We start from the raw sequence: 270,361 nt of genomic DNA on the forward strand, positions 1-270,361 counted from the left end.
CCACCAGAAGGAACCACTCCAGACACACTATGATCCTGTCACTGCACTCCACCTGGAAACAGAGTGAGACCCCCATCTCTTACAACACACACACACACATACACACCACAAATCTTTGTTTACTCCTGAGAACTATACCTGACATTCACGTGACTCAAATGATAACGGGGTTACATCTTTGGGAACAAGACTACCTATATCTACATAATGTAGACAATAGATCAAAAAATAAGAATAATTTCTCCCATAATTTTGATTTTCTCTAAAATAAACCCTTTATTATAATAAATATTGTTGTTGTTGTTGATGATGATAATTCTTGTTTTGAGACAGGGTCTCACTCTGCCACCAGGTGGAGTGCAGTGGCATGATGTAGCTCACAGCAGCCTTGAATTCCTGGGCTCAAGTGATCTTGCTGCCTCAGCAGCTCCAAGTAGCTGGATATAGGTGTATTGCCACATGCTTGCTAATTTTTTAATGTTTTATAGAGATGGGGCCACCATGTTGCCTAGGCTGGTCTCAACTCCTGAGCTCAAGTGAACCTCCCACCTTGGCCTCCCAAAGTGCTGGATTACAGCCATAAGCACTGTGCCTGTCCTATAACTATTTATGGATAATACATATGTAGGAAAGTATACAACATTGCTTTTGGGGTACATAGACTTTAGATAGTGATACTTCTAAGGGAGTAGAGGACAGGATTGAGGAAGGTGCAGAGGGACTTCAAATGTATTATGTTTTATTTTCTTGAAAACTCTGAAGTCCATATGACAAAATAGAAAGATTTGTCAATCTAAGCGTGATGAATCATTTATTCTCTGTAGTTTTCTGTGTTTTTGAAATATTTCAAAAGTTCAAAACATTAAAAAAATCAACACAACTAGGTGATGGATAGAACGTGGGTGGAAGTCAGAAAGGAGTCAAAGATGACTAGGTTTTATGTCTGATGCTGACGTTAGTGACAGAAAAAGAGAAGCTACGGAAACTGGCTTTGTGGAAGATGATGAGTTATATTTCAGACAAGTGAAGCTGAAGGAAACAGCAGAACATCCTCTGGAAATGTAACATGAGGCTGTGTGAAGCTGGGGGTCGGTGAGAGAAAACAGGCCTGCCGAGAGAGTGGCAAAGCAGGATATTAGCCCTGAGCCCCACCCTTTCACCTCTTCACAGGGGCCAGCCCCTTCAACATTAGAGTATTTCATTAAGAGATCCAAGAAGGGCTGAGCGCAGTGGCTCATGCCTGTAATCCCAGCAATTTGGGAGGCTGAGGTGGGCAGATCACTTGAGGTCAGGAGTTCAAGACCAGCTTGGCCAACATGGTGAACCTCCATACAAAAAAAAAACAAATTAGCTGGGGATGATGGTGCACACCTGTAATCGGAAGGCTGAGGCAGGAGAATCCCTTGAACCAGGGAGGCCAGGTGAGACTCCATCTCAAAAGAGATCCAAGAAAGAGGGGAGGAGGAACAATGAAGAAGTCAGGTAATGAGGACCAAGGAAAGGTTACTGAGTATGGTGATGACTTTCAGATGAGAAGATTTTTTGTTGTTGTGTAGAGACAGGGTCTCACTCTGTCACCGAGGCTGGAGTGCAGTGCCTCCATTATAGCTCACTGCAGCCTCAACGTCTTGGGCTCAAAGGATCCTTCCACCTCAGCCTCCGAATAGCTGGGACTACAGGTGCACACTGCCATGCCCAGCTAATTTTTGTTTTCAATTTTTATAAATTTCTTAAAATTATTTTTGTAGACACATGATCTTGCTATGTAGCCAGGGCTGGTCTCTAATTCCTGGGCTCAAGCAATCCTCCAACCTCAGCCTTCTAAAGTGCTAGGATTACGGGCATGACCCACCGCATCTGACTTCAGATGAGAAGATTTTTGTCAAGCAGTTATGAGAGGCCAAGTGGCAGGCAGCGAAGGATCAAGTGAGTAGCAAAAGGAGGGGAAGCAGTGGTAGAATATTCATTTTACAAGATGAACAATGAAAGGAAAGGGAGCTACTATACAGTATTTATGAATAAATATACAGATAGTAGAGTATAAAACTAGCAATGGAAGTACAGACACTGACTTCATATGTGAATGTACATGCATGTATGTGTATACACATACATGCACATTTGCACACATGCATGTGTGTGTGAAATGTATATTTAGGCTGGGTGCTGTGGTTCACACCTGTAATCCCAACACCTTAGGAGGTTGAGGCAGACAGATCACTTCAGCCCAGAAGTTCGAGACCAGCCTGCACAACATGTTGAAACCCCATCACTACAAAATTAAAAAAAAAATAGCTGGGCATGGTGGCACGCAGCTGTAGTCCCAGCTACTCAGGAGGCTGTGGGAGGATGGCTTGAGCTTGGGAGGTTGAGGTTGCAGTGAGCTGAGATCACCCCACTGCACTCCAGCTTGGGCAACAGAGTGAGACCCTGTCTCAAAAAAAAATGTATAATGGAACATATTTTATTCATTCACAAACACTAATTAATAAACTTCAAAATCTGTCACAGTGAGCAAATATATATATATATGCACAAATATGATGTATACTTAATGATAGATATGTATATTATGTCTGTGTACACTTTTACCTTGTGTGAAGAGAGTACCAGGAAAGAACTAAGCATTTAGGATGATCTCCACCTCGAGTTTTTAAATGGACTCCCATTCATGAGTGCGGAAAATGAAATCTCAGAAAGCTTCTCGCCTGGAGTACTGTGAGGGGGAAAGAAGTCAAAAATATACCCACTCTGGAGACATTTTCAGCCATTTCAAGAGAAAGATGAAACCAAAGTCAATAGCTCTTAAGGATAAGATGCAAAAAAATAACTCCTTTAAGAGGGAGACTTAAAAATTGCTCCCTAACTACTAGCGTAAAAGCAATGCAATGGCAAAGCCTTCGAGGTGGAGATCTGTTTTTTGCATGCACAAGTCAGGGAAAGAGCAAACGATGATGTGAAGTCAGCGAGCTGGAGGAAGTCCAGAAAATGAAGTGAAGAAGTGAGAAGATGAAATAGTTTCCACAGAATAATACACTAAGGAGCATTTCCCACATGTATTTGTCCAAGGAACACTCTTAAAATTATCGTATGTGACTGTAATTCCACCAGGAACTCAAGATATTGTGCTCATTTGAATGAAAGTGGACAACCAGGGCTGGGCGCAGTGGCTCATGCTGTATCCCCACCACTTTGGGAGGCCAAGGTGGGTGGATTGCTTGAGCCTAGGAGTTCAAGACCAGCCTGGGCAACATAGGGAGGCCCCACCACCACCACATAGCCGGGCGTGGTGACTCATGCCTATAATCACTTTGGGATGCTGAGGCGGGTGAATCACCTGAGGTCAGGAGTTCGAGACCATCCTGGCCAACATGGTGAAACCCCGTCTCTACTGAAAATACAAAATGTAGATGGGCATGGTGGCAGGCATCTGTAGTCCCAGCTATCGGGAGGCTGACGCAGGAGAATCACTTGAACCTGGGAGGCAGAGGTTGCAGTGAGCTGAGATCACGCCATTGCACTCCAGCCTGTGCACAGAGGGGGACTCCATCTTAAAAAAAATACATACATACATACATACATGGAAAGTAGACAAACAATAAAAATGTTTTACTAGTGAACTAATTGCCACAAAAAAACTGTTACAATTTGATTCACATGCTTGAAAAATTTCATAAGACATCAAAATACCTATAATATTACAAAGATCGAAATATTTTTATTTTATTGAGAACAAATATAAAGTTCAGATATCTTGTGTTTTTATGTTTTGTTATAAATGTGGCATATATGAAGCAATGTTGAAAAATCATTTGTCTTTTCTTTACATAGTTTCTTAATATTATGAACAATCGTCCTGAATGAAAATGTTATATAATGTAGCCATTCAACAAATATTTACTGAGTGCCTACTATATGCGAAACACTGTTCTAGGTGTTGTGGATATATAGTGATGAACAAAACACACAAAAAGCTTTGCTCATACAGAGCTTATAATTTACGGGGAGAGACAAACACTAAATATATATAGGTTGGCTGGGCGCAGTGGCTCACGCCTGTAATCCCAGCAATTTGGGAGGCCGAGACAGGTGGATCACCTGAGGTCAGGAGTTCGAGACCAGCCTGACCAACATGGAGAAACCCCGTCTCTACTAAAAATACAAAATTAGCGGGGCATGGTGGCACATGCCTATAATCCCAGCTACTCGGGAGGCTGAGGCAGGAGAATCGCTTGAACCTGGGAGGCGGAGGTTGCGGTGAGCTGAGATGGCACCATTGCACTCCAGCCTGGGCAGCAAGAGACAAACGCCATCTCAAAAAAAAAAAAATTTTCTCCCATTCTGTAGGTTGCCTGTTCACTCTGATGGTAGTTTCTTTTGCTGTGCAGAAGCTCTTTAGTTTAATGAGACCCCATTTGTCAATTTTGGCTTTTGTTGCCATTGCTTTTGGTGTTTTAGACATGAAGTCCTTGCCCACGCCTATGTCCTGAATGGTATTGCCTAGGTTTTCTTCTAGGGTTTTAATGGTTTTAGGTCTAACATTTAAGTCTTTAATCCATCCTGAATTAATTTTTGTATAAGGTGTAAGGAAGGCATCCAGTTTCAGCTTTCTACATATGGCTAGCCAGTTTTCCCAGCACCATTTATTAAATAGGGAATCCTTTCCCCATTTCTTGTTTTTGTCAAGTTTGTCAAAGATCAGATAGTTGTAGATATGCGGCATCATTTCTGAGGGCTCTGTTCTGTTCCATTGATCTATGTCTCTGTTGTGGTACCAGTACCATGCTGTTTTGGTTACTGTAGCCTTGTAGTATAGTTTGAAGTCAGGTAGCGTGATGCCTCCAGCTTTGTTCTTTTGGCTTAGGATTGACTTGGCGATGCGGGCTCTTTTTTGGTTCCATATGAACTTTAAAGTAGTTTTTTCCAATTCTGTGAAGAAAGTCATTGGTAGCTTGATGGGGATGGCATTGAATCTATAAATTACCTTGGGCAGTATGGCCATTTTCACGATATTGATTCTTCCAACCCATGAGCATGGAATGTTCTTCTATTTGTTTGTATCCTCTTTTATTTCATTGAGCAGTGGTTTGTAGTTCTCCTTGAAGAGGTCCTTCACATCCCTTGTAAGTTGGATTCCTAGGTATTTTATTCTCTTTGAAGCAATTGTGAATGGGAGTTCACTCATGATTTGGCTCTCTGTTTGTCTGTGATTGGTGTACATAATGCTTGTGATTTTTGTACACTGATTTTGTATCCTGAGACTTTGCTGAAGTTGCTAATCAGCTTAAGGAGATTTTGGGCTGAGACGATGGGGTTTTCTAGATATACAATCATGTCATCTGCAAACAGGGACAATTTGACTTCCTCTTTTCCTAATTGAATACCCTTTATTTCCTTCTCCTGCCTGATTGCCCTGGCCAACCTACAGAATGGGAGAAAATTTTGGCAACCTACTCATCTGACAAAGGGCTAATATCCAGAATCTACAATGAACTCAAACAAATTTACAAGAAAAAAAAAACAACCCCATCAAAAATGGGCAAAGGACATGAACAGACACTTCTCAAAAGAAGACATCTATGCAGCCAAAAAACACACGCAAAAATGCTCATCATCACTGGCCATCAGAGAAATGCAAATCAAAACCACAATGAGATACCATCTCACACCAGTTAGAATGGCCATGATTAAAAAGTCAGGAAACAACAGGTGCGGGAGAGGATGTGGAGAAATAGGAACACTTTTACACTGTTGGTGGGACTGTAAACTAGTTCAACCATTGTGGAAGTCAGTGTGGCGATTCCTCAGGGATCTAGAACTGGAAATACCATTTGACCCAGCTATCCTATTACTGAGTATATACCCAAAGGACTATAAATCATGCTGTTATAAAGACACATGCACACGCATGTTTATTGTGGCACTATTCACAATAGCAAAGAGTTGGAACCAACACAAATGTCCAACAACGATAGACTGGATTAAGAAAATGTGGCACATATACACCATGGAATACTATGCAGCCATAAAAAATGATGAGTTCATGTCCTTTGTAGGGACATGGATGAAACTGGAAAACATCATTCTCAGTAAACTATTGCAAGGACAAAAAACCAAACACTGCATGTTCTCACTCATAGGTGGGAATTGAACAATGAGAACTCATGGACACAGGAAGGGGAACATCACACTCCGGGGACTGTTGTGGGGTTGGGGGAGGGGGGAGGGACAGCATTAGGAGATATACCTACTGCTAAATGACGAGTTAATGGGTGCAGCAAACCAACATGGCACATGGATACATATGTAACAAACCTGCACATTGTGCACTTGTACCCTAAAAACTAAAGTATAATAATAAAAAATAAATAAATAAAAATTTAAAAAAAGATGTGTGTGTGTGTGTGTAGTAAACGCTATGGAGAGAAAACAAAACAGAGAAGAAAGAAAAATAGGTAGTCTGGGGGTGGGTTGCAATTTTAAATAAGGTGTAAAGGGACGGCCTCACTGAGAAGGTGTCATTTGAGCAAAGGCTGGAAGGAGGGGAGAAAGAGAACCACTCTTCTGTCTGGGGTAACAGCATTCCAGACAGAGGAGACAGCAAGTGCAAATGCCTTGGGGCTGAAGCATGCCTGGCGTGTTTGAGAATGAGCAGGGAAGCTGGTAAGCCTGATGTGAGTGAGCGAGGGGAGAATGGAGAGGAGAGTGGAGAGGTCACCAGAAGTGAGGGTGTGGAACCATTGTAAGGACTTCAGCTTTTGCGAAGTGAAATGATGAGCCAGAGGAGAGTTCACAGCAGACTGCTGTGACCTGACTTCTATTTTAACAGGATCACTCTGGCTGCTGTATTTTAAACACTGAAGGGGCCAAGGCTGTAAGCAAGGAGACCATTTAGGAGGCTAGCACATTCTTAGTAAGAGACGATCCATCATCTTAGTAAGAGATGATACCAGGGTATTAAAGGAAGTGGTGAGAAGTGGTCTTATATTTTGAAGGTAGGGCCACCAGGATGTGCTGAAAGATTGGATGCAGGATGTGAGAGAAAGAAGAGTCTGGGATGGCTCCAAGGTTTTGGGCCTGAGCAACCTGAAAAATTGAGTTGTCATTAATTGAGATGTGTAAGCCTCTGAAAAGTTTCTTGGGGGAAGATGAGTAGCTTCGTTTCGGACATACTATGTATATATATATAGTATAATATATATATCTCACACACACACACACACATATATTATATATATATATATATTTGAGACAGAGTCTCACTTCGTCACCCAGGCTGGAGTGCAGTGGAGCGATCTCAGCTCACTGCAACCTCCGCCTCCCCGGTTCAAGCTATTCTCGTGCCTCAGGCTCTGGAGTAGCTGGAATTACAGGCACGGGCCACCATGCCCGGCTAATTGTTTTTGTATTTTTAGTAGAGACGTGGTTTTGTCATGTTGCCGACTGGTCTCAAACTCCTGCCCTCAAGTGATCTGGCCACCTCGGCCTCCCAAAGTGCTGGGATTACAGGCGTGAGCCACCATGCCTGGCCCTAGACATAAATTTTAGATGCCTATAATAAATGCAGGTGGGGATGTTGAGTAGACAGTTGGATGAATGAGTGAGCAGTTCAGGGGAGAGATCTAGGTTGGAAAAGTAAATCTGGACCTTGTCAGCGTATAGATACCTGCTATCTGATACAGTAGCCACCAGCCACATGTGACTATTGATCACCTGACATGTGGCTAGTCCAAAATGAGATATGCTATGAGTGTAAAATACTCATTGGATGTCAAAGACAATACAGAAAAAAGAAAGTGAAATATTTTATTAATAATTTTTAAATATTGATCACATGTTGAAATGATATTTTTGGCTATATTGGATTAAATAAAATACATTATTAAAAGTGATTTCACGTGTTCCTTTTTACTTGTTGAATGTGGCTGGTAAAATATTTAAAGTTATATATGTGGCTCACATTATATTTCCATTGGACCATGCTGGTACAGATGTTATATAAAGCCATAAACACTGGATGAGATCATCAAGGGAGTGAGAAGAGTGGCTAGAGAAGAGGTCCGAAAATTGAGGCCTCATTGACAAGAAATATATAATATATATAAAAATATATATACACACCACATACACATATATAAACACATATATACACACATACACATTCAACTTTATTGAGTTTTAATTGTAAAAATTAACACACCTTCATTTTATATATGTATATATGTGTGTATATATATTCACATGTATATATACGTATATATATGTATATATTCATGTTACCACCACCACACCATATTTTGTTTTAATTGCAGCTTAAAATGAATAAACCATTTTGAATAGATTCATTGGAGCAAAGAGAGGAACACAAATCCCCTGTTTTACAATATTTAGGCACTCTTTAATTCGGCTGTTTCAGAAATCATTATTATTTCATTCTAGATACCTCACCTCCTGAGTTTTTGGAAATCAAAGGCTCTCATTGTTTACATTTTCTTTAAATTATTCTAACTCTGTCTTTCATAGATTCAGACACAATTTGAGCCCCATAATAGTGGTTTTTGTTTATAACTTTTCTTTAAAAATTTTTTTTTGCCTGGGCGCGGTGGCTCACGCCTATAATCCCAGCACTTTGGGAGGCCGAGGCGGGTGGATTACGAGACCATCCTGGCTAACACGGTGAAACCACGTCTCTACTAAAAATACAAAAATTAGCTGGGCTTGCTGGCGGGCGCCTGTAGTCCCAGCTTCTAGGGACGCTGAGGCAGGAGAATGGGGTGAACCCGGGAGGTGGAGCTTTCAGTGAGCCGAGATCGTGCCACTGCACTGCAGCCTGGGCGACAGAGCGAGACCCTGTCTCAAAAAAAAAAATTAATTTTTTTTTGGAGATAGTGTCTCACTCTGTCACCCAGGCTAGAGTGCAATGGTGCGATCATAGCTCACTGCAGCCTCCAACTCCTGTGCTCAAGTGTTCCTCCCACCTCAGCCTCACAAGTAACTGGGGCTACAGGTGCACACCACCACACTTGACTTATAACTATTCTTTCAACCAGACATCTCTGGGGAATGAAAAGAATGAGTTTATACAGCACAGGGCCACTTGTATAGGGTTCAACAGACTGTCTCTACACAATTTTTTTTTTGAGATAGAGTTTCACTCTTGTTGCCCAGACTGGAGTGTAATGGCATTATCTCGGCTCACCGCAACCTCCGCCTCCTGGATTCAAGTGATTCTCCTGCCTCAGCCTCTGGAGTAGCTGGGATTACAGGTGCCCGCCACTACACCTGGCTAATTTTTGGTATTTTTAATAGAGATGGGTTTTCACCATGTTGGCCAAGCTGGTCTCGAACTCTTGACCTCAGGTGATCCACCCACCTTGGGCTCCCAAAGCGCTGGGATTACAGGCGTGAGCCACCACTCCTGGCCTCTATACATCTCCATAGTCTATGATGTGATTGGCATCTCCAGAATTGTTCAATGTGGCAACACTTACCAACATAACATCATACTGAGATATATTGTCCTTCCCAGTGATAGCAGTTTCCGTGACATTATTCAGAATTATGTACTAAACACATGTATCACCAGGACTGCATTGATTTTCTATTATGTTTTCATTCTCCTGGTGATCTTTCATAGACTTTCAGTAGTCTTTGGCCATGGCACACCATTTTAAAAGGCAGATAATCACATAACTATAGGAATGTATTCCCTGAAACCTCATCATTCCCAACACACTCTGGCTTCTTGGCAGTCTTTCCCCGCCCCCTGCCTTTATCCACTCCAAAGCAGCACACATGGGCAGTTTACCAGGGCATGATTAACTTTTGGACTTTTAATGTACGGAAATTTCTGGAAACAGACAATATATATCATATTGCTACAGTTTTAGAAGCATGACTTCTCTCATTACTCTTAAGTATGGAAATTTTAACATACAACATACACAAAAGCAGAAAGAATGGCATAACTAATTCTCATGCACCCATAATTCAGCTTCCACAATTATTAGCTTTTTGCTAACATTGTTTCATCTACCACCACCCCACTGTTTTTGTTTTTTTTTTTAAGCGGGGTCTTGCTCTGTCACCCAGGCTGGAATGCAGTGGCATGATCACGGCTCACTGCACCCTCAACCTCCCAAGCTCAAGCAATCCTCCCACCTCAGCCTCCCAAGTAGCTGGAACTATAGGCACGTGCCACTACACCCATCTAATTTTTTTTTTTTTGAGACGGAATTTTGCTTTTGTTGCCCAGGCTGGAGTGCAGTGGTGCGATTTCGGCTCACTGCAACCTCTGCCTCCAGGGTTCAAGCGATTCTCCTGCCTCAGCCTACCAAGTAGCTGGGATTACAGGTGCCCACCACCACGCCTGGCTGAATTTTTGTATTTTTAGTAGAGATGGGGTTTCACCATGTTGGCCAGGCTAGTCTCAAACTCCTGACCTCAGGTGATCCACCTGCCTCAGTCTCCCAAAGTGCTGGGATTACAGGAGTGAACCACCACACCCGGCCTACACCCATCTAATTTTTTTTTTTGTAGAGACAGGGGTCTCCCTATGTTGCCCAGGCTGGTCTCGAACTCCTGGGCTCAAGCGATCTTCCCACCTTGGCCACCCAAAGTGCCAGGATTACAGGCTTCAGCCACACCCTGCACAGTCTTTTTTTTACTTTCTTTCTTTGAGACAGGATCTCACTCTGTCGCCCAGGCTGAAGTACAGTGATGCGATCATAGCTCACTGCAGCCTCTACCTCCTGGACTCAAGTGATCCTCCCACCTCAGCCTCCCAAGTAGCTGGGACTACAGGCACTCACCACCTTACCTACTTAATTTTTTATTATTTTTTTTTTTGTGGAAAAGAGGGTCTCTGTATGTTGTCCAGGCTGGTATTGTATTTTTTAAATTAAGCTGGAATTTGCACAACATACAGTTCACCATTTAAAAGTGTACAATTCAGTGGCATTTCGTGCATTAAAAATGCAGTGCAACCACCACCTCTCTCTAGTTTCAAATGTTTTCACCACCCCAGAAGAATACCCTGTACCTATTAAGTAATTACTCTTTATTTCCCCCTCTCCCCGACCCCTGGCAACCACTAATACGCTTTCTGTCTCTATAAGTTTGCCTATTCTGGGCATTTTACAAGAAAGGAATCATACGATATGTGACTTTTTGTCTCTGGCTTTTTTCATTTAGCATTTTTTAGAGGTTCATTCAAGTTGTAGCATGTATCAGTCATGCATTCCAATTTATGACTGAATAATATTTCAAAATATAGATGTGCCACAATTTGTTTATCCACTCATCCATTGATGGACACTTGGGCTGTTTCCATCTTTTGGCTATTATGAATAATCCTGCTATAAATATTTACATACAAGTTTCTGTGCAGACATATGTTTTCATTTCTCTTGGAAATATACCTAGGAGTGAAGTTGCTATATCATATGGTAATTCTATACTTAACTTTCTGAGGAACTGCCAAACTGTATTCCACAGCAGCTGCACCATTTCACATTCCCACTAGCAATATACAAGGGTTCCCATTTCTCTCAATCTGACCAACACTTGTTATTTTCTCTCTGTGTCTCTCTCTCTCTCTCTGTGTGTGTGTGTATTATAGCCATCCTAGTGGGTGTGAAGTGGTATCTCATGGTTTTGATTTCTGTTTACCTAATTACTAATTATACTGAGCATTTTTTCTTTTCTCTTTTTTTTTTTTTCTTTGAGACAGAGTGAAGCTGTCACCCAGGTTGGAGTGCAGTGGCCCCATCTCAGCTCACTACAACCTCCACCTCCCGGGTTCAAATGTTTCTCCTTCCTCAGGCTCCCAAGTAGCTGGGACTACAGGCGCGTGCCACCATGCCCGGCTAATTTTTGTATTTTTAGTAGAGACGGGATTTCGCCATGTTGGCCACGCTGGTCTTGAGCTCCTGGCCTCAAGTAGTCTGTCCACCTCGACCTCCCAAACTGCTGGGATTACAGACGTGAGCCACTGTGCCCGGCCTAGCATTTTTTCATGTACCTATTGGTCATTTGTTTATCTTCTCTGGAGAAATGCCTGTTCAAGTTCTCTACCCATGTTTTTGTTTTGTTTTGTTTTGTTTGAGACGGAGTCCTGCTCTGTCGCCAGGCTGGAGTGCAGTGGCACGATCTCAGCTCACTGCAGTCTCCGCCTCCCAGGTTCAAGCAATTCTTCTGCCTCAGCCTACCAAGTAGCTGGGACTACAGGCACGCACCACCACGCCCAGCTAAGTTTTGTATTTTTAGTAGAGACAGAGTTTCACCACGTTGGCCAGGATGGTCTCGAGCTCTTGACCTCGTGATCTACCTGCCTCGGCCTCCCAAAGTGCTGGGATTACAGGCGTGAGCCACCACATCCGGCCTTTCTTTTCTTTCCTTTTTTTGAGAGAGGGTCTCACTCTGTCACCCAGGCTGGAGTACAATGGCGCAATCACAGTTTACTGCGGCCTCAGCCTACCAGACTCAAACGATTCTTCCACCTCAGCCTCCTGAATAGCTGCTCTACCCATTTTTAAACTGGATTGTTGGCCCTTTTCGTATTGAATTGTAAGAGTTCTTTACATATTCTGAATACTAGACCCTTAACAGAATTATGTTTCCCATTCTGCAGGTTGACTTCTCACTTTCTTTATGATGTCCTTTGATGTACAAAAGTTTTAAATTTTGATGAAGTCCAGTTTACCTATTTTTTTTTTCTTTTGGTGCTTGTGCAGTTTACCTATATTTTTTTCTTTTGGTGCTTGTGCTTTTGGTATCAAATTTAATAATTCATTGCCAAATCTGAGGTCATAAAGATATATCTCTATGTTTTCCTCTAAGAGTTTTATCATTTCAAATGATATATTTATTTATTTATTTTTATTTAATTAATTTATTTTTTTTGAGATGGAGTCTTGCTCTGTCACCCAGGCTGGAGTGCAGTGGCATAATCTCGGCCCACTGCAACCTCTGCCTCCTTGGTTTAATTGATTCTCCTGCCTCAGCCTCCTGAGTAGCTGGAAACACAGGCGCCCACCACCACATCTGGCTAATTTTTTGTATTTTTGGTAGAGACGGGGTTTCACCATGTTGGACAGGCTAGTCTCAAACTCCTGACCTCAAGTAATCGACCTGCCTCGGCCTCCCAAAGTGCTGGGATTACAGGCATAAGCCACCGCACCCAGCCTCAGCTATTATATTTAGATCATTGATCCATTTTCAATTAGTTTTTGTATATGGAGTGAGAGAGGGATCCAACTTTATTATTTTGCATGTGATTTTCCAGTCGTCCCAGCACCATTTGGTGGGGAAGAGATGCTTCTTTCCCCCATTGTATGGTCTTGACACTTTCTGTAGTATTTTAAAGCAAATCCTAGACATCATGTTGTTTCATCTGTAAATACTTCAGTGTTGATCTCAAATTGATAAAGACTTCATTTATTTATTTTGAGACAGGGTCTCACTCTGTCACACAGGCTGGAGTGCAGTAGCACAATCATGGCTCACTGCAGCCCCAACCTCCCAGGCTCAAGCGATCCTCTCACCTCAGCCTCCTGAGTAGCTGAGACCACAGGCATGCACCACCATGCCCGGCTAATTTTTGTATTTTTTATAGAAACAGAGTCTCGCTATGTTGCCAAGATGGTCCTGAACTCTTGTCCTCAAGGGATCCTCCTGCCTTGGCCTCTCAAGGTGCTGGGATTACAGGTGTGAGCCACCACACCTGGCCAGTTCCATTTCTTTTTTCTTTTTTTCTTCTTTTTTTTTTGAGACAGAATCTAGCTCTGATGCCCAGACTGGAGTGCAGTGGCATGATCTCAGCTCACTGTAACCTCCACCTTGCTGGTTCAAGCCATTCTTGTGCCTCAGCCTCCCAAGTAACTGGGATTACAGGCATGTGCCACCAGGCCTGGCTAATTTTTGTATTTTTAGTAGAGACGGGGTTTTGCCATATTGGCCTGTCTGGTCTCGAACTCCTGACCTCAAATGATCCACCCACCTTGGCCTCCCAAAATACTGGGATTACAGTCGTGAGCCACTGCACATGGGAAGCTCCATCTCTTAACTGGTTTGCTTTCCTTTGTCTGAATTAATCATGGTCTTGCCTTCTGTACAAAGAAGCAGTTTGAACTAAAATCTAGTCACTAGGCAATTTCTTTTCTTTTCTTTTCTTTTTTTTGAGACAGAGTCTTGTTCTGTTGCCCAGTCTGGAGTGCATTGGCATGATCTCGGCTCACTGCAACCTCCGCTTCCTGGGTTCAAGCGATTCTCCTGCCTCAGCCTCCCAAGTAGCTGGGACTACAAGCACATGCCACCGCGCCCAGCTAATTTTTGTATTTTTAGTAGAGACGGGGGTTTCACCATTTTGGCCAGGATGGTTTCGATCTCTTGACCTCGTGATCTGCCCGCCTTGACCTCCCAAAGTGCTGGGATTACAGGCGTGAACCACAGCACCCGACCTCACTAGGCAATATCTAAGGTCTGATCCAACTTCACTTATCTGCCCTCCCTGTCCTTGCTCCTGCTCTGATCCTAGTCCCTGCAATTTTCTGGATACAACTTATCTGTCCCTAAAGGCTCCTGAAAGTCCTTCTTTGCTCTTTTCAGTTGTGCCTAGGAATAATTTCCACTGGACTTGTCCAGCACCAAGTCCTCATATCCTTTCCCCAGCCTGGACCATTTGGTGTCTCTCTTTTTTTTTTTCATATGAAGGCGACACTAAACCATTTGGTCTCTTTATAAGTAAGTTTCCTAGTCAGTAGTCTGGGCAATAGTGTGAGATCTCATCTCTAAAAAAAACCTTGAAAATTAGCCAGGCATGGCATGTACCTGTAGTCCCAGCTACTCAGGAGGCTGAAGCAGAGTAATTGCTTCAGCCAAGGAGTTCAAGGCAAAAAAAAGATTTCATATTCAGGAATATACATGTACATAATAGAAACAAATACCTAATGCTTTCTACAACATTTGAAATACTTAAGAAGCTTACGTTGGCATTTTCACAGACATATCATTAGCTTCCTGCAAGGGAAAGGGTCATTTTGAAAACCACAACATTTTATGGATGGAGAAGTTTTTTTTGTTTTTTTTTTTGTTTTTTTTTTTTTGTTTTTTTTTTGTTTTTTTGAGAGAGTCTCCCTCTGTAGCCCAGGCTGGAGTGCAGTGGTGTGATCTCGGCTCACTGCAACCTCCACCTCCCAGTTCAAGCAATCCTCCTGCCTCAGCCTCCCTAGTAGCTGAGACTACAGGCACCCACCACCACACCCAACTAATTTTTGTATTTTCAGTAGAGACGAGATTTTGCCATGTTGGCCAGGCTTGTCTTGAACTCCTGACCTCAGGTGATCTACACGCCTCAGCCTGCCAAAGTGCTGGGATTACAGGCGTGAGCCACTTCACCCAGCTGAGTATTTTTCAGTATTTGTTGGTGGTTACGTATATTAGGACAACATGCTAAATTTGGACTTATCTCAAACTCCCACTTTCCCAGTCTGACAAGTTTGGAGACTGCCCTCTCCAACCCTTCTGAGTTAGTCTCCCAGGCATGCTGGCTATCTGGCTATAGCCTAGAATTGACTCAGCAAACAAGCAAATGTAAATACTCATTGAATCTTTCTGGGGCCATTCCATGGAAACAGAAATATATTTAAGTTTTTCTGCCTTTGAGAAAACACTATAGGGCACATCCCTGGGCAGATACATTTGATGGCTCTTAGACCCCCTGACACACACCCACAGACCATCCTCATCTATTTGCTTTCTGGCTTCTGATCTAGGCCCTTCTTGGGAATAGTTTTTCTCTGATCCTAGAGTCTAGACTAAAGCCAATTGGACATTCACTTCCTGGTGTTTTTTCCCATTTGTCTGGCAGTTTCTGTCCTGGCTTCCCCATACTTGGGCTCTCCTATCTTGTATTCATAATTATATTTCTAGCCACTTTTTCTTTCTTACTCTTTTAGCTCTTATTTTCTTTTTTTTACAATTATATTTGTATAATTTTGTGGAGGACAAATGCAGTTTTGTTATGTGGCTACATTGCATAGTGGTGATGTTTAGGCTTTTAGTGTATCCCTCACCCAAATGGTGTACATTTTACCCATTAAGTAATTTCTTATCCTCACCCCTCTTCCACCCTCCCACCCTTCTGCCTCTCCAGTGATTATTCCACATTCTATGTCCATGTGAATGCATTATTTAGCTCCCACTTATAAGTGAGAATATGCAGTATTTGACTTTTTGTTTCTGAGTTGTTTCATTTAATGGCCTCCAGGTCCATTCATTTTGCTGCAAAATTCATAATTCCATTTTTTTATGGCTGAATAATATTCCATTGTGTATATATATATATATCACATTTCCTTTTTCTAATCATTCATTGATGGACACTTAGTTTGATTCCATAGCTTTACTATTATGAATAGTGCTGTGATAACCGTGAGTATAGGTGTCTTTTTGATATAATTATTTCTTTTCCTTTGGGTAGTTTCCCAGTGGGATTGCTGGATCAAATATAGTTTTATTTTTAATTCTTTGAGGCCTTTCATTATGGTGGGGTTTTTTTGTTCTCCCTTTCCCCACAAGTAGCCTGTGAACATTAGATGCCTAATCATCCTCTGCCTGGCTCAGCTGATGGTCCTAGCATCTCCCACTGATGGGCTTTTTCTTATTCTCCTGAAGAGTTTCATATGGCTTCACAAGATACAACTGCATTTTGATTACGATTCTCATAGATTTCTGCTTTGCAAAAAAAACAAACAGACAAAAACTCCACAACTCAGGAAACCACGTCGATATATTTTTTAAAAGTCTGATTCTGACTGTTTTTCTATTCTCCATTGGCTTTTACTATTCAAAACCCCTCGCTTGCCAGCAGTAGCATTACACCTATCCCCACCTCTCTTAGCTGTGGGGCTAAAGGATAGAACATTCTATTTGGCTAAAGAAAAAAGTAATCAGATTGAGCCCAGAGAGGTACACGTAGGGGCTCATAAACAAAACAACCTCGTTTCACTCTTTTACAGCAGAATTTTAGCTAGGTCACTTCTACTAACAGCCATCTATTGGGGGAAAATTAATGACTATCAATTCACAAAACAGGATTATGGAAAATTTTTAAATGAGAGCTAGATAGAGAAACTCTTGGGTTAACGTTCCTCAGTGAACTAGAAGTATATTGAAAAAACAAAATAGTGTATTTCTGATAATGAAACATGACAACTGTATCTAACCTTTTAAAATTAACAGTGGTGCATATATACTGTGATCTTTTCAAGGGCAGCAGGACCACATTTGAATCATTTTCTCCGTCGGTTATCTTGAGGAACATGAGAGTCAAATGTCCCTAGGCATCTCCACCCGTCTGGGCTTTGGGTCATGAATTGATACTTATACAGGAACTAGCTGCCATTAGGTGGATCAATTCGAAGTCCAATAGGTCATCTAGAAGGATATCAGATCAGGAGGTTTAAGAACTCCAGATGTTTTAATTTAGGTGAGTGCAGCCACAAGGCTGCTAGGACATTAACAAAGAACTGATTGATAGAGAAGAAAAAGTAGCTGGTATTAGATGATGCTATTAGATAAAAGTGGCTGGTATTAGATGATGGGAGGGGCCTGACGTCTGGTTGCCAAGGCATCTAACTCTTCACTCAATAGTCCCCCAAGCACAGGATTCATGGTTTTGTGGCCCCATCACTTGGGAGTAGAGCATAATCCTTAGCTGACCTTTGAAAAATGCAACCTCAGGCTTGCCTGGCTTCTGGTACTTCCAACTATCCTTCCCATTATTATAAACAGAATTATCAGTCTTTGAGGGGAGGCTGATGTTTTAGTTCAGATTTCCAGAGTTCAGATTGGCAGGTGTCCTTTGTCATCTCATAAAGGAATTAAAGTGACCTGAGAAAATGTCCTCTGGGTAAGATCAATGCCACCTGTACTCTGTCCTTGCCTGAACTCTCTCATCAGAGCTCTCATGTGCATCAGCCCTTCCCCACTCCCTTCAAGCCTGTACAGCCCGGGCATGACAACGAATTTGGTCCTTTAGCAATAGCATGTACAACTAATGGACAACTCCCAGGTTATCATCTATCCCTTTTGAGAACCCAATAAGATTATTATTATTATTATTATTTTGAGACGGAGTTTCACTCTTGTCGCCCAGCTGGAGTGCAATGGCGCGATCTCGGCTCACTGCAACCTCCGCCTCCAGGTTCAAGTGATTCTCCTGCCCAGCCTCCCGAGTAGCTGAGACTACAGGCTTCTGCCACCACGCCTGGCTAATTTTTGTATTTTTAGTAAAGAAGGGTTTCACCATGTTAGCCAGGCTGGTCTTCAACTCCTGACCTCAGGTGATCTACCTGCCTCGGCCTCTCAAAGTGCTGGGAGTATAGGTGTGAGCCACTGTGCCCAGCTGAGTATTTTTATAAATATATATATATATATATTTTGTTGTTGTTGTTGTTGTTGTTGTTGTTGTTGTTAGAGACAGAGTCTCGCCCTGTCACCCAGGCTGGAGTGCAGTGGCGCGATCTCAGCTCACTGCAAGCTCTGCCTCCCAGGTTCATGCCATTCTCCTGCCTCAGCCTTCTGAGTAGCTGGGACTACAAGCGCCCGCCACCACGCCCAGCTAATTTTTTTTTTTTGTATTTTTAGTAGAGACGGGGTTTCACCTTGTTAGCCAGGATGATCTCGATCTCCTGACCTCATGATCCCCCCTCCTCGGCCTCCCAAAGTACTGGGATTACAGGTAGGAGCCACCGTGCCTGGCCTAAAAAATATTTTTAAGAAAATTTAAAAATATTTTTAAAATATGTTTTTAATATTATTTTAAAAATCCCTTTGAAGGATAAAAAAGTGAAAAAGAAGGTGATGACTTTGGGAAATAAGGAACCTCTCATTATTCCAAGTGGTACCATAGGCGATTAATATATATTCAATAAGTTTTATATTATTTAAAATATCTTATAATTGCGATAGGGCTTTTAACTTTTTCTAATACTCATATATTGCCTATAATATTGTATCCAGCAATATACAGTTGTCTGACAGATAAAATATATATGACAATCTCACTATAAATTCATGACTAATGGATCCACATAGAATTAGAGTAAGATGGAGATTCTCCCAGGGCCCTTAAAGTTAGTCGATGCCATGTGGTGTATCTGAAAGAGACCTAAAAGACCTGGCTTCTGTTTCTGGCCCTGCCAACTACTGTGTGACTTATCTGTAAAGTGGGGAAAAATAATCTTGGCTCTGTCTATCTCTCCAGATTGTTCTGAAGATTGAATGAGATAATGCATATAAATATGCTTTGGAGACCATACGCCGCTCCACAATTATAGTTTGGTTGTAATAAATGCCTCAACAACACACAGAAGTGAACATGGTATCATGATTTCTTTTGTTTTGCTTTATTTATCTCATCGAAGTCATCATGAATATATTCTGATTGGAAAAGCTGCACACAATTTGTATATAGTAATTAATTATTGAGTGATCTTTAAGTGCTGGGCACTGTTCTAGGCCTGCCTTGTGCAACGTTGTGGCCACTAGCCACATATGGCTATTGAGCACATGAATGTAGTTCATGCGACTGGGGAAATGAATTTGTAATTTTATTTAATTTTAATTAATTTATACTTAAATACAAAAACAGATATGAAATAGTTATTAGAATTGTTTTTCTGACAGGGTCTTGCTCTGTCACCCATGCTGGAGTGCAGTGGTGCAATCACGGCTCACTGAAGCCTCAAACTCCTGGGCTCATGTAATCCACCTGTCTCAGCCTCCTGAGTAGCTGGGACTACAGACGTGTATCACAATGCCCAGCTAATTTTTAAATTTTTAATATTTTTGTACAGATGGGATCTTCTTATGTTGACCAGGCTGGTTTTATTTATTTATTTATTTAGAGATGGAGTCTCACTCTGTTGCCCAGGCTGGACTGCAGTGGCATGACCATGGCTCACTGCAACCTCTGCCTCCCAGTTTCAAGTGATTCTTCTGCCTCAGCCTCCCGAATAGCTGGGACTACAGGTGCGTGCCACCACGCCTGGCTAATTTTTGTATTTTTAGTAGAGACGGGGTTTCACCATATTGGCCAGGCTGGTCTCGAACTCCTGACCTCGTGATCATCCGCCTCAGCCTCCCAAAGTGCTGAGATTAGATGCATGAGCCACCACATCTGGGCAATTTTTTGTAATTTTAGTGGAGACAAGGTTTCACCATGTTGGTCAGGCTGGTCTCAAACTCCTGACCTCAAATGATCCTCCTGCCTCAGCCTCCCAAAGTGCTGGGATTATAGTCATGAGCCATTGCACCCGGCCATTAGAAAACTTTTTTTTTTTGAGATGGAGTTTCGCTCTTGTTGCTCAGGCTGGTGTGCAATGGTGTGATCTCGGCTCACTGTAACCTCCCCCTCCTGGGTTCAAGCAATTCTCCTGTCTCAGCCTCCTGAGTAGCTGGGATTACAGGCACCAGCCACTACACCTGGCTAAGTTTTGGTATTTTTAGTAGGGATGGGGTTTCACCATGTTGGCCAGGCTTGTCTCGAACTCCTGACCTCAGGTGATCCGCCCACCTTGGCCTCCCAAAGTGCTGGGATTACAGGTGTGAGCCACCGTGCCCAACAAAAATATACTATCAAAATTAATTTCACCTGCTTCTTTTTACTAATTTTTAATGTGGCTACAAGTGAATTTATAATTACATATGTGCTCATATTATATTTCTGTTGGGCAGTGCTGCTTTAGGCACTGATGATAAAGCAGTGAACAAAGCAGACAAAATATCCTGCTTTCATGGAACGTGCATTTTAGTGAGGAAGACAGATGATAAAATAAATATATAAACATATATAGTATATCAAATGGTGACAAGTGCTTTGGAGAAAAACAAAGCAAGTAAGTTAGATAGGAGATGGTAGGAGGGTTGAACTTTTAAATACGAAGGTCAAGGAACGCCCAAAACCTAAAGATGTTGAGAGAGTAAGTAATGAAGCTTCTTCCACTGGGTAGAAGGAACAGTAAATGAGGAGGCCTTGATGATGGACAAAGCCTTGGCAATTCAGGGACCTGCAAGGAGGCCTGTGTGGTAGATCATGGAGTGCAAAGGAGAGGATCAATAGGAGATGAGATCAGACAGGTATGGGAAAAAAGCTGTAATGCTATAGTGAGACAGGTCAGGTAGATTGTGATGGGCAGCTTCTGACATGGTTCCAGATGATTCTTGCCTCCTAGTATTAATGCCCTGTGTAATATCTTCCCCTTCAATGTGAGCTGGACCTAGTGAATAAAATACAGTAAAATTGATGGGATGCCACTTCCAAGTTTAGGTTAGAAAAGACTGTGGCTTCCAATTGCAGGTAGTCTTTCACCCTTTCAACTCTCTCCTGTTTGCTCACTTTTTTTCTTTTTCTTTCTCTCTCTGTCTTTCTTTCTTTCCTTTCTTTTCTTTTTTTTTTGACAGAATCTCGCTCTGTTGCCCAGGCTGGAATGCAGTGGCGGGATCTTGGCTCACTGCAACCTCCACCTCCTGGGTTCCAGTGATCCTCTCACCTCAGCCTCCTAAGTAGCTGGGATTACAGGTGTGCACCACCACACCTTGCCAACTTTAGTATTCTTAGTAGAGACAGGGTTTCACCATGTTGGCCAGGCTGGTCTTGAACTCCTGACATCAAGTGATCCACCCACATTGGCCTCCCAAAATGCTGGAACTACAGGTGTGAGCCACCGCGCCTGGCCCTGTTTGCTCACTTTGGTAAACTGCCATGTTATTAACTGCCTTCTGGAGAAGCTCACGAGGCAAGGAACTGAGGCCAGCCTCTGGCTGACAGCCAGCAAGGAACTAAGGCCCTTACTGCAACAACCTGTGAGGATCTGCATGCTGCCACAACCCCTGAATGGGCTTAAAAACAAATTCTGCCCCAGTTAAACCTTGAGATGGGTGAGGTCCCTGCTCTGACACCTTGATCATAGCCTATGAGAGATCCTGAACTCATACCTTGATGGCAGCCTAGCGAGAGACTCTGGTCTGGACAACCCAACTAAGCCATGCTTAGATTCCTGAAAAACAGAAACTGTGAGATAATACATGTGTGTTGTTTTAAGCTGCTAAACTTGGGGGTAATTTGTTACACAGCAAGAGATAACACTAGATATTGTAGGTCACTGTAAGTAGAAACTGAATAGGGAGTTGGTGGGACTCACTGGCTATGTTGCAAATAGACTACAGGAGGGTAAGGGTGAAAGCAGGGAGGTCAGTTGAGAGGCTATTGACATGAGCTTGGTAAGGGTTGCTGGTGGTATTGGTAGAGATATTAAGAAGTGGTTGGATTTCAGACGTATTTTGAAGGCAGAGCCAACAGGCTTTGCTGTTGGTTGGATAAAGAGTGTGTAGGTAATAAGATGACTCTAAGGCTTTTGTTCTGAGGAACTAGAAAGAATGATCATATACTGAGATGGAGAAAACTATAGAAAAACTAGATTCGTGGAGAAAGAATAAGAGTTCGATTTTAGGCATGCTTAATTAGAGATACTTACCAGACATCCCAGTGGGGATGCTGAGTTCGATATACAAGTCTGATGTTTGAGGCTGGAAATATAAATTTGAGAGTCTTTAGCATTTAGATGATAAAATGTTAAAGTCTCCTTGCTTCCCACTTCCACTCCCCACCCGTGAGGCCCCCACTATTAGCTCATGTATAGGGACATACATATACACACACCACACACACACATTTTTTTTTTTTTTTTGAGACAGAATCCCGCTGTATCCTCCAGGCTGGAGTGCAGTGGAGCGATCTTGGCTCACTGCAATCTCCACCTCTCGGGTTCAAGCCATTCTCGTGCCTCAGCCTCCCAAGTAGCTGAGATTACAGGGTGCACACCATCACGCCTGGGTAATTTTTGTATTTTTAGTAGAGACGGAGTTTCACCATGCCATGTTGGCCAGGTTGGTCTCAAACTCCTGGCCTCAGGTGATCCGCCTGCCTCAGCCTCCCAAAGTGTTGGGATTACAGGCGTGAGCCACCACGCCTGGCCCACACGTACACATTTTTATAAATAGAGTGGTTCTGCAACTTGCTTTTATCAATGAATATCCTTTGGAGCTTTTTCAATGTAAGTACATACATATTTACCTCATTCTTTTTTTAATAGGTGAAGAGAGTCCCTTCGTTTGAATAAATCATGTGTATTCATTCATTCACTGAACGACTGTTTTTTGAGCACTCAATGTGCCAGGCAGTGGTCTAGGGACTGATCATAAAGAAGTCCCTTTTAGATGGACATTCAGGTTCTTTCTAATATTTTGCTATTACAAACATTTGATATAATGACCATCCTTATACAGGCATCTGAGTTCACATATGCGAGTTTTTATTTGGCATTGATTTATACAAGTGGAATTTCTTGGTCAAAGGGCTCAATGGCATTTCTAATACTTGTATCTCAGCTTCACTTAGGATAGTGTTAATGCAGCAGCTAAATTTGTGATAAAAACCGAATGTATTTAACGAATATGGAAAAGAAATCATCCAATAAAATGCCCTATTGGAAGTTGTAAGATTGCACCTACGATTTCCCTTTACTATGTGAGTGTAGTTATATCCAAATCCTACCCATTCCGCAAAGTCCAGCTCAAACGCTCAAACACCCCCTGTTCCAGAAAGCCTTTCATAGACCCTAAGAAGATATGATCTCTCCTGCCTTTTTTTTTTCTTTTTTCTTTTTTGAGACGGAGTCTCACTCTTCTTGCCCAGGCTGGAGTGCAATGGTGCAATCTTGGCTCAGTGAAATCTCTGCCTCCCAGGTTCAAGCGATTCTCCTGTCTCAGCCTCCCAAGTAGTTGGGATTACAGGTGGCTGCCACCACACCTGGCTAATTTTTGTATTTTTAGTAGAGATGGGTTTCACCATGTTGGTTAGGCTGGTCTCAAACTCCTGACCTCAGGTGATCCACCCACCTCGGCCTCCCAAAGTGCTGGGATTACAGGCATTACTGGGATTAGAGGCCACTGCGCTCGGCCTCTCCTGCCTCTTTACCTTGAGTATGGTCTGTATCACATGCTACCTTGTACCATAAATACATTCTCTACTAGACTTTCTTTTTTTTTTCCCAGAAGGAAATAGTGTCTTTAATTCATACTGCATTCTCCCTCAGTGCGTAGCACCATGCTCAATGTTTATGTATTTAAATAGAAGTCTTAAACCAGAAGAAGTGAAATCTACAATCTCAAGAATGAGCATAGAGCCTGCACAATGGCCAGATGGTGTTTGTGCACCATCAGTGTGACATATGTTTCCCATGGCTCACAAGACTCTGCAGAAATTGCTTACTTCTCCTACTCTATCTTGTACCATTCCTCTTCCTTCTACGCTCCAGCCACACTGGCCTTTTTTTGGTCTTTGAACACACTAAGTCTGCTCCCATCTCTAGGCCTTTGTTCCTGGCATTTCTGTCACCTGGAATGGTCTACCTGCTGATCTCTGCTGACTGCTTCTTTAAGACTCAGCTCAGTGTTTACCTCCTCAAAGAAGCTTTTCTTGATCATCTATTTTAAACTAGGTTCGCAACTCCAGTTACTCTCTATCAACTCACCTTAATTCTCTGCATAGCATTTATCTTTCTGAAATTAACATGTTCATTTCTTTGCACTCACATGTGAGCTCCAGGAGAGGAGGGACCTTGCCTGTCTTGTTCAGTGCTGTGCACCTTCAGTGGCTACCATAGAGCCCGTGGTATTAAGAATGCTTTTGGCTGAAAGTAACAGAATATTCATCTAAACGTGGCATAAACTGCAGGGGTTTATTTTTTTTTACATAAAAAGGAACTAGAGGTAGGCAGTATCAGGCCTGGTTCAACAGTTCAATGTTATCTGGATTCTGCATTGGCTTCTCTGATATTGTCTTGGCCTTGCCTCGTGGTTGCAATATGGCTGCCAAGGGTCAAAGCATTGCAAGAAAACATCCCTCTCAGGAAGAAAGTGGGGCCTGGGCCTCTCTCCTTTTTTTTTTTTTTTATCAAGGTAGAAAAACTTTTCCAGGAACCCTCCTCTCACACTTCCCTCTTATATCTCATTGGCCCAAACTGATTGGGAGTCCACACTGTCCCACTAGTCAATAAGAGGGAGCTTATCATGGTTTTTTCATCAGTCATGATTCATCACCTGGAGTTGGGCCTGCCTTCCTTAAACCCTGTGGCTCTGCCCTATACCTGAAGTAAATCTGGGCTCTCTTCGCAAGCAAAATGTGTTATAGCTATTGTGGCAGTAACCAACAGCATGAGCCACACAGGCATTTATGGAACAGAGGGTATGAATTCTTGGAGATCTGCCTACACGCAACAATTAACAAATTTTACACGTACTGTGCAAAACTAAGATTTGTGACACAATGTCTTTAGAGGACTTCCAGGTCCCAGGCCCTCTAGGAGCCTCCATATATGTGCTTTATTGAGACTGATGTGATGGCTGAAATAGGCTTACTGCGAAGAGACTTGGCCTTTTCTGGGTTCAAAGAAACCATCACCACACATGCCCTTGTTTCCATAATAAAGTCCCCTAAAAGACTGTTTGGTCTTTGAGGGTGGGGAAAGTGCCTGATGGGTGGTGGTAGGACTGCTTTCAGAAGGGCTGCTCGAACCCCAGACTGAGGGCCATTTTCAAACTCTCAACAAATGAAATAACCAGATAGAAAACTGCCACCATCAGTGGAGCCTTTCACTCTGCACTTCAGGAGGTCTGACAGGGTCACTAGTACTTCAAGATTCCCATCCCTATTTCTGTCTTAAGCATGTTCGTTTTATGCCCTGTTATGAGATGTTCTTTGATTCTTGGAAAAACAATTTCTTGGAAGCTGAAAAGGGTAAGGAGATGAATAGGAAATGGAAAGGTGAGTGCGGGGCACTTGTAAAAGCTACTATAAGATTGGTTAAGTCCTCCAAACCCAGGGAGATGGGCCTTCCTAATGCCCACCCCCACCCCACTCCTGGTGCAGTGAGTGCTGACCTAGGGATCACCTGCCACAGGCTCAAGCTCCACCACCCAGCTCTCCCCCGTGGGGGACGGAGCGAGGGGTGCCGCCACAATTAAGTTCCCACTTCCAGAAGCATGCTCTCTCCCCAGTGTTGCCCCCTGTTAGGTGAGCTAACTGAGTAGGAAAACGGTGTGGGCGAGGAGGGGGACCCAGTCGAGCCGCTCACGCTGGAAATCCGCTCTCTGTCCTTCGACATTGGTGCGACCCTTCCCCACGGAGCACACAAAAGGCGGCTGCTCCACGTTGTTTTCCAGCCCCTAGCCGCCTGGGCCCTGGGGGCTTGTGGGGTGGAGGGAATGAGAGTTCTCCAGCCCTCCTGAGGGCACTGCAGCTCGGAGGCGGGAGAGGAGCACTAGGGCGGGAGAGGAGCACGCCCCACTCTTGGAGACATTTCATCACCCCTCTCTGTTCCCCCACCCCACCCCGCCCGCCCCACTCAAGCGGAAAAAAAGAAGCAGCCCAGATCTCCCCTCCCGGATGCGGCTGCACCAGCAACATCAGCTGCGGGCGGAGCCCGAGCGGTAGCCACTTCCCCCCTCTTCCCTCGTGACCCTCGCCCCCACCTCCAGTTCTCCCTCCCCCTCTACACACCCTTCCCCATCAGACACACCCTCTTGCTTCGGCTGGTGGCGATCTGAGCTCGGGCCCTCTAGGGGAGGGAGCTGCCGCCGCCGACGCCGTGGGGCAGGACAGTGAGCGGGCGAAGCGAGCGAGAAAAGGAGGGAAGGAGGGAACGAGGGAGGAGCAGCGGGTGGGAGGTGGGAGGGAGAAGCAGCGTGAGCCGCGCCGCCGCCGAGCTGCGATGTGGCCGGCCGGCCGGCGAGTAAACAGAGGGAGCAGCAGCGGCCGCGGCCGCCGCGGGCCGGGGCAGTGAGTCCACCCGCCCGCCGAGGTCCGCCCGCCCGCCGAGACCCGCCCGCTGCCGCTGCCGCTGCCATGGCCGAAGTGCGCAAATTCACCAAACGGCTCAGCAAGCCTGGCACGGCGGCTGAGCTCCGGCAGAGCGTGTCTGAGGCCGTGCGGGGCTCCGTGGTGCTGGTGAGTGGCCGGGGGACGGGGCATCCCGGGGGACGCGCTCCAGGTGGGAGCGACGCGGGAAGGGGCAGGAACGGCGCCAGTGCGGCCGCTTGGTGCGCCGCGCGCTGTCTTTCTCCGCTCCAGTAAGTTTTCGCACCGGCAGCCGCCGGCCGGGGTCCGAGTCCCAGGCGCCGGCTGACAGCGCTCCGGCCGCCCGGCACGGCGGAGGCGTGCGCCGGGATGGAAGCAGACGGGCAAAGCCGGGCTCGGACGGCTGCGGAGGAGGCGGAGGCGGAGGCTCAGGCTCCCACCCAGGGTCGGGGCCGGGGGTGTGAGCTAAAGAGCTGACCTTGCGCTGCTCTGGACTCGGCACAAAGAGCCGGGGACAAGGGCACGACGAGATCCCGATCCCCTCCCGCGAGCACCTGAGGCCGCCTAGGCGGAAGGATGCGATGAGTGTTCGGCACACACACTCTGGCGCGCGCGCGCGCGCACACACACACACACACACGCACACACACACACACTGTGTACACAAAAAAGAACCCCACCCAGAAAGCCCCGGGCGCCCCAGCTCGGGCGGGCAGTGAGAACAGAGGAAGCAGAGCGACTTCCTCCTGCAACTGGGGAGAGAGAGGGTGGTGATGGGTGTTGAAGGGGTGCTGCTGCGGAGGGAGGGCATTAGAAACAACGGGGTTCTGCGACAGAGTGGGCGCGGGGTCATCCACTGCAGGGAGAGTGTGTCCCTCGGGGACCCGCGAGCGCTTCAGAGGCAAGGGGACGGTGCCGCGAGGATTTGGGGGAAGACTGGGTGTGTCAGTCCGGGGATGGAGGACCTGGGGTCAGAGCCCCACAGCTCAGGACTGGGGGATGGGGATTCGAAAGCGCGCTGACTCTCTGGGAACCCTCCCAGAGCACCCTCAGCCTTATCCGGATTGTCTGACTCCGGAGAAAGGCGAAAGGGTGCTAACGGGCACTTGCCCCTTCTCGTGTTTTCAAGACACTCGTTGCCAGTTTCCTGGACAAGCGAACAAACCCTGAATAAGCAATCGGACCGATTAATTAGTGTTTGTTTTGTTACTTTGCTTTTTGGTTGTTGTTTTTGTTTTCGTTTGTTTTTGTCTCCCTCAGCTCCATTTTACAGCGAGTCGTTTGCTGTGTTTAAATCTCACCGTTTAAGAGAGGGCTCTTTTTGTTAAAACAACTTGTCATCGGAAGGGAACTTAACAGCTTTTCCTTGTAATTTTTCTGTTGATCTTGTAGAATCAGCAATAAAACCCAGCATTAAAGGGAGGCCAGGGGCTTGATCCCAACAGTGGAGAAAGTTGAAATTAGTGGGAGTTCTGGAGGAGGATCAAAGGTAAACTATGTACCTTTGAGATAAAGATCTGATCCCTAATAGCTACAACGGTGCAAACCTAAGTGACTTTAAAGAGATCTCTTTATTGTGGCTGGACCCTTGAAAGTTTTATTCTGCTGTTTAGTGGAGCTAAATCTAGACCTTTAATGTTACTTTAATGGACTTGGCTTGTTGTGTATTTCAGTCTAATTTTGGAGTGAGGACCTGTTGAGGTCAGATTGGAGCCTTGCCTGTCATCACAGCCAGTTAAGAGAGGAAGGCAAGCTGTGTGCAGAGCATTTATACCAGGGCTCTCATCTTAGGTGATTGTTAACAAGTGACTCAATCTACCTAGCAGAGAACGCTTTCCTAAATTCAGAGAAAACAAAAAACCTTCCTTGAGCAGGGTTGGCTGGCCTTCTACCACAACACGTGAAGAAAGGTGTAGGTGGACAGATTTCTCAAGAGAATAAATGGGACTAAGAAAACTTCCACTGGGATTTGATCAGCACTTGACCTGCCACCCTAGCAGCAAAAAGTTAACATTAGCATTCTTTCCCATGTTTTTAGGTTTTCAAAAGAATTTTGTGCATTGCAGGTTCAGCGGCTCCTTCCTAACCATTGATTCTATGGCGAAGGAGGAAAAACTGTTACTGGCAGGAATCTCTTCTAGGAGACACTGGCAGTGGCCATGGTTCCCTTGTCAGCCCAGCTTACTTGGGACCAAGGTCATTGATTTTTACCGTTTACACCAGGCAATGCAGAGGAATATTTACTCATTACTCTAGTATGTGAACCACATTGAGATTTTGGGAGTGAGGGAGAACAGATTCTGGTAATCTAAATCAATGAATATCTATTGAGCCCTTACAATGTGCCAGACACAATGCTAGATGCTCTATAATTATGAGAATGCAAATGATCTTTTTCTTCATTTGTTTTCATTAGTTACAATCTGGGTTGGTTGTGTGTATGGGAATGTCTTTGTCAATAGGACACCCAGAGTATGCACACAAATCAACTTTAGATTCTTCATAGAGCCTTAGCAAATGCTATTTGTAAGCAGTTTAGTCAATGAAAAAATAAGGAAATAGTTCTTACATGGAATGTATGCTCCTAAATGACTCTCTCTCACAAAGAGCTGTTAACCAAAGTTAGTAAAACCACGAGTGGCTGGAGAGTGAGGGGACCATGTTGCAGCTGCTGCCATAACTTCTGATTCTTTTAAGGGACAGCTGAGGTAGGATTTACACTTGTGCTGTAAACCCAAGATACTCACATTGGGGCTTCAATATGAGTTAGAGCCATTACCGCAGCAAGTCAAGCTTTCCTATGGTGTATCTCTTGTTAGAACATGGAAAACCCACCAAGCTGTACAAATATACAGTATTTCCTGTTTAGGTTTTTTTTTTTTTTTAAGGATTTTAGAATTACACCCGTGTTGGCCTGTTGCTAACATCATTCAGTTTTCCTCACTGTTTGAAAAATTCAGAAGGCTAGGCCTGGGCTATATATAGCATGTTGTTGCATATTCAAACTGTTATTCAGTTATTAGTACTTCCACAAATCTATTAATTAACTACATAATAAAGCAGACAGACTGTTCCACTGTTACTGCATTTTCATATAAGTTCAGCATTTTTATGAAGGTCAGTTTTAACCCAGAGAAAGGGATAATTACAGAATCATCATTGACAGATTTCTCAAGAGGGGATTGGGGAGAAACATTATAACCTGAGAGTGTATGTGATTAAGAGAGAAGTGTTTACATATATACTTGTTTAAAATGCAGAGTTTTAAATTTTTAAATTGATTTTGTTGTAATTCAGGATGTAGCTACTGGTGCCGCAGGGGAACAAAGGCATTTTGCTAAACCTGTTGTATTATGGCTGCCCTTTAGAGAAGCCACTTTATCAGCCAGGAAGAGTCGCCTAGTAGCTGTTTAAATACTGTTTACTGCAGAGCGTACCCTCAATTCCTTGTGCGCCAAAAGATCGGGAAAGAATTGCTAGATATTAGGGATTGTAGCCCCTGGAGGCGCCGTAATGCACGCAGCGTCCCCTGGCTGGCATCAGCCAGATTTCGTTTAATAGCTCCTGTAGAGAAAAGCTCTCCAGAAGCTGAGAATGGCTGAAAAGCGTCTGCAGCTGTTGACTCCCCCAACCCGCCGCTCACAACTACCTTTGCATGGAATGTTTGTTATGTTTGCATTTAGGGAAGCGCTGAAACGGAACCACTCCTCTGCTCCCTCTTCCCAAGGGAATTTGTGGAAAGTAGGTAATATAGGACAAAACCCACAGCCTCATCTGTAAGGAGGTGAGAACAATACGGAATAAAAGCCGGTTTCAACTTGGGCTTCTTGACCAAGCATTTGCAGTTCAGAGGCTCTCAATGAACTGAGCTGTCAATGAACTGAGGGTCAGGAAAGTTAACCAGAGTGTTAGCACCTAAACATAAAATAGCCTCGCTACTGGAGGTTAGCAGGGCCCAGAGCAAGCCACTCCACTAGGATCTGTACAAAAGACCGGTGCAGGTTGCTGTGAAGCCAGAGAGGCCTCCTTGCTGAACCCTCGTTTAAGCACCAAATAGGAAAATTTGCTTTCTAAGACTAACATGTTAAAAAATTCTCTGGATTGAGTCTTTTTCTATTCTAATCACCAGTGAACCTTTGTTTTTTAAGCTTTCGTTGCTTTTTTTTTTTTAGACGGAGTCTCCCTCTGTCGCCCAGACTGGAGTGCGGTGGCGTGATCTCGGCTCACTGCAAGCTCCGCCTCCCGGGTTCACGCCATTCTCCCGCCTCAGCCTCCCGAGTAGCTGGGACTACAGGCGCCCACCACCACGCCCGGCTAATTTTTTGTATTTTTAGTAGAGACGGAGTTTCACCTTGTTAGCCAGGATGGTCTCGATCTCCTGACCTCGTGATCCGCCCGCCTCGGCCTCTCAAAGTGCTGGGATTACAGGCGTGAGCCACCGCGCCCGGCCTTCATTGCTTTATTACATGCCAAATGCTTGTTTATTGTACAACAGCTAGAAAAACAGAAAAGTAAGAATAATTATCACCATCTCATTACCCAGAGGAAGCTCTGTAAATATTTTGATGTAAATATTTACCTTTCTTTCTATGTGTATATATACACATCTATACACATATATACTGTATATATAGATGTATGCATATCTATACATACATATACATACACACACATATGGATGGAAAGAAATATACACAAACTTTTTATTTTTATTTATATATATAGTTTTTGAGATAAAGTCTTGCTCTTTATCCAGGTTGGAGTGTAGTGGTGTAATCATGGCTCACTGCAGCTTTGACCTTTGGGGCTCAAGGGATCCTCCCACCTCAGCCTCCCAAGTAGCTGGGACTGCAGGAGAACGCCATCATGCCCAGCTAAAGTTTTTTTTGTTTTTGTTTCGTTTTGTTTTTTAGTAGAGACAGGGTTTCACAATGTTTCCCAGGCTGGTCTCAAACTCCTGAGCTCAAGCAGTCCTCCCACCTTGGCCTCTCAAAGTGCTGGGATTATAGGCATGAGCCACTTTGCCTGGCCACACAAACTTAAATAATTTTTTTTCATTTATCAGTATCTTATGAATATTTTTTGATGTCAATAAATACAAATCTATATAATCATATTTAATGACTGCCTAAATTTTCATTATGGGTGTACCAGAGGTAATTATCGTTTATTGTTTGATATTTTGATAGTTTTTCTAATTTTGTGCTGTTATGAACATGAACTATAAAGGTAAATAGCTATATATCTTTCTTTACTTTTAAATTTAAATTAATTAAAAATAATCATATTCCAGGCATGGTGGCTCACGCCTGTAATCCCAGCACTTTGGGCGGCTGAGGCAGGCATATCACCTGAGGACAGGAGTTTGAGACCAGCCTGGCCAACATGGCAAAACCCCGTCTCTACTTAAAAAAAAATACAAAAATTAGGTGAGTGTCATGGTGCATGCCTGTAGTTCCAGGTACTCGGGAGGCTGAGGCAGGAGAATCGCTTGAACCCAGGAGGTGGAGGTTGCAGTGATCTGAGATCCCACCACTGCACTCCAGCCTAGGTGACGGAGCGATACTCCGACTCAAAAAAAGTAATAATAATCAATTTCTAAATTTCACTTGCCACAGTTCAAGTGCTCAATAGCCACATGTGGCTAGTGGCTACTATATTGGACTGCATATACTATATATGCAGATATAGAGCATTACCATCAGTAATTGAGTGAATGTCTTTGAGAAGGCATCTTCAAAATTGCCAAATTGTCCCCTTAGGATAAATTTCTAGCAGTGAACTTGCTTGCTCAAAGATTACACTGTACACATTTTTAGTATTAAAAATTCCTCTTAAACATACTGTTAAATTTCTCTACAGAAAGTAGCTTCAGTTTACTCTTTCACCAGGAGAGTGTGAGGGTGTTCATTTCCCCTCTTCCATGCCAACGCTTGTTAGTAACATTTTAAATTTTTTTGCAGTTTGATAGGAAATAAATGGTACATCACCGTTCTAATTTGCATTTCTTTGATTACTCTTAAAGTTGAACAGTTTTTCATGTTGATTGGCCTTTCATAGTTCATCTATTGAGGCTTGAATGAATCTTCTTACAGACTTATTTCCTCGTTTGTGATTCTTGCAATACAGTCTCCATCCCCCAAAATTCTGTTTTGCTAAGTCTGGGGTGGGGCCTGCATCTGTATTTTTTAAAAGGACCCCAGATGATTCTTATGTGCACAGAAACACTCATCTAGACCGCTTGTCCACTCAAGGCAGGAATGTCCTTTCCACCCACCCCTGACAAATGATTATTTAGCTTCTCCTTAAACACCCCTGCCTGTTAGAGGGCTATGTTAGAAAAGGTTCTTGAGCCGAAATTTACTGTGTAAATTTCACCATGGGCTAGACCTAGCTCTGCTGTTGGAGCCACACATGTTTGCTTCCTTCCTCTTTTGCATAACAACCTGTCAAATATTTAGAGACAGCCACCATGTCATTTTTAAATTCACTCTTCACAAAGCCAAAGAGGCTACATTTCTTTCCTTCGTTCCCCACATGACTTGGTTTCAAGATTCTTCATATCATGATCATCCTGTTTGGGCTCTTTTCCAAGTTTTCTACGTCCTACTTAAGATGTGAGAGACAGCATAAGCTAGAGGATCAGATCTGGTCTTGAACCCAATGTCTGTCACCTGCCTGAATTGTGAACAGAGGCAAGTAACCTGGTCTCATTTTCCTTATCTGTGAAATGGGGATAAATAGTAGTACCTCCCTTGTGGAGTTCTTGGGAATAACGAAGGTAACATATGGAAAGTTTCTAATGTATAAGTGATTCATAAAGGTTAAAAAAAGAGATCTGGCAAAAAAAACAAAACAAACAAAAACAACAACAAAAAAAACAGTATTCCAGAAGGATCTGCCACTGAATACAGTCAGGGAGGGGGCAATGTTTTGTATCATTTCTGGGTGTGAGCCGAGAAGCCGGGGGCTGTGTATTCATTTTTATTCCCAACCCAGCCCCTCACACAGTGTCTGGAGTGCAGTAGATTCTTAGGTGTTTTGTGAAAATACACTGCCAACCTTGGGTAGGATGGACTCATTGTTGGGAGAAGAGCCTGGAGGCCAGGAAATGACTTAAACTACAGTTACTATAGTTCTGGAGAGAGATAACAAAGGCTTTTTTTTTTTTTGAGACAGAGTCTGGCTCTGTCACCCAGGCTGGTGTGCAATGGCACGATCTCAGATCTCAGCTCACTGCAACCTCTGCCTCCCGGGTTCAAGCGATTCTCCTGCCTCAGGCTCCTGAGTAGCTGGGATTACAGGTGCGTGCCACCACGCCCCAGATAATTTTTGTATTTTTAGTAGAGGCGGGGTTTCACCACGTTGGCCAGGCTGGTCTCGAACTCCTGACCTCAGGTGATCCACCCACCTCTGCCTCCCAAAGTGCCGGGATTACAGGCCAGAGCCACCGCACCAGGCCAACAAAGGCTTTTAACTGAGGCAATGAGAATGGAGATAAGGGAGAAGACATAAGAAACATTGTGCTGAGAAAATCAACAGGATTTGGTGATTCTTAAAAGGGAAGGAGAAGGGGGAGGAAGAAAGAGAGGAAGAGCGGAGGTGGAGTCAAGATAATTTTGAGGTTTCTCAGCTTGGGTGAACTGAAGGAAAAGCAAGTTTGTTGATAGGGGAAGGGGAAAGAAAATGAGCAACTTCTGTTTGAGAGAGTTGTCAGGGCAAAGCCAGGTTTCAGTTAAGCAAGACAGTGGCTGAGCATATAAGGTTGTCTTTTGGCAAAGGACTAGGGTTCTTGAGGGCAGAGGTGGAAAGTGTTCCAAGTGGGTTCAGGAAGGAGAGGAAGAGCCAGGAAAAGGCCAGGGCTGAGTGGACAGAGATGAAATTGTAGGCGAGATTAACTGATTGAAGAGGTTTGTACCTTTGGGGGTGATTAGGGAAGTGGGAGGCAGGGTGTGGAGAAATGATCTGGAGGCCAGCCCCAGACTTCCAGTTAGAATGGGGACGGGAAGTGAGTTCACCCCTTGGGCAGATCCCACTCTGGGGTGGGTCTGAGCAGCAGTTGCCCTAGAGGAGCAGGGGGTCAATGAGGGGTTCACTTCCTGCTCAGGTGCTCAGGAAGAGGCTAATAGGATAGTTCCTGCTTTTAAGGGAGACTAGAGGTATGCAAATAGCCTAGAGAAGATAAAAGCCAGATAGGAGGCCAGTGGTCAGTGGTTTCCCAGTCTTCACCCCATCTCCGATCCCCACCCCAGTCCCCAGTGCTCTCTCTTGAGATCCTTAACGTTTTTCAAGACTTCATCTTTTCTGGGTTCGACAAGGTTAAATAGGCCTTTACTAATGAACATTGTTCTGTTTATGGCATTTCCCACATTTATTTGACCACAGACCCTGCCCCACCCCCAACCAGCTTTTTATGGAAAGTGGAGAGTAAATGGTAACATCTAAACATCTGACAGGCTGAGAAATTCCTATATAGTGTGCGTGTGTAACTAACTCATCTTGGCGTTCTCTTACTTGATCTCTGTGGATTGCAAGCAGTGGTTGCTACTTCCCCATGCTCCAGGTCAAGAACCACCCTTGCTGTTCAGTTCAGAGGAGTAATTCACCTGTCTGTGCTTTCTCCTGAGCTATAGAATTGTCAGCAGGGCATGTTGAAAGATTGTTAGTTTTTAAAAATAATTTGTTTATCATGGAAGGAGAGGCCAAAACTACATGAGGGTACAGCTCGAGCCATTTCTTCTTTTCTGTAAATCCTAAGGGTACTTAGAATATGTTTCTCTTTGAGATTTACACCTCTTGGTTTAATTTTTATCAGGCATGCAGAGGAGTTGGTGGGTAACATTGGCCTGCCATTTATATCAGCTTACAGCCAGATGCCTTTTTGATTCCTTGCAGGACCCCACCCTGGACGCTCCCAGAGCAGTAGCTTGAATGGAGCAAAGAGACAACCTCAGTTAGCTGCCATTGCCTGTAAGCTTGTGCTTCAGAGCAAAGTGTTTAAGAGCTTGGGCTCGGGAATCATGCTGCCCAGGTTCATAGTTCAGCCCTGGATGACCTTGGGCCAATTATTTAACCTTCCTGGGCATCGGTAACCCCCTCAGGGGCTTGTTGAAAGGCTTAAATGAGTTATTTGTTTTGTTTTGTTTTGTTTTTGAGACGGGGTCTCGCTCTGGCACCTAGGCTGGAGTGCAATCACACAAACTTGGTTCACTATAACCTCCGCCTCCTGGGTTCAAGTGATCCTTCCACCTCAGCCTCCCTAGTAGCTGGGACTATAGGTGGGCACCACCATTGCCCGGCTAATTTTTGTGTTTTTAGTATAGAGACAGGGTTTCGCCATGTTGGCCAGGCTGGTCTCAAACTCCTGACCTCAGATGATCCGCCTGCCTCAGCCTCCCAAAGTGCTGGGATTACAGGCTTGAGACACCATGCCCAGCCTTGAATGAGTTATTATATTCTTAATGAATAATATTTAAAGCACTTTGAGCGGGGTTTGGCAATTGTTAAGTACTGATGACTGTTGGCTCGCATTATCATCCCCAGGCTTTATGGTGGGCAAGAGACGTCTTTTGTGTATGTGTTACAAGTCAGCAGACAGAAAAGTTAACTGGAAGAGGGGAAGCAGGTACCCTTGCTTTAATTCCTTGCTCCAGATAATGCCTCAAAGGGGTGAGCCACATGGCTGAGCCAAGAATCTTACCCTTCCTGGAAGAAAAGCTGGCAGACCCCTCTGCATGAGGTTCTTGCCAATACCTGTTCCCAGTCTGACTTAGTCATACTGAAAAGCCTAGTGGATGGTAGCAAGGGTTCCGGGTTTTTGGCATTTTCCACCTTCACACCAGTTTAATGAGTGAGTGGGAAGGCTGGTCCTCAAGTGGAGAGAAGCACTCTGTCCTGTGCCTGGGCCAGAAGGCTCTCCAGACTGGGGAAACTGTACCTGTGGCCTTTGGCAGAAGCACTTACCTTTATGCCAGTGTGATTTATGCAAAGGGGTGAATAGAAGAGAATTGGAATCTGTGTGGAAAAACAGAGCTTGGACATACCTTTCCCTTTCAAACCTTCACTGATGCCAGGCACTTTAGCTTACGCCTGTAATCCCAGCCCTTTGGGAGGCTGAGCTGGAAGGATTGCTTGAGCCTGGGAGTTCCAGGCCAGCCTGGGAAATACAGGGAGACCCCCATCTTTACAAAATTAAAACAAAAATGAGCCAGGCCTGGTGGCACATGCGTGTAGTCCAGCTACTTCAGAGACTGAAGTGGGAGGATTCCTTGAGCCCAGGAGTTCGAGGCTGCAGTGAGCCTTGATTGTGCCACTGTACTCCAGCTTGGGTGACAGACTGAGACCCTGTCTCAAAAAAAAAAAAAAACCAAAAAACCTTTATCGATATCCCTTTCACTCTTAATCCTCACATTTAATAGTCAAATGAATATTGAAATTCAAATGCTTTTTTAAAGTTCTGTTTTGGGGGCTGAGCGCGGTGGCTCATACCTATAGTCCCAGCACTTTGGGAGGCCCAGGCGGGTGGATCACTTGAGGTCAGGAGTTTGAGATCAGCCTGGCCAACATGGTAAAACCCTGTCTCTACCAAAAATACAAAAATTAGCTGGGCATGGTGGTGCACGCCTGTAATCCCAGCTACTTGGGAGGCTGAGGCATGAGAATCGCTTGAACCTGGGAGGCAGAGATTGCAGTGAGCTGAGATCACGCCATTGCACTCCAGCCTGGGCGACAAAGTGAGACTGTCTCAAAAAAAATATATATTTCGGAAACATACATTTTAATAGGAAATTTTAAAACTTAAAGCTGTCTTGAGAAATTATTCTTTTATATTGGGCTATTCTGGTTTTGTGGTAGCAGGATAAGTTCTGTTAAGGATAGTGTGTGGCTGGGCATGATGGCTAGTGCCTAAAATCCCAGCACTTTGGCAGGCTGAGGCAGGAGGATTGTTTGAGGCCAGGAGTTCAAGACCAGCCTGGGCAACATAGCGAGATCCCCGTCTTTACAAAAAAATAAAAAGAATAGTGCGCACAGGTTCCTAGCAGAGTCAGTACAGTGGAAAACATGCCGAGTGTTCCAGCTCCACGTGGTTCATCTTTTGTCTGCGTACAGCCTTGCACAATCATGCCTAAATTTGCTATTAATGATTTCCTGCGATTCTTCTCCACTTTTATTGCCTATTGAGTTTATTGTTCATGGGAAGTTATGTGCTTTTACCTTTTTTGACTTCTGTTGGATTGTATATATGTTTCAAGCTGCTAAGAAATGTTAGAAGATATTCCGATACTTCAGCTTTCCCATCGCATTGCTTTCCCTAATGACTGGAAATACTTTACTGGGTAAGATTTAACTGAGAGGTCAAGTGTTGCTTCCAAGTCTCTGAGACAGAACATCTTTATTTGAAGTGTTTTAGTGAAGTGTGTCAGAAGGCTGGGGAATTCATTTGTATAAGATTTTTTTTTTTTTCTGGAGACAGAGTCTTGCTCTGTCACCCAGGCTGGAGTGCAGTGGCAACCTCCACCTCCTGCGTTCAAGCGATTCTCCTGCCTCAGCCTCCCGAGTAGCTGGGATTACAGACATCTGCCACCACGCCCGGCTAATTTTTGTATTTTTAGTAGAGACGGGGTTTCACCATGTTGGCCACGCTGCTCTCGAACTCCTGACCTCAGGTGATCCATTCGCCTTGGCCTCCCAAGGTGCTGGAATTACAGGCATGAGCCACTGTGCCCGGCCCGTTTTTTAAGTGGTGACAAGACCTTGAGTTTTTATAGCCGAAATCTTAAGAAGAGTTAAAAATGCTGTTATATCTATCTGTGGCCTCATAGGTCTACAGGTCACTACTGAACACATATCACATAGTCATCACCCCTCTTCTGTAAGTGGGGAAACAGAGGCATGGTTTTCAGTGAGGCAGGCCATAGGTTATTTATATTAATGAAATGACAGAGCAGGTAATGAACTCCAGGTGTCCTGATTCCTTTGGAGTAACCATGTGAAGAAATACTAGAGGGATGCCAGATTCCACAATCAATCAGGTGGAGGAAGCTCTTTCTATGTGCTTTTGGTGATGATCTTGCTCTATTGGGAAACAGTGTTTACTTCTAAACAAGCTTAGGTCTCTTTAGTGGGAAAGTAGGAGGTGAGGACAAAAAAAAAAAAGAGGGATGGGGTTGTTATTGAGAAATGTGGGCAAGATCAGTATAGATTTTTCCTTGCCAAAGTAAGCCTAAGGATGTTGAGAACTGTTTGCAATTGGCCATTCCTCCTTACTTTGCTATTTGAATAACTATATGGAAAAAAATATCCAGAACACTGGCTCTGCAGAGGTACCTGGGATCATTTTCATGGAACTGTTTTCATGATTTTTTTCAAGTGGGTTAGTGCTGTCCAAAAATAACAACATATATATTTCTTTCCATGCCTTTTATATTAGTAGTTTAGTTTTCCCACTTGAGAAACTGCCAGCTTTATGCCTTGCAGGGCCTGTTGTCACAGTGTTCACGGTGTGAATGGAAGAGTGCTGTTGGCATGGCCAGTTTACTTTCATAGGTGAACACGTTCCTAATGCTTCAGTACATTAAATCGTTTCCTAGAGATCTGAAGAAGGGAATGCTACCTTCCAAGGTACCTACCTTCCCACCAAGAAAGAACTTAAGTTCAAGAAGGTTCTAAATCAACCGATACATACATGGAACTGAATCGTTATTTCAAAGCTCACAGGGGCCAATAGCTCTCGTTGTGTCCAGCTGAGTGTTTATGACATGCTCTATAGTTTGTGGAGCAAAGAAAGCCCTCCCTTGCTAACTTGACCCTGGGGAGACTTGCTCCTCTACTCCTAGTGACCGACATGACCACTTGCAAGGGAACTTGGCCTCCAGCTGTCCCTTCTACATGGTCTGGCAGAATTCTCATCAGGAGAGCCAGAAGAAAATTCCATAAGGCTTCTCGCTTCAGTTCTGTAATAACAAACCCAGCTCCCTCTCCCTGCCTGCCCTGCTTCCTTTGCTCAGTACTGCCCCCAGGCTCAGAGACATCCGGGAGTCTCATATTTACAGCCCAGGTTCTTCAAGTCCATAGGCTGCTGGTTCTGCCCTGCCTTTAAAATCCATTTTCAGTCAACTGGATTTGGATCTTCTTGTCCCCTTGTGTCTTTGTCTCACTCATTGTATCTCTGTCTGGCCCCCCAGCCTGTCCATAGCTAACCCCCTGCCTCAGTTTTCTGGCTAATCGCCCAGTTCCTCTAGGAGTGAGTTCTTGCCTTGTTGCTGGCCTTCCTGAGGAGGGGTGCCTTACCCTCACCAGGACCATATGACTGAGCCCAGCACAGTGGAACTGTAGATTGAAGGGGTGAGTTTCTCTCTCCTTTTTTTTTTTTTTTTTTTTTTTTCTGGAGACAGAGTCTTCCTAGGCTGGGGTGCAGTGGCGCAATCTCGGTTCACTGAAACCTCTGCCTCCCGTGTTCAAGTGATTCTCCTGCCTCAGCCTCCTGAGTAGCTGGGACTACAGGTGTGCACCACCACTCCTGGCTAATTTTTTGTATGTTTAGTAGAGATGGAGTTTTACCATCTTGGTAAGGCTGGTCTGGAACTCCTGACCTCAAGTGTTCCAACTGCCTCGGGCTCCCGAAGTGCTGGGATTATAGGCGTGAGCCACTGCACCTGGCCTGGAGGGGTGAGTTTCTGCTTAGAGAACTCAGAGGAGGCAAAGTGCCTGGGATAACGCAGTCCAGCAAGTGGCCCGTTGACTGGACTAGCTTTATGGTCTATTAGTTTCCTATTGCCACTGTAACAAATTGCCACAATCTTAGTGTCTTAACACAGATGTATTTCAGTTCTAGAGATCAGAAGGCCAAAACTGGTTTCAGTGAGCTAAAGCCAAGGTGTCCAAAAAGCCTCACTTCCTCCAGAAGCTGTAGGGGAGGATCCATTGCCTGGTCTCTTCCAGCTTCTAGAGGATGCCCACATTCCTTGGCTCATGGCCTTGTCCTCCATCCTCAAACCAGCAATGAGTGGTCAAGTCTTTCTCACATCCTATCAGTCTCACACTGCTTCTGTCATTATATCTCCTTCTCTGACACCGGCTCTCTTGCTTCCCTCTTTCACTTATAAGAACCTTGGTTCCACCTTGGTAATCTAGGATAATTGCCCCATCCCAAATCCTTAATTTAATCATGCCTGCAAAGTCCTCTTTGCCATGTAAAGTAACATATTCACAGGTTCCACGGATTAAGATGTGGCCATCATTGAGGAACCGTTATTCTGCCTATCACGCAAGATGTCACCCAAGTTTGAGGAATGGTGGAGTCCTGGGGTCAGATGGGTTCCCAGCACAGGTCCTGACATTACAGTGGAGGAGGAACAGGGATCTGGCAAACAGCCAGGCTCAGAAGTCTTCATAGAATTCAAATGAGGAAGCACAATCCCTTTTGCGAATTTTGGCTGAAAGAAAGCAATAGAGGTCTGCAGTCTGCAATTTCAATTCACATGTTTTCTTAAATTCTTCGTAACTAAATGTCTTTCCCCACACAGGACTCCCTGAGCCTGGAGTTCTTATAGTGGGCACTGCTTTCAGACCTGAGGTGTTTTAGGATACAAGCTGGCCAGATACTTTGTGGGCATTTAGCCAGCTCAGGCCTATAGAATTTTCCACCTTCAGTTAAAGAAAAGAGCAAAGAGGTAGGGGTGTGTGGGTGTGTGGATGTATGTGTGTGGCGGGGGGTCAGCGGGGAGGTGTTAAAAGAGAAAGCGATGGTTGCACATCACATAAAATAACTCTTTGGCGACAAGTCCCGAGATACCTCTCATATGTCCTGTGTAAGAGATGCTTTGCCCAGCCTGAAGGTCAAGTTAGATTGGGCATGGTCCTTCTGCATTTTCAAGGTAATCACAGAATCCCCTCCCAAAAATGGCTTTCCAAAACACATGATTGGAGAAGCAGAAGGAAGGACTGGAAAATCTATCTGAGTTCTTTCTGGCTTCATGATGATTTCAATTAAAAGATAAATGGAAACTTCCCGTCTCTACCACATCTAGTCACTGCCATCTTAGAGACACATAGCACAAAAGTTTCCTGGCTGATCACATTTGCATCAGCCCTCTTCACACTGGCCAGTATAATGTCCATGATGTGTCTGATGGCACAGAGCTTTGCTGTCCCGAAGAAGCACTCTATCGTAGATGTGGATTGCATTTCCTATTTTTACATTGGTTCTAATTGGCCACAGCCGTATTTCTCCCAGGCCCAGCCTATCTTTTTTCAAGCCTCTGGCTAATTGACCTGGCTGTAATGCACTGAAAATCATTATAGAAAAGATTGGGGAAACTCCCAGATTTTGTTTGAAAATCTGTAGAGACAAAATAAACATTCACCATCTTCACTTTTCTCCTGTTCTATTTTTTCTTTTTTTCCTCTTCAATAGGAAAACAGTTTCAATTCTCCTTATAAACCATCTCGGTAAATATTCAGATGTTTTCAGTGGAATTATGTTAAACCATTTTTTGAATGTGCTTATCTACAATGAATATCTACTAATTATTAAATGTGAAAGGGTATTAACTGTAGTCCTATTTATGTCTTTTTTAGAAAATGGTGTTCATTTTCTGTAAGTTGTGGGTTTATTCTCTTCAACCTGGCTTATTTGATTTTATTTTGCTGATTTACTACTTTCTGCTTTGGAGTTTCTCCTTTTCTCTATTGGCTCTGAGCTGAACTTCACCGAGGCTTCTGGGTACTGTGCATTAGGTCAGTGAGCTTCATGACAGAGTTGACACCTGGGAACTCTGGAACCTCTGGGGCTGTGTTATGCAGCAGAAGGAACTAGAAAGGAGGGCGTTGCTGGAGAGTGAGCTAGAGAGAGAGAGAGAAAGTTGTGCTGAGCTGTGGAAGATGGCTCCCCTGGCTGAGGGAGAAGACAGATACCGTCGTTCGGGTCATGCTCAAATCCCAAGGGAAATGCTTGTGAACTGTTGCTTGAAGAGAAGCAGAGAATCTATTTCCGCTTATTTATTTATTTATTTATTTATTTATTTATTTATTTATTTTTGAGAAGGAGTCTCACTCTGTCGCTCAGGCTGGAGTGCAGTGGCATGATCTTGGCTCACTGCAACCACCGACTCCGGGGTTCAAGGAATTCTCCTGCCTCAGCCTCCCGAGTAGCTGGGACTACAGGCGCACACCGCCATGCATGTGTTTTAGTAAAGACAGGGTTTCACCGTGTTGCCCAGGCTGGTCGCGAACTCCTGAGCTCAGGCAATCTGCCTGCCTTGGCCTCCCAAAATGCTGGGATTACAGCGTGAGCCACCATGCCCTGCTCCGCTGATTTCTTTTTAACAGATCAAACCTACTTAGGACAAGGAGGTAGGAGGAATGGTGGAAGGCAAGACGAGGGCTTAATCTCAGGAAACTGAAGGATTAAAAAGGGGCAAAAGGAAGGTATTTTTTTTCCATTACAAAGACCAAGAGACCAGAGATTAAAATATTAACAGTATTTAATGAGGGCAGCCGTATATTTTTAGATTCAGACAGGAAGAAATCAAGTCCTTTAGAAACTGTGCTTGATAAATGAAACAGTTTTGTCTGGCACCAAAGGGGTGAGTAGATACTTATTCAGGGGCTGGAGACAGTGCATATGCTGTCAACTTGCATGATTCAGGACCTCAAATGAGTTAGTGAAGGAATTGAGAAAATACTTATATGCCATTCAGCATATAGGATAGTTGGAACATAGGGAACCTCATTCTCCAACTTCAATGGAGGTCAGAGACACATGACCATCAGACACCCATAGGGGCCAGATTTCTGTTGGGAGCCCAGGGTAGAGGGACTCAGGTGCTAGGTCTGCCTGCCCTCCTTTCTTCCATCCTAGCCTCTACCAGGGTAGAAGGGGAGCAACAGCTCATGCCTCTGCCAGACCCGTGTTTCTCAAGGCAGCAAACTCTGCTTGACGGGAATGGTGGCCATAGAGGCTGCCACTCTGAGCCCTTGTGACTTTCTCTGAGAGCGGCCCCCACTGGGACTGGCTTCCTCTTACTGACTACATTCTCTTTCTTGCAAGCTACTATCTTCCCCTTTCCACCTTCTACTATTCCCTAACTGCTTTCCCCTCATTCTGATTTTCCTCAATTGCTGCTCCTGGTGTTCGCCTCTGCACTGCCACCTTCCAGGAAACTCTTCTGTGGATCTGGCTGCCTGATCCAGCCCCTTGACTTCTCCCTTCTACCATGCCCTGGGAACCATTATTTGACTGTGGGCACACTCCTTCTCTCCCCTTCTCATCTTTTTCTCACCTCTTCTTTTCTCTCCTCTGTTTGGCTAAAACGTGTGCTTTGTGGCACAGGGTCATCACTGTGTTTATTTCTTTTAAACCTTTTCTTTAGCCAAGGATGGAAAATTCCAAAGGCCTGAGCTAGTGATGGCTGGATGCCTTTTCTGGAAATCCAGTGGCCTGGGTGCCAAGGGAACGTTGTGGAGCTACACATCTGGCAAGGTTGTCCCCTAAAATGTCCTGGCTTTGGATTTAGTTCCAACTGAAAGAAGGGGAGGTTCTATCTGGAATTATGGAATCAGAATGAAGAGTTAGCTAGGTGTGGCGGCACACGCCTGTGGTTCCAGCTACTCGGGAGGCTGAAGCAGGAGGATCACTTGAACACACTTCAAGGCCATGGTGAACTATGATTACACCATTGTACTCCAGCCTGGGTGACAGAGCAAGACCTTGTCTCAAATTTAAAAAAAAAATGAAGAGTTTACGAAATTATGTAATTATAACCCCAGAGCCCAGTTTGTGTCACTGTTTTTTTCTGCTGGGTTTAATTGGGAAAGAGTGGCCTTTGACTTAGTAGATCTTTCAACAGTGAAACCTTTTGCATGAGAGTCAAATAAAGTTCTTGCAGCTCAGTTTAATCGATGATTTTGCTTCGTTGGGGTTACTTGGCAGAGGCCAGGCACACTTCAGAGCACCTGGAGTGGGCCTCATCGGGGAGCAGCAGCATCATTCCAGTTGTTACCAGGTGCAGTTGAGTAGGCCTACCCCACCTTCATGTTTCTTGCCCCCTCCTGGAGAAATAATGATATGGTTTGGCTGTATCCCCACCCAAAAATCTCATCTTGAATTGTAATCCCCATAATCCCCACGTCAAGGGTGGGAACAAGTGGAGATAATTGGATCATGGGTGCAGTTTCCCACATGCTGTTCTGGTGATAGTGAATGAGTCTCACGCGTATCTGATGGTTTTATAAACGTCTGACCTTTCCCCTGCCTGCACTCACTCCATCCTGCCACCCTGTGAAGAGGGTGCCTGCTTCTCCTTTGCCTTCTGCCATGACTGTAAGTTTCCTGAGGCCCCCCCATCAATGCTGAACTGTGAGTCAATTAAACCTCTTTCCTTTATAAATTACCCAGTCTCAGGCAGTTCTTTATTAGGAGTATGAAAATGGACTAATACAAATAATTTGGGCAGAGTTTTGTCCACATATTCGTGAGGGCTGAAACAAGTCAGAGTTGACCCCCTTGATGGTAAGCAAAAAGTTATTGTCTTGAAATATCTATAAACTGTACCATTCTCCTACCTCTTGGGAGGGTGGGGGAGATTAACAATACCCAAACCCATAAAAATGCCAACTCTGTCTGCACTGGCTTCACATTGCCATAAACACCCAGATTTCCTAGAGGGGACTTCATGGCCCTTCATGTCCACCAGTAAGGCCCATCCCACCTTTGAAGTTTCTTCTCCCACCACATCCATTCCTTTGCCCTGTAGTCTAGCCGCATTGAACCATCACACTTTTTCAAACACATTCTATAGTTTCTCACCTACATACCTTTGTGCATGCTGACTCCTCATCCGGGGATGCCCTTACAAGCCCTTCCCTGCTAAAGGGAATCCTATCTGTCCTTCAGGGCTTAGGTCAAATGCCCATCTTCTCCATGGCCACCATATTTGGAGCTAATTGCTCCTTCTGCAGGCTTACAGCCTCTTACTAGTTGCATTGGCTTCCTGTGGCTGCTGTAACAAATTACCACAAATTGGGTGGCCTAAAACAAGTTTGTTCTCTAACAGATCTAGAGGCCAGACGTCTGAAATAAGTATCACTAGGCCTCACTCCTTCAGGAGATTTTAGGAAAGGATCATTTATTGCATCTTCCAGCTCTGGTAGCTACCAGCATTCCTTGGCTTGTGGTTGCATCACTCCAATCTCTGCCTCTGTGGTCACATTGCCACCTCTTTGGTCTGTTTCAGGTCTCCCGCTGCCTCTTTCTTATCAAGATACTTGTGATGGCATTTAGGGTCCACCCCAGTAATCCAGATGCGCTCTTCATCTCAAGATCCTTAATTTATTTCATTTTGTTTTGTTTTTTGAGATGGAGTTTCGCTCGTTGCCCAGGCTGGAGTGCAATGGTGCAATCTCGGCTTACCGCAACCTCCGCCTCTCGAGTTCAAGCGATTCTTCTGCCTTAGCCTCCCGAGTAGCCGGGATTACAGGCATGCACCACCATGCCTGGCTAATTTTGTATTTTTAGTAGAGACGGGGGTTTCTTCATGTTGGTCAGGTTGGTCTCGAACTCCTGACCTCAGGTGATCCACCCGCCTCGGCCTCCCAAAGTGCTGGGATTATAGCCGTGAGCCACCGCGTCAAGCCAATTTATTTCACATCTGTAAAGACCCTTTGGCCATATACCGTTTGCAGGTTCCAGGGATTAGGATGGGGGCATATCTTTTTGTGGGGGAGGCATTTTTTCAGCCTGTGTGTTCTTAGGTTTTAGAGAGGATTGATATCAGTGCTTTCATTTTAGAGAGGATTGATTTCATTAGGCCTCCTAACGTAGTTGTTGATAGCTTCTCTATTGTATTAGAATGTAAATACCTTAAGGGGCTGGTAGGAGACTAGAAAGCTATTGCTTAGTAGTCAGTGCCAGAGGGCCCAGCAATTCTACTGACAATCTGTGTTACCTTGGGCAGACTGTTTGACTTTTGGGGGATCTACTTTTGCTTATTTGTAAACATTGGAAGAATAACATGAACATCAATGGGCCTTGCAAATATGTTTATAATAGCAAAAACAAAAACCCAAAAAAGTTCACCTAAATGTTCAAAAGTAAGGATTTGGGCAACTATATATATATATACATTCTTACACCAGAAAACTGTGCAGTCCTTAAAATGACTTTCTTTCTTTTTTTCTTTTCTTTTCTTTTTTTTTTTTTTTTGTGATGGAGTCTCGGTCTGTCGTCCAGGCTGGAGTGCAGTGGCATGATCTCGGCTCACTGCAAGCTCCGCCTCCCGGGTTCACAGCATTCTCCTGCCTCAGCCTCCCGAGTAGCTGGGACTACAGGCGCCCACCACCACGCCCGGCTAATTCTGTTTTGTATTTTTAGTACAGATGGGGTTTCACCGTGTTAGCCAGGATGGTTTCGATCTCCTGACCTCGTAATCCCAGGATGGTTTCGATCTCCTGACCTCGTAATCCGCCCACCTTGGCCTCCCAAAGTGCTGGGATTACAGGCGTGAGCCACTGCGCCCGGCCTCCTCCTCTCCTCTCCTCCCCTCCCCTCCTTTTTCTTCTTTCTTTCTCTCTCCCCCTCTCTCACACTCACTCTGTTGCCCAGGCTGGAGTGCAGCTGTGCAATCTTGGCTCCCTGCACCCTTCTCCCCCTGAGTTCAAGCAATTCTCCTGCCACAGCCTCCCTAGTAGCTGGGAGTGCACTACCATGCCCAGCTAATTTTTGTATTTTTGGTAGAGATGGGGTTTCGCCATGTTGGCCAGGCTGGTCTCGAACTCCTGACCTCAAATGATCTGCCCACCTCAGCCTCCCAAAGTGCTGGGATTACAGACGTGAGCCACTGCACCCGGCTGACATCTGTGTTTATTGACAGTGGTAAAAAATTTACATTATGAAATGGCATGCAAAGTATGATTCTATTTTTATAAAATAATGCATATACGATATATGTGAATATACTTACCTAATCACTCTGTGCCTCGTTTTCTTCATCTGTAAAATGTAGATAATGATAGTACTGACCTCAGAGGGTTGTTGCAAGGTTCGAGTAAAATAAGACATTGAAGCACGAAGAACAATGCCTAGCACATAGAGAAGCACTGAATAAATGTAGCTATTAGTACTATTGTTATATTCAAAACAACATTACCAAAGGATGTTGTATGTTGATAACATATGTGTATATATAATGTGTATATGTGTGTATAATATTAAGAGTGCTAGATGGGCACACTGGCTCACACCTGTAATCCTAGTGACTCAGGAGGCTGAGGTGGGAGGATCATTTGAGCCCAGGAGTTCGAGGCTGGGCAACATAGCCAGACCCCATCTCTTAAAAAAATAATAAAATTAGCTGGGCACGGTGGTATGTGCCTGTAGTCCTAGCTACTTGTGAGTCTGAGGCAAGAGGATTGCTTAAACCCAGGAGTTTGGGGTTACAGTGAGCTATGATCGCGCCACTGCACTCCAGCATGGGTGACAGAGTGAGACCCTGTTTTTAAAAAAAGAAAAATAAAATAAATAAAAGAGTGCCTATCTCGGATGGTGGGATTATGTTATGAGGAAATTCTATTTTTGCTTTGAAAACATTAATTCATTTATTTTACTCTGAGCATTATTATTTTTATAAACAGAAAATGTAGAGTTCAAGATAAGAACCATACTTTCACGATTTCTAGATTTACGTGACACACGTGTGTGCACACACAACATATGGTCTCTCTATAATTAGCTATTATTATTATTAAGATAATTTTTCCTATAATCCTGCAGCTCTTTGCCTAGTGCTTTGCATATCTCAGATTTTCTATCTGCTAGATCATTAAAATTAGGATGGGCTAGAGATTAGACTTTAATTCCCACTTGCTTTTAATTCCTGTCTTCTTAAGTATTATTCCCTGAACTTTGATTATAATGTGTTTTCTTTGAAGTGAAATTTTGAAGAATATATGTATATATATAGTCTCACACGAGATATTTGCCTGTACATCCACATATATCTATATATTTCATATTATCTTTATAATTTTGGGGAGGCATAAGTGCCTACTCTGAATTTTCTGAACTGTAAATTAAAATAGCTGCTATGTTGCATGTGAAATGTATCTCAGGTTGTTGATACTGGAGTTCTCTTTTGCTGCCATTAAGAAGATGAATCACTAGAGGGACTTAAATTTCAAGTAAAGCTAATTAATTTGCATTGAAATTGCAAGGATTTGTGGTCATGATTTTTCTGATTTTGAACATGCTGAATCTTTGTTCTTTTATTTAAAATAATCTTTATACTTCTCATGGATTTAACAACAAATGGATGGGAGAATTACTTATGAATTATGAGCTTTGAAATGGAAGGTCTTGCCTCTGACATTTAAAACAATTAGATTATGATGCGTATCTTGGTAGGCGGGGGCTCTTTCTCTCTGTACTGTGTGCCTCTTTTTTCTGTCAGCATGCATGTCCTTGAGTTCATTTCTTTCTTCCTTCTGTTCTTCTGTCTTCTCTCCACTATATGTCTCTTTTTCTTATAAGATATATAAAAATGATTTGTTAGGTTTGGTGGTCTGTGCCTGTAGTCTCAGCTACTCTAGGGAGACCAAGGCGAGAGGATTCCTTGAGCCCAGGAGTTCAAGTCCAGCCTGGGCAACATAGCGAGACCCCATCTCTTAAAGAAATGGTTTGTTGTATTTAAACTGGGATTTGGATATTTCCTCTTTGTAACTGAAAAAGTAGGGAGAATGAAGGGATGAATAAGTGAAGCAGAGAGGATTTTTAAGGCAGTGAAACTACTCCGTATACTACTGCAGTGGTGGATACATGCCATTATATATTTGTCAAACAAAACCCATAGAATGTACCCTAATGTATCCTATGGACTTTGGGTGTTATGATGTGTCATTGTAGGGTCATCGATTGTAACAAATGTACCACTCTGGTGCCTGATGTTGATAGTGGGGGAGGCTGAGCCTGTGTTGGGGCAGGGAGCACATGGGAACTGAACTCTATAATTTCTGCTTAATTTTGCTGGGAACCTAAAACTGCTCTGAAAAATAGTTTATTTAAAAAAGTAAGATCTATGAAATTTTTTTTTTTGTCAAAAAATATCCTAAGTGTAGTTCTTGTGCATTTCCGTGGACCTTTAATTTTTCTGCCTGTCAGTAGTCCTAATATTTTTTAAAAAACCTTTTGTCCCATCTCTGGTAGTTTGGAAGCTTGCATTCCCAGCTCTCTTGCTGACTTGTTTGGCATAATTATGAAGACTTAGAGCAAATGAGAATTGAATACTTTGAAGGCTTTGAATGAAAGGTGCCAGGTAAAAGCAAAGCAATTTTATTCTTAGAGTGGGGGATTATGAGTCAGAAATTTAAAGTCAGCTGGGCGCAGTGGCTCACGCCTGTAATCCCAGCACTTTTGGAGGCCAAGATGGGCAGATCACTTGAGGTCAGGAGTTCGAGACCAGCCTGGCCAACATGGCGAAACCCCATCTCTGCTAAAAATACAAAAAAATTAGCCGGGCGTGGTGGCACACACCTGTAATCCCAGCTACTCAGGTGGCGGAGGCAGGAGAAATGCTTGAACCTGGGAGGTGGAGGTTGCAGTGAGCCACTGCACTCTAGCCTGTGCAACAGAGCTTGACTCTGTCTCAAAACAGAAAAGAAATTTTAAGGTCTGCTCCTCACTGTGTGACCCTGGAGGCAAGGCGCTGATGAAATGAGCATGTGAACCACCAAAATCATGGTGAAGAGGTACCTGCTAACCAAATTCAGACTTTGGAGCAGCTGTGTTTCCTCAATGTGGCCCATATGTAAATCAAATTTGGGCAAATCATGTCATTTCGCATACACCAGGGGAATCTGATTTTTGAATGAACTTTATTGGAATCCTTTGGAAAGGCAAAGCATCCTTTTGTAATGCAAGTAACCACCCACTAATTTATATTTTTTTAAGGCAGGGTTTTGTGAGGTGGGATTTCAGTTTTTGTAACACACTGACACTCCTCTGCCATTTAAAATCAGATTATACCTGGGAGAGAAGGATAACTCTGGGAAGTTGCATTAACTCCTTCAGACCTGAAGAAGGCATTTAGTCAATTATTGTTTCTGGGAACTAAATAATACCCTTGTCACTCGAAAAATTTAAAATAGCCTTTGTAAGTGGCTCCTCAGTCTCTAAGAGAACATGACTCATTCTTTCTTTGTGACTTGAAAGAAATCCAAGTGTCAGAAGATACTGGGAAATGGACTTAAGTTACACTTCTAAACATCAGTACTAGAGGTCTTAAATATTAGGAAACCAATATGATATTGGTTTAAAGTTGATGGTTGGAGCCACTATATTAGGATGAAAGGGCAAGGGGTGGACTGGCAGTGCTTTCTAGAATATTCCTTGGGGAGATTTTTGCTGGCAGCATTAAGGCTCCTGAGCTGTACTCTGTGTACCATAGGCTGTCCTGTTCTTTTGTCCAGAAAGCCCACTCCCTGCTTTTCTAACTGCCTCATGGTTACACATGGCCTCATAATGTTTCTTCTGCCAGCTTAATTTATGGTTGCTTTCCCCTCAAGCAGCCTTTGGATCCATCTTCTGCATATAACCAGTGAAAGAAACAGAGTGTATTAGAAGATGCCTTGCATTAGTGCTGGGAGATAGATTGCATTCCTGTACTTCTTAAAATCCATGTCCTTGGTAATACAAGATGGAGCCGTGGAGGGTGAGGTTCTCCATGTCTGGGTTCGCCTTTGCCTTTCATTGACCTCGGTGGCTGCCAGTCAATGGAAAAATATGATCAGGGTTCACCCTATGGAATCATTGCTTAATATCATAGATGACTCATTGGAATTAGTGTTGTTAGAAAATCACTTCCAGATGTGGAGCAGAAACTTTTCCAAAAGAGAGAAATATACTCTGGAAAACTGGGTTTTATTATTTTTTTAAATGATCTTAGGGCCAGAATTAAACCTGCTTGTGCATGGTTAGTCAACATGTATTTGGAGTTCTAAGTAGTACAATCCTGTTCACTTCCTTTAGACTGACATCCACATAAGTGGGGGCTGCCTTTAGCCTGCCTCCTTATCCTCTGTCAACTTCTGCCCTCTCCACATCTCCCATATTCTCACAATGATGAATGGCTTGGAAGCCTTATCTACTCCCTCAGGTTCCGGTCTCTCATTCCTTATCATTATCAGCAAAATTTATTGAGCATTCCTAGATACCGTGAAGGATGGAAGAAACATCTAGTTGGAAAGCAACAGAAGTTTTGGTCATATAGCTAAGTGACTGAGAATGAGCTCTGGTGTCCACTTCTGAGTTGAAATGCCACTTTCTGGCTGTGGAATATTGGGAAACTTACTCAACCTTTTTAAGTCCCAGTTTCTTTGTTTATAAAATAGGAGTGATGGTGATAATCATACCTACCGCATAAGGTAAGCATGAGGCCTAAAGGGATAATCCATGGTCAACCCTTTGCATAGGCTAAGTGTTAGCTATTATTATTCATCAATTCACCTCTGTGTGTAGTTTGTGTGTGAAGGGGGAACATGAACCATTAGTTCTGGACTGACACTCTCCAAAAAGCAACCACAGTGTTTGAATTTTGGAATTCTCTTTAAGTTTATTTCACTGCAGCAGAGAATTCACTGGTTTCTCATATTCACTACATTTTTAGTTGAGCCCTGTTAAAAGAGGGAATGTGTTGTCATCTCCTTGGAAGCACCACATGACAGACTTTGTAGTTGACGCAATAGTCAGAAGGAAAGTATTTGTAAGTAGCATACCCTGGAGCTCTTGCAAAAGCCACGTTTATTCTAATAAGGTGTTTTTGGTAAATGAAATCTTATGTTTTCCATCCTACTTATTTTTCACAACGTAACCTATTATCACATTGTATTTGAGCAGTTTTCTGTTGAATGTGTATTCTCCCCTCCCTCCATCTCAAATGTAACATATCAATGTGTGTTTCTGTACTAGAATGTGGTAAAAAAAAACATTTCTAAAACTTGAAAACTGCACTAGAAGAAGAAAAGATCATAACCATTACTGTTACATAGAGATTTACATTAATATCTATACTCTTTAAAGCATTGAAAATGTTTGGGAATTCATGAAACTGCTGCAGAATCTGCTGTAGTGGTTAAGAGCATGCACTTGGCCGGGCTCGTGCCTGTAATCCCAGCACTTGGGGAGGCCGAGGCAGGTAGATCACTTGAGGCCAGGAGTTTGAGAACAGCCCTGCCAACAAAGCAAAACCCCATCTCTACTAAAAATACAAAAATTTAGCTGGGTGTGGTGGCGGGCACCTATAGTCCCAGCTACTCAGGAGGCTGAGGCAGGAGAATCGCTTGAACCCAGGGGGCAGAGGTTGCAATGAGTGATATGGCACCACTGCACTCCAGCCTGGGGTCAGAGTGAGACTTTGTCTAAAAAAAAAGCATGCACTCCAGAGTTAAATAGAGCCTGGCTTTGAATCCTGACTATACTTGGTTTACTGTTGCTGCGTAGCAAATTACCACACACCTAGCAGCTTAAAATAACACATTTATTATTTCACAGTCAGAAGTGTAGGCATGGCTCAGCTGGATTCTCTGCTCAGGGTTTTACAGGTGTTGGCAGGACTGCGTTCTTATCCAGAAGCTCAGAGCTTTTCTAAGCTCATTCAAGATAGCACAGTTTGGTTCCTTGAAGTAGTTGAAATGGTCCCATTCAGCTGGGGGTTGCTGTCACCTCCTAGAGGACATCCTCGGGTCCTGGACAGATAGGTCTCTTATCACATGGCAGTTTACTTCTTTAAATTCAGCAGGTGTATCTCTCTCTTCAGGATGGGTCCAGTTCCTCTTCTAGAGATCCCTTGATTAGGTCGGGCCTACCTGGGATCCTCTCTGTTTTGATTAACTCACAGTCAGTTGATTCCTGACCTAATCAGGGTAGGGATATCTCTCAATATTCACAGGTCCCGCTTACATTCAAGAGGAGAATTAAACAGGGTGAGTAGACCAGGAGGCAAGACTTCTAGGGGCATCTTAGAATTTGGCGTACTACACTGACTGTATTTGCTCACTTGGACAAGTTTCTGACCTCTCTTAATCTGTTTTCCCATTGATAAAATGTGAGTAGTGATAGTATTCTCTACCTCATAGGGTCATTGCTAAAATTAAATGAGGTAACGCATGTAATGCATTTCACATAGTACCTGGTGCTTAGCAAGCTTTCAATAAATGTTAGAAGCATAATAGGGAAGAGTTACATTTCTTCCTCCTGTCCTACATTTTCTTTCATTCCCCCACCCTCATAATGAAACGGCTTTGAGGGTAGGACATATGGTCACATGCTAAAGAAGTTGAGTTTTTGCCCTTAGGATTTGAATTAAATACAAAAAAGAACTTCCTGAACATAAAGGTTATTTAACATTGAAATTTCTAAGCCATTTGTATGTCTAGGTGGAGACCTTTCTAGAAATATCCTTCTCATTGGATTCTTGGTTAAATGAATGCATGTGCGGCAGGCAGTTCATGGGGTTTTAGGTGTGCTTCCTAGGTAAGAAGAAGATTTTAGGTTATTTACTCTGCTTATGAAAAGACAGTTTGGTAGGTTGGTGATCTGTAATTGACAATACCTTTCAATAACAAATCAGTACTTTGTAGAGTGAGAAATTTCAGTTTACAGGACCTGCACTGTGCACTGTTTCTCACGTTCAGTAAGGATATTCAAGAGTTCAGCCTCACAATTGTCCTGAAATTTAGACTGAGTTTATTCACATAAGCTACTGAGACACAGCCATTTCTAGAAGATTTGAGTATAGTTCCAGGGCTATTCCTAGAAGAAAATGAATATGTATTGCTTTTTCTCATTGCCTGTGTAAATTGATCATACCCAATAATACTTAGAAAGCAAACTCCCATGTGACAAATAGTTGGTTCGAAGGCCCATTTTGCAGGTGGGACTGAAGAGAAAGGAAACAAGGGGCAGAGAGACAAGAAGGGGAGTTTGATCCTCTGAGATGGAACTGAACTTGGGTGTCACTTTTCACAATAATTACTCAAGCATTCCTCTCCATTCAGTAGTGACAAATCTGCATGTTTATCTTCTATGTGAGAAGTTTGGAAGTTTGAGTGTGTAGTTAAGAACCAGCCAGAAACAGAGAGCTGGTAGGGCTGAGGAATCGTATAAGCCTGTAAGATCTATGTCCTCCCCACTCTGCCTGTTTGCCCTTGCTGGGCTCACTACCACACCCAGCATGAGTTTCCTTTCTGTGACTGTCATTAGTACACAAGTGCCCTACCGCATCAGCTGCCTAAAAAGGAGCCAAGTTGGGGGAGGGGTGATGAGTTTGTGACCTCATTGAGAATACCTCAGTTCTTGTTCCTTCACCCACAGAAGGGTAAAAAGGAGGTATTAGGCGTACCTTCTCCATCCATATTTCTGGCTGTCTGTTTGCTCCCTAAAAATTCTACCCATACCTTCTTTAAAAAATAAAGTTGATTACATTATTTGTCGGTGTCCTCTGATTTTTTTCTCAAATCAGAGGACACTAACAGGAGAGTAAAAAGGCAACCCACAGAATGGGCAAAAGTATTTGTAAAGCATATATCTGATAAGAGATTAATGTCCAGAATAGATTAAAAAAACTCCTATAATGCAACAACAACAACAAACTTGATTTAAGTCAGGCAAAGGACTTAAATAGACATTTCTCTGAAGATGATAAATAAATGGCCAATAAGCACGGGAAAAGATACTCAAAACCATTAGTCATCAGGGAAATACAAATGAAAACCACAACGAGATACCACCTCACACCTATTCTGATGGTTGTTATTCAAAAAACTGGAAAATAAGTGTTGAGGAACACGGTGGGGGTGGGGAGCGGACCTGGAACCCTTGTGCATTGCTGGTGGGGAATGTAAAATGGTACAACCACTATGGAAAACAGTTAAGTGATTCCTCAGAAAGTTAAATATAGAATTACCATATAATAGACTGGGAGAGGTGGCTCACACCTGTAATCCCAGCATTTTGGAAGAGGCAGGCAGATCACCTGAGGTCAGGAGTTTGAGACAAGCCTGGCCAACATGGTAAAACCCCATCTCTACTAAAGAATACGAAAATTAGCTGGGCGTGGTGGTGTGTGCCTGTAATCCCAGCTACTCAGGAGGCTGAGGCAGGAGAATCGCTTGAACCCAGGAGGCGGAGGTTGCAGTGAGCCAAAATAGCGCCACTGCACTCCAGTCTGGGTGACAGAGCGAGACTCTGTCTCAAAAAAAAAAAAAGTCACATGCTACAATATGCGTGAAGCTTGAGGACATTATGCTAAGTGAAAGAAGCCAGTCACAGAAAGACAAATTTTATACGATTCCACATATATGAGGTACCTAGAATAGGCAAGTACATAGAGACAGAAAATAAGAGTAAAGGTTACCAGGGATGGGCGGGGGCAGTGTGGAGGAAGTGCGGAAGTTGAATGGGTACAGAGTTTCTCTTTGGGATGATGAGGAAGTTTGGAAATGGGTAATGATGATGACTGCAGAGTAATGTGAATGTACTTAATGCCAAATGCAGACACTTATATATAAAGTATATACTTAACAAAGTATATACCTTAAAATAGTTAAAATGGTAAATTTTATGTATATTTTTACCACAATAACTAAAAAAACCAAATTAAGTTGATTGTATGTTTTGGATTATACCAGCGGTACTTGTTTGTGCTAGAAAACTCTGGGGGAAAACAGAAAAGGAAAAAAAAAGAAAAAGAATGTAACGCCTCCATTTGGAATACATAAACCCTTAATGTTTTGATTTGACCATGTTTCTTTTTAACTACCCTCCCCTTGTCAGCAAAAATGACAATCACTTTCTGCCACTTCCTGTATAGGTGGCAAAATAGTACCTACTTATTCCCTGTGAAATTTCCGTGTCTTAATTCACAAACAGGAAAGAAAGAAGAAAGACCTGAGCAGTGAAAAACATCGCTGCCCTGCTGGGCATTCTGTTGTAAACCTATCCTTAGCAAGGCAGTAGTTCCCAAGCCATGACCACATCTTGGGAGCAGCTGCCGAGACAAGCACAAGGACCTGGGGTCAGCAGGTCTGGCTTCCAGCTCCAGTCTCATGAAAGATATGAGCCAGGGCTTTCAAGACTTTGGTCATTCTCACGTCCCTTACTAAGCCGCAGAGCAACAACACATTTAGCCATATGGAATCAAGTCCTCCTCATACCGAGCATGGCTCTTGCTTCAGAGACGTGAAGGCTGTTATCTCTTGTTTCCTCTCTCAGCTAGCTGTTCTGTCAACGGACTGTCCCCAGGGCCTTTCAAAAGGAACCCTGGCCAAGGGTCCCTGAGGGAGAGAAAGATGCCGGAGTTTTACAAGGGCTGCCTTTGCCTGTTTGTCCGATGACTACTTGCTTACAGTCTGAAAGTGGCTGCTCTCAGGTTGTGGTGTTTATAAGAAAGCAGGGGCCAGCCCCTGACCTGGCCAGAGGCTGTAGCTTCTGCAGTAGTGCCAGTACATTCCTGGGTTCTGGGAAACTTTACTGAGCTAGGCCCAGATTGCTCCCTAAGAGAAACCTCCCAAGGGTCAGAGGAAAGAGGAAAAGCCTCATTGATTTAACAGAGGACAGAGTGACTGATAGAGAAAACCATTAAACATTTCAATTGGCTTTTCCTTGAATTTTAGAAAGGGACTTATTTGTTTTCCCACTGGAAAATGGGATATTATTTAAATATGAGATAAAAATTACATTGGAAAGACTGGACTTAAATGGCCAGAAGTCCTTCAGTTGACCCAAGCAATAATCCTGTTTTGCCAGAATTCTCTCAACAGTGAAATATGTAAGCAGCAGTAAAGTAATTACACCAATCTTCCTCCTTAAACACGATAGGACTCCAAAAACATATAAGTGATGTCCTTTGAATTGTCACCCACCACAGGAGGCCACATAATCACTCCCTAATGTTTTCATTGTTCTAAAGCCCAAGAATTTCCATCTGTAAGTTTATGAGTCATGTGAGATACCCAGGGCCTTTACTAAATAGTCATATTTCATGTACTGTATATACTTTTATCATTAGATGAGTGCATTTTGGTAGTAAAGGAAAACTACCATTTAAACAAAACAACTTCTACTGGTTTTATTGTGTCTCTCCAAGACTATAATTACATCTGCTTTTTTTTTTTTTTTCCAGTTGATATAGATCCAGTCATTTTAAGTGAAAAGATGCTCTTAGGCTGGGGCTTCACATAGCCTGTTGAAATCCTTAGAATTTTTAAACACCTTGTGTGAAAACTTAGTTAAGAATTTCCCTCTCTTACTTTTGGAGCAACAAATATTTGTTGGTGGATACATCTTGGAAATCAAAGGGGTTTTTGAACTCTGGTCCAAGGTTCCTTGTAGTCAGAAATTTCTCTTATATTATTGGGAACACTAACTGCTAGAAATCAACTTAATCAGCAGTATGAATCCATTTTGGAAGAAGAAAAAAATGAAAAGAGATGGAGAACATCAAAATGTTAACAGTGGTCATTTATGGATGGTGGTTTTCCAAGTGACTTATATTTTCCTCATTATATTTTTGGATTAAAAATTCTTCAACAAACATGTATTGTTTTTATAATTATACAAAACCAATACATCTTATATGATGACAAGGCAACCTGTTTACATGAAGCTAGTAAGGCAGTAGATTGTAACTTTTCTTGGGCCACACACTCCTTTGAGATTCTGGGAGGCTGTGAACCCTCTCCCCAAAAAGATGTACATATAGCACCTTCCATATAATTTTAGTAGTTTCACAGATTCTGTGTAGCCCATCCAAGAATTGACTAAACCCCAGATTAGGAACTACTTTAGGAAGTGGATAGAGTGATACCCCAAAAGGTATTGGCTGCCAAATAAATGTAGCAGGATGCAGAGTTATATACACGTTGTTGGCATCATTGTGGAGGCATCTGATTCAGGGCACAGCCCTGACATTGGACTATGCAAATTGATTGGGACACCATTGCTGTCATAAGAGAGAGGAATTTTTCCATTCACGAAACCTCAAGTGTACTGTTCTTCCATAGGCTGAGGCATAGGGAGCTGCCAAGGAGTAAGTCAAAACCTTGAAGGGCAGGCCTGAGAGCCCAGTTGATCCCAGGGCTTGTATCTATGTGAATGAAGCCGCCCCACCCCTGGCACCCAGTTGGGATTTTCTCCAGCTGCAAAGGCTGGAAGCCCCTTGGAGAAGCAGCAGAGAAATAAATGAGAAGGGGATTTGATCCAGGGCTGGGGAGTGGCGGCGGATGTGGTTCAAAATGACAAGGGGTGGTAGGGAAAGAGGTCCCAGTTGAACTGAAAATGAAAGCAAGACAGGAACGCACTGTCACATTGAGAGGATGGCATTTTAGTTGGAGAATGTACAGGAGAAGGTGTAAGCATAGTTTTGTCTGTGTCAAACGCCTTGATAACAAACACTATAGGTAGAGGCCTCTGGAGGCAGGATTGCTCTTAGTCTAAGGTCTTATGGTAGCATTTGCAGGGGATACGGGTTAGCATTACAAAATGGGGGTGCTTAAGGAAGGGTGTGGGCGAGTGCTTCTTGCTATTACTTCTTGTAACCAAAGCTAGTTTAGGCTTTTGGGTATGTTCAACACTGCATGGCCTTTGGAGCACTTTTATGGGAAGAGGTAAGAAAATGTTCCTGTGGGCACATTTAGCACACAGACGAAATGTGAGCTTCAAGGAAGGGAGGGTGGGTGGGATAGACAGAGAGAGGTTGTTTAGGAGGAAGTTTGACAAGGGGAAAGCTATTACCAGCACAAATGGAGTTTTGCTTGAGTCATCGACTTCTTCTCAGGTTTAATTCAAGTGCGCAACCAATACTATTTACTTTTTCTTTTTTTTTTTTTTCTTTTTTTGAGATGGAGTCTCGCTCTGTCGCCCAGACTGGAGTATAGTGGCGTGATCTCGGCTCACTGCAACCTCCGCCTCCTGGGTTCAGGCAATTCTCCTGTCTCAGCCTCCCAAGTAGCTGGGATTACAGGCGCGTGCCACCATGCCCGGCTGATTTTTTTGGTATTTTTAGTAGAGATGGGGTTTCACCATGCTCACCAGGCAGGTCTCGAACTCCTGACCTTGTGATCTGCCTGCCTTGGCCTCCCAAAGTGCTGGGATTACAGGCGTGAGCCACCATGCCCGGCCACCAATACTATTTTCTACCTCCCAACGTTTCTTCGTGGGATGCCTTGTTCTATGAAAACTTCATGTATGGCATTGTGAATTTACGAAAAGATAAATTAGTGAGTGATGATTCATACTATTAAAAGTGTTCAGCAGCAGAGCTCCTTTGGACAGCTACCCTAATGTTTGCATTTCAGTATTTTAGAGATTGTGGTCATCCAGGAAAGACTGTAAGAGGCAGAAAAATCTTAATTCTGAAGGTTAGGAAAATATTGACCATGGATTTGTACTTTGCTCATTTGAAGAGCTAGGGACAGCAGTGAATAAGACGACGACACTACAATCACAGAACTTTCATTCAAGGGGGTAGAGAGACAGAAAAGGAAACATCAGGCACTGCACCTTGGCACCTCTGAAATGGGCTGGGATGGCGAAGGAAGCGTAGGAAATAGAATAGTTCTGGGTTTCAGAAGGTGCACTGAATAGGAAGGAGTGGTCACCTGTACTTGGGTAGATCAGGCAGCCTCTTGGGGTCTTGAGGTGGGGGGAGTAGACATAACCAGGCAGAGAGGTCAGGATCATCAAATATGAGATAACATGACCCATTAGGAGGTCTGCCCACCCTGATTGGAGGGCATGGGGCTGGAGGCTGAAGATGGAGACCAGATCACAAGGGATCTAATAAGCCTTGCTGAACAGTTTGAGCTTTATTCTACAGACTCTGGTGAGCCACTGAAGGGATTGAAACAAAGGAATACTGTGATCCAACATATTTCTCATCAAAAGTTGGACCATTTTGGATCAAATTAGCCATAGGAAAGGTGTTGGGAACAAATTAAGTACAGATTGGCAGCTGATCTTTTCCAAATGAAATCTTCTGGTTAATCTCTGTCACACAAGGACGATGCAAACATTTTCTCTCTCTTAAAGAAAGGCTTTTCACATAAGCAGAGCCTTCACTTTGTTTTCCTCAATAGTTTTGTATGCAACTCTAATGAGTAGTTTTCCATAATTCAGTGTATTACTCCTGGAGAACATAGACAATAGGACAAATTTTTAGCCTATGCTGTCATTTTATGGATTAATTTCCATTAACGTTGACCTTCTGGCTTTCAGTGGATAAATGTGAGTAAAACATCTGTTCGTGTCATTCCCTTGCTTAAAAACCACTTCTGGCTCCCCATCACCTACACTAGGAAACAGTCTAAACTCATTGACTTGGCATATGTGGTCCTCCATAAACATTCCTTCCCAGCTCATCTTGGCCATTCCTGCCTGTTCTGTACACCCCAGAATCAATGAACACATGGCTTTCTTCTTCTTTGCTAAGACTTATGCTCTCTTCCTTGCCTGCCACGGGGATTTTTATTTCATCCTTCAAGTCTCAGCTCAAAAGCTATTTCCTCTCTGAACTGCCTTCACCAGTGGCATGAATCACTCCCTTCCCTGTGTCTGCATGGCACTCTCTGTATCCGCTAGCCTAGCCCTTACTCCATTGCATCGTAGCTCTTGATTTAGGGATCTCTCTCTCCCTCTAGCCCATGAGTTTGTTAAGGGAAGGGCCCACATCTTGCCTGCTTTTGCCTTCCCAGCTTTGTAGCTCCACTGCCTGACACATGATTAATGCTCAGTGAATCTATAGAACTAAGTTCTATGTTTTCTATTTCTGTTTATAAGCATTCCAGAAGAGTCCTCGGGGAATGACAGAGTAGCAAGCCTCACTTTTATAGCAGGCTGGTCTGTGGAATATATGGCTACGGTGTAGGAACCTCAAACATTGAAAACTAACCATTCGAATGAAGAGCAACATGATTTCTGTACTGAGAACTCATCTCTTACTAAATATTGGAGATTTTGTTGTTGTTGTTGTTTCGTTTTGTTTTTGGATGTATAAGGAAGTGAGGTTGGGTGCAGTGGCTCATGCTGGTAATCTCAGCACTTTGGGAGCCTGAGGCAGGAGGGTTGCTTGAGGCCAGGAGTTTGAGACCAGTCTGGGCAACATAGGGAGACCTCGTCTCTACAAAAATAAAAAAGAAATAGCCAGGTGTGGTGGTGGATGACTGTGGTCCCAGCTACTCAGGAGACTGAGGTGGGAGGATCCCTTAAGCCCAGGAGGTTCGAGGCTGCAGTGAGCCATATACTCAAAAAAAAAAAAAAAAAAAGGAAGTGAAGCTGAGTAATTTTATGTTTTACTTTTCTTGACAGCCTTTGAGATACAATCCTCATTCTATACAGCTCAACCATTTGAAGTGTGTGTGTGTGTGTGTGTATATATATATATATATATATATATATATATATTGTTTTTTTGAAACAGAGTCTTGCTTTGTTGCCCAGGCTGGAGTGCAATGGTGCCATTTTGGCTCACTGCAACCTCCACCTCCCAGGTTCAAGTGATTCTCCTGCCTCAGCCTCCCGAGTAGCTGGGATTACAGGCGCCTGCCACCACATATGGCTAACTTTTTGTGTTTTTAGTAGAGGTGGGGTTTCGCCATGATGGCCAGGCTGGTCTCAAACGCCTGACCTGAGGTGATCCGCCCGCGTCAGCCTCCCAAAGTGCTGTGATTACAGATGTTAGCCACCACACCCAGCTGAAGTGTATATTTTCATTTTTAGTATATTCAAAGATATGTGAAGTCATCACCACAATTTTAGAACATTTTCATCACCTCAAGGTTATTCGTTTAAGACAGTCAAAAAACCTTTCATAGAGGTCAACTCCTAAGACTTCTTTTAAATGGTATCTCTGGTGATAGGGGGTTTGTCATAGGGAAGGGAATTGGCTTAAAGAAGAATATAAAGATTATAGATAGGGGCATGCTTTTTTGTTTCAGAGGAGGATGTGTAAAAAACAAAAAGCTGAACACCCAAGGGATAGTTTAACGGATGCTTGTCTGACTTAACACCCTTTCTAAGGATAGAGAGAGGCTAAGCTATAGGAGCGTTCATACAGTGAGACCCTATAAAGTTATAGAACATGGACAGGAAAGTGAGACATGAGTTTCTTTTTTTTTTTCTTTTTTTTTTTGAGACGGAGTCTCGCTCTGTTGCCCAGGCTGGAGTGCAGTGGCGCGATCTCGGCTCACTGCAAGCTCCGCCTCCTGGGTTCACGCCATTCTCCTGCCTCAGCCTCTCCGAGTAGCTGGGACTACAGGCGCCCGCCACCACGCCCGGCTAATTTTTTTTTGTATTTTTAGTAGAGACGGGGTTTCACCGTGGTCTCGATCTCCTGACCTCGTGATCCGCCCACCTCGGCCTCCCAAAGTGCTGGGATTACAAGCGTGAGCCACCGCGCCCGGCCAGTGAGACATGAGTTTCTAGAGAGACAAGAATTGGGAAAATAATTACAACTTATTAATAGGAGAGTATGCTGTAAGCTTAATTGAACTTGACTGAAGCTACATGAGAGCAATTGAGGACCAGGATGTGTTAGGGCCAATAGAACAGTAAAATTCAGGGCATGATCAGGAAGGGCTTTTTGGCAGCCAACTGTAGACACCTGCCTCACCTCACCAAGAAAACCTAGTTGAAGAAGGTGTGCCTGTTTAGTCACGAGTGGGATAGACAGCATAAATGTAAATCACCTCACCATATCCTGAAATGTTATACCACGAGGTGGAGCATCTCCTGACGTTTTAAAGAGGTAAACTGAAGTCAAAAGAGCTATCACTTTATTTACTTTACATAGCTTTTGTTTGTTTGTTTGTTTGTTTGTTATTATTAATTCTTGAGATGGAGATTCGCTCTTGTTGCCCTGGCTGGAGTGCAATGTCATGGTCTCAGCTCACTGCAACCTCCGCCTCCCTGGTTTAAATGATTCTCCTGCTTCAGCCTCCCGAGTAGCTGGGATTACAGGCGCCCATCACCACATCTGGCTAATTTTTATATTTTTGGTAGAGACAGGGTTTCACCATGTTGGCTGGGTTGGTCTCTAACTCCTGACCTCAGGTGATCCGCCCACCACGGCCTCCGAAAGTGCTGGGATTACAGGCATGAGACACCACGCCTGGCCTTACATAGCTTTTAGAATATATTATCTCATGCAGTTGTATAAACTTAAAATATTGGGCTCAAAAAAGGTAGAGATAATTTCAATTAATGGATAGATTCAATATGATGGATGGTGGAAAACTAAAATATTTGTAGAAAGGTGCATTTTTGCCCCTATCAAGTTTGATTTTCAAACTAGAGTCTGTCAGTTTTCTTTACTCCATTATCAAGAGCAAGTTAATGAGATGGGTAGACTGATTGCCAGATCCCGTGTGGAAAATGATGTGTGGCTGCTTTATAGATTACTGAGCTTCTTTAATGGAGTAAGTTTATGCTACTGTGTTCAAATGATACAAACAGGACCTCTAGGAGGTTATGTTTTATTGAATGTAAGTGATTTAGGTGGCTAAATCTACATACCTATAGAACGCCTGTGCACTTTACAGTTTTTTCTGCTTAAGAATGCAAGGTATGTTAGAGTTCTGTTTATAAAACTCAGGAAAAAGTCAGAGATGTCTTTTTGTTGTTGTTGTTACAAGTTTAAGGTGAGCACCAAGATCTGAGGCAGGTTATAAAATAGTTGATAAGCATAGAATGAGCACAATCTAATTTCTCCTTGCAGGAATGAATTATTTGCAATAATTTGTGTATGTCTTTGTGAACTCGTTAAATTCTTTGATTTGTTAGAAAGTCATTATGTATCTCCAAGGCACATTTGTTTTTCTTTCTGTCAATAATGGTGTACTAAAGAACAGAAAAAAATTTCTAATTTTAAAAAAGCTCTTTGCCATTCTAGTCTCTCAATTATTCAAGCCCTTCATTTCTTAAACCTCTTTTTATTTTACTTTTGAGTCATTTAAATGCTTATTAGCACAGAGTGAACACAAAAAGCCAGGAGGAATTGAATTCAAATCAGTTTTCCTACCTGTCAACCAGTTTGTTGAGTAAAGTTTTGGCTAAATTGAGTTTTGGGGTAGAAAGTTCATGAAAATTCTATTTATTCATTTGTAGATAATCAAGGTTATTTGCATAATATTTGAACTGGCTGTAATGAAAAACGTTTGTTAACCGAGTGTGAACTAATCATATAGTGCATAGTCTTGTTTGTTTCTTATTGTTTTTAAAGTAAATTCTTTGTAAGTTTTTAAAAGTAGCTCTTGAGTTTTTGTAAATAGTTAAATAGACTTGGAAAGGGGAAATAATTCGGCAGTTAAAACAATTTCTTCCCTATGCTAAAACTCTAAGGGAAAAAATGGGTTTTATGTTTCCTTAATGTTTCTATGTTAGATTTAAAGGCCTTCGAAATCATATTTTGCTGATTCTTAGAACATTAAGTTGTTGTTCCTAAATTAAAGCTGGGAACTGAAAATTTAATTCTGAAAGCATCAGCAGCAACTTGTCCTTCTCTTCTTGTGTGCTGCCATTTTAGCTTGGAAGGCATATGTGTAAGATCAGTCTCTTTGTACTATTCAGCTGGTGATCCCTACACAGAAACTTCTGGCTTTGTAGTTCTCAGGGCTCTCTCCTAGGTTGTGTGGAGGATATTGAGGTGAATTAGACATGGTCCCTTGACAATAGCATACTGTTGTTTTTTTGTAATTTGATTCTTAACCACTTGGAATTGAATCTGCCAACTCCTTTCCCCCAAGTAAAAGACCTAAGGTGCTAATCCCTACTCATTGATGACAAATGCTAAATTGGAAGCAACAGCTTAGAAATGCAAAGATCCTTATCCAGTTACACTAAAAGCTCTCTAAGCCAGTCATGTTCAGCATCATCAGGGCGATAGGAAGGCAAGATTTCACTTTGGTAAGAATGGTAGCGTAGTTTGAGTAAGTTTTAGAAAATTCTAAAATGCAAAGTTCGTTCAAGGAAATAAAATGTGGTTGGAGCTGAGAAAATGATTTGCTTTTGTTAAGTTCAACGCATAAAGGTTTATGTGGATCATGGTTAAGAGCACTGGCTCGGGAGTCCATCAGATAAAGATTTGAATCCCAGCTCCACAAATATGTGACACTGGACCTGCCTAAGCCTCAATTTCCTCATCTGTAAAATGGACATAATAAAATAACCTCTCACAGGATTTTGGGGAGAATTAGATGAGATCATAGGTATAAAATGCTTAACCGGGTATACAGCAATGCTTAATGTAAGTGGTAAGAGAAAGTACAAGGCACTGTTCCTGACCGACTTGGTGTTTTTGATCCTGCCTAGGAGACTAAGTAAACCACCCAAAAAGCAGTTAAGTATCCAGGGAATGTTATATATGAGTAAATGCCACAATAGATGGGAAAGACAATAAGGGCTGTTGGGGAGCGAGGAGGGCTATGCTATCATAAGAATCAGGTGAGCTAAGTGTGGGTTGGTAATAAACATGACCCACTGGTCTCATGGAAAGTATGACTTTTCGCTTAGCTGTTTACTTTAAGAAAGGTCAGTGTCCTGAATGCAGTTTGTATTTAGATTCTTACGCCAAGATTTTCCCCGGAAAATAATCTTTATGAAAAGATGTTCATGTCTATTTTGCAAAGTTGGGTTCCGCTAATTAAAAAGATGCCCCCCCCCCACATAATCATTAGATTGTAGTTATGCCAAGCTCCTTCAGTAATTGGAGTTCCTATTGGGGAAGAGACAAAGCGATGAGCTGCTGAAAGATGGTCACATTTAGAACAAACAGGTCATGGTCATAACAAAGTCAAATACTCTTTATTTGAACCTCATGAAGAAATTTTTTACAGGCTGGACACAGTGGCTCATGCCAGCACTTTGGGAGGCTTGATGGGTGGATCACTTGACCTCAGGAGTTTGAGACCAGCCTGGGCAACACGGCAAAACCCCATCTCTATAAAAAATACAAAAATTAGCCTGATGTGGTGGCACACGCCTTTAGTCCCAGCTACTTGGGAGGCTGAGGTGGGAGGATTGCCTGAGCCCAGGGAGGTTGAGGCTGCAGTGAGCTGTGATCAAACTACTACACTCCATCCTGGGTGACACAGTAAGACCCTGTCTCAAAAAAAAAAAAAAATCCTTACAGTTATGGTTCCATTATTGACATGCTGTAAAGGGTTCCTCTCTAGAAGTCTCTAATCTACAGTGGTGGCATCTCTCACTTCTGTGAATCATAACACAACTTTTGCTTCTCCTTATATTCACACACCACTCTTGACAGTTACCTAGTTTCTGATCTTACAGGGTTTATGAATAAAACTAGAAGGCAAGATGAAATGATCTGAGACCACATAAGTCGATATGGTGAAATTCTTCTGATCTAACGGGGAATAGAGGGACTCACACATTTTAGTGTGCAAACACACTTGTACAGTTCCTTTTTTGGAAGAAGATATGGCTATCAAAGGGCATGATAGATGCACAGAAATTACAACAGTCTGTGATCAGCTCTCACATCTTGGATTTATCTACCTTCCCCACGAGACTGTGAACTTCTCAAGGGCAAGGTCTGTTTTTTTATTCACCTCTGCATTACCAGGGGCTAGCACAGGAGCAGAACCTCAGTAGGAACTCAATAAATGCATCTTTATGCTGAACTCACTTTGTTTTCTGTGCTGCCGGAAATTGCATGCCCCCAGTGGCCATTTTGAGTGCAAAGTGTTATTTTAAGATGCTCTCTGGAGAAAGCACTCTAGGCTCTGCTTACAAATGTCTGAGAAGAAAGGAGAGCCGAATGACTAGGGGGATCTGGAGAAATTCCTAAGTGAAGGTGGTGGAGAAATGATGGGAAGGAGAGACTCACCTCTTTTTGAGTGTGCTACTTCTATCCCAAGACTGTTGTTATTTTTCATAAGAAAATGCTCAGATGTCATTGAAGCTGTAGTCTGACTGCAATACTGCAAAAAAGAACTTTTGGGCTAATCATTCTCTTTCTGAAACCGGTAGTTGCCGTGTTCCTCCTTGTGCTGAAACTCAGTTTGGAGGATGGGGTGGTGGTAGTGGTGGCGTGGTGGTGCAGGGATGTTTTTGAATTGGCCCTGTGCCCTACTGCTCAGCTTTCTGCCTGCTTTCTGGTATCCGTCCCAGTGTGATAAAGGAGAGATTCTATGAAGCCAGTGTTCACTTCAGACTTGCAGAAGAGACATTCTTAGAATTCTTAAGGAGAACTAGTTTCTAAAGTAAAAGATTTACCGGTAAACTAATGACCTTTGGTATGATATTTAAGCAGAAGTAACCCAGGCTCATTTTGCATTGCTTACAGATAAATATTATGTGATTATTCTTGTGTCTTACACATTTCTAATGATAACATGAATATGCTTGCTAGTCAAATGTGCTTTTGGATACATCAGTGGTTGGATGGTTGAATATATACATTCATGTACATTATTATGTATTTATTTTAGTATTACAGGCATGGTTTTATATTTATACACATACAGTTACGATGATAAAAGATCAGTCATCCTGTACTGTGAATGTACAGGAACCACCACAAAATTGTAAAGTCTAAGTGCTGATGCTGTTAGTGACCCTCAGTGAGGATCCATTGTTTCCTCTCTTTGGACCAGGAAGTGGACTGCAACTGAGTCTATTCTGACGAGTTTCCTTTTTTGCTATCTGTCCTTTCCACTTATATTAGAAATAAAGTTATCTCAATTTATGGAGCTGTGCATTTCTTCCCATTTGTAGAGTTTGCACATAGAAAGCTCATTGAGATTTGGTCCTTAGTGGCCTGTATAAGCAATGGAAAAGTGTACTGCATCCCACACCATGGTACCAAAATTGGCATTTTTATTTTACTAGAGATAGAAAAATGCAATTTATTCTCCTTTATGGGATGATATGAAGCTTTCTTTTTCAATAAATGTTTTCAATGAAGAAGATACTTGATTTGAAGAAAAATATGAAGTAAATAATAGTACATATGGTGTGGTAAATATGAGGATTATATGTGAATAAGTTCGGGAAACTAATAAAAACAAGGATTAGGAGTTGGGAGACCTGGGTTTGAATCCCGGTTCAGCTCCTAATGTAGACAGATGAACTTAGGCCTCCAAGCCAGTTTCTTGATGTATAAAGTTGAAATGATGGTATTTTCCTTGTCTGCTTGACAAGAGTTTGGTAACAAACAGAATGCATATGAAAGTGTTTTCTTAAGACTGCAAAGTGACCTTGAAATGAATTAACAAAAAATACTAATATTATTAGCAAGTTATTCAAGAAAACTTGGGAGTCAGTGAATGAAAACTTTCAAGAACAAATCGTTTTGTTTTGTTTTGTTTTCCCCATGGTGAAAACTGAGTTGGTTCCAAATTTAGGTTGACGGTTTTCCTGTCACTACTTACGGGAAGAAGACTGAAACATATGCTCACTTCTCTCCAGATTGCATAAATGCCTTCGCCTTTTACTTAGCACTGCCCCGGAACTGTATGGAAGTTGCTATTATTTGAATGTTTATAAAGTACCACTTATTGTAACGGGTTTTTGGAGTTATGAAAAAGCACCTTTGCAGGCCAATCAGTGTGCACACTGGCAGAAAGGATAAATTACAAACCTGAAAGAAAGACCCTCTTTGAGTGTACCGGAAGCTTTTATGTATAAGTCTAATAATAGAATGAGAAAGCTGAATGAGAAAGTTAGATAAGGGATATGACAGAGACTGCAGGGCAGAACCACCATTAAATCATGATAATTCTATAGGTCAAAGGTTTTCTTTGTCTCTGATTCCTGCAGAGTTATAACTGAATCCTACTGGAAGGGAAATGTAGGGTTCAGTCCCTTCTCATCTTTCTTCTTGGAGAGATGAATCCTGATTCACAGGCCTAAATCTTCTATTAGGGGAAGTTTTATGGGACCCAGAATAGCCATCCTAACTTTTCCGCAATTGAGCTACCCCCGACAAAGGAAGTAGGCATGAAGACCCAGAATGCTTAATCAGTTTTAAATGAAAAGTGAAACTTTGTTTTCTATAACATAAATATATGACCAAATATATATAAATATATGTGTTTCATTTTTAGAAGGTATATACTATACATTTAAATAAATGAGTAATTCAGGAATTGGAGAACATTACACTAAGTGAACTATGTCAGGCAAAGAAAGACAAATACTGCATGATCTCACTTATATGTGAAATCTAAAACAATCAAACTCATACAAGCAGAGTAGAATGGTGGTTACCGGGGGCTGGGGGCAAAGTGGGGGAGATGGTAGTCAATGGTGGGATACAAAGTCTCAGTTAAACAGGAAGAATAAGTTTGGTTTTTTTGAGATCAATAGTATAGCATGCTGAATATGCCTAATAATTGAGTACTGTACATCTTATCACTAAGAATAAATTTCTCATGTTCTCATCACAAGAAATGTTAAATATTTGAGGTGATAGATATAACTAGCTTAATTTCATCATTCTACATTGTATTAAAAATCATAACACCACTTTGTACCCCATAAATTAAAACAATAAGTGATTCATTTTGACATATTCTTTCCATATTAATTTGGAGCTACATTAGAAAGCTGAAGGAGGGCCAGGCATGGTGGCTCATGCCTGTAATTCCAGCACTTTGGGAGGTCAAGGCGGGTGGATCACCTGAGCTCAGGAGTTTGAGACCAGCCTGGCCAACATGGTGAAACCCTGTCTCTACTAAAAATACAAAGATTAGCTGGGTGTGGTGGCAGCCGCCTGTAGTCCCACCTACTCGGGAGGCTGAGGCAGGAGAATCGCTTGAACCCGGGAGGTGGAGGTTGCAGTGAGCTGAGATCACGCCATTGCACTTCAGCTTGGGCAACAAGAGCAAAACGCCATCTCAAAAAAAAAAAAAAGGAAAGAAAAGGAAAAAGAAAGCTGAGGAGGATTTTCTTTTTTTTTCTTTTTCAAATATACTTGAAGTAGGTACTTGTGAAATTATTTATTTATTTTTTTTGAGACGGAGTCTCGCTCTGTCGCCCGGGCTGGAGTGCAGTGGCGCAATCTCGGCTCACTGCAAGCTCCGCCTCCCGGGTTCACGCCATTCTCCTGCCTCAGCCTCTCCGAGTAGCTGGGACTTCGGGTGCCCGCCACCACGCCCGGCTGATTTTTTGTATTTTTAGTAGAGACGGGGTTTCACCTGGTCTCGATCTCCTGACCTCGTCATCCACCCGCCTCAGCCTCCCAAAGTGCTGGGATTACAAGCGTGAGCCACCGCGCCCGGCCTGGTACTTGTGAAATTATTGTACAGAGAAGTTGACAGATTCAACAGGTTAAAACATTGAAATTTGAGGACTGTTTTTGCAATCTGTACTAGGAAAATGGCACCAAAGCAAGACTTAGATTATTTTTAGTGCCTCAAGCTTGCTTTCTTAGATAGGACTTACTCATTCAATTTCTCTGAGAAATTGATCTCAGACTGTGAGCGTTAGAGCTGGAAGATGCAGTCAGTTTCCTTTTATTTGAGTCCATGGAAACACGGTAGGTATGGCCGAAAGGGGTCAGATTTTCCTGTCAGAAAATCTGAATTTCTCAAATAGGATTTTTTCCTTTTGTTTCAACTCATTTTGCAGTAGTATTTGCAGACATGAGAGGGATGATCAACTTGCTCTGATCTTTGTAGACATGGGTCTACAAATCCAAATTTAAGACTTGAAATAAAGCATAAAGGTTAGGATCTTTTAGATTTGTTGAACACTGAGCTTATTGGTCAGAGTAGTCTACTTTAATCTTTCTAAATAATCTTCTACAGGAAACTTTGAGATGCCCTTCAGATATGGAAATTGGGTATAGCTGTGACCTGTTGTGAACCATGTATAAAAACTATTCTCAACTTTTCTATGGATGTAGTGATACTAGAGACTACCTCAAATACTATGTACAAAAATACAGGTATAATCCCGATGCTATTATAATATTAAGTCTTAATATAAATTACATTTGGGGTTTTTATACAGTTTTTATTATAAAATTTTAAGGAAATAATTTCATATGAAACATCATCGTTAAAAATTACTACTGTCTGCCCAGCTTGGTTTAGAATAGAGTGTTGAGACATGGCTCTGGTTGAATCTGAATATCTCAAAGTTCATCAGCAATTAATGACTGGATGCCTACCGTGTGCCAGGTATTCTAAGTGCTGGGATTAAAGAAGTAAACAAATAGAAGAAAATCCCTGCCCTCAAATAGTCAGAGAGGTGAAATAGATGGTATATCAGATTGTGGTAAGTTCAATGAAGGAAAAAAAATGATAGGAAGGTAAATAGTGAGATCCCATTCCCAGTTCAGTACCATGCACATGAGAATCTTGGTATATTTCTTTCTTCTTCTTTCCGCCCCCGCCGCTCCCCCGCAGTTGCAGGGGTCAGGGCTGGTGGTGTGCACGCATGACAGCTATGGGTGCATGTACAGTAGTGATGGCCAGTGGTGGAAGTCAGGGTCACCTCATATGGCTGTGGGGGTTGGGGCTTATGGCATGCACACCTGTGACAATGAAAACTAGTGATGATAGACATTGAAGTCAGTTGCACGTGTACACACAGCTGCAGGGTCAGCCATGGGTGTGCAGAAGTGGGAGCCATCTTTGTGTATTTCTGAGGGGAAAAAGAAAAGCAGAGCCTTTGCAGTCACAGACCTGGGTTTGAATTCCAGTTCTGAAGGCAGGCAAGTTACTTAACCTCAGTTAGGTCCAGAGTCTCTGCATCTGTAAAATGGGGATAATGATTCAATCTGTTTCATATTGCTATGAGTGTTACATGAAAAAATGTACAGAAAGTGCTTAGCACGGTGCCTGGCATATAGAAAGGGCTCAGTAAATGTGAACTGTTATCATTACTCTTATTATGTTACATCCTGGCTTTCTTAGCATCACTGACCCTGCTTCTTATTACTTTAGCTTCAGGCTGGGCCCTACTATCAATGGCCAGCTCGCCTAGAAGAAGTCCAGCAGGGATCCACTGACTTTGTCACCTTGAACCTCACCCTTTCATAACCTGCCCACGGGATCAAGCATCTCTACTATCTATGCCTGCCCCAGCTATGCTGGAACTTAGTATGCCCATGAGACAGTGTCCCTGGTACAGAGTAGGAACATGAATGTTGACACTTTCTCCCCCAGCGTTGCCCAGAGAGTAGTACAGATGCAGTAAATAACAACAGGCAGACTTCCAAGTATGCCACTTTTTGTTTTACTTAAAATTCAATAATTTTTAGAAGGCACACAGATTAAGTAGAATAACACAGTTCTATTTCTCCAGAACTTTTTTTTTTTTTTTTTTTTTTTTGGAGAGACAGGATCTTGCTCTGTTGCCCAGGTATAAGTGGCACAATCACGGATCACTACAACCTCAACCTCCCAGGCTCAAGTGATCCTCCTGCCCCAGCCTCCCGAGTGGCTGGGACTACGGGCATGAGCTATCACACCCAGCTAATTTTTGTACCTTTGTTGGGATGGGGTTTTCCCATGTTGCCCAGGCTGATCTCTAATTCCTGGGCTCAAGTCATCCACCTTCCTCAGCCTCCCAAAGTACTGGGATTACAGGCATGAGCCACCATGCCCAGCCAGAACTCTTTATCTTTAGCAAGGGAATGTCTGTGTGTGTGTGTGTGTATATGTGTGTGTGTGTGTATGTGTGTGTATGTATTTGGGGTGTGTGTCTAGCTATGAAGAATATTTCTCTTGTGAAAGTGTCTCAATTAAGTACTTAAAAGTATCAGTAATTCCTTCTTTTGAGAAGTAATGTATCTTTAGTACATAGAAAGGAATTTAACTCTTGTGGATTTGATCATAATAACTTTATTTTTGTCTCTTATAAAGGAAAAGGCCAAAGTTGTTGAGCCCCTGGACTATGAGAATGTTATTGCCCAAAGAAAAACCCAGATTTACAGCGACCCCCTCCGAGATCTGCTTATGTTTCCAATGGAAGATATATCTGTGAGTTCACAAGCACTTCTTTAAAGAAAAAAACCCCTATTTTTTCAAGCCAGTTCTTACAGCAAGAATGTTCTTTGTGTTCTAGATCTCAGTGATAGGTCGTCAGCGCAGAACGGTGCAGTCTACTGTACCAGAAGATGCTGAAAAGAGGGCCCAGAGTTTATTTGTTAAAGAGGTAAGAGGCTCAAAGGCCACAGAAGAATATTCTTCATATATTTAAAATATATACAATATTTATATGTCTTTATATATTTGTAACCTGTTTATAAATAAATAAATGTAAAATATTTAAAGTAGTCTTCCTTTAATGTAAAGGTACAATAAAATTACTAACATTAACTGGCCTAAATAACAAGTCTATATGATGTTAACAAGTCTATATGATGTTAACAAGTGTATATGATGATAAAGCTTAAACATTTCCACAAGGTGTATATGACCTTAGTGTTTTCCTTTTGGATTTGAATACTCTTTGCACTGAGAGTCAGAGTATTCAAAGGGCATATGAATTGGGATTTATTGCCACCAACTGGGTAAGAGAGACACAGTTAATCCATAAAGGAAGATCCCAGTACAGTAATTGCCAAATGGTTTTAGAAAGCCTGTCGGCATAGTACCAGACTTTTAAAAAGTGGATATATATGTACTTTTCCTATATTTCAAATTCAAGATTCCTATTTTCTTTCAGTGTATTAAAACCTATAGCACAGATTGGCACGTGGTAAACTACAAGTATGAGGACTTCTCTGGGGACTTTCGAATGTTGCCATGGTAAGTTTAGCATTCCAGGAAAACATGCAACAGGAGAATTATTAAGCTTTTTTACCTTGTTAAAACCACTTGTGAGGCCGGGTGCGGTGGCTCACGCCTGTAATCCCAGCACTTTGGGAGGCCAAGGTGGGCAGATCACGAGGTCAGGAGATCGAGACCATCCTGGCTAACACGGTGAAACCCCGTCTCTACTAAAAATACAAAAAATTAGCCAGGCGTGGTGGCAGGCGCCTGTAGTCTCAGCTACTTGGGAGGGTGAGGCAGGACAATGTTGTAAACCTGGGAGGCGGAGGTTGCAGTGAGTGGAGATCGTGCCATCGCACTCCAGCCTGGGCGACAGAGCGAGACTCCGTCTCAAAACAAACAAACAAACAAACAAACACCACTTGTGAAACCTTTCAGTGATAATTTGTAATAAAGCAAATCTTCAAGTAACCTGCATGTTTGGTTAAATGCAGTGTTTTGGTTAATTGAATAGGTTTTAAACTTTCCTCTTTGAAATTCTTTCCAAAATGTATAAGAGCTCACTTTTTGGCTTTAGTGAACCTGTATTGATCATAAACTAAAATATAGCTGATGGTGGATAATGTAGTGAGCATTTTCCAGTAGTGCCAGTGAAAAAGCTTGATGATAATTAGTTCAGTTTGATGAACTTAGCCATCCTTTGGGAAAAGTGCATCTCTTTCAGTTGAATTGAAGGAATGGCATGAGCACACTGGCCCAGGAGCCAGACTGTTGGGGCCCAAATCTTATTTCTACCACTTACTAGCTGTATGACCATGGCTCAGTCACTTAACCTGTCTGAGCTCTCCATTTTCTCATCTCTAGCACTAATTCCTCACATGATGTCTTATGGGAAATGTTTTTGGAACAAATAGCAGAAGAATAAGACATTTGTTTAGCCCTTTGTAGTTTTCAGAGCACTTTCTAAAAGAGGAGAAAACTGAGTCCTATATGACAGCCTGGTCCTTGGAAAAAAAAAAAAGAAAAAGAAAACAGAGTCCTAAAATGACCAGTCCAAGGTCATACAACAAACAGCAAGAGCCAGAATTACACTGTTGCTTTTTTTTTTTTTTGGAGACAGAGTTTCACTCTTGTTGCCCAGGCTGGAGTGCAGTGGTGCGATCTCGGCTCACTGCAACCTCTGCCTCCCAGGTTCAAGAGATTCTCCTGCCTCAGCCTCCCAAGTAGCTGGGCTCACAAGCACCCGCCACTACATCCAGCTAATTTTTTTTTTTTAAATTTTTGGTAGAGACGGAGTTTCACCCTGTTGGCCAGGCTGGTCTTGAACTCCTGACCTCAGGTGATCCACCCACCTCGGCCTCCCAAAGTGTTGGGATTACAGGCGTGAGCCAACATGCCCGGCCTGTGTTGCTTTTTGACCAGGGGAAGGAGAAGTTCTGCCACCACTAACAGCTCTGGCACAGGTTTCTTAGCAACTTTTACCCTCCGTAAGTTTCTGGGCTTAGTTATGTCTTCGCTGCTGGCCACATATGTGGAAGTCCTTACAGAAACACAAACTTACAGTAAGTTTACTCAAAGGGGAGAATCTGAATTTGGAAAGGAGAATAGGATGTCTTGGCATTTTCTCGTTTGTGAAAGAAAGAAATCTGCTCATCTTGCTTTAACTGTTGTTGTCATTATTGTTGTGTTTTTGTGTTGTTTTTCTTTTTTTTTTTTTGGTCTGTTTAGTGTCTAAGACAGTTCTCTTATATTTGCAGTAAATCTTTGAGACCAGAAAAGATTCCTAATCATGTATTTGAGATAGATGAAGACTGTGAGAAAGATGAGGTAAGAATGGGGGCAACAGTGGGGATAACTGTGCTAGTTTCCTCATGGTCACTTTGCTGAAAAAGATTTCAAAGGGAATTTCTTGAGAAAATATGAAGGAAATAATTATTTTGGAATGATCTGTGGCCAGCTTTCAAACTGGGTGCTTTTCAATTTTTTTTTTTTAATTCCTGTATTTTCAAGTAGGGTTTAGGAAAAAAATCAAGTGAGAGGGGCTATGATTTGTACATAAACATGTTCCCCACCTGTGGGACATGCTTGTGGAGTTGCTTTTCTTGAGTTGGGCATGTGGTGTGGTGATTCATCTGGACTCTCCTGCCTGATAGATTCCTCTTGGGACAGATGGCCCGGATGTCTGTGACATTTCAAGGTGCAGTTCGACTGTTTACATAGTGCAGAAGATTTCCCAGAAGAGAGCCCATACCATTCAGTAAATACTGAGTCCCTACTGTGTGTGTAGCACAGAGCCTTTCATTCTACAGTCAACTATTTTAAATCCTCATGGGGAAGAGGGGACTTTATGTTTTAATTAGGAAATGGGCAGGGCCTCATTCTGTGCCCCTAATTGTTTTGCTAATTAGATGGCAGGCTGGCTGTTGTTTTACTGATAATTTTTGTTCTATTTCAGGACTCATCTTCTTTATGTTCTCAGAAGGGTGGTGTGATAAAACAAGGCTGGTTGCATAAAGCAAATGTAAATAGCACCATCACAGTAACCATGAAGGTAGGAAGTAGTTATTATATTATTCCATCATTTTAACGATATTGGCATAAGTAGCCTATCTGGAAACAATATTTATTTTACAAAGAGCCCTAGCCAAAAAAAAAAAAAAAAAAAAAAAAAAAAAAAAAGGAGAGGATTCTCACAGACGTATGGAATTTAAAAAATCTAAAACATCAGGATAAATTTAGAAGTGCAACTTTTTAAAGACATATAATGTAATGACTATCTGGTGAATCAGGATGTTTAAAAAGGAGGCTGTCAGTTGAAGAAGGAAAATAGCTTTGAAAAATGGGCATCGGCCGGGTGCGGTGGCTCACGCTTGTAATCCCAGCACTTTGGGAGGCCGAGGCGGGTGGATCACGAGGTCAGGAGATCGAGACCACGGTGAAACCCCGTCTCTACTAAAAATACAAAAAATTAGCCGGGCGTGGTGGCGGGCGCCTGTAGTCCCAGCTACTCGGAGAGGCTGAGGCAGGAGAATGGCATGAACCCAGGAGGCAGAGCTTGCAGTGAGCCGAGATTGCGCCACTGCACTCCAGCCTGGGCGACAGAGCGAGACTCCGTCAAAAAAAAAAAAAAAAAAAAAAATAAAAAAAAAAAGATGGGCATCAAAGTTTCATATGTAGAAATGACCTTAATGAGTGGAAGGACAAGTAATCCATTTCTTTAGCAAATATTAATTAGGTACTTATTACATATTAGTCACTGTGGGGAAATATGTAGATATCTAAAATGTGGTCCCTGGTCTCAGCCTCCAGACTAGACAAGAAATGTACTATTTTAACTAGTATACAAAGCAGTCCTTTAGTGCAGTCAGAACAGCCTAACTAGAAAGTTTTGTAGTTTGGCAGGATAGTGAGTTTGCATAAGGGGTTTAAGTGAGATGAAAGTTGAAACGTTGAAAAGGATAAAATTGGGCTGGGTGCAGTAGCTCACACCTGTAGTCCCTCCTTCTTTGGGAGGCTGAGGTGGGTGGATTGCTTGAGGGCAGGAGTTTGAGACCAGCCTGTGCAACATGATGAAACCCCATCTCTACAAAAAATACAAAAATTAGCCTGGCGTGATAGCACACACCTGTAGTCCCAGCTACTCAGGAGACTGAGGTGGGAGAATCCCTTGAGCCTGGGAGAATCCCTTGAGCCCAGGAGACGGAGGTTGCAGTGAGCCAAGATGGTACCACTGCACTCCAGCCTGGGCAACAGAGGGAGAGTGTATCTCAAAAATAAATAATTTTTTTTTTTTTACAAAAAAGGATAAAATTGTGCAGAGCCTTGAACACCTTGGACATGAGGTTCACTTATTTGGGAGGCTGTAAAGAGCCATTAAAATCCAAAGGGAAAACAAACTACATGAGGATTCTGAGCAGAAAAACAAATTATGCTCTGATACCAAATATAACTGTTCTTTCAGATATTCAATATAAAATCATGTGGTTTTTCTGAGGATGATTCACACTTGCATTAAGTATTGAAGGTCATTCTATCTTTCACATAGGCTGCAAGTAGAAACCATGGGTATCTACCAAGGGAAGACTCAAATTTTATCTTAATTTAATATTTTGCCTGCTGCCTTCCCTTTGGTGATCATGTCCTGTTCTCACTTTCATTTTCAAGCCCTGAAAATAATGAATCCAAGTTGTAGGATACTTCCTGTATATCGCTTGCACCTAAGCATGGGCCTCAGCAAGTAAGAGAACCCATTTATTGAGGACTTAAAATGTACCGGGCACCATACTGGGTGTTTTATATTTTGTATCTCGTTTAATTCTCATGGCTGCCCTATGCAATAGGTACTGCTAACTATTCTTAGTTTATAGATTTGGAAAGTGAAGCTCAAAGAAATTCAATAATTAACCCAAGGTCCCACAGCTCCAAGGTTTCAGAGGTAGGATTTGAACCTAGGTAGGCTGATGTCAGAGCCTATGCTCTTAACCAGCATACTATCAGTGCTCGCCAGCTGAATGAGACTCAAGGGTTTATTACAATATATTTCCTGCCAGTTATCAGGTTCAGAAATGTACGTGTGAAGGTTACATTTCTGTGTGAATTATCAGAAAATGGTTGTGTCGTTTTTGACTGCATTCCCCTTCCCATACATTCTCAAAATATTCAAATAGGGCCAGGCAGGAGGCTCATACCTGTAATCCCAGCACTTTGGGAGGCCAAGGCAGGAGGATCGCTTGAGCCCAGGAGTTCGAGGCTGCAGTGAGCTATGATCGCACCACTGCACTCCAGCCTGGGCAACAGAATTAGATGCTGTCTCTAAATTAAATAAATAAATGCATGAAGGAATGAATGGTTTTACCCACATTTAAGCCTTAGCCTCACATTAAGTAAATGTGCAAAAATCTGGATTCATAAAATAAGATGTTAGGAAATTAATACCTTTACAGAATAATTTGCCACAGATTCCTTTAGTTTAATACCTTTCAACTTTAATTTGCCTTACAAACAACTTCTAATTTTGTAGGAGTCCATATATTATAAGCCAAAAAGCACATGCTTTACATTTTCTCTCATAATTTGTGAAATACACATTGATTAATTGATGTGATGGGAGGAATCGATGGCCTCTCAAAGATGTCTATGTCTTAATCCCTGGAACCAGTCAATGGTCCCCTACATGGCAAAGAGGAATTAAAATTACTAATTGGCAGGAGGGACGGTATCCTCAATTATGCGGGTGGGCCCAGTGCAATTTCAAGAACCCCATAAGTGGAAGAGGGAGGCAGAAAAGGACAGTCAGGGAAAGAGATGTAATGTAAGGACAGTCAGGGAAAGAGATGTGAGAACAGAAGGAGGGCCAGAGAGAGATGCTGTGTTGCTGGCTTTGAGGATACAGAAAGGAGTCACAGGCCGAGAAATGCAGGCAGCTTCTAGAAGCTGCAAAAGGTAAGAAAATGGATTCTCCCATGCAGCATCCAGAAAGGAACATAGCCCTGCTGACACCTTGATTTTAGCCCAGTGAGACCCATGTCAGACTTCTAACCTGCGAAACTATAAGATAATAAATTTGTGCTATTTTAAGCCATCAAATTTGTGGTAATTTATTACAACAGCAATAGGAAACTAATACAATTAGTTAGGCAAAGATTGATTGTTCAGCTTGTGTGTTTCTTATCCCTGAGCTTGGAAACTCTAGCACTAACGGTGGCCAGGCAGGAGCCATGAATTCATAGAGTGTGTGGTGGGTCCGAGGCAACCTGGTGACCACATAGCCCACAGCTGAAGGGGACAGCTGCCACTTGTCTCCAGCTAATTGTTGTTTTGCTGCAGCTGAGCTAGGCTCTTTGCCTCTTTTTATCCTCAGCTGCTCATATTCTGGCTGTGTGTGTGTGTGTGTGTGTGTGTGTGTGTGTGTGTGTGATCATTAACATATAAAAACTTTTTTTTGTTTTTTGAGATGGCTCCTTGCTCTGTTGCACCAGGATGGAGTGCAGAGGTGCAATCTCAGCTCATTGCAACCTCCACCTCCCGGGTTTAAGCCATTCTCCTGCCTCAGCCTCCTGTGTAGCTGGGATTACAGGCGCACGCCACCATGCCTGGCTAATTTTTGTATTTTTATTAGAGACGGGGTCTCACCATGTGGCCAGGCTCGTCTCGAACTCCTGATCTCAAGTGATCCATCTGCCTCGGCCTCCCAAAGTGCTGGGATTACAGGTGTGAGCCACTGTGCTCGGCCTATTTCTTTCTTTTTAAAACCTCTACCAAACATCAGGCAAAGGAAGGAAAAGAGGAATAAACCAAGTTAATTGGTGATATGAAGCTACACAACTTTTATCTTTATTTTTATCATTTATTTATTTGTTTTTGAGACAGTCTCACTGTGTCGCCCAGGCTGGAGTGCAGTGGCGCGATCACGGCTCACTGCAGTCTCAAACTCCCAGGCTCAAGCAGTCCTCCCACTTCAGCCTCCCAAGTAGCTGGGACCACAGGCACATAGCACCGTGCACAGCTAATTTTGTTTGTTTGTTTTTGGTAGAGATGGGGTCTCCCTAGGTTGTGCAGGCTGGTCTCAAACTCTTAGACTCAAGTGATCCTCCCACCTTGTCCTCCCAAAATTCTGAGATTACAGGCATCAGCCACCATGCCTGGCTACTACACAGCTTAAAAAAAGTTAATAGGAAATACTTTGAAATGCAAAGGCCATATTGTGGTTTGGGAACTGTTTCTGGTTATGAGTTTCATTTATCCCCACTCTTTTCCATTATAAATTATGAATCTCCATTTTGGATTTCTGGGAGCTAAATATATATCCTTTACTCTTCTGATTTCATCTCCCGAGCCATAGCAGTAGTGTTGTATTTCAGAATTTGTCACAGCTAGAAGGAGAATCAGAGGAAGGTTCAGCTAGAACCTTCTGAGGCATTTTGCCAAGATTACTTTTTCCTCTAATAATTGTATTTTGGGCCAGGCGTGGTAGTTCATGCCTGTAATCCCAGCACTTTGGGAGGCCAATGTGGGAGGATCACTGGAACCCAGGAGTTTAAGACCAGCCTAGGCAACATAGCGAGACCGTGTCTCTACAAAAATGAACAAAATTAGCAATGTGAAGTGGTGCTCCCCTGTAGTCCCAGGTACTTGGGACGTTGAAGTAGGAGGATCACTTCAGCCTGGGAGGTCGAGGCTGTAGTGAGGCGAGATTGCGCCACTGCACACCAGCCTGGGTGATAGAGTGACACCTTATCTCAAAAAAAAAAAAGTGTTTTAACTGTTATTTAGTTCAACATTATTGAAATTAGTTGGAACTGCAGTGTTGACATATCATTTTTTCATGTTCTCTTTCTGTATCAATACAGAGCAAGTGAGTGTATGGGGCAGAGGATTGAAAAGGGGGAGCAGTTTTATAGTTTCCAGGCTAGAACTTGAAGTGAGTCTGGTTTGTACCTTTCAGTGCTCTGTTACAGGGTGGAGGATCATATAAGTTCTTCCTGCATCCAGTCTGGATTGTTTCAGGCATAGGAGGCTAAAGCTAAAGATGCGGTGAGCAGCTGACCCAGCTCTTGGATAATTGGAAAAGGCAGAGGCAGAAGAACTGAGACAAAGGGTTGGCAGAGTTTGAGAGGAAAGTTTCTATGTATTTTTTTTCTACTATGGTAATGTTTGAAGTGAAGAATACTAATGAAGCTCATAAGCAAATGGGAAGATGACTCAGGTGTGCTATTATCTGAGTCATTTCCCCAATCCTGGAGGCAGGTTTATCCTTAGAGCATCTGGAGTTCCCTGCCCGCTAGAAACTCCAGCCCACACTGGTAAGAAGCGTTGGTAGATTTAGCAACCAGCACCTCAGGGCCAGAGCTTGCAGAGTTGAGAGCAAAGAATCTTTTCTTTTTGGAAAATCCAAGCTTTGATAACCCCTGCAAACTCATGGAAGACTAACTAGGAAGCAACAGCAGATCTGATTATTAATCATGACTCAGTGGCAAATAACAGCCTCCATAAGCCAAGCTTCTTCCCCGTGTTTTATCTGAGCTTATTTGATGTCCTGTGGCTTGACACTGGCCTGCAGATCCCTCTGGAATTACTAGGGAATAAAAGCAAGGTAGGTATCTTGGTGCCTTTTAGAGAGAGGAGTACGTTTAAGCGTCTTTATTCGTTAAGAAATTTCTAAATTTTAAAAATTATGTGCTGGGCACAGTGGCTCACGCCTGTAATCTTAGCACTTTGGGAGGCCAAGGCAGGAGGATTGCTTGAGTTTGGGAGTTCGAAACTAGCCTGGGCAACACAGCGAGCCCTGTCTCTTCAAAAAATAAAAAAATTAGCTGGGCATGGTGACGCATGCCTGTATTTGCAGCTACTTGAGAAGCTGAGGTGGGAGGATCGCTTGAGCCTGGAAGGTCAAAGCTACAGTGAGCTGTGATTGCATGACTGTACTCCAGCCTGACTGACAGAGCAATACTCGATCTCTTAAAAAAAAAAAATTACAATCAGTTTTTTGGAAAGTTTGAAATTATGCACAACTTTAAACTGATTTTAGAAATAGGTCTGAGTTGTTTTGCTGGACATTTTGACTGTTAGAAATAAAGGAATCTTCCCAGGCATTCATGACCAGCCTGAGCAACATGATGAAACCTCGCCTCTACAAAAAATACAAAAGTAGTTAGCTAGGCGTGGTGGTGCACTCCTATAGTCCCAGCTACTCTGGAGGCTGAAGTGGGAGGATCACCTGAGTTTAAGAGGTGGAGGTTGCAGTGAGCCAAGATTGTGCCACTGCACTCCAGCCTGGGTGACAGAGTGACACTCTGTCTCGAAAAAAAAAAAGGAAGGGAGGGAGGACTCTAATAGCAAGGAAGGGAGGAATCATATCGTGAGAGAAAGTGCAAAAATAAAACAAAGGAAAGAGTATTAGAAGAGACTCAGCAAAGTGCAGTTGATAAAAGGGAATTAGAAGATTCCAACTTTATAAGATCTTTTGAGAAAGCAACCCCATGGCCTTTAATGCAATCTAAATAATGTAGCCATAGTAATTTGTATATGGGTTGCTGTAGACAGTTGAAGCTTCCTAGCTAGCTTGCCAGCAAGTTTTACAAGGACATTCAAGTTGATAGTTCTTGCAATGACTTGCAATGCATTCAAGTCATTGGGCTGTAGGGAAAAGGGGCTGGTAGAGGAACTAGGCTGAGTTCTTCGTATTGGAAGATTAGAAGACCCCATATTTATAGGATAAAAATTTATATTTTCCTCAATATATAGCTTTCCCCCTGCTCTGGTCAGTTGAGATATAATCTGCACCACCTTCTGAAATGGGCATATTTTCCCAGAAGTGCTTGCTGAGTATAACCTCATTGTTGGCTGAGAAACTTGCCCTGAGGAGCCTGGGCTACAGGAAAGCTGCGAATAATGCGCATCACTCCACGAGTCACAGTGCTCCGTGCCCAAGCACTTCCTCTCACTGAAGAAGATGCATCATGCAGTTCTTGCAGAAGCTCTGTTGCGCTGGGTGTGGTGGCATGTGCCTGTAATCCCAGCTACTTAAGAGGCTGAGTCAGGAGGATCACTTGAGCCCAGGAGTTTGAATTGAGCCCAGGAGTTTGAAGCTGCAGTGAGCTATGATTGTGCCACTGCACTCCAGCCTGGGCACAAAGCGAGACCTCATCCCTTTTTTTTTTTTCCCAAAAAACCCCCAAAAAACAAAAAACCAACGCTCTGTTGGTTGTTTGGGTGCAGTGAACATTTAGCACTTGTAATTTGCTTTGTTCTTGGTATTCAAGTTAAAACAGGACAAGCCTTATCATAGTGATTAATTTCGTCAATTGGTGGTTTCTAGTTAATGAGGATGTACCTTGCTGCCACTCTTGAATTCCTGGAAAAGTATTAGAAAGAAGTTTTAAGATGTCATAGAGAATACATGATCCTTTAGACAGAAACCACAATCCGAACAGACCCCTATTCATTTACATTCTGTCTTTCGCAAGTAGCTGCTAGAGACATCTGCTTTATTCAACTTCTTTTCATATCAATGAAGGAATTTAATGTGGGCTTAGATAGCTGTGATATTGGACATAGCCTTCCCCTGGTGTTTAGAACTGTTTCTCCTAAGAGATATAATGATATATGGAGGAATTTAATCTTCAGGGTGGTTTTTCATTTTTAAAAAAATTGCTGCAGATTCTTGGCCAACTCCTGGGACACCCACCTTTATGCATCTTTTTGGCTCAATTTGGTCACATTCCTCTAGCTCTCTCCTCCCCATTCTCAGCAATTAAACGCTGAAGTGCCTTGATATGATATCGGGGTTGCAAGTTCAACTGGTTGATGTATGACTCACTTCTAGTGCCCTTTAAAATTTTTTTGGTACGAAAAGAGCCATTTGTTATATATCCAGAGTCCAAAAGTCCTTAAATCCTTAACTCTTCCAGGAGGGATTTTTCCTCCTCTGCAGTGGGAGACCATCAAATCAAATGAGGATTTGACCTAAGAAAGCACATACAATATTAAAATAATTGCTGGGAGGTCAAGGTCACTATGTGTGTTAGAACAAAAGGAAGAGAAAATATTTTATTTTTGATATGTTAGTCCAATTGTATTCTCAAATCTACCAGACTATCTCTTACAGCTAACAAATGGATTGCATTCATTTATTATGTGTAAGAGATTTTTTCACTAATTTGTTTTTTATGTTTTGTTTTCTCTCATTCATATTACTTCTCAAAAACCATTTATTAGGTGCTTCCTATGTGTCAGACACTATTGGGTATCAACAAATTCATGACCAAATAGATAATTTCTTCATTTAATTTTTTCAGAGACAAGGTCTTACTATATTGCCCTGGCTAGAGTGCAGTGGCACAATCATAGCTCACTGCAGCCTCCAACACCTGGGCTGAAGCGATCCTCCTGCCTCAGGCTCCCAAGCACCTGGGACTACAGGTGCATCCCACCATGCCTGGCTACCAAATAGATATTGAATGCCTTGTTAATACAAGGTATTAGCATTGTGGAGGGTAGAGAGAAGTGTCAGATGTAGAGCTTAAAACCTTTTTGGGAAGGTGGGCTGGGCACGGCGGCTCACACCTGTAATCCCAGCACTTTGGGAGGCCGAGGTGGGCTGATAACTTGAGGTCAAAAGTTCGAGACCAGCCTGGCCAACATAGTGAAACCCTGTCTCTACTAAAAATACAAAAATTAGCCAGCGTCATGGTGTGCACCTGTAATATCAGCTACTCGGGAGGCTGAGGCACGAGAATCTCTTGAACCCGGGAGGCAGAGGTTGCGGTGAGCTGAGATCGCACCATTGCACTCCAGCCTGGGCAACATGGTGAGACTCTGTCTCAAAAAAACAAAACAAAACAAAAAACCACCTTTTTGGGGAGGTGAGACACACAATAAAAATAATTGTTTAAAGATGGTACAGTGACCAAGTGCTACATGAATCTAGATCATTGTGGCCTGGGGTCAGAGAAGGCTTCTTGAAGAAGGCGGGGCCTTGAAGGAAGTGAATCAGTAAGGAGAAAGTGTGCCAGGCAATATGTATAAGGCAGAATGGTTAGGTGAAGCTCAGTAGTCATGGGAGATGAAGTTGATTTGGTCCTTTGGTATCACCTTGTGCCTCCATTTCTCTTCTGTAATATGGAGGGCATAACAGTAATGACCACACAAATTGTTACTAGGATTCAATGAAATAATACAAGGAAAGCACTTAACCAGAGACCGTAATGCACAAAGCACCCCACAGATGTTAGCAATTGTTGTTATTTTATATTATTAAGATTGTGGGAGGGCCTTGAATGCCAGTATCTGGCATGTGTGCCTTATTATGTGAGTAATTGAGAGTCATTGATTATTTGAGCAGTGTCATGCCATGCTGAAATACATCTGATAAAATAATTTATCTGTAATGAGAAGGGTAGATTGTAGACCCCTCCTACTAGACTTGGCTTTAAATCAGATAGTTGAAGAACTCTTCAGTGCCCAGATATAGTAGAATTATTTAAGAAAAGCTATTTGATTTTTACTCAGTTTCTCAGTGGGTAGGACAGTGTCATTTATTAAAACTTGGGGCCAGGTGTGGTGGCTCATGCCTGTAATGCCAGCACTTTGGGAGGCCAAGCCAGAAGGATCACTTGAGGTCAGGAGTTTGAGACCAGCCTGGGCAACATGGTGAAACCCTGTCTCCACTAAAAATACAAAAAGCTTAGCTGGGTATGGTGACACACACCTATAGTCCCGCCCACTTGAGAGGCTGAGGTGGGAGGATCGCTTGAACCCAGGAGGCTGAGGTTGCAATGAGCAGAGATTGTGCCACTGCACTCCAGCCTGGGCAACAGAGTGAGACTTCATCTTGAAAAGAAAAAAAAAACAAAACAAACAAACTTGATAGGACTGTAAATGACATGATGGAGAGAGGTGAGATATATATCAGGTTGCCAACGTAGTGGTAGGGGTTCTTTAGCAGGATGAAGTTCCTGGCATTCTGGTGTCATTACTGCAACTCACTTTTCTAAGTCCTGTGGTTTTTTTCCCCATTGTTTCTTTCATTTTTGTGCAGAACAGTTCTAAGACCCAGTATGTCTCTGTCTCTCCTGCTTTCTCCTTTTCCTTGCTGGCTCTTCCACTGTGTTCTGTCTGAGACATTAGGCAAGTTCCCCCACATCATTTCTACATTGCTCCTGGCCTACCTACTCTGCCTCTAAACCTTTGAAGTATCCTTTCTAAGGGCTTCTGGTTCATGCAATTTAGCAGTAAATAATTACCCCTCTAGGTAACACACAATAGGTAAACACTCTTGGGATTTGTTGTATAAAGTGATTAAAGGTTTTCCTACTTTCTTTTCTTTCTTTTTTTTTTTTTGACACAGGATCTCGCTCTGTCTTCCAGGCTGGAGTGCAGTGGTGCAATCTCTGCTCACTGCAGCCTCTGCCTCCTGGGTTCAAGCACTTCTCCAGCCTCAGCCTCCCAAGTAGCTGGGATTACAGGCATGCACCACCACGCCCGACTAATTTTTGTATTTTTAGTAGAGACAGGGTTTCACCATGTTGGCCAGGCTGGTCTCGAACTCCTGACCTCAGGTGATCCACCCGCCTCGGCGTCCCAAAGTGCTGGGATTACAGACCTGAGCCGCCACCCCCAGCCGTTTTCCTACTTTGAGGATACTAAGTGCTCCAACTTTCCTTCCTATGTTTAATCTTTGATGCAGCTGAATGACAAAAGGCCTTTGTTCCTGCTCCAGAAGGGGTTCAAAAAGGTTGTCATCTGACCAGGCACGGTAGCTCACACCTGTAATCCCAGCACTTTGGGAGGCTGAGGTGGGTAGATCACTTGAGGCTAGGAGTTCAAGACCAGCCTGGCCAACATGGTGAAACCCCATCTCTACTAAAAATACAAAAAAGAAAAAAAATTAGCCAGGCTTGGTGGCATGCACCTGTAATCCCAGCTACTCGGGAGGCTGAAGCAGGAGAATTGCTTGAATCCGGGAGGCGGATGTTGCAGTAAGCCAAGATCACACCACTGCACTACAGCCTGGGCAACAGAGCATGGCTCTGTCTCCGAAAAAAAAAAAAAAAAGTTCGTCATTCCAACAGCTTGGGGCTTTCAGCAGACTTGGCAGGACCTGATCCTATAGAATCAAATCCTTTGGCTTGCTCTCTGTTTTATTGTTGTGGGTGGTCTAAACGGGCCACTCTTCAGGATCCATGTTCCTCACTGAGTAAGGTGGGGCATTTTCGCTGTGTTCACCATCTAACAAAAATAATAAAGACGAGGAGGAAGAAGAGTGTGGGCATTACGGAGAAACACAATTCTGTTGGATGAAACCACTGGAGAATCTGCTGGAGAATCTGTGCTGGAAATGGGATTATTCATTCATTGTTCATTCATTTTGAAACATTTTATTGAGTCCAGGCATTGTTATAGGTACTGGGGGGATAGCAGCAGTAGATGAAACATGAAACTTCGTGGGCTAGAAAGAGACGGCAAATAAAACAGATAGATGAATAACATATTTGTATAGGGATCACTCCATGAAAAAGACATAACTGGGTGCTATGATGAGGGCAGGTGGTACGGAAGGCCTCCCAGAGGAGGGGAGATTCAAGCAAAGACCTGAAAGGAGTAAGAAAGTAAACTGTGTGGATAGTGAAGAAAGAGGATTCTAGGCTGAGGAAACAGGAAGTACAGAGACCCGAAGGAGCTTACTTCAGATATTTGAGTAACAGCAGATAAGCCAGTGTAGCTGGAGCAGAAAGATTAGAAATAGAGTCCAAGGAAGGCCAGACGCGGTGGCTCATGCCTGTAATCCCAACACTTTGGGAGGCCGAGGCAGGTGGATCACGAGGTCAGGAGATCGAGACCATCCTGGCTAACATGGTGAAACCCCGTCTCTACTAAAAATACAAAAAAATTAGCCGGGCGTGGTGGCGGGTGCCTGTAGTCCCAGCTACTCAGGAGGCTGAGACAGGAGAATGGCGTGAACCCACGAGGTGGAGCTTGCAGTGAGCTGAGATCACGCCACTGTACTCTAGCATGGGAGACAGAATGAGACTCCATCTCAAAAAAAAGAGAGAGAGAGAGAGAAGAAATAGAATCCAAGAAGTAATCTGAGGCCAAATCCTGTGCAGTGTTCTGGGCTATAGTGAGGATTTTAGATCTTACTGTAAAGTAAGATGGGAAGCCATCGGAGGATTTGGGCAAGATTCTCTTTGTAGCCATTATCCTATTCTGATTCCAGTTCTATCAGTGACTTGCCTGTGTGAACCTTTTTTTGTTTTGTTTTGAAACGGGCTCTTGCTCTCTCGCCCAGGCGGGAGTGCGGTGGTGTGATCTCGGCTCACTGCAGCCTCCACCTCCTGGGTTCAAGTAATTCTCTCACCTCAGCCTCCCGAGTTGCTGGGATTACAGGGGTGCGCCACCACGCCTGGCTAATTTTTGCATTTTTAATAGAGACACAGTTTCACCATGTTGGCCAGGCTGGTCTCGAACTTCTGACTTCAGATGTTCCACCCGCCTCGGCCTCCCAAAGTGTTGGGATTAGAGGCATGAACCACCGCTCCTGGCCGCCTGTGTGAATTTGAATGAGCTCTTGGTCCCTCAGTTTGCTGTTACGTAAAATGTGGATAATTTAATGCCCCAAGAGGCATTAAAAGAATTAGCTATTGGTTACAAAAGACTTGCAGCCTTCAAATGACAGGTATGATACAGAGTAATTACCATTATTCTATATAGTCGTTAACACCTGTCTTCTTTTAGAAATGTAAAAAAATACATATAAACTTATACCCTAAATAACTGCATTGTGGAGATTTTTTAAATGTCTAGGAAGTTATGTTTCTGATTTCCCTTTGATTTCCATGGGAGAGATTTAGTATATTCCTTTCTTCTTTGCAAAAGATATCTTAAAAGCTTCTCAGAAGTTGAAACCCAACATGTATCATAAAATATTAGAATGAGAAAAGATCTTACAATTTGTTGTTGGGCAGAGTCTGATTTCTACATAGAGATGACTTTTAAAAATATTCCTTACTGTCCAAACTGTGTTTCTAGTGTATGAGAAATCACGTGGGGAGAGTAGCTTCCAGGCTAGGAAGGCTGCTGTGTTATTTGTTCAAGTTGAATGAAGTTATTCGTAGATTGTGGAAGAATATGATCTTACAGATCATCTCATCTGATCTCATCATTTTACAAGTGAGTAAACTGAGAGAAGCAGAGTCTTGAGGACAATTTCACTGCTGGTTAGCAGGAGATACTGGCTGAAATTGTATCATAAGACTTTCAGGCAACTGCTCTTTCTGAGTGCTCTTTCAGGCATCATGTTCTCTCCCCAGATTCATAAGCTACCTACCCTAGTGTCACATTTAGATATAATTGCAATGTTACAGGAAGTGATTTGCTGTAATTTCATATCCCTTTCCATCTCCATTGTAATGATGTGCTTTGCTAATATTGGAAGTGGTGGCTGCCACAGAATTTCTTTGCTTGGTGAGGCAGCTGTATGTGAAAAAAAAATTTCCCAGACTATAATTTGACTGTATGCCACACATGTTTTGCTCTGTATTTTTTCTTTTTCTGCCTCTCTCTTTGTTGCTGGCTGTTGACTCTGCAAGTGGATTCTATAGGCTGTACCACTGAAGCGGCAGAATTTCAGTTTTAGATTTGAACAATTCAAATCTAAATTTTTTCATATTATTTTTTTCATATTACTTTTAGCCTGAAAGATGTATTCTAATTTTGTTATAGATAATTATTGTGATAACTTTAAAAAGCAATGTGTTACACAGTTAGTGTTCATTACATGTTATTCATTTGAAGTGATCTCAGCATGTAATTTTAAGCCTTCTATTCCCATCATTTTAATGAGAGATGTGAACCATTGTCATGAAAATCAGCCAACAGGCTGGGCAGGGTGGCTCACTTTGGGGAGGCTGAGACAGAAGGATCCCTTGAGCTCAGGAGTTCGAGACCAGCGTGGGCAACATAGGGAGACCCTGTCTCTACCAAAAATAAAAATAAAAATAAAGAAAATAAGCAAACATACATATATAATCATCATTATGATTAACATTTTCCTTTAATATTAATCTAGATTTCTTCCAGCAAACTTAAATGTAGATTAATTGAATACGAGAATATATGTATATATTCTCACATATATGAGATATGTAAATATATGAAAGATATAAATATACCCACACATTCTCTTTCTGTTCCTTTGTATACTAATACAATAACATTTAATTGGCTGGCATTGCAAAACAAGCTGATGTTTTCTGCTAGGACTCTTTTCTGTTGATAGCACATAGCCCACGTGGCCTCTTCCTGAGAGAGAAGCTGTAGCATTTATCAGTCTAACCTGTTAGGGTATTCCTTACACTGATATATATTTTTGTCATTCATTAAAAAAATCAATGATATTTATACAAGTCAAAAATAACTATCAATGTTATTTATTTTTACTGGTTTTTCTAAAAAGAAATGCCCCTGAAGGCTTTTATATATTTTGCTTGGTCATGCTATGGAGAAATAAATTGATGTTTCAGGTACTTTGCCAGACGTTAAGTTGTTGGCAAGAATGACCTTGCCAAATAATACTCTTTCCATAATTAAAGTTCTCAAAATGATCAGGGATCATATTGGATAATCAGATGGGTGATTAAAAATGACAAGCTTAAATTTTAAAGCCAGGTTCTTTGAATAAGACAAGATGCATAGGAATGCATTTCCTGAGTAATCACCAGGAGTCTATTTCCTAGCTTCTCTTCCCATCTCACCCTGAAGTGACTTCAGATCTGTCATCCTCGGAAATTGCAACTTGAATAAGCTCTGCCTTTCACTGTGACAACTGCTTGACATAGCCTGCAGTTTGTGACTTATTGAAAGAAGCATCAATTCATCAGAGAGCTCCTAATCCCTTTTCTCGCCTCTTTTATCAGACTCTCAAAGTCTGTTTTTAGGGGAGAATAGAGGGACAGCATGAACTCATCAGGCAGTCCCCAACCTTTTCCTGTTCCTGTGGGCTTTGCTGTGAGTTGTAGCAACAGGCTACTCCTTAACTATGGTGAATCCCTAACTCCAAACAAATGGCTTAGTTCCATTAGGCCTGTTGATTTAAAGCCCAGCACTTGGGGCACTCAACAACAACTGGCAGGCAACTAATGACTCTGTGCTTCCCTGTGAGTGCCCTGTAAACTGGACTTTCAGAAGCAAAGACAGTGGTACAGTGTAGATGAGTACATGTGTAGGTGAGATGGAAATACGTAATGTGGGTATATGTATATATGTATATATATGCTTTTTATATTTATTCTTGGATTCGTGGTAATAGAAACCAAATTAAAAGAACAGGCACCCTACAAATTGGGAGAAAATTTTCGTAACCTACTCATCTGACGAAGGGCTAATATCCAGAATCTACAATGAACTCAAACAAATTTACAAGAAAAAAACAAACAACCCCATCAAAAAGTGGGCGAAGGACATGAACAGACACTTCTCAAAAGAAGACATTTATGCAGCCAAAAAACACATGCAAAAATGCTCATCATCACTGGCCATCAGAGAAATGCAAATCAAAACCACAATGAGATACCATCTCACACCAGTTAGAATGGCCATCATTAAAAAGTCAGGAAACAACAGGTGCTGGAGAGGATGTGGAGAAATAGGAACACTTTTACACTGTTGGTGGGACTGTAAACTAGTTCAACCATTGTGGAAGTCAGTGTGGCGATTCCTCAGGGATCTAGAACTAGAAATACCATTTGACCCAGCCATCCCATTACTGGGTATATACCCGAAGGACTATGAATCATGCTGCTATAAAGACACATGCACACGTATGTTTATTGTGGCACTATTCACAATAGCAAGGACTTGGAACCAACCCAAGTGTCCAACAACGATAGACTGGATTAAGAAAATGTGGTACATATACACCATGGAATACTATGCAGCCATAGAAAATGATGAGTTCATGTCCTTTGTAGGGACATGGATGAAACTGGAAACCATCATTCTCAGTAAACTATCGCAAGGACAAAAAACCAAACACCGCATGTTCTCACTCATAGGTGGGAATTGAACAAGGAGAACACATGGACACAGGAAGGGGAACATCACACTCCGGGGACTGTTGTGGGGGTTGGGGGAGGGGGGAGGGACAGCATTAGGAGATATACCTAATGCTAAATGACGAGTTAATGGGTGCAGCACACCAACATGGCACATGTATACATATGTAACAAACCTGCACGTTGTGCACATGTACCCTAAAACTTAAAGTATAATAATAATTAAAAAAAGAAATGCATGTTAATGTATTCTGTTGCCATCATTATAGTTTTAAAATAAAAGTAATGAAAATTCAAGCTAAAAAAAAAAGGATCTAATCATGGTTTGCAATTAAATGGGAAAAGTGCTATAGGGAAAGGGTCAGGAGATTCAGATATCAAAATGCTTTATACATTTCAAAGTGTTAAGTCTTAATTATTGTTCTCTAAATATTTGATTAACTGAGGGTAAATCATGTGATTTTCATTCACTATCTTAGAAAAATGAAGATAATGATAATTCCTAACATCTTGTCAGGGTTGTCTGAAGATTGTCCAGGCACAATGCCTGGCAAGCCTTTGAGGTTTTTAGTTCAAAGAAACTATTCAAATGCAGTGTATATGTAACAAATATATCATTGCTGGGTTTTCCCCATGTAGGTATTCAAGAGACGATATTTTTACTTGACCCAACTTCCTGACGGTTCATATATTCTCAATTCCTATAAAGATGAGAAAAATTCAAAAGAATCGAAAGGTTGCATCTACTTGGACGCCTGCATTGATGTTGTTCAGGTAAGGCCATTGAGGTAATCCTTCTCTTTTTCTAAGAGGGTTATTGATAGACTATTAAGAACCCTAGATGGTTGGGTGTGGTGGCTCATGCCTGTAATCCCAGCACTTTGAGAGGCTGAGGCAGGAGGATCACTTGAGCCTAGGAGTTCATCAGCCGGGGCAACAAAGAGACCCCGTCTCTACAAAAAAAATACAAAAATTACCCAGGCATGGTGGCACATTCCTGTGGTCCCAGCTACTCTGGAGGCTGAAGTGGAAGGATCACTTGAGTCTAGGAGGTTGAAGCTGCAGTGAGCCGTGATTGCACCACTGCACTCCAGCCTGGGTGACAGAGCAAGACCCTGTCTACAAAAAAGAAAAGAAAAGAAAAAGTGACTGGGTGCGGTGGCTCATGTGTATAATCCCTGCGCTTTGTAAGGCTGAGGCAGGCGGATCACTTGAGGTCAGGAGTTCGAGACCAGCCTAGGCAACATGGCGAAACCCCATCTCTACTAAAAATACAAAAATTAGCCAGGTGTGGTGGCACACACCTGTAATCCCAGCTACACAGGAGGCTGAGGCAGGAGAATTGCTTGAACCCGGGAGTCAGAGGTTGCAGTGAGCCAAGATGGTGCCACTACACTCCAGCCTGGGTGATGGAGTGAGACTCTATCACAAAAAAAAAAAGGAAAGAAAATGAACCTCGGCATTTTTCTATCTTGATTGATGGCATCTCCATCTTCCGAAACATCTACACTAGAAAGCTCAGAATCCTCTTCAGTGCCCTGTTCTTGCTCAGTGCCAATATTTAAATGTTTATCAAGTCCCTTTGAGTCTGGCTCTAAAGTGCCTCTTAACCTCTTACCTCCTATTTTCATTGCCCTTTCTCCGGTTCTCCCTTTTATCATCGCTGGCCCAAAGTTGCGTTTTTATGCCTCCTGATTTCTTGTCTATCTCCAGTTCAACTTCCTAAGATATAGTTTGGGTCAATCATTTGCCTTCTCCAAATCTTTTGGCTCTTTATTTATTGTCTTACAGAGTGAACTCTAAAGCTTTTGCCATGACATTGAAGGCCCATAGTGATTTGGCCTCACTGTACTTTCTAGCCTCATCCCTCCTGAACCCCCTTGTGTATTCTGTGCTCTGGTCACACCAGGCTAAGCATTCTGAGGCGTTTCACACATATATGGCTTGCCTTACATTTTTTTCCTCTTCTTGCTATATATAATTTCTCCTTCTATTCCCGTTTGAACCTTATCTTTTATGACTCAGCTTAAAGGCTACTTCTGCCGTGAAAAAGTTTTGTGTTTCCTTCCTCACCCTCATGACTACCAAGTAGAATTAAGCTCCACCTCTCCTGTGCTAACCATTTTGCTTTTCCTTCTGTCATACAACTGAGTCACATTCTAATTTTGGTTTATTCTACACGTTCCTTTTGGGATTACAGGGACCATCTCTTACTCATTTCTGTTTCTTCTATAATAATTACCAGGGTTCTGCACACAGTAGGGACTTAATGAATGTTTGTTGATATGAATTACTGAGGGGACACAGACAGACACAGGGTGGGAAGTAGAGGGCAGAGAGATGATCTGAATGGGAAGTCAATTGACTATGGAACAGAAGTCATTATTACAGAGCCAGGGTGGTGTGATGGACTAGAAGAACAATGGGCTGATTAGGAGGAAAGTGATGTTAGTTCAGCACCCTCAATTTACCTAAATCTTCATTTTCAGAACTGTGAAGTGGGATTAGTAATATCTGTACAGTCTATCAAACAAGATTGTTGTGAGGATCAAATGAGAAAATACCTTTAGGGCATGATGTTTTGTGCCTGTAGTGCCAGCTACTCAGGAGCCTGTGGCAGGAGCATTGCTTGGGCCCAGGAGTTTGACGCTGCAGTGAGATATGATCACGCCTGTGGGATTAGCCAGTGCACTCCAGCCTGGGCAGCACAGTGAGATCTCATCTCTAAAAAGATAAATTAAAAAATTCTAACAAATGAGAAAACACTTTTTAAAAAGTACAAAGATCTATGTGAATAAAGTGTGCTTACATGTATGATTATATATTATATATTCATATATGATTATGTATTCATATATATGAATTCTTATATATTCATATATATAAAGAAGAGCTTTCTTACTGGAGGAACGAGGCACACACAATTTCTGGATTGACCTTTCTTTGTAGTGCTTCCCTCATATTTTTATTTTTATTATCATTTAAAATTTTTTTTTCTTTTCTTTTCTTTTTTGAGACAGAGTCTCACTACGTTGCCCAGGCTGGAGTGCAGTGGCACAATCTCAGCTTGCTGCAACCTCCACCTCCTGGGTTCAGGCAATTCTCCTGCCTAGAGTAGCTGGGATTAGAGGCACCCGCCACCATGCCTGGCTAATTTTTGTATTTTTAGTAGAGATGTTGTATAACTTTCTCCTTAGTTCAGTTAAAACCAGTTCTTGTCACATAACCAGGAAAGATTAGGCTTGTGGACGCATAGAAGGGTGAGAAGTGGAATTTACTGGGTGAAAAGGAAAAATAACTCTCACCAAAGTGAGAGAGAGTCCTGCTAGTAGGTTTCCTACCTCACAGATTGAAGGTTTCACTGGGGATCCTTGGCTGTCTCCTGTCTCTATCAGAGATGGGGTTTCTTCATGTTAGCCAGGCTGGTCTCAAACTCCTGACCTCAAGTGATCCGCTCACCTCAGCCACCCAAAGTGCTGGGATTACAGGCGTGAGCCACCATGCTCAGGCACCTCATCTATTTATGATACCGCCTCCCAAATATTTTCAAATGTATAAATCTTTATGACTTGATACAGCAGTTTAATTTCATCCTTTCCTAGACTTCAAAGATTAGAAGGAGGAACTTTCTTGGTTCCTTCTTGAATAATGACCATGCAGTGGAAAATTATTGATTCATGAGCATTTCTTGAAATTAATGCTGAGGGATTTGAAAAGGGTAGTATGTCATTTCTTTTGCCATAACAGAGAAGGTGGTAAAGTAAAAGAATGTATCAGCATGCTTGAGAAAAGGAGGAGACTTATTTTCCTTGTGTGGTGGTATTCAGCGCAGGTTACTTCTGTGTATTTTACGGAGAGTCACAGTTTAATGTGAACCAACTATGGTTGCATGGTCTTATTTTTTCTTTCTTTTTTACCAAGCCATTCTTCTTCTTCTTCTTCTTTGCTTGCTTGCTTTCTTGCTTTCTTTCTTTCTTTCTCTCTCTTTCTTTCTCTCTCTCTCTCTTCCTCTCTCTCTCTTTCTCTCTTTCCTTCTTTTCCTTCCTTCTTTTTCTTTCTTTCCTTCCTTCTTTCCTTCCTTCCTTCCTCTTCTTTCTTTCTTTCTTTTTCTTTCTTTCTTCTTTCCTTCCTTCCTTCCTTCCTTCCTTCCTTCCTTCTTTCTTTCCTTCTTTCTTTCCAAGTCTTGCCCTGTCTGGAGTGCAGTGGCGTGATCATGTCTCACTGCGGCCTTGCAGCCTTGAACTCCTTGCTGCAGGCAATCCACCTTAGCCTCCAAAGTGCTGGGATTACATGCATAAACCACCATGCTTGGCCTTCTCTTTTTAATTTTTAATTTTTTTTTTTGAGGCAGGATCTCACTGTGTTGCCTTGGCTGGAGTGTAGTAGTACCATCTTGGCTCACTGCACCCTTGAACTCCAAGGCTTAGGTGATCCTCCCACCTCAGCCTCCCGAGTAGCTGGGACTACAGCCATGCGCCATCACGCCTGGCTAATTTTTTGTATTTTTTTTGTAGAGATGAGGTTTCACCACTTTGCTCAGGCTGGTGTCAAACTCCTGGGCTCAAGCAATCCGCCCACCTCTGTCTCCCAAAGTGCTAGGACTACAGATGTGAGCCACTGCCCCTGTCTTTACTTTTTCATTGCTATGGATATGGAATATTTTTACATATTTTGGGGGTACATGTGATAGTTTGATACAAGTATACAATGTGCAAATGATCGAATTAGAGTAATTGGGTTATCCATCACCTCAAGTGTGTATCATTTAATTGTGTTAGGAACATTCCAAATCCACTCTTCTAGTTATGTTGAAATATACAATAAATTATTGTTAACTATGGTCGCCCTACTGTGCTGCCAAACACTGTGGTCTTCTTTTATACTACTGTGATACAGTTGATACTATGTGTGGTAAAATGAGTTAGGATCTATAGTGCCTTTTAGGGTGAGATATAAATTTATCAGATTTGTTTCAGGTCATATTTAAATTTTTTAAAGTGCTGACTTTGAAAATCCTTAAATATTCAAGGAAAAGTTTGAACGGGGTGGAAATTGTAAAATGTTTGCTTACTTTTATGGTGGTACTTTGATTTTCTAAATGTGAAGGATGCCACAAAAGGCCTTAAGTGATAATACTTAACAAGTATTGTTTTCTGCCAACTTTATGCATATTCATACTACTGTGCTCAGTCCTGAGGGAGGGGAACAAAAAATATATTTAACATGGTCATTTGTTGTCTTAGAGTGTCTGTTTTCTTACTGAAAGAAGCAGTTATTTCATGAAAGTCTTGACGCACATATGCACTAAGCTGAGATAAAAATAAATATAAACTAATGAAATCTAATAGTAAAAGGACAACTAAACTAACTGAACACATACTTTTTCCCCCCTCTAGTGCCCCAAAATGCGCCGTCATGCTTTTGAACTCAAGATGTTAGATAAATATAGCCATTATCTGGCTGCTGAAACTGAGCAGGAAATGGAGGAATGGTTGATAACTTTGAAAAAGATTATTCAGATCAACACCGACAGTTTAGTTCAAGAAAAAAAGGAGACGGTAGAAACAGCACAAGGTCAGAATTTTAAAGTGATTTATTACTGAAGTAAAGCCGTTGTCTTTAATCCATGGAAATGTCCTCTGTGCAGGGTGAATAGAGAACTCTTAATCTTAAAAGTTGACCTGCTTCTTCATTAATAAGTGACTGTGGAGGTTGATAGACTTTTTTTAAACAGTTGATGCTGCATGGGCTCTGACACATGAAATATAACCAGACTAAAACAGATAGAAAATTCATGGCAGGTTTTCAAAAGTCCATTAAAGTTTTCCCTATGCTTTCATAATAGAAATTCTTTGCAATAAATCTTGTAGGAGAGGATGGGTGGGAGAGATAGTTAGGATACTCCTCTTAGGTTATTAGTAATGGTCTGTATGGTTTAGAACATCTGCTTTTAATGAATTTGCAGATGATGAAACTAGCAGCCAAGGAAAAGCCGAGAACATCATGGCAAGTTTGGAAAGGAGCATGCATCCAGAACTGATGAAGGTACATCTTTCATATGGCAACTTGCCTTCAACTGAGATAATGCAGGATTAGCTATTAAAGTTTTAATGCTGGATTCCATTTGGCAATGTCATTTCCATGTTAAAAACCACAGCAAATTGGTGAAACAGGTAGAGATTGTAAAAGAAAAGTTGCACTCCTGAAGACTAACTTGTAAGTACCAACTGACAGTTTGGAAAAATCTTATTTTTTCCCAGACACCAAGAAATACTTCCAGGCTTTTGTGACTTCATTAATTTTATCTGCTAGTTCTTATTTAATTACTGTATATCATTCATAAAATATTCTTCTTCCAAAAGGATAATGATGCAGCTCATGCACATGATATTTAATCTATGACCAACATATGTTAATCTCACATGAAAATCATATTCTCTATATGTAAATATATGTGTATATGAATGATTTAATCTGATAAAGATTTTGGTGAACATGCATCATTTTTGTTATTTACTCTGCTGTTTGAAGTTTGAAATGAACCAATTTTGAAATTGTAGAGATGATTGTCCCGAGTATCTTACCACGATATTGTATTCTGTAGACTCTATATTATAGTAGATTAGAAGATTGTGACCCATTTATTCATTTAAATCATTGTCAAACCTATTTATATTTTTACTTTATTCATCTTCCTGGACAAATTAGTTACACAAATTTGGAAGCTCCTTTTTTTTTTCTATTTTAAATTTACCCCTCATAAACTTCAAAGCTATTTTTCAAAATTTAGGGACACACTCATGATCCTCTAATCTAGGATTTTTTTTTTTTTTTTGAGACAGTCTCACTCTATCGCCCAGGCTGGAGTGCAGTAGCATGATCTCAGCTCACTGCAACCTCCGTTGCCCAGGTTCAACTGATTCTCCTGCCTCAGCCTCCTGAGTAGCTAGGATTACAGGTGCCCACCACCACGCCCAGCTAATCTTTGTATTTTTAGTAGAGACAGGGTTTCACCTTGTTGGCCAGGCTGGTCTCGAATTCCTGGCCTCAAGTGATCCACCCACTTCGGCCTCCCAAAGTGCTGGGATTACCAGCATGAACCACTGTGACTGGCCTTATCTAGGATTTTATAAAATGATTTTATAGATTTTAGTTGCATTCCCTCTCAGTCTTTGTCATCCTGGATTGTGCAGCTCCATTAGGTATTTCCCAAAGTGATGGAATCAGAATTGCATATACTATTCTACAGCTAACATAATGGCTATGAAAACTATGGTGATTTCTCTTTTGTTTATTTCTCCTTTGCATCCAGAGTCTCTTGCATTCCTGTTTTGTACTGACTACAGGATGAATGGTATATTTTTGAAGCTGTGACAGATTGATAGTTTCACATAAACTATACATTTAAATAGTATTTAACACTGTTTTGAAGGAAATTAAGTAACATACATACTTTTTTAAATTTTAGTATGGAAGAGAAACCGAACAACTAAACAAACTCAGTAGAGGAGATGGAAGACAGAATCTCTTTTCTTTTGATTCAGAAGTTCAGGTATTAATGATACGTTTCTTTAAATAGTCCTAGAATTATTGCTTATTCAGATAAACAACATCTTTGAAATGTTGAAATCACTGTTTTTTTTGCACCAGTGGGGAATATAGATTGTTTTATATTTGTCTTGTTTGCTTTGAACAGGTAAGTTAACAAATAACTCTTCACTCAAGGGGACTGTCACATATGCAGATAATTTGGGGCTGAATTTTATATATATATATATATATATATAAATCTATCTGTCTATCTATATATATCTCAGTTTCTTGTATTCTTTTCACTTCCTTTTGCTCCTCAAAATAGATAAATTAAAGCACCATTAAAGATGGTTACAGTGTTCTTTTAGCCCATGAAATACAATTGTGATCTAGTGGCAGAAAATATCTCCAGTATAAAGAACATATGAGTCATATGAGACATTTATTTTTCACATTTGATGTAGGCCTGTAGAACTAGGATAATTGTCATGTCTGGCTTAATCACACTTTAAATGGAGGGTGGTGCAGGAAGGTGCAGGTTTATATGCGGATGTGTATTTTAACCTCTTTCATGAGAGTTAGATGTGTTTTGTACTAAGATATATGCAGTTAATATTTAAGTCTATGACATTTTCTAATTAAGTTTTTAATTTGTTTAAGAGGGAAAGGTCTACAGTATTTAAGTATTACAAATATTTTTCCTAATGGAAAATACTTTTAGAGAAAATAGAATTGAGGAAGATGAAAGTTTTGACTTTGTTTTCCCTTTTTCTACATGAGATTTTGAATGAAAATTTTTGATTTTGTTTGAAATCGGAAAATGTGCATTACAGTTTTTTCTTCCATGAAAATATGAAATAATTTGGGGAAGTCTGATATTGTTGTTGTCGTTTTTTCTTCTTTCTTTCTTTCTCTCTCTTTCTTTCCTTTTTTTTTTTTTTTTTTTTTTTTTTTTTTTGATACGGAGATTTGCTCTTGTTGCCCAGGCTGGAGTGCAGTGGCACAATCTTGGCTCACCGCAACCTCCGCCTCCCCAAGCAGTTCTCCTGCCTCAGCCTCCCGAGTAGCTGGGATTACAGGCATGGACCACCACGCCCGGCTAATTTTGTATTTTTAGTAGAGATGGAGTTTCTCCACATTGTTCAGGCTGGTCTCGAACTCCCGACCTCAGATGATCCACCCGCCTTGGCCTCTCAAAATGCTGGGATTGCAGGTGTGAGCCACTGTGCCCGGCCTCTTCTTCTTTTTTTAAGTGTAGTCAAATACAATAGTGACAAGGGGAGAAAGAATAGAACAAAAAGTTCAATATGTAGTTGACTGAACAATCAATTGAGAGAACTCACTACCTTTGGACCAGCCATTGTTGTTTTTTTTGTTTTTTGCTTCATATGGTTTTCTAATTAAAAATTTAGTTTAAAATAGAAAAAGTATATAGGCTATAAGTAATGCAAACATTTTCCTTAATGAAAGTATCACACAAGAAAATGAAATTATTTGGAGAAAATAAATTTTAAAAAATAATTTCATTTCCCTTTTCCCCCCACAGAGTTAAATATTGCTTTAGTGCAAGTTATGTGATTTTTTTTTTTTGTAAAAAAGTAACAGTATAATGGGCCTCAGGGATGTTTGTTCTAAGATATTCATTAAGAAATTTACTTGTTCCAAGCATGTCTGAGTCTTTGATCCTCCCACCCATGATTGGGCTTTAGTTGGACATGTCAGGCTGTTTCATTGTATACAAAGGAGCCAATTGACTGTGGTCGAAACTAAATCCAGTATCTTTACAAACTTGTGGTGTAGCGTTTTTGTGGTAATAAAACTGAACTGGTTTTATGTCTGAGTTGTTTATCAGTGAGCTATGGTAAGAGAGAAATTCACAGTTGTGATGAAGCTTTAAGGAGAAGAAATTGAATGTAGTGTTGGTTATGGAAGGCAGTGTCGCCTCGGAGAAAGCCATGTTGTATCTGTCGAGTACCTTTTCTAGGTGAGGCACCATCCCGTAATGTCACCTTTACTTTTGGCCATAGTTCATTGTTTAGAGACATGACCTTAGAGAATAAAGAAACACTGGCTGACTAAAGGGGATGGCTCAAACTTTGAACTGAAGAAGGCCATATGTCCCAACATTTGTAGTCACAGGCCTTAGAAGGGAAAGGATTTGAGGGCTGGAGTGGTTTGGTCCAGTTTCTCTTTCCATTCTACTGTCTGAGCAACACAGAAAGGAGAGCAGATAAATGGGTGGAAATTAAAATTGATCTCCATGGCAATGACTTGCCTCCACAGATAGATATGTGTTCAAGAGGGAGCTGTCTAGTCCCACACATTCGCATTCCTTTTGTAGATAAATAGATTCAAAGGTGAAGAAGTCATGCTTTCAGGCACAAATCTTACACATTGGGCCCTTTTAAGGAGGTTTCAGTCATACTGGGTAGGTTAGAACAGCTATAATTATCCGGTATTCTTCAGGCATAATACCTGTTTTGGCTTGAATTACTTAGGTAATTGAGGAAAAATTTTGTGTTTCTTGTCTTGAGTTTTCCATACTAACAGTGTTATTCTGCTCAGATCCACCCAATCATTTTCTGCCTACAATGTCTATGGCCTTAATGAAAGTATAGTAAATTGTCCCCACAATCCACACTTTTCTTCCCCTTTGTGAATAGAAGTCTGTTCAGGCATTCAGCATGAACAGATGAACTTAGATTGCCTGAGCAATCTTTTTCTTTGAGAGACAGATTCCTCCCCTACTGAAAGGAATTCCTTCACACCAATATCTTCTTCTTAAACTTGTTTTTATTTCAAAATACCAATAATTTTTAAAAATTGATTTCTGTGGCAGCCCAGGTCCATTGCCCAGCTCTGTTAGCTGAGCTCAGTGTTGCTCAGTTTCCTAAGCGGATGCCTCTTACTCTGTTCATAAGTTAAACGTAGGTAGTCCATGGGGTTCCAGCCTTTTGTGCGTTTCAACCTAAATGCTGCTGACTCCCACATCCAGATCTCTAAGTCAGGCCTCTCCCATTTTTCCAACTACCTACTACCCTCACCGCAAACACAACACATCCCATACGGAACTCACCATTTCTACTCACTGTACGCCAAAATCTGCCATTCATTTGTATTTCACAACTAAGTTCATAACATCACTATCTATTGAATCTCCCAAATTAGAGATCACTGTGTTAATCTTTTTTTTTTTTTTTTTTTTTTTTCTGAAACAGGATCTCACTCTGTCACCTAGGTCGGAGTGCAGTGGCACCATCATAGCTCACTGCAGTCTTGAGCTCTTGGGCTCAAGCCATCCTCCCACCTCAGCCTCCCGAATAACCGGGATTACAGACCTGCACCACCATGCCTGGCTAGTTTTTATTTTTTGTAGAGACAAGGGTCTCACTGTCTTGCCTAGGCTGGTCTCGAACTCCTGGCCTCAAGTGAAATTCCCTCCTCAGTCTACCATATTAGTTTTGATGCTTCCCATACCCATTCCTGTCAATTTTGCCTCCTGCACAGCTAATAAACGAAACCAAATTTCGACTGTCCTGGAACATATATTGTGTGGGGAAGACAAAGAATAAACACATATAAAAAGTAATATTAGAAAGGTAAATGAGAGAAAGGGAGTATAGACTGTCAGGGAGTGTGCAGTTTTCTATAGGGAGTTAGGAAAGGTCTCCCTGCAGAAGTGTCGATTGATCAGAGACTTGGAAATGAGGGAGCAAGCCATGCAGCTATCTGAGGGAAGAGGGTTCCTGACAGAGTAGCAAGTGCAAAAGCCCCGGCATGGGAGTGTCCTTGGTGTGCTGGCAAAATAACCAAGGAGGCCAGTGTGGCTGCAAGAGGGAAGAGGGCAAGCGTGGTAGGAGATGAGGTCAGAGCAGGGAGAAGAGACAGGGAATCATGCCATGTAGGGCTTTGTAGGCCATAGTACAGACTTGTGACTTTTCCATTGCCCTTAGATCCGAGTTTCATCATCTCCCTCTAGGATTTCTCCATCACTGTTTAACCTTAGTGTAAAAAGTCTATAAAAGCTTGTTAAATGAAAACATAAAAAGGGTTCAAATGAAGAGTGGACAGAGAACTGTTGGATTTTTGCCATTTTTTGTATATTGATGTAAATCTATATTAATATGAATCCTATCTTTTTTTGAAAATGATTCATACTATCTCTTTTATAGAGGTTGGACTTTTCAGGAATTGAACCTGATATAAAGCCATTTGAAGAAAAATGCAACAAACGTTTCCTGGTAAATTGCCATGATTTAACTTTCAATATCTTGGGCCAAATTGGAGACAATGCAAAAGGACCACCCACAAATGTATGTATGACTTTGCCTTCTACCCCCCTTGCATCAGTGCATTAAAGAAATGTCTTTCTCAAAATAATCTGTACACCAAACCTCCGTGACATGCAATTTACCTATATAACAAACCTGCACATGTACCCCTGAACCTAAAATGAAAGTTTTATATATATAAAAAAGAAATCTTATTACAATAAAAAAGAAGAAACATCTTTGTATGACTGAGAACTATTAATAATTGACTGTGTGAAAATTCCAGTGCCACATATTATGATAAATTTGACATGGAAGAATTTTATACATCTCTTTCTTTTGCCAAAATATGACTATGTTCTCATTGTGAGGATTCATGAAAATCTTACCTACTCAGAATAGCAGATCGAGTAGGCTCTTGATGTTCAAGAGCAGCATGTCTCCCAAACTTGCAAAATCCTTAAATGCATAAATTCTACTGGATAATATGTTTTCTTCTATGAAATTGGTTCATAGCAATGAGTAAGGATCACCATAGCCATGCTGGGATACAGATGCTGTGCAGTCTACTAGGCTCGGTCACTATTCTATAGCATTAGATTCATTTTGGTCTACAGAGAAAATTCTAAGTGATAGCTGTCATGGATCATTTGAGTTGCTTAGAAATCCTTTAAACTGTAAGTGTAAAATCTTCAAAGAGACTTTTTTATGTTCATCTTTATTTTTTGGTTCTAGTTTTGTGTATTAAAAATGAAACAGTGATGATGGATTCTCTTACAAAATAGCTTAAAAGTACAGCAGACTTTTCTGTGTGTAAAGGGTTAATCTTTATGCCATCTGGCATGAAATTTCTCTTTGTGACCATCTTTCAAATACCATCTGTAGAGAGGAATCATGTCTTCCAAAATTGCTGATAGGGCGAAGCTTTTGTCAAGTAATTTGATGTTGACTGTTATTAGCTCTTATGAAATGTATAGTCAAGTAAGTTGGAACATAACAGAAGAGAAGATATATTTCTATACTATAATATTGGCATTATTTTTTAGGTAGTTTGAGTAAATGTGTAGAGAATAAAATTTTATTCATAGAACAATTTGTGTTATTTAAATGTAGCTTTTGATTTCTATTTTTTTGTAAACTTTATAACTTGTGAAATTACACCTGACAGAAGTTAAAATTTGATGAAGTCTGTTGTTTTGGAATGCCCTTTCTTCTGTGCAGGTAAGCCATAATATAATTTTAGCTAAGTGTTGAACTCAGAAAGGAATTGTAATCACAGAAACTGGAGGAATACAAAACTTATTTTCACTTGTGCCCCTCCCTGCCATGCCCCCACTAAAGTCTCAGTTTTAAAATGTAACTGTTTTCATTCCCAGGTTGAGCCCTTTTTTATCAATCTTGCCTTATTTGATGTAAAGAACAATTGTAAGATTTCAGCAGACTTTCATATAGACCTGAATCCCCCATCTGTCCGTGAAATGCTATGGGGCTCTTCAACCCAACTGGCCAGTGACGGTAGCCCAAAGGGCTCTTCACCCGAATCTTACATTCATGGAATTGCCGAATCTCAGTTACGCTACATACAACAGGTAACGAATGACCTTTAGTCTTAGCAGCACGTTCAGAATAAGAAACAGAAATATTCTTGCATTATTTCGTGGTTTCAGGCCAATGTTTTCATGGCATTCTCTCTCTTGTAAGGTCTGTCGATAGAGATTTTTCTGGTTACTGAAGTTTGAGGGCAAAAATGGAAACCAATGAACATGCTAGTAACATGTTATCAAAGGAACATTTTTAATGGGACCATGATGTGAGATACAAGGGAATTATTTTGTGAGATAGAAAGCTGATACAGGCCAGGCGCGGTGGCTCACGCCTGTAATCCCAGCACTATGGGAGGCTGAGGCGGGCAGATCACTTGAGGTCAAGAGTTCGAGACCAGCCTGGCCAACATGGTGAAACCCTATCACTGCTAAAGGTACCAAAAAAATTAGCCAGGCATGGTGATGTGCGCCTGTAATCCCACCTACTCGGGAGGCTGAGGCAGGAGAATCGCTTGAACCCAGGAGGTGAAGGTTGCAGTGAGACGAGATCACACCACACTGCACTCCAGCCTGGGCGACAGAGCAAGACTCCGTCTCAAAAAGAAAGCTGATGCAGACACACATAAACACACCTGCACCCACACTTACACACATACTTCTAAGCAAGGCAATAAGTGCTGGAAAGTTTTGGTTTTTAAGAAAAAATGACCCTAAATTAACTCTCCACCCCTGATTTTCATGTCCATTATGAGTAGGTCATTTGAATGGAGCATATGGGCTCTTTATGCAAGGAATTTTACTTGAAAAGCAATGGGTAGGAACTGCTTGTGTCATAGTTTTAATGCCACACTCTTCTGTTCTATCTGGAGCAAAGAATCCCTTTCAGAAAGAGCTTAACTGTTCCTTGGAATTGTGACCTCTGACCAGACTAGAGGCCATAAGAAGTTAGCAGAGTGGATTGATCACTTGCTCACTAGACTTTTGCAGCTAAAAGGAAATGAGAGCATGGCATAGAATTAAAAGTAGAAAGAGGCATATGAACAAAGCTGTTCATGTTGTAAGGAGATTGATTTTTTTCTAAATAAAAATACGATTCTTTTTTTCCTGATTATAATAAGTACATTCTTGTGTAGAAAATTCAAATAATATAAGAAGTATAAAAAAGAAAGTAAAAGTCTCCACCCAAAAGACAATACCTATTAACATTTTGGTAAACATCTTTTCAGACATCTCTGTTGTGTATATAGAAATATATACACATTATGTGTACGCTTATAAAAATTATATTCATGATGTTTTATACATACTGTATTCTTTTAATATCATGTTTATCATCTTATACCAATATCTATAGATCAGTCACATTTATATTAAAGGCTAACAAGACATTTCATTGATTTAGCTACTTAAGACATTTCTAATTATTTGCTATCAGAAATAATGCTGCATTGAACTTCTTGTGCGCACATCTTAGCTCATTTGTTGAATTATCTCCTTAGAATAAATTCCAAGCGTTAGGATTTTTAGGGTCAAAGATTATGCTGATTTATATAGATGATCAAACATTGGGGAAGACTTCTTTACATGGACTGTCACTGTCTTTTTGGGGCTGTGGATTTCTGGTGGCTTGTCCTCAAGTTGTCCCTTATCCCCTGATAGCCCCTTAGCTTGTTACTGAGACTATAGTTGTTACCTCTGTGAACATTCCGCAAGGATGGTGGATGCTTCTGAAAGAGGGATTGAGCAAATAAAGTGTAAATATTTGAGAACCTGCTATTGAGTTTTATGTTTAAAATTTCCTGCACAATATCAAATAAGTCATTTTAAGCCAGTGTGTATTTCCCGTATTACTTCAGTGTGTAGCACTCAGCTGTATTGTCAATGCAGGAAGTTTAAATTATGATTTCAGATGTCATCCAGTTTGTAATTTGGGACAGGAAGAAAATCAACATTTAAAAAAGATCTCCTGGGTGCCAACATTATTCCATCAGTGTCTCATGTAATCATACTAGTTTGTGAAATGATATAATCACTACTGTTTGGCAGATGGCGAAACTGAAGCTCAGGGAGGTTAAGTAAGCTGCTCACCATTACACAGCTAGTAGTGGTGACGGTAGGATTTGAATTTAGGTCTGTTTGAAATAATTTGATCAAGAATATTAGACGAATGTAATTAAGTGCTGAAATATATAACACTAGCACATGCCCTGCCACAGCCTGGGAGCTTTGTAAGTGCTGGTGGCTGGGGTAGAGGACCTGGCCCATTCTCTAGCGGGAGGGGCCGGCAAAGTGGGTAAGAGTCGCCCTGGGGTGGGGAGGCATACCCTTGGTGGGAAACAAGGACTGGGCCATAGACCTTGTCCTAAACGGCCAGACCTCCAGCCCACGTGGGATTTCTGGGTTCTCTCTGGCCACCTTTTGCATTCTGGGGACAGAGAGAGGACCAGAAGCTGATGGGACAAAAGGTAAAACAACCCCAAAGAGTGTCCCCCATCATTGGAATCGCTGGTCAGTTAGAAAATGGACATCTCTGTGCCTCAGCCTCCTTATCTGCAAGTGGAGGTGGTGACAGTACCTGTGTCCAAGGGCTGTGGGGAGGCACAAACAAGGTGCGTGCTTCTAAGAAAACACTCAGCACTGTGATGGGCACACTGGGTTTGCACAGTGCAACGTAGCAGCCAGGAGTAGTAGCAGTAACAGTGATCTCAAACAAGTGAAAACAGCAAGCTTTTATCAATTATCAACTATCTTAAAATTATATTCCTCATTGCTGGCATCAGTAGGAAATGCTTAGAGTACTGGGAATGGGAAACAATAGGTGCTCAGTAAATGTTAGCTATAGCAATAATCAGTATTACTGTTCTCAAACTCCTGGGCTCAAGCAATCCTCCCGCCTCAGCCTCCCAAAGTGCTGGGATTACAGGCACGAGCCACCACACCCAGCAGTATTACTGTTCTAATCTGGCCTCATCATATGAGATGTTGGGTGTATGGGACTCAGGGCTGAGAGAGAATATAGCATGGGCTGTGTAATCTGGAAGCCTGGACTGCAATCTTCTTCACCCACTTACTCACTGCACAAACCTTTCTGAGCCTCCATTTCTTAATCTATAGACTATGTATATAGTAGTGCCTACATTTCAGGGTTTTTATGAAGACTGAATGAGATAAAGCATGAAAACCATCTAGCATGGTTATGTGGCAGTTAGCGTAACACTGCACTCAAGGCGCACTGCTCAGCATACCTTCTGCAGGGACAGCTCGGGCAGTCTGCCAACTCGGTCAGCCTCACAGCTCAAACAGCATGTTCCCGGCAGTACCAGAAGCCAGGTTCTGTGACCTTGGGATGCTTCGGTGGGCCACCTGGGTAATAACAAGGTACCTGATGTGCATTATTTCATTTAATCCATACAAGAAATGTATGAAATCACTACTATCATGCTATTTCACAGATGAGAAACCTGAGACTTAGAGAGAATGTGACTTGCTTAAACCCATAAATGTTGGAGCCAGAACCCAAGAAATTTGACAAGCAATTTTGAACCACTTTGTTCAGTTTCTCAAGCAAATTTGAACCACTTTGTTCCATGCTTGCTGCTTGGGAATTCAAAGCTGAATCAGCCATTAGGCGGGATCCTTATAAGCTGTTTGACTTGGGGGGAATTATTAGCCTCTTACATTCAATTTTCTATTCTACCCTGCTACCTCCAAGGTTTCTATCTGGTACAGATGAGATAATGTGTCTGAAATGCATTGGAAACTGGAAATCACTATATTAACAAAGTTGGTAATATATCAAGGAAAAAACGAAATTTTGGTAGAGACTCGGTGATAGATTTTTCCACTTGAATTCATTAGTGATGCCCCTTTAAACAACAGGCATAACCAACTAACATGCTATGTAGAGGATATTATATTTGGAAGGAGTCAAACTAGATAGGAGGTGTTCCTGTTCCACATGCATTCAAAGAAAAATGTAACTTTGGTTGCATCTACATTAGTACATTTAAATAAAGTGTATGGGGACAAAATGAGTTTTGGATTCTCTGTCTCCTACCTTTGCATTGGAAGCACCAGAGCTCTTGAACTGCAACAAAGGAATGTGTTCTAGAGGATGATTTAGTTTTTCTATATTAAAGCAGTAAAGTTTCTTTTTCCTTCTTAGTGGAAATAAATATTAGTTAAATATTAATTGCTCTTGAGTTACATGCAGCTGCATTTAAAAATGTATATCTAGTTCCACTCGAGAAATGGACACTATTTTAGCACACATCAATTAAGCCAAACAGTGTACATTGTATTAAATTAGGTCGAAGAACTCACTTCGCATACACAACCAAACCAAAGAGGCAAAGCAGCAACGGTGACACCTGCGCTATGGAGACTGACAGGTGTGAGGTTGGTGACAAAATATAAAATCCATTTTGAAAGGAACGTTAGAAGCTTTGAAAACTGTATGAAAGGAAATTCTATCTATTTCTAGGGTCCTGGACAAGATCCTTTGTTGAATATGAGCATTCTTTACTAAAAATCATTAACCATAAACAACCATATGTACAAGGTTACATAAGAAAGTCTAACGGAAGTACTTTTTTCCCAGGGAATTTTCTCAGTGACGAATCCACATCCTGAAATTTTTCTAGTTGCGAGAATTGAAAAGGTACTACAGGGAAACATTACACACTGTGCAGAACCCTATATCAAAAATTCTGATCCAGTAAAGGTAATTTATAAAGATTGTTGATCAACATTTCACCTTAACGTAGAATTTGCCTTTTACTGATATTTTAAATGCCATTGCTTTGAGCATGCTATATATTCTGAAAACATTGTATACTGTATATATGTGCTAAAACTTGAACATGGCATATTTTCCTATTGTCATTGATGTTCTGTTAATGTGATAATCTGATTTCTGCTTGATTATCAAAATAAGAGCCAAAAGCTTTTAGGCAACATCTGCTAATTGACACCATATCCTTGACAATAGCCGTTCTTTTCCTTACAGCCCTACATAAAGCCCTAGAATGAATGTCAGAGCTGGGAGATTAAAGATGATCCAGTCCTATAGTTCCCAAATGTCAGTTCATACCCAGATTTACTCCTGTCTGTGATGAAACAAGAAAAGAAAGACAGACAGTGAACATTTCATGAAGCTAAATGTATTTAATTCGAAGGGCTGCCCTTTATTCTGAGATCTTTGCCCTTCCTACTTTTTAAAGGTTATTCGTATCTTCCTTTCATGAAATGTTGGCATATTAAATGGCAGGGATTTAAAAAATTATTGTTGAATGTCCTTAAGTGGCAATATTAAAAGTTGGCAACCCTATATCGTCATCCAGATTTCTAGAAAATTGTGAAATTGTGAAATTCAAATGTTTGGAAATCATCACTCTAATCTCATCCTCTCCTTTTATAAATGGAAAAACTGAGACCCCAGGAGGGAAAGGTTCACGGTTGAGTTCATCAGTAGCACTCCAGCTACTGTGTATTTATGAAACATCAATCTGTTGTACATGGCATTTTGTTGTATACCCAAATAGTGTTTATTAAGTGGAAGTTGCTGATGTGATGGGACTAATTTGTGGAGGAAAAATGTCTCAACAATATAGATAAAAGCCTGCAGCATTCTGTATCCCTAGGGATAAGCATCCAGCCAGCATTTCAAGGTCTGTTTAGACTCTCTAGGCAGTTTATCTCCTTGTCATCTCTCTGCGCCTGTGCAAACAGCAGCTCCTACCCACACTTAGACTAATTGCATTGACTCCTGGTGACTTGCTCCTTGTCTTGGGAGTAGAAAGGGCAGCTGTATCCAGAAAAAACTTCTCCCAAGAATGATGAGCATTTGCCTGCTATGTGAAGTAAAGTACATGTTAAAAACCACGGAACGTTTTTCCACTAGAGGTTTTTAGTGCAAAGTGTGCCCTTTATCTATTTCATCTGTCTTCTGCTATAAATGACAGAAGCTCTGTTAATGAGAAAATCCAAAGCCTTTATGAAATACTTTGGACTTGAAAAATGGCTGGCTGATGCATGTTGTTCTGATTGTGGCTATTTCTATATTTTTTTGAGATTTTTGATGTTTTATAATGGAAGGTTGGGGAAATTATTTTTCTGGGTGGGTCCATGGCAGTTTGAACAAATACAAGCCTATCTTCTTGTTTCTGACCTTAGACGGCCCAGAAGGTGCACAGGACAGCTAAACAAGTGTGTAGCCGCCTTGGACAATACAGAATGCCCTTCGCTTGGGCTGCCAGGTTTGTACAAATATAATCCTGACCCACTCACTCGTGTTCATATGTGAAGTTAAGGGCTATTATACTTAGCAGCATTCAGCAGTGTGTTTCTGGCAGGCCAGTTGTATCTTGGGACACTTGGGATGTAATAATTATTATTTTTGTTGTTTTTGAGATAGAGTTTCGCTCTTGTTGCCCAGGCTGGAGTGCAGTGGCATGATATCGGCTCGCCACAACCTCCACCTCTCGGGTTCAAGCGATTCTCCTGCTTCAGCCTCCCAAGTAGCTGGGATTACAGGTATGCGCCACCACACCTGGCTAATTTTTGTATTTTTAGTAGAGACGGGGTTTCACCATGTTAGTCAGGCTGGTCTTGAACTCCTGACCTCAGGTGATCCACCCGCCTCGGCCTCCCAAAGTGCTGGGATTACAGGCATGAGCTACTGTGCTCAGCCAAGAATGCTTTCTCTTAAACTTTGCTGTGCATCAAAGACCCTCTCATTTTTTTTTCATATGTCTTGCTTTAGGGAAGTTTTCTTTGGCTTTGGTTACTGCTCTGACTGACACCACTTAATTTTACTGCATTTAAAAGCAGTTTATTTGGTAGTAATGGAATTTTTTTCAGAAAAGCAGAAATTATAGTGAGTTATGTACAGTATACCCCCTATTTCAGAGTTGGTTGTGTTTATGCTTTGAAAATCTATCATAGAATATTTCTGGAAAACATACTGAAAATTCAGAGGCAACTAATGAAGTCATTAAATGTGAGTGTGTAATTAATGTATTTTCTTCCTGATGACAAATTCTGCCAGCATGTGTTAACTATATTTCATATCCGATGGTAGGTTATATTGTTTTATCCAAATTTTATAAATCCATGCAGGGATGACTTAAAACAGGTTTCTTGTTTTTCCCCCTTTTTCAAGTACAGGTTCACTGGCTTGTTTGTGGTACAGCCTGTACAGCTCACTGGGGCTTCTGTGCAAAGGGCACCATGTTCTGAATAATTCAATCAATTATGTTCAGTGGGTGCTAGGGAGTAGCATAAGAGTAGGAGATTCTAAGTTAATTAACTCTTTTATTTGTCATTATTTATAATCATTTCATTTTGGGCAAGGTCTCAAAACGTATTGTATGTTGGTAGATGAAAGATCACTATTGTCCTTGTTTTGCAGACTGGTAAAAAAAAATGATAGCTAGGGATAGGTGAACGGCAAAGAGTAGCAGAGGTTGGTGTATGTAGGCATTATAGAAGATGAAGTATGGCTTATAAATATCAGCATATTTTTAATGCTCCAGCCTGAAAAGTCCATTGCTGCTGCTGCTATTGTTGTTGTTAATAGTTATTGGCCGGGCACGGCCGGGCGCAGTGGCTCACGCCTGTAATCCCAGCACTTTGGGAGGCCGAGGTGGGCGGATCACGAGGTCAGGAGATCGAGACCATCCTGGCTAACGTGGTGAAACCCTGTCTCTACTAAAAATACAAAAAAAAATAGCTGGGCATGGTGGCGTGCACCTGTAGTCCCGGCTACTCTGGAGGCTGAGGCAGGAGAATGGCATGAACCCGGGAGGTGGAGCTTGCAGTGAGCAGAGATTGCACCACTGCACTCCAGCCTGGGCGACAGAGCGAGACTCCGTCTCCCCCCAAAAAAAAAAAAAAATTGGTTATTGGCCGGGCACAGTGGCTCACACCTGTAATCCCAGCACTTTGGAAGGCTGAGGCGGGTGGATCACGAGATCAGGAGTTCAAGACCAGCCTGGCCAACATGGTGAAACCCCATCTCTGCTAAAAATATAAAAATTAGCCGGGCGTGGTGGCAGGCGCCTGTAATCCCAGCTACTTGGGAGGCTGAGACAGGAGAATTGCTTGAACGTGGGAGGCAGAGGTTGCAGTGAGCCGAGGTCACAGCACTGTACTTCAGCCTGGGCGACAGCAAGACTCTTTCTCGGGGAAAAAAAAAAGTTATCAAGTGCTAACTCTGTTCAAGGCACTTATCTATGTGCTTCATGTCTATTGTCTTAAAAGGTGGGTACTGTTATCACTGTCTTTGAAGATGAGGAAATTGAGGCCCAGAAGTGAAGCAGAAAGATAAAAATATAAATTATTTTCCAAGTTCACACAGCATGTGGCAGAACATGGATCAGAACCCAGGGCACCTGCCTTCAAAGCCATCTCTAGACCACTGTGGCATACGGTCCCTCTTTGGGCCATACCAGTAGCTGCTTGATGCCGTTTTACCAGTAGAAAAATTAATTTTGAAGTCTTCAAAGTTAGAAGCTTTGATTTCCAGTTCTAATGAGGAATTAAGGTATTTTTTTCCTCCTGAATTGTTTTGGTTCTCAGCAGTAGTAAAAACTTACTCAAAAGGCTGGGCTAGATGTTTAAAAGATATATGATAAACCCCTGTTTACTAGAAATAAAGGAGGTATGCTTAGCGAAGGATATGAACAGACACTTCTCAAAAGAAGACATTTATGTGGCCAAGAAGCATATGAAAAAAAGCTCATCATCACTGGTCATTAGAGAAATGCAAATCAAAACCACAACGAGATACCATCTCATGCTAGTTAGAATGGTGGTCATTAAAAAGTCAGGAAACAACAGATGCTGGAGAGGATGTGGAGAAATAGGAACGCTTTTACACTGTTGGTGGGAGTGTAAATTAGTTCAACCATTGTGGAAGACAGTGTGGCGATCCTTAAGGATCTAGAACCAGAAACACCATTTGACCCAGCAATCCCATTACTGGGCAAATACCCAAAGGATTATAAATCATTCTACTGTAAAGACACATGCACGTGTATGTTTATTGTGGCACTGTTCATAATAGCAAAGACTTGGGACCAACCCAAATGCCTGTCAACGATGACTGGATAAAGAAAATGTGGCACATATACACCATGGAATACTATGCAGCCATAAAAAAGGATGAGTTCATGTCCTTTGCAGGGACATGGATGAAGCTAGGAACCTTCATTCTCAGCAAACTAACACAAGAACAGAAAACCAAACACCACATGTTCTCACTCATAGGTGGGAGTTGAACAATGAGAATACATGGACATGGGGAAGGGGCCTTTCGGTGGATTGGGGGCTAGGGGAGGGATAACATTAGGAGAAATACCTAATGTAGATGATGGGTTGATGGGTGCAGCAAACCACCATGGCACGTGTATACCTGTGTAACAAACCTGCACGTCCTGCACATGTATTCCAGAACTTAAAGTGTGTGTATATATATATATATATATGAAGTAGGAACAATGGAGTTAATTAATGCCTATAACCACATCTTCAGAGGTATGCTGGGGGGAAATATGTTTCAGGCTATAGCTGCTTCCAGTGTGTTGGGTGCGTGTATATTGTTTTCTATTTTAGCAGCAGAATGGTTGCTTAAAAATGGGAGAAGAGGAGGGGAAGGGAATAATTCAAGTTCATATGAGAAACTGTACATATATAGTCATCCCTCAGTATCCGTGGGGCATTGGTTCCAGGATCTCCCACAGATACCAAGATCTGCAAATGCTGAAGTCTCTGATATAAAATTACATAGTATTTGCATGTAACCTATTCACATCCTCCCATGTACTTTAAGTCATCTGTAGATTACTTATAATACCTAATGCAATGTAAATGCTATATAAATAGTTGTTATACTGTATTGTTTAGTGAATAATGACAAGAAAAATCTATTTGTGTTCAGTACAGACACAGTTCTTTTTTCAAATATTTTTTATCCATGGTTTTTTGAAGCCACAGAAATTTATCCTTATCTTTATAATCACAATGTGCAGGTTTGTTACATATGTATCCATGTGCCATGTTGATTTCCTGCACCCATTAACTCGTCATTTAGCATTAGGTGTATCTCCTAATGCTGTCCCTCCCCCCTCCCCCCACCCCACAACAGTCCCCGGAGTGTGATGTTCCCCTTCCTGTGTCCATGAGTTCTCATTGTTCAATTCCCACCTATGAGTGAGAACATGCGGTGTTTGGTTTTTTGTCCTTGCGACAGTTTACTGAGAATGATGTTTTCCAGTTTCATCCATGTCCCTACAAAGGACACGAACTCATCATTTTTTATGGCTGCATAGTATTCCATGGTGTATATGTGCCACATTTTCTTCATCCAGTCTATCGTTGTTGGACATTTGGGTTGGTTCCAACTCTTTGCTATTGTGAATAGTGCCGCAATAAACATACGTGTGCATGTGTCTTTATAGCAGCATGATTTATAGTCCTTTGGGTATATACCCAGTAATGGGATGGCTGGGTCAAATGGTATTTCTAGTTCGAGATCCCTGAGGAATCGCCACACTGACTTCCACAATGGTTGAACTAGTTTACAATCCCACCAACAGTGTAAAAGTGTTCCAAGGCTGGTTCAACATACGCAAATCAATAAATGTAATCCAACATATAAACAGAACCAAAGACAAAAACCACATGATTATCTCAATAGATGCAGAAAAGGCCTTTGACAAAATTCAACAACCCTTCATGCTAAAAACTCTCAATAAATTAGGTATTGATGGGACGTATCTCAAAATAATAAGAGCTATCTACGACAAACCCACAGCCAATATCATACTGAATGGGCAAAAACTGGAAGCATTCCCTCTGAAAACTGGCACAAGACAGGGATGCCCTCTCTCACCGCTCCTGTTCAACATAGTGCTGGAAGTTCTGGCCAGAGCAATCAGGCAGGAGAAGGAAATAAAAGGTATTCAATTAGGAAAAGAGGAAGTCAAATTGTCCCTGTTTGCAGATGACATGATTGTATATCTAGAAAACCCCATTGTCTCAGCCCAAAATCTCCTTAAGCTGATTAGCAACTTCAGCGAAGTCTCAGGATACAAAATTAATGTACAAAAATCACAAGCATTCTTGTACACCAATAACAGACAAACAGAGAGCCAAATCATGAGTGAACTCCCATTCACAATTGCTTCAAAGAGAATAAAATACCTAGGAATCCAACTTACAAGGGATGTGAAGGACCTCTTCAAGGAGAACTACAAACCACTGCTCAATGAAATAAAAGAGGATACAAACAAATGGAAGAACATTCCATGCTCATGGGTTGGAAGAATCAATATCGTGAAAATGGCCATACTGCCCAAGGTAATTTATAGATTCAATGCCATCCCCATCAAGCTACCAATGACTTTCTTCACAGAATTGGAAAAAACTACTTTAAAGTTCATATGGAACCAAAAAAGAGCCCGCATCGCCAAGTCAATCCTAAGCCAAAAGAACAAAGCTGGAGGCATCACGCTACCTGACTTTAAACTATACTACAAGGCTACAGTAACCAAAACAGCATGGTACTGGTACCACAACAGAGACATAGATCAATGGAACAGAACAGAGCCCTCAGAAATGATGCCGCATAGCTACAACTATCTGATCTTTGACAAACCTGACAAAAATAAGAAATGGGGAAAGGATTCCCTATTTAATAAATGGTGCTGGGAAAACTGGCTAGCCATATGTAGAAAGCTGCAACTGGATCCCTTCCTTACACCTTATACAAAAATTAATTCAAGATGGATTAAAGACTTATATGTTAGACCTAAAACCATTAAAATCCTACAAGAAAACCTAGGCAATACCATTCAGGACATAGGCGTGGGCAAGGACTTCATGTCTAAAACACCAAAAGCAATGGCAACAAAAGCCAAAATCGACAAATGGGATCTCATTAAACTAAAGAGCTTCTGCACAGCAAAAGAAACTATCATCAGAATGAACAGGCAACCTACAGAATGGGAGAAAATTTTTGCAACCTACTATCTGACAAAGGCTAATATCAAATCTATAACGAACTCAACAAATTTCAAGAAAAAAAAAACAAAAAAATGAAACATAAAAACTTCTAAAAAAAATTTAGCAAAAAAAAAAAAAAAATCAAAAAAAAAAAAAAAAAAAAAAAAAAAAAAAAAAAAAAAAATGGAAAAAAAAAAACTTTATCTTATGCTTTTTATGAAATATACTTCACCTTTGATAAAATGTACATATTTTAAATGTCTAGCTTCATGAATTTTCATGAATGTATACAGTCATGTAACCACCACCCCAACTAGATATGGAACATGTCTATTACCCCAGAAAGTTTCCTCATGTCCCTTGTCCATTCAGCCATCTTATCCCTGTCCCAGGCAACCACTGATCTGATTTTCATTGCAGATGACTTTTTACCTCTTCTGCACCTTCATATAAATGGAATCATGCAGTATGCCCTCTGATGTTTGCTTTCTAGTACTCAGTGTTCTTGAGATTCATCCATATTGTTGTGTGAATATGTAGTTCATTTTGAGCAGTATCCCATTATGTGAATATACAGCAGTTTGCTTACCCATTCACTTTTTGATAAATATCTGGGTTATTACTAGTTTGGAGCTATTGCAAATAAATCGGCTGTGAACATTTATTTATATAAATTTTTGTTAAATTGCTGCTGCACAAATTAAGAACATTCATGTACCATGTGGAAATATGCCTAGGAGTGGAATTGCAGGATTGTAGAGTGATGGGTGATTAACTTAATGAGAAACCGCCAAACTGTTTCCAAAGTGGTTTTACCATTTTACATTCCGACCATTGCTAATTTTATCTTAATTTATCAACATGGAATATTTTTTTTTAAAAAATGCTTCTGTTGCTGTTTTAGACCCATTTTCAAAGATACTCAAGGCTCTCTCGATCTGGATGGGAGATTTTCTCCTCTGTATAAACAAGACAGTAGCAAGCTTTCAAGTGAAGACATTCTCAAGTTGCTCTCAGAATATAAGAAGTAAGTGTTTGATGTTTCTGCAATAAATAAATATAATAGATGAATCCTCAGTTTTTTAAAATGATGAATGTGAGTCATATATGGGAAAAACAGAATGCTTAAAATTGTAAGTTTGGATAGAGGGTAACCAGTGCATTCAGTAATCATAATTTTAACTCTAAAATATTATTATTTTATACCCAGGCCAGAAAAGACCAAACTTCAGATTATTCCTGGGCAGCTAAACATCACAGTAGAATGTGTTCCTGTGGATTTATCAAGTAAGAACATATTGCAAATAAACCTTAAGCATAATGTTTGAATGTCAGGTTGTTATCCTTTGAATACTTTTCTTGAGGTGTACGTGGCATATTAGTTTCCCAGGGTTGCCATAACACAAAGTACTATTACAAATTGGGTGGCTTAAGACAACAAACATTTATTCTCTCACAGTTCCAGAGGCTAGAAGTCCAAAATTAAGGTGTTTGCAGGGCCATGCTCTCTCTGAATGCTCTAGGGAAGAGCCATTCCCTGCCTCTTCCTACCTTCCAGTAGCTCCCAGCTAACCTTGGCATCGGTTGGCTTGTGGCTGCATCACTCCAACTTCTCCTCTGTCATCACATGACCTTCTTATAAGGACACCAGTCATTGGATTTAAGGCCCATCTAATCTAGTATGACCTCATCTTAACTAATTGCATCTACAAATATCCCATTTCTAAATAAAGTCACATTCTGAGGTTCCGGGTGGACATGAATTTTGAGTGGGGGTGGGGATGCTTTTCAACCCAGTATGCACGATGAATAGTTACAGATTAGGAAGTGAATTGAGTTGATTTTATCAGATGCTGTTTCATATATACGAAGTTGCAAGTGTGTCCCAGTCAGGTTTTGTTGCCTTTTGCCTTGGGTAACTTTTGCTTCTGTCATCAACTAAGAGATGAAAAAGGAGAAGGATTTCTTTTCTTGTCTAAGGACAAGAATCCAAGATCCCAGGAGAAAAATAGAAGACACAAAACACAATTCGCAAGAGATAAAATGAAGTAGCTAGTAAATATGTGAAAAATATTCAATCTTAGTAATAATGCCAGTAAGGCAAATTAAACAATATGCTTTTGCTCATCCATCAAATCTATTAAAATGTTTAAAGTGAAGCTACCTAATGCTGGCTAGGTTTTGGCCAGGTGGTATCACCTATCATGAGTAGGAGTACAGTTTGGTAATAGATATCCATAGATGTTCATAAGTAGGGCATTCCAATTTTGAGAGTATATGCATTCATTCACTGAATAACTATCAAGTAAACATTTATTGACTACCAGCGAGGTGCTTTAAACGTAGGGAGTTTAAAGTCTAGAAGGAGTGACAGATAGTATACAAGCAAACAAGTTGTATTAGTCCGTTTTTCACACTGCTATAAAGATACTACCCAAGACTGGGTAATTTATAAAGGAGAGAGGTTTAATTGACTCACAGTTCTGTATGGCTGAGGAGGCCTCAGGAAACTTACAATCATGGCAGAAGGGGAAGCAGGCACGTCTTTTGTCATGGCAGGCAAGATAAATAGTGAATGAAAGAGGAACTTCCAAACACTTACAAAACCATCAGATCTCATGAGAACTCACTCGCTATCACGAGAACAGCATGGGGGAAACCGCCCCATGATACAATCACCTCCCACCAGGTCTCTCTCTCAACACCTGGGGATTACAATTCATGATGAGATTTGGGTGGAGACACAAAGCCTAACCATATCACAAGGGCAGCTGTAAAAAGGGTAGCCAGGGAACACCTCTCTTAAGCTCAAGAACTGAAGAGGGAGAAAGAGCCAGCATGCGGTGATTGGGACTGAACATTATCAGACTGAGGGCATCACATATGTTGTAAAGACCATCACATATATATGTAAAGACCATCACATATATGTAAAGACCAAGCTGGGTTTGCATGAACAGAAGGGAATCCAGTATAGCTCTAGTGTAGTATGTGATGGGAACAATGGAGATAGGAGATAAAATAGGAAGCATCGGGTCATGTAAGGAATTGTATTGACTGTGGTAATGCCTTAAAAAAATTGAATTTTATTCTAAATGCAGTGAGAAGTCAATAAAGAATAGTAAACAGAGGTGTGGCATCCGCTTTATATTTTAAAACATCTAAGAGTACAATGGATTATTGTTTCCTAAAGAAGTAACTTGAAATCTAGGCAGAAATGGATCCATAAAGATGTTCTTTGTAGTGTTATTTATATTGGAGGAAAATTGGAAACAATCGGAATCCAACACTGTCAGTGTGGTTAAGATAGTGATGCTACACTGATACCATGAAACTTTATTGCAGCCATTAACAGCAATGTTTACAAAGAGCTCATGGAATGAGACATCAGATAAATGTCAAAAAATCAGGATAAAGTTCTATACATAGAATAGGATTTTCGTATTACTATACAAAATATGCATAGAAAGAAGACTAAAAGAAAATAAGCCAAAGTCTCAACGGTAGTTATCTCTGGGTGGTGGAATGAGCAACTGTCCTTGTCTACCTTTACTGTCTACCTCCAGATGCTCTGTTATAGGCGTGTATCACTGTAATAATCAGAAAAGCAAATCCAATAAAAAATACAGCATCCTCAGGTCCAACTCTCCCTGGGTCTTCCTTCATCATTACTGCTCTGCAGCAAGGACCAGCAGTCTTAGTGCCCCTTAAGTATATGAATAACCTTTACTACAGTGACAATTTCAATAACAGATGCTGCTAAACTTCTCTGAGGCTTAGTATTTTTTCACGGTCAGGGGTATTGAGTTTATCATTGGTAACACATCGTAAGATCTGTAGGTCAGGAGTATTGAGTTTATCATTGGTAACACATCGTAAGATCAAAAGGCCTCCATTATTTCTTAGGTGAAAATTTGCACCTGTACCAAGTTAGCTTTTAAAAAGTGACTTGCCATGAACTAATTGAAAGCATAAATTTACCATTATTTCCCTGATACCAATATAAATTTGCAGTGAAAGCTAAATTGCTGCCACAGGAGGGAAAATGAAATGTATTTCTTTGCAGAGTTTAAATTTGTCAAAATTATGATGTGTTATATTTGGCAAATCACTCGACATTGTGAACGAAATAGCACTCCACGTCTGGTATGAAGGGTTCCACTAAAATCAGCATCAGACTACTCAATCTTGTCTTTTTGGGTTCTTAAAGTTGTCATGTGATTTTTTTGGTCAATTACTAAGAATTATGTTTTTTAAATCGCTCTTTGAGAATACAATTCATGTATATTTTTTATACATGCAGGAATGTGTTAATGATTATTAAACTGAATGATCTTTGCCTGTTTTTTTTCACTGCTATAGATTGTATTACTTCTTCATATGTGCCCTTGAAGCCTTTTGAAAAGAATTGCCAAAATATTACCGTGGAGGTTGAAGAGTTTGTTCCAGAAATGACAAAATATTGTTATCCATTTACTATTTACAAAAACCATCTGTATGTATATCCCTTGCAATTAAAATACGATAGCCAGAAAACATTTGCCAAGGTAACCATGTAAACTATACATTTTTGGAGTATAAAATGTTATTTATAATCTGCTAATTGTGTGACTCATTTTGACTGATTAATCATTTTAGGCAAGGAACATTGCAGTCTGTGTGGAATTCCGGGATTCAGATGAAAGTGACGCTAGTGCCCTAAAGGTTTGTTTATCATATTGATAGGCATGTGTTTTTAGTGGAGATGGAGATTTTGGTACTCAGTAGTCTTATGCTCTAGGTTTAATTTGTATCAACATCAAAAAGAAAATGTTCTAAAGTGACAAATGTAATACTTTCTTTTCTACTCTTACATATTAACTATAAGGCTTAGTTTAAATATTAATGCAGTAGGAGCATACATAGCTTTAAAAATACCAGGTTTTGGCTTTTGCTCCTTTTTGATTTTGCAATTGCTTCAATGCCCAATTGCAAGGTCGTTTTCTTATGACCTGATAGTTTATAATGGTACCATCAAGGGACTATAAACTCCTTTCTCCTTGAAACCTGAACAGGCTTTGAGCTGACAGAAGCACAGCATGACTGCTTTGATCTGAGATATGACTTCTACTCCGTGACTGGCCAAATGGTGCCTCCAGTCTTGGATTGTGGTCTATGAAAAGCAGAATCTCAGTCTTATCTGATACAGCAAGCCTTAAATACCTGTCACACCACAGTGCCTTTATATTTTTACTCTTTATAACTGTAACCCATCAATCAGGGACCTGAAAGAGAAGTCAGAACATCTAGCCAGCAAGAAGTGTTTATTTGGCTCCCCATTTCTCTTGCATCAGCCTAGATCAGACAGATGGATGCTGGGTCTTACACTCAAACCACCTAGGGAAATAGGCTGGAATGCCCCTGACTAAGTAATTGAATAATAGCCCCTATCTTTGAAAAGAGATTTTTTTTTTTTTTATGTATACAGAGAAACTTAAATTAAGGATTTGCTGGCTCAAATTCTGTATGTTTTCTCTGGTTCTCTGTTCAGTGGAGATGAGAACAACTGCTCTATTTCCTCCATGCAATATCCTTTTGTAGACCCAATGACTCTTAGGTTACTTCTCAGCAGTTCTTGCAAATTGCCTTCATAATCATATTTAAGAAGAGTTGGACATTCACTCATATGGAGTTTCAATTTCATTTCTTAGCTGGCCTGGATTGCTCGCTCTAAAGTAACAGAGTGAGGCAATTAGTGTGTTGGCATGCTGACTCCATATTCATCCTTGAGCCTATTAGGCCTATAGAAGTGAAAAACTCCCACTAGAAATGAAATTGGACCTTTCCTTGGAACCATAGAAAGCCTTACATTTATTTTATTGGTATAACAGAAAGCCAGTGATATTTTAAAATGTGGCTCATAAAGTGCCACATTTAAAAATGTGAGAGAACAGCAAGCTTGTCTGTAGCTTAATACACATCCAATTTTTTAATTCCTTTAGGCCAGGAATGTGTCTGCTAGAGCTTTTTAAACACGCTTCACCTTGCCCACTGCACAAAGCATTTAACAAATGTTGCCGACTGGTTGAGGGGGAGCCTCTCATATTAAGAAATGCAAGTAGCATAAGAGAAGTAAGCTTTACAGGCCTGGTTTGAGACAAGTATTTCCCTTCCAAATGACTAGGCCTGTTCAGCTCCTTACTGTCAACTAGTTTGAGATCGTGTTTCTTTGATGGCTGGAAATTCAGAAGCATCCATACAGCCAAGTTACATGGTGTCTGATTTGGTGTCTGGAGTGACTGTGTAAATGATTGGGAATTTACAGGCTCACGGTGACTGCCAGGTGGGCTTGGCCATGGCCCTATACTCACAGATGCCTCTAACTATATGTGGTTCCATGGCATCACATTTACAGACCTGCATTTAGAGCGGTGACTCTGTTTCTTTCTTTTGCAGTGTATTTATGGAAAACCTGCAGGGTCTGTTTTTACCACAAATGCTTATGCTGTTGTCTCACATCACAATCAAAATCCAGAGTTCTATGATGAGGTAAAAATATATTATCCTGACATTTCTGAAACACAGTGGTTGGAATTCTTTTTCTCTTTGAATCATTTTCATCATTTTACTGGCACTTTCAATCCCTGAGTGTTTTCTTCCATGAAAACAGAAAGTATTACAACAAAACAGAGTGCTACTGGACTGCTTGGTGCCTTTTGATGGTAGTAGAAGATTTTCCCCCCAATTTAAGGGGCTCTTTGACTTGAGGTAACAATGCAGGAAACAAACACAAGAGTGGAGCTAGGGTTCTAGCCCTCCTAGCTTACACAGTGCTGGCTCTGTAACATCAAGTCACTTCCCCCTCTAGAGTCTCCATTTCCTCAGCTTTAAAATGAGAAATTCAGAAGAGATTTTCAGAATGCCTTTCTAGCTCTTTCCCCTTATAGTTTTACACAGTAGGGTGCAGCCTCTCTGTAACTGAAATACTAGGAAAGACAGTGATACAGCTGGGCCACCAGAATCCCACTGGCTGGCCTGCATGCTTGGGTGCAAAGCAGATGAAGGGGTATGGTTGGGTCTCTGAGCCTCTGTGCTTCCTCCTGACTCAGCCTCTCAAATTGTGTCTCTGCCTTTGAAACCCTGTCTCTGCCCCTCTTTCCTTCTTCCTACTTCTCCACCTCTACATCTCTGTGTGCTTCCCAGCATGTCTCTTAGTATCTCTGTCACAGCCACTTCTGGTTTGTATGTATCCAGCATATCCAAATCTGTAGTCTCCTTTTTATTCCTATGGAACCTGGATGGGCATCTCAGCCCAGACGTTCTGCTGTCCCTGCTTCTCAGTCCACATGTCTCCATTCTTGGCTTGGTCTGAAGCCATCCGCCCCACTGTGGTGATTTTGCCATGTCCACCTGCTGTTGTATGGAAGCCTTATATCCCAGCCTTAGGCCTTGCTCATTTCCTTCTCAATCCAATGTCCCTAGTTTCATGGGGGATGGGGAGGGGGATAGTATTGCCTTGTATTTTTGCCACCCAGGGAGGGAGTATGCCCATATTTATGTGCAGCAGAGCATTACATACCCAGATGGTCTGGATGCTGTGAATAGGCATATTCTGTAGTGAAATAGACCTAAAACAGACATTAGTTATAACATCAAAACCATGCTTTGTATGAATGATAATCGGACCAGATGTCCATCACCAAGTTGTTTAATATGTGTATCTCTGTAACCAACATCAGTCACTATAAAAAACTTGATCATGTAGTAAGTAACCCACATTATTTTTAGGATACCTAAAATGAACATGCTTTTCAATCATTCACTGTATATTGACTGAGAGAGACAGTGAGAGTATTTGCATGTGTACCTTTGTGGGTACATGTATGCGCATCAAATCATTTAAATCTGTAATTTGTCTCTTACATACTTCCAGGAGGCATTACAAACATTCAGTTGGGATCTGATTAGAAAATTATTTGTGATACTTTATTACAACCATTAATTTTTAACTAAATTTGTATGTCATGGCTGATAATTTTCACCTTTAAGAGCAAAGTTGTGTTTTTCTTCTAGAGAAATTTCTATAAACTATAATTTGTGGATACCATAAGACCATAGTTACTTTTTGCATATTTATTTGTAATGGCTTAATTTTTTCATGCAAAAGAGAGCAACAACTTAGAAAAAAAGTAGCCTTTCAGATTCAGTGTACATTTTAAATGGGTTGCATTCATTGATGCAGACTGAGTTGCATAGTATCCCTGGGCTATGATGATGTGGTTTTGACTTAGTGTTTTAGAAAATTCTGCTGCAAAATTGAATCCAGGAGAATCCATTGTATTCTCCAGCAAAAGTAATAAATCAACTCTCACAACTCAGAATATTGCTGTCAAATTGAAACTGACCAGAAAAGCATTTGGAATATATTTAAATGACACCTACTATTTGGCCACTTGGCCAGCCCTTTAGGAAGTATTTTTGAAGCAGTATGGTGAAACTGAACTAATATGTCTGACAGTTTCAGCTTGAGAAAACAAAGTTCCATGTGTAATTTTGCTTTCATTTCAGATTAAAATTGAGCTTCCCATTCACCTACATCAAAAACATCATTTGCTTTTCACTTTTTATCATGTAAGTTGTGAAATTAACACAAAGGGAACAACCAAAAAGCAAGACACAGTTGAAACTCCAGGTATGTGTTCTCTTTAAATGTCTCTCTCTACAGTTATCTGAAATGGAATTGTCCAGGATATAACCTCTTTTCACTAAGCTATAGACCACTTCTCCCCTTGACCAAAAACCACTGTATTAGTTCATTTTCATGATGCTGATAAAGACGTACCTGAGACTGGGAAGAAAAAGAGGTTTAATTGAACCTTACACTTCCACATGGCTGAGGAGGCCTCAGAATCATAGCAAGAGGTGAAAGGCACTTCTTGGCAGCGGCAAGAGAAAAATGAGGAAGAAGCAAAAGTAGAAACCCCTGATAAACCCACCAGATCTCGTGAGACTTATTCATTATCACGAGAATAGCACGGGAAAGACCGGCCCCCAAGATTCAATTACCTCCCCCTGGGTCCCTCCTACAACACGTGGGAATTCTGGGAGATACAATTCACATTGAGATTTGGGTTGGGACACAGCCAAACCATATCAAGCACATTTCTAATTTTAAAAGTTCATTGGTAAAATACATATATGTTCATTTTAGTATCATTTCTACCAAATATCATTGTCCATATGCTTGCCAATGTGCTTAGACTACTATAAGCAACATAAAGTAATATTGCTATTCTCAAAAAGAAACACATATTGCGATACAGTATTTTGTTATTTCTTTTATGTAGAATTGCTCAGCAACCAGAATTTTCCAGTTCTGCTCACTGAGGAAGAGGGAAGTGAGCCCCGAGCCAGGGACATCTGTGAGCCAGAGGGAGGTTGGGGGCTGACTAGTTCTAATGAGAAGATAACTGATTTAACAAACTTGAATAAGCTTCAGCAGTGAAGCTCTCATCATGGGCCCATTCAGCAAGGCTTTAGGTAAACCAATGGGTAGCACCCTTAGCAGAAATAGAAGGCCTTGTGAACATAGCTTGTATCACAAGCACTTTATGAACATCAGCATGTCCTAAGATTCAGATCCCGGCTAGTCTGTATTATTCATTCATTCATTCATTCAGCAAATATTTCTGCATACAGGTTGAGCATCCCAAATCCCCAAGTTCAGGATGCTCCAAAATTGGAAACTTTTTGAGCACTGACAAGATCTTCAAAGGAAATGCTTATTGGAACATTTCATATTTTGGATTTTTGGATTTGAGATATCAACTGGTATTATGCAAATATTCTGAAAAACCCTGAAAAAATCAGAAATTTGAAACACTTCTGTTCCTAAAAATTTCAGATAAGGGATACTCAAACTGTATTATGTACAAGATATTGCAGTAGGCACTTTGGAGAATACAGTGGAGAATCAAACACAGATCTCATCTTCAGTGAGGATATGATCTAGTAAGGGAAATGAGTCCTGCGTAAACAATTATAATACAAGATAGAAAGTGGTGTTTAAGAAAGTAGTGCTACGTGAACTCAGAAGAGCGAGTTATTCAGCTGGTGGAGAGACGAGTGGCTGGGAGTCAGAGAAGGCTTCTAGGAGAGGGTGTTTGAGTGAGGCCTTAAAGGGTTGGGTGGGGTTTGATAATGCAACGGTGGCAGGAATGTAGGGGATTATGGGGTGAAGGAACAGCTTGTACAGAGGCAGAGTATCAAGAGGCATGGACAGGAAACCACAAGTAGTTCACTAAGCCTGGAGCACAGGGTGCTAGGAGGGGGATCATAGGATGTCAGGTTGAACAGGAGGCGTCAGATTTTGGAAAGCCTTGAATACCAGACTATAGATTTTATTTTATTCTATCACCACAGTGGAACTATTGGAGGGTTTTAAACATTAGAGCAGTTTTTCAGGAAAACCAACCAGGCAGCAGTATAATGGGCAAGGCAAGTAGTAGCAGGAAGAGGAAACAAGGAACACCAGTTAGAGGGTTATTTCAAAGGTCCAGGAAAGGAAGAGGCCACACTATGGCAGTAGCGGGGGCAGAGAGAAAGGGAAGTGCAGAAGAAGAACATATTGGACCTGGCAAGTGATTGGCTATTACAGAGATGATTTAGTTAGCAACGAAGTTTCAAAACCGGGTGATTGGAAAGCAGGTATTGCCAATAGCAAAACTGTGCGTAGGGATGGCAGGTTTGGGACAACATCAGTTGAGTTTTAGGTGCTAGTGAGACATTGGAGTGATACCCAGCAGGCAGCAGGACTGAATAGGAGGGAGTTCCCTTTGCGGGTAGTGTGGATATGTTCTTTATCCCCATAGAAATTGCAGTTAGTTCAGGGTAGGGGCTTTGAGGATTGAGAAGAAAACTAGCAGAACGACGAGAACCCATGACCGTGTGTACATCCTGAAAGCTAAATTACTGATTCGTTATCCAAATCCTAGACAGAAGTGGACAAGATGCTCGGTGGAGCATGAAACGGTTATTCCGTGTGCCACTCAACACTTTGAACTGTGCATTCTTTAAGTGGCTTCCCACCTTTGAGCCAGATGGTGTGCTTGACATTGTACCTTTACAGCTTCCAAGTGCTCTCTGTGAGTTTTGAATAGGGGACATGCTTGGTCGTGCTCTGATTCATTTACAGTACAAAAATGTTGCCTAAGCAATCCTACAGAGACAGAAAGTACACTATCGGTTGCCAGGGGCTGGGAGAAGAGGGAAATGGGGAGTGACTTCTAAGGGCTATGGGATTTATTTTGGGGGTGATGAAAAGTTCTGGAATTAAGTGGTGGTCATGGAGATACAACTTTGCAAATATACTAAAAACCGCTATATGTACACTTTAAATAGATGAATTGTATGGTATATCTGAATGAGGTCTCAATAAAAAATTCTATTTAAAAATGTTGCTTAAGAACAAGAAATAGATTTTCCTATTTTCTGGGCTGGAAATCTTTTCTCATTTGTCAAATTTTTAGTTTAACTACTTTGACAGAGTCATTTCTAATGGTTCTTCTGCTCATGTTACTTTCCTCTACTTTTTATAAAAGAAAAGGTCTGGGTAAACCATTTCTGTAGTTGAACTAGTAAAGATGCCCGTCAGGCACATTTCGGAGTCTGAGAAAGCCATTTAGTCTACTTAGAGAAGCAATGTTTTAGTCTCCTTTTAAGAATTAAAGCATTTGCCAAATTAAACACATAAATGAAAACATTCTAACCAGATTTGTGTTGACTTCTGTGTTCACAGTATCACACACACACACACACACACACGCACACACAGTCACACAAAGAATTTTAAAGAATCAGAAAGCAGTGGCTTTAAAAAATGTTCTCCAGCCAATACCCTCTCATATGCCAAAACTCAGTCCAGAGCAAGCATTTTTACAGCTGAGTTATAAACACTTGAATCACAGAGTAATTTCTATAATGGAAATACTGACACCACTCAACTTGAGCAACACAGATGGCTAGAACATGATGAGTTTTCTAATTGAAAGCCAAAAGGCTCTTTTGGGGAGAACTGTTAAGAAATGTAGAGATTGGGGAAAATCTCTTGATGGATTCAAGTCATAAACACTATTTCCTGCCTGCATTCTCCTACCTACACCTACATCTCTTCCTTCTGTAATCAGGACAACTCTGCCTAACTAAATGACTTATGCCTACCGCCTTGTATAAATACGGAGTGTAGCCGTGACTTTGTGACCTTAATTTTCCGTAGTTCCTTACCCTAGGGTTGTCATAAGAAATTTTGGAACATGTGACTGTTATCTGAAAAGTCTCAGCCGTGAGACTCTGCACTCTTAGTCTAAGAATGGATGAGAACTATCTGAGCCTTTTAAAAATAAATCTACCAAAACTATTTCCCAAAGCATAAAGATAATGGTATTGATGCGCTTTTAAAGTTTTAAAATGTTTTCATATAATCTCACTCTGGTTTCTCAATAATTCTTGTAGATGGAAAGGCCATGTTGCTGTTCCCATTTTTATGGTCAAAGAAATAGAGTACATAACTTGTTAGTGGCCAGGCTGGGATTCAGAGTCGATCCAAGCCCATTGTTCCTTCCCCAGTACTCAGTTGCCCAGCACCTGAACTCCCACATACAGATCCCTGGAGACATCACCACCCTGCCCTGCCCCCTAGCAGTCAGCCATTTGTGTAGCTGATTGCATTTGATATTTCATTTCTCACGGTTTGTTATTATCTTGGCAGTTGGGTTTGCCTGGGTACCTTTGCTGAAAGATGGTAGAATCATCACATTTGAGCAGCAGCTGCCAGTTTCCGCCAATCTTCCCCCAGGCTACTTGAATCTGAATGATGCAGAATCAAGAAGGGTAGGAAAATACTGCATTTGTTGAAGTAATCATGATTAAATGTGCAAAAAATAGAATTCTGTTGGTCTCGATTGTTTAGTACAATGTTACTCAAAGTGGGATCTGAGGGCCGGTGCGGGTCCACAACAAAGGTAAACATGTAATATGCATGTTTAGAATTTATAGCAGTTTGACAAAGTAATTTTATGTCTGTTGATTTTAATAATTTTTTTAGTGGGGCTCAGATTTTGTGCATAATTTTAAAAAATTATTTAAGTAATTCATTTTATCATAATTTATAAAAATAGTCTGCAAAGGATTGGAAATGTAAAATGATTTATGATACATTTATTCTAAAGGCAGGCTATTTTCTCCAGTAATCTCTTGGTATGAAATTAATACATTCATTTCTGAAAAAAATGTTTAAATGCATAGAGGTATTATATGTTGTTCATCTATCCATTATTATGTTATAGAAACTCAATTTTCTGTTCACAGCAATGTAACGTGGATATTAAATGGGTAGATGGTGCAAAGCCTTTGTTGAAGATTAAAAGCCACTTAGAATCTACCATTTACACTCAAGTAAGTTGCATTGTTTGAATTTTGTCAATTTTTATACTTGAGTTTGTTTGATTAAAATAGACCACATTTGATTCCTACAGCCTTAGAGAATATGTGACCTGCAAGATTTTCTCATTAGTAATAACATCTGGCCAGGTGCAGTGGCTCATGCCTGTAATCTCAGTACTTTGGGAGGCTAAGGCAGGAGGATTGCTTGAGCTCAGGAGTTCAAAGCTGCAGTGAACTATGATTGCGCCACTGCACTCTTGCCTGGAAGACAGAGTAAGACTCTGTCTCTTAAAAAAAAAAAAGTCATTCTATCTCAAATATTATAGTTCCTCTCAAATTACACGATCTTTTTATTCTCATTAACTGATTTGAGCCTCACAGAACTCTGAAAGGAATGTGGAAGCCATCATCTCCATTTTATAGGTGAGGAAACTGAGGCTCAGGCAGGTTAGGTGACTTACCCAAGGTCACAGAGTAGTAATCAGGGGAATCAGGTCAAAACACACATTTCATTATTCTAGTTCCTGATGTAGTCCATGCTGTCTACAAAATCAGTGTATATGAATTCCACATAGAACAGTTGGACTCCCTTGCCAGTGAAGTGCCATGGTAAATTTGGGTACTGAATGCCTGAGACTATTGTTCTGGTAACTTCCTGCTGCTATCTTTTCTTTATCAGTTCACATCTTTATTATTTATTTATCTGTATCTTTTTCAGTTCATACCTTTATTCCTGCTTATTTCATTAAAATGGAGAAGCAGCCCAACTTCATAGAACACACTAGTCAAAGTCGGAATCAAATGAATGTTTAGCTAGTTGGGCATAAATGGTGGCCTACCCCGTGTGCTTATATACATGCCAGATTTACCTGGTTTTGCTGCTTTGTATAGTGGTCAAGAGCTGCTGAGCCTGGGCATTAGAATACCGGATAAATAGGTCTGCAAGATACAGGAGGAGGGAGAGGTAGAGAGCTTGCATTTGAGGATAATGAATCAAATTTCATATGGCTGTTTCCATCTGTGTTCCAGGATCTGCATGTGCACAAATTCTTCCATCATTGCCAACTGATTCAGTCGGGCTCGAAAGAAGTTCCAGGGGAGCTTATTAAATATTTAAAGGTAAATGAACAGCAGTTTTCTGCGAAAGGTTTGTTTTTCATGTCTTTCTGTTGCCACATTTTGGTGTGGAAAAAAAAAGCAAACAGTTTAAAATATTTTTGGCTGTATTTCCTCAAGAGAATACTTTCTATGATGTATTTTTCCATCATGTGGCTATTTAGAAGCAGACAGCAGAGTGGCGACATTAGGAAGAAAATGTAATAGCCATAATGCAGCATCGTATTTTTGAAACTCTCATGAAAATGTTTATTTCAGGTCCATAAATTGATTTTTCAGGGCCTTTCTCTTCCTGCTGACCGCCCAATAAAGGTGGAGGATGCTGTGGGGGAAAGGGCCAGGAGGAATGGAATCACTTTGACTTGGAATGAAATGTGAAATGGTTCTTGTGTCCATGGGTGATAGACTAACAAAGGGGCTAGCTAATGAAAGACACATATTTTATGCATGTTGGCATATTGTATCTTACCACATGTCTAGAGGACCTAACACTTGGTTTTTTCCCTGTGTGCTAGGACTACAGTGCATATCATAATTTGCCTGACAGTGGCTCTCTTCTTTTAATTGTTCCTTTAGTAAGATAGCTATAGCAAGTCTGAGGAAATATTATTTTAAATGAAACATCTTTAGGATTTACCTTTGGACATACGCTATTACTTAATGATATACTCAGGAAACAAAAATGTTCATTTCTTTCAGAGAGGTAGTATGAGATGAGATCAGAAATATAGGTTCTGGAATCATAAACTGAGCTTGTATCCCACATGTCACTTACTAGCTCTGTAACTGACCATGACCAAGTTACTTCTCTGAGCCTTTGTTTCTTCATCTGTCATGTGAGGATAACAGTAGTGCCCATCTTGTAGGGTGGTTGTGAGACTTAAATGAGATAATGGAGCTGGGCATGGTGCCTCACGCCTGTAATCCCAGCACTTTGGGAGGCCGAGGCAGGGAGATTGCTCGAGCTCAGGAGTTCAAGACCAGCCTGACCATCGTGGCGAAACCCCTTCTCTACAAAGAATACAAAAATCAGCCAGATGTGGTGGTGGGCGCCTGTAATCCCAGCTACTCAGGAGGCTGAGGCAGGAGAATCGCTTGAACCTGGGAGGCGGAGGTTGCAGTGAGCTGAGATTGTGCCAGCCTGGGTGACAGAGCGAGATTCTGGTTTGTTTTCTTTTCTTTTTTTTTTTTTTAAAAAAAAAAAAAGGAAAAAGAAAAAGATTAGGGCATCTGCAGGATAGTAATCGTTCATGCCACACTTATTTCTTTAGTGCTTCCTATGGGCCAGGCATCATTCTAAGCATTGGAAATTTAAGTGGAGAAAACAAATAATATCCCTATTGTCAAAGAGCTTACATGTTGAGACAGACAATAAACACATAAGTGAATAAATATATACGTCATCTCATATGGTAATAACTGTTATAAAGAAAACCAGCACAATGAAGGGGAGCAGGGATTTACAAGGGGTCCCTGTTTTAAAGCGGCCAGAGAAAATCTCTCTAGTAAAGGCACATTTGAACAGAGACCTAAAGGAAATGAGAGTGCCAGCCACGTGGATTTCTCAGGGAGAGCTGGGAACAGCAAGTACGAAGGCCCCGAGGAGCTTGGCTTGGTGTGTTTGGGGAACAGCAAGAATCCCAGTGTGGCTGGGGACACAGAGTGATAGGACATTACCTCAGGGAGGTTGCTGGGAGCTTGTCGAGTAAGGCTTCATAAACCATGGCGAGGAGTTTGAATTTACTCCGAGTGAGATAGGAAGCCTTATGGAGCTTTGGACAGAAGTGTGACATGATGTGACTTTAGTTTTTAAAGTGTCATTCTGCTTACCGTATAGAAAACACACTGTTGGAAGAGTAGAAGGGAGACAGTCAATAAGTGGTGGCTATATGGCTATATGTTCTTAACTATCATTAAGACGTATAATAGGCCAGGTGCAATGGCTCATGCCTGTAATCCCAGCACTTTGGGAGGCCCAGGCAGGCAGATTGCTTGAGCCCAGGAGTTCGAGACCAGCCTGATCAACATGGTGAAACCCATCTCTATAAAAAAATACAAAAATTAGCCGGGCATAGTGGCACATGCCTGTAATCTCAGCTACTTAGGAGGCTGAGGTGGGAGGATCATTTGAGCCTGGGAGGTTGAGTTTCCAGTAAACTGTGATCATGCCACTGTATTCCAGCCTGGGCCACAGAGTGAGACCCTGTCTCAAAAAAAAAAAAAAAAAAAAAAAAAAAAGAAAAAAGTATGATAATCATCTAACTTTTAAATCCTTTCCTCAGGTAAATATCTAGGACTTCAGTATGTATGAATGCTTTGTTAAGGTGTGTTCTTCACATGGGAAAGTTTTATAAAAGTTTTAATTAAGTGGAATGGAAAAGAACATCATTTTCATATATACGGGTATTCTTAGAAAAGTGCTCATATTTGTTTTTTTGAAGATGTGGAATTTCTGGTATTTATGTGACCTACGCTCTCCCTCTAGTGGTAGTCAATGAAATACCATGTGATTTCAGAAATAGCCAAGCTCCTCTATATAACCTTAGTGCTGAAAAGGATTCTAAAGACTTTTTTTTCTTTTTTTTTTTTTTGAGACGGAGTCTCACTCTGTCGCCCAGGCTGGAGTGCAGTGGCACAATCTCAGCTCACTGCAATCTCCGCCTCCTGGGTTAAAGTGATTCTCCTGCCTCAGCCTCCCAAGTAGCTGGTACTACAGGCGCCCGCCACCATGCCCAGCTAATTTTTTTTTTTTTTGTATTTTTTAGTAGAGATGGGGTTCCGCCATGTTGGCCAGGCTGGTCTTGAACTCCTCACCTCAGGTGATCCGCCCACCTGGGCCTCCTAAAGTGCTGGCATTACAGGTGTGAGCCACCATGCCCGGCCAAGACTTTTTTTTTTTTTTAACAGATGAGAAGCTGGGGCCCAAGTAGAGGTGACTTGCCTGTAGTCATTCAACTGGTTAGTAGCAGAACTGGGGTGAGACTATGACGAGTCCCATGTTCTTTCTACCACACCTTGCTATCTCTTGTTCTTATAAATGACATTGTTTCAAGAATTCATTTACCATCCACTTGTTGAGCTCTTGTTATATATTTAGTATTTTCCTAGCTCTTTGAGGCTTACAGAGAAGAATAATTTAGGGTTATTGTCCATAGGGGAACTTACAGTCTAACTGAAGAGACAGGACATACATAAGTTAAATGGCATTCTGTCAATAATACAATTAATAGTTCAAAGCAATATATGATTAAATGTCCAGTATGTGATAAAGGGCACAAGTGCTGAGGGTTCGGTGAACTGAGGAACTACTGTAGACTAGAGGGCTCCTGTCTTTTTTTTGGAGACAGAGTCTCACTCTGTTGCCCAGGCTGGAGTGCAATGGTACGAACTCAGCTCACTGCAACCTCTGCCTCCCAGGTTCAAGCTATTCTCCTGCCTCAGCCTCCCGAGTAGCTGGAACTACAGGCATGCACCACCATGCCTGGCTAATTTTTGTATTTTTAGTAGAGACAGGGTTTCACCATGTTGGCCAGGCTGGTCTCGAACTCCTGAGCTCAAGTAATCTGCCTACCTCAGCCTCCCAAAGTGCTGGGATTACAGGTGTGAGCTGCCGCGCCCAGCCTACTTTCTTATTTTATTCATGTATTCAGTAAGTCACCAAATATTTTTGACCATGTACTATGGGCCAGACATTGTTCTGGATGCTGTGAATCGAATGGGGAACAGTTTAGACAGCATACCTTTTCTAGTTGTGGTAGAGAGATTATAAGCAAGTGCCATGAAGAAAAGAGCAGGTTAATGAGATCCAACATGACCAGGAGTATATTCTACATAGAGTTGTCGGGGAAGGCCTATTGGGGGAAATAGCATTTCAAGCTGAAAGGATGAGAGGAAGACAACCTTAGGGGGTAAAGTCATGTAAAAGGATAACAGAATATCACAGTAGGTGTAAACACCTTACATCAGCATATTCGAAGGACAGAAAAATAAAAGACCATGTAGCTATAGTACAGTGTGCATTGTGAGGGGAGGATGGCAAGTGACAGGTTTGGAGGGACAGGCCGGTTATGTCGTAGGCATGGAAGCTTATGATAGCTGTTTGTTCGTGGTAGTTTGTTTTGTTTTGTTTTGTTTTTTAACAACAGAAAGATGGCAGTCTAATTTGCATTTCAAAAAAAACACTCTGGCTGTCATGTTGAGAATAAATTACAGAGGACTGCTACTGGTAGCAGGGAGTGCCCATCTCTCTTTCCTACTTGGCACTATTCTATTTATCATTTACCCTTTCTCATCTCTGAGGCCTTACTAGACATTCCTTACCCACTTGCACACTCAGTTGCTTCTTTGTGCATTTTGTATATTCCATGATATTGCAATTATTTAGTTCCATGTGTTCATCTCCTGCACACTGTGAACTACTTGATGGTAGAAACCATGGCCTTTATTTGTTTGGGTTTACTTTTGTTTTTGGTGTGCTTGGCTATTGGAAGTTCATTTGTTTGCCCTTTGTCGAATGAGAAAATGAATGGTTTCCCTGAAGTGGGGATTTGTACTTGCCTTGAAAGAGTAGCCAGGATTTGGCTAAAAACGATGAACAGACACAAAGGTAGGAAAGTATATGATGTATTCAAGAACAGTGAAGAAACCAGAGATACCAGTTTGGCCTTGTAGAGAACAATGATGATTGTTTAGGCTGAAAATGCCAGTTAGGTCTGAAATAACTTGGTCTTGATACTCTAGGCCAGGATTTCTCAATCTTCGCACTATTGACATTTTGAGGTAGAATAATTCTTTGTCCGTGAGGGTCTGTGTGTGCGTTGTAGGATGTTTAGCAGCATTGCTGGCCTCTGACCACTAGATGTCAGTATCACTCCCTGGTTGTGACCACCAAAACTGTTTCCAGACATTGCCAAATCTGTCGGGGACAAAATGGCCCCTGGTTGAGAACCACTGCCATAGGCTATGGGGAGACATCGAAAAAATCTTGGCAGGAGGTGGTCTAATGTAACGAGTATTTGAGGAAGATTAATTTAGAAATGAGAGTTGGATGTATTGAGAGTAAAGAGAAATTGTACAGAGACCTGCTAAAAAGAAAATGATTTATACTATTTTGGTTATCGATTAGAGGGTCTTGAAGACAGATTGTGGCAAAAATCAGGGAATCTGGGAAAGAGAATTTATGAGTTTTTTAAGTACAGAGACTTGATTTATCCACCTCTCTATTTCCCCTAGCACTACACATTGAATTGATATAGAAAGATGCTCAGCGAGGTTTGTTTCCTTTTTTGTTGTTTTTTTTTTTTTTGGTTAGTTGGTTGAGTGAGTGAATGTGGAGAGAAGGGAAGAAAGAAGAAAGAAATTGAACAACTTTCACTGTTTGTATTATTTCTCTGTATATATGATCACGTTTCTTCTTTTTGATGTTTGTAATGCACTTATCATTGGAGACAGAGTGTTAGCACTTTGAAGGAAATGTATTGTGAGATTCTTAGACTGCAAAAGTGCTTCCGTTTTGTAGTGGTGATGGTGTACAGCCAATTACATATAGAACCACTCTTTACTGAATTCCACCTGTCACCAGATTAACTGATGCCCACATTCCCCTGCAAAACATACAGAATACCTGGGGGTTAGTAGATGCATCTCCAGTATCATCTCCAAACATGTCTATTCCTCCCCACTGCCCCAGGCAATTGAGTGTTGGTTTACCAGGAGTCAGTTGTCAATTTTCCAAAAACTGTTTATCCAAATTATACTTAATACCTTTAGTAAAGTATTTAATATTAAATAACAAAATCTGAGTGCCAAATAGAGGTGTGGATTAAGTAATTAACAAAAAAGCCCCCTATCCTATGGAAAGCTTACTTTTAATTGAGCTTATACGCTAGTTAATGTATTTCTCATTACTTAATTTTTTTGGTGTTTCACATTTGCAAATTTTATCATATTTCTGTTTGTTTTCATAACTAATAACGACTTAATTTTAGTGTTTGCATGCCATGGAGATCCAAGTCATGATACAGTTTCTACCTGTAATTCTTATGCAACTCTTCCGAGTTCTCACAAATATGACCCATGAAGATGACGTACCTATCAACTGCACCATGTGAGTTTTGATGTTATAATACAAAGATGCTATTTATTTGAGATCTTTCTTATTTTTTAATGGAGGTATTCATTACTATAAACTTCCCTCTTAGAACTGCTGTTGCATCCCATAGGTTTTGGTATGTTGTGTTTTCATTGTCATTTGTCTCAAGATATTTTAAATTTTCCCTTTTCTTTTTTGACTCAGGAACATGTTTAATTTCCACCTATTTTGAATTTTCCACGGTTTCTCCTGTGATTGTTTTCTAGTTTCATTCCATTGTGGTTGGAAACAACACTTGATATGATTTCAGTCTTATAATTCTTAAGGCTTGTTGTGTGGCCTAACATACGTGGTCTGTCCTGGAGACTATTCTGTGTGCTCATGAAAAGAATGGATATTCTGTTGCTGTTGGATGGAATGTTCTGTATATGTCTGTTAGGTCTATTTGGTCTAAGTGTAGTTCAAGTCCAATGTTTCCTTATTACTTTTCTGTCTGGTTATGTCCATTGTTGAAAGTAGGGCATTGAAGTCCTCTATTTTTATATTGCAATATATTTCTCCTTTCATGTTCGTTAATATTTGCTTTATGTATTTAAGAAGATAAATATATAAGTTCCAATTGAACTTTCTCCAATTATGTAAATGTTCTACATTTGTGTTGTTCAATATAGGCGCCACCAGCCACATGTGGCTATTGAGACTTCAACTGCGGCTGGTTCAGCTGAGGAACAGAATTTTATTTTATTTTATTTATTTTTTTTGAGACAGAGTTTCACTCTTCTTGCCCCGGCTGGAGTGCAATGGCTCACTGCAACCTTCGCCTCCCGGGTTCAAGCCATTCTTCTGCCTCAGCTTCCCGAGTAGCTGGGATTACAGGCGCCCGCCATCACGCCGGGCTAATTTTGTATTTTTAGTAGAGATGGGGTTTCACCATGTTGGTCAGGCTGGTCTCAAACTCCTGATCTCAGGCGATCCACCCGCCTCGGCCTCCCAAAGTGCTGGGATTACAGGCGTGAGCCACCGTGTCCTGCAGGAACTGAATTTTTAATTGTGTTTAATTTTAATTTTAATCAATTTAAATAGACACAGGTGACTAGGGATGCATATTTAACAGAATGTGGCCCCAAGCCATCAATTTTTACTTGAAAGAATAAGGAAGTATTATTTTTATGTGAAAACAAACAAGGATATATTGTAGAGTAGAATGCAAAATGCACCTGAATTTTGAAATCAAAACAGGGTGTTTAAATTGTGGGCTGAGTGCCGGAAGTTTCTGGCTTTGCTGCCTCTGCTGTTGCCACAACCTCTTCCAGCAGGCCTCACACCACAGCCACACACCGTTTGCGTGCATCGCTGCTGTTGGGGATAGTGTGGTTGAAAATGGAAGAAACTGTAGGCCAGTGGTTTTCAAAACATGGTTCCCATACCAGTAGCATCAATATTGCCCGGGAACTTAGTAAAATTGTTAATCATTGAGCTTCACTCCAGACCTACAAAATCAGAAACTCTGGGAGAGGGGCTGAGCAATCTACTAAAAGGGCCCGCCAGGTGCTTCTGATATATGCTAAACTTTGAGGACACTGCTAGTCTCTTACCCCCAATTATAGTTCATATCATTACACCTGCCCCGGCTCTCCCTTCCTTTTCCCCCTGATGACATGCTTTTCATTGCGTCTTTCTTCCTTTCCTTTCCTTCTCCTTTCCTTTCCTTCTCCTTTCCTTTCCTTTTCTTTCCTTTCCTTTTCCCTTTCCCTTTTCCTTTCCTTTCCTTCTTTTTTTTTCTTTTCTTTTTTTTTTTTAGGTGGAGTCTAGCTCTGTTGCCCAGGCTGGAGTGCAGTAGTGCGATCTTGGCTCACTGCAACCTCTGTCTCCCGGGGTTCAAGTGATTCTCCTGTCTCAGCCTCCCAAGTAGCTGGGATTACAGGCGCCCACCACCACACCCAGCTAATTTTTGTATTTTTAGTAGAGACAGTTTCAGTGTGTTGGCCAGGCTGGTCTCGAACTCGAACTCCTGACCTCATGATCCACCTGCCTTGGCCACACAAAGTGCTGGGATTACAAGCATGAGCCACCGCGCCTGGCCTTCATTTTTTTTTTTTTTTTTGAGACGGAGTCTCGCTCTGTTGCCCAGGCTGGAGTGCAGTGGCGCGATCTCAGCTCACTGCAAGCTCTGCCTCCTGGGTTCACGCAATTCTCCTGCCTCAGCCTCCCGAGTAGCTGGGACTACAGGCGCCCACCACCGTGCCTGGCTAATTTTTTGTATTTTTTGGTAGAGACGGGGTTTCACTGTGGTCTCGATCTTGTGACCTCGTGATACGCCTGCCTTGGCCTCCCAAAGTGCTGGGATTCTGCCTTCATTTTATCTTTCTATTCTCTTCCTTTTATTCTCACTAGAGGAGATCTCAATATTTACCTAATTTGAAGTCTTTTACTGGATAGTGGCTACCACCATGCTTCAGACACATACAGAGATTTAGAAACAGACGTAACATCTGGGTTGTCAAATTAAATATCCCTCTTTTGAACTAGGAAATATATTTTATAAGGCCCAAGCATGTTAGATGCTGAAATCTTTGTTATGCCTAAACTATCACCATTATATCTAATGCAATCATCTATTCAGGCAGTGTTAGATGTTTTTGGGGCTAGACATGATGATCTTAAGATCAAAATATGGTAATTCATTATAGCATGACATGCTGACTCTTGTGAATGTCGTTTCAGGGTTCTCTTACATATTGTATCAAAGTGCCATGAGGAAGGCTTGGATAGTTATTTAAGATCATTCATAAAGGTTTGTGGAGTAAAGTTTCTTTCTGAGCAATTTGTTTTATGTGACAATTTTGTCTTACAGTTCATTTTTTTTGTTTGTTTATTTGTAGTATAGCTTCCGACCTGAAAAACCGAGTGCTCCTCAGGCCCAGCTGATACATGAAACCCTGGCTACTACGATGATAGCAATATTGAAACAGTCTGCAGATTTTTTATCAATAAACAAATTGCTAAAGGTATGAACACAGGACACAACAAGGAACAAAAGTAGCCATAGACACTCTTTTTTTGATACCCTCCCGTTTCACTTCTATCTAGTCTTTCATCAGTTTCACATGTTACCCGTCCTGTCCCCACCACTTTGCCCATGCATCCTTTTCCTGAAGTTCTCCACAGAACCTTCTTCACCCCAACTACCCACCCCCTGCCCTCATTTAAATGTTTAAAAGAAAGAATTTTGGATCAGATAGACCTGAGTTAGAATCCTGTATCCATCACAAAATAGTTTTGTGACCTGGGGCCAGTTATTTAACATTTCTGAGCCTCCAAGTCCTCATTTCTAAAATATAAGTAAAGCATTTAACACATGGTTCCTGGCACATTGTAGACACTCAAGAAATGATAGCTCTTATTATTGTCATTATTTTTATTACTTCTTTTATTAATGGTAGAATTTCGAGTATCTTGGAGTATATCTGATTGCGGCTTCTCTCTACTCTTCAAATTACATGAGGTAGGCAAACATCTAGGCTACTTAGGCTGCACGAATGTCACATCAAGAGCAGGGTTGGGGCCCAAGCTAAGTGCAGGTGGTAATAAGATTCATTGTCTATAGAGCAAAGTGGTAACAAGATAAACTAGAAGTTAGTTTGCTCTTATTACCACGTGTGGGCAATTAGAAACAATTTTGGGGATAAAATACTCCCCAGTGGGACAAAGGTTCCCATCCGTCCTTTATATATTACCAGTCAACCCTGAAGTACAATAGTACCTTTTTGCTAAAACCATTTGCAGATATTCTGTGAGACTTCAATAGTGACTTGGGATCACTTGAAAATGTTAGTAAAATTCAAAGACAAGACCCATATTGATTTGTCAAACTTTGCTAAGCTTCAAAAATTTGGTACCGTTAAAGATTTTCTTTCTTTTTTTTTTAGTACTCATGGTTTTTCTTTGAAATAATTTCAAAGTCAATGGCCACATACTTGTTGGAAGAGAATAAGATTAAGGTAAGTAAATTAAGGTAAAGAATAACTTTCGATTGGCAAATGATAATTGTATATATAAGAATAATATTTGATGGAGACAAAAAAGGCTAATCTTACTCTCAGATAGCCATGCCATGCAAATCCTGTTTTATATTTAAAGCTCCTAGTGCTTGGCTCCTAGTGCTTGGCTTTTTCAATGTTGCTTACAAAAACAATGGATGTATTGCATAAATCTGAGGTCTCGCAGTTGATATGTTCTCACCCTCTAATCTGCAGAGACTTTTCCACATAGATTCTTTCCTATAATCATTTGCCATGTACATCTCATTACCTTTGAAGCTTTGCCTTTGTCTTATGGCTTAAAAATGTCTCTTGAGAAGACTTACTTGGTTAAATCAGACATAGCATTTGCCCGTGCATGTGGAGTGTTACAAACACTTTATGCACTAGATATGATCCTGGAATGTGATGTATACATTCTGTTGTAATTTTTAATTGTTTGAAAGGTATGAAAATATTTTCTTATTCATAGGAATCATAAAGCTAAGACTTGTGAAATTCAAAATATTTACCTTATACTGAATTATTTTTTATCAGAATTTTCATAGAATATGTTTACTGAAATTGAAGTGCATGCATACTTTGTGTGCCAGGAAAAAAGTAGAATGAAAACTGGGATGTGTCTGTAACTCAGAAGCATGATATTCCAAAGTTGGGACAGAACAACCCATTCTTGCTGATAACCTCAGTCAGGTAGATTATTAGAGATCCAGATAGTTCCTGTAATTATATAGAGTGAAGTACATCTTGAACTAGTGATGTCATTTTTAAGTTGGGAGAACAATTATACATCAGTTTTAAGATATATTTATTTGTAGAATGTGTTTGAAAGTAAAAATGGCAATTGATTTAGACCTTTTGGAAGTCTGACTTTTTTCTGTGCCTATTTCATTTCAGCTTCCCCGAGGCCAGAGATTTCCCGAGACGTATCATCATGTCTTACATTCACTGCTTCTTGCAATAATTCCCCATGTGACTATTCGGTATGCAGAGATTCCTGATGAGTCCAGAAATGTGAACTATAGTTTGGCTAGCTTCCTGAAGGTGAGTTAAAGGCAGCTAGAATGTGGTAAGGAACTCCTCTTCATTGATAGGAAGCCCAAGAAAAAAAATTAAGCACTTTCTAGAGACTTAGCTAGGTCTTCATAAGACTGTTGGAAAACTTAGGTTGCTTACAAACATTGGCTATTGTGAACAGTGCTGCAGCAAACATGGGAGTGCAGATATCTCTTTGATGCACTGATTTTCTTCCTTTCGGGTATACATCTAAGAGTAGAATGTTGGATCGTATGGTAGCTCTATTTTCAGTTATTTGAGAAACCTCCATAGAAGACATTGGCATTGGCTTGTGTTCTATGTGGCGATTCAAAAATGTGAGAGGCTGGCCAGGCACAGTAGCTCACACCTGTAATGCCAGCACTTTGGGAGGCCGAGGCGGGCAGATCACATGAGGTCAGGAGTTCGAGACCAGCCTGGCCAACATGGTGAAACCCCGTCTCTACCAAAAATACAAAAATCAGCTGGGTGTGGTGGCAGGCGCCTGTAATCCCAGCTACTTGGGAGGCTGAGGCAGGAGAATCCCTTGAACCCGGGAGGTGGAGGTTGCAGTGAGCCGAGGTCACACCACTGCACTCCAGCCTGGGCAATAGAGTGAGACTCCATCTCAAAACAAAACAAGAAAAGATGTGAGAAGCTATTTTAGTAGTCAAATTTAACTATATATACAAGATAAAGGTGGTAACAGTAATACCAGAAATACAAACAAATCTGTTCTTGATAGTGGTTGGACTAATTTACATTCCCACCAACAGGGAAGGAAGGTTCCCTTTTCTCCACATCCTCACCAACACTTGTTATTGCCTCTTTTGGATAAAAGCTGTATCTTTTAGCTTACCTGATCACAACAAATTTGTCCCCATCCCCCAATGAAATGACAAATAATTAAATCAGAGGACACGTACAGGTGGCCTAGTCAGAAGACAAGTGTTGCTTGTTGCACACAGTGTTTTTAAGCATAGTTTGAATGCTTATTTAAATGGGAGCACATACTTTCTAGGTTGCCACCGTCCCTACCACTCCTTATTACACCCTGAGCCTCCTCGTGCATTTAAATCGTTTCTCTGACCCCGTTGGCTTTTGACTTTGCAAGTTTTGGACTGAAGCAACCTGTTTGGTGATGTAACCACAGTGTACATCTTGCTAATACGTGTAAATGTAAATTGTTAGTGTTGATCAGTGAGGTTATTTTATTTGGGATATACCAGAAAAAAACTCTATTTATGAAAGACGGCAAACTTACCATTGTTAGGTTTTGTTATTGTCAGTATGTAAGGGGCAGTGCAAGAATGTAACTGTTTTTTCTTTCTTTTTTCTTGCTTTCTTTAATTTTTTTTTTTTTGTTTGAGACAGAGTCTCGCTGTGTCACCCAGGCTGGAGTGCACTGGTGCAATCTCGGCTCACTGCAACCTGTGCCTCTTGGGTTCAACTGATTCTCATGTCTCAGCCTCCCAAGTAGCTGAGATTACAGGCATGCATCACCATGCCCAGTATTTTTAGTAGAGACAGGGTTTTGCCATGTTGGCCTGGCTGGTCTCGAACTCCTGAGTTCAAGTGATCTGCCCTTCTTGGCCTGAATGTAACTGTGATAAAGTGGGTAACAACAATATTTGATGTGTGGCAGAGACAAGCATGGGTTGCAAATGCACCTAATTTTTACTTGCCTCTTTCCATTCTCCCTCTCTTCATTTCTCAAAGCTCTTCATTACTCTCAAAACTCTTCATATTAAGAACCCTGTGGGCAACAATTCATCCAAAGAGTTTTAGTTTCTAACATATCCTCGTTGTTAATTAAAAATTCACAACTAGGTTTCACATATCTTGAGTATGATTTTCTGACATAAGACTTCTCTTTGCCAGATTTACAATAAAGTTTTAACCCTATTACACAAGCCTTTTTTTGTATTAAAAAAACCAATATCCACATATCTTTTAAAAATAAACTACGAATTAGATTATCTGAAATGTAGAATATTAGTTTCTTCCATGGAGTTTAAAATTGAAGTTTACTATGTAAAGGGAACAGAACATTTTTGGTTTAGTAGCAATATTTACTTAATTCAACTCAGCAAACATTGGCTTGTCTTCTATGTGGCAATTCAAAGATGTGAGAGGCCGTGTTAGTAGTCAAATTTGAATATAGATACAAGATAAAGGTGATAACAGTAATACCAGAAATACAGACAAAATACTATAGAAAACCTAGAAAGGGAGAGAGAGATTATGACCAGGCAGCATGAAACAAGTAGCGTAGTGCAGAGTTCCCCAAGACAAGAGTTGAGCATGTTGCAGTTAGAAAGTTCCTGAGCAAAGATGAAATATGCATGTTCAAAAATTGTTTAGGGAAGAGTGAAAAGTCGTGTGATGAGTTTAGGATGTATGGAGAAAGAGCTGGAAAGGCCATCTGGTACCAATAACAGAAGACCTTGAATGTCAGGTTAAGGAATTTGGACTTTGATTCATATGCAATGGAGCAACACCAAATACTTCAGAGGATACTTTTCTTGCTGGTATGATAGATGAAGTGAGGAAGAGACCCGAGTCAGGGCGACCGATTAGAAAACCAATCGTCCACCTGGCACAATCCACTTATCTTTTAGGCTCAGCTCTTCCCTGGCCTTTCCATGCAGTGTTGATCACCCCTTCTGTTGTTCACCTGCCTTTTACATAGTTCTGCGGCACTTCTTATTGTGCACTATCTTTTCATTATTTGTCTTCACTATTAGACATGATTATGGACCATGACTTATTCCACTTTGTATTTCTCTACAATGTAATACATTGTCTCAAACATAGTAGATCCTCTAAATGTTTGTTGGATGGCTGGAATAAATAAACATGAGCCTCACTCAGATATCCAGATGAGAGGTGATGAGGGTCTGACCCTGGGCAGTGGCAGCAGAAGTGTAAAGGAGAGTATGAGATGCAAGATGCAGGTAGCTGGTTAATCAAATATTGAATTCTTCAGATTTCACAGAAATATTCTAGGCACTATGAAGGATATAAAGGAAAAGATCATTCTTACTGTCCAATCTAGGTGAGACGACAGGAAAATAGTCAGTAAAATACAAGCTAATACTGAATAAAGCGTTTAAAGGGATCCATGGACCAATGTAGTTAAGGAAGACAGGATTTCATGAGAACCTTAAAGAATGAACAAGATCAGATAGAAGTAGCGATAGAATTGCTAGGTGTGGCATGAGCCGAAGACCTAGAGGTGGGAATACACAGTGCATCTCAAGGGGATAATAAGTGAATGATGGCTGAGCATGCTGGTGCCCACCTTAGTCCCAGCTACTTGGGAGACAGGCAGGAGGATTGTTTGAGGCTGTAGTGTGCTATGACTGTGCTACTACACTCCAGCCTGAGTGACAGAGCAAGACTCTGCCTGTCTCTCTCTCTCTCTCTTTTTTTCTGTTTTGAGACAGAGTCAAAGAAAGTCAATGAGATCTATTGGCAAATGAAGCTGGACAAGTAAATTGGGACAAGATTGTGAGTGTTCTTGAATGGCAAGCTAAGGAATTTGAAATTGTATTAGAGACAGTAGGGAACTATTGGAAGCTTTGGGGCAGGAAAATGACATGATTAGGGCTAGGACTTAGAGGTTAATCTGGAAGCAGATGGATAGAGACATGAGAGACATGAAGACTGGGGAGGTTAACTGCAGTTTTTCAGTTGCAAGGTAGTGAGAGCCAATTAACTAGGAGAATGACAGCAGGCAAATATGAATAACTTGGGGCTGTCACAGAGAAGGGAGGTTTTATGCTTTGACTTCACTGAACACAAAAACCCTTTTGGTCTGAATTATTAATATTTACATAGGCAAGCCTCACTTTCATCAGCTAACAGACTACCTTACACTCCCTTTGGAAGTGGGAGTTGACCAAAATGAGGTCAACCCCCTTGGGCTTTGGGAGTTGACCAAAATGAGGAAGTGTAGCTGAATAGATTACAGATATGTATGTGTGTCTATGTATGTATGTGTGTATATGTATAGATAAATGTATATTTGTGTGTGTGGCTATATATACATCTTGTTCTGAAAACTGTATAATTGAGGCCCTTCAGTCCCAATTCCAGTGATGCCGCTTGCCCTTTATCTTTTTCTTTAAGGTCACCTGAAGCTCAGAAAGTTATCTATAAAAATAAAAATGTCTTTCTTTTTGTGTGGAACCAATTTTGAATTTTTAAAAGTTTACATTTTTAAAATTTAGACTTTTAGAATTACGTAACTAACCCTTAGTTTTATTTTGGTTTCTATAGCGCTGTTTGACACTAATGGATAGAGGATTTATTTTCAATTTAATAAATGACTATATATCTGGATTCAGCCCCAAAGATCCTAAGGTAAGTTATAAGGACATGATTGTAGTGGTTGTCAGACATCTGAGCATAAGACCAAAAGTGACATTTATTTTCTTCTAGGGGATTAGGAACTGTTGTTTTTATTTAGGTTCTTGGAGTATAGACATACTTAAAAGCAAGGAATACTGGATTGTGTTTTGGGGTCCCCAGGACCCCCCATGTGTTCAATAGCTCATTCTAAGGATTCACAGACTCAACATATAGTTGTATTGATGGCTAAGATTCATGAGCGTGACATAGTGAGGATACTCAGCTGAATTGAGAAAGGAAAAGACATCAAACGGGGTGGGTAGCAATCCACACACAGCCTTTCTGAGCTCTTTCCCTCCTGTGAAAGGTCTCGCAGAGCACAGCCTCCTTCTAGCAGTGAAAATGCACTTGTAAGTGTGCAATATTTCTGTTCAAGGAAGCCTGTTTAAAACTCAGAGTTGAGGGTTTTTATTGGGGGCTGATTATGTGTTGGAGGCTGGTCAAAATTCCAGACTCTCAGAAAGGAAAGCAAAGCAGGTGTTCACTATAAATCACATTGTTTGTACAAATAGTCTAAGCAGGCTGACACAGAAGGTGCAACTTATCATGTAGGGAACATTTCAAAATTTCATTTTTTAGATGCCAGCCAACAAGCAGGCCTTTTAAAGGATAGCAGTCTCTGACCTGCTATGTTAACTCTTTCCTGCACAGGTCGCATCTCAAGGTATGCTTAGAATACTAAGCACTTCCATTGTGAAAAATAATGCGCTGTATTAAATTCTTGAAATAGCAAATGCCTACTAAATATGAGCTAATGTATCATTTCTTTCCATTTAGGTTCTGGCTGAATACAAGTTTGACTTTCTGCAAACAATTTGCAATCACGAACATTACATTCCTTTGAACTTGCCAATGGCATTTGCAAAACCTAAACTGCAGCGGGTTCAAGGCATGTATTTGCATTTTCCATCATTTGAGTTTGTTTTTTTCCATGTTTTGCTAGCGCTAGTGTAGTATAATGTTTTCTAGTTGAACCAGTCCACTTGAAGGTAATTTCAGAATTGTTACTATCTGAAGTTCATTAATGTTTTTCTGCATTTCCTTCATAATATCAGTAATAATGTTCATAGTGTGAAGAAATCAGGTGTGTTAATAGATTGCTGCTTAAACACAGATGTCAGATACTGGTGAAATTACTTTCTGTAGTAGTGTTTGGGATCTTGTATAAGATTAAATTAAGAAAAAGACATATAAATGCATTTCTCCTCAAAGCATCAAAAAATGTAGAGTAAAATGGTAACATGTTTGTGCTAAATTTATGAAATGCCTTCAGTTATCTCCATTGCTAGTTTTATTGAATGCTTTGTTGTATAGCACTATTCTTATGTTACTATGTTTTTTATTTGTCCCTTTTCTTTTCATATATTAATTAGATTTTTTTTCATTTGCGGTGGACCGTTTGACTTCAGTAGGTAGGTTTAACTCGGTTCACTCTAAATTAGCTTGCTGTTTTAAAAAACAATTGATTTGATGAATTGCTAAGATGGATGGGGGCTTTGTTTGCTTTTCAAATCCTCCCTAGCCAAAATGAGGCTTTAGTTAAAGTACCCAGAAAATCTAGGAGGCAGTGTGTTTGTTTAGTTTTAAAATAAAATTGAGTGTTGCTAGAGAAATCAACTTTAAAATATCTTCCCTCAAAACACAAGTTCCTGCTGCAAGCCAGCATAGAGGCCATGGATGGGGAACTGGAAGTTACTTGTTTTTTGTTTTTGTTTTTGTTTTTGTGTGTGTGGGTGTGTGTGTGTGTCTCCTCTCTCGGGCTTGCCTCTTTCAGATGCTGTTTAGTGACACCTTGGCCACAATTTTGCAGGTGTAGATGAAAGCATCTGATGGGATTTATTCAAATCACCAAAGTAACAAATTGGTTACCATTTGTAAAATCTACTCAGATAACACCACCTTTGTTAGTCAGTCCTGGCCCTTGTGCGTAGAAGGTGATAGGGATTCACAAAAGAGCATGACCAATGCAGGAAGAAAATAATCTGCCTTGGTCTGTACAGAAGTATCTGCTGAGTGGTGGTTTTAGTGATGGAATTATAGCCAGTGAAAATGGAGAAAAAAATATTTTTAAACCATAGCACTCCTATTCAACTACCCCCTTATTCGATTCTGAGCATGTATAGCTCACATAATTCACCCAATATTTATTTATAACTATGAGGAAGTCAGGAAAAAGAAGGGGTGGACAGATAATCAGGATTTAGGATTAAATTGGACTACTCGCAGCATTTATTAAGTCCCAACTGAATATAAAGCATTATATTAAGTGCTGAACAGGCCAAAAGAGAAATAGAAAACATATCCTTCGGCTTCATGGCCTATCTAATTAAATAGTACGGGAGAGGATATAAAGATAGTAGAAATCTACCACAGAAATTACTAAACTTGGCTGGGCGCGGTGGCTAACGTCTGTAATCCCAGCACTTTGGGAGGCTGAGGCGGGTGGATTCCAAGGTCAGGAGTTAGAGACCAGCGTGGCCAATATGGTGAAATCCTGTCTCTACCAAAAATACAAAAAAATTAGCCGGGCATGGTGGCACATGCCTGTAATCCCAACTATTCGGGAGGCTAAGGCGGCAGAATCGCTTGAACCCGGGAGGCAGAGGTTGCAGTGAGCCGAGATTGCGCCACTGCACTCCAGCCTGAGTGACAGAGCGAGACTGTCTCAAAAAAAAAAAAAAAAAATTACTAAACCTGATCACAATCCCCTATAAGTACTTATAAAGCAAGTCCCAACCATGATATTAACATCTGGGATTTAAAATAGACTGAGGATCTAGGCTGGGCACAGTGGCTCATGCCTGTAATCCCAGCACTTCGGAAGGCCAAGGCAGGCAGATCACCTGAGCTCAGGAGTTCGAGACCATCCTGGCCAACATGGTGAAACCCCGTCCCTACTAAAAATACAAAAAAAATTAGTTGGGCATGCTGGTGCACGTCTATAGTCGTAGCTACTTCAGAGGCTGAGGCAGGAGAATTGCTTGAACCGTGGAGGCAGAGGTTGCAGTGAGCTGAGATTGTGCCACTGAGCTCCAGCCTGGGCAACAGAGTGAGACTCCATCTCAAAATAAATAAATAAATAAAATAGACTGAGGATCTTAAAGGACAGGAAAGACATAGTTCAAAGTGATTATTTTCTGATATAAAATATTTGTTTTTGAGTGATGATGGATTGGAATGAAATGAGACTGTTTTCCTTATTGTTCTTATGTCCCATGTATATTTTCAGCCCAATAGATAATATTTTCTAAAACGGTCAATACTGTCAGACTATTCAGTTGTTTAGTTTGTCTTTTCCCACTTTATAAGTATAAATGGACAAGTAAATCAAGCATTATTACATAGAATTTTTCAAATTTATAGTTGTGACAAAATCTCTTCAGCTATAAAGAAATCTGTTAAAACGTTGCAAAATATGTAATTATTTTATTGTAGTTTCTATCCTAAGATTTCTATGAGTTTAAAAGAATCTAGGGGAAAAAAAGAATCTAGGGACTTTCTTTCTGACTGAAATGATCATTAAAGTTATCGTCTAGCCCAAAATATGAGTGCTCCTGTCTTGTAAATTTTGCATGCTTATTCTAGATGATAAAAGAATTGCTCAGAATCATTAATAATAAAAATTATAGCTCTTGCTAGCATGATCACATATTATTAAATAATACAATAGTTTAATTATAATCATGTTTTGAATATTTTCATAAATGGGTTTTAAATTTCATTGTACTGCAGATTCAAATCTTGAATACAGTTTATCAGATGAGTATTGCAAGCATCACTTCTTGGTTGGTCTACTTCTGAGGGAAACTTCCATTGCTCTTCAGGACAATTATGAGATCAGATATACAGCTATCTCTGTCATAAAGAATCTTTTGATAAAACACGCATTTGACACAAGATACCAGCACAAGGTAAGGATATCCATGCAGTCATCAGTATCACACTGGTAAAGTTCTACTATGATTTTTTATAGAAGATGAAGTTTTTGTAGCAAGGAGCATTATATAAGCATTGAGGAAAATTTATTTTTGCTTCAAATAATAAGTTTTTTTTTTTTTTTTTTTTTTGAGACAGAGTTTCACTCTGTCACCCAGGCTGGAGTGCAGTGGCATGATCTCGGCTCACTGCAACCTCTGCCTCCCAGGTTCAAGGGATTCTTGTGCCTCAGCCTCCCGAGTTGCTGGGACTACAGGCGAGCACCACCACGCCTGGCTAATTTTTGTATTTTTTAGTAGAGATGGGGTTTCACCATGTTGTCCAGACTGGTCTCGAACTCCTGGCCTCAAGTAATCCACCCACTGTGGTCTCCCAAAGTGCTGGAATTACAGGCATGAGCCACTGTGCCTGGCCTCAAATCATTAGATTTTTAAAAATACCATTTAAGACCAGGAGCAGTGGCTCACGCCTGTAATCCCAGCACTTTGGCAGGCTGAGGTGGGTGGATCACTTGAGGCCAGGAGTTTGAGACCAGCCTGGGCAACATGGTGAAACCTCATCTCTACTAAAAATACAAAAATTAGCCAGGCGTGGTGGTACACACCTGTAGTCTTAGTTACTCGGGAGGCTGAGGCAGGAGAATCACTTGAACCGGGGAGGCAGGAGGCTGAGGCTGCAGTGAGCTAAGATCATGCCACTGCATTTCAGCCTGGGCGACAGAGTGAAACTCTGTCTCAAAAAAAAAAAAAAAATATATATATATATATATATATATAGTTTAGTTAACTGTTAAATACACTGTTTTCTCAAATCATACTTAAAGAATAACATAACTGCTTCATGATTAAGAATTTTTAAAAAATTTATTCTGTGAAACATACACTTTAATATATCTTTAAATATATATCATATGTAAAATATGTAATAAGTTTTTCTTACTGAAAAAAATGTTAATGTGATGGTGTTACTATAAATAGCTGTGGGTGTGGCTATAAATTTTACATACATTACACTGTTGTCTATGAGTAACGGTCACAGCTACAGTTTCTATTTATTGCACTAATTTTGTTTTCTTTCTTTTTTTTTTTGAGACGGGGTCTCGCTCTGCCACCCAGGCTGGAGTGCAGTGCTGTGATCTCGGCTCACTGCAACTTCTGCCTCCCGGGTTCAAGCGATTCTGCTGCCTCAGCCTCCCAAGTAGCTGGGACTACAGGTGCACGCCGTCATGCCCAGCTAATTTTTGTATTTTTAGTAGAGATGGGGTTTCACTATATTGGCCAGGATGGTCCTCATTTCCTGACCTCATGATCCACCCCCATCAGTCTCCCAAAGTGCTGGGATTACAGGCGTGAGCCACCATGCCCGGCCTATTTACTGTACTTTTAACATATATATTGAAATCTTACTGACATTAAATCCTGTTGGCTTGAAATACTGGAGTGCAAACTGTATGGATTTAGAAGACTCTAATTTACTTCCACGGTATTGTAAATCACTCTAGGAAACATAATATTGTTTCATAATGAATTATCCTTTTCTTTTTACATTCTAATATAAATAAAATTATGATGTCATTTATCATCAGTCATTTTGGAAGGCTGACTTGGAGCTTTTATTCTTTTTCTACGGTATTCCCATTTGTCCTTTTTAAACAGAAAATGCCTGCCAGTGACATCTACTCACATTCCTTTAATTACAGTGATTTTCATACATGTGAATCTTGCTAGTTTTCTTCATGTGATTGTATCCTAAAGTAGATTTAAACTTCTTGGCTTTAAGATGTAATTTATTGCTTACTGCAGTTTGCTTTGTTTTTGACACATTATAACATACCTCCACTTAGTGTAGTTGGCTCAGTTATGTGCCATTTTCACTTTTTGTGAATGTTGATATTGACTTCACACAAATTAACTGGTGTAATATATCCAAATAAAAAGATATCTTAAAAGTCCTCCAGTCCAATCAAGCTTGGCCAAGCCTTTAAAAATGCATTATCGCTGGGTTCTGGCTAACTTCTTGCTTATGCCTGTAAGTGGGGAAAAGGATCTTATGCCACGTGGAGGAAAATCTCTTTAGCCATGATTTTAAATGATTCACTGGAAAAGTACAAAATGAACTTCCCCTCTCTAAAGCAAAAAGTTGTATGTTTCTCCACTGCCTCTTCACATGAAAATGAAAGAAAATTGGATTTTGCCAGTGGGATTCTCACCACCTAGAGGCAGAATTAAATATTTTATATCACAAATTTGGACACTTTTAACTTACTTTTTAAATTCTTAGAGCAGTACGTGTACACACGCAAGTACTGTTACCCGTAAATAAGTTAGACACTGAGTGTTTGAGGTTTTAAACTACGGGAAAGATTGAAATGCCAAGCCTTATTACTCTTTCAATGACTTCTGAAGCTCTTTCCTCTTTGTTCAGAGGCTTCATACAGGCATTAAATGACGATAGAGTTTTCTCCATAAAAAGTTTGTTTACTTCATGGGCTTGGTTAACCAAAGTTTCAATTCTAGAATATTGGATGAGGATATAAAAGTTCCTTTGTCTGTTTTGTGCAGTTTCCAGGCAGCCTGTGTAAGAGTTCATTTATCAAATACATCCAAGTAGAGCTTGTTTCCTATTAATGATGACACCAAGGTGAGAGATTGGAGGGAGCCTTAAGCCCCCATATTTTCCATCAGTTCTCTAAAGGGACCCCAAAGTAATAAGCCAGAAAAAGAAAAGAAAAGAAAAGAATGTTTCCTATGAAAAGCCTACTTTGAGACTCAACTCCCTAATCATCCCCACTGTTTCTAGCCAATTGCCACTCCTTAAGCCCCTGCTCTTAGGAAATTCTGGAGATATAGCTGGTCCCTGTTATGTGTTACTCATAAACTATTTAGCAATATCTCTCTTTTTTTGTGTGTGATGGAGTCTCGCTGTGTAGCCCAGGCTAGAGTGCAGTGGCACGATCTCAGCTCACTGCAGCCTCCGCCTCCTGGGTTCAAGCAGTTCTCCTGCCTCAGCCTCCCGAGTAGCTGGGATTACAGGCACGCACCGCTATGCCTGGCTAATTTTTTGTATTTTTAGTAGAGATGGGGTTTCACCATGATGGCCAGGATGGTCTTGATCTCCTGACCTCATGATCCGCCTGCCTTGGCCTCCCAAAGTGCTGGGATTACAAGTGCGAGCCACCGTGCCCAGCCAGCAATGTCTCTTGTTATAATTACCATGAGACATTTTTCCTTTCAGAACAAGAATGTTCAATATCTAACATTTACCCTAGATCCTGTATAGTTCTTGTACCCACTATAAGTAATGTTCATACCTAAGAGAATTGCAGATTCTACTTCTAGTTGGGCTGTGGGCAAATCTTTTTTCCTTTTTTGAAAAAGTAATCCACATGCATGGTGAAAAACAAAAATCAAAATGCCTGTCTTGCATTCCTTACCTCCACTCACCAATTCATCTTTCCAGAAGCAACTACTCTTGTGAGTTTATTTATACTTCTATTTTATATAAGCACAAGCCTATATGACATATTATATATGTATAAAATATAACAGAAACCATTATACATTTTTTTTTCACTTAACAGTACAGCCTGAAGGTTAAATCTACCGCATTTTAAAAAGTAGCTGCATAGTATTCTATCATATGGATATACTTTATTTATCTAACTAGTCTTCTATTAATAGATACTTAGGTTATATTCTATCTGTTGTGCAGGCAAAATTTTTAACATATTTGGCAATGACAGTATGTTTTCCTGTGTTCCTGCTTCCCTGAGAGAGTTTTAATTTCTCTTCCCCTAGAGATCACTCACTATCAGAACTAAAATGGACTCCTATTTAGAAGCCATAATATTAATACTAGCAGCTAAAATTTATTGAGGACTCACTATATGCCAAACACTATTTTAAATACCTCACATTAATTGATATCATTATTATTACCCCCATTTTACCAAAGAGAAAACTATAGTTAAGTGACTTGATTGTAATCAAGTAGCTAGTAATGGGAGAGCTGGGTTTTGCGCATGTCTTTAACTGCAAAATCTGTGCTATCAGCCACTAGCTATACTGCCTTTTAAATCTCAACTTGGGACATTGAAAAATTAGAGAACCACCAAAAAAAGGGTAATCACTAAGTGAAAAATCTTGACACCAAAGCCATGGAACAAAGGAAAGTAACGAGAGTTAAAAGGCCGGGCACGGTGGCTCACACCTGTAATCCCAGCACTTTGGGAGACTGAGGAGGGTGGATCACCTAAGGTTGGGAGTTCAAGACCAGCCTGGCCAACACAGTAAAACGCTGTTTCTACTAAAAATACAAAAATTAGCCAGGCGTGGTGTTGGGTACCTATAATCCCAGCTACTTGGGAGGCTGAGGCAGGAGAATCTCTCGAACTCAGGAGGCGAAGATTGCAGTGAGCTGAGATCGTGCCTCTGCACTCCAACCTGGGTGACAGAGTAAGACTCAGTCTCAAAAAAAAAAAAAAAAACAAAGAATGAGTTAAGATGATTCATGGTAACTGTATTCACATATTTAAAGGGTTGCCATGCAAAAGTAGAAATAGACTTATTCTCTGTAGCTCCAAAGGGCAGAGCTATACCTAGGAGGTAGAACTTATGAGGAGTGTATTTCAGATAAAGGACCTTTCTAATAGAACCCATGAAATGGCTTGAGTTTTAAAGAAGTTTAAAAAACTATTTGTCAAGGGTACATGTAAGGGCCATTCATTCCTGCCTTCAGCAGGAAGTTGGACTAGGTTAGTGGTTCTGAAACATTTATGCACATCAGCATCATCTGGACCAGTCCAGACCTGGTAAATCAAAATCTTCTGGTGGTAGAGACTATTACTGATGGGGTACTATGTTGGAAGAAAGTCTGTTAAGAAGGGAAGGGTTTTTGAAATTCACAAATGAAGTGCAAATGGCCAATTAACACGTGACAAATTGTTCAACCTCAATAGTAAATGCAAACTAAAACAATAGTAAGAGACCAGTAATCTTCTATATTCTACATGTTGACCATTTTGCCCTAGAGGGCCTTATCTAATTCTCCAGAAAAACCTCCTAAAGTCATGAAAGATGGAGGGCAACTCTTGTGCTACCACAGCCACTATTTTCTCTGATTTGAGTGTATATACGTATCTGGCGAGGAATGTCTATAAGCTGAGGAAAGCAATAAATAAATTTGTATAAGAGGTACCACATTAATTAAGAGTCCTGGTGGCCAGTTTTATTTGCATATTTACAAATATATCAATCTCCCAAGTCTTATAATTGACTTAGGGGACCAAGTTCATATTATTGTAATTGTAGCTTTAATGGAAGCAAAAAATGTTTCTTGAATGAATACAGTAACTTACCATTTTTTCACTTCTTCCACTTACTCATTCATTCCTTCAGCTAATATGTATTGACCATCTGCTATGTGCCCAGGCACTGGGGATGAAGCAGTGAACAAGACAGACACTGTCCCTGCTCTCATGAAGCTCAACCCTCACTGGAGCTGAAAAACAGGACTAATATCATCTGCTTTATAGGCCAACTTCTATTTTTTACAAAAACCTTTTACTTCATGTCATTATGTTTGAGGGATGTAATTTGAGTCTGTATCATGGATAAATCCAAAGGCCAACAAAGTTCTGTGGTAATTAGTTTTCAGACTATAAGTATAAATAGATTCATGCTTCAGTAATTTGTTATGGATGTTAGCCTACTTTTTAGTCTTTAAATTGATATATGAAGCCAACTCCATTTATTTGTAATATATACATATTATATACCTATTAAGCTTTCAATAATTATTTTTCAGAACCAACAAGCCAAAATAGCACAATTGTACCTCCCCTTTGTTGGACTACTTTTGGAAAATATACAGCGATTAGCAGGTCGAGATACCTTGTATTCTTGTGCAGCCATGCCTAATTCTGTAAGTAGTAATGTGTTTCTGTTGGAGTTTTATCCTATTTTATTGAATGCATTTGGAATTGGGGTCATATGCTATATGATCTCAACCTTAAGAGTTCACTTTTTTTTTTTGAGCCAGAGTCTGGCTCTATCACCCAGGCTGGAGTGTAGTGGCACAATCATAGTTCACTGTAGTCTCAAACTCCTGTGCTCAAGTGATCCTCCTGCTTTGGCCTCCCGAGTAGCTGGGACTACAGGCATATGCCACCATGCCCAGCTAATGTTTTTCATTTTTAGCAGAGACAAGGTCTCAGTGTGCAGCCCAGGCTGGTCTCAAACTCCTGAGCTCAAGGAATCCTCCTGCCTCAGCCCCCTGAAGTGCTGGGATTACAGGCATCAGCCACCGTGCCCAGCCAAGAGTTCATTTTTTACTCCATGTACACTGTTTTTCCTAATACAGTGCTTTGCAAACTTTAATGTGCATATGAATCACCTGGGGAATTTGTTAAAACAGATTTTTTTTTTTGAGACAGAGTCTCGCTCTGTCGCCCAGGCTGGAGTGCAGTGGCGTAATCTGGGCTCACTGCAACCTCCGCCTCCTGGGTTCAAGGGATTCTCCTGCCTCAGCCTCCTGAATAGCTAGGACGACAGGTGCCCACCAGCATGTCTGGCTAATGTTTTTGTATATTTAGTAGAGACGGTGTTTCACCATGTTAGCCAGGCTGGTCTGGAACACCTGACCTCAGGCGATCTACCCCCCACGGCCTCCCAAAGTGCTAGGATTACAGGCGTGAGGCACCACACCCAGCCAACAGATTTTAATTCAATAGGCCTGGGGTGGGACTTGAGAGCATGCATTTCTAACAAGCTTTTGGCTGCTTCTGGTCCAAAGATTGCACTTTGGAAAACAAAGTCCAAGAGAACACCACAAATCCTTTGAACCCTGTGTTTTGTTCTTAACATTTTCTGTTGTTGTATGGCTTCATACATTTATTCAACTTAAACTGAACAAAAGATTCTCTACTTCCAAGATATTAGGCACTGGGGACTAAACTGTATTCCTTTGCTTCTCCTTTCCCTTAGTAGTCTCCTTCAGCACTTCTTGATGAGACTTTTTTAGTTTATCACAATTGGTCTGTGCTTTTTTTGCTCCCCTTAGAATTTTAAGAATTAGAAGGAACTTTGGAGGTGATCAGTCTCCTATTTGGCAAAACAACCTTTTGCCATTGTAATAATTTAAACATTCCTTCTCACATTAGACCTAAAAGGTTTTCTATCCACTGGTCTTACTTTTGTCTTCTAGAGACACAGGAAACACATCTGTTCCCACCTCCAAATGTACCCTTTCCACTTGTGCCTTCTAAATTTTTCTCCAAGCCAAATATCTCCACTAATCTGTCATTCCAAATCCTTTATTTTACTTTATTTTTTTTTTGAGACAGAGTCTAAGTCTGTCACCCAGGCTGAAGTGCAGTGGCACGATCTCAGCTCACTGCAATCTCTGCCTCCTGGGTTCAAGTGATTCTCCTGCCTCAGCCTCCTGAGGAGCTGGGACTACAGGCATGCACCACCACGCCCGGCTAATTTTTTTTGTACTTTTAGTAGAGACGGGGTTTCACTATGTTGGCCAGGCTGGTCTTGAAATCCTGACCTCAAGTGATCTGCCTCCTCAGCCTCCCAAAGTGCTGGAATTACAGGCATGAGCCACTGTGCCCGGTCCCCAAAACCCTTTGCTTTCGTGGTCACCACTTTTCCGAATATGCTCCAGTTTACCAGTAACCCTATTAAAATACAATGTCCAAATTATACACTTTATGGTCTGCCCAGTGGACTGTTAACTTCTGCCCCCATCCATGTTCCGTATGGCCCAAGATCACCTTTGCACTTTGGCTGGCCACGTAATATTGTTGGGTAGCAGGTTAAACTGTGTCAGTTACAGCTTCCTCTGCAAATTCCCCCTATGAAATGCTACAGCCAATTTGTCATGCCTGTCCTGCGTTCCTGAGGACATTGCTTTTAAGCTTTTCTAGTGGCTTGCTTCCCTGTGACTCCCAGTCATGTCAACTGGCTGAATGTGGATACTACACCTACCTGAGTGTCAGGCTGGTCTCACTTTACAAATACAGTATCTCATGCTTATGCTCCCTCCACATATATTTGACAGCATTATTTGGAAATATTTCACTTCTCTGTACTCCTTGCAGCTCAAGTTTCCCTAGGGCTTCTGGTCACACACCTTCTTCTAGCATTGCCCTGGTTCTAAGGAGGAGAACTGAATCATGTTAAGACTTTACCAGGCCGGGCGCCGTGGCACATGCCTGTAATCCCAGCACTTGGGGAGGCCGAAGCAGGAGGATCACTTGAGTCCAGGAGTTTGAGACCAACCTAGGCAACATGGCAAAACCCCATCTCTAAAAAAATGCAAAAATTAGCTGGGTGTGGTGGTGTATAGCTGTAGTCCTAGCTAATCTGGAGGCTGAAGTGAGAGGGTCACTTGAGCCCAGGAGGTTGAGGCTACAGTGAGCTATGATCACGCCACTGCACTCTAGCCTGGACTACACAGCAAGACCCTGTCTCAGAAAACGAAACCAAAAAAGACTGTACCAGTTGCAGCTATCTAGAATTATGTCACTTGGCTAGAGGTCATGGTTACAACAGTATGCTAGTAGCTTTTTTTTTTAAAAAAAGAGTCACCCAAATACTAATTACTAGTATCTGATTTAGACTTTCACAGTGAGCTTTGTTTAAAATCAATGTAACATTTTATTCTGTTAATTCAAATTTCTTATCCTATATACGAATTTGTTTAAATGACACAGGTATCATATTCTGTTATAGGCATCCAGAGATGAGTTTCCATGTGGCTTTACTTCACCTGCCAATAGAGGGAGTCTGAGCACTGACAAAGACACCGGTAATTAAACCTTTTGGAGATGATACATTGCGTGGGTATTTAGAAATGTACCCTCTACTTCTCAGTATTTTAGATATATTTCATAATAAAGACCATACATAGCTTGATCTCTACTAAAGTTTAATTAAAATCTGACTCATACTTGCAGTCAAATTTATTTGCCTAGGTTTCCTTGTCTAAGCTTATTTAGAACATAGCTTGGCATACTGAGAAAATAGAGGATAATGAGAAAAATATTGGTTTCCACTCTTCTTATCTGTTACCAGTTTTAAGCCAGATACTCCCTTCTCTGGGCTCAAGTTTCCTTGTCTATAAAATTGTCTTTTAAATTGTGTGGCTTTATTTTATGGCTTCCAAGGAATTTCTTGTCGTTTTGTACATGCTAAAGTGTTTTGAAAGGTGAAAAGTTGCTTCACTTTTACATGGTTTCTTATGGTGTTTTGATATAATAAACTTCATATTTTAGATGTCCAAGATCTATTCCCTATATTAATGTCTCTACTTAAATTAGTTCAGTACTTATTTTTTAAATATTTCTGACAGTTCCCCCTCTTGCCAATAAGGACTTGACTTTTTTTTTTTCTCCCAGCTTATGGGTCTTTTCAAAATGGACATGGAATTAAGAGAGAAGATTCAAGAGGTTCCCTCATCCCAGAAGGAGCAACAGGATTTCCAGATCAGGGCAACACTGGTGAAAATGTAAGAACTTAAATATATAGGATGACCCTAGTGACACATTAGCCTGCAACAGTTTTTTTATAGTATAAATATGAGCATCTGTACTCTCCTGTAGTCCATCCTGGCTCTGCAAAAAGCATCCCATAATTCTTAGATATTTTAGCAGTATCTTCCTATAGTGGCAGCTGCTACTTCAATGTCTTAAACTATTTATAGAGAATAAGGCATTCATCCTCAAGAGTTCTAACTCTGAATATCTCCTTTAACCCTAGCACGCTATCTTAGCGAGGGGAAATTCAAGTTTAAAATATCTAATGTGCCTTGTTATTTAAAACAAAGCACATCCTGGCAGGATTAATGCAGTCTTTCATTCTTTTGTAACAGAGTAATGATATTAATTTGGGAGGAAAAAATATAGGTCCCAAAATTGACAATCTTAGGGTCCCAGCAGCACTTAATCAGAATATATCATCCCAACTCTTCTATCAAGTCGTTTCACGCCTACCATTAAAGTTTGAGATGTGACTGCCTTAAGGCAGAAAGACCTCATTTTAGACCAGTAAAGTTTTGCCATGTTGTTATGTAAAATCATTGAATTGTAAAATTATATTAGAAGGGTCTATAAGAATAATACATTTCAACTCTCAATTTACAAATGAAAATTGGGATTATGACTTAGAACAACCAGCTATGGCAGGACCATACTCGAACCCAGATTTTCTAATACGAGCACTTTTTCTCCTATATCATGGTGCTGTTAGTGTACATCAGCATCACCTGGAGGGCTTAAAAAATAGATGTCTGGGCCTCACCCCAGGGTGAGATTCAGTAAATCTGGAATAGGGCCTGATACCATGTATTTCTAAGTTCCCAGGTGATGTTGATGCTGCTGGTTGGGTATTGTTACCCTTGAGAACCAGTGGACTATACTTCCACTGGTTCCTTGAGCCTTTGGGTAAACAGTAATTTATTCACAAATGTTTCTCTTTTACACCATTTAGAAATTGTGGCAACAGGTACTGTCATAGCTAAGGCAAATAAAGGTCAGAGAGGTTGAATGACTTGCTAGTAGTCACATAGTAGCTAGGCAAGCAATCAGAACCTAGGTCTGTTTGCTCCAAGTAAAAGTTCTTCCTTAGTAAATTCCACCCTAGTCAATGGTGCATCCCCAGTTTAGCTCAACTGAAAGTATTAGTTTTTAAATTTTTTAGAAGATTATTGTTATTCTAGTCATATAAATCCCCAAATAAGTCAGATCTTTTCATGCTTAATTTCTGATATTTTTTAAAAAGTCATTAAATAATAGGAACACATCAGTACTTTGTAGAGGTACTAATTTTGAAGTATTACTGGGTACTCCTAAGTGTAATTATCGTAATATAATTAGCCCATTTTCTTTATTTATTTATATTTTTTAGAAATAGTGTCTTGCTCTGTCACCCAGGCTGCAGTGCAGTGACACGATCAGTGCTCACTGCAGCCTTGAACTCCTGGGCTCAAGCAGTCTTCCTGCCTCAGCCTCCTGAGTAGCTAGGACTACAGGCATGCACCATCACACCCAGCTAAATTTTTTTTTTTTTTTTTTTTTTGTAGAGACTGGTTTTGCTATATTGCTCAGGCTGGTCTTAAACTCCTGGCCTCAAGTGATCCTCCCACCTGAGCTTCCCAAAGCGCTGCGTCTACAGGTGTGGGCTACCGTGCCTGGCTTTTATTAGCCCTTAAGATAGATTTTCTAACGTATGATTTGGAGGTTGGATTTTAATAAACTCTAAGGAGAGATTCAAATGAAAAAGTTTAAAATGTTTCTTACGCTTTCACTCCATGTAAAAGCTATCTTTCCTTAAATAGCCATGATTATTTTAAAATTTTACCACTAAAACACATGGCATATGAGAATGAAACCTACACAGTATTCAGGGCTATATCTTTGTGAAGACCCCAAGGTAATGTCTAGTGATATTACTAGCTATTACTAGGAAAGAAAGATTCAGCCCATTCACCTTCAAGTTGTAATATAAAATTTAGATTTATGTTTAGAATTTTCCCAAACAGATCTAATGATAAAAAAAGAGTTACTGAGTTAAAAGCTGTGGAAAATTGTACTGATACTATTTCACAAACATCCTGTCCTTACAGACCCGACAGAGTTCTACGAGGAGTAGTGTATCCCAGTATAACCGCCTGGATCAGTATGAAATCAGAAGCCTCCTGATGTGCTACCTGTATATAGTAAAAATGATTTCAGAAGGTGAGTTACCATCATATTAAGCATGGACTGTACTAGACATACACCCTCACAGGTCCACAAATTCATGCAACAATATTTGATCATCATCTGGAGGCAGAGCACATGCACATTATAAACAGTTACTTGGAGACTCTGACCTTAAAATGTTTCTTAAATTGAACCTCAAAATAGGTTTATGTCAGTCACACAAGTTCAAGTCTTTGAAATAATTTTAACATAATTTTGCAAATGAATTTCTAAAATGAGGCAATGGTTTTAGAAGTGCTAAACATTTTGTTTTCATGCAGAGCATTTAATTCATTAAATGACCAATGTAACTGAAAGGAAATAATAACCACCAGAATTCATATTTAATACTTCAGCTTTTATTTAACCCAGGATTTGACAAATAAGAAACAAAAAGACAGGAAGAGTTCTCGAAGGGTAGGGAATGTCATCATTATCTTTGCAGCAACACTGTATAATATTGTCTGGTATCACGTTCTTTGTCAGGCTCTGTTTTTTCTCCTTGGTATAGAGCCGTATTTACTAGTGTCACCAGTTCCTCTTTACACTATATGATGGAATACAACCGAAGGACTTTCATAAATTGTATGTCCTCGGGAAGTAAAAGCAGGTTATTTCCAAATACCACATTTACTTACACAGTTCCCTCCCTTCTCTTCCTTTTCGCAATACTTTTGCTTAAAAAAAATATGCAAGAATGGAAAACATAAAAGCACCTGAGATCATCATAGTGATTGCTATCTTTTACTCATTTTCTATTTTTTTATTTTTAGTAATTATTTCATTTTAAATATTTTATAATAATGCAGGATGTAAAGACATAAAATAAGTTGCTATCTAAGTAGCTATAGAAACATGAAAATAAATAGCTAGATATTAAGTAAATTCTAAAGTTCGTTAATAAAATAAAAATAACTGGAATATTCAAGTTCTAGGAATGTACGATTTAGCATAAACATCAAACATTATGTTGTGGAATCTGGAAATTGCTAACATTTATGGAGCTTCTTCTTAAGGCAATGAAAATGTTCTAAAACTGTGGTGAAGGTTTCACTAGTCTTTGAATAAACTATAAGCTATTGTACTATTGTGGGCTATTTATGTGGGCATTTTTATGGTAAATGAAACTCTCAATAAATTTGTTTTTTTAAAAAAGAGGACCAATCTTTATCTGTTCTCCACTCCCATTGCCTCACTTGACTAGCCTTAAAAAAAATAGGTCCAAGACATACATTAGAAAAAAAGCAGAAGTGAACAAAAAAGCAGTTGAATACCACCACAGCCCAAAGAATGAGGGAAAGAGAGAGAAGGTAGGAGGAGGGGAAAAGCTGCATTGCTGACTAGTTCTCTCCCTTCCTCCACTGTAGGTCTCACACACACATACACACACACATACATCACATTCTGTACTAACCAGAGACAAGTCTCTGGTTGTTTTTTTTAATGTCATGGGTAAAACCATGACTGTTTTTGTTTTGTTTCGAAGACGGAGTCTCACTCTGTCACCTAGGCTGGAGTGCAGTGGCAGGATCTCAGCTCACTGCAACCTCCACCTTCCGGGTTCAAGCGATTCTCCTGTTTCAGCCTCCCGAGTAGCTGGGACTACAGGCGCCCGCCACCACGCCCGGCTAATTTTTTGTGTTTTTAGTAGAGATGGGGTTTCACGGTGTTAGCCAGGATGGTCTCGATCTCCTGACCTCGTGATCGGCCCACCTTGGCCTCCCAAAGTGCTGGGATTACAGGCATGAGCCACCACGCCCAGCCCATGTCTGTTTTATTTCTTGTGAACTTGATAGTTCCTCTTATTCTTGCAAATGTTGTCCATGCTTGCTCAGTGGCAGTACTCTGTGCCAAATATTCGGTCTTTGTTAATTAGGTTTTGTAGTCTTCTGCTCTTGCTTTTTGATTTTAAAAAGCACATTTTCAATAACTAGTATACAGTCTATGTCACATCTGTTTATCTTTTATATGTATAAAGTCATGCTGTATATCTGTAAAGTCATATTCATTTTGTTCTAAGAAATGTCTTCTTCTAGATCCTTCTCAATGGATGTATTCTAATTACTTTGTCTTGTCCGGTAAATATTCCGTTTTAGTTACTCTATGCATTTAAATATTTATCTCTTTCAAGTCCACACTCTTGAGGTCCTCTCTTGGCTTTCTTTTTTATTGAGTCATAAACAGTAGCAACTTTAATGTCAATGAAAAGATGTTCTATTTCTACACTTTTATATGGATTCTGGAGAATAAATTTCATTCTCTACTTATAGCTGCATTTTATTAATTGACAAAAATTTGCTATTTCAAAGTCTTAGATTCATTTGCCAAACATTTTCAGGCCTTACTGCTTAGTTTATTTTATCGTGAGAAAAGGAATAAGAGTCAGGAGTTACCAGTTACGAAGTCTGAATTGACAAGAAGACTGTTCTGTTGGAAAAGTAAAACATTGTTGCTTCCTTAAGAGAGAAGGTGGTGGGGGGCGGGGGGGGGGAACGGGGAAGCTACTTCCTCTTTCTTTTCTGTGTCTTCACTTTTCTCTTTAGCCCAGACTCCAATAAGACACTCTTAGTATCACATTGAGGCTTATCAGCACCATATGCTGCACTTGTAGATTCATTAATATTCTCCGAAGCAGACTGTTCGTTGGAAGGTATCTGGTTAGAGCTATCTCTCACTGCAAATTTGGTGTTAAAAGGAACAGCAACCACTGCTCTTCTTTTTGTACTAGATTTTAAAGTAGAGTCTAAAGGCAAGACATTCAAAGGGATTATTTTCTTTTCCTTTGTAAGAGGGTGACATGAGGTCATAGAATAATCCTCTAAAGTTTCCAGTAAAGTATCAGATACATGAGTTGGGTATTCTCCTGGGGAGATAGCAGAAGGGCTCCATGATGTGCCAATCTGAGTTTCTTTTTGGGGGGAGACCTTTGTTTCAAGTGTCCCTTTTGGCTGGCCAATCTTGTCTTCATGAGGACTGAAAAAATCTTGAAATCCATACCTCTTTTGAGGACTAAGTGAAGTTGTTAAAAGAGAACTGGCCAGTGGCTTCTGGCTGGCAGGGTCTTCTATGTTAGGCTTAGTGTCATTAGAGGAACTTTTAGCAAAAGAGGTCTCTGGCACTTCAAAGAGGTCTTGACTAAAAGATGGAGCTGGAAACTCTGAACTTTGTTGCAGTTCCTTTGTGCTCGTAGGTTTCATCTGTTTACTTTGTGACTGGCTTATCGATTTGATAGGCACATGCCTCTGCCTTCCTTGTGCAGGCTCCCTGACTGAAAAATCTGACATAGTCATTTGACTACCAGAAACGAAGTCATCACTACCAGAAGTCTGAAACTGTTGTTGCCTCACTATTCTTTCAGAAAGCCTTTTATTTTCTTCTCGTAATTTATTTGTTTCTTTAGTGAGTTCCGCAATAAAGAAAAGATTTTGTTGTTGGATTTCATAATAGTCTTTCTCTAGCGCAAGCCTGTATGTTTCGTTCATTGAACAACAGTCACAGGTTTTTGCCTTTAACTGATCTTTCAAGTCATTAATGGTGCTCTGCAGGACTCTCTGCTGTTCAGTCAACTCTTTAATTTTGGCCGTGGAGCCCGTCCACCTCCCATCTGACAATCGCTGTTTCCTCAGACTTGTTAATTTTGCCTGTAGACGCCGCAGCTCTTTATCATGGAGCTCTTTCAGTGCCAGCCATGTTTTTTTAAAATCGTCAGATTCCAAATCACATACACTAACCTGTGATGACTCTCTTCCTGAAGATTTCTTACAACCTCTCCTCCCTCCTTCACCCTCGTTCCCTGCCTGCATCATGTTTCACAGATTTGGAAATGGGAGGATGGCCTTGTCGCTCGACAACAGTGCCGTTAAGAAAATGGCGGACTTGCTGTGGATTGGAGCTAGTTCGCTGTGAGGGCGAGCACTTCTACCCCTTTCACAGGCCTTCTCCGAAGCTACCTTAGGACACGGGGCGTGGGTGATGGGTGCTCACCATTGGATGGAAAGTCCCAGGTTTTCGCTGGAGAGGAGACACCAACTTTTCGGCTGGAAGAGCTAACCCACAGGAGAGGGAGGCCAGCACCCTCAGGCAGTGGCGCAGCAAGCTGCCCTTTGACCAGAGGCCGGAAACGTAGGGACTTCTGGGAGGGAACCCAAGCTTCTGTGAGTAGACACCCAGTGGCAGATAGGCGAGAGCGGAAGTCACTGCTAGCTTGATATATATTTTTTTAATTTAATTTTTTTTTAGATGGAGTCTCGCTCTGTTGAGCCCAGGCTAGAGTGCAGTGGCGCGATCTCAGCTCACTGCAACCTCCGCCTCCCGGGTTCAAGCGATTCTCCTGCCTCAGCCTCCTAACTGGGATTACAGGCGCGCCACCACGCCCAACTAATTTTTGTATTTTTAGTAGAGACAGGGTTTCACGATGTTGGTCAGGCTGGTCTCGAATTCCTGACTTGAGATCCGCCCGCCTCGGCCTCCCGAAGTGCTGGGATTAAAGGCGTGAGCCACTGGGCCTGGCCTAATTTTTAAAACAAGTCAAATTTTGAGTCTATTTTCAGTTTTATTCTTGATGATTAGCATTTTGTAATAATTGAAACCTAGCAATATTCGTGGTCTTATGAAACAATTGGAAAATTGGAAGTAACTAAGTCGACCTCCCCTGATCCCTCATCCTCCTTGCCCCTCCATAAAGCCAACATCATCTTGTCTTCCATCTTTATCATTGAGAGGTTCTAGCTCAGTTGGGAATTAAGTCATTTGCCTGCTTTTGTGACACCTATGCAATTTTTACAGTTAGAGGAGGGTCTGCTGACACGATTAGCTCCATCAAAGTAGGATAAAAAAGGAATGGAAAGTCAAGTGGTGGCACTGTTTGGTTTATTTTGTTTTGTTTTAAATCTCACTAAGTAGGTGTGTTGGGGAAGAAATGGGTAAGAAAGAGAAATATATGTGATAGATTTAAGAGACTTTTGTGTCTGAAATAGTTGTTCCACAGATAGATAGGACATCAGAATTTATAATGTAAAGGCAGAGAGAAGAAGGAAAGTTATCTGTCTCTCCTGAAGTTTAAAATTCTCTTTTTTTTTTTTTTTTTTTGAGACGGAGTCTCATTCTGTCGTCCAGGCTGGAGTGCAGTGGCACGATCTCAGCTCACTGCAACCTCCACCTCCCAGGTTCAAGTGATTCTCCTGCCGCAGCCTCCCAAGTAGCTGGGATTATAGGCGCCCGCCACCACGCCCAGCTAATTTTTACATTTTTAGTAGAGAAGGGGTTTCATCATGTTGTCCAGGTTGGCCTCGAGCTCCTGACCTCAAGTGATATGCCCACCTTGGCCTCCCAAAGTGCTGGATTACAGATGTGAGCTACCGCAACCAGGCTAAAGTTTAAAATTCTTAAACTTTGTTATTCACAGAGCCCTCTGAGTAGCAGGCAAAGGCATTTGACCTTCTCAGAAAAATGCACATAAACACACCATCTTGCATAAAATTTTAGGGAGTTCGTTAAAAACACCTCATCTAAAGTAAAAACACAGAAGCTTCCCTTACTCTGTCTTCAGAAATGATATGAAGATTGGGATAAGTGACCCAAAAGGACATACATAAAGCACATAAAAAGGATCATTGAAGCTGAACTAATTACCAATTAAATGATATATTTGGAATTAATTCAAAAGAATACAGAGTATGTACTGGGCAGTGGGAGGGGAGAGGAGAATATAGATGAAACAAGGTTCGCCTTGAGTTGATAGTCCTTGAAGCTACATAGGACTTGGGGATTCACTGTGCTATTTGCTATAATTATTTCAAGAACTAACACTTTATTTATTCCGTTTTCAGATACTCTCTTAACTTACTGGAATAAAGTATCACCTCAGGAGCTCATAAACATTCTTATACTTTTAGAGTAAGTTATATTAATTTATCTTCATATACTTTCCCCTTATTTGGGGAGAATTCAACTGTTACAATTTTTTTCTGTTTTTAATAGCTTATTTGCTAATAATGTAGAAAATGTTAAATTATTTTGATAATATAGAGCCTGGCATAGAGGTTCTTTACCTGCAGACAGAAGAAAAATGTGAATGTGGAATACTTTCTATACTGCTGAAACTCTAGCTAATAATAAACCATCTTTAAAGCCCAGCAAAAGACTTTCTGTGATCTGAAAAACTAGAAGTAATGTCAGCTGTCCTGCATCATTCATTTGGAACAGATGCTGGATTAGTGGAGCAGTGTAAATGATTGGAATTTAGAATTTGTACTTTCATGTAGAGCTGAGTAATTCTACCCACTGCAGAAATGTGTCTGTGTATGTGTGTGTACACACACACACACACACATGTATATGTATGTATTCCAAGACTCTTTGGGGGAAACCTAGTCTGGACATGGGAAGTTGTCCTATATTTCATCCTGAGTTATTTCTATATGATTATTGGAAGCTAAAAGAAAAATTAGACGTAGAATGAAATGCAATAAATTTTTAAATAAATAATACGCATATATGATTTGTATGTGCATGTCTACAAAAACAAAGCATATCATTACAAAACCCTTGGATTAAAGTCTTACAAACTTTTAAAAATGTCAGGAGAATAAACAGCAGTTAAGATTTTTTTTTTAACTACTGTAATTGTACTGAAATATTTACTAATGAAAATATCTGATGTTGGGGATTTGCTTTAGAAACACAGGGGTAGGGAGGGTGGAGGGATATCAGGGGACCTATTCAGGGCAGAGGTCAAACAAGAATAGCTATGAGTTCAATCATTGTTGAATATGGGGGATGATTGGGTATGTGGGAGTTAACTATGGTACTCTCCCTACTTTTGTACGCGTTTGAAATTTTTAATAATATAAAGTATTTTAATGCTATTATTTAAAATGTAGAAATTGCCCCAATTTTTAGTGTGGAAGAACCTTTTAGAGCTATTATTGACTATGCTGGTGGGCCAGGCATGGTGGCTTACGCCTATAATCCCAGCACTTTGGGAAGCTGAGGCAGGAGGATCACTTGAGCCCAGGAGTTTGAGAGCAGCCTGGGCAACATAGTGAGACCTGATCGCTACAAAAAATAAAACATTAGCTGGGCATGGTGATGTGCACCTGTGGTTCCAGGTACTTGGGAGGCAGAGGTGAGAGAATCATTTGAGCCTGGGAGGTCGAGGCTGCAGTGAGCCGCTCATGATCATTCCACTGCCTTCCAGCGTGGGTGACAGAGCGAGGTCCTGTGTCAAAAATAAAAAATGACTGATGGAGACCTTTGCTATGATAAGTTACAGAGCATAAAGGGTGATTTGCATTGACAGGTTTTTCAAACCTGTCATTAAAATTGTATATGAAGACATGATGTAATTGTAGCAAATAAATGTAGAAAGATAGAATATGGCAAGCCCACAATTATCTATGTATTTCTGTATAGCAAAACACTTATCACTATAATATGAGTTAAATAGGCCATTCTTTGTAACTCATGACTTTTAAAATATCACTTGTTAATCTGTAGAGGATGTTAATATGTTACTAACATGCTATTGTTTTTCTTTCTAGAGTATGTTTGTTTCACTTTAGATATATGGGGAAAAGAAACATAGCAAGGTAATTCCCATAGCACTGCAATTTCTACTTTTTCCTTCTCTTCCAACAGAGGGCAATCTTAGCCATGCCATGTAAAACCTAGGTTATATATTATATATTTTGAGTTAACATTGGGATACCCGTGATTTAGTTAACATGTCCCAACTGAAAGTTTAAACGAATGAGAACTTTTACATTTTCAAGCTTCCCAAGGGGTGATGATTAAAGTGATATACGGAGTTTCTACCTTGTGAGATGCTTATCTTTTCTAAAGGAATCCAGAAGGGGCTAGATCCAGGGGAAGGCAGGAAATCATAAAGTGAGGACAACTGTAAGGTCTGTATTTTTGTCTGAAAAATACCAATACTCACCTCAGTTACTAAGGCAAATAGAAATCCCCAACAGCAATTGGGACATAAACGATACATTATCTATTTCCTCTTTTTGCCATGTAAGTCCTAGTGAAATAAATACTTAAGGAAATATTTGAGAGATTCTAAGGTGAAGAAAGTTACTTGCTTATTTCAATGAGATATATTTTAGGGGTAGAATTAGTCATTAAAGGAGCTCAAAAATAGTTTAAAAAATGTTTAATTTTTAAGAGGCTGTGTGGATGAGGATTACTGTTCAGTATCTGGAACGTCCTAAGGATAGGTAGTTTGGGTGGTGAGGGTTCCAATTTCAACCATCTTTTCCCATAACTTGGAGCTGGTATGGCCATTGTTACCATGAGCCTCAGTGTCTAGGATTCTGTCAACTCTTCCATTACGTTTACTAGAGGATAAACAAACTATTTCTTCCTTAGTCCATGTATGACCCAGTTGTAATTTTTTAAGTGGAAACAGCATTAAAGTAAAACAAAGAAAAGTTTGTTCATCTTAGCAGTAGACATGCTTACAGAGTAAAAATTTCTAATCCAAACTTACCTCAAGTCCAGAAACAGATTAGATTGGCACTCATTCTTGAACATCTGACTCTAGGATTTTCCCCTCTCATTTCAACCCTTAGTGAACCTCTGGCTATCTTCTTCCCACTCTTGCCCTTCCTCACCTCCCGTGAAAAGATTGAATCTTATTGGAGTGTTGGCCACTTATCTCTGATGTTTTTGAGAAGAAGGAGGGAAGTGGAAGCCCTTTCTAAATTCCTTAATTATATTCATATATGCTATTTCAAAGATACATTAAAACTTCATCCAGTTTCTAGTGACGCTTCATTTAATCCTTGAGTGTACTACTATATTTATGTGGAAACCTAATTTTTTTTAGTTAAAAAGATTGTAACATTGAGATATGTTATTAGAGCACTCCAGTTCCTGACTTTAAAATTTATTTTAGGGTGCATGATGCCTGGCTGTCAAAACACTTTGGAATAGACCGAAAATCGCAAACCATGCCTGCTCTTCGAAACAGATCAGGAGTAATGCAGGCCCGGCTTCAGCATCTTAGTAGCCTAGAAAGTTCATTTACACTTAATCACAGTAAGTGAAAATGTGTGTGCAGCACCCATTTGACCTTAAAGAAGTCCTGGTTTAAATAATAAAAACTGAAGGTGATGGATACCCTAAATACTTTGATCATTACACATTCTATGCGTGTAACAAAATATCACCTGTATCCCTTAAATATGTATGAAGAAAAGAAGTCCTGGTTTAAATTACCAGTATGATTGGAAATGATTTCCCATAGTACATGTATTTGCATCTCTCTGCTATGTATATATGTATATAATCAATTTCATCATACATGACTATAAAATGATAAAATACACATGGATTTTTGAACAATTTTAGGTCATGATGTTTTCTTCTTAGTGTTAAAGAAATTAATTTTTTCCCATGGAATTGCTATTCTCATTTTTATATTGAGTATTCTTCCTTCCTACTGTTAAACTTTAATGCAAATATTGACATCTTAATATAGTAGTATATGTAATATTTGTTTAGTTACTTTTGGTCATTTATTGATTAGGGAATGAACATGCTGAGTTGACTGCAGAAATCAGTGAACCCTAAATACTAGTATGGCAAAGGTGTATTTCAGACAGGTTGAAGTATTGACAAGGCATATAGGGCAAGGAGAGAAATCTTGCCCAACTGTGGAAGCTAGAGGGTTATATAAATGGAAGCTATCCTATGAAAAGCAAATATTAATAACAACTCAAAGAGTGAGAATGTTTTGTTTCCACACAGTCCTCTGAAGGTTTCAGAAAAGGAAGCCAGCAAAACTGGCTTTGGGGTAGGACCTAGTAATAAAAAATAATGTTTTGCTAGACCCTGAGCTAATAGACTCAGGACCTTTAAATCTGCATGTTTTAAAGCCTTCAGCTTCTTGTAAAAATACGATGAACCTACTTCCTTCAGTTGCCTCCAAGATACCTTGTTTTCCTTCTGATTTAGAAACAAATCTCATATAATTGGCATAATTGAAAATGTCTGACCATAGGGCACTCCTGTTTATCTGTAGCTGAATTTCTATTTAGTGGTTTCTCATTTTTACCCACATAATTAATGGCATGACTTAGAAGGCCTCCCACATTATTTCCTAGTTACATCGCCAGAGTTCATCACTGAAACCTTGTCTCCAAAGAGGTGGGCACCTAATTATGTCCTGCAGAGCTGTTGATACAGAACTGTAATGACAACTAATGAAATTGATTAACCCAGACTATATTTGATGAAGGAGTTAAATACAGTATGACACTGTGAGCCCTCTTTCTTTTTTTTTGAGATGGAGTCTCACTCTGTCACCCAGGTTGGAGTGCAGTGACACAATCTCAGCTCGCTGCAACCTCCGCCTCCCGGGTTCAAGTGATTCTCCTGCCTCAGCCTCCTGAGTAGCTGGTATTGTAGGTGCGTGCCACCATGCCTGGCTAATTTTTTGTATTTTTAGTAGAGACGAGTTTCACCATGCTAGCCAGGCTGGTCTTGAACTAACCTCATGATCTGTCCGCCTCAGCCTCCCAAAGTGCTGGGATTACAGGCATGAGCCACCGCACCCAGCCAAGCCCCCTTTCTTGTCTTAAGTCTTTGGGTAGAAAGTCATTCAACACCATAATGTGCATCTTCGTGTTGGGAAAAGTTTAATTTACTTTTTTAATCCTAGGTTCTACAACAACTGAAGCAGACATTTTCCACCAGGCACTTCTTGAAGGCAATACAGCTACTGAAGTTTCCCTAACAGTACTAGATACCATATCATTTTTCACTCAGTGCTTCAAGGTAAAAATGAAGAGTTATAATTCAGTTGGTACCATTGCAAAGTAATATTATGCAGAAATTACCTAGTCATATGTGGGGTAGTACAGTGAAAAAGGCTGGCATGAATAGTCAGGAAATGTGGATGGCAGTTCTAGTTTGGTTATCATGTGACCCTGGAAGTCACTGAGACTCACTTGTGTCATCCATAAAGGGAAGGAAGTGGACTAACTTGCCCTTAAGCTCTCTTCTCCCTCTTAAATTCTATTAGATTTTCGTATTTAAAAACAAAGTTTCCATACTTTAAGTAGCCAGCAATTTTTAGCCCAAAATATGATTGGATCTGTGTGCCCAAATACCCATTGTGATGAGATGTCCTGTCAGGGTAGATGATGTCCGGGCAGGCTGGCTGGCTGGCTTCCCTAGCCATGCGCTTAGTGTTTTTTCTCAGACGTTTGCCTCTCAGTGCAAATCATCATTGCTATGATTTTAAAAAGAAGGTAAAAGCAGTTATCTAGCAGGATTATTGGAGGGGGAAATGGGATAATGGATGTGAGAGTGCTTTGAAAAGTAAAAACGATGTGACCATAATGTAAGAACTCAAAGGTGAAAATCTTGCTTGCTTTCACTTCAGTTATACAGATTTTTTTTTTCCTTTTTCCCCCTCTTCTCTAAGTAATTAAGTTAATTGCTTCAGCCCTCGAGATTTTCTATGGAAACCTGGCCTGTGCTTTTCAAAGAGGCTTATAAAGGAAAATTGAATTAGATACTAATACAAAGTAGGCTGCAGAATACCTTTAATAAATAGGCTACAGATCCCTTTATGAAGTATTAGGTTTGTTCTATATTAAAGTGCAACACAACTCCATGTTTCTTTATGCCAATAACTAAGAAAGCCATTAGATCTCATGATGTACATTGTATTCCTTCCTCCTATTCTGATACCTCTTATTTATTTAACAAACATTTATATAGTCTCTTGGTAGATATCAGGCACTGTCCTAAGTGCTTTACAAATATTAACTCACTTTTTCATTGTGAGGCTGGGAATGAGAAAGGGGAGTGATCTTTTTGAAACAATGGAAATGTTCTAAAATTGGATTGTGGTGGTCACCAACTCTGTTGCCGAATTTACTAAATGTAATTTAATTTTATACCTGAAACTGGTGAATTTTATGGTTTGTAAATTATACCTCAATAACTTAAAAATACAAATATGAACTCACTTTTAATCCTCATAATAGCCTTATGATGTAGATACTGTTATTATTCCCTTTTGAAAATGGGGAAACTGGGGCCCACAGGAGGTTAATGTCATATAGCTGGGCAGTGGCAGAATCAGGATTGAGATCTAGGCCAGTTATAAGAGACCATGATTCTAGCCACTATACCATGCCTCGAAATATGCTAAGGAAAGAGCCAGAAAAATCAAACACCATTCAGGGATTCTGGCTGTCAGTATTATCATTAGATTGTTGTTGTTTTGGGTTTTGTTGTTTTTGGCCAACTTGTAACCTGCTGGTTACTTTCTTGAGGGTTAGCAGGATAAGGCTGGAGAAATTAACCATTGCTGATTAAAACAAAGTTGACAAACTAATAGGTATTTCTCTACAATTTGTTGTTTCTTTGCAAGGGGCATTTAAACAATTTACATAGTCTGTTCAATCGTGATACCTGTTAATTATCTCTACTCATAGAGGGCTTATTTTTTCACGAATGGCTAACCATATACTAAAAATACTTTTAAAGTAAATTAGATCATAATCTAATAAAGTAGAACTAGTATTTTCCTTCATTCATACATTACAATATTTAGTCTCTCAGAAATACAAAGGCTGATTGGCTTGTATTCATTTTTAATTTATTGATTTCTTAATTGAGAAGCAATATGGTATAGGTTAATAGAAAATACTCTTCCCATACTAGTCCTGTATATTGCTGTGTTGCATTGAAAAATAAAATCCACCTGTTTAAAATGTTGGGATTAAGTATTTTAGATATCATGTATGTAGTATTTATTTGAGATTTCCAAGTTGAAAGATGGCACAAATATTTTGAAATTATATGTAAGAGCCTTTTATTTTCCTGAAACTTGCAAACAGTGGTTTCATAAACAGGTATTGGTGAAATCAGTTCTGTCATTCTCAGTGGGGCATAAACCATATTTTTTAATGTTTTATAGACCCAACTTTTAAATAATGATGGCCATAACCCATTAATGAAAAAAGTGTTTGATATACATCTTGCTTTTCTTAAAAATGGACAATCTGAAGTGTCGCTGAAACATGTATTTGCCTCACTGAGAGCCTTCATCAGTAAGGTAAGGACAGAAGTTTGGGAGCAGCCGGTGGGCTCTCTTCATTGCAAAAAGGAAAGACGAGACAATGGGGGTCATTGTGGTGACATATACAATGCCAGCTCATGAAGCCTTTAAGTACTGCCTTTGTAAATAGAAATGCAGAACAACAAAGCACACACAGAGGGCCTGACCGTGAACCCCCTCAAATCAGAAGCTACTTTTTATTTCACCCCATCATACCTTCCCTTTTCCATTAAGCTCCTTTGAAGAATATCATTTTAAAATTACCAAGCCTGCCAGTTCTCTATTTTGCTTCTTTTTAAAAGTATTGTCATGTTGGAGGTGTATAAGCCATGAGTGCACCCATGTCTAAACACTTTGAAAGGATCCAACTTTTGTAATCCGAGGGTCTTGTACAATGTCTTGGAAATGGTAAGCACTCAGTACATGTTCAAATGGATGAATCCTGCCTTTCAATGCTAGCCATAACTGAGGGCCCTAAATGTGCAGTCCACTTACCTCAGCTAAACAGTAACCTCAGACTTGGCTTTTAGGAAGAAATATGACTGAAACAGACAGCAAAGATTTATTTTCTGTGCTCAGGGGCTTTTTAAACTTAAGAATAAACATAATTAACCAAGATAGAGCTAAGGTTATGGAAAGGCACAGTCCAGATCTTCCACTGGTTTATGTAACTGCAATAAGACAAAGAAATTCAGTTTCTTTATTTGTGTAATAGGCTAGCTAAGCTTTGAAAACTTTTTGCCATCCTCATTATTTAGATAGCAGCCAATCGTGTTTAACAGATACAGAAATTAGATGAATTTGAAGCTTTTTATTGCCATTCTTTAATATAATTTATGAATTAAAAATCTATGGGAAGCTGAGTTCAACACAAGCATGTTACAAGAAACTAAAGGAAAGAGATTCAGAAATAATTCATTTAACAAAAACTGTGTAGGTACTTACTGGATATAGTCCCTAAGGGCTTATTGTCCAGTAGAGGGAGGCACACACACATCAAGATACACATACACAGAAACAAATACCATCAGGATAAAATAAGTCTGTACAGACCTCTGGGGATGAGCAGGAGAAAAACTCTAATTTAGCAAAAGTTTTTCTGCAGCAACGGAGCTAGGATTTAATATGGATTCACCAAGAGATGAAACTAAAGATGTAAATGGAGTACAGATCATGTGGACTCATCTTAAGAGTTGGATTTCATCTTTCAGGCATCAGGTAGTCATGGAAGGATTTTAAGCAGGGAAGTAACACAATTATATTTGTATTAAGAGGGAATTGGTAAGGACAGGGGAAAATCTCTTTAAAAGTTGTGTTGAAGAAGGATTGGTGACAAAGTCAAAGGCAGTAAAAAGACTAGTTGCAGTAAGCTAGATAAGAAATGAGGGCCTGAAGTAAGGCAGTGCCAGTGGATATATGAAGGATCAAAGGCAGATGAGACATGTTGAAAAAGGATTTACAGGATTTGATCATCAGTCCACTGACAGTATGGTGGAGTGTGGTGGTTGATGTGAAATACAGGGGAAAGACTACATTCGCAGTAAAAGTTAATGAGTCCTGTTGAATTTGAGTGCCTATGGGACATTAGGATATATGGATCTTTGCTCTGGAGAGGGATCAGATTGGAGAGCCAGACTTGGAGTCATTCTCCATTCATCCATACCATATTTATTGAGGACCTTCTCTGTGTCAAGTGCTGTACTAGGTCCTGTAGATACAATGGAGATACAAAATGAATATACTCTTTGCCCTCATGAAGTGTTCAGTCTTAGTGGGGATAGGGGAGACAGAAAATAAATAATAAAAGAATTAGTAATTATGAGCCGGGCACAGTGGCTCATGCCTATAATCCCAGCACTTTGGGAGGCTGAGGTGGGCAGATCACCTGAGGTCAGGAGTTTGACACCAGCCTGACCAACATGGCGAAACCCTGTCTCTACTAAAAATACAAAAATTAGCCGGGCGTGGTGGTGGTTGCCTGTAATCCCAGCTACTCAGGAGGCGGAGGTTGCAGTGAGCCAAGATCGCACCATTGCACTTCAGCCTGGGTGACAGGGCAAGATTTCGTCTCAAAAAAAAAAAAAAAAAGCATAATTATTATATGTTCTAGGAAGGAAACAAACAGGGTGCTGAGACAGTAAATGATTTGTGGGAGATAATCTTATCTTAGACAGGTTTGTCACTTTTAAAATGAGACCTGGATCTGTAATCCCAGCACTTTGGGAGGCTGAGGCGGGCGGATCACGAAGTCAGGAGTTCAAGACCAGCCTGGCCAACATAGTGAAACCCTGTCTCTAGTAAAAAAAAAAAAAAAAAAAAAAAAAAAATTAGCTGGGCATGGTGGCATGTGCCTGTAGTCCCAGCTACACGAGAGGCTGAGGCAGGAGAATCACTTGAACCCAGGAGGTGGAGGTTGCAGTGAGCCGAGATCGCACCATTGCACTCCAGCTTGGGCAACAGAGCGAGACTTCGTCAAGAAAAAAAAAAAAAAATAGACCTGAATTATTGAAAAGGGGCCAGCTGTAAAAAGAGCTTAAAGAAGAACTGTCCAGGGAGAAGGACATACATGTGCCAAGGCTCTGAGTTGGGAAACAATTTAGAATATTCTGAGAACTAAAAGGCTGGTATTTTTGAAGCATAGCGAACTAGCGGGAGCATCAACATACAAGTGGTAGTTGAAGCCATGGGAGTGGTTTGATTTTCCCTGGAGAGTACATTGAAGAAGAAGAAAAACAACAACCACCAAAAAATCAAGAGCAGAACACTGGAGAGAAACAACGTAGAAGGGAGGTTCAAAGACGAATCTGTAAGGGAGATGAGAGGAAGCAGTCACAGAGGTGGGAAGAAAGGTAAGAAAGAAGAATATCATGGAAGCCGAAGAAGGAAAGAGTTCCAACATTGTCATGACGTATACAGAGTAGTCAAATAAGATAAAGGGGAAAAGAGGTCTGTTGGCAATTAGGTCATTGATGATTTTAGCCATTGCCCACTCAGAGAAGTGAGTGATGTGAGTAGAAGACTTAGTGTAGTGATGAGCTACACTACAGCTATGATCTCCCTTAAATGTTTATTTTCATACCAGAGTATCTGCTTCATCCAGAGTTAGTTTAATCTGGTGAAATTATTAGCGAGATTTCCCAATTGCCAATCAGAAAACATTTATTAAGCATTCATTATCTGCATAGAATTACACTTGGTATTAAGGTGAAATAAAGGGTAGATTCCTATATGTAGGTCTAAATTCAAGGTTCCTAAGAAATAATTTTTAAAAGATGGCCCTCTAGCTTCACTCTCTGAGAAACATCTATTGTGTACCCTGAAGCAGCTTATTATTTGCTTGCCTAGACCTAAAAGCATGGGAAATTGTAACAAGTCTGTGTTACCTGTATATTGTGTCTTCCACAAAGCAGACTGAATACATTCTTAAAGGAACAGGCCACTTGTCTCTTTTGATAATTAGTCACTTTCTTACTCCTTTTCTATGCTAAAATGTATCTTAACTATCAGTGTTTATGTGAAGAGGATATGTGTGTGTGTGTGTATCTGCCATATCCCATTTGTTAAAAGATGAACTTCACTTGTTGAGTAGATTTTAGCTATAATTTTCTCAGCACATTGATGTTCACAATAAAGGAACTGTTGAAATATAAAGCAAAAGAGTAAGTAATGAAAATTGACCTTCCCATTTTTAAGCCCCCATTTGAGACCCATCATTCATCATTTCAGGCATTCTTTCAAAACATATGGAGAACCTGCTTACTGTATTATGGTGGTGCAAAAGTAATTGCCACTATATCACTATATAGTGGCAAAAACAGCAATTACTTTTACATATATTATATTATTATATATAATAATATATTGCAGACTCTCTTGAGCTCTTCTCAGATCTATAGCATTTATATTCAGTACTTTTACATCTTTGTAATAACTTGTATACTGACTTAAGTTCTATTATTATCACATGCTGGTGTTTATGTTAACTAGTTCAGGCTCTCTGGAGAGCAGAGCCTGCGTTATGTTGATTTTGTTGTTTTTCTTTTTTTGAGACGGAGTCCCGCTCTGTCGCCCAGGCTGGAGTACAGTGGCGCAATCTCGGCTCACTGCAAGCTCCGCCTCCCGGGTTCACGCCATTCTCCTGCCTCAGCCTCTCCGAGCAGCTGGGACTACAGGCGCCCGCCACCACGCCCGGCTAATTTTTTTGCATTTTTAGTAGAGACGGGGTTTCACCGTGGTCTCGATCTCCTGACCTCGTGATCCGCCCGCCTCGGCCTCCCAAAGTCCTGGGATTACAAGCGTGAGCCACCGCACGCGGCCCGTTAATGTTGATTTTGTATCCTCAAAGCCCCCAGCATACTTTTAGGTGAGGATATAGAGGGCACTTGATATTCTATTGATTTTATGATTGGATTTTAAATACTTATTTCTGTTTTCCCTGTTCTTTAGTTTCCTTCAGCATTTTTCAAAGGAAGAGTAAACATGTGTGCTGCATTTTGCTATGAGGTTTTAAAGTGCTGCACATCGAAGATTAGCTCAACCAGGAATGAAGCATCTGCACTTTTGTATCTTTTGATGAGAAACAACTTTGAGTATACCAAAAGGAAAACCTTTTTGAGGACACATCTACAGGTCAGTGAAAATAAAAGCGCCTCTTCATCTTTCTTCTCTTCAATCTTTAACCTCTAGATCAAGATCCAGAGCCATGCAACCCAGTCCAATACAATGTGGCCATCTAGCACTTGATGTGTGGCTAGTCTAAATTTAGATGTTCTGAAAGTGTAAAATATACTATGGATTTTGAAGACTTAAGTATGAAAAAAATAGAATATCTCAATTGTTTTATATTGCTTATATGTTGAAATGATATGTTGCCTGTATTAGGTTAAGTATATTAAAATAAGTATCTTTTTAGTATGGCTACTAGGTAATTGATAATTACGTATGTGGCATGTGTCGTATTTCTACGGAATAGAGCTGCTCCTGAGCAGAGAAGAGCATAGGCTTTATTTCAGATTTTTTTTTTTTTATTTTTTCGAGACAGAGTCTCGCTCTGTTGTCCAGGCTGGAGTGCAGTGGCATGATCTCGGCTCACTGCAACCTCCACCTCCCGGGCTCAAGTGATTCTCCTGCCTCAGCCTCCCAAGTAGGATTACAGGCGTGCACCACTATGCCCAGCTAATTTTTGTATTTTTAGTAGAGACGGGGTTTCACCATGTTGGCCAGGCTGGTCTCAAACTCCTGACCTCAGGTGATCCACCCACCTTAACCTCCCAAAGTGCTGCGATTACAAGCATGAGCCACCGTGCCCAGTCTCTAGTTCAAATTTGAGGACTGCCACATACTATGTGACCTGGAGCAAGTTACTTCCTTAGCCTCTCAGTGCCTCAGTTTCTGCAAATGCGGTGGGGTAAATATTGTTACCTAGCTCATAGGATTTTTATGAGGATTAAATGAGATGATTAAATAACAAGCTTGTTAGATTTTACAGAACAGATAACACAGTTTATGTTTTTCATGCTCCTGTATGCCCACTTATTTTAAAAATGAGAGATGTCTCAAGGTTTAGTGGAAAGCATTGACTTTGGAATCAGGCCTACCCGCACTTAAATCATAGCTTAAATCCTTACATGCCCTGTGACCCTAAGCAAGTCACTCAATCTGGCTGAACCTGTTCCCTTATTTGTAAAATGAGACTGAGTATTTCACTTTGCAGCATTACCCTGAGGATTAAAATAAGGTGTGTATAGTGCCTATAGTGCCCGACACAATGTGTAGCATAAGATAGATACTTCCTACATGATAGTTATTATTCAACATCTCCATACTTTTGGGTTTATTGGATGAAATAGCTCTGAACTAAACCACAATTGGGACTGCTTGACTCAGTAGCTTTCATTGTAATATGGGAAATCCTTGGTGCTATTTATATCTTTACTGTCATGGTCTGTCCCATTAGAGTTGTTTACTGGAGATAAGATTATTAATGGGGAAACAACCATAAGCAGCTTGTTGAAAAATGTCATCAATAATGTGAAAATCTAATAGGAATACTGTGTATGCTTCCTGTAAAAGTCTGCTATATAATTACTTTTGCATGTTAAGAGTCAGCCATCATTACACATTAGGTCCTTTACTATTTGCTTTTATATGAGATGGCACTTGGAAACTCACCTTCCCCCAGAACATTGTTGTAATTTGTGTGCCAATATACCTGAAATTCCCCCATTGGTATTGATTCTTCTGGGTCAAAGCATCAGTTTTCTTTAAGTCTTTTATTCAAATATAGACACATTAATAAATGTGAAGACTTAGAACACTGTCTGGCACATAATAAGTGCTCAGTAAAGGATTAACTAGTACTCTAATGGTTATGATCTCTTTCATCCTCTACAAAGTAGGGATTTTTATCATAGCCATTTTACAGATGAGAAACTTGAGGCACAGAAAGGTTAAATAGCTTTTCCAAAGCCACACAGTGAATTATTGATAAAGTCAAGATTTGTATCTAAGGCATTCAACTCTAGAGCCCATACCCATGGCTGTTACTGTATCTTGCTTCCTAGGACCAGTGGTAAAGCATCCAGCCATTAACATCTTAGCATGAATTGTTTTGGCATTCACCCAAGGGAGACTGAGAGGTTTAAAAGTCCCGTCAAAGGCAGTGGTTCATGCCTGTAATCCTAGCACTTTGGGTGGCATAAGTGGGTGGATCACTTGAGCCCAGGAGCTCGAGACCAGCCTAGGCAACATGGCAAAATCCTGTCCCTACAAAAATACAAAAAATTAGTTAGGTGTGGTGGCACACATCTGTAGTCCCAGCTACTTGGGAGGCTGAGGTGGGAGGATCACCTGAGCCTGGGAGGTTGAGGCTGCAGTGAACCAGGAGCCAAGATCATACCACTGCATTCCAGCCTGGGCAATAGAGTGAGACCCTGTCTCAAAAAATAAAAAGTACCATCAAAGTCCATTCCATAAACTTTTGTTAAACTAGGTAAGCCCTGGTCAAAAACAAAGAAAGTTGCTGAGGCACTGGACTTGTAAGTCCAGCCAACTAAAATAGACTAGTGAAAAGGAATGAGAAATCATCAAAGAAAAACATGATTTATTCTCACCTTTGCCACAGCTACAACCTAGAAAGCATACCATTGTATCAGTTCGCTGTTATGAAAATAGTTTTAGATCTGGCTATCCTATGAGTTTTGAAAAATTGTTTACGTCTAACCAAGAAAGATCCTTTAAAATTTGAAATGGGGCCTTTCAAGTTACTATTTCAGCAGAAGAATGTAAACCCCTCATATATGAAGAAAATACATTATGATGGTACAGTGTAGAATCTTTAAAAGAAGCATTTCATGTGAGTGCTTATGTACTTATAAAATGATGAGCATAGGCAGCATTTGTTTAAAAGTTATTTGGAAAATAATGTTTACTTCTTCCCACAGATAATAATTGCTGTAAGCCAGCTGATAGCTGATGTAGCACTAAGCGGAGGATCAAGATTTCAGGAGTCTTTATTCATTATCAATAATTTTGCAAATAGTGACAGACCTATGAAGGTATGTTCTCATTTCAAATAATAAATTAGAACCACCTTTGCTATCAGGGAAGTTTAAACTCTTAAACTGTCATTGGATTCACAACTTTTGATAGTATAGAATGTACGGAATGTGAGTTTTATGAGTTAAGGGCTTTGTCTTGTACATCACTATATCTCTAGTACCTAGAACACTGCCTGGTACATAGCAGATATTCAATATCAGTTTAGTGGATGGATGAATGAATATACTATGTATTCATAGTTGTTATGGCAAGTCGAATCTGAATTTTTTTTTCTGAGCTTCATTTCCAAACTTGCTCAGAAAATATATAGATCCTTTATTTCTTAACCATTGTCACCACTTTTAATATTGGTTAAATAAGCACTGAATTTGAAATTTCACAAAATTTCACTTAGAATAGCCAACAGTTTCCTGATCCATTGCCAATGGATGAGGAATGGCACAGAAGGGATTCATTATTTGATGGTTTTGTGAGTTTTGAAAATTATCTGTTAACACCAAGACTGTCACTCTTAAGCACCATTTTGCTGAGGCCAAACCCAAGACTCTGACCACTGTTCCACTTTCTTTCCTATATGCTTAAAACTTACAGCACTGTAAAAATTCATCTGTTGCTTTGTTGCATAGAGTGCAGGTTCTGATCTTCAGTGACACATGTATACAAGGAAAGAAGAATCCTTTGCCAATAGGACTTTTCCTCCCAGAGGAATGAATCATCCCCATTCTTGGGAAAGGTCATCTTCCAGCACAGTTTGACAACATTGTGTAAAATCTGAAAAAGATTAAACGCTCATAGTCACAGCATATTTGATGTTTGCATGTGTAGAATCTATGTACCAAAAAATATTCCCATAGGAATGTTGCTTGTACTGAAAAATAACAGTGTGTAGTGCCAGCCACTCTCAGGCTGGGAAAGTTTTCTTTCCAGCCAGTTCTACTAGTTCCTCAGGGCATCAGTATATGCTCCAGCTAATCTTGTGAGCATAGAAACAAGTTACACCACTTATGCCTATACTCTAAGGAATTGTTTTTACCAGTTGTTACCATCCCTAGTACTATGTTACATAGGTAGATTGGTAAGTTTTTCTAGGTAAATGGGGCTTGTATACTCTCTCCTTGATAGGAAATCTTTTTCTTTTCCGTAACTCATTTATGAAATGACTTAGTTTTATTCTGTTATGGCAGTCATTACCAACAAACCCTATTATGAAAAGATACGCCTTTCCCCTGGTAAATGGGATCTCTATTAATGTATAGAAAGGAACTTTATGTATATAATTATTATTTTTAAAGGGATTCAAAGCCAGGTAGGTATTTTTTATTTCTATTGTATTTATTTATTTATTTAGAGATGGAGTTTCACTCTTGTTGCCCAGGCTGGAGTGCAATGGCCCGATCTCGGCTCACTGCAACCTCCACCTCCTGGGTTCAAGTGATTTTCCTGCCTCAGCCTCCCGAGTAGCTGGGATTACAGGCGCCTGCCACCACGCCTGGGTAATTTTTTATATTTTTAATAGAAATGGGATTTCACCATGTTGGCCAGGCTGGTCTCGAACTCCTGACCTCAGGTGGTCCACTTGCCTCGGCCTCCCAAAGTGCTGGGATTACAGGCATGAGCCACTGCTCCTGGCCAAGAAGGCAGTGTTTCAAACCATTTCCCCCACATATTGTGTTCATATTGGCAAGCTCCCTATCCCCTGTACCTGTCTCTTCCTCATCATCTCTGAATCATATAGATAATTGTGATTACTCCTGTGGGGGTTAAGAGGATGCAATAGGACTTCCTTAGCAGTGGCTAGGGTAAAGAGGAAACTCTGGTATTCTTGGCACCAAAAACAAACTTGGAAAGCTTAATGATCTCTCTAAACTTTCTGGAATGTTCTGTGATTCATGACCTCCCATTTGTGTAAATAGAAATTTCTGCAGTACGGTTTTCACCTTAATGTACGTGGTAGGTAGTGGATGGAGTAGGTATGCTCATCAGAATGGAAGAGTGGCCAAGAGCACCACTAGGGCCAGACTGCCTGGGTGAAAATCCTGTCTCTAACATTTACCAATTTTGAGACTTTGGTCAAGCATTTAAATACTTTTTTATAATAGTACTTAACTCATAGGGTTGTCTTAAAAATTAACACATGTAAAGAACCCAGACCAGTGCTTGGCACATAGTAAGCTATTAGTTTTTAGTTACTGTTACAAGAAAACGGCAAACAAAGATCACTCCCATGGCTGTGGAATTCACAATGGAGGATCTGAGATACAAAGCCAGGTAGTCTGGCTCCAGAGCTAATGCTTTTATGTCCTGTGAATGTACTGCCGCCAAGGTTAGAGCCTTTGAAGCCTGGGCTAGTTACATATTTTAAAAATAATTTATTTAAAATTATTTCAGTGTACTATATGCAATACCAAGAACTGTAACAGGAAGTGAAAATCATATTATGTCCTCAGCATTGGATGACAAGCCTTAGAGCACATCGATATTGTTGTTAAACATGTCTTTTTTGTTTGTTTTGAAATTAGGCAACTGCCTTTCCCACAGAAGTCAAAGACTTGACCAAGAGAATCCGCACTGTTCTTATGGCCACTGCCCAAATGAAGGAGCATGAGAAAGACCCTGAAATGCTAATTGATCTCCAGTATAGCTTAGCCAAGTCCTATGCAAGCACCCCAGAGCTCAGGAAAACCTGGCTTGATAGCATGGCCAAGATTCATGTAAAAAATGGAGATTTTTCAGAGGTGACTACTTAAAAGTTTTGTTCTAAACAGCCTTTCAAAACACCTTGAGCATGTTCTGACAGTTCTTTCTCTGTCATCCTTTTTCAGGCTGCGATGTGTTATGTCCATGTAGCAGCTCTAGTTGCAGAGTTTCTTCATCGAAAAAGTAAGATATTTCTGTTTTTAGAGATGGGGAGATTTTCATTTAGCATAATAGTTTTTTATCTTTATAGTTTAGCTATGAATATGATATAATTGAACGCTGAAAAATATGTTCACCCTTGGCCTCATTCAGTGTTAAAAATAAGCTGTTATAAAAGAAGACTGGATTGTTTGTTGTCCCTTCTGCTTTCATTAGAGATTGCAAGAAAAGTTAAATAGTGCAGGGTGGCCAGGTGCAGTGGCTCATGCCTGTAATCCCAGTGCTTTGGGAGGCCAAGGCTGGAGGATTGCTTGAGGCCAGGAGTTTGAGACCAGCCTGGGCAACAGAGTGAGATCCTGTACCTATTTTAAAATAAAATATAAAATATAAAAAAAAATAGTACAGGGCCAGGCCTGATGCCCAGTGTTTATTTTCCAAGACTGTCCTTCCCTGGAAGACTGCCACAAATTAAAAGGCTCAAGTTGGGATAACACAGATTATTTGTTTACCCGTCATGTGTCTTAACATCACCAACTGCCCATAGACTATGTCTCTCCAGCCACTTTAGTGCAGTGATACCTGGGTACTAAAAGGGAGTCATACTCTTGAAGGGCTTCAGGTCCAGCAGCCCTGGATTCCTAATTTAAGATTCCTAATTCAGGAAATCTACTTGCAAGTGTCCCTTTCCATAAACAGTATTGTTGGCTACTGCTCAACAGTATTGTTGAACAGACTGCATCTGCTCAAATAGTAACCCAGTTGAGTTAGGTTTAAACATTGATTGGCAATGGAGCTGGCAACCAAGAAATCTCTATCTCAGTGTCCAAGCTACTTCCTTTAAGGCAGTGGAATGAGTAACAATACGGCAAAATGAAACCAACTTATTAAAGGAGTCATATCACTCTGGCTCCAGCTGTAGGAACACAACCATATTTTGTTTTATTTTTTAATTCCAGAATTCCTACAGTTAACTATATATCTGTCATTTCACACTGAGGCTCAGTGTTTGATTGCCTCTTATAACACCCATGTGGAGAATCTTTTTCTAAAAAGATTCTTGGCCAGGTGTGGTGACTCAGACCTGTAATGTCAACACTTTGGGAGGCATGGGTAGGTGGATCACTTGAGCCCAGGAATTTGAAACCAGCCTTGGCAGGAATGGTGAAACCCCATCTCTACAAAAAATACAAAAATTAGCTAGGCATGTTGTCACATGCCTGTGGTTCCAGCTACGAAAGGGGGTGAGGTAGGATCATAGCTTGAGCCCAGGACACTGCACTCCAACCTGGGTGACAGGACAAGACCCTGTCTCAAAAAATAATAAATAAATAAATAAATAAATAAATAAATAAAATTTAAAAAAAAAGATTCTTCTTAAGTAAAATGTAGATTTGTTTTACTTATATTTTAACACTTTCTGTCTGACTCTGGAATTCTTTTGAACAATCTATGTGTTTGATATACTTTAGTTTTCTCCTTTTGGTATACATATGTGAGTTTTAAACAGAGAAAGAGATTAATTACCAAAATGAGGCCCCATTTGAGGGTTTTTTTTAAATCACTGGTATGCATATGAAATCACAGTATAAGTAAATATTGAAATTACACACCTGAAATTCCAAATAAACTGACAGATATGAGAATCTTAAACGGAGTACTGTGATTTCAAGTATGTCTTCAGAGAAATAGGTTAATATTATCTCGTCTTTTTAATTAGAAATCTGGCCAGGCACGGTGGCTCACGCCTATAATCCCAGCACTTTGGGAGGCCGAGGTGGGTGGATCACCTGAGGTCAGGAGTTCGAGACCACCCTGGACAACATGGTGAAACCCCGGACGTTGTGGCACACACGTGTAATCCCAACTACTCGGAAGGCTGAGGCAGGAGCGCTTGAACCCAGGAGGCAGAGGTTGCAGTGAGCCAAGATCACGCCACTGCACTCCAGCCTGGGTGACGAGAACAAAACTCCATCTAAATAATAATAATAGTAGTAGAAATCTGAAGATTTTTATGTCCACTAAGTCTAAAACTGTACTTTTTAGATTTTGAAAATAGTTAATTATATTAAAACTATTTCCTGGAATGTTTTTGTTTTTTTCACAAGTGCAGAGACATTAAAGCTAAGCAAAAATCAAGAATTATTTATCTTTATTATCAGTCCTTAAGCTTTAGAAATATAATTTCTTGCTATGGTTTTTCTGGATATTAGCATGAGGCAGCTAGCATAAACACCAAACTGATACGTTTCAGGAAGTGGAAATAATATTTTCAACTAGCCATTTATATATTTCATAATACCCTCAAGGTTTTTTAGAATTTATTCTTCATAGAAATCAAAGCAGTCTTCACTAATGAGAAGAAAATGTTGTTTTGAATGTTTAAAAAAAGATGTTTAAGAGAATTTACATATTTATTTATAGGTGTCATCTATTTTTAAAGTTATTTTAATTAAATTTTATTTTATTTTAAGTTCTGGGATACATGTGCAGGATGTGCAGGTTTGTTACATGGGTAAACATGTGCCATGGTGGTTTGCTGATGCCATCTATTTTTAAACCTGGAAAATTCTATTTGCCTAAATTAGAAAACCTTATTCTAAAATAGTGGTAGTAGTAAAAGTCCTCAGGGTTTTCCCCACTTAGCTTCAGTGATCCAAAACACCTTTTTTTTTCTTAATTAGCTGATTCAACTATACTAGCTATACCAAGGTCGACTACCAATTTAAAACACAAGTTAAAAACGTAAACTGAGTATTATTCTAAGTGAACTAACTCAGGAATGGAAACCAAATATTGTATGTTCTTGCTTATATGTGGGAGCTAAGCTATGAGGATGCAAAGGCATAAGAATGATATAATGGACTTTGGGGACTGGGGGTGGGGGCCAGGGAGGAATTAAAGGCTACACATTGGGTACTGCTCGGGTGACAGGTACACCAAAATCTCAGAAATTACTGCTAAAAGACTTATCCATGTAACAAAAAAATCACCTGTTCCCCCAAAACTATTTTTTAAAAAAACCTGTAATCTGTTAACCTCCCATCCATTCTGAGAAAGCATTAGTGAGCTTTTTGAAGTCTAGATAAGACCTGGCAATTGACACAGTAAATAAAAATACATTTAAGTGCAGAACTGAAAAAAAATCATTGAATTTACACTGAAGACCAACGTATTTGACTAAGATAATTGGGCACCTTTAGAACTCTGTTTTCTATCATTAAGTGCCCTTTGATAATGAAGCCAAGAGGGAAGGAGCATTAGAATATATTTTAAATCCCTGATACATATCCATTGCCAAAAATGTTTTGTTTTCTCTAATTCCTAACCAGTTTCTCTTGAAGTACATTATAAAACATTTTTAAATCAAGATGGAATAAAATACTACTCATCAGTTGACACATTGGAAGCAGATGTTCTACTGTGTAGTGTTTTTAAGGAAAAAAAAAATACTTTGTCCTATTGGATCATTGCCTAAGCAGGGAAGGGCTTAGGGGCCCTTGCCCCTCAAAGGTGACTACACAGCACCCACAAGGGACCATTTCCAGATCCTTTTCTTCACTGTGTCAGGCACTGAACTGACAGGAAAAGGGAAAGGAGGTATGCAGTACTCCCTGCCCCCACCCTCACCCTACCCTCAAACTTCTTTCAGGCAGCCTGAGCTCTTGCTTGTTCTACCAGAGAGACTTAAGGATCACTATTCTCTTCCCTTTACTGAAGGCATCTCAAAGTGATAATACTGAGTGTCAGCTATTCTCCTCCCTCCCAAAAAATATAAAATAAAAAATGTCAGAATTTGCTTATTTTTATTTTGTTTGAGAACCTCAAAATTTCTAGATCACATTCTCCCTTTTTTCTTTTCCTGAGAGAGGGTACAACTGTTTTCCCCAGGGAAGATAAGAGTCAAGTCTCTGCATTCTTTCACCACCAAACAGCATCCTAGGTTCAGCAAAGCTTCAGGCCTACAAGGATTCACCCATCAACCCAGAAAAAGGAATTTCCTTTCCCATAGAATCTGTTTTTTTTCATTCCTTACAGGGTAATGTTGCTCTCTTTCCCAAGACATGGTATCCAGGATCTGATAGCTTAAGTTTCATGAAGCTTTTTATTCCCTCATTCTTTCCTAGTCATAGCTTTTTCCCTTCTTATCCTCCCCTCAGGACTCTTAGTTCTTATCCTTCTTCTGACTAGCCATCCTTTTTAATCAAGGGTTGCACTGCTATCCCATCTTCCACACCCCTTTCCACTTTTTTTCACGGGATAACTTGGATTCAGGGTTATGGTCTCTATCTGAACAGTTTCCATCTTGCTTTCCCTAGGACAGCAGTCAGGAATACAGAAGTTACAGCTAGAAATGGCAAGGTCAAGAGTCCTGGTCAAATACCAGAGAAACTGATAGCAGACTCTCCAGGACCACCTTCTACAGGGCTGCATAAGTGTACATGAGATCCCTCAAACAGATGCCTCCTTCTGTTGGGATATGTACACTGGCCAATTCTAGACTCAGCAACTTGTTTCATCTGAAAATCTTTCTAGAACTAAAAGGAATCAGGATTTTCTCCAAGCATTTTAAAGAATCTAACAAAGGGTCCTGATATAATTGGATATTGATGGGTGTTAATAACTTTAGCAAAAAGGGGGAGGAATATAGTCATCTCTGGGTAGAGATACATTATCAGGCAGATGCATTAAGATAACACACTTAGCAAGAATATTGGACTCTGAAGCTGAAAATTCACAATAGTAGTCTTTGCACTAGATAACTCAGACACAACTTTCAAAAGCGGATGTTTATGTCTTTGTTCCTGAGATAAAACATAATTTTCCCTACTTCTACTTAAGATACACCAGAAGACTCTAGCAAGATGCTTTTAGCCTCATCTCATCTCTGGCATAGGAGTGTGCCTTTCTTCATCCTCCCTTAAATCCCAGCATTCCAGAAAAGCCCTACATTTGGAAATTACTTAAAGTAATAATCTCTTTCGAACAGATGGGAATTTTTTTTTCTCCCAGTCATGGACCTAGCTGCCTGAGGCCTTCAGGGATTGGCTATCTTCTTCAATAAAGGCTATGTTCTTTGTCTCTTCACTCAAGTCTTGGGCCCTCTTCTTTACAGCCTAGCTCTTGACTTGATAGTGGTGATCAAGTGGGATGGTTTCTTCTACATTTCAAAAAGTTCTCCTAATGCACTACTGCACAAAGACTATCGCATAGACCAGCTGCTAGTCTGAGAACTGTTTATCACATGTTTACAACAAGATAAGGAGTATTGTCCTAAATGTAAATGAACCATGTCACTAAACACTCTGTTTGTTCAACTGACTTGTTCCTTTTAATAGAAAGACTTTGTTGAAGAAGGAAATGAGGAATTGATTTACATTCTGGTGAAGGTTCCTTATCTTTTTATGGTCCAGTACTTTGAATAGAACTCTCTAGAGGTCTTGTAACAGACCATTTTAGGCATGCTTATCTTCAGAAATGAAGCAGGCTATGTTTTATCTTCAGCACCTTTTATTTATTATTATTATTATTATTATTTGAGATGGCGTCTCACTGTGTCACCCAGGCTGGAGTGCAGTAGTGATCTGGGCTCACTGCAAGCTCCGCCTCCCGGGTTCATGCCATTCTCCTGCCTCAGCCTCCCGAGTAGCTGGGACTACAGGCGCCCGCCACCACGCCCAGCTAATTTTTTGTATTTTTTTTTTTTTTTTTTTAGTAGAGATGGGGTTTCACCCTGTTAGCCAGGATGGTCTCAATCTCCTGACCTCATGATCTGCCTGCCTTGGCGTCCCAAAGTGCTGGGATTACAGGCGTGAGCCACTGCGCCTGGCCCAGTGCCTTTTATTAACTACTTTATTTGAACAAAAATGGACCTACAGCTTGGTGGGTCAAAGTAAATATCACTTTCATTCCTGGGGCTCCTTCTTCCTTAATTAAAACTCACTGACTACTCCCATGTATTTCTCCCTTCTTGAAAAAGTATTTCAAAGTCAGGTGTAGTGGCTCATGCCTGTAATCTCAGCACTTTGGGAATCTGAGATGGGTAGGATCACTTGAGCTCAGGAGTTTGAGACCATCCTGGGTAACATGGCGAGACCTGGTCTCTATAAAATATATAAAAGTTCACCAGCTGTGGTGGCTTGCACCAGTAGTCTCAGCTACTAGGGAGGCTGAGGCAGAAGGATGGCTTGAGTCCAGGAAGTCAAGGCTGCTGTGAGCTATGATCACGCTACTGCACCGCAGCCTAGGCGATGGGGTAACACTCTGTCTCCAAAAAAAAAAAAAAGTATTTCAAAATAATCCTATCTTCCCCTAGCAGACTTTCATCTTTCTCTCAAAGAAGTGTGGTTCCTACCCATGTTCTGTCAAGCATATTACCTAGAAGATACGTCTAGTGATTAGGTTTCATTTAGACAAGAAGAGTTGGAAAAATCTAAGCCCTGATATATAACCTCTTTTCCACCAGAATTCTGAGAAATCTTTTCAACATGAGGTCTAATTTTTTTTTTAAACCTTCCTTCTTCCTTCCCCAACCTCTAACAGGAAGATTACCAGATACTTAGTTGTAAGTAAAGGTCATTATTTGTAAGTATCACTGTTAGATTGTAGAACAGTAGATTGCAACAGCCTTTTTTTTTTGTGTGTGACTAGCTCCTATCAGAAGGAAACTTTTTCATTGAAACTTTTTCAATGGTTATGTTATAAAGAGGCAGAATTTTCCTTGAACTCTAAAATTACAGCCCACTTAGATAAAGGTAAAGGCAGACACAGTAGGAATGTTTACACATGTTCCCCTGTCTAGAATCTATAGGGGAACCATGTGGCCTTTATACCTAGACTCTTGCTTGACAGTAACAATTTGGTCCAGAAGCCTACAGCAGGTGTTCTCAGCTTGAGTTCACTTCCTACTTCCCAGGAGTCCAGCTGGCAGCAATTATTTTATTCTACCTTGTGAAGGCTAGTTTATTTATTGGTAGGCTTATTTGCTAATAATAATTCATTGAGTACTTATTTACTAGGCTCCATTCTAAACACTTTACATTTCATTTAATTCTCATAGCATAGTTATTTATTATTCCTGTTTTACAGATGGTAAAACTTTTTATAGTCCCAGGGAGATAAACATTAGCACAAAATCACACAGTTAATGATAAAACTGAGTCTATATAACTCCAAAAGTGATGGTTCTTCCGGTGCCCCATCCTGTTTTCTCTAGGGTGCTTCATCCCTGCCATCTGTTTTATTTCCTGACTCTCTTAAAAGTCCTAGGCCAGACCTTCTCCAACATCTCACTTCCTCTCCCAAATCTCAGTGAAATTAGGCACTAGACATGGTTAGCAAAGATCACTTAGTGGTTACCTGAAAAGTGCCTGCCCTCTTGTTTAGATGATAGAACACAAATGTATACAGGATCAAAGTTTAAATAAAAATGTTTAGATTGCACTACATGAGCATCTATCCTAGCCATTGAAGATGATACATAGTCAAAGAATAAAAGTTATTCATGACTAACTTAAGCTCACTTTGTAGGGGGAGAAACTAATAAAATATGTGGTAGATGGAAACAAATTTTAAAATATTGGTAAGTGAAAATTGTACTTAAGACTTTGATTCTTACAAAAATATGTGTTTATTTTAAATAGCCCATCTCTGTAAGGCTCACTGTTATTTACTAAATGCTTTCTCATAAATTTACTCCACTGTTTTTTTTATTCACACAGAATTATTTCCTAATGGATGTTCAGCCTTCAAGAAAATTACTCCCAATATAGATGAAGAAGGAGCAATGAAAGAAGATGCTGGGATGATGGATGTCCATTATAGTGAAGTAAGGATTCCAGGGCCTGCATTGCCAGTTATATAAATTTCACTTCTTAAAATTCATATATATTAAACAATTATTACAGCTAACTTAATTTTGAAGGTAACTAAGGGTTAATTAACTTTAAGTATTAAAACTGTCCAAGGCAAAGATGTTCCTGTTTAGAGGGCCCTGTCTCTTTTTTTTGAATGTATTTACTATGTCATACTTTTAGTTTTTTTTATTATTAGTATTACTATACTTTAAGTTTTAGGGTACATGTGCACAATGTGCAGGTTTGTTACATATGTATCTATATGCCATGTTGGTGTGCTGCACCCATTAACTCGTCATTTAGCATTAGGTATATCTCCCAATGCTGTCCCTCCCCCCTCCCCCCACCCCACAACAGTCCCCGGAGTGTGATGTTCCCCTTCCTGTGTCCATGTGTTCTCATTGTTCAATTCCCACCTGTGAGTGAGAACATGCGGTGTTTGGTTTCTTCTCCTTGCGATAGTTTACTGAGAATGATGTTTTCCAGTTTCATACATGTCCCTACAAAGGACATGAACTCATCATTTTTTATGGCTGCATAGTATTCCATGGTGTATATGTGCCACATTATCTTAATCTAGTCTATCGTTGTTGGACATTTGGGTTGGTTTCAACTCTTTGCTATTGTGAATAGTGCTGCAATAAACATACGTGTGCATGTGTCTTTATAGCAGCATGATTTATAGTCCTTTGGGTATATACCCAGTAATGGGGATGGCTGGGTCAAATGGTATTTCTAGTTCTAGATCCCTGAGGAATCGCCACACTGACTTCCACAATGGTTGAACTAGTTTACAGTCCCACCAACAGTATAAAAGTGTTCCTATTTCTCCACATCCTCTCCCGCACCTGTTGTTTCCTGACTTTTTAATGATGGCCATTCTAACTGGTGTGAGATGGTATCTCACTGTGGTTTTGATTTGCATTTCTCTGATGGCCAGTGATGATGAGCATTTTTTCATGTGTTTTTTGGCTGCATAAATGTCTTCTTTTGAGAAGTGTCTGTTCATGTCCTTTGCCCACTTTTTGATGGGGTTGTTTTTTTCTTGTAAATTTGTTTGAGTTCATTGTAGATTCTGGATATTAGCCCTTTGTCAGATGAGTAGGTTGCCAAAATTTTCTCCCATTCTGTAGGTTGCCTGTTCACTCTGATGGTAGTTTCTTTTGCTGTGCAGAAGCTCTTTAGTTTAATTAGATCCCATTTGTCAATTTTGGCTTTTGTTGCCATTACTTTTGGTGTTTTAGACATGAAGTCCTTGCCCATGCCTATATCCTGAATGGTATTGCCCAGGTTTTCTTCTAGGGTTTTTATGGTTTTAGGTCTAACATGTAAGTCTTTAATCCATCTTGAATTAATTTTTGCATAAGGTGTAAGGAAGGGATCCAGTTTCAGTTTTCTACATATGGCTAGCCAGTTTTCCCAGCACCATTTATTAAATAGGGAATCCTTTCCCCATTTCTTGTTTTTGTCAGGTTTGTCAAAGATCTGATAGTTGTAGATATGTGGCATTATTTCTGAGGGCTCTGTTCTGTTCCATTGATCTATGTCTCTGTTGTGGTACCAGTACCATGCTGTTTTGGTTACTGTAGCCTTGTAGTATAGTTTGAAGTCAGGTAGCGTGATGCCTCCAGCTTTGTTCTTTTGGCTTAGGATTGACTTGGCGATGCGGGCTCTTTTTTGGTTCCATATGAACTTTAAAGTAGTTTTTTCCAATTCTGTGAGGAAAGTCATTGGTAGCTTGATGGGGATGGCATTGAATCTATAAATTACCTTGGGCAGTATGGACATTTTCATGGTATTGATTCTTCCAACCCATGAGCATGGAATGTTCTTCTATTTGTTTGTATCCTCTTTTATTTCATTGAGCAGTGGTTTGTAGTTCTCCTTGAAGAGGTCCTTCACGTCCCTTGTAAGTTGGATTCCTAGGTATTTTATTCTCTTTGAAGCAATTGTGAATGGGAGTTCACTCATGATTTGGCTCTCTGTTTGTCTGTTATTGGTATATAAGAACGCTTGTGATTTTTGTACATTGATTTTGTATCCTGAGACTTTGCTGAAGTTGCTTATCAGCTTGAAGAGATTTTGGGCTGAGACAATGGGGTTTTCTAGATATACAATCATGTCATCTGCAAACAGGGACAGTTTGACTTTCTCTTTTCCTAATTGAATGCCCTTTATTTCCTTCTCCTGCCTGATTGCCCTGGCCAGAACTTCCAACACTATGTTGAATAGGAGTGGTGAGAGAGGGCATCCCTGTCTTGTGCCAGTTTTCAAAGGGAATGCTTCCAGTTTTTGCCCATTCAGTATGATATTGGCTGTGGGTTTGTCATAGATAGCTCTTATTATTTTGAGATACGTCCCATCAATACCTAATTTATTGAGAGTTTTTAGCATGAAGCGTTGTTGAATTTTGTCAAAGGCCTTTTCTGCATCTATTGAGATAATCATGTGGTTTTTGTCTTTGGTTCTGTTTATATACTGGATTACATTTATTGATTTGCATATGTTGAACCAGCCTTGCATCCCAGGGATGAAGCCCACTTGATCATGGTGGATAAACTTTTTGATGTGCTGCTGGATTCAGTTTGCCAGTATTTTATTGAGGATACATGTACATGAAATGGAAAAAAGACTTTTGAATAATATTTAAATAATACAGACAATATGTGCCATGTAAAGTCAAAGGTGAAAGATGCCTTAGAGCTCAGGTAAAATAGAGGAGGTATGATCAGAGAGGTATTGGAAGAATGAGGACACCCTGAAGGCATTCTAAGAGACGGGAGAAGAGCAGGGACCACGACTAAGAGGTTGGAAAGTGTAAGACATGTTTGAGGCACAGTGAGTGGATCCTTTTGGCTATAGCAGTAGGTTCCCATAGAGAAGAGTATTAGTTGAGGCCAGATTTTGAGAAACTTTCAATATTTGGGCTTTATTCAGTAGAATATTGAATTGGTATCAAAGTCTTTTTTTTTTTTGTAATGGAGTCTCGCTATGTCGCCAGGCTGGAGTGCAGTGGCGCAGTCTTGGTTCACTGCAACCTCTGCCTCCCGGGTTCAAGTGATTCTCCTGCCTCAGCCTCCCGAGTACCAGGGACTACAGGTGTGCGCCACCATGCCCAGCTAATTTTTGTATTTTTAGTAGAGATGGGGTTTCACCATGTTGGCCAGGATGGTCTCAATCTCTTGACCTCATGATCCACCTGACTAGGCCTCCCAAAGTGCTAGGATTACAGGCGTGAGCCACCCCACCCGGCCTCAAAGATTTTTGAGCAGGATAATGACTACATGAAAGCAAAGAAGAGGGAAGGCTAATTTGGTGATGATGTGGGAGTTGTATTAAAGATACAGGGATAGGAGCTAGAGGCAGGGGCTAGGGAGAAGTCTGCCCTAATTATCCAGATACGAGTAGTTAAGGCTTAAACCAGGGTAGTGAAAGATTCAGGAAACAGTGTGAGGAAGAGATGATGATTTGCTGGCTGTGGGAGGGGAAGGGTCAAAGGTAGCTCTAAGATTTCAGGTTTGGAGGTTAAGGAGAAATGATAGATGGATGGTTTTGCAGGAAAAGTGATGAATTTCATTTTATAGGTAAGTTGATTTTGATGTGAAAGCTTATCAAAATGGAAATAACCATCAAGCCATTAGAAATATTGAACTGAGGCCGGGCGCAGTGTCTCACAACTGTAATCCCAGTACTTTGGGAGGCCGAGGCAGGTGGATCACCTGAGGTCAGGAGTTCGAGACCAGCCTGGCCAACGTGGCTCTACTAAAAATACAAAAATTAGCCAGGCGTGGTGGCACCTGCCTATAATCCCAGCTGCTCGGGAGGCTGAGGCAGGAGAATCACTTGAATTTGAGAGGTGGAGGTTGCAGTGAGCCAAGATTGTGCTACTGTATTCCAGCCTGGGTGACAAAGTGAGACTGTGTCTCAAAAAAGAAAAAAAAGAAATATGGAACTGAATCTAAGGAGAGAGATTAGGGTTAGAAATACACATCTGGAAGTCATATCCTTATGAGGACCAAAGCAGACTGAATGTTAGACATAATACAGCTAGTGAAGACCAAAGAATCAAGGACTGAACCATGGGGGAAAAGTTCACAAAGAGTGTGAACATACAAAACGGAAGAAACACAGAATAGATTGAAGTTATAGTCCCATAAAATTACATTTCTTAAAAAAATTGTATTAAACAATGAGATTAAAATTACAGTGAGGAGCCAAGATGGCCGAATAGGAACAGCTCCAGTCTACAGCTCCCAGCCTGAGCGACACAGAAGACAGGTGATTTCTGCATTTCTGCATTTCTGTTTGAGGTACCAGTTTCATATCACTAGGGAGTGCCAAACAGTGGGTGCAGGACAGTCGGTGAAGCGCACTGTGCGCGAGCCAAAGCAGGGCGAGGCATTGCCTCACTCGGGAAGCGCAAGGGGTCAGGGAGTTCCCATTCCTAGTCAAAGAAAGGGGTAACAGACAGCACTTGGAAAATCGGGTCAGTCCCACCCTAATACTGTGCTTTTCCAACAGGCCTGGAAAACGGCACACCAGGAGATTGTGTCCCGCACCTGGCTCTGAGGTTCCTATGCCCACAGAGTCTCGCTGATTGCTAGCACAGCAGTCTGAGATCAAACTGCCAGGCGGCAGCGAGGCTGGGGGAGGGGTGCCCGCCATTGCCCAGGCTTGCTTAGGTAAACAAAGCAGCCAGGAAGCTCGAACTGGGTGGAGCCCACCACAGCTCAAGGAGGCCTGCCTGCCTCTGTAGGCTCCACCTCTGGGGGCAGGGCACAGACAAACAAAAACTCAGCAGGAACCTCTGCAGACTTAAACGTCCCTATCTGACTGACAGCTTTGAAGAGAGTAGTGGTTCTCCCAGCATGCAGCTGGAGATCTGAGAACGGACAGACTGCCTCCTAAAGTGGGTCCCTCACCCCCGAGCAGCCTAACTGGGAGGCACCCCCCAGGAGGGACAGACTGACACCTCACTCGGCCGGGTACTCCTCTGAGACAAAACTTCCAGAGGAACTATCAGACAGCTGAATTTGTGGTCTCACGAAAACCCGCTGTTCTGCAGCCACCGCTTCTGACACCCAGCCAAACAGGGTCTGGAGTGGACCTCTAGTAAACTCCAACAGACCTGCAGCTGAGGGTCCTGTCTGGTAGAAGGAAAACTAACAAACAGAAAGGACATCCACACCAAAAACCCATCTGTACATTACCATCATCAAAGACCAAAAGTAAATAAAACCACAAAGATGGGGAAAAAACAGAGCAGAAAAACTGGAAACTCTAAAAAGCAGAGCACCTCTCCTCCTCCAAAGGAACGCAGTTCCTCACCAGCAGCGGAACAAAGCTGGACGGAGGATGACTTTGACGAGTTGAGAGAAGAAGGCTTCAGATGATCAAACTACTCCAAGCTACAGGAGGAAATTCAAAACAATAGCAAAGAAGTTAAAAACTTTGAAAAAAAATTAGACAAATGGATAACTAGAATAACCAATGGAGAGAAGGGCTTAAAGGAGCTGATGGAGCTGAAAGCCAAGTATCGAGAACTACGCGAAGACTGCAGAAGCCTCTGTAGCAGATGCGATCAACTGGAAGAAAGGGTATCGCTGATGGAAGATGAAATGAATGAAATGAAGCGAGAAGGGAAGTTTAGAGAAAAAAGAATAAAAAGAAATGAACAAAGCCTCCAAGAAATTTGGGACTATGTGAAAAGACCAAACCTACGTCTGATTGGTGTACCTGAAAATGACGGGGAGAATGGAACCAAGTTGGAAAACACTCTGCAAGATATTATCCAGGAGAACTTCCCCAATCTAGCAAGGCAGGCCAACATTCAGATTCAGGAAATACAGAGAACGCCACAAAGATACTCCTCGAGAAGAGCAACTCCAAGACACATAATTGTCAGATTCACCAAAGTTGAAATGAAGGAAAAAATGTTAAGGGCGGCCAGAGAGAAAGGTCGGGTTACCCACAAAGGGAAGCCCATCAGACTAACAGCTGATCTCTCGGCAGAAACTCTACAAGCCAGAAGAGAGTGGGGGCCGATATTCAACATTCTTAAAGAAAAGAATTTTCAACCCAGAATTTCATATCCAGCCAAACTAAGCTTCATAAGTGAAGGAGAAATAAAATACTTTACAGACAAGCAAACGCTGAGTGATTTTATCACCACCAGGCCTGCCCTAAAAGAGCTCCTGAAGGAAGCACTAAACATGGAAAGGAACAACCGGTACCAGCCCCTGCAAAAACATGCCAAATTGTAAAGACAATCAAGGCTAGGAAGAAACTGCATCAACTAACGAGCAAAATAAGCAACTAACATCATAATGACAGGATCCGATTCAGACATAACAATATTAACTTTAAATGTAAATGGGCTAAATGCTCCAATTAAAAGACACAGACTGGCAAACTGGATAAGGAGTCAGGACCCATCAGTGTGCTGTATTCAGGAAACCCATCTCACATGCAGAGACACACATAGACTCAAAATAAAGGGATTGAGGAAGATCTATCAAGCAAATGGAAAACAAATAAGGCAGGGGTTGCAATCCTAGTCTCTGATAAAATAGACTTTAAACCAACAAAGATCAAGAGACAAAGAAGGCCATTACATAATGGTAAAGGGATCAATTCAACAAGAAGAACTAACTATCCTAAATATATATGCACCTAACACAGGAGCACCCAGATTCATAAAGCAAGTCCTGAGTGACCTACAAAGGGACTTAAACTCCCACACAATAATAATGGGAGAGTTTAACACCCCACTGTCAACATTAGACAGATCAACGAGACAGAAAGTTAACAAGGATATCCAGGAATTGAACTCAGCTCTGCACAAAGTGGACCTAATAGACATCTACAGAACTCTCCACCCCAAGTCAGCAGCATATACATTTTTTTCAGCACCACACCACACCTATTCCAAAATTGACCACATAGTTGGAAGTAAAGCTCTCCTCAGCAAATGTAAAAGAACAGAAATTATAACAAACTGTCTCTCAGACCACAGTGCAATCAAACTAGAACTCAGGATTAAGAAACTCACTCAAAACCGCTCAACTGCATGGAAACTGAACAACCTGCTCCTGAATGACTATTGGGTACATAATGAAATGAAGGCAGTGATAAAGATGTTCTTTGAAACCAACGAGAACAAAGACACAACATACCAGAATCTCTGGGACACATTCAAAGCAGTGTGTAGCGGGAAATTTATAGCACTAAATGCCCACAAGAGAAAGCAGGAAAGATCCAAAATTGACACCCTAACATCACAATTAAAAGAACTAGAAAAGCAAGAGCAAACACATTCAAAAGCTAGCAGAAGGCTAGAAATAACTAAAATCAGAGCAGAACTGAAGGAAATAGAGACACAAAAAACCCTTCAAAAAATTAATGAATCCAGGAGCTGGTTTTTTGAAAAGATCAAGAAAATTGATAGACCACGAGCAAGACTAATAAAGAAGAAAAGAGAGAAGAATCAAATAGATGCAATAAAAAATGAAAAAGGGGATATCACCACCAATCCCACAGAAATACAATCTACCATCAGAGAATACTACAAACACCTCTATGCAAATAAACTAGAAAATCTAGAAGAAATGGATAAATTCCTCAACAAATACACCCTCCCAAGACTAAACTAGGAAGAAGTTGAATCTCTGAATAGACCAATAGCAGGTTCTGAAATTGTGGCAATAATCAATAGCTTACCAACCAAAAAGAGTCCAGGACCTGATGGATTCACAGCCGAATTCTACCAGAGGTACAAAGAGGAACTGGTACCATTCCTTCTGAAACGATTCCAATCGATAGAAAAAGAGGGAATCCTCCCTAACACATTTTATGAAGCCAGCATCGTCCTGATACCAAAGCCTGGCAGAGACATAACCAAAAAAGAGAATTTCAGACCAATATCCTTGATGAACATTGATGCAAAAATCCTCAATAAAATACTGGCAAACCGAATCCAGCAGCACATCAAAAAGCTTATCCACCATGATCAAGTGGGCTTCATCCCTGGGATGCAAGGCTGGTTCAACATATGCAAATCAATAAATGTAATCCAGCATATAAACAGAACCAAAGACAAAAACCACATGATTAACTCAATAGATGCAGAAAAGGCCTTTGACAAAATTCAACAACTCTTCATGCTAAAAGCTCTCAATAAATTAGGTATTGATGGGACATATCTCAAAATAATAAGAGCTATCTATGACAAACCCACAGCCAATATCATACTGAATGGGCAAAAACTGGGAGCATTCCCTTTGAAAACTGGCACAAGACAGGGATGCCCTCTCTCACCACTCCTATTCAACATAGTGCTGGAAGTTCTGGCCAGAGCAATCAGGCAGGAGAAGGAAATAAAGGGTATTCAATTAGGAAAAGAGGAAGTCAAATTGTCCCTGTTTGCAGATGACATGATTGTATATCTAGAAAACCCCATTGTCTCAGCCCAAAATCTCCTTAAGCTGATTAGCAACTTCAGCAAAGTCTCAGGATACAAAATCAATGTACAAAAATCACAAGCATTCTTGTACACCAATAACAGACAAACAGAGAGCCAAATCATGAGTGAACTCCCATTCACAATTGCTTCAAAGAGAATAAAATACCTAGGAATCCAACTTACAAGGGACGTGAAGGACCTCTTCAAGGAGAACTACAAACCACTGCTCAATGAAATAAAAGAGGATATAAACAAATGGAAGAACATTCCATGCTCATGGGTTGGAAGAATCAATATCATGAAAATGGCCATACTGCCCAAGGTAATTTGTAGATTAAATGCCATCCCCATCAAGCTACCAATGACTTTCTTCACAGAATTGGAAAAAACTACTTTAAAGTTCATATGGAACCAAAAAAGAGCCCGCATCGCCAAGTCAATCCTAAGCCAAAAGAACAAAGCTGGAGGCATCACGCTACCTGACTTCAAACTATACTACAAGGCTACAGTAACCAAAACAGCATGGTACTGGTACCAAAACAGAGACATAGATCAATGGAACAGAAAAGAGCCCTCAGAAATGATGCTGCATATCTACAACTATCAGATCTTTGACAAACCTGACAAAAACAAGAAATGGGGAAAGGATTCCCTATTTAATAAATGGTGCTGGGAAAGCTGGCTAGCCATATGTAGCAAGCTGAAACTGGATCCCTTCCTTACACCTTATGCAAAAATTAATTCAAGATGGATTAAAGACTTACATGTTAGACCTAAAACCATTAAAATCCTACAAGAAAACCTAGGCAATACCATTCAGGATATAGGCATGGGCAAGGACTTCATGTCTAAAACACCAAAAGCAATGGCAACAAAAGCCAAAATTGACAAATGGGATCTAATTAAACTAAAGAGCTTCTGCACAGCAAAAGAAACTACCATCGGAGTGAACAGGCAACCTACAGAATGGGAGAAAATTTTCACAACCTACTCATCTGACAAAGGGCTAATATCCAGAATCTACAAAGAACTCAAGCAAATTTACAAGAAAAAAACAAACAACCCCATCAAAAAGTGGGCAAAGGACATGAACAGACACTTCTCAAAAGAAGACATTTACGCAGCCGAAAAACACATGAAAAAATGCTCATCATCACTGGCCATCAGAGAAATGCAAATCAAAACCACAGTGAGATACCATCTCACACCAGTTAGAATGGCCATCATTAAAAAGTCAGGAAACAACAGGTGCGGGAGAGGATGTGGAGAAATAGGAACACTTTTACACTGTTCGTGGGACTGTAAACCAGTTCAACCATTGTGGAAGTCAGTGTGGCGATTCCTCAGGGATCTAGAACTAGAAATACCATTTGACCCAGCCATCCCATTACTGGGTGTATATCGAAAGGACTATAAATCATGCTGCTATAAAGACACATGCACACGTATGTTTATTGCAGCACTATTCACAATAGCAAAGAGTTGAAACCAACCCAAATGTCCAACAATGATAGACTGGATTAAGAGAATGTGGCACATATACTCCATGGAATACTATGCAGCCATAAAAAATGATGAGTTCATGTCCTTTGTAGGGACATGGATGAAACTGGAAAACATCATTCTCAGTAAACTACCGCAAGGACAATAAACCAAACACCACATGTTCTCACTCATAGGTGGGAATTGAACTATGAGAACTCATGGACACAGGAAGGGGAATATCGCACTCCGGGGACTGTTGTGGGTTGGGGGGAGGAGGGAGGGACAGCATTGGGAGATATACCTAATGCTAAATGACGAGTTAATGGGTGCAGCAAAACAACATCACACATAGATACATATGTAACAAACCTGCACATTGTGCACATGTACCCTAAAAGCTAAAGTATAATAAAAAAAAATTACAGTGACACACTTCATAAACACTTTATGAATTGATTTTTTAAAATACACAAATCCCAACTTAGCTCTGGTTTATTTAGTTAAATTAATGATACACTTAGAAGCTTTACCTACTATTTCTACATAGTCTGTCTCCCTATCAGTAAAATAAGGACAATAATACTATCGTGGTCACTTCACAATACATGTGAAAACTTAAAAAGTCATGAAGTGTGAAAATAATGTTACGTTTTATCATTGACCTACTTGGCAGTGAGATTTCTTAAATGCCAGTTGGTGTCCTTTTACCCTCAGAATCTACAAGGATAGACACTTAAAATATGTTTGCTGAATTAATTGATCATAACAGAGATGCAAGATACTTGAATTTTTATTCCAGCTCAATTTTTGACTGTATAGCCTTGGACAAGTTAATTCATGTTTCTGGATCTTAGTTAGATGATTTCCCAGAGACCTGCAGGTTTTACAGGCTGACAGTAGAAAAATTCAGAGGATTTCATGGGGCTTAACTGGTTCAGTACAACTGAACTTATATCCTTGCCTTCTAAACAGCAGCTTCAGTGTATTCATAGAAATGGCTTTGAGCTTGACCCTTTTCTATACTCTTAAGGAGAGCAATAACTTTTCTTAATAATCAAAAACTGTAATTAGTTTTCTGTATAAACACATTTGTTGGAAATCTTTTGTGTTCTACAAGTAATTTATACATACTTCTATTTGATATATACAGGTAGAATCATGTTTTACCAAGTGCCACTTTATGTTTCAGTTTGCATAATAAGGCTTCTTCCTTACACCTTAGCCAATTAAAAAAACTAACACTGATTTAGAAGTTACACTGAAATGAAAAATACAAACTGTTGTCCATTTAGTGCTTGTATTTAAATATGTGAGTTAAACCCGTAATAACGCAATGTAACTTGTTTCCAAAAATGTATTTTGGACTTGATTTGCAACAGTTTTTTTTTTTTTCTGCATGACACCACCTCAGGAGGTCCTGATGACATGTGCCCCTGCAATAGATTTTAAACATATAATTAATATATAATTGGGCTGGGCATGGTGGCTCACTCCTGTAATTCCAGCACTTTGGGAGGCCAAGGCAGGCAGATCACTTGAGGCCAGGAGTTCAAGACCAGCCTGTCCCACATGGTGAAACCCTGTCTCCACTAAAAATATAAAAATTAGCCAAGCATGGCGGCACAGGCCTGTAATCCCAGCTATTCAGGAGGCTGAGGCACAAGAATCTCTTGAACCCCAGGGGCAGAGGTTGCAGTGAGCCAAGATTGTGCCACTGCACTGCAGCCTGGGCAACAGAGCGAGACTGTGTCTCAAAAATAAAAATAAAAATGATATAGTTAATATGTAATAAAATCTTAAACAATTTGATGAATTTTGACAGTTGTATACACCCATGTAACCTACCATCAGAAACAAAAAATAGAACATGCCCATTCCTTCGGGAAAGGTTCCCTTGTGCCCATTTCCAGTCAGGCTCCCCACCTCCACCATCTGGTTTCTATCACCATGAATTAGTTTTTATGGCATAAAAATGGAATCAGTCATTCAATATGTACCTTTTTTTAATCTGGCTTCTCTTGTTTAACCTAATGTTTTTGAGATTCATCCATATTGTTGGGTATATCAAAAGTTTGTTCTTTGTCTTTATATACAAATTTTAAATCCATTCAGTTGATGGATTTTGAATTGTTTCCAGTTTCAGGCTGTTATGAATAAGTCTACTTTAAACATTCCTATCTATGACTTATTGTTGACATATGCTTTTTTTCTCTTGGGTAAATACCTAGGAGTGGCATTGCTGAATCCTAGGGAAGATATATATTTAACTTTTAAGAAATTTCCGAAGAGTTTCTCAAAGTGGTTGGACCGTTTTATACTGTTTGCCAGTAGTAGATGAGAGTTCTAGTTACCCCACATCCTCCCTAGCATCTGATAGTGCTGATCTTTTTAAATTTTAGCCATTCTATTAATATTAGGTGTGAATCAACATCTCATTGTGGCTTTTATTTGTATTTCCCTAATAACCGATGATGTCTACCACTTTTTCAGGTGTTCCTTGGCCTCTTTTATATTTTCTTTTGTGAAATGTTTGTCTTTTATCCATTTTAGAAATCACATTGCTTACTTTTTATTGTTGTTTTGTGGGAGTTCTTTCCTGGATATAAATCCTTTGTCAAGATGTATGTGCTGTATATTTCTTTACCAGCTTCTGACTTGACCATTCACTTTCTTAATTGAGTCTGTGGTTGAGCAGAAAATTTTGGTTTTGGTTGTAATTGATGAAATCCAGTTTATTATTTTATAATAATTTGTTCTTTTTGTATCTGGTCCCAAAAATCTTTGCCTACGTCAAGATCCTGATAGTGTTGTGCTGTGTTTTCTCCTAGAAACTTTGTTTCCGAGTTTTGTTTAGGTCTGTAATATATTTAAAGTTCATTTGTGGAATGAAATGGAGGTCAAAGCTCTTTTTTTTTTTAAGACAGTTTTTTTTTTTTTTTTTTTAAGACGTACCATTTGGGGAAAAACAAGACTTTCCTTTTGTCGTGTTGAATTTACTTTGGCACCTTGGTCAAAAGTTCGGTTCTTCATATTTGTGTGGGCTATTTCTGGATTCTCGGTTCTCTTCCACTGATCTATTTGCCCATCTTGACGCCAATATCACACTTGATTACTATAACTTAAGTCTTGAAATCAAGTAGTGTTAGCCCTCCAGCTTTATTCTTCTTCAAAGTTGTTTTGGCTATTCTACATCCTTTGAATTTCCATATAATCTTTAGAATCATCTTTTCTATTTCCTCAAAATAGCCTGAGAATGGAGAGTTTAACAATATTGAATTTCTCAATCAATGGACATTTATTTAGGTTATCTTTAACTGCCAATAATATTTTGTAGTTGTTAGGGTAGAAGTCTTGGGTTAGATTTATTGGTAGATATGTGATGTTTTGATGCTATTGTAAATAATATTGTTTGCTTTTATATTTTTATTTTTTAATATGTTGTTGCTAGTATATAGAAATATAATTGATTTTGTATGTTGATCTTACATCCTGCAAACTTACTAAATCTGCTTATTAGTTTTTGTAGTTTGTATGTTTTTTAGGATTTTCTACATATACAATTATGCCATATGCACGGAACAATTTTACTTTTTCTAATCCTGTATGCCTTTTCTCTTTCTCTTGCCTTATTGTACTGGCTAGAACCTTCAGCATAATGTTGGATAGAAGTGGTGAGAGCAGACATTCTAACTTGTTCTCAATCTTAAACATGTCTAGCCTTTAGGTTTTTAGTAAATGCCCTTTATCAGATTGAGGAAGATCTCTTCTATTCTTTGTTTCTTGAGTTCTTTTTAAATATCATGAATGGGTGTTGAGTGTTGTAAATGCTTTTTTCCTGCATCTATTGAAAGAGATATAATTTTTCTCTTTTATTCAGTTTATGAGGTTGTATATTACATTTTTTTTCTAATTGTAACCTAACTTTACATTCCTGGGATAATTCATACTAAGTGTGCACCTTATTTTTAATTCCCCCAATGTTCGTCCCAAAATTGCTGGAAATTTTAATTTGGCTAGCAGATGTTAATATACAGATCTTTTATTCAAGTAGCAACATTTATTTCACATATACTATCCAGTGACACTAAAATAATTACTGGAAAAGCCAATGTAAGTAAAATATTGTCCCTACTCTCAAATAATCACAGCCTATTGGAAAAGTCAGATATGTAGATAATATGTAAATAATGTACAAATATAGTGATAAATCTTTACCAAAAAATTAGTGAAATAGAAAAAAAGATGTGTAGTGTCTTGCCTACCCTATATTGATAAGGAGAAGGATCCTGGAAAAGGTGATACCTAAAGTGTTTTAAAGAGATTAACCAAGTAGAAGGGATTAAAGGGAGGAAGGGCACAGCCTGAACAAAGACATAAAGCTAAGACACACCATTGTGCTTCAGGGAAACTACTAGTAGTTCACTGTTGTTATAACATAAAGCACAAAGTTTGGTATGATGAATGATGAGATTATGGAAGTATCAGCCACATCATTGCAAACTTTACGTGCTACATGAAGGAGCATGTCCGTTGTTCTGTGAGTGATGCGGAGCCATTGCCAGATTTTAAGAAAGGGAGAGTGGCACCCTCAGGTTTGCATTTTAATCAGAACCCTATGGCAGATGTGTGGAAGATGTATTTGAAAGGGCTAAGACTGGAGGCAGGAAGATAAATTAAGAAAAAAATGGCGAAATTTTGCACCTTAGCAATGAGAGAAATGGAGAGAAAGGGTCAGATTTGAGAAATATTTAGGAAATAAAACTGGCAGGACTTGGTGATGAACTCATTGGAGAATAAGTAAAGAAAGAGGGTGTAATAGTTTCGTAGATATCTGAGCCTATTTGGGCTTCTATAATAAAATACCGGAGACTGGGTAGGTTATAAACAACAGAAATGTATTTTTCACTATACTGGAAGCTGAGTAGGTGAAGATAAAGGTGTTAGCCGACTTGGTGTCTGGTGAGGATCGACTTCCTAGTTCATAGATGGTATCTTCTCACTGTGCCCTTACGTGGTGGAAGGGGGTGAGCTAACTCTCTTTTTATTAGGGTACTAATCCCATTCATGAGGGCTCTGCCCTCATGACTTAGTCATCTCCCAAAGTCTCCACCTCCTAATACCATCCCCTTGGGGGTTAGGATTTTAACATACGAATTCTGAGTGGACAGAAGCATTCAGGCTGTAGCACTAAGACTGCAATATCAAAGTACCACAAATTGGGTGGCTTAGAACAAGAGAAATTTATTGTCTCAGTTCTAGAGTCTAGAAATATGCAGTCAGATTGTTTTCAGGGCCATGCTTCCTCTGACACTCTGGGTAGAGCCTTCTTTGTCTTCTGGTGTTAAGAGTTGTTTCTTGACTTCCCTTGACTTGTGGCTGCATCACTCCAGTCTCTGCCTCTGTAGTCTCATGGTGTTTTCCCTGTGTGTCTCTGTCTTCATATAAAGATACCAGTCATATTGGATTGGGGCCCACCCTACTCCAGTATTGCTTCATCATAAACGATCATATCTGCAATGACTCTATTTTCAAATAAGGTCACATTCTGAGGTACTTGGGGTTACAACTTCAACTTATCTTTTTGGGGGACACGATTCAACCCATAACAGACGATAAAGTCAAAACTGTGCTTAGTTTGCTACCTAAGGGTCTATAGGATATTGCCACTGGCAAGATAGGAAACACAGGTATAAGAGCTAGAAGATGAATTCGATTTTCTAAAGGACATACAGGAAGAGCTGTTTTAGGAATCAGTTCTACAGGTTTGAAGTGCATCTCTTTAAGATAGAAACAAGCTGTTATGATTTATGGGTAGCATCAGTAATTGGCTTCATGTTTTCATCGTTGAGAACATGAGATGATGGTTCACAAAAGAGTTTTATAGCAACTGTTATTCTGGCAGGGCTGGTGATCTCTATTTTGAGCTGTTATCCTATCATTCTCAGTAATTTTAGAACCATCAGTCGGGAAGTGTTCTTTATCAAAACTGAGTCATTTTAATACCAACCCACAAAAATAAAAACTAAAAAAATTTTAAAAAATCAAATCATTTTAATAAACACCTAAACCACCAACACAATAGCTTGAAAAAGTTGTCAAATTTTCTTAAGACTAATATGGGTAAATATTGTTTTAATATAAAAAAATGGATGTTAGACATTCAGACATCCTCAATTTGGAACAAACAATATATTCCCTTTTTAAAAATATTCTTTCTCGATGTGTTAACGTTTACAACTTAGTTAACATCTTCATTATGTGAATAAACAAAATAATCATAGTTTACTATTGTTAACATCAATTTTATATTTTTAAGAATGTTTTTAACTTTAAATATTTAAAATATTTGATTTAGAAAATATTGTCACACAAGTATGTTCCTTTTGTGCATCTCATTGAATTTAGTACCATCTGTTTGTTTTCTACCAACTTGAAATGCTTCAAAATTTATTTGTCCAAAACTCTAAAACTATTTTTAATTCCTAATTGGATTTTTCTCTTAATGCAGGAGGTCTTGCTGGAGTTGCTAGAACAATGTGTGGATGGCTTATGGAAGGCAGAACGTTATGAAATAATTTCTGAGATTTCCAAGTTGATCATTCCAATTTATGAGAAACGTCGTGAGTTTGAGGTAGGCAACTGGAACATTTTTATCATTGACTTATGTATTTTATTTTGGTTTTAGGGAAAACAGTAATATAGTTCTGTTGCTATTATTCGACTTGTGTCCTCTGAAGAATATAAGGTTCATTAGATTATGACTTTTGTATTTTATCATAGAATATAGACAGTCTATCATTTTGACACATTTGTCCAATTTCAAAGTGACACTCCCTAAAAATGCTATTAAATCCTAAGATTTTTTAATGTTTTCACCACAAAGGAATGATAAATGTTTGAGATGATACATTTACTAATTACCCTGTTTTGATTATTACACAATGTTGGCATGTGTGGAAACAACATTTCCCCCATGAATTGTACCCCATAAATATGTACAGTTATTATGTGTCAATTAAAAACAAAGTAAAACTTCCTCTGGTCCTGCTTATGAAAAGAAAATAAAGTAAAACTTAAAACGTCCTACTTTACATTCATTTATGTTTTCCAAATGAAATTAAGGGTAAAAGATCCAAAATAGAAATTGAGATTTAAATTAGACCAGTGGTTCTGAAAAAAATTTTTTTTTGAGATGGAGTCTCATTCTGTTACCCAGGCTGGAGTGCAGTGGCACAATCTTGGCTCACTGCAACCTCTGCCTCCCGAGTTCAAGCAATTCTCCTGCCTCAGCCTTCCAAGTAGCTGGGATTACAGGCATGCACCACCACACCCCACTATCTTTGTATTATTAGTAGAGACGGGGTTTCACCATGTTGACCAGGCTTGTCTTGAACTCTTGACCTCAAGTGATCCTCCCGCCTCAGCTTCTCAAAGTGCTGGGATTATAGGCGTGAGCCACTGTGACCGGCCTGAAAATATTTTCATCTAGCAACCTCCCCTCTTCCTCTCAGAGCATAAAATAATCAGTGTTATTTTCACTAAACCTTCACTTTAAAAAGCTGTCAAATTTCCATGTTACCCAGGGAAGAGGCATAGACATGATTCTATTCTTTATAATTTAGCGGAGAGACTAAAGGTGCTGGCAAATGACAGTGGGGTAGGTAATAATACACTAGTAATAGCCCTATTATGAGAATTTTAAAATTTTGACTTGCCAGATAAACTATTGATAAAGTATAGTTAATAAAGAATAGTAGTATAATGAACAGCAATTGCCACCAACACTAAACAGGATTTTTTAAATATTCAAGTCTCTTAGTCCATATCATAATTTCTATTTAGGATTCAAGCCATTTTTAAAAAGCAAGGCAATTTATTCTTTTTTTTTTTTTTGAGACGGAGTCTCGCTCTTTTGCCCAGGCTGGAGTGCAGTGGCACTATCTCGGCTCACTGCAAGCTCCGCCTCCCAGGTTCATGCCGTTCTCCTGCCTCAGCCTCCTGAGTAGCTGGGATTACAGGCGCCCGCCACCGCGCCCGACTAATTTTTTTTTTAATTTTTAGTAGAGATGGGGTTTCACCGTGTTAGCCAAGATGGTCTTGATCTCCTGACCTCGTGATCCGCCCGCCTGGGCCTCCCAAAGTGCTGGGATTACAGGTGTGAGCCACCGCGCCCGGCCTGGCAATTTATTCTTAAATAAAGCAGTTAGGCCTTTCCCTGTTGACGTAGTTTCAAAGAGTGAACACAGATAGATTTAATATAATCTGAGTAGTGTTTTCATCTCTCCTCCAAACTGGCTCTGATCAAACTCACTTTTTCTTCCCAGATTCTAGGTCTTCCTCTCTCTGCCATACTTTTGGTGTATATGGGGCATGCCTGAAAACTCATAGTAGAATTCAAGTGAATATATTAATAAGCTGAAGTTAAGTATAGGTCATACAGATGGCCAAGAATAGCCTATGAGACAAAACTAGACTTGCCATTACCCCTCCTATCAAAGCATTACATCTAAAGAACCTTTGTAGTAATTTCAGAATAAAGTCCCCATTTTCTGACTCTTAGGATGAAGGAAGTTCTGGCTGTTAGAAACCCAGGGAGCCTTTTGCTACTTAGCCAACCAACAGGGAAGAAAGAAAAATATATCTTCTCTACACATTAAAGGAAATGATGTTTTCTACAGGGGAACTACTCCTATTTCCTTGGAGGGGTGTAAGGGTCTGTATAAATCCCCTAGCACTCTGTATAGATGAAGTAATTGTGTTTAGGACTGATGTAGCTGGAGCGTGGTAGTGCATGCCTGTGATCCCGGCCACTTGGGAGACTGAGGTAGGAGGATTGCTTAAGTCCAGGAGATTGAGGCTGCAGTGAGCTATGATTGAGACACTGCACTCTAGCCTTGGCTACAGAACAAGATCCAATCTCAAAACAAAACCAAAAAGTAGAACACTGATGCATACTTTTTCAGTGTATCTCTATGGAATGGGCTGAAAACTATCAGCCAAGGTAAGGAAGATTTCCCTCCAATTGAGTTCAATTATAAAAGATAATATGGGAGGAATTTTAGAGAAAGAAGCTTGTGGGTTTTTCCTTTTTTATTGAGGTGAAATTTATATAACATGCAATTAACCATTTTAAAGTATAGAAATCAGTGGCATTTAATATATTCACAGTGTTGTGCACCCACCACCTCTTTCTAGTTTTAAAACTTTTTCATCTCCCCAGAAAAACACTCCATACCCATTAAGTAATTACTCCCCACCCCACTCCCATTTTCCAGTAACCACTAACCTGCTTTCTGGATTTGCTTATTCTGGATATGTCATATAAAAGGAATACAGATTGAGCCTCTCTAATCTGAAAATTCGAAATCATAAATGTTCCCAAATCTGAAACTGTTTGAGCATGGTCATGATGCTCAGTGGAAATGCTCATTGGAACATTTTGGATATCAGATTTTCAGATTAGACATGTTCAATTGGTAAGTCCAATGCAAATATTTCAAAATCTCAAACACTTCTGGTGCAAAGCATTTCAGATAAGGGATACTCAACCTGTAATATTATATGTGACCTTTTATGTCTGGCTTCTTTCAGTTACCATAATTTTTTTTTTAATTGAGACAGAGTCTCACTCTGTCATCCAGGTTGGAGTACAGTGGCGTGATCTCAGCTCACCGCAACCTCCGCCTCCTGGGTTCAAGCAATCCTCACACTTGAGCCTCCCAAGTAGCTGGGAGGCACACACCACCACTTCCGGCTAATTTTTGTATTTTTAATAAAGATGGGGTTTCACCATGTTGTCCAGGCTGGTCTCAAACTCCTGACCTCAAGTGATCCACCTGTCTCAGCCTTCCAAAGTACTGGGATTACAGGCAGGAGCCACCGCACCTGGCCTGTTAGCATAATATTTAGAGGTTCATGTATCAGTTGTAGCATATATCAGAACTTCATTCTTTTTTATGGCTGAGTAAGATTCCATTGTATGGATATACTGCAGATTGTTTATCCATTCATCCATTGATGGACATTTGGGTTGTTTCACCTTTTGTCTATTATGAATAGTGCTGTTGTAAACATTTGTGTGCAAGTTTCTGTGTGGATCTATATTTTCAATTCTCTTGAATATATACTAGGGAGTAGAATTGCTGGATCATTTGGTAATTCTATGTTTAACTTTTTGAGGACCCACGAAGCTGTTTTCCACAGTGGCTGTACCATTTTACATTTCGATCATCAGTGTACTAGGATTCCTATTACTTCATATCCTTACCAACATTTGTTATTTTCTGTTTGTTTTATTTTGTTTTATAAAATCCATCCTAGTGCATGTGAAGTGGCACCTCATTGTCTTGGTTTGCATTTCCTTAATGACAGTGAGATTGAGTGTCTTTTCGTGTCCTTCTTGGCTGCTTGTACATCTTCTTTGGAGCAATGTCTATTCAGGTCATTTGCCCATTTTTAAAATTGGTTTGCATATATTTTGTTGTCGAGTGGTAAGAAGTCCTTAAATATTCTGGGTACTAAACCCTTATCAGGTCTGTGATTTGCATATATTTTCTTCCATTCTGTAGGTCGTCTTTCACATTTTTGATAATGTTCTTTGCACAATGTGCTCTCTTTTTCTGGAAGTGCAGAAAAACATATCCTTTGGAAATATCTGTGAACTTGCATAAAAGCAGCCCTCACTGCAGCTCACACCATTGCTTATTTTTATATTTGCATTTTATTTTCCTTTTTAAATACATGGATTGTTTATTTTCATAGCTCTCTACCTGAGGGCTCAAGCAAAGCATTTGGCTGCCCTTTCAGTTAAAAATATTCAGACCCTGTAGAAAATAGTAGTTGATAATACAGTATTTCAAAATTTAAAATTTCCATTGAGATGTGAATGAAATGAAGCATGATATTAAGAAATACAGTGTTATTGAGGAACAGAAAACCACATACCGCGTGTTCTCACTCATAAGTGGGAGTTGAACAATGAGAACGCGTGGACACAGAGAGGGGAACAACACACACAGGGCTTGTTGTGGGGTGGGGGGTGAGGGGAGGGAACTTAGAGGATGGGCCAATAGGTGCAGCAAACCACCATGGCACGCATATATCTATGTAACAAACCTGCATATTCTGCACATGTATCCCTCCCCCCCTTTTTTTTTTTAGAAGAAATTTCTTTTAAAAAGAAATACAGTGTTATTTTACCATTTTAATTTCTACCCTTAGACCTAAAGTTGTTGAGGACTTTGTCTGATTGTTACAAAGGGAGATGAGTATGAATGGCCCCACCAAGACCATTTTGAAAAGAATATACTGGTGCTTTTTATTCTTGTACATTCATCTTGAAGACATTTAGTAATTAAACAAAAAACAAAGCTGATTTGTATATTTTTATTTTTCAGAAACTTACTCAAGTTTATAGAACTCTTCATGGAGCTTACACAAAAATTCTGGAAGTTATGCATACAAAAAAGAGACTTTTAGGCACTTTCTTCAGAGTTGCCTTTTATGGCCAAGTAAGTATACTTGAGTTCATAAAGTTTTCCTTTTTAAACATTCACCTTTGAATTACTAGTTTACTATAGCAGCTAGGATTCTATCCAGATAGAGTGCCTATTACAACAGCAGGGAGCCTCTTTTGTATGTATAAAGTTCACTTTGGTTCTCATATCTAAACCCTTCAGGTCAGAATATAACAGAGAAGGTTTTGATTTCTGTCAGTCTCATTTTCTGTTAAGCTTTTTAGAGTACATATTAAATATATAGTAGTTAAAACTTAAATAAAAAACAGGTAAGTGTACAGGGAAGGAAAAAATCCTAGTTTGAAAATCTTCCTCAGGCCATATGTTTATGTGATTATAAATTTGAAAATTATCAGGAATTTGAAAATTCTCATGTATTTGAAGTTAAAAGGGTAAATACAAGCATGGGACTTTTAGTAATATTGTTCAAAATGTATTTCAAATATATTATTACTAGTTATTTAGTAGATTTTCTTTAAATGTTGTGTTTGCTCATATTATTTATAAGTTGTTATTTGTTTAACTTTATAATAGTCTTTTTTTGAAGAAGAAGATGGAAAGGAGTACATCTATAAAGAACCAAAGCTCACTGGCCTCTCAGAAATTTCCTTGAGACTTGTTAAACTTTATGGTGAAAAGTTTGGTACGGAGAATGTCAAAATAATTCAGGATTCAGACAAGGTAACACATACCCTACATTTTGAAATCATTATTTGTTAGTTCCAGGCATTGTACATTGCTCCTGACTTTTTCCTTTTTTAACTGGTAGAGAAGCATGAAAACAGAGCTTTCCAGATAATAAAAGAAAGAACAGGGGCTTTGGAGTCAGAGATACCAAGTTTCAGATCTCTACTCTCTGCCACTCACTAGCTGTGTGACCATGGGGAAGGTACTTAACTCGCTGTGCTTCATCGTTCTTAGTAATAAAATGGAGATAATAATAGTAGTATTTTCCTCATGAGGTTGTTGTATGGATTAAATCAGTTAATATATGGAAAGTATAATCACTTTCCTGGTACATAAAAAGCATTCACTAATAATAGCAAGCTAGCATGCTCACTAAAGGTTAGATATTATTGTAAGTGCTATTGTACATCATGATTCTCCATTACATCATGATTAAAATCATCTTGGGGCACACATTTTATTCTAAGATATCCTTAGTTCAGTAATAGTGACTATAGTTAACATTTGCAATGAAATAGGTTTAGGAGAGATCCTTGAGCCTTGCTCTAAAGGTTATCCATTCCACTAGGCCCTGCCAAGGCATAGTGAGAAGGCTTATATTATAGCAAGAGAGGCCCTTTCCTAGGAAATGCATAGTTCCCTATAGACAGGATTTGAGGGAAGCACTATAGGAATGCCTGACTATCCTTAGTTGCCTTGGGTGTGCCCAGACTTAGAGCTGATTTTTAAGGGTGGGAAGGACATATAAAGTTCAAGATTTGTATCCACAGCGATATTTACTGAGTGACTATGATACGCACAGTGCTATGCAGAACACTTAAAATCTAGCAGGAAGCATTACCAGAGTGAAAAAGCCCATGGCTATTGTAAAGACACTTCATTGTCTACCAGAAAATAATCTCTTCACTTTGTATACTTACATATATCTCTTGGAGATGACTTTATCTTAAACATATGCCTAAGACATTTAAAAATAGAGGCTGGGCGCGGTGGCTCAAGCCTGTAATCCCAGCACTTTGGGAGGCCGAGGCGGGCAGATCACGAGGTCAGGAGATCGAGACCATCCTGGCTAACACAGTGAAACCCCGTTTCTAATAAAAATACAAAAAATTAGCCGGGTGTGGTGGCGGGCGCCTGTAGTCCCAGCTACTTGGGAGGCTGAGGCAGGAGAATGGCGTGAACCCGGGAGACGGAGCTTGCAGTGAGCCGAGATTGCACCACTGCACTCCAGCCTGGGGGACAGAGAAAGACTCCGTCTCAAAAAAAATAAAAAATAAAAAAATAAAAAAAAGATTTGGTGGTAGTTTCAACGTACTATATGGCAAATACTCTCTACTTCTTTCCTTATCAGTTTCACTATTTTGTGTTGTTTTGTTGAATTGAGACAACAGAAGATTTTCTCCCCTTGCAGCCAGATAGTGTAAGACTTGTTCCCACAATATTGATTACTGTATAAATGGAAAGATAATGAAAAGTCAGACTTTCTGTGCAACATGCAGTTTTCTACCTTATTCTGCCTCTGAAAACTGGGTCAAAGAATGCAGCGACAAACCATTATCAGGTGGCTGGACTCCTGATGTTTGTTATGTATCGTATTTTAGTAGTTCCCCACAGGCAACAGACATAATAAGCAGTTCCGGCTTTTAAAATATATTTATTGTTTTCTCAATGTGTGAAAATAAAAATTAAAAATACTCTTTTCCCTTGCCAAAGAGCAAAATCTGCTTAAGGGCAAAGGCAATTTGAAGAGGAGTTTGGCAATATCTTCCAATATTTTAAATGTATGTGTCCTTGGACCGAACAATTTCACATTTAACATTTTATCTTGTAGATGTACACATATAAATATATGTATGTTTAAAGTTGTTCACTGCCACAAAATTTATATAGCGAAAAACTGGAAGCAGTTTAAATGTCCATATGGTTAAAGAAATGGTGGTATTACCCATATAATGGATATAACCACCTAGACATTAAAAAGCATAAGAGATTTGTAAGTGTCCATATGAATCTATCAAGATGTATATTTTTTTCTTTTCTTTTTATTTTATTTTATTTTTTTTGAGACAGAGTCTTGCTCTGTCACCCAGGCTGGAGTGCATTGGTGCCATCTTGGCTCACTGCAACCTCCGCCTCCTGGGTTTAAGCAATTCTCCCACCTCAGCCTCCCTAATAGCTGGGATTACAGTCGCTCACCACCACGCCTGGCTAATTTTTGTATTTTTAGTAGAGATGGGGTTCCACCATGTTGGCCAGGATGGTCTCGAACTCCTAACCTCAAGTGATCCACCCACCTCAGCCTCCCAAAGTGCTGGGTTTACAGGCCTGAGCCACCACGCCTGGCCGCTTTTAATTTTTTTCGAGACAGGGTCTGGCTCTGTCGCCCAGGCTGGAGTGCTGTGGCACGATCACAGCTCACAGCAGCCTTGACCTCCTGGGCTCAAGTGATCCTCCCACCTCAGCCTCTTGAGTAGCTGGGACTACATGTGCGCACCACCACACCTGGCTTATTTTTGTTTCTTGTGGGTTGTTTTTTTTTCTAGAGACGGGGTCTCACTATGTTGCCCAGGCTGGTCTCAAACTCCTGGGTTCAAGCAGTCCTCCTGTCTTAGCCTCCTGAATAGGTGGGACTACAGGTGTGTTGCCACCATACCCCAGCTAATTTTTTTGTGTTTCTTAGAGACAGGGTCTTGCTATGTTGCCCAGACTGGTCTCAATCTCCTACGCTCAAGCAATCCTCCTGTCTTGGCCTCCCAAGCCCTCGGATTACAGGCATGAACCACTGCAACTGGCCCCATGTAAATCTTTTAACTAAGCAATTTCTTTTCTAGGAACTTATCCTAAGGAAAAAAATTCAGAAAAAAAAAAGCACACAGTTTTAAATACAAGGATGTTCATCAGAACATTATTTACAATAGCAAAAAGTTGGAAAATAGCCTGTCTCCACTAATGAGAGAATGGTCCAATAAGTCATGTTTATCCATACAGCCATTAAAAGTAATGCCAGTGACTATAGTATAAACTATTGGCCAGACATGATGGCTGATGCCTATAATCTCAACACTAGGAGGCTGAGGCAGGAGGATCACTTGTGCCCAGGAGTTCCAAGCTAGCCTCAGCAACACAGGGAGACCTCATTTCTACAAAAAAAATTTAAAAATTAGCCAGGTGTAGTAGTGTATGTCTGTGGTCCCAGCTACATGGGAAGCTGAAGTGGGAGGATCACTTGAGCACAGGAGGCTGAGGCTGCAGGGAGACATGATCACACCACTGCACTTGAGCCTGGGCAACAGAGCCAGACTCCATCTCAAAAATAAATAAATAAACCATGATACCTGTGTTTTTTTGAGGTGTAATTCATATAATGCACAATCAAAACAATGTTTAGTCTGACCTCAATTTTCTGAATACATATGCATAGAAGAAAGATGAGAAGGAAATATATAAAAATGTGAATAATGGTCATTGCTGGGTAGTAGGATTACAGTAATTTTTTTTTTTTTGGAGACAGAGTCTCACTTTATCACCCAGACTGGAGTGCAGTGGCGCGATCTTGGCTCACTGCAACCTCTGCCTCCCAAGCTCAAGTGATTCTCCTGCCTCAGCCTCCTGAGTAGCTGGGACTACAGGCTCATGTCACCCCGCCTGGCTAATTTTTGTGTTTTTAGTAGAGACAAGGTTTCACCATGTTGGCCAGGCTGGTCTCAAACCCCTGACCTCAAGTGATCCGCCCGCCTCGGCCTCGTAAAATGCTGGGATTACAGGCATGAGCCACCGTGCCTGGCCAATTACAGTAATTCTTAATTTCTTCATATGTTTCTGTAGTCTCCAAATAGATTTCTGTAACTTCTTTATAATCAGAAGTAAGTGATTTTTAAAAAGAAGAATGAAGACCCCCTTTATTGGAAACACGATTATAATGGCAATGTTCCTCACTTGGTCTCAAAGAAGTTAGTAAGTTACCTTATCTCCTTTTCCCTTCCACTGAATAAAATAAAAAATAAAATAAAATAAATAAAAAAAACTTTCTTATTTTATAGGTAAATGCCAAAGAGCTTGATCCAAAATATGCTCATATACAAGTTACTTATGTGAAGCCTTACTTTGATGACAAAGAACTCACAGAAAGGAAGACCGAGTTTGAAAGAAATCATAATATCAGCAGATTTGTTTTTGAGGCCCCTTACACTTTATCAGGCAAAAAACAGGGCTGTATAGAAGAACAGTGCAAACGCCGTACAATCTTGACAAGTAAGTACAATTTTACATGTTAACTTCTTATTTGTCTTGGTCTTTTTCAGTATACACAAGTAGCAGCTGGCCAGCTGGAACATACAACTGAAATTTTAATTATTATTTGTTCTGCTGTTCAGTTACAAGTTTGCACAAGCACATACATGTGATAAACCATCATTTTCCCATATGTCATCCATGATTGCCCAGAGGTGTCTCATAAAGAGAGTTTCTCTCTGAATCTTGAAGTACTATATGGGACCCTAAGTCATCTTCTAGATAAAGGATGGGGGAGAGTTAAGCACAATAGAGTTTTTTCTTTAATTTGGCTGTTTGAACAAATGATTTTCTAAAGTCAATAAATCAATCTTAACATTTTAATAGCTTCAAACTCGTTTCCCTATGTGAAGAAGAGGATTCCTATTAACTGTGAACAGCAGATTAATTTAAAACCGATTGATGTTGCCACTGATGAAATAAAAGATAAAACTGCAGAGCTGCAAAAGCTTTGCTCCTCTACTGACGTGGACATGATTCAGCTCCAACTTAAATTGCAGGGCTGTGTTTCTGTGCAGGTACGTTGGTCGTCCAACATGTATTAAATGTTTCTTGATGTTTCTTTTGCTTTTATAAGGGCACAGAGCAAGCATTAATTGTAATTGTGTGTTGGGCACTTACTGACTGCAAAAACCTGTGCATTATTTTTTGTTCACTTAATGAAGATATTACATTGAATTTTTATAAGTTTTGTGTTATGTCAGAGGACTTTAACATAAGTCCTATGACTGTAGCGAAGCCCTGTATGTATATATCAGAAATCACTTACTAGAATATCATCTTTGTAGATTATTTTCTTTAGTTAATGGTTTTTTGAAATAAACTTGTAATAAGCATATATTTCTCAGATATGGATTTCTTGTATATTTTGGGATTTTTAATAAAAAAGAGAAATGCCAAAACTTCTTTTGATTATTGCATTCTGGAAACACTCTCATTTTTCTTCTATTGTAATGTAGGTCAATGCTGGTCCATTAGCATATGCAAGAGCTTTCTTAAATGACAGTCAAGCTAGCAAGTATCCACCTAAGAAAGTGAGTGAGTTGAAAGACATGTTTAGGTAAGTGTTTTACAGTTTTCAGGTTAGACCCACATTCTTTTTCTCTATTTTCTTCTTTTAAAAAACAACAAAGTGTTGGCCAAATAATACCCCTCCAAAAAGGGACATTCTCTGTGGTCTTTTACAATATCTAAGTGACCTCCTAATGGCACTTTAAGTAATAAGAAAATGTGTGATCAGTTTCATCCTGCAGGACATTAACAATACCCTAGTGACCCAAGAGATTAAATATGCCAGTTTACTATATTGCTTTGAATATTTTAAGTGACACAAACGCAAGCCTATGTTCCTTGTGTGCTTTCCTTCTTCACCCAATTGACCTCCTGTTACAGCATTTCAGACCATTTGGGGTAGGAATAGAAGTGGGGCAGGAAAGATTGCATAGGCTCACTCCAATCCCCTGTCCTTACTTCCACTTGGACTCTGCCAAACTAGGGCATGCAATATCTTGTCTTCAGTGAGCGGCTCTGTAAGCTAAGGCATGTATGAATGCTCTTACATTAGAGAAATATCTTTAATATATAAAAGTTTTCATTCAGAAGAAGAGAAACAGTTGAGTAATATGGACTAAGGAGAAAGATGATAACCTATCCACTCATTTGCTCCTGACTTATTTTGTTTACTTTTCCTCTCTGTGTTTTATCAGCTGTTCCAGAGTGCAGAGTAACCAGTAGTCAGTCATTCATTCACCAGTATTTATTAATGCCTGGTACATGCAAAAGACTATTAGTTGCTATGACAGGGATATAAAACAAATGGACAATGAAGTACTTTGTCCCCTAAGACCTACACTCTAATTGTGGACATTAAACATAAACACATGAAATAATGGAAAAATACTTTTATGATAGGTCATCACCTCTCTGTTCTCCTTCTTAGCAGCCCAGGGAAGATCCTTCATACCTGTACCACCCAGCACTGTACTAGCCACATAGTAAGCTCAAAATAAATTCTTTTTGAATAAATGACTCGTTATCTACAGATGCAAATTAATGTCAGCACAACTTTAGCTGATAGAATGCCAAGTAAATGATTAGCAAGTAGACTTTCCAGAGGGTATGTGTTTTGAGCCAAGTCTTGAAGGAGATAAGAAATGAAACCATAAGGCAAAGGTGGAAAGGAAAGAAGGCATTTCAGACTTAGGAAGAGACATTAAGAAATAAATGCACAGTGAGAAAATAGAGGATTCTGATCTTCTTCCTAGGCAAACCATGGCTAAACTGAGTTATCAAATGGATTGTCAGTGATACTTCCTAAGAATAAATAACAAGACCTTTATCTTTGATATTCATCCATAGGAAATTTATACAAGCATGCAGCATTGCACTTGAACTAAATGAGCGGCTAATTAAAGAAGATCAAGTTGAGTACCATGAAGGGCTAAAGTCAAATTTCAGAGACATGGTAAAAGAATTATCTGACATTATCCATGAGCAGGCAAGTATTAGGGTGACTAAAACTGAAAACACGATCTGCGGGTCCCGAAATTGTTGCTTAGCAAAATATAATGGTTCAAAATGCATAACTTTAAAGTTATTAAGTCTATATTTTAAATTTTTTCATATTATCTTTAATCATTTAAGTGATACAGTACAAATCAAATTTGCAACAATTATCTAAAGTGGTTAGTGATGCAGTTATCAGTAAGAAACCATTTTGTTTTTTGTGCTCCAGTGTCAGTAGAGGCAAGAGGTTGAACTGAGGTATACCGTTATCAAATAGATAACATAGTTTGTTTTTAGAAACTATCTAGTTGATGAGTTTCTATTCCTCATAATGCATAGAAAAAGCAGCAAAAATTCCTCCTTCACAAAAGATATAAGACAATTGCACATGCTATTTTAAGTGAGTATCTACTATATTACAGTTATTTCATTTGCATGCAGTTGCATGACCTAGTGCTGAACTCTAAATTATTCAAATTGAAAACAAATTATTCAATTTACTGTTATTACTGTGATCAAGATATTCTGAGTGGTCATTTTATAAAATTCTGTTTTCCTTTTGAAGCATGGATTTTTCAAATCTACTGTCGTATTTCTCACTTGTCTGTATCAGTTATTCCCATAAAACATGGCTATTTCTCTTAGATATAGAGACCAATAATTTAGACTCTTAATATTATGTAATGACAGCTAACCAAGAAAACTCTTAGTTTCTACTGGCTTATATTTATGCAAGCCATCCTGTTATTATGAACCATATTTGGGTATGCCTTACTTTTGGCAAGCGTTGACTTTGTAGTGAATTGAGTTTCACATAAAAGAGAGCCACCTTGTAGTCATACACTTTGAGGCGTATATTAATACTGAAAAGTAAGACAAGTGTTAATGTGTACTGAAATTTGAAATATTCTCTTGAGCTCCATAAATGATTACTTGACAAAAAGACATGACTGGATAGTCCTTGTCCCCTTTCAATGTAATCTGTTACAGAATACCAGAGTATATAGTCCTTTCAAAAACTTCTTCAAGCTTTTTTTTTCTTTTCTTTTCTTTTCTTTTTTTTTTTTTTTTTTTTTTTTTGAGACGGAGTCTCACTGTGTCACCCAGGCTGGAGTGCAGTGGCGTGATAGCAGCTCACTGCAACCTCCACCTCCTGGATTCAAGTGATTCTCCTGCCTCAGCCTCCCAAGTAGCTGGGACTACAGGCACGTGCCATCACGCCTGGCTAATTTTTTTGTATTTTTAGTAGAGATGGGAATTTCACCATGTTAGCCAGGATGGTCTCGATCTCCTGACCTTGTAATCCACCCGCCTCATCCTCCAAAAGTGGTGGGATTACAGGCGTGAGCCACCGTGCCTGGCTGCTTTTGATTTTTAAAAGGATTTATATTATCATAAAGCTATAAATTGCAGATATCTTAGATAGAGTTGGGGGTGGTCATTGTAGCATCTGTTGGGTGTGTTTTGTAATTTCTTAGCAATAAGTACCCTCCTTGCCTGTCACATCTGACCAGCATAGATAATCAGTTATTCATCTCTTAACATTCTAGGATGCTTTCAGATTAGTGTTGTGAGTTAATATTTTTGTAAGAGGAAATTTCTCTATTACAAATTTTATTTAAGCCTTATGATTTGTAGCAACACAAATGATATGTCTCAATACTGCCACTATAGATCAATCTGTGGGCTTAATACTGAAGCTTCACAACTAACTTGAGAACCAAGTATTGAAAGCTTGAGACCTAAGTTAGGACTTTATGGTAAAGAGATTGGATATAATGTATATAGTGTTTTTTACCTCAATCTACTTTAAGCACAAGATTTCTGTTGCTTTTTCTTTGGATTACACAAAATGGATCATTTAAAAATATTTAAACTAATATGAATATCTATGTTTATATACTTATTGGAATATATTCTTTAAATTTTATAGTTATGAAGTTCTTCCTTTCCAAGAAAAATCTTCTGTATCAATTAGCTTATACAATTATAGTGTGTCTTTAGAAATATGCACTTAAGACTTTTATCTTCATTTACTATTATTTTCAAGTCTCCGGGGAAGGAACATAGGTATCTGCATGTTTCAAAAGTCCTATAGATGATTCTGAGAACCACTGTGTTAGATCATTCATAAACTCATATCAGAGTCTACCATTTAGAGTTCTCGTTATGACCATCTGTTAAAAAATATTTTAAAGATTGTGTTACCTCTCGCTTTTTATTGAATTTTGCATTTTACAGTCTTTGTTTTTCTTAATGAGTAACTAGACCTTTTCTGCTTTTTTGATATGCTGCCTTTGTAATACAGCTTTGAAGACTTAAGTCGGTAATGTTATTCTTTGCTCTCTCTGCTTTCTGTCTTTTTAAATAACTGTCAGTGATAAATTGAAATATGCCCGCAATTACATATACACATTCTTTTTTTTGGCAGTGGCTATTTTGCTTCATGATAACCATGCTGATTTCTTCTGTTTTAGATATTACAAGAAGACACAATGCATTCTCCCTGGATGAGCAACACATTACATGTATTTTGTGCAATTAGTGGTACATCGAGTGACCGAGGTTATGGTTCCCCAAGATACGCTGAAGTGTGAGGAAATGCAGATGTACGTGACAATGAGACTGACCTTTCTCAGGAATATTTGGAGCTGTGCAAATGTTAAAATTTAAAGATTTGATATACATGGAGTGTTTCTTCTCGACACCAAAATTTTCATGTGTTCCAACAGGGTGCTTACATATTTGTAAATAAGCAACTTGAAAGTGCCTGGAAAATTGCACCACTGTGCTTGGTTTGTACTTTTTTAGGTAAATCTATATGCTGAAAAGTAGAGCTCAAAAACAGTAGTTCAATTTGCTTAATTATTGCTTAAAATAATAATGGTACTATGTAAAATTGTATAATGGAATACAATAAAAGGTAAAACTTATTTCTAATTAGAAGTGAAAGAAATAATACTTTGAACTTAGCATTTTTCTTGACAAGAAGCTCAATTCATTATCATATAATCCTTGGTAGGAGGAGAAGAAAATTGATAACATTTCCATAATACACGGATATTTAAAATTGGGGAGATCATTTGAATCCTTGCCAATTAGTAGTCAAGGCTGGCCTAAAGGAACCAAAAGCATTATTTAACAGGAAAATTTCAAAAGGAAAGGATATACTTAAAATATACCAAACTTAGGCTGGGCGCGGTGGCTCACGCCTGTAATCCCAACATTTTGGGAAGCTGAGGCAGGCGGATTATGAGGTCAGGAGTTCAAGACCAGCCTGACCAACATGGTGAAACCACGTCTCTACTAAAAATACAAAAATTAGCTGGTCATCTTGGTGCATGCCTGTAATCCCAGCTACTGAGGAGGTTGAGGCAGGAGAATCGCTTGAACCCAGGAGGTGGAGGTTGCAGTGAGCTGAGATCACGCCACTGCACTCCAGTCTGGGCGACAGAGTGAGACTCTGTATATATAACATATATATAACAGGAAGCTTGAGATACCATACATATATGTTATGATCTGATGATGCTAGGTAATCTAGTAGGTCTCCCTTCTACATACAAGACATCCAAGGGATTTATACAGGGCAAGCAGCGTTTGTTGCCAAACCTTTATCATCTGGGGCCATCTACAAAGCTAAACAAAACATTTCTGAGATTGCAGTCAATACATCCCACAGAACTTCAAAGCTTTGACAGCAGTCTGAGGTAGGAGTTTTGTAATGATTATTTTCTTCAGTTACAAGGTTAATGAACATTTTGATTAGAACTTAATGGTTGCAGCATGTCTTGGGTCAAAGTACAAAACCACCACAGATTTGGCAAACTAGCTTGGGATTATATTTCTATCTGTGAAGAAATCTCAGATTGCCTAAATAATTCAGGAGAAACCAAGATGTGAATGACGTTTTTTAGCTTGAATTATCCAAATCATTTTGGCTGCCTTCTATGGGAACTCAGGTTCTAGACTTCTTTTTTTTTTTTTTTTTTTTTGAGATGGAGTCTCGCTCTGTCGCCTAGGCTGGCGTACAATGGCGTGCTCTCGGCTCACTGCAACCTCCACCTCCCTGGTTCATGCCATTCTCCTGCCTCAGCCTCCTGAGTAGCTGAGACTACAGGCACCCGCCACCACGCCCGGCTAATTTTTTGTATTTTTTTTAGTAGAGACGGGGTTTCACTGTGTTAGCCAGGATGGTCTCGATCTCCTGACCTCGTGATCTGCCCACCTCGGCCTCCCAAAGTGCTGGATTACAGGCATGAGCCACCATGCCCGGCCTACACTTATTTTCCTTATGTGGTTTAGCCTATTTTACAGATGAAAAAACAGTCACTGAAATATAAATGGATTGCACGGGGCCTTGGCTTTTTGAGCACTTTGTGATCGAGTAAATCCTAGAGATTATGCTCCTGGCCTGACCATTTTTCTTTTACTTTTTTGGGGGAACCATTTTTTCTTTTTTGAGACAAAATCTTGCTCTGTCACCCAGGCTGGAGTGCAGTGGCGCCATCTTGGCTCACTGCAGCCTCCACCTCCCGGGTTCAAGTGATTCTCCTGCCTCAGCCTCCTGAGTAGCTGCGATTACAGGCAGGTGCCACCACACCCAGCTAATTTTTGTATTTTTAGTAGAGACGGTGTTTCACCATGCTGCTCAGGCTGGTCTCGAACTCCTGACCTTGTGATCGATCCACCCACCTCAGCCTCCCAAAGTACTGGGATTACAGGCGTGAGCCACCGCGTCCAGCCCATTTTTTCTTTATATGTCATTTTTAAGCTTTCAGGAAAGCATAAACTTATTTATTAAAAGTTAATTTTATATTTTAATAGGGGACTTACAAGTATTTCCAGGGCAGTTTGTAATTCCTTAATATCTTAGAGTAACCTGTAGAGTTAGTTTCACCTTTAAAGTGATTATATTTGGTATGTATTTGTGAGGAATCATCACCTCTAGTAAATGCTGCATTCTGAGAGTTTGGCATCTTGAGGAGACTCCAGCACTCTTCTGTCTGTAACTAGTCCCTGTCACAGCCCCCAGCACAGCAATATGCACTATGGGTAGATTTTTTAATGTAATAAATGGCCCTTATTCCCAAGGATCTTGCAGTCTAGTTGAGAAAGCAAGACACACAAAATTAAACAGTACAAGAATTAACAATGTAAGACAGGAAAAGTCATATATGAGTATTGCCAAATGAATGACAGCATTCATTCAGCACTCAAATCACATGCAAAGAAGGAGAGATCACTGTGAATTGTAAATGTTCAGGGAGGGTTTAGTGAAGAAAAGTTAAGCTTTGAACAGGCTTCCAAAGATGGAGAGGGGTATTCTAGGCAGGAGGAACACCATAAGCAAAGGTGCAAAAAGAATTTGTGGAGGTTCAGGGGATGGTAAGGAGACCAGTTTTGTCCAAGAGGTGGTAGATGATAAATCTAGAAAATACAGGCTGGGCGTGGTGGCTCATGCCTGTAATCCCAGCACTTTGGGAGGCTGAGACAGGCAGATCACTTGAGCCCAGGAATTCAAGACCAGCTTGGCCAACATGGTAAAACACCGTCTCTACTAAAAATACAAAAAAGAGTTAGCCAGGCATAGTGGTACACACCTGTAATCCCAGCTACTTGGGAGGCTGAGGCACAAGAATCGCTTCAACCCGGGAGGCGGAGGTTGCAGTGAGCCTAGATCATGCCATTGCACTCCAGCCTGGGTGGCAGAGTGAGATTCTGTCAACAAAAACAACAACAAAAACAGAAAAAAAAAAAGAAAAAAAGAAAGAAAAAGGAAATAAAATACATTTGGACTGAGATTTTGGAAGGCGTTGAATACCAGGCTAATGGTATTTGGAGCTTACTCAATAGGCATGGGAGAGCTAGCCAAGGTTTTTAAACAGATTACTTAATTAAATGTTATTTTTAGAAATTTAATCTTTTATATTGCTGCCAGATGTATTTGAGGTAGAGAGACATGGAAATTAGGAAACCAGTTACATAGATATTGCAATAAACTAAATTCAATAAACCTCTAGATGTGAGTGATATGACAAGAATGGAGAAGAAAGGACGAGTCCCAGAGACATTATATGGAAGGACTAGGTAAGACTCATTGGATGGCCAAGGGAAAAAAAAAAAGAAATGTGAAAGATAATTTTGTGTCCTGTGGCCAGGGAGTTTGCCATGTCATGGCACAAGTTCACTAGATTTATTTTTCCAACTCTCAGACTAAAGGTAGCAAGCTGTAGAGAACAAGGTGGGCTCAAATAGAGAAAGCTAGGTAAATCTGTTTTTTAAACACTACATGTATTAGGCATTGAAGTGCATATAGTTTAATGATGTCTTGAAGTGATTTGTCCTCTGCAAATTAATTCACACCAAAGAATATATTTCTGCTATACTGATTGTTTTGCAGTTAAGCTTGAGTCCAATTTCCCCTGGAAGTTGTTGTTTTGATAGTCTTTGAACATACTGTGACACGTGATTAAGTCACCCTTGGTAGTGTTAGTTTATCACTACAGTGAAAAACCATAGAGAAAATAAGAAATTCCATGTAAATTTTCCTAGTAACCAGTTGTCACCGCTGGCATCATGTATATAGATGGGATTGTTATTGTTACCATATTTATATGATTTGGCTGCCTATCAAAATACTATATATTTTCAAAAGCGAAACAGAAAGCAGCAGTGGTAGTAATGTCCTTGGAACCTTGACCAACAACACATCATCCTAGAACTAGAGATGACTCTAATTAAGAAACTAGATAAGTCATCATAATAAGAATCCATATTTTAAAAAAACGATTTTGTATCTTTTTTTCTTCTAATTTTTAGGTTCAGGGGGTACATGTGCAGGTTTGTTCCATGAGTAAATTACGTGTCACTCAAACCTAAGCTTTTTATTATAAATATTAGCTTTCTCTGATATGAAGAACCTGAGTGATGTAATGGATTAATAGGAATTTCCAAACTCTTCAAAACATTAATAATTAGACATATGTCTTGGGCTTCTGATCTCCAAAATGTTGGGCTACCTTTAGTCTCAGTCTTGTTCTAACAGTACACTAGTTCAGCTGTCAAAAGACAAGGAGAGGAAAAGAGTAAAAGTTGGTTGTGGGTGGGCACTGGGTTTGTGTAACAAAGCTATACCCCTGTCTTGGGAGTTGGTGAGTAAGAGTGCTTTATTTATCTATTTTTTTTCTAAGCACTTAATGGTCACTCTCTAAAAAAAGTGTATCTATGTTTGTTCATCTAATTGGAGTCGTGGCTAAGTTCTAAGATTTTGCCTCTGTGCATAGCATTTTAAAACTTTTCCAATGTTCTTTTTTTGCTTTGTTTTTCCTTTTTATTGAGATATAATTCACATACCATACAATTTACCCATTTAAAGTACACAATTCAGTGTTTTTTAAAATTACATCCACAGAGTTGTGCAAGTATCACTACAATTTAAACCATGTTTATCACCTGAAAGAGACCCCATACTCATTAGCAGTCACTCCTACCGGTCATCATCCTCCAGCCCCTGGCAACCACTAATCTACTTTTTGTCCCTACAAGGTTTACCTGTTCTGGACATTTCATATAAATGCAGTCATACAATATGTGGCCTTTTGTGTCCAGCTTCTTTGACATAGCATATTTCCAAAGTTCATCCATGTTGTAGAATGTATCAGTACTTCATTCCTTTTTATGGCTAAATGATAATCCATTATATAGATACACCATATTTTATCTTCTCATCAGTTGATGGACATTTGGGTTATTTCCATTTTTTGGCTACTGTGAATAATGTTGCTGTGAACACTCACAAGTTTTTGTGTGGACATGTTTTTAGTTCTCTTGGGCATGTACATAGAAGTGGAATGACTGGTTCATATGGTAACTCCATGTTTGACCTTCTGAAGAATTGCCAGACTGATTTCCACGGCAGCTGCACCAGTTTATATTACCACCAGCAATGTATGAGGGTCCCAGTTTCTCAATATTCTTGACAACACTTGTTATTATCTGCCTCTTTGATTATTGCCATCCTAGCAAGTGTGTAGTATCTCGTTGTGGTTTTCATTTGAATTTCCCTGATGTCTAATGATGTTGAGAATTCTTTCATGTGGTTACTGGCCATTTTTGTATCTTTTTCAGAGAAATATCTGTTTTAAGTCCTTAGACCATTTGCTTTTTTGAGACAGGGTCTTGCTTTGTTGCCCAGGCTGGAGTGCAGTGGTGCGATCTCAGCTCACTGCAACCTCCCCATCCTGGGCTCAAGCGATCCTCCCTTTTCAGCTTCCCAAGTAGCTGGGACTACAGATGCACACCACCATGCCTGGCTAATTTCTGTAGAATTGGGGTTTTGCCATGTTTCCCAGGCTGGTCCTGAATTCCTGGCCTCAAGCAATCCACCCACCTTGGCCTCCCAAAGTGCTGGGATTACACATATAAGTCACCGTTCCCAGCCCCTTAGCCCATTTTTAAATCAGGTTGCTTTATTATTATTACTATTATTGTTGAGTTGCAGGGTTCTTTATTCTAGATGCAAGTATATGATTTAAATATATTTCTCCTGTTCTGTGTGTTGCCTTTCACTTTCATGATGGTGTTCTTTGAAGCATTCAAGTTTTTTTAAATTTTGATGCAGTCCAATTTATATCTATATTTTCCTTTGTTGCCTGTGCTTTGGCATTGTATCTAAGAAGACCTTGCATAATCCAATTTCGCAGAAATTTACACCTATGTTTTCTCTTAAGAGTTTTATAATATTAACTCTTACTTTTAGGTCTTTGGTCCATTTTGAGCTAATTTTGTATATGGTGTGATGTAGGGATTCAGATTCATTCTTTTCCATGTGGATAACCAGTTTTCCCTGCACCATTTGTTGAAAAGAGTATCTTTCCCCCATCAAATTGCCTTGGCACCCTTATAAAAAATCAATTGACCAAAAATATGTGGGTTTATTCTGGACTCTTAGTTCTATTCTATTGACCTCTATATCTGTCCTTATGCCAGTGCCACAAAGTCTTAATTACTATAGCTTTGTAGTAAGATTTTGAAATTTGGAAGTGTGAGTCCTCCAACTTTATTCTTTTTCAGGATTGTTTTGTATATTCTAGGCCCCTCGCATTTCCATTTTTATTTTATTTTATCTTATTTTTTTGAGACGGAGTCTCATTCTGTCCTCCAGGCTGGAGTATAGTTGCACGATCTCGGGTCACTGCAACCTCCACCTCCTGGGTTCAAGTGATTCTCTTGCCTCAGCCTCCTGAGTAGCTGGGATTACAGGCACATGCCACCATGCCTGGTTAATTTTTGTATTTTTGGTAGAGGTGGGGTTTCACCATGTTGGCCAGGCTGGTCTCGAACTCTTGACCTCAAGTGATCCACCCTCCTCAGCCTCTCAAAGCATGAGCCACTGCACCCAGGCCCATATTAATTTTAGCATCAGCTAGTCAATAGCTGTTAAAAAAAAAAAAAAAAAAGGCAGGCCGGGCGCAGTGGCTCATGCCTGTAATCCCAGCACTTTGGGAGGCCGAGGTGGGTGGATCACGAGGTCAGGAGATCGAGACCATCCTGGCTAACAGGGTGAAACCTCGTCTCTACTAAAAATACAAAAAAAATTAGCCGGGCGTGGTGGCGGGCGCCTGTAGTCCCAGCTACTCGGGAGGCTGAGGCAGGAGAATGGCTTGAAGGTGGGAGGCGGAGCTTGCAGTGAGCCGAGATCACACCACTGCACTCCAGCCTGGGTGACAAAGCAAGACTCCGTCTCAAAAAAAAATAATAATAAAACAAAATAAAAGGCCGCTAGGATTTTGGCAGGATTTGCTGTGATTCTGTAATTCAATGTGGAGAGTATTGCCATCTCAATAATAAGTGTTCCAGCACATGAACACAGGATGTTTTTCTATTTATTTAGATCATCTTTAATTTCTTTCAACAATGTTTTAGTTTTCAGTATATAAGTCTTATACTTCTTTTGTTTATTCCTTATGCCCACAAGGAAGTTTATTCCTTAGTATTTTATCCTTTTTAATGCTATTGTAAGTGGATTTGTTTTCTTTTCTATTTATTTATTTATTTATTTATTTATTTAGTGAGATGGAGTTTTGCTGTTATGGCCCAAGCTGGAGTGCAATGGCGCGATTTTAGCTCACTGCAACCTCTGCCTCCTGGGTTCAAGCGATTCTCCTGCCTCAGCCTCCCAAGTAGCTGGAATTACAGGTGCACGGCACCACGCCTGGCTAATTTTTTTGTATTTTTAGTAGAAACGGGGTTTCCCCATGTTAGCCAGGCTGGTCTCAAACTCCTGACCTCTCACGTGATCCAGCTGCCTCGGCCTCCCAAAGTGCTGGGATTACAGGCATGAGCCACTGCGCCCGGCCTGATTTGTTTTCTTAATTTTATTTTTGGATTGTTCATTGCTAGTTTATAGAAACACAAATGGTCTTTGTATATTGATCTGATATCCCAAAATCTTGCTGAATTTCTGTATTAGCTTTAATCGTGTTTTTGGTGGCTTCTTTAGGTTTTTCTAAAATAAGATAATATCATCTGCAGATATAGTTTTACTTCTTTTTAAATCTTGATGTCTTTTATTTTGTTACCTAGAACCTAGCTAGAACTTCCTGTATAATATTGAATAGCAGAATTGCAGATAGCCTTGTCTTGTTCCTGATCTTTGGGAGAAAGCTTTCAGTCTTTCACCTTTCAGTATGGTGTTACCTGTGGGTTTTTCATGGATGCTTTTTATCTGGTTCAGGAAGTTTCCTCCAACATGATTTGCATCTATTTTCTGATTCAATTCTCCTTATATATGTCATATAGGAATCAATTCTTCATGTGATCCTGTATCACATATAAGGAAATGGATGCATAAATGGTTAAGAAATGCACTCAAGACACACAGGAAATTAGAGATGAGGTCACGGTATCCTGATTTATAGTCTATTGTTTTCAACTCTACTTTTTCCTTTGGTCTTCTGCTTCAACTTCTCGCAACTTTCTAGAGACTAAAAAGGGTTCATCTTTTCCACTTTTTCATTTAAAAGGTAACCTCTGTATGGGTAGAGTCTGGATCTGAATTTTTCACCTCTGTTTTCCCAGAACCTAGCACAGGATAAGTGCTTGAGCAGTCTCAAGGAAATAAAGCCAGTTTAGATAAACAGCACGCCTGGAGCCTTTATTATGTGCAAGGTATTGTGGGCAGATATCCCAGAACTCAGAGAGACTGTGGTTGAGGGAGATTACAAATAGTCACATTAAAAGGATATTATGGGCCGGGCACGGTGGCTCATGCCCGTAATCTCAGCACTTTGGGAGGCCGAGGCAGGTAGATCAACTAAGGTCAGGAGTTCGAGACCAACCTGGCCAACATGGTGAAACCCCATCTCTACTAAAAATACAAAAAGTTAGCCAAGCGTGGTGGCACGCCTGTAATTCCAGCTACTGGGGTGGGGGTTGCGGGGGTGGGGGAGGGCTGAGACAGGAGAATCGCTTGAACCTGGGAGGCAGAGGTTGCAGTAAGCCAAGATCGCACAACTGCATTCCACCCTGGGCAACAGAGCAAGACTCGGTCTCAAAGTATTATGAAGAAGTCTGATAACAGCAAATCAGTGGTAGTTACAAGTGCTTGAAAAGGCAGAGTCTTTCTAGATGTAGACTGAAAAAGGCTTCATGGAGGAAATGCCATGAATTTTTCTCATTTTTATTAGAACTGCCACTAGCATGTCTGTGTTGAGGAAGTACTTTAGGCCAAGTTTTTAACAGGAAGTTTAAAAAATTAACTTCTTTATTTTTATCATTATATGAATTCCAACAATTAAAACCAATCCGTAGTACACAATATGCAAAGCAAAAATAATAAAGTACATATAAAATCAGGTAACATTCTCTATATGGTTTTTCTCAGCCTCTCATCCTATTTTGGTCTTAGACACAAGCCAAGTTAAATCAGCTTTTTCTTTTTGTCCAGAAAACTTAGGCTCAATTTTCTTCATCCTCCTGACAGAAAACTTTTACAGCCAACCTCAGTCAATTTCTGATCGACAAGTCTCATTCTTTATATATCATAGTGTTTTGTAATAGTCACTGCTTTAGTAGATCTCCTAGGATTGAGTCTTACAGGCTCTAGACTTCTCATCCTGCATGCTCACTGCATGTGCCTTTCATAGAAAATCAGTGAAAACTATCACATGAGCAGGTAAAGGCTGCAGTGTGGAAGTTGCAGACCATTCATTAATCCATCACACATTTATTGTCCACCCACTGTGAACCAGGTATATGAATGATCAAGGCAATATTTCACAGGCAGATAATGCAGATGGGATGTTATAATCTAAAAGATAATTCAAAAGTAGTCTTCTGTCAATAACTAATCTTCCAAATTCTGTATTCTTGAAGAGAGACATCTAATGTCTCTGATGAATGTGAGTAATAGTTCCTAGTACTGATGTATTGGAACAATTAATATGTTGATTGAGAAGCAAAAGCTAAGCCATTGTAGATGTGGAATTATGTTCAATGCAAAGCTGACCAGCTCCTATAGTACTCATGCAGTGGATTATTTCAGAATTCTTCTGTGGCATAGTCAGGATTTGAGATACCTTCAGAGCCACAATGATATCATGTAATAGTACTATGTCCTCCCTCCCCATCCCAAACTAAATCTAGACACAAGTACACATGCAATGAAAGAGGATTAGAGAGAAAGAAAGGTGGAGTTGACAAAATTATCCCTATCAGAACAAGGAAAATGAAAATGAAGCCAGGCATGGTGGCTTACTCCTGTAATTCCAGCACTGGGGGAGGTCAAGGTGGGAGGATCACTTGAGCCCAGGAATTCGAGACCAACCTGGGTAACATGGCAAAACCTCATCTCTACTAAAAATACAAAAAATCAGCCAGGCGTGGAGGCACGCACCTGTAGTCTCGGCTACTCAGGAGGCTGAAGTGGGAAGGTAACTTGAGCCTGGGAGGCAGAGGTTGCAGTGAGCCGAGATTGTGCCACTGCACTCCAGCCTGGGCGACAGAGTAAGACCCTGTCTCAAAAAAAGAATAATAACAAAGAAAATGAAAGACTTCCAGAAGAAAGCATTGCTGCAGTTTGTTCCACAGCAACTCCCAAGTAGTCACAGAGCCAGCTGAATAGTTCAGGTCACATGTAAGAGAATTTTTAAAAATTGTACCTACATTATTTGTACAAACTCGTGGGGTACATGTGAAATTTTGTTACGTGTATATAATGCATAGTGATCAAGTCAGGGTGTTTAAGGTGTCCATCTCCCAAGTACATTTTTGTTTTAACTATAGTCACCCTATTCTGCTATCAAACATTGAATTTATTCCATCTATCAAACTGTACCCTTTAACCCACTTCTCTTCATCCTCCTTTCTGAAGAGAAATTTTCATGGAAATGATTTTGGATATTTACACATAATGTTTTATTTTTTAAAACAAAGTAACCCCTCTAACCACCACCACCTCTTCTTTGTTGTAGAAACAAAACTCAGAATTGAAGTTTTAGCCTTGGAATATCTTCAGGAGGGGAAGTTCCAGCTCTCCCCATTGGTTTAACCATCTTGTGATTTTTCTCATTTTTATTAGAACTGCCACTACCGTGATGGCCTCCAGGTTTATTTCATTATAGCTCTGTGATGCTAGATGAGACTGTTGGGTTGGGGGGAATGCTGCCGGGGGAGGGGGGTAGTTAGGGGTACCCATACCTACCTGGGTGTTTTGGCTGCTCTCCTTCTAATGATTATTCTCATCTTGAGAGTTTTGGCATCCCTACTGTACAGCACATTTGTTAAGTACACAAATTCTGAAGCAGGTTGACTCGGTCAGAATCCCAGTTTTGTCATTTACCAAGCTGTGGGACCTTGGTCACATTACTTAACCCCTCTAGGTCTTCATTTCCTCACCTGTAAAATGCAGGTATGAATTGTCCCTACCTCCTAACATTGTGAGGATTCAATGAAGCCAAGTATATAAAGCATAGAGAATGATGCCTGGACTGGGCATGGTGGTGTGTGCCTTTAACCCTGGCACTCTGGAAGGCTGAGGTGGAAGGATCACTTGAGCCCAGGAGTTTGAGGCTGCAGTGAGCTATCATGCCACTGCACTTCAGCCTGGGTGACAAAAGTGAGACTCTGTCACTAAAAGTATAAAAATAATTTTTTTAAAAAAGGAATGATGCCTGGCACATCTACATAATTGTTACATCTATATATGTCTTATTTATAACTGTAATCTTTCCCCCACAGCATAGGAGAATTTTACCAGCCATGATAACCTCTGTGTCTCTGGGCCCATCCCTCCATCCAGGTAGGGGTAATGGATGGGTCAAGGTCAGGCAATTTTTGCCATTTGATATTTTACAGGTCAACTCTGGCCTCTGTAGATCTCACCATATGGTGAAGATCTGTGCCCCCATAAAGGGACATTGTTTTCTGTGTGGTTGTATAAGTACTGACAAATATACACAGATGCTGGCTGTTAGCAACTAGTACTGCCATACTGGTCCATCTTGGCTGAATATCAGCCCTGCTCCTGTGTCTGTCTTTTTTTTTTCTTTTTTTGAGATGGAGTCTCGCTCTGTTGCCCAGGCTGGAGTGCAGTGGCGCGATCTCGGTTCACTGCAACCTCCGCCTTCTGGGTTCAAGTGATTTTCGTGCCTCAGCCTCCCAAATAGCTGGGACTACAGGTGCACACCACCACACCCAGCTAATTTTTGTATTTTTAGTAGAAATGGGGTTTCACCATGTTGGCCAGGCTGGTCTTGAACTCCTGATCTCCAGTGATCCACCCGCCTCAGCCTCCCAAAGTGCTGGGATTACAGGCGTGAGCCACTGCATCCGGCCCTGTGTCTGTCTTCTTGAACAAAGCCAGTGGCTTATCTTTATGGCTTTCTTGTGCATCTGAGCATTGATGAAAATTCCCATGTGCCACCTAACTATAGGATTTCTCTGCTTACTGGCACTTCCTTTGGCTTTGTTACACTACCAGAACTACACAGAAAGTGGTTTTGGATTTGAAATTCAACTAGTGGGACTTGCTCAGTATTCCCTCCATAGAGAGTCTCTCCTACACAGCCTCCTACAGTTAAGTTTAATTTATTCCCCTCATTTGGATTTCCCTGTCACTGCTCACAGATTGCTATTTTATGGTTCTCAAGTAGATCAGAAAGGTTTTCAGAGTTCCCCTTCCCCACCTCCTACCCATTTCTCTGTAACTACAGACACCCTTTAAGGGAAACTTGGCCCAACCAATCTTATTTGAAGACATTTCATTCTCACTTTAGGTAATGAGGCATGGAGTTGAGGTCTACCTTTTCGCTGCTTTCTAGTAAAGCACTGACCCCTATCTCACAGTACTCTCCTAAGCCCTGTCCTCCCTGACAACTTAGTTGCTTTGTCTTTCCAGGAGCACCCTCACATTCCTATACTGTGCACACTCACAACAATTTCCCAGTGTCCACTTCCTGGCTGAATCAATTTCCACAACCATGACGTGTAACTTCAGCTCATCTCACCAAAGAGCATTTTAGCAAGTCACTGCAGATGCTGCAACTCGGAAAAACACGTTTAGTTAGGATCTGATGAGTCTTCTCCATTAGATAAAAGTTGTGAGGTGGAACTTACTGTAATCTCCTTCTCCACCCAAGATCTAAAATTTTTCTCTGAGTTGGCTCCCTCTCTACCTTCAGTCTCCCTTCCTGGAAGATTTACCCCAGCAAGGATGTCTTCTTTCAGATGGATATGAGTAAGTTAGTTTCTGCCCTCGTTCTGTTTCTTCCTCCTCCTGCTCTGATGTTAGGGAGTCAGCTACTCCACCCCCTCTACCAAGATGTGGCCCAATGAGGGTAGGGTATCTTTCACTTCCCCTTGCTGGGAGGCCAACTGGCCAAGACTGAACTACCTAGACCCCCCACCCTTACCACTGTCATTCTACTCACTGACCCCACATGCTCATTTTTTGATTGTTTGCTCCATTGTCCCTGAGATCTTAGAGGAGGGGTTCTTAACTGGGGGTGATTTTACCCCCTAGGGAACATTTAGCAATGCCTGGAGACATTTTTGGTTGTCACAACTGGGGCAAAGAGGTTGCCACTGACACCTAGTGGGTAGAGGCCAGGGATGCTGTTAAACATCCTACTATGCACAGCTAGCCTCCTACAACAAAAACACCTGGCCCCTGCTATCAATAGTGCAGATGTTGAAAAACACTGGCTTAGAAGGAACGCCTGCCTCACTGGAATGTGTGATGCCTACTCCACCAGCTGGTTTGTCCTCAAGGAGTCTTTTGCTGGTCAACTCACCAATAAATCTACTGGGAGATCTCTCCCACTAATAGCTGTTTGTACCCTCATTTACAACTGTCTGCCCCCTCACATGTTTGCATGCCACAAGTAGTGGTGGTCTGCTCAACCTTCATTCCTAACTCTGCACTTCATCTGCAGGTTGGCCATACTCAAGAACCTGAAGGTGCTCAAGATCTGCTTCATGATCTCTGTGGCTAGCCCTTTCACTTTCCGGTGAAGTAAAGGCTTTCTCATTACTGGAAACCATCCAAGTTAACTAGGCCAAACAATTACAATGTCATTGCTACTACCACCTATGAAGCAGTATAGTTTATTTAATAAAACAAAACCTAAGACCTCTAAGTTATTAGCCCTGAAGGAGAAGCAGTAAGTCGGGAGGACTTGTCTACTGAAGGACAAAAACATAAACTCCCAAATCAATGGAGAGACATATTTTGTTAGAATTATGTGACTTCTCTCCTTAATATCTGTCAATTCAATGCCACCCTAGTCAAAATCCCAGAAGGATTATTATTATTATTATTATTTTGAGATGGAGTTTTGCTCTGTTGCCAGGCTGGAGTGCAGTGGCGCGATCTTGGCTCACTGCAACCTCCGACTCCTGATTTCAAGCGATTCTCCTACCTCAGCCTCACCAGTAGCTGGGATTACAGGTGCAACACGCCCAGCTAATTTTTCTATTTTTAGTAGAGACAGTGTTTCACCATGTTGGCCAGGCTGGTCTCGAACTCCTGACCTCGTGATTTGCCTACCTTGGCCTCCCAAAGTGCTGGGATTACAGGCATGAGCCACTGCACCTGGCCAGGATTTTTTTTTAACTTGGCAAAATGATTATAAAATTTATCAGAAGCACCGGAAGTCCCAGCTACTCAGGAGGCCGAGGTGGAAGGATTGCTGGGGTCCAAGAGTTCAAGACTAGCCTGGGCAACATAGCAAGACTCTGTCTCAAAAAAAGGAAAATTAAAATAAAAAATAAAATTTATCAGAAGGAATCAAGTTGTAAAAATAGCTAAGAAAATACCAAAGAAGAGGAGGAAGGAGCAGAAGCTTGCCCTGGCAGACATTAAAATGAATAATGTAGCTAATTAAAATTGAACATTTTACCCATAAAAATTAAAACTAAAAATAAATTGGACATTTACTAATAGATAAATAGGCAAAAGGATGTATTAGGACGCAGAATCTGTATGTATATAAAAATGTATATTATAAACGTTGTATTTCTGCCGGGCGCAGTGGCTCACACCCATAATCCCAGCACTTTGGGAGGCCGAGGTGGGTGGATCACCTGAGGTCAGGAGTTTGAAACCAGCTAACATGGGGAAACCCCATCTCTACTAAAAATACTAAAAATTAGCTGGGCATGGTGGCACAAGCCTGTAATCCCAGCTACTCAGGAGGTTGAGGCAGGAGAATCGCTTGAACCCAGGAGGCGGAGGTTGCAGTGAGCCAAGATCGTGCCATTGCCCTCCAGCCTGGGCAACAAGAACAAAACTCAGTCTCAAAAACAAAAAAAAGTTGTATTTCAAGAAATAACAGTGTCAGGATCATTCAATAAATGATGTTGGAATAATTAGGTAAGCATTTGCACCTTTTTTTTTTTTTTTTGAGACGGAGTCTTGCTCTGTTGCCCAGGCTGGAGTGCAGTGGCACAATCTTGGCTCACTGCAACCTCCACCTCCTAAGTTCAAGCAATTCTCCTGCCTCAGCCTGCTCAGTAGCTGGGATTACAGGTGTGTGCTACCACACTTGGTTAATTTTTGTATTTTTTAGTAGAGATGGGGTCTCACCATGTTGGCCAAGCTGGTTTGGAACTCCCGACCTCAAATGATCCACCTGCCTTGGCCTCCCAAAGTGCTGAGGTTACAGGCATGAGCCATTACACCCGGCCTTATGCACAAAATTTAAGGGATCTCTATTTACACAAAAATAAATTTCAAATTGATTAGAGATTTAAATGTAAAAGACAAGATCCTTTAAAAACTAAAACTGGGCATAGATTATTATGTGTGCAGTCTTGAGGTGAGGAAAGTCTTTCTAAAGAAGATTTAAAAACCAGAAGTCAAAAGGAAAAGCAATTAATACATTTGACCATATAAAATTTAAATGTAAAAGATTATAGGCTGGGCGTGGTGGCTCACACCTGTAGTCCCAGCACTTTGGGAGGCTAAGGTGGGAGGATCACCTGAGGCTAGTTCGAGACCAGTCTGGCCAACATGGTGAAACCCCGTCTTTACTAAAAATACAAAAATTAGCTGGGCATAGTGGCATGTGCCTGTAGTCTCAGCTACTCAGGAGGCTGAGGCAGGAGATTCACTTGAACCCTGGAGGCAGAGCTTGCAGTGAGCCAAGATTGCACCACTTCACTCCAGCCTGGGTGACAGAGCGAGACTCTGTCTAAAAAAAAAAAAAAAATTAGAAAGTCAAAAGGAAAATAATAGTAAAATATTTGTAGCATACATGATAGGGTAAGGATAAATATTCTTACTATAAAAAGAGCTCTTACAAATCAATAAGATGAAATTTCTCAATAAGAAAATGGGTAGGCTAGGTGCAGTAGCTCACACCCGTAATCCCAGCACTTTGGGAGGCCGAGGTGGGTGGATCACCTGAGGTCAGGAGTTCGAAACCAGCTAACATGGGGAAACCCCATCTTTACTAAAAATACTAAAAATTAGCTGGGCATGGTGGCACAAGCCTGTAATCCCAGCTACTTGGGAGACTGAGGCAGGAGAACTGCTTGAACCCAGGAGGCGGAGGTTGCAATGAGCTGAGATTATGCCACTGTACTCCAGCCTGGGCAACAGAAAAAGACTCCTTCTCAAAAAGAAAAAGAAAAGAAAATGGGTAAAGGACATGAGTAGGCAATTTGCAGAAGAAAAAATTCAAGTGGTCAATAAACATAGGAACTAATGTTCAATTTTATTATTAATAAATATAAATTAATACTAGACAAAAGAGGAGGAAACATCTTTTTTAAACTCTAAGAAGAAACAAAATGATAAACATCTGAGATATCTAGTCTAAAAAAAGGTTGGTACAACTTCAGAGACACTTTATCTGGGTTCCTTGTTTTTTCTCTCTGCTTCTTACTCCCCATAAACCTACTTCTCCCCACAGGAGGTGCCTTCTAGACATCTCGACATCGTGGTGAAGATGGAAAGAGTGTTTTACTAGACATGCCAAGAAAGGCTCTCCCAGTTCAAGTTTGCTTGTTTGGTTGTTTTTTTTGTTTTGTTTTTTGTTTGTTTGAGAGACAGACCTTTTTACCAAGGTGGCTAACACAAAGAATTAACTTGTCCAGCTGAGAACTCACCCCTGAGTCACAGAGGTTTATGTTACTCTGGTTAACTCAAACGTAGAACCACATCTAAGCAAACCGCAACAACTGCGACATTCATAAAACAAGAATCATGCTTAGGCAGTCATTTAAGTGAGCTCATCATAGGATAGTAAATAATGACAAAAGAAAGCAGGGTGTGGAAGGGAATTGTGATGTTAATAACTCGTACAATGCTTAAATACGTGCCCGGCACTGTTCCAAATTAACTCCTTCAATGATCAGTACAACTTTGTTAGGTAATGACACATATCCCTCATTTTATGAATGGGGAAACTAAGGCACAGCAAAGCTAGATAATTTGAGATCACACCATCGGTGGCAGTGCTGCAATTTGAACCCAGAGAATCTGGTGTAACAGTTCACACTCAAGCCACCACTTTGAGAGGAATCAAGGGAAAAAGAAGAGAGATGTAAGAGAACAAAAGGGGAGGAAGGAGGAGGAAAAACTCAGTTCACTAACACCTGAAGGCAATTGCTACATGGTACCCAGCCTCCTTTTTCAGGCCCACACCCAGGTCCTTGCAATCCCCACCTCTACCTGTTATCAAGCTTCCTAAAATGACATGATTTGGGGATAAGTGTTCAAACAATTTTTTTCACAAATAAATGGTGTCCAGAGGAACTGATGTTGTTTCTTTTTTTCTTTTTTTTTTGAAATGGAGTCTCGCTCTGTCACCCAGACTGGAGTGCAGCGGCGTGATCTCCACTCACTACAACATCTGCCTCCCAGGTGCAAGTGATTCTCCTGTCTCAGCCTCCCGAGTAGCTGGGATTACAGGTGTGTGCCACCACGCCCAGCTAATTTTTGTATTTTTAGTAGAGACAGGGTTTTGCCATGTTGACTAGGCTGGTCTCAAACTCCTGTCCTCAAGTGATCCGCCTGCCTCGGCCTCCAAAGTGCTGGGATTACAAGCATGAGCCACTGTGCCCGGCCTGATATTGCTTCTATTGTATCTTAGATTCAGGGAGTACATGTGCTTGTCTGTTACATGAGTATATTCTGTACTGGGAGTGGGCTTCTAGTATAGCCATTACCCAAATAGTAAACATTGTACCTGATAGGTAATTTTCCAACTCTCTCCCCAATATTGTTTGTTATTATTATTATTATTATTTTTGAGACGGAGTCTCACTCTGTTGCCCAGGCTGGAGTGCAATGGCATAATCTCGGCTCACTGCAACCTCCGCCTCCCGGGTTCAAGCGATTCTGCTGCCTCAGCCTCCCGAGTAGCTGGGATTACAGGCACCCGCTACCACTTCCGGCTAATTTTTGTATTTTTAGTAGAGACAGGGTTTCACTATGTTGGCTAGGCTGGTCTCGAACTCCTGACCTCCAGTGATCCGCCTGCCTCGGCCTCCCAAAGTGTTGGGATTACAAGCGTGAGCCACCGTGCCCGGCCTTATTATTTTTTATATTACAAATAACAATTGTTTTCAGAAGGAATCCATGTGAATTCAGAAATATAAAAATGCTGCCTTGGCCAGGCACCATGGCTCATGCCTGTAATCCCAGCACTTTGGGAGGCTGAGGCGGGTGAATCACGAGGTCAGGAGTTCAAGACCAGCCTGGCCAACACGGTGAAACCCCATCTATACTAAAAATGCAAAAATTAGCCAGGCATGGTGGTGTGTGCCTATAATCCCAGCTACTTGGGAGGCTGAGGCAGGAGAATCGCTTGAACCCAGGAGGGAGAGGTTGCAGCGAGCCAAGACTGCACCACTGCACTCCAGCCTGGCAACAGAGCAAGACTCTGTCTCAAAAAAAAAAAAAAAGCTGCCTTTTTGGTTCCAGTTTTCTTCCCTCTGCCTATGTGCAACCTAGAGCAGCAAAATCAGAAGATCCATTTATGCCTTTTCCGCAGCACTAAGCTATAATTTAAACAGGAAAAGGCAAAGTTGTAGCTTTTGAACAGCCATAAGCCCTTACATCCTAGTAAGATGGCAGACTAAACTGTAGATAACTCCAGCTTCTCAAATTCTTAAAAGCCCTCTAGTCTTCATCCACCCTGTGCCATGTCTTTAGGATTCTATAAGAGTAAGACTTTATTTCTAAACCAACTACTGAAAGTGAAGATAAAATTAGAGCTTTAAGCCCCTTACCAAATTAATGGGAAGAGACTGGAAATTTGGAAATTCACTTCTGGAGTAGTGGAAGAATGGCGACATTCACCTACTCAGTCTACAGTGGGGCCTCTCTCCGAGCCCAAGAGCCTGATACCCAGCTGTTTGCTGAGCTTCTCTCCTTAGGTGATCCACAGGCATCTCACAATCACCATGCTCCTCTTTCCTCTCAACCTGCTCCTTCTCCTCTGTTCTCCATCTCAGTTGAGGACGCCCCTTCCTATCCAGTGACACTGGCCAGAAATTTACAAGTCACCTAGACTAGTGGTCAGTAAGCTTTTCCTATAAAGGACTATTTATGGAAATATGTGAAGCTGGCGACAGAGCGAGACTCCGTCTCAAAAAAAAAAAGAAGAAGAAGAAATATGTGAAGCTTTGCAAGCCATACACTCTCTGCTGCAACTACTCACCTGCTGCTGCAGGATGAAAACAGCTATTGAACAATATGTAAGAAATGGGCAGGGCTATATTCCAGTCAAATTGTATGAGTGCTAAAATTTGGATGTCATGTCATTTTCATATGTTACAAGATATTCTTTTGAGTTTTTTCCAACCACTTAAAAATGTAAAAACCACTCTTAGCTTACAGGTCGTACAAAAGTAGGTGGGCTAGATTCGGTATACGAAGAGCTTGCTGCTCTAGAGTCCTCACTCTCCTCCCTTCCCCACATCTGATCAGACAAGTCCAACAATCTCACTTTGTTTTCTTTTTTTTATTTGAGAAGGGGGCCTTACTATGTTGCTCAGGCTGGTCTCAAACTCCTGGTCTCAAGCGATCTTCCTGCCTCAGCCTCCTGAATAGCTGGGACTACAGGTGTGCACCACCATGCCTGGAGATCTCACTTTTTAAATGGTTATTGAATCTCTTCATCCATCTTTACATCATTTTAGTTCAGGTACTTGTCCATTTTGCTTTTTTTTGTTTAATTTTTGAGACACAGTCTCGCTCTGTCACCCAGGCTGGAGTGCAGTGGCACAACCTCGGCTCACTGCAACCTCTCCACCTCCTGGGTTCAAGCGATTCTCCTGCCTCAGCCTCCAGAGTGGTTGGGATTGCAGGCACGCACCAAGCCCAGCTCATTTTTGTGTGTGTGTGTGTATTTTAGTAGAGACGTGGTTTCACCCTGTTGGCCAGTCTGGTCTCAAACTCCTGACCTCAAGTGATCTGCCCACCTTGGCCTCCCAAATTGCCGGGATTACAGGCATGAGCCACCACGCCAGGCCCATTTTGCTTTCTGACATAGACAGTTAAGCAAAATTGAAAACTACAAGGAAAGATCCTCTACAACTATTGTACATGGAAGTACATGTCCTTCCCATGTTTTTTTAAGTTCCTTATAGTGTATAGCATAAGTTACAGATTAGTTTGCCCCTTCCTTCAGCTGGCACTGTATAAATAATATGTTAATGCATGCCACCATTTCCTGCTGTGGCCTGGGAGGAGAGGGCATATGGTGCTTTATCAGCTACCCCCAGTGAAAGGGTCTACAAAGCAGAGAGTGGGAGACAGCATTTGAGAGCATACTGGCTATTTCTAACCTCAGGGGCTGGCTGGACTATGTCTGGCCCCTTCTTTCCAGTGGTCTCCACACTGGATATTCAGATCCGCTTTCACTTGGAACCACACATCTGCATGTGGCTAGGACCCAGCTAATCTGCCAAGGACATTTGAGGTGTTTGCTCCTCAATTTCTAGTCCTCTGCCCCATCTATACCTTTAATGAGGCATTGGACAGCAATAGCATTCTTGTCTGGAAACATGACCGGTGGGCAAATATCAAGGGAGCTAGTGCCACCTACATGATGACAGTCACCACATCATGGTGACAGTGAGCAAGAGACATTAGGTAAACCACTCTTTGATGTCACTCGTTCTGTGTAAAGGGGAAAAAGAGGAAATCCAATCTAGTTCCTATTTTATTCAATTACTGGAATATAAGAAACATTTCAGGCCAGGCACCATGGCTCACACCTGTAATCCCAGCACTTTGGGAGTCCAAGGCAGGCGGATCACTTGAGGTCAGGAGTTCCAGACCAGCCTGGCCAACCTGGTGAAACTCCGTCTCTACTAAAATACATAAAAATTAGCTGGACGTGGTGGCGGGTGCCTGAAATCCCAGCTACTCGGGAGGCTGAGACAGGAGAATTGCTTGAACCCACGAGGCAGAGGCTGAGATTGCACCACTGCACTCTAGCCTGGGCGACAGAGTGAGACTCCATCTCAAAAAAAAAAAAAAAAACGAAAAAGAAAAAAGAAACATTTCAAATTTGTGATTGTTTCCTTTTTCTATGGTGTCTAATCAGTTTCTTTTATTTACTTATTGTTCTACTTTTTAAATGTTTTTGTGGGGATGAGAGTCTTGCCATGTTGCCCAGAACTGTTCTCGAACTCCTGGGCTCAGGTGATCCTCCCACCTCGGCCTCCCAAAGTGCTGGGATTATGGGCATGAGCCACCATGCCCAGCCAGTCAATGTCTTAATAAAGCATCTTCTGCCTGATTTTGGACAGGATGATTGTATCTACTTATCTTTCAATTTAAAATTACTGGCCGGGTGCAGTGGCTCACACCTGTAATCCCAGCACTTTGGGAGGCCAAGGTAGGTGGATCACTTGAGGTCAGGAGTTCAAGACCAGCCATGGTGAAATCCCATCTCTACAAAAATGCAAAAAAAATTAGCTGGGTGTGGTGGCACATACCTGTAGTCCCAGTTACTCGGGAGGCTGAGGTGGGAGAATCACCTGAGCGTAGGAGGTCGAGGCTGCAGTGAGCCAAGATCGCACCACTGCACTCCAGCCTGGGTGACAGAGGTAGACTCCATCTCAAAGAAATAATAATAATAAAATAAAATTACCTTTCTCTTCATTACAAAAGTGAGCTATGACAGCAAAACTTGCTCAATGAATAACACAAAAACCCTTTCCACAGCAAACACCTAGAAATGTAAAATATAACAACATCACAAATAGCTATTTCATATCATCTCCCCTTTCCTCAAACCTTGTTTCCTCTTCTGCATCTCACTGTCAGCAAATGATCTTCTTTCTGATTGCACTGAAAAAAAAAACTGGAATCGGAAGACAGCATCCTCCTCCCACTGCCAAATCTACCAACCTCCCTGCTGCCTTTCCTGATCTCATCCAATCTCATGGTCATATATATAGGCTTATGGCTCCCAGATTTGAGTTTCCAACCTAGATTTCTCTAATCTCAAAAATATTATGCCTGGCCAGGTGCAGTAACTCTCGTCTGTAATCCCAGTACTTTGGGAGGCCGAGGCGGGTGGATCACTTGAGGTTAAGAGTTCGAGACGAGCCTGGCCAACACGGCGAAATCCTGTCTCTACTAGAAATGCAAAAATTAACTGGGCATGGTGGCTCACACCTGTAATTCCAGCTACTTGGGAGGCTGAGGCATGAGAATCACTTGAACCCGTGAGGCAGAGTTTGCAGTGAGCTGAGACTGCACCATTGCACTCCAGCCTGGGTGACAGAGTAATACTCTGTCTCAAAAAAAAAATATTATGCCCAGTTGTATTATGACCTTTCCCATTGTATATCTCAAATTTAACCTGGCCGGAACAGTACCCTCAATCTACCCTACAAGCCTGTTCTTTTCCCAGAATTCCCCATCTCGGTAAATGGTGTCACCACTCAATGAATTGCTCAGACCAGAAACCTAGGAGTTGAGTCAGCCTCTCTTTCTCTCATACCTTGTATCTGATCCTTCACTAAATATTTGTGTCTCTCCCTTCAAAATATACTTTTTTTCTCATGCCTAGCCAACCACAGTAGCCTTCTAATTTATCTTCCTGCATCCACTCTTTACTACCTTAGAGTCTATTCTCAACTCAACAGCTAAAGTGATCCTTTTAAAACATAATGCAGGCTGGGCACAGTGGCTCACACCTGTAATCCCAGCACCTTGAGAAGCCAAGCTGGGCAGATTGATTGAGCCCAACAGTTCCAGGCCAGCCTAGGCAACATGGTGAGACCCCATCTCTACAAACACACACGTGCACACACACACACACGCTATATATATATATACACACACACACTATATATACACACAGACTATATATATACACTACATATACTATATATATACACTATATATACTATATATACACACTATATATATAGTGTATACACTATATATAGTGTGTATATATATACACACGCTATATATATATATACACACTATACGTGTGTGTGTGTGTATATATATATATATATATATACACACTATACGTGTGTGTGTGTGTGTTTTATTATATATATACACTATATTTTTTTTATATATATATATATACACACTATATGTGTGTGTGTGTGTGTATATATATATATATATATATATATATATATATATAAAATTAGCCAGGCATGTTGATATGCCTGTAGTCCCAGCTACTTGGGAGGCTGAGGTGGGAGGATTGCTGGAGCCCAGGAGGCGGAGGTTATAGTAAGCTGAGATCGCATCACTGCACTGCAGCCTGGACGACAGAACTACACCCTGTCTCAAGTTTTAAAAAAACAACAACACATAAGGCAGATTAAGTCATGCCTTTGTCCAAATCCTCCAATGGCTTCTCTTCTCATTCCAAGTAATCGCAAAAGACTATGAAGCCCTGGCTAATCTGGCACTTTGCTGCCTCTGGAGAAGAGCTGCTATCCCTCTCCCACTCCACTCCAGTCACTCAGGCCTCCTTATTGACCCTTGTACACACCATGTCCACTTCCACCTCGGACCATTTGTACTTGCTCTTACCTCCACTTAGAATGCTCTTGCCCAAAATGATACCACAGCTTTCTTCCTCATTTTAGGTCTCGACTCACGTGTCACCTCATCACAGAGGCCTTCCCTGAAAAAAAAAAAATAACCACTCACCCCACTCCCAGGACCCCCCATCCCCTTAACCTGCTTATTTTTCTCCATACCAGTTCACACCCTCTGACATCATAGTATTACATTTTCTGGATTATGGTCTGTTTCTCCCAAATAGAATGTAAGCTCGATGAGGGTAGGACTTTCATCGTGTTCACTGCTGTATCTTCAGCTCCTAAAACAGTTTCCAGCACATAGTAGATGCTCAATAAATATTTGTTGAATGAATGGATAAATGAAAGGCACAACTGAGTGCAAGAAAAGTAGAGTCCAGAAAGGATGAAGGAACTGAAAACTAGAGGGATATGCAGGTGAACTGTGATCTAGTGATTTGAGATTCAACCCCTGTGGCCAAGACTATTAGTTCTGCTCTTTCTTTTTATTTCTCCCTTCCCTTCTCTTCTCTCTCCTTCCTTTTTTTTTTTTTGAGATGGAGTCTCACTCTGTCGCCCAGGCTGGAGTGCAGTGGCGCGATCTCGGCTCACTGCAAGCTCCACCTCCTGGGTTCAGGCCATTCTCCTGCCTCAGCCTTCCGAGTAGCTGGGACTACAAGCGTGTGCCACCACGTCCGGCTAATTTTTTTGCATTTTTAGTAGAGACGGGGCTTCACCGCGTTAGCCAGGATGGTCTGGATCTCCTGACCTCATGATCCGCCCACCTCAGCCTCCCAAAGTGTTGGGATTACAGGCGTGAGCCACCGCTCCTGGCCTGTTTCTCTTTCTTTCTCTCTCTCTCTCCTTTCTCTCTCTCTTTCTGCTTTCCTTTTCTTTCTTTCTCTCTCTCTTTCTTTTTGAGACAGAGTCTCACTCTGTCACCCAGTGGCGTGATCTCAGCTCACTGCAAGCTCCGCCTTCTGGGTTCAAGCAATTCTCCTGCCTCAGCCTCCGGAGTAGCTGGGATTACAGGCATACACCACCATGCCTGGCTCATTTTAGTATTTTTAGTAGAGACAGGGTTTTGCCATGTTGGCCAGGCTGGTCTCAAACTCCTGGCCACAGGTGATCTGCCTGACTTGTCCTCCCAAAGTGCTGGGATTACAGGTGTGAGCCACTGCACCCAGCCCAAGACTATTAGTTATTTTCTAACACCCATTCTCCTCTACGTCCACAGAAATAGAACTACTAATTTTTAACTGCATACATGGCTATCCAGAGTAATGACCACTGTGACTAACCTCTGACCAAGGGGATATAAAAGCAAATTTCATGTGGAGGCTACTGGGAATCTCAAAAGATAGCTGCCATGTCCCTTTCTTCTTGGCTCCTTAGTTTTTCCTATTGGCTGGAATGTGAAAGTGAAGCCTAGAGCTGGAGGAGCCATCTTGGACCATGAGATGACCTGAGAAATAGAGGTCATATAGAGTAGAGCAACAAGATCAAAGGAGGCTGGAGTGCCTGAGAGCATTATGAGGACAAACAGTCCACACTGGCTTTGGACTGCCTTTCTCTAGACTGTTCCATGAGAGATCAATTTTCCTCTTGTTTATGCCACTATTATTTTGGAGCTCTGTTTCTCTCAGCTGAACCTAATACTAACCAATACGATGAACATACAGAGAGAAAAGCCAAGGCCCTGGAACCAAGAACCCCATATAAAGACTGGATCTTCAGTCACCCTTTCCCTCAGTGAAATGGTGAATTAGAAAAAAATCATATCAAACTTGGGGGGTGCGGGTGGCTCACATCTTTAATTCCAGCACTTTGGGAGGCCAAGGTGGGTGGATCACCTAAGGTCATGAGTTCAAGACCAGCCTGACCAATATGGTGAAACCCTGTCTCTACTAAAAATACAAAAATTAGCCGGGCATGGTGGCGGGCGCCTGTAATCCCAGCTACTCAGGAGGCCGAGGCAGGAGAATTGCTTGAACCCAGGAGGCAGAAGTTGCAGTGACCCGAGATTGTGCCACTTCACTCCAGCCTGGGCAACAGAGCAAGACTCTGTCTCAAAAAAAAAAAAAAAGAAAGAAAAGAAAAAGAAAAAAAGAAAGAAAGAAAAAAATCATGTCCATTGGTTTCCTGCCTAGGCCTGAGTTCTGGGCAGAAAAACAGAGAATCCATAACACCTAATGGAGAAGATTTTTTTTAAAGCAGGATATAAAAAGCACCACCCAAAGAGGGAGAAGACAAATCTGAGTGCGTTAAAATGAAAAATACCCTTCTGAATGACAAAACACACCATAAATGAAGTTACAGACAATGCCACAGATTACATAAACAACAAAGGATTAGTGCAAGAAAACATAAAGAACCCTATAATTCAATAAGGAAAAAGACAGACAATCTGGTTTAAAAAAAAAAAACTAATGGGGAAAGTACATAAAAAGGTGTTTCGCAGAGGAGGAAATCTTAATGGCCAATAAACAAATGAAAAGGTGCACAACCTCCATACTGATTATGGAAATGTTAATTAAAATGATAACTTTGCCCTTATTGAGTCTCCACTATGCATCAGGCAACACCGTAAGTGCTGCACATAACATATGAACTCACATCCATCAAATAGTCAAAACTTTGTTTTTTGTTTTCTTTTTTGCTTGTTCCTTCTCTTTTTGTTGTTGTCGTTTTGTTCTTTCTTTCCTTCTTTCTTTTCTTTGTTTCTTTTTCTTTCTTCTTTTTCTTTCTTTCTTCTTTTTCCTTCTTCTTTCTTTTTTTTTTTTTGGCAAAACGTTTTAAAGCACAACAAATAATCAGTTTTTGCAAGGCTATGAAGCGATGGAAATTTCCGGGCACTGCTGGGGAGAGTACAACCACATTATAGGGCAATGTGGCAATATCTAGTGAAGTTGAAGATGCAACTCACTTCTTTTTTTTTTTTTTTTTTGAGACGGAGTCTCATTCTGTCGCCCAGGCTGGAGTGCAGTGGTGCGATCTCAGCTCACTGCAACCTCCGCCTCCTGGGTTCAAGTGATTCTCCTGCCTCAGTCTCCCAAGTAGCTGGGACTGCAGATGTGTGCCACCACACCCGGCTAATTCTTGTAGTTTTAGTAGAAACGGGGCTTCGCTATGTTGGCCAGGCTGGGCAACTCACTTCTAGAAGGATACTTGGAGAAAGTTTTGCATGTGTGCTCAAGAATATGCAGCCCTTGGCTGGGTACGGTGGCTCACATCTGTAATCCCAGCACTTTGGGAAGTCAAGGCGGGTGTATCACCTGAGGTCGGGAGTTCGATACCAGCCTGACCAACATGGTGAAATCCTGTCTCTACTAAAAATACAAAAATTAGCCGGGCGTGGTGGTGGGCACTGGTAATCCCAGCTACTCGGGAGGCTGAGCCAGGAGAATCACTTGAACCTGGGAGGCGGAGGTTGCAGTCAGCTGACACCACACCATTGCACGCCAGCCTGGGCGACAGAGCAAGACTCCACCTTAAAAAAAAAAAAAAGGAAACAATATAAATGGCCCCCACCAGTAGAATGGATAAGTCAACATACATACTCTGGATTATTCCACAAGGAAGATGAATGAACTAGAACTATGTATCAATGTAGATGAGTGTCACAAACAAAAGGCTGAAAGAAAAACACAAATTTTGGGGTGATATGTACATATTACCATTGGTATATAGTTTTAAAATATGCGGACCAATCCTGTATTCTTTATGGACACCCTCACTGTAGTAATAGTATAAAAATATTTGAGATAATGGATATCTAGGGAGATATGGGGTAGGACCGACTCTGGCAAGGGTGTCAACTCTATATTTTCATTCTTAAAAAGAAAGGAAACTCAGGGAAATATAGCATAGGGTTATAGTTTGATAAAGCTACAGTCGGGCATGGTGGGGCACCTGTAGTCCCAGTTACTGGGGAGGCTGAGGTGGGAGGATTGCTTGAGCCCGGGAGTTCAAGGCTATATAGTGAGCTATATTTGTTTCTACGAATAGACACTGCATGGCAGCCTGGGCTACATAGCCAGACCTCGGCTCTAAAAGGCAACAACAAGGTTAAAACTAAGTAGCGAGTATATCTGTGTTCATAAGTTGGTCTCTACACATGTCTGCATACTTGAAATATTAACAATAAAAATATAAAAAAGTAATCCAGTCATTTGAAAAAAATAGAAAATAGCAAAGAACTACATAATCCCGTCATCCAGAAATGTTAACATTTTGAACTAAAATGTGTCATTGATTTCTAGTACTTATTGAACCACTACATTGTGCCTAGTCAGGACACTGGACATTCAAGATACCCTGAGCCAGTAATACTATGTCATTTCTGGATGACACCTTGCCATAGGTAGGTACTGTTGAAATCTGTCAAAAGGGTCACAGCTCCGTAAAGAAGTATCTTTAGAGCATATGTTTCAGATTTTTCACCGGATTAATAGTCAATATTTGTCAAAGGGACCGCCCACTGTTTTCTGGAAATAACAATAACCAATACTTTTATTAAGTGTTTGATATGTGCCAGGCCCTATTCTGAGAGCTTTACATGCATTAACAGTTTGTTTTTCTTGTTTAGAGACAAGGTCGTGCTCTGTTGCCCAGGTCGGAGTGCAGTGGCGTGATCATAGCTCACTGTAACCTCAAACTCCTGGGCTCAAGCGATCCTCCTGCTTCAGCCTCCCACTCAGGAGCTGAGACTATAGGCGTGCGCCACCAGGCTTGGCTAATTTTTTAACTTTTTTTTTTTTTTGCAGAGATGGTGTCTTGATATGTTGCCCAGGCTGGTCTTGAACTCCTGGACTCAAACAATTCTCCCACTTTGGCCTCTCAAAGTGCTGGGATTATGTATTAACACATTTAATTCTCACAACTACCCTCTGTAGTAGGTGCCATTATTTTCATTATCATCCCCATTTTCAAAAGAAGGAAGCTGAGGCACAGAGAAGTAACTTGCAAAAGTCACATGGCTACTAAGGGGTGGGGGTGCGGGGACAGCCAGGATTTCTACCAGGCAGTCTGGCTCCAAAGCTCTTGCTCTTAACTACTATGAAATCTTATTTTCAGAATCACTAATTTTACAGCAATAATACTTTTGGTTGTTGTTGTGTGGCAAGTGGAATCATTAGCGTGAGTTGAGATTTGAATTCCAATGTGGCATTGCCTAAATTGATCTCATTTCATATAGTGTGTATGGCCTATCTCCTTAATCAGAGAGCAAGCTTCTAAAAGGCAGACAGGCTCACATGTGCAATTCCAACACTTTGGGAGGCCAAGGTGGGTGGTCATCTGGGGTCAGGAGTTTGAGACCAGCCTGGCCAACATGGTGAAATTCCGTCTCTACCAAAAATACAAAAATTAGCCGGATGTGGTGGCACATGCCTGTAATCCCAGCTACTCAGGAGCCTGAGGCAGGAGAATTACTTGAAACTAAGAAGTGGAGATTACAGTGAGCTGAGATTGCACCTCTGCACTCCAGCCTGGGCGACAAAGATTCCGTCTCTAAAATAAGGCTGGGCCCGGTGGCTCACACCTGTAATCCCACCACTTTGGGAAGCCGAGGTGGGTGGATCATGAGGTCAGGAGTTCAAGACCAGCCTGGCCAAGATGGTGAAACCCCGTCTCTACTAAAAATAAAAAAAAAATAGCTGGGCATGGTGGTGGGCACCTGTAATCCCAGCTACTTGGGAGGCTGAGGCAGGGAATTGCTTGAACCCAGGAGGCGGAGGTTGCAGTGAGCCGAGATCGCGCCACTGCACTCCAGCCTGGGCGACAGAGCGAGACTCAGTCTCAAAAAATAAAATAAAATAAAAGGCAGGCACCATTTTTTAACACAATATCTTTTTGTAGGCCGGTATTTACCTTCAACAGTATTATTTGCCTAGAGAAGGTTTTCAATAAATACCTGTTAGCGGTGGAACATATCCATACAGCTCTGCAGCAACCTCAATTCTTGCCTCCTCAGAAGAATTCGACCGACGGGCATAAGGCAAAAGGAGAGACTGAGGCAAGTTTTAGAGCAGGAGTGAAAGTTCATTAAAAAGCTTTACAGCAGGAATGAAAGGAAGGAAAGTACACTCAGAAGAGGGCCAAGCGGGTGACTTGAGAGACAAGTGCCCAGTTTGACCGTTGACTTAGAGTTTTATAGGTTGGCATACTTCTAGGGTCTTGTGTTACTTCTCCTCACTCGCCCAGCTCCTGAGATCTTATCAGGAAGTTGCTGATCACGTTTCAGGTGTTTTCTATTAGGAGACTGCCTTTCCCTGGCACTGGCTGTGACCAATTATTACTTTTTTTGTTTTTGAGACAGAGTGTCCCTCTGTCTCCCAGGTTGGAGTGCAGTGGCGCAATCTCGACTCATTGCAACCTCCACCTCCTGGATTCAAGCGATTCTTCTGCCTCAGCTTCCTGAGTAGCTGGGATTATAGGTGCACACCATCACACCTGGCTAATTTTTTGTGTGTATTTTTAGTAGAGACGGGGTTTCACCATGTTGGCAAGGCTGGTCTCAAACTCCTGACCTCAAGTAATCCATCCATCTTGGCCTCCCAAAGTGCTGGGATCACAGGTGTAAGCCATCATGCCTGGCCACAATTATTACTTTAGAAAGACAGTTAACCACTCACTGCCTGACCATCACGGGACGGTTGCCTGACACTGCTGGTGTGTGTGTCGGTGGAGCCCTCTCCTGCCCTGCTCATACCTGACTAGCTACCTACTGTAACACACTTACTGAATGATTGAAGAGAAACACAAGACAGCTCACCTACCTTTCCATACAGAGGCAAAAAGTTTAATTTCCTTGGTCAATCAGGAAAGATAGTCCCCAAGAGTCTTTTCTATTATTTCAGTTTTCATTAACCTTTTCGTTGAGAAATAATGCAGTGATTTAAAGTGAATTCAATGGTTTTTAGTATATTCATTGAGTTACAGAGCCATCACCACAATTTTAGAACATTTCAATGAAATTTAGGACATTTCCATCAACCCCCCAAAAACACTTGTGCCCATTTGCTAATGTGCCCATTGGCAGTCACTCCTCTTCCTGCCTGCCCCCCCAGTCTTCCCACCAGTTCCTGGCAACTGTTAAATTACTTTCTGTCTCTATAGACTTGCCCCTTCTGGACATCTTATATAAATAGAATCACAATATATGGTCTTTCGTGACTGGCTTCTTTCACTTAGCATGATGTTTTCAGGGTGGTATATTCATACAATGAACTATTATCTGGCAAGAAAAAGGAATGCAGCCAATTTATAATGTATTGCAAGATTTCAGACATATTTATACATTTTATTTTGTACATTTTTATTGTGGTAAAACACACATCACATAAAATTTACGATTTTAACAATTTTGGAGTGTACAATTCCATGATATTAAGTACATTCATATGTTCTGCAACCATCACCACCATCTGTCTCCAGCACTTTTTCATCATCCCAAATTGAAAACTCTGCATGTGGCTGAGTCTGGTGGCTCATGCCTCTCTAATCCCAGCACTTTTTGGGAGGCTGATGCAGGAGGATCACTTGAGGTCAGGAGTTTCAGACCGGCCTGGGCAACATGGTGATACCCCGTCTCTACAAAAAATACAAAAATTAGCCAGGCGTGGCAGCACCCATCTGTAGGAGGCTGAGGTGGGAGGATCCATTGAGCCCAGAAGGTCGAGGCTGTAGTGAGCTATGGTTGTGCTGCCGCACTCCAGCCTGGGCAACAGAGTGAGACGCTGTCTCCAAAAAAGTAAAAGAAAACTCTGTATGCATTAAAAAATAACTAATTTCCCCTCTCCCAGCCCCTTGTAACCACTATTCTACTTTCTGTGTCTATGTATCTGACTATTCTGGGTACCTTATTTAAGAGGAATAATGTAGTATTTATCCTTTTGCAACTGGCTTGTTCCACTTAGCATAATGTCTGCAGAGTTCACACTGTAGTATGTGTCAGAATTTCTCTCCTTAAGGCTGAATAATACTCCATTGTATGTGGATACCACATTTTGTTTATCCATTCATTCACTGATGGACATTTGGGTTGTTCTCATCATGTGGCTATGGTGAATAGTGCTGCTATGAACATGGGTGTACAATTATCTGTTCAAGTCCCGGCTTTCAATTCTTTTGGGTATATATTTAGAAGTGTAGTCACTGGATCTTATGACAGTTCTGTCTTATTTTTTGAGGACCCTCCATACTGTTATCCATAGTAGCTGCACCACTTTACATTCCCATCAGCAGTGCACAAAGATCTAATATTTCTACATCCTGAATGACTCTTTTTATCTTCTGTTTTTTGATAATAGCCAAACCAACCTAATGGGTGTGATGTATCTCATTGTGGTTTTGGTTTGCATTTCCCTAATGATTATACCTTGTTTTTTGTCTATTTTACTTTATTTTTAATAAATCATATTATCAGTTAAATACCTTGAGAGAATTCAAGAATCTGTTTACGGCCGGGCGCGGTGGCTCACGCCTGTAATCCCAGCACTTCGGGAGGCCGAGGCGGGCGGATCACAAGGTCAGGAGATTGAGACCATCCTGGCTAACACAGTGAAACCCCGTCTCTACTAAAAATACAAAAAATTAGCCGGGCATGGTGGTGGGCACCTGTAGTCCCAGCTACTCAGGAGGCTGAGGCAGGAGAATGGCGTGAACCTGGAAGGTGGAGCTTGCAGTGAGCCGAGATTGTGCCACTGCACTCCAGGCTGGGCGACAGAGCAAGACTCCAAGACTCCGTCTCAAAAAAAAAAAAAAAAAAAGAAACTGTTTACAAAATAAATAATCCTTATGTGTCTAAAAGTTGTTTAATTTAGTTTGTTTAAAGTCAAGTACATTTGCAACTGAAGAAACTAATTGCTGCAGTCGTTTAAGCATTAATACGGCAGGCATTGTGCTGGACAGTTGTCACAGGTGAGGTTCCCCAGGAAGTAAACTCTGAGACAGGTGGTTAAGTAAGGAGTGCTCTGGGGATGAATAGCTGTGGGAGAGAGGGAAAGAAAGCAGGAATCAGGTCTTCCATAATTTTTGAAAGTTTAAAGGGGTCTCTAGATCAAAAGTTTCAGAGCCACTGGTCTACAGCATACTAGGAGAGGTAAAACCCCCGCAGTCACTTCAAATCAAATATTTATCTGGCTACTAATAGTGGAAGACCCTCTCTCCTGTTCATCTTTCTCCCCCCTCATTCCCTACTTTCTCTCTCTCTGTCTCTCTTATCTCCTTTCCTTTTCCCACTCTTTCCTAAAACTCCATTTCCTATATGTGTTTCACTCTGCATCCCTGTGTGTTGGTCTCCTGTGTATGTTCATTTCACCTTCTACTCCTCAAATCTTTTCTGTGGATTGCAAGATACCAAATTGCTCCTGTTTCTATGCTTGCAGTATCATTGTCTTTGATAAAGATAGATACCATAGATTATATATAGTTTGGTTTTTAGAACTTCTGAATACTATAGAGGCATTTTGTTATTGTAGATGCAAGCAGTCAGAAATATGTTGCATTTCGTCAGGAATATATTGCATTTCATCTACATTGTAAGTTGACATTGTAGTTTTGTAATAAAGAAATTTCAAAAATTACCAACAGTGTCTATTTAAAATTTACCGCGAAGAATGATAGCATATGCTTAGTTGTCATCAAAATATTGGACTCTCAATTTGTCGTGAGACTCGATTGAAATAAGGAAGTTCGGCACCTCTGTTTATTTCAATCCAAGTGTGGAAAGCACCAGAAAACAGAAAAGCACCCAAAACTCCACCAAGTGCCAATGTTCCTCCAGTGACACAATGAATTTTGAAAGTATGTCATGCTACAAAGGACACGACAAAGCAAAATCTAAAGCAACTAGAGAAAGGAATCTCTATAGCAATCAAATACCAAATTAAAAGAAGGCTTTTTGTTGTTGTTGTTGTTTTGTTTGAAGAGTTTTTGCTTTTTTGGAAACAAAATGTTTTGCTTTCTCCATGCATCATGAAGGAAACAAAAATACACAGCTTGTTAAATTTAGTTGCGGCTCTGTCACAACAATGATGACAAAATTTTCCTCTGACCACAATGTGTTTGAGTACAAATGGTTCCTCTTTCCAGGCTCTGGCCTGTGCATACACAAATTCCTAGTGAGGTGAGACCCACTCCCCCACAGCGGGGCTCCTTCTTTTTTTTTTTTTCTTTTTTTTCTGAGACGGAGTTTTGCTCTTGTTGTCCAGGTTGGAGTGCAATGGTGTGATCTCGGCTCACTGCAACCTCCGCCTCCCGTGTTCAAGCGATTCTCCTGTCTCAGCCTCCCACATAGCTGGGATTACAGGCACGAGCCACCACGCCCGGCTAATTTTGTATTTTTGATAGAGGCAGGGTTTCACCATGTTGGCCAGGCTGGTCTAGAACTCTGACCTTAGGTGATCTGCCTGCCTCAGCCTCCCAAAGTGCTGGGATTACAGGCGTGAGCCACCGTGCCCGGCCCTACTTCTTGAGAGTAGAGAGTGAGGATCCAGCTATCCTTCATATGTGAAGGTGCTGAGGAATTCAGCTGTATCCTAGTTGGTGAACGCTATGACCTTTAAACTCATTCACAAAAACCGGTGATCCCAGCTGATCTAATTTCACCATGGCCAGCCAGGAGTGGTGCCCAGCGTTGGCTATGTGTACCTTTGCCAGCTTGTGGAGTGGGGATCAGTAAACAAGGCACTCCTCCCTGACCCTGTCCCTGCTGTGCCACCAAGCCCCTTTACATTGACTCTCTTCCCCAAAAGGGCTTCATCATTGCAGCCTGTGCATGTAGCTTGCCTGGGGATGAAAGGGTAAGAGGAAACAGGAAATTGAGTGGCAATAAAGGAGAAATGAAAGAAAAAGGACTAAGAACAAATGGGACAATGTCAGCAGAAAGGAGAACAACAGAAGCGGAACCGCAAGAGACAAGGGAACTGTAAAGATGAAAGAGTACTAGAAATTCTAATAACAGTTCCCATTTATTAGTGCTTATTATGTGCTAGGCACTGGATAAGCATTTTATGTCAGTTTCTTCATCTCATTTAATTGTTACAATAAACCCTGTGGTAGGCACTATTATAGCATTATGCCTAGTTTACAAAAGATAAAACATGCTCTTGTTATGAAAAAAAGGCCAAAAAAATGCCCACAACATTTAACCGAATCCTAGAAAGAAGATAAAAAGAAACAGAAAAATGGGACAAATAGAAAGCACAGAATCAGATGGTAAAGTATAAATATATTAGAAGTTTGGCTGGGTGTGGTGGCTCACACCTGTACTCTCAGCCCTTTGGGAGACCAAGGTGGGAGGATCACTTGAGCTCAGGAGTTCAAGACCAGCCTGGGCCACATAGGGAGACCCCCATATCTACTAAATTAAAAAAAAAGAAAGAAGTAAATCTAAGTGAACTAAAGTCTACAGTTAAAAGACAACAATTGCCTATTAGATAGAAAAAACCGAATTTGCACTTTATGCTGTTCCCAAGATCAGACCCAAAACATAATTGCACTGAAAGGAAAATAAGGATGTAAGAAAATGTACCAGGTACATACTAAGCAAAAGAAAGTTAATGAAGTTATAATAAATTAGTCAAAATACACTTTAAGACAAAGAATAGTACTTCATTAATGAAAGGTAGTTTATAGTGATAAGTGGTTTGGTTCACGAGGAAACTATAACAATTCTAGATTTGCATGTATTTGTTGAAATAGCGTCGAAAAAGATATATAAAGCAAAAATTAACTGAATTATAAGAAAAATTTGACAAATGCGCCATCATAATATCATATGAGAATAGATACAATTCTCATTGTATCAATGAGTGTGTTACAATATCATAGTGAGAATTGTAACACCCGTCTCTCAGTAATTAGCAGGTCCAATGGAGCAAAAAACCAGCAAGTATGTTGATTTGACCAACACAATCCACAAACTTGACTTAATGGAACGTATAGAACACTGGGCCCAGTAATTGGAGAATATGCATTTTCCTCAAACACTCATGGAACATTTACAAAAACAAACCATATGTTGTGACATAAAGCAAACCTCATCACACTCGCAAAGATTGGTACCATCCTGGAAACTGGGAATGAGAAGTTAAGGAGGGGTCCTTGCTTCTGTGGCTGAGAAGTAGCGAGGCTGGTGCAGCATAGAACCAGGGATGCCAATGAGGTCACACTGCAGTCAACTTGCTCTATGACTGAGGGTCGGAAAAGGCAGTCCAGGTCAACGACTATGGGAAAGATGGGTTTATGCAGGGACTAAACTGGGGTGGGTTTTGCTCCTCCTCCAGAAGCCTGGTATTTTCCAATCCACAAATGAGGCCTCAATTCTGTGCTTGCACAGGGATCTGTCCAATAGCTAGATATGCAGAGTGACCTCTGGGGATGCTATTGGGATATGCAAATGAGAGCATTAATTCTTGGGGTGGAGTTACAGATATGCAAAGAGCCCCCTCCTTGGAGAGGCGTTGTGGATTGGGGCAAGAGGGACTAGAGGCTTCTTTGTTTAAATGAAAATACTAATTGCCCTACACTTTCAAAGCAAACAATGGAGACCTTTCAAGGCAAGAAGGTGCAGGTGACTAACACACAAATGGATCATTTGAATCAATCTTTCTTTCTTTCTTTTTCTTTCTTTTTTTTTTTTTTTTTGAGACAGTCTTGCTCTGTCGCCCAGGTTGGAGGGTAACGGCGTGATCTCGGCTCACTACAATCACCTCCTGGGCTCAAGCCATCCTCCAGCCTCAGCCTCCAGAGTAGCTGGGACTACAGGCATATGTCACAGTGCCTGGATAATTTTTTTTTTTTTTTGTATTTTTTGTAGACATGGAGTCTGGCCATGTTGCCCAGGCTGGTCTGGAACTCCTGTGCTCAAGTGATCCGCCTGCCCCAGCCTCCCAAAGTGTGAATGTTTAAACTGAGGAACCCTAAGGCCGAGGAGAGATCCTAATGCCAGGGAACTGAGTGGCAAAGCACTAATGGGGCTGGTAAAGTGTGCAAGGATTGGCCCTGTCCTGCCTGGACCAGAACAGGGGACAGGCCCTACATAGTTTTAGATCCAGGGTGGGGAAAGTGCAGTGAAAAGGTTGTAGGAGATCCTGGCTGAGATGCCAGGGTAGTGGTAGTGGCAGTGATGATAGCAACGCAGCCAGAAGCCAAAGGAGGGGTCCTGGATGCTAAGACACAGAGGCCCTTCCTCTTTCAGACACTGAAGTGTTAGAAAACAGAGCAAGGCCAATACCAGAGAGGAAGGGTTGGCAGCCTAGAGGAAGTGAGGCCAGGGAGCTTCTGAAAGGAATAATGAATGCTTTCAAGGGGTGCAAGAGAGGGTAGGGGCTCCAGGCCCCAGGAGCATGCTCCTGTGTAGAGCAGCACCCCAAGTCGTTTTGCCCAGGGAAGAATCAGCCTCCTGGCACCTGGGCTCTGACTGATGGAGCCAGCAGTTTGCCTGGAGACTGGCCCTGTCCCTGGCTGCCAACACCTCAAATAGTCTTTCCTGGGCCTTCTTACCTCCAGACAAGAATTAACGAACTCTTAGTAATTCATCTTAGAAAGCAAAACACCACATTTTATGTCAGCATCTTGTTTGTAAAAAGCCTGCTGTGACTTCTTATTGCTTATGAGGTCAAGCCATAAACTGACTGCTCTCTCTCTCTCTCTCTCCTCCTAACCTCCCTCTCTCATTCTGGTCATCCTTCAAGGTCTAGTTCAACTCCCATCTACTGTAAGAAACTTTCAAAAGCAATTTCAACCACACAGGCCTGTGTCACCTTTCTTTGAACCCGTACCACAGATAAGCATTTGTACCATTTTTGTTTGTTTGCTTTTTGCATTTTCTCTAATTGCTCTCTATACCTTTCCACAACTTAGACCAGGAGTTTCCTAAGAGCAGGCCTTTGGTTTGTTGGTTGGTATTCCTCACAGCACCTAGAAAAATGTATAATTTATTTATTCAATTAAAATATATTTATTGAGCATGTATTATGTGCCACATATAGTTTTGAGTGCTGGGGATCCAGCTGGGAACCGATCAGAAAAAACTTCTTGCCCTGATGGAGCTTACATTCTAGTGGAGACAGCAAATGACCCAGGAAGCGGGAGGAGAGAAAGGAAGCGGCCATGGGGCTTGCAGTTTTCAATGGGGTGGCCAGGATAGGCCTCAGTGAGAGATCTGACAGAAGCCAGGGAGTGAGGCATGAGGATATCTTGACGGGGAGAGAGCAAATAGCCAAAGAAAAAGTCAAGGCAAAGGCCCTCAGGCAGGAGTGCACTTAGTGTTGCTGGAGGAGAGTAAGGGAGCCAAGGAGAGCAGTAGGAGAGAAGGTTAGAGAGATAATGGGGTCAGATAGGGTAAGGCCTTGGAAGCCATCTTGAGGACTTTAGCATTGGAGATTTCTGGGTAAAGAGAGTGCTTTGTTGAATTAAAGAGTCAATTTAATAACTGCTGTAGGCTGGGTGCAGTGGCTCACGCCTGTAATCCCAGCACTTTGGGAGGCCAAGGCAGGCGGATCACCTGAGGTCAGGAGTTCGAAACTGGCCTGGCCAACATGGCAAATCCCCATCTCTACTAAAAATACACAAATTAGCTGGGCATGGTGGCATGGGCCTGTAATCCCAGCTACTTGAGAGGCTGAGGCAGGAGAATCTCTTGAACCCAGGAGGTGGAGGTTGCAGTGAGCCGAGATTGCACCACTGCAGTCCAGTCTGGGCAACAGAGCGAGACTCCATCTTAAAAAAAAAAAACAAACAAAGAAACCTGCTGTAAAGTTTGGAGGCCCACAGGTCTACGGGTTTCAGGACACTGACCCAGTCACCCAGAAGCGTGCCTACTCTCAGGCAAAACCCAAAGGGTCCTGTCAGTGGCCTCTTGTGCAAGCAACACTCCCTTGAGTGAACTCCACTAAAACTGTAGAAGAAAACCACTTGCTGAAGAGCAAGGACCTTTAATTCAATTAAACCCAAACATTGAGAATGAGTTATGAGCCACTAACCATGTTCCATTCATCTTTATATTCTCTGTGGTGCCAGAGGATGCCTTTCTCCAAGCTCCCCTGACTCAATCCACTCAGAATCTAAGTAAGAGTAGAGCTCTTGCTGTACACACATGGCTCCAAGACAGGGCCCCTGGGGATTGTTCCTTCCAATCAGATTCCCACCACTAAGCTCCTCCTAGGTAGAAAACCTGGAGTCACCCTGGACAGTCTGGCCTCCAGGAGCTTGAATCTAGTGGCAGAAATAGACATGCACACAAACCTCTGTGTGATTTGATATGATAGAGGAACGTGTCTGGTGCTATGAGCACACACACAGGAGGGAGCAAAGAATTTTGCATTTGGGAGTTAAGAGAAGCCCCTAAAAAATGTGACACTTGAGAAATGGAAAAGCATTTGAGATAAAGGGAACAGCAAGAGAAAAGGTTTGTCGTGAGAAAATATCACAGGTGACAAACAAGAACCGGGCAAGTCATAAGTGAGGAAACACTGACTAGGCCAGGGAGCAATAGGGAGCCCTAGGGCCTGTGCAGACAGGAAGTACATGCCCTGTTAACAAGGTGGCAGCCCATCTGACATCTGCTGACGGTTTCTACACTGAAACAGGTCCAATGTTACCAGGACTCTTGATTTATTAAGAGAAGCTGGAAATCTGGGGCCTTAGGCAAAATCTCCTGACTTAAAAAAAAAAAACAAAACTTTGGCATCTAGATCCCCATGAATTCCAACACGATATGGACCAAACACAATTGCTTACAAGAGAGATTCAGCCTGAAGGTGGCCAGTCAGCCCCCTGGGACCTGGAAGCCTGGCTGGAAGTGAAGCTGGGAAGAGTGTGGGGAATCTATCCTGAAGAGGCAAGCCTGCAGGCAGAGGAGTTGAGACTGCCTTTTGCGGCATTTGATGAAGGAGGGGTGTCACTTAAGCTTAAGCTAAGGAGTGACATGGACAGATTGCTCACTGGGAAGATCTGTCTTGTAAAGGGTAGACCCTCATGGCCAGTTTGAAGACTGTTTCTGGAATGGTGATAAAGTCCTGAAATAGAACCATAGAGGTGAAACCGGGTGGTGGGGGGAGGAATAGATCTGAGAGATGTTTTACCATCTAATAAGTGACTGCAGGACTAGGCAGTGGATGGGGAACTGGGGGTACGAGATACAGGAAAGGGAGTTGTCAAGAGTAAGTACTTTTAGCACTCATCTCTAATTTTGGCCAGGCATGGGGGACAGTGGGTGGGTGGGGACCAAATACGAAAGACAACAAAGAGTATTCTAGCTTAGGATCTCTCACCTTTGGCACTGTTGTCATCTTGAGTAGAATAAGTCGTTGTTGTGGGGGCGGTCCTGTGCATTGTATTAACAGCAGCATCCCCGGCCTCTACTCACTACATTCCAGAAGGAAGCCCCCTGCTTCAGTCATGACAACCAAAAATGTCTCTCCACATTGCCGAATGTCCCCTGGGATGTAAAATTGCCCCTGGTTGGGGGCCACTGATCCAGAATCAGGAGGGAAATTCCCTGTTTTCAATTTCTCCTTTTTCTTTGTTTTACAGTGGTGTGAGGTTTTGCTTAGAGGACCCTTTGTGAGATTTTTGTCTAAGGGACCAGCACTTTTAGCTAAGCCCTTGGAATATGCTGGTGTCTGTGTCCCTTTTGGACTCAGGAAGGTGTCTCTAACTGGATGGAAGGACACCTGACTTTGGAAAGAGGGACATCATTCTTTCCTGCCAGACATTTTCTTGCATATGCCCTTTTCAGCCTCCAGCTACAGAAAAGGACGAAGACTTAGTGAGAAGGGCAAAGGTCAAAACAGTTGAGTGGAGTGGCCTAGGTACACAGGGCAGCGCAGAACCCCAGCCACCCTGGGCCAAAGTGAAAGAAAGGCCACTGGTGGTCTCGCATCCAAGTCATCAGGACTCTAAGGGTTAAACTTGATGTTGACTTATCATGATTTTGATTTACACAAAGCCAAACTGAAAGCTCCTTGTCTACTGCAGTTCCTGGAAAGCCTTCTATCTGTCTTCATTCTTCCTGCAGACCAGGGCAGTGGCCTGATTCAATCCAAGACGCTCTTTGAATCACACTACACGGAGATTACAAATACAAGTTTTATGTTGAGGAAACGGCATTCCCGACTCTTTCCACCCCCTTCCAAAAATTTGAAAAATCGTTGCATGATGTTTAGGGTTGGGAAGAAAGGAAAGTAACAATATAGTCTTAAGGCCAGCGGGCCGGAACTATCTTGGTGAAAAGAAATCAGGTCTCTCCCCTCTCCACACTGCCCTTTGTTTTTTTCCTCACAATGTTCAAATTCTCAGGGCTTTTCTGGAAGCTCATGACAAGTTGCAATCCCTATTTTTCTAATCATTTGCTACCATTACTGTTTTATTAAGCGCTTGGTCAATCTATGCCAAGCAGTGCCCATGATGGCACTCAGCCAGTGCCCAGGGGCTCCTGTTCCAACTAAAGACTCCTTAAAAGGCAGATGACATAACCATTTTGGAAACGTTATTATAAACTCATTGCATAATGTTTATAGCAAATGTCAACAAGTGTATATGTCTGTGGTAGTGGTGGAGGAAAGGCCTTGGGATACACAGTGGCTGACCTATTTGTGGGAGGGATTTAGAAATAATGATACTATCTCTCAGTTCTACAGGCCTTGATACTTTACAAACTTTTCATAAACATTATTTTGTTCAATAACATATGCAAGCCAGGATTTATTATTTTTTTTGAGAACCGGGTCTCACTCTGTTACAGACAGACCCAGGCTGGATTTGAACTCCTGGGCTCAGGTGATCCTTCCACCTCAGCCTCCAGAGTAGCTGGGATTACAGGTGCATGCCACCATGCCTGGATTCTGGAATTTATTCTGAACCATTAGCCACAAGAATCAACATCCTGAGATTCAGCACAGGCAGGCCCTCCTCCTGGAAGCTTCCCTTGCTCCTTCCCTCCCAAAAGGCACCCTTTTTGTACCCCCACAATTCCTTGTTCTTGCCCTTATCATTGCCCCTCAAACTGACTGCAGCTTTCTGTTAGCAGAGCTTGCTTCTGATGAGTGTCTTCTACAGTTCCTGGAACAATTTCATAAATATTTATTGAATTTGAGGGCCTTAATTCCAAGAGTGGAACCTTTGTTTTGAATAGGTTAAACATCCCTGTGCACTTTGGGTGGGGTCTAGTCTAGGTATATTATCAGCATTTTTATTGGTATTCTTTTTGTAACTGTTTTCAGGTATATGCATTGGCTTAATTCGGCCAAAATATACCTCATTATGGGTCTCATCATCCATCTAGACATGACTCTTTTTTGGGAGAAGGTGATAGAATAATGTCCCCCTCCCATGATTCCATATCCTGATCCCCAACGCCTGTGAATATGTTACCTTACATAGCAAAAATGACTTTTCAGTTATGATTAAATCAAGGATTTTGAGATGGGGAGATTATTATGAATTATCTGGTGGACCTAATCTAATCACAAGGGTATTTATAAGGGAAAAGGGGAAGTAAGAGGGTCAGAGTCAGATACGACAAAGGAAGCAGAGGTCTGAGTGGTTCCACAACAAGCCAAGGAATGTGGGTAGACTCTAGAAGCTGGAAAAGTCAAAGACACAGATTCTCCCCTAGAATCTCCAGAAGGAATACATTTCTGCCCACACCTTGATTTAAGCTCAGTGTCACTTCTGACCTCCAGAACTGTAATAAAATAAAACTGTTAAGTCACTAAATTTGTGGTCATTTTTGACAGCAGCAGCAGCAGCAGGAAACGCCTAAGGACTCTTGTTTTCCTTCCTCCCAGCCTCACTGACCCTCATAGGCGCCCAAGTATCAATGTGTATTCTTCCGACTCACCTCCCATCCCTTTGAAAAATATGTAGAAAGTTGGTCGTGTGCTTTAAAAAACGCACGTATGGTACCCTCCCTCATGTTTGGAATGTTCCTTTTAAAATCAACATTATGTATAGCCAGCTTTCAAATATGCCCTTTGTCCTTTTCACAAAGCACAGTGCTGCTAGTGTCCCCAACTCCACCCAGTGAAGTAGGGCTGGTATTACTAAACCTGGAGTCAGCGCTAGCAAACAAGGGCTCAGAGGTCAAGGGCTGGAAGCCAGGTCTCCAGACTCCCAGGTCAAGGCTCTTTTCCGCAGATGACTCTGTCCTGGTGTCCAGCAGGGCACAGCCCCTAGCACCT

At 40.8% G+C, this 270,361-nt stretch overlaps 1 protein-coding gene across 1 annotated transcript; it reads left to right on the forward strand.

The window, feature by feature from the left end:
- The first annotated feature begins 26,847 nt into the window (after positions 1-26,847).
- DOCK11 (dedicator of cytokinesis 11) lies at positions 26,848-227,584 on the forward strand. The gene is made up of 53 exons (XM_030807271.1): positions 26,848-27,070; positions 73,796-73,912; positions 73,998-74,087; positions 74,601-74,683; positions 76,405-76,474; positions 77,103-77,198; positions 93,838-93,972; positions 98,595-98,772; positions 99,164-99,243; positions 100,667-100,750; positions 104,904-105,044; positions 106,379-106,591; positions 111,147-111,269; positions 112,721-112,803; positions 119,457-119,579; positions 119,763-119,839; positions 122,915-123,099; positions 123,191-123,256; positions 124,988-125,080; positions 127,100-127,223; positions 131,298-131,419; positions 131,897-131,983; positions 133,001-133,090; positions 139,075-139,193; positions 141,903-141,972; positions 142,061-142,186; positions 143,108-143,179; positions 144,116-144,262; positions 148,538-148,621; positions 149,447-149,558; positions 152,402-152,580; positions 158,411-158,527; positions 161,344-161,419; positions 162,009-162,118; positions 164,234-164,345; positions 170,180-170,246; positions 171,893-171,940; positions 173,254-173,396; positions 175,021-175,136; positions 177,295-177,432; positions 181,882-182,064; positions 184,878-184,991; positions 187,515-187,730; positions 187,818-187,875; positions 195,570-195,676; positions 212,159-212,281; positions 217,047-217,160; positions 217,701-217,847; positions 221,894-222,104; positions 222,471-222,661; positions 223,103-223,203; positions 224,502-224,640; positions 227,126-227,584. The coding sequence occupies exons 1-53, from the start codon at positions 26,969-26,971 to the stop codon at positions 227,243-227,245; spliced, it is 6,222 nt and encodes a 2,073-aa protein (XP_030663131.1). The 5' UTR covers positions 26,848-26,968; the 3' UTR covers positions 227,246-227,584.
- The last annotated feature ends 42,777 nt before the right edge of the window (positions 227,585-270,361 follow it).

The sequence above is a fragment of the Nomascus leucogenys genome, chromosome X (genome assembly GCF_006542625.1).
Source record: "Nomascus leucogenys isolate Asia chromosome X, Asia_NLE_v1, whole genome shotgun sequence".
In the NCBI taxonomy this organism is placed as follows: domain Eukaryota; kingdom Metazoa; phylum Chordata; class Mammalia; order Primates; family Hylobatidae; genus Nomascus; species Nomascus leucogenys.

Bases quoted from the DNA above. Each gene is read 5' to 3' on its own strand.
- DOCK11 (XM_030807271.1), top strand. From the start codon at position 26,969: ATGGCCGAAGTGCGCAAATTCACCAAACGGCTCAGCAAGCCTGGCACG. The intron at 123,257-124,987 runs GTTTGTTTATCA...TTTCTTTTGCAG, and splicing joins GTGACGCTAGTGCCCTAAAG to TGTATTTATGGAAAACCTGC. The intron at 212,282-217,046 runs GTAGGCAACTGG...TTTATTTTTCAG, and splicing joins AGAAACGTCGTGAGTTTGAG to AAACTTACTCAAGTTTATAG.